At 44.8% G+C, this 269,086-nt stretch overlaps 4 protein-coding genes and 1 long non-coding RNA gene across 15 annotated transcripts; 2 read left to right on the top strand and 3 right to left on the bottom strand.

Annotated features, from left to right (window-relative positions):
* Positions 1-56,921: 56,921 nt before the first annotated feature.
* Positions 56,922-93,075, bottom strand: LOC121289710 (F-box/WD repeat-containing protein 1A). 5 transcript variants are annotated; one of them, XR_005945625.1, is made up of 14 exons: positions 92,272-93,073; positions 83,833-83,910; positions 82,811-83,042; positions 80,807-80,993; positions 77,153-77,249; positions 75,780-75,917; positions 75,173-75,291; positions 74,367-74,616; positions 72,884-73,002; positions 71,418-71,528; positions 70,904-70,982; positions 68,123-68,314; positions 67,080-67,333; positions 56,922-58,321 (listed from the first exon to the last, which is right to left on the bottom strand). XR_005945625.1 is itself a non-coding variant. In XM_041209338.1 (13 exons), exons 1-12 carry the CDS (start codon positions 92,314-92,316, stop codon positions 68,153-68,155), a joined length of 1,617 nt encoding a protein of 538 aa, XP_041065272.1. In that variant the 5' UTR covers positions 92,317-93,074; the 3' UTR covers positions 56,922-58,321; positions 68,123-68,152. The 5 variants fall into 5 exon arrangements, 3 of the variants coding, with proteins under 3 accessions (XP_041065272.1, XP_041065271.1, XP_041065273.1); XR_005945624.1 differs by lacking the exon at positions 56,922-58,321 and adding an exon at positions 60,591-61,272; XM_041209338.1 differs by lacking the exon at positions 67,080-67,333 and having other exon boundaries at positions 92,272-93,074.
* Positions 93,076-93,247: 172 nt separating this feature from the next.
* On the top strand, positions 93,248-107,947 carry pbdc1 (polysaccharide biosynthesis domain containing 1). 3 transcript variants are annotated; one of them, XM_041209012.1, is made up of 7 exons: positions 93,344-93,361; positions 96,246-96,311; positions 98,275-98,317; positions 99,073-99,132; positions 106,841-106,981; positions 107,111-107,222; positions 107,432-107,947. In XM_041209012.1, exons 2-7 carry the CDS (start codon positions 96,295-96,297, stop codon positions 107,602-107,604), a joined length of 546 nt encoding a protein of 181 aa, XP_041064946.1. In that variant the 5' UTR covers positions 93,344-93,361; positions 96,246-96,294; the 3' UTR covers positions 107,605-107,947. The 3 variants fall into 3 exon arrangements, with proteins under 3 accessions (XP_041064944.1, XP_041064946.1, XP_041064945.1); XM_041209010.1 differs by lacking the exon at positions 98,275-98,317 and having other exon boundaries at positions 93,248-93,361; XM_041209011.1 differs by lacking the exons at positions 93,344-93,361; positions 96,246-96,311; positions 98,275-98,317 and adding an exon at positions 98,335-98,533.
* Positions 107,948-109,658: 1,711 nt separating this feature from the next.
* On the bottom strand, positions 109,659-188,697 carry xpo7 (exportin 7). 5 transcript variants are annotated; one of them, XM_041209006.1, is made up of 28 exons: positions 188,528-188,697; positions 166,256-166,402; positions 163,157-163,250; positions 160,598-160,764; positions 158,989-159,054; positions 156,141-156,245; positions 155,254-155,419; positions 145,003-145,076; positions 141,187-141,306; positions 138,983-139,129; positions 138,127-138,299; positions 137,740-137,933; positions 137,081-137,186; positions 135,401-135,536; positions 132,694-132,767; positions 130,700-130,780; positions 129,572-129,635; positions 128,986-129,094; positions 127,914-128,020; positions 127,019-127,107; positions 124,691-124,798; positions 124,291-124,373; positions 118,906-119,120; positions 117,453-117,591; positions 114,247-114,407; positions 111,885-111,983; positions 110,480-110,607; positions 109,659-110,116 (listed from the first exon to the last, which is right to left on the bottom strand). In XM_041209006.1, the coding sequence occupies exons 5-28, from the start codon at positions 159,022-159,024 to the stop codon at positions 110,023-110,025; spliced, it is 2,808 nt and encodes a 935-aa protein (XP_041064940.1). In that variant the 5' UTR covers positions 159,025-159,054; positions 160,598-160,764; positions 163,157-163,250; positions 166,256-166,402; positions 188,528-188,697; the 3' UTR covers positions 109,659-110,022. The 5 variants fall into 5 exon arrangements, with proteins under 5 accessions (XP_041064940.1, XP_041064938.1, XP_041064939.1 ...); XM_041209004.1 differs by lacking the exon at positions 188,528-188,697 and adding an exon at positions 188,277-188,350; XM_041209005.1 differs by lacking the exon at positions 188,528-188,697 and adding an exon at positions 179,046-179,095.
* Positions 188,698-196,625: 7,928 nt separating this feature from the next.
* LOC121289956 lies at positions 196,626-253,553 on the bottom strand. The gene is made up of 3 exons (XR_005945679.1): positions 253,509-253,553; positions 228,343-228,421; positions 196,626-196,828 (listed from the first exon to the last, which is right to left on the bottom strand). It is a non-coding gene; the product is annotated as an uncharacterized LOC121289956 (long non-coding RNA).
* Positions 206,341-257,720, top strand: LOC121289955 (docking protein 2-like). Its single transcript, XM_041209968.1, has 5 exons — positions 206,341-206,508; positions 226,369-226,668; positions 229,597-229,714; positions 251,293-251,465; positions 256,533-257,720. Exons 1-5 carry the CDS (start codon positions 206,449-206,451, stop codon positions 257,607-257,609), a joined length of 1,728 nt encoding a protein of 575 aa, XP_041065902.1. The 5' UTR covers positions 206,341-206,448; the 3' UTR covers positions 257,610-257,720.
* The last annotated feature ends 11,366 nt before the right edge of the window (positions 257,721-269,086 follow it).

Here is a 269,086-nt window from a genome sequence, read left to right as displayed (position 1 = left end):
CATGGCCTTAGGACAACAGGAAAACTCCCCTGCTCTTCTTCAAAATATTGGCTGTGGGAACATTTATGGCCACTTGAGAGAGCAGGTTTAATTGTCATCCATAGGTCCGTTGGCATCTTTGAGTAACTTGGATGCAGCTGTTCAATGATTTTCACTTTGGGTCTCACATGACATTGGGGACCCAGTTATGGGCTGGAAACAAGGGACGTTATCAGAATCTCAAAGGTGCTGAAATGAGTGGAATGAAGATCAGACAGATTCTCCAAAGATCATGAGTTCAGACCCATCAGTTTCCCAGCTAAGCAGCAAAAACGTCTTCATTTAACCTTTGATTTAAGAATTCAATTTCCATGGTAGTTCAAATTGTAAAGTGAGTAGCTTCCAATTTATTAAGTGGTTAATTTTGCACCATTAATTTGACACTTGCCTCCATCTTTGCCAAGTCATTGCTCGTTGTTAGTCTTGAATCTGGAACACAGTTTTTGCAATGCTTATCTGTTCCTATATAGCCACTGCCCTTGAATTTAGGAGATTGAAGGAGTGATCTAATTGAGGTGCTGATGGAATAGAAAGGAACTATTTCCTCTGGTGGCTGAGTTCAAGACAAAGGGTCAAAACATTAAAATTAGCGCCAGACTAGACTGTTCAGGGGTGACGTTAGGAAGCACTTTTTAACTCAAAGGGGAAGGGAAATCTGGAATTCTCTCCCTCAAAACCTCTTGAGACTGGGGTCAATGAAACATTTCAAAATTAAGGTTAACATATTTTTGGGGAAACATATTCAGTATTATCCATCCAAATGGGTAGAATCACAGAGTTGATGCAGTACAGAACCATTCAGCTCATCGTGTCTGCACCACCTCTCCAAATGAGCAGCTCACCTAGTGCCATTCCCCCACCTTTTCCTCGTAACCCTGCACCTTGTTCCATTTGATAATAGTCTAATTCCCTTTTGAATGTCTCAATTGAACCTGCTTCCACCACACTCTCAAGCAGTGCCTTCCACACCTCAACCACTCACTCTGTAAAGAAAGATAAGATACAGATTGGCCATGATCTAGTTGAAGAGCGGAAGAGACTTGAGGGACTGAATAGCCTTTTCCTGTGTTCCTGAGCTCTAAATTGTTAAAATCCAATAATGAGTGGTATTTATCAACATCATGGGTCATTGAGAGAGTAATTGCAGCTGTAAATTTCAGTCGACAGGTCAGTGACTGATGTTCTTTCTCTTTTCCTTTAAAGATTGTTTCCCATTCATGCTGAAGTCTCATGAATGGGATCTTCCATAGCATTGCTCATGGTAAGTCTGATAATGAGTTTTACAAGATCACGTCATTTATGTCACATGTAACATGTTATTCTGCTGTTACAGTGCTGCTATATCAAGTTTGGGCTCCAGATTGGTAACAGGCAGGCTGTTTTGCCTTTTAAAGATTATTTAATAACTGTAACATCTTAAATCTAGAGAATCTCAGATTGTTCACTCTTTATATACATATGATTAGATGAGATAATCACAAACATATTATACACACTACCAATAACAATCAGAGGATACCTTTCATAAGTGTATTAATCTTGTTGCATTGATTGCAGTCTTGGTTTAAGATATTTCCATTCTTTTACTTGAAAAATTGACCTCTTGGCTTTCCTTCATCTCCCAGCTTACCTCCATTGGGTAGCTAAAATTCTTTCATTATCACTGGATCAAAATTCTGGAACTCCTGAACTAATAGTGCTGTAGGAGCATCTTCACCATACAAACTTTAGCAGGACCTCTGTAATCCCTGAGATCTGTATCCTCCTCCAATTCAGGCCTCTTACACATATCGAATTCTGTTATACCAGCATTGCCGTTCACCCCTTCAGCTCTCTAGGTCCTCTGTTGAATTCCTTCCCTCACCATCTCTGCCTCTATCTTCTTTAAACTCTTCCATTAAGCTTTTGGTCACCTTCCTAATATCTTATTCTGTGACTCAGTGCCAAATTTTGTCTGACAACGCTCCTGTAAAGTTCTTTGTGGAGTTAACTCTATTAAAGACACTGTATAAATGTAAACTGTTGTTGTTTTTCAAGAAGACAGCTCACCAACACCTTCTCAAGGGCAATGAAGGCTAACCTTGCCATTGATGCTAAAGTCCTGAGAATGTATAACAACCCTTGGTAGGTACTGCAATAACTGTTACAAGTGACGACTCATTATAGTAGTGAGCATGAGTGGCTGTTTTATTTTGAGAGCCATCATAGCTGGCCTATCCCTTCTTCAGTGAGCATCCACAGTAGATGTCCATTCCAGCCTATGTGGCCAAGTGTGTGAACCGAACACATAGCCATCTGAGATTGCCACAGACCAAGGATGAAAGTTGGGACCTTCCTGGTAGATACATTGATTAACTTGAAGTTCAAAGATTCACCATGGAACAATAGCGCAGCCTATGTGTTACACATTTTTCCAGACTCATGATAGCAAGTACCAATTGAGGTGTGCATTATGAAGTCAGGATTAGGAGCAGATTTGTCATATGAATGAAATAAACTGTTGACTCTCTCTGACATCTCCAACCAAGTCTTTTGCTCTCTGTCTAAACCCCTCAGGTTTACCAATGACTTCCCATTACTGCTACCATTTTTAAAAACCTGCTCAAAACCTATTGTTCCTCTCTTGCTTTCATTATCTCTCCAAGCGCTGCTCAAGATCTATCACTCGCCTGTGAAGCTCGGGTAGAGGCATTTATAAATTCAAATGGTGCTGCTTCGTTGTTGCAGTTGCTTTTCATGTTGTTGGTGTTGTTGTTGATGTTGATATTGATGTTTCTGTTCCTGTCATTTCTATGCTGATGTTACAAAAGTTGGTGTTGATTCTCATATTGCTGTTGTGCCTATCAATGAAATCACTGTTGCTGTGCAGTTACTATCATTACCAAAAGAAGTTCATCTGTTTAATAAAAGACCAAGAATAACTGATACATAAACCTCCCTTTGATCCAGTATCATTTTACACCTCCTTCCCAGACCTGGGATCGTCCATTCTGTCACACTTGAAGATTTTCATTCACCTGCTCAGTCACGGAGACAGAGTCTTGTGTCCATCTGCAGTCTCATAAGGGGCTAACATGACAAATGACGATGGACTTTTGCAGCCATGTATTAGTGATGTCTTGCAGGGTCAGGTCACAGGGCTTACTTGAAACTCCACAGGTATGGTTTAAGGATTCAGAGCAAATGACCATACGCTAGCTTATGCTAAATCCTGATACTTAAACTATTCTTGTTTGGAGATGGCGGGATTGAGGAGGGGATGGTGGGAAGGGGATATATTGAGATGGGTCTCATAATAAATGTATTCAAGATTCCAGTCCATCAGTCCAAATCTACACAACACTGATAACCTGTTCTTTTTTAAACTGTCAACAGAAGAAGCTGATAGTTGTTGACTCCATGGTTTCACCCAGCCCCATTCCTTCAACTTGCTCCATCCTTCCATCCCCTCCTTCATCCACCAGTCCTCTGTAATGCTGTAGCTCCTTCCACCTCTCCTCACTCATTCAGAAATCTTCTCACTTTTGCGACCAAGCTTTTGGGTTAGCACTGCTACCTACCATCTTTTGTGAAACACTGTGGGACTTGTCCTGTGATAGAGATATGATTTGAATGCAGGAAAAGACTTTTGAATACATTTCTATAGCACTGATAGCAGGATGTCCTAAAGCACTTTATAGCCACCAAAGTACTTTTGAAGTGAACTGTATGGTGAGTCTCTGCCCCGTCATTCCTTTTCTTCATACAAGGGATGTGAACTTTGCTAATCAAAACTCGACTCTAACAATGAGAATGTAAGAGAACAGGGAATTATTGCCCTGCCAGTGTTTATAGAGGCTTGTGGAAGCTAGAAGCAAATCAGAGAGTCTGGACATTCAGCTGAAAGGAGCTGGCATGAGCTTTGTATCGATAAAAGTTGGGCATTTAAACAGATTAGGGGAGTGTTAACTTGTAAAGGACTTTGTTTAGATCACACTTAAAGTCCTGTACACCTTTCTTTAAATTATAAAGGCACTGGAGAAAGTATGCGGAAGGAGTTTGATAAGGTAGGCGTAGAGAAAATATCGCCACTTGTGGACGAGAACAGAACTAGAAATCATAAATTTAAGATAAATTCACTACAGGATTCAGGAGAAACTTCTTCACCCAAAGAATGGTAAGAATGTGGAATGTGGATGGGGGAGGCATGTTGGAGCACAAACACCAGTACAGGCAAAGTGGGCTGAATGGCCTGTTTCTGTGCTATAAGTATGATGTAATACCACCAATATGCAGTTAGAGACTGACCTATAGACTCTGTAGCCACATCTTACATTGACCTGAGAAGGCTGAAGGATTCCTGAGGTTCGGGTAGTCCTTCCAATCACTCTTCCCCTTGCTCCAGATGGGAGTACTTGAAGGATAGGACATCAACTTGGATATGATCTAAGGGTCATGGTGCTGCTACTTGGCACAAAACAGCAGCGGAAAGATGAGTGATGGCTTTGTTAAATCTTGTTTCCTTCTCACTGTAACTTCAAGGACTTTGCATGCAGACTGAGGGAGCAAGAAAGCAATCGGATCTCACATACTTTGTAACTGTCTCCAATCGACTTTGGACTATTGACAAGAATGCACAGCTGCCAGTAGGTTTGCATGTTGCCCCTCTGCCTAGCCACCTAGCCCAGGTGGGAGGTAGAACTATGCCATGTTCCCTGGTGCTCTAGAACAGGCCCTACAGCATCAGAGAGAATACAACAATTTGAAAGTCCGAGGAAAGGGGAATACACCAGCCTCCCAGCCGCGCTTGGGGAATTATCCAGAGTGTGATTCCTAACAGCAGGCAGGAACACCATCTTGTCGACTGCTTCCCTTTCCCTTAAAAGAGGGCAGTGGAGGGGGAGTCTGGTCTCAAAAGAAACGTTGTTTAATTTCACTTCAAAGAATGCAGTGACTCAGGTTCAATCCCTGGGATCAAACAGCTTCCTCAATGGGATTCCTGACAAATAACTGGGGTGGCCTAAAATAGACAGTTATGTTGCAGGAGCCACACACAAAATGCAAGGCAAGGCAAGGAAAAATTCTGTGACACAGCCGAACTCTGATCGCAAAAAGATAGATCAAAAAAAAGAGAACAGAAGCCATGACATATGTACATCTGCAAGCGGCTCTAGAAACAGTTGTGGGAAGGCTCTTTCTTTCTCACTGCCTCTTTTCTTGTCTCTCTGCCTGTCTCTCATGCTCTACTTCTATCTCTCTCTTTCTCACTCTCTCTCTCTCTCTCTGCTGGTCTCTTTGCCTGTCATTTTCTCTCTACTTCTCATTCTTTTTCTTTCTCTCTCTCTCTCAGTGTCTCTCTTGATCATTGTCCATTGTCCCCTGGGTTAGAGAGAGGGAAAATCAGCCAGGGTTCCTGCTCTGGAAGTGAGGGTGCTGGGAGGTGTGGGGAAGGCATGGTTCTCATTCAGATGAGAGTAGTGGGGAGGCAGGGCAGAGTAGAATGTCTGAAGGAATCAGGGAAAGAGAGAGAGGGAGAGTAGGAGAGAGCACACGGCGTCTGTGTGACTACAGCAAGCTCACCCCTACCCTTCCTCTGAATATAGGACCCTGACGTCAGCGTTGCACATGACAAGGAGCTTGAAGCTGTGAGAGTGTTTGTGGAAATTGTACTCACTCCTCAGGAATTTGCAGTCCCCAATCGGAACAGATTCAGGCCCCAGTTCAGGCCCACCCAATTGGGCAGGCTGGAAAAGGCTCCTGTTACCATGGCTGCCGTATCCACTACCCAAACTGGGAGGCATTCTGTCCAAGGCCTTGTGATGGAATGACGTCAGAAGCATAATCCTTACTTAGCAGGCTGCAGTTTGATCTCAATATTCCAACCATTGCCCCTTCCCACCATGTGATCTCATAGATTTCATTCCTGCTGCACACCTGTCTGGAGCTATTATCCTTTATGATATTTCCTTGAACCCTTGAAGAATAACTTCAGTTGCAGTCCATCTTTTCTGGGATCTAAATCATACCCGATTATGAGGCACCCAGCCATCTTTAAACGTAATGGTGCCTTACTGACACAATTTCCCCTCTAGAAATCTCTCTACCTACTGCCATTGTAGAATGTCCTGAAATCTCAGGGCAACGTACATGTTCAAACAGCTGAAGGCCATTCAGTCCCTCAAGCCTCTTCCTAATTAACTAGATCATGGCTGATCTCTATCTACCCACGTTGGTTCCACACTCCTTAATCCCTTTACCTAACAAAAATCTATCAATCTCAGTTTTGAAATTTTCAGTTGATCCCCAGCCTCACCAGCTTACTGGGTTCCAGATTTCCACTAGCCTTTGTGTGAGGAAGTGCTTCCTGACATCAGCCCTGAACAACCCAGCTCTAATTATAATGTTATGTTTGCTCTGGGTTCTCCCACCAAAGGAATGAGTTTTTCTGTCTCCCCGTCAATTACCTTAAACACCTGAATTAGATTACATAATTCAACCTGCTCTCGTAAATTAACCATTTCAGCTCCGCTATTCTGCTAAATCTGCACTGCACCCACTCCAAGACCAACATATGCTTCTTGAGGTGTAGTGTCCATAATTGAATGAAGTATGCTAAATGGGATATAATCAGAACTTCACATAACCATATTCGGACTTCCATCCTTGTGATTTCCAGGTCTCTGAATAATTCTAACATTCCAACAGCCTTTTATATCCTTGCCCTTTTTTACTGCAGCCTCTGGCTCTCCAGAACCTGGTGCATTGATTGGCTGTGAACCCCAAGACCATGTCAGATAGCCACCCCAGCTCACAGCCATGAGGGCTGGCTGGAGAGGAGCCTCTGAGTAATGCTACACAAAGGAGGAAACTTAGTATTGTCCAAGTCTCCAGTGCTTAGTGTCGTATCATGTACCATGTTTATCCACCCACCTATTTCTTCATCTCACTAAGGCTGGGAAGGTTTCATATTGCATACTCCCAGTCTGGGTTGTGTGTGCATTTGTATGTTATTTCCTCTAGTGTGTAAGTGCAGTACAAAGATTGTGTGAGTGTGTGGATCCTTGTGTGAGGGTTAGTATGAGTGTGTGAGTCTTTGTGTGTCTGTATATGTATATGGGTGTGAGTATGAGAATGTATAGATGTCAGTGTCTGTGAATCCGTGTGTCATTGTGTTTGTGTGTACATGTGTTTGTGAGACTGTGTCAGTGTGTGTTTCTGTGTGAGCATATATGTATGTATGCAAGACTGTGTGTGCATTTGTGTAAGTGTATCTGTCAGTGTGCATGTGTACGTATGTGTTTCAGTGTGTGTGTGTGTGTGTGTGTGTGTGTGTGTGTGTATGCATGGGAGAGTGTGTGTGTACGTGTATGCCAGTGACTGTGTGTTTAAAAGATAGAGGTCAGTGTACATGTGTATGCCAGCAACTGTGTGTGTGATGTCAGTATGTATGTGTGTATCAGTGACTCTGTGTGAGAGGTCAGTGTGCATGTGTGTCAGCAATTGTGTGAGGTCAGTGTATGTATGTATCAGCTATACTGTGTGCAAATGTTTGTGTGTGAGAGAGAGGTTAGTGTGTGTATGTGTGTATTAATGACTGTGTGTATATGTGAGAGGTCATAATGCATGTGCGCGTCAGCAATTGTGTGTGTGAGGTCAGAGTATGTATGTGTCAGTGACTGTGTGCACATGTTTGTATGTGAGAGAGGTTAGTATGTAGTGTGTGTCTGCGACTGTGTGTATGTGTTTGTTTGAGAGAGAGGTGAGTGTGTATGTGTGTGTCAGAGACTGTGTGTGTGTGTATGTGTGTGGAAGAGAGAGAGAGGTCAGTGTCTGTGTGTCAGCGGCTGTGTTTGTGTGTCTGTGTGCGAGAGAGAGGTCAGTCTGTATGTGTGTCAGCGACTGTGTGTGTCTGTGTGTGAGAGAGAGAGATCAGTGTGTATGTGAGCGTCAGCAACTGTGTGTGTGTGTGTGTGTGTGTGTGAGAGAGAGAGAGAGGTCAGTGTCTGTGTGTCAGTGACTGTCTGTCTGTGTGTATGTATGTGTTTGTGAGAGAGGGGTCATTGTGTTTGCATGTGTCAGCAACTGTGTGTGTGTGTGTCTGTGTGTGTGTGAGTGAGAGAGAGGTCAGTGTGTGTCAGTGACAGTGTGTGTGTGTGTGTGTGTGTGTGTGTGTGAGAGATAGGAAATGTGTATGTGTGCAACCACGCCTGTGTGTGTGTGTGCATGCATGTGAGAGAGAAGTGAGTGTCTATGTGTGTCAGCGACTTTGTGTGTGCGTGTTTGGGAGCAGTCAGTGTGTATGTGTGTGTCAGTGACTGTGTGTGTGCGCGCGTGTGTGTGTGTGAGGGAGAGAGGTCAGTGTCTGTGTGTCAGTGACTGTGTGTGTGTCTGTATGAGTTTGTCTGTGTGTGTCTGCGTGTGTGTGAGAGAGGTCAGTCTGGACGTGTGTCAGCGACTGTATGTGTGTGAGAGAAGGGTCAGTGTGTATCTGAGTGTGTGTGTGAGAGAGAGAGGTCAGTCTGTATGTGTGTGTCAGCGGCTGTGTTTGTGTGAGAGAGAGGTCAGTCTGTATGTGTGTCATCTACTGTGTGTGTGTGTGTGTGTGTGTGAGAGAGAGAGAGAGAGATGTCAGTCTGTATGTGTGTGTCAGCAGCTGTGTGTTTATGTGAGAGAGAGGTCAGTGTGTGTGTGTGTTTGTAAGAGAGGGGACATTGTGTATGCGTGTGTCAGCAACTGTGTGTGTGTGTGTGTGTGTGTGTGTGTTTGTGAGAGAGGGATCATTGTGTATGCATGTGTCAGCAACTGTGTGTGTGTGTGTGTGTGCGCGCGTGCATGTATGTGCGAGAGAGAGAGAGAGATGTCAGTCTGTATGTGTATGTCAGCAGCTGTGTGTTTATGTGAGAGAGAGATCAGTGTGTATGTGTGTGTCAGCGACTGTGTGTGTGCGTGTGTGTGAGAGAGAAGTGAGTGTCTATGTGTGTCAGCAACTGTGTATGTGTGTGTCAGCGACTGTGTGTGTGTTTGTCTGTGTGTGTGCGTGTGTGTGAGAGAGGTCAGTCTGTACATGTGTCAGCGACTGTGTGTGTCTGTGAGAGAGGGGTCAGTGTGTATGTGTATGTCAGCGACTGTGTGTGTGTGAGAGAGAGGTCAGTGTGTATGTGTGTCAGCGACAATGTGTGTGTGTGTGTGTGAGAGAGAGAGAGAGGTCAGTATTTTTATGTCAGCGACTGTGTCTGTGTGTGTGTATGTATGTGTCTGAGTGTGTGTGTGTGAGAGAGAGGTCAGTCTGTATATGTGTGTCAGCGGCTGTGTTTGTGTGTGAGAGAGGTCAGTCTGTATGTATGTCAGCTACTCTGTGTGTGTGTGTGTGTGTGTGTGCGTGCGTGCATATGTGTATGAGAGAGAGAGAGAGATGTCAGTCTGTATGTGTGTGTCAGCGGCTGTGAGTTTGTGTGAGAGGGAGGTCAGTGTGTATGTGTGTGTTTGTGAGAGAGGGGTCATTGTGTATGCGTGTGTCAGCGACTGTGTGTGTGTGTGTGTGTGTGTGAGTGAGTGTGAGAGAGGTCAGTGTGCATGTGTGTGTCAGCGACTGTGTGTGTGAGGTCAGTGTGTATGTGTGTGTCAGCGACTGTGTGTGTACGTGTGTGCGTGTGAGAGAGAGGTCAGAGTGTGTGTGTGTGTGTGTGAGTCAGTGACTCTGTGCGCCCAAGTATGTGTGTGATTGAGAGACAGGTCAGTGTGCAACACAAATTACTTTAGGAACGACTTCAGAGACCACCAAGATATAAAGTTGTGTATAAATGGATTTGAAGCGTGTCAGATTCCTGTCAGGAAGCAGTTGGAGAAGCTGGGGTACAGATGTTTGGGGGGGGGGTGGGGGGGGTTACGGGTGGTGGAATGAGCCTGACTGCCTCTGCCACCCCATGAAGAACCTGCCACCCTGATCTTTTAGGACTATTTAGAATTTACCACTTTTCCCATTAAACCATCTAGCTTTTTAAATTGCTCTGATCCTAATGGGGGGGCCTTACTTGAATTCCAGTTGCCGGACAATTTACTTTCAATGCTGAAGTGACAGGTTCAATGGATCGGGCAGTTAGTTTGGTGAGACGGGAAGGAATTGAAGATCTTGTGCAGCAATCTGAGCCAGCAGGCAGTTCTGTAAATTCCCAGTGCGACACCCAACCCCCCACCAATCCTTTTCATCTCACCTGTCCCTCAAGTCAGGAAGGGGGATCCCTCCTCTTCAAAGTGTGAGTCAACAGTCTGTGTGGTGACAGACAGCCAGAAAGAATGTATTTAGATAAAGGGAATCTCTTGGCCCAATCTGTTTGTATATTCTAGCTGTATAAACGCCATTTCCATGCAGGTATCCGCACGCTTGTCACTCAAACCTTGCGAGCTGCCACTTGCTAGGGTAATGGGAGGTCTAAACCGAGGAGGTCATAGGGCACCCTGGGACAAATTAGCAGAGCTCAGTCTCAGCAAATGACACGTGGGAGGTGCAGGGGAGCTGGGGGTGGTGGGGGGGATGGGGGAGGGGTACGGGATGGCCTGTCAAGCTTTGTTAACCCTTTAAGTGCCACACGGCTGCAGACTTTCAGCGTTCAGTGTAACCTGTGGCAAGGGCTAGGGCTGCCAGGATTGCCCTGGAGGCTCCAGGAATTCAAGGTCAATTTCCAGGATGTCGAGTGAAAATTCATCAGGGCATGAATGTGCTTTTCATTTTGGTTTAATTGTTATTGAAAGATTGGCAATTGGAATGGGGGGATGGTGGTGGTGGTGGGGGAGGAAAGGCTGCTTCAGAATGATTGCAAGTGGGAGACTGAATGATGAAACCACCAGGAATACATCCAACCTGAGTTGGCAAAACTAGACACTTTTTATATGCCAGTCCTTCATTCATTGAGAGGAGCTGTTCTTTCAACCGAGTAAAATGCTGCAAAGCAGTGGTATTAATTGAAAATAAGAACCAATCCACACCTACTTCTCCAGAATTTTTTAAAAAATTAAAAATAGGTCTTGTAGAACTCAAAATCAAAAGAGTTTCTTTATGAATTGGAAAGTCTTTGCGTAGTCGCTTGACTAGCAACTCCAACATCATTCAAGAAGCAAGACAAAGCAAGCCGCTTTATTGGCACCCCATCCACCACCTTAAACATCCACTCCATCCACCACCGATGCACAATGGAAACAGTGTGTACCATCTACAAGATGCAATGCAGCAACTCGCCATGCCTCTTTAGACAGCACCTTCCAAACCCCTGACCTCTAACCTAGGACAAGGACAGCAGACACATGGGAACATCACCACCTGGAAGTTTCCCTCCAAGTAACTCACTATCCTGACTTGGAAATATATCGCCATTCCTTCACTGTCGCTGGGTCAAAATCCTGGAACTTTCTCCCTAACAGCACTGTGGGTGTACCTACACCACAAGGACTGCAGTGGCTCAAGAAGGCAGCTCACCACCACCTTCTCAAGGGCAATTAGGGGTGGGCAATAAATACTGGACTTGCTGTATCCTAAGAATCAAATTGAGTTAAGTTCAAAGCAGAGGTAAAGAGCATATTTGGAAAGTAGTGACTGTCAAATACATAATAGTCACGCTTGAACTCATTACCTTGTCTCAGTCGTACCACTTGCCTCTGACTGACAAGGTCATGGGTTCAAACCACAATCCAGAGATTTCAGTTCAAATCTAGGCTGACACTCCATTGCACTATTGAAGAAGTGCTGCACTGTCTAAGGTGCAGTACTGAGGGAGTACAAGTTGTGGAAAGGACAGTACTGAGGGAGTGCTGCACTGTCAGACGGTCAGTACTGAGGGAGTGCTGCACGGTCAGGGGGTCAGTAGTGAGGGAGTGCAGAGGTTCAGTCTGGAGGGAACGCTGCACTGTCAAAGAGTCAGTACCAAGGGAGTGCTGCACTGTCAGAGGGTCAGTTCTGAGGGAGTGCTGCACAGTCGGAGGGTCAGTACTGAGGGAGTGCTGCACAGTCGGAGAGTCAGTGGTGCATTATCTGAGGCACTGCCTTTCGCCACTGTTTGCTGAGGTGGGTATTAAAAATCCTCTGGCAACATTTGAGAAAGAGCAGGTAAGTCTTAGTATTATTCCTCCCACAACCGATAATACAAAGAATAGAAAACTTGCTCTCTTTCCAAGTGCTCTTTCTCGGGTTTTGTTTGGAACAAAATGCCTGCCACATTCCATGCATTATAATCAATCTCTCTTTGTCTGTTATCTTTCTGCCTATCCATAACATTTTGCTACTGATAATCTACTTGTATCTTTCTCTCCACAGTGTAATTATCCAACTCTAATTATCTGTGATCTAACCCCCTTAGAAAAGCTCCTATATTTATAATCTACCGCTATCCATAATCTATCTTCCTTCATTTTTTTTCAGAAAGTTGAGTTTTGAAAACAATCAAAATCTTCAAGATGTGCAGAGAACTGAAAGAAGACAGAGGACTTGAGAGAGAAAGAGAAAGGTTTCAGAGAGAGAGAGAGAGAGAAGGGGGTTGAAACAGAGGCGCGCACACAAAATTATTGACCTATTGATGTTGACAAACTAGCCTTTTCTCAAAGGCCCCAAGAATAGAGTCTTTCCTTCCATGTTCTCCGCTTACAGCCGGTTGCCTTAATCCCCTACTTTCAAAACAAATTTTTGACGTAATCTAATGCTCTTTATCTAAACCTGAGCTTTAATATCCAATAGTGTTTTGATTGCAGGTGACCATTTCACTTGAGGAATCACTCTGGATTGTGCTGGGCCGTTTAATGGCCTCTCACCTGTGGAGATACTTGGGCAATTGTAAATAAGATAAGGCATCGCTTTCAACAGTTGGACAACCTTCAGCAGGAAAAAGGCGGCATTGTCCACTTTCTGTGTGACCTCTGACCTCCAGGAGCCAGTGAGAACCTCTGAATTTGATACCTCACAGATGTAGAGCCCTCATCCAGCATGAAAGCCAAAGTATTTTCTTTTAAGTTTAGTCTGTCTGCCTTCAGGCTACTCTTCATTCCACAATGCTCTCCAGGCAAGCAGGCAGACTGCTCACCTGCTCCCAAGTTTCCGCTGATGCCACGTTTAACCTCAAAAGGAAGGGGGCTCTTATTAACAATGCCCCAAAGTGCTCTCCGGTGAATATGGATTGTTCTTGAAGTGAATTCACTGTCTTGAGGAAACTGCTGCGCTTTTTTGCACACAGTAAGGTCTCACAAAACGGAAAGTGAATGGATGTCCATTCACTCCAGCAATTTGGCCGTATTTCAGGGAGGAAAGTTGACCAGAGTACTTGGCGAACTCCTGGCACTATTTCCAATAGTGCTGTGGGTTATTTGTGTGATCTGAACAGGCTTAAAGTTCCTTTCCAAAGACATCAATCCGACCGTGCAGCATTCCCTCAGTACTGCACTGGATTGTCAACTTGGAATACATTTTCCGATTTCAAACTGAACCTACAAACCCGCTCACATCTCAGTATCATTTCTCAAGGGCAATCAGGGAAGAGGAATAAATATGGCCCTTGCAGCAATGTCTGTATCCTCAAAATGAACTAAAAAGGACATAAGATACAGTCATGCAGAATAATAAGGAAAGAGCTGGCATTTCTATTGCACCTTTCACAATCTCAGGACGTCCCAAAGGTCTTGCAGTCAGTGAATTGTTGTCACTGTTGAGCAGCAGGCAACTTATGCACAGCAAGATCCCACGAACAGCAATGACCAGATAATCTTTTTTTAACAATGTTGCTTGCAGGATAAATATTGGCCAAGACCTGGGAGAAGTGCCTTGCTCTTCTAGTATTGGGCATGGAAACTTATATGTCTACCTGAGAGCGCAGACAGGGTTCAGTTTACATCTCATTAGGACGATGTCACCACTAACAGTGCAGCACTCCTTGTGTGTCAGCTTGGATTGTGTGTTCAAGTCTCTTGAGTGGGGCCTGAGGTCACAACCTTTTGACTATTGCCACCTCCGATGTGTATGAGGTAGTTATTCTTAACGTACTGCTACAAGATTTGAATCCCTTCCTCTGTTGTCTCTCCACCCACCCACACTCTGTTACAATGTGTAGGGTTAGTGTAATTAAGAAGAGTGCATTTTGAGCCATTATTTCACCAGTGACCTAGTTGGCTCCGAGCATATTCCAAACATCCCCGATCCTAGTAGGAATCTGATTGGGGGAGAATGAAGCAAATTTGCCAGCTTCTCCATGGATTCCAGTCACTTTGGTATATTCGCAGGTGAAAAAGTTGCTTCCCCAGAAGCTGTGCAGGTAAGCCACTTAGCTTTGATGGCAGTGAAAGGTCATTCTGGGGTCAGAAGGGAAGCAACCGTAACTAGATACTTCAATGGCTGAGCTTTTCAGGCCGGTGACTGAATTCCTCAGTCAGCCCCATTCAGGGCCTTGTGTGGCTGTGCGATGGCATTGTGGGAAAGGCTACACTCGAGGCGAGGGCAAGCTCTTCAGCATTGTTGGGAAATTGCTGTCCAAATTAAAAAGACTGGCATTTTTATAGCACCTTTTACAAACCAGAGGACATCCCGAAGTATTTTATAGCCAACAAAATGCTCCCTTTCAGGTGTATTCATTTTTGTAATGTCAGAGAAAGCAGCCAATTTGTGCACAGCAAGATTCCACAAACAGCAATGTGATAATGACCATACCTGCTGTTTTAGAGATATTGTTTGAGGGATAAATTAAGGACACTCAAGAGAACTCCCATGCTTATTTTCAAAAGAATGCTATGGGATATTTGATATTCACCTGGGAGGGTAGACCGGGCATCGGTTTAAAATCCCACCCAAAACATGGCACCTCTGACAGTGCAGGGTTCCCTCAGTATTAGAACTGGGTATTTCTGTTAGATGCTCAAGTCTCTGGATTGCATCTTCAACCTGCTCCCTTCTGGCTCACTGATGAGAGAATGCTACCCACGCCTACACTAATGCTGTGCAAAAGTGTCAGCCATGGCTCAATGCATAGCGTTCTTGATTCTGAGACAGAAGGTCATGGGTTCATTTCTGAGTGATTTAAGTGTAAACTCTATGCTGACATTCCATTTGGAAAAACAAGGGAGTGCTACACTGTTGGAGGTGCTGTCTTTCAGATGCAAAGTTAAAATGAGGCCCCATCAGTTCTTCTAAGGTGGGTGTAAAATGTCCCATAATGCTATTGGAAGAGAAGCAAGGGAGTACTCCACAGTGTCCTGCTCAACATTTATCCATCACACAACAACACTGAGCTAATCATTGAATCAGTCAGCCCTGCTAGAATCTACTCTGACACTGATTTCTGCAGATATGAAACATCCTTTGAGGCCTGGTCTGTTAGGATATCTTCTTCAATGTATCTCCAGAAGTGATCAGTACGGACCTTCAAAAAATAGATTGTTCTTAGGCTGTGAAAACCATCTCTAGTTGTTGGGCAGTTATAACTGAGTGACAGGTTAGTTCATAACTGAAGACGTTTGTTGAATCTAGCCAAGGTTCCTTTCCTTTAGACGTGCTTGTGAGTGGGTGCAATGGGCTAATTTGAATTCAGTTTTATAAATTTACTCCAATGGGATTTAAACTCAGTAATCTCTGGGTTACTGGTCTCGTCACATAACTACTAACCTACTGTACCCACAAAGCTTAGCTTGTTTTGTGTTGTTCTTGAGTCATGATGGATGCCATGGGAAGACCTTAGTTATTGCCCAGTCCCCATGTCTCCCCAAGAGTATTGCATCTGCAGGTCAAATCACACCAAGGTGTCAGGTTGCTGTCCCTGAACGATTATGACCATCTGATTTTCTGCCCTTCTTTCTATGTTTCCCTTTCCACTGTCTGCCTTCAGTTGCATTAGCCTCAGGTCCTCGTGGTCTCTCTGGATCCCTTCTCCTCAATACCTCTCTGACTGCACCTTCACTCCCTTCGTCTTCCCTTTGACGGCTCAATTTCTGAGTTTCAAACACAGTTTATTAAAGGGCTCCTTACAGTGATTGATATGACAAATTAGCCTTTCCAGAACCCTTCAGGGTGCACTGACTGTGCAAAAAGAACTGTCTTTTAATGAGGTGAATACTTGTCAAAGCTCCTGAGTTGAATGCTTGCTCTCTCCTATCTGTCCAGATAAGCGGACAGTACAAGCAATGTCCATTTGCCTAGAGTGTGTGGCTCCTTGCTCTAACCCCCTACAGATGCAGCTGTTCCGAAACAAATAGACGCATACAGCAAGCCTGCAACCTCGATCCCTCCTACACATACACTGCCCCCCCACACAACACAAGGCAATGTTATCAAACTGTTATCCTGCAAGCTGTTTGCTGCACGTGTGTGTAAATTTCTGAAGCTGAAGAACATGTTTGTTAATCTCCTTAAGAAGACCTGTGTTCAGTTGGTCCAATCTAGCGTATTTCATTATGATCATTTTAACAAGCAAACTAAGTGACAGTGTGAATATGTCACTGGACGACAAAGAATTACATAGAATTTATAGCACAGAAACAGGGCATTCGGCCCAGCTGCTTTGTGCTGGTGTTTATGCTTCTCCCAGCCTCCACCCATCCTTCATCCAATCCTATCACCATATCATAGATTCGTAGACGTTTACAGCACAGAAGGAGGCCATTCGGCCCATCGGGTCTGCGCTGGTCAACAAAGAACTGACAACATTAATCCATTTTTCAGCACTTGGCCCATAGCCCTGGAGGCTATGGCAACGCAAGTGAATACCTAAATACTTTTAAATGTTATGAGAGTTTCTGACTCTACCACCCTTTCAGGCAGTGAGTTCCAAACTCCCACCGCCCTTTAGGTGAAAAAAATTCTCCTCTTAGCTTTCTACCTCTTACCTTAAATCTATGCCCCCTGGTCATTGACCCCTTTACTAATGGAAAAAGTGCTTTTCTATCAACCCTATCTATGCCCCTCATAATCTTATACACCTCTATCAGGTCCCCTCTCAACCTTCGCTGCTCCAAGGTAAACAACTCCAATCTATCCAATCTTTCCTCATAGCTCAGACCCTCCAGCCCAGACAGCATCCTGGTAAACCTCCTCTGCACCCTCTCCACTGCAATCACAACCTTCCTATAATATGGTGACCAGAACTGCACGCAGTACTCCAGTTGTGGCCTAACCAGTGTTTTATACAGATCCAACATAACTCCCTGCTTTTGTATTCTGTACCTCGGCTAATACAGGCAAATATCCCACATGCCTTCCTAACCACCTTATCTACCTGCTCTGCTACCCTTAGGGATCTGTGAATATGCACAGCAAGGTCCCTCTGATCTTCAGTACATTCCAGGGTCCTACCATTCATTGTGTAATCCCTTGCCTTGTTAGCCCTCCTCAAGTGCTTTACCCCACACTTCCCTGGGTTGAATTCTATTTCCTACTGCTCTGCCCACCTGACCAGTCTACTGATATCCTTCTGCAGTTTACGGCTACCCTCCTCATTATTTACTGCCCTACCAATTTTCATGTCATCCGTGAACTTCTTGATTATACCCCCTACATTTAAATCCAAATCATTTATGTGCACCACAAACAGCAAGGGCCCAGCACCGAGCCCTGCAGAACCCCACTGGAAACAGACTTCCAGTCACAGAAACATCCCTCTACCTTCACCCTCTGCTTCCTGCCTCTCAGCCAGTTTTGGATCCAATGTGCCACTTTGCCTTGGATCCCATGGGCTCTTACTTTCTTGACCAGTCTGCCATGAGGGATCTTATCAAAAGCCTTGCTAAAGTCCATGTAGACCACATCAAATGCATTACCCTCATCAACACTCCTTGTTACCTCTTCAAAAAATGCTATCAAATTTGTCAAATACGACCTTTCCTTGACAAATCGATGCTGACTATCCCTCATTAATCTGTGTCTCTCCAAGTGCAGATATATTTTACTATTCTTTCTAGTAACTTCCCCACCACTGAGGTTAGACTGGCCTGTAATTTCCTGGCCTATCCCTTCCTCCCTTTTTTAATAATGGGACAACGTTAGCAGTCCTCCAATCCTCTGGTACTTCACCTGTGGCCAGGGAGGATTTGAAAATTACTGCCAGGGCCCCTGCTATCTCTTCCCTTGCCTCTCTCAATAGCTGGGGATACATCTCACCCAGGCCTGCAGATTTATTCACTTTTAAGGCCGCTAGTTCCTCCTCACTCTTTATGTTAATTTCCTCTAATATTTCACAGTCCTCCACCCTGATGTCTATACCTGCGTCATCCTTTTCCATTGTGAAGACCGAGGCAAAGTATTCATTGAGGACTGCATCCGCATCTTCCAGGTCTACACACAGATTACCTCTATGGTCCCTAATTGGCCCTATTCTTTCCCTAATTAATCACTTCCTCTTTATATATTCAAAAAACCCCTTTGGGTTCTCCTTTATTCTGCCCACCAATGCTTTCTCATGCACTCTCTTAGCTTTCCTAATTTCCTTTTTAAGTTCCCCCCTGCACTTTTTATACTCCTCTAGGTACTCTGCTGTATTGAGCCCTCAGTATCTGCCATAAGCTTCTCTTTTTTTCCTTAATCCTAACCTTTATGTCCCTTGACATGCAGGGTTTTCCGGACTTGGCCCCCACCCCTTTGTCTTTACAGGAACATATTTGCCCTGTACTGTTCCTATTTTCTCCTTGAATGCCTCCCACTGCTCTGACACAGTTTTATCTGCAAGTAGCTGCTCCCAGTCCACTCGGGACAAATCATATCTTAGTAAAATACACCTTTCCCCAGTTTAGAACTTTTATTTCCGGCCCAACTTTATCCTTTTCCATAATTATCCTAAATCTAACTGAGTTATCGTCACTATCTCCAAAATGCTCCCCTACTGGTGCGCCTTCCACCTGCCCGGGCTCATTTCCGAATATTAGGTCCAGAGCTGCCCCCTCTGTTATTGGGCTTTCTATGTACTGGCTAAAAAGTTCTCCTGGATGCAACGTAAATATTTTGCTCCCTCTCTACCTTGCACACTGAAACTATCCCAGTTAATATTGGGTAGTTAAAATCCCCTACCATTACTGCCTTATTTTCTTACACTTCTCTGAAATTTGTCTACATATTTGATCCTCTATCTCTCTCTGACTGTTTGGGGGCCTAGAGGACACACCCAACAGTGTGTTTTCCCCTTTTGTGTTTTTTACTTCTACCCTAATGGCCTCATTTGATGATCCTTCCAAGATATCATCCCTCCTCACTGCTATAATTGATTCCTTGATCAATATTGAGACCCGCCTTCCTCTTCTATCCCCCTCTCTATCTCGTCTGCACCCCAATAACCAGGAATGTTGAGTTGCCAATCCTGCCCTTCTTTTAGCCAAGTCTCGGTCATAGCTATGATATCACATTCCCACATGCCTATCTGTCCCCTCAGCTCTTCTATCTTATTCCTCAGGCTCCTTGCATTAATATATATTCCATTTAGCTTTGCTGAACTCTCTTCTTTCTTATCTGGCCTATGTTTCCTCCGCCTTCCAGACTCACTTACTAGCGTTTTAACTTCTAATTCCATCTCAGCTTCTCTCTCCTCTGAACTACTTTTCAGGATCCCATCCCCCTGCCAACTTAGTTTAAATCCACCCCAACAGCATTAGCAAACCTCCCCGTGAGGATGTTTGTCCTGTTCCTGTTCAGATGTAACCTGTCCAACTTGTACAGGTCCCACCTCCCCCAGAAATGGTCCCAATGGCCCAGGAATCTAAAGCCCTCCCTCCTGCACCATCTCTCCAGCCATGCATTCACTTGCTCTATCCTTCTGTTCCTATACTTACTACTGCATGGCACCAGGAGTAATCCGGAGATTATTATTTTTGAAGTCCTGCTTTTCAATTTCCTACCTAACTCCCTAAAGTCTGCTTGCAGGACCTCAGTTCTCTTTCTTCCTACGTCATTGGTCCCAACGTGGACCACTATCTCTGGCTGTTCACCCTCCCCCTTCAGAATGCCCTGCAACTGTTCCATGACATCCTTGACCATGGCACCCGGGAGGCAACATACCATCCTGGAGTCACGTCTACAGCTCTGGAGGTGCCTGTCTACTCCCCTCACTTCGTGCCCCCCAACCCCATCCGGAGCAGCTGGACCACCCACAGTGCCATGGCCTTGGCTCTGGTTGGCCTCCACAGAGGAACCGTCACTCTCACTGTTTTCCAAGGCCGATAAATGGTTTGTGAGTGAGATGCACTCAGGAGATTCCCTCACTACCTGCATGGTCCCCTTCTTCCGTTTGGCAGTCACCTATTCTCTCCCTGCTTGCACTTCCTTAAGCTGTGGGGTGACCACGTCCTGAAGCATGATATCCACGAACTTCTCAGCTTCACGAATGCATCTCAAACTCCAAAACCTGGAGCTCGTATTGCTCCAGTTGGAGGCATCTTATGCACACATGGTCATCCAGACAGCCAGGGTGTCTAGGATTTCCCACATAGTGCAGGATTTGCAAATCACAGGACTGAGCTCCCCAGACATACCTTAACTAAATAGAATATGGAACCTTGCTTTTATTTTACCCTTTTTCCTACTTGAGTATAGACTAGATGCTAGATCCTCTAGATAGACTAGATCTCCTAGGTGCTGCTGACTGCCTGTCCCAGGGTCCTCCTCTCACATGTTCCTCTAGGTGTTGCTGACTGCCTGTCCCAGGGTCCTCCTCTCACACTCTTCTAATTCTTTCTCCCTCAAGTGTTTATCTAGTTTCCCCTTAAATGTATCTGTGCTGTTTGCCTCAGCTACACCTTGTGACAGTGAGTACCACCTGCTCATCACCCTCTGGGTAAAATACTAGTAATTCAGGGAGATAAAGTTCAAATCCTACCAGGGCCGTTTGAGAATTTAGTTAGAGAAGAATCTGAAAGTAAATTAAAAAGCTGTTGTCAGTGAAAGTATCACTATGGATAGTTGTAAAAAACCTATCTGCTTCACTAATGTCGTTTGAGGAAGGTAGCCTACTGTCCAGACCAGGTCTGGGCCTATATGTGATGTCAGTCCCACAGCAACCTAAATGCCCTCAAAAGTGACCCTGGGAGTCACTCAATTGTATTAACCTGCAAACAGCGGTTCAAGAAGGTGGCCCGCCACCAGCTTCTCAAGGCAACAAACGGTGGGCAAATCCATGCCAGCCTTGCCAATGACACCCATCCTCTGAGAATGAACATGAAAAAAAGGAACCTCCCTATTCTGTTCTACATTGATCAGAATTCCAGTCATGGTGCATTTAAACTGGTTGAAAACGAAACCGGGGGGCAGAATTTTTAGGTTGGCAGTCGGGCGTGTGCCTGACCCGATCAGCCGCGAAATTGCGCGGGATGCCGCTGGGCGAGCGCCCTGACGTCATTCTGCGCTTGGGCGATATTTCGATTGGCAGGGGTGTGCCTGCTGAGGAGTACTCAAGAGGCCAATTAAGGGAATTAAAATTGCAATCGTTTCCGATTTTTTTAGTGTACCATCCAACCTTACGGTTGGTGGATGGGTGAATCAGCCAGGCAGCCTTTGCATTTTTTAACAAACCTCATCCAAGGGCAGGATGGGGGTGTTCTGCTATTAAATAAAAAAATAAAAATATATGCACAGAATTTTCATCATGTGTATGTTCAGGTGACTGGTTGTGATGTGTGGACATTTCTTTCCAGATTTAAGAAAAATTATTTATTGGTTTTAAAGTCTCCAGCTCCCTGAGGCAGCTCTCTGCATTCAGGGAGCTCTCACTCAGCGCCCGCCTGCGCCCGCACTTATGTCAGCGCTCTCCCTCCTCGTCCCCCACCCGAGCAACACTGAGCATTGCAGCATTAATTGGCCAGCCAGTGTGAAATCGAATTGGTGTGCACTAATTAACAGATTGCGGTCAGCGATCTATTCCCCGGCTGTTGCTGGACTGCCAGTCATGCTCGCACGCCAACCTAAAAAATCCTGCCCAGGTTCTGTTATAGACCTGGGGTTCTTTTCAATGTGATTTTCAGCTATGACTTACAATGTCAGCCCCAGCTCAGGAGCTTGCACTCTCACCTCTTGAGTTAAAAGATCATGTGTGCAAGTCCCACTCCAGAGATTTGAGCACAAAACCCAAGTTGATACTTCCAGCACAATACTGTCACAGTGCTGCACTATCAGAGGTGCTCTCTTTTGGATGAATTATTAAACTGAGGCCCCTCTTAGGTAAGGGCAAAAGACCTCACAGAACTATTTCCAAGAAGTGCAGGAGAGTTCTCATAGGTTCTGGGGGCTAATATTTAACCCTCCACCAATATCACTGAAAAACAGATTGTCTGTCTTTATTGTAGTGCTGTTTGTGGGATCTTGCTGTGCACTAATTGACTACCGTGCTTACAACATTACATTACACTTCAACAACACTTCATTTGCTGTAAAGTGCTTTGGTACATCCTGAGGTTGTGAAAGATGCTGTAGAAATGCAAGTTATTTCTTTCAGTTGGGCCCAGTGTCCCCACTGCCCTGGAATTGATGCTCCGCTCAGAGACTGCTGCCCGCCCCACTGTGGTGAGCTTCGATGGGGTGACTTCTCAAGTTTGCTGATAGAGAGTGGGGGTGGAGGGGGGTGGTGATGGATTGTCTCGCGACCCGCAGCACGGCAGCTCATCCTGCCCACGCTCTCGGCCCACAGCCAGCCTCAACCAGAATGCCTCCTTTGTCAAAAGAAAAACATTTGTATCCTGGCTGCAAGGAGGGAATGTGTTGCTCCCAGCCTGTCTGATAAGCCGAGTGCTGCCTGCTAATTTACCCTTATCAGCAAATGGGTTATTGTAACTCACCACCTCCAACACTTTGAATCCATAAGACCCTCAGTGAAACAGATTGTATTAACTTATTGGCTGATCACCCATGCCATTGCATGCAGCCAGGGGAGGGGAGCAGGGGCTGGGGTTGGTGGGGCAGTGTTGGTGGTCAGAGGGTAATGGGTCAGTGGTTAAAGGATTTACACTGGGGATGGCACATTGGGTAAATACAAGATTTCATGTAACAGATTTAGGAGAGAGCAGAAAAAGAATTCTTTGTAGAGAGTTGTGAGTCTGTGGATTAATTCCTAGAGTGAGTGATTGAAGCAGAGACCAGGGCAATATTTAAGAACAGGTTAGATAGGCAGCTGAAGGATATGTGAACTGGGTGGGTATCTGGGATTAAGATGCTGCTCATTTGGGGGATAAACAGGAACAAGGACTGGATGGATCAAATAGATGTTTTGGTGTGATCGCTGTGATCCAGGGTGGAGTGGGAGAAAGTGTGAAGGGTACAGAACATCAATAAACTGGCAGGGATTGTCAGAGTGGTCGGGGGATCTCTGAACTAGGGGAAGAGCATGCCATTATGACTTGGAGTAACAAGGAGAGAGTCTGTGATTTGGAAAGAGTTGGAGCATAACTGTCTTGGTGAAGGTGATAGAGTGGACATTGTGATTACATTTGGAGAAATAATTGTTGGTTCTGTTGCTCTTATAGCTCTTTGAAATGCAAGTTCTTCCATTAATTCTTAAAGCTGTAGATGATGGGGGCATAGTGATAATATCATGGGATGAGTAATCCAGAAGCTCATACTAATGCTCTGGGGACATGGGTTCAAATCTCATCATGGCAGCTGGTGGAATTTAAATTCAGTCTGGAATATAAAGCTTGTCTCAGCAGTAATGACCATGAAACTATGATTGATTTTCATCAAGAGCCATCTTTCCAGAAGGTACTTGATAAAGTGCCATATCAAAGGTTATTGCAGAAAATAAAAGCTCATGATGGCAGTAATGCATTGGCATCATGGAAGATTGGCTAGCTAACAGGAAGCAGAGAGTTGGCATAAATGGGTCTTTTTCTGGTTGGCAGGATGTGACGAGTGGTGTGCCACAGAGATCAGTGCTGGGGCCTCAACTTTTTACAATTTATATAAATGACTTGGATGAAGGGACTGAAGGAATGGTTGCTAAATTTGCTGACGACACAAAGGTAGGTAGGAAAGTAAATTGTGAAGAGGACATAGATCAGTTAAGTGAGTGGGCAAAGATCTGGCAAATGGAGTATGATGTGGGCAAATGGGAAATCATTTATTTTGGCAGGAAGAATAAAAATGCTTATTATCTAAATAGTGAGAGATTGCAGAGCTCTGAGATTCAGAGGGATCTTGGTGCCCTAGTGCATGAAACACAAAAGGTTAGTATGCAGGTACAGCAATTAATTAGGAAAGCTAATAGAATGTTATCATTTATTGAGAGAGGAATTGATTACAAAAGTAGTGAGGTTATGCTTCAGTTGTACAGGGCATTGGCGAGACCACATCTGGGGTGCTGTGTACAGTACTGGTCTCCTTCTTTAAAGAAAGATGTAAATGCATTAGAAGCAGTTCAGAGATGGTTTACTAGACATACTAAGAATAGGTGGGTTGTCTTATGAGGAAAGGCTGGACAGGTTAGGCTTTTATCCACTGGAATTTAGAAGAGTAAGAGGTGTCTTAATTGAAATCTTTAAGATCTTGAGTGGTCTTGACAGGGTGGATGGGGAGAGGATGTTTCCTCTTGTGGGAGAATCTAGAACTAAGGGGTCACTGCTTAAAAATAAAGGGTCGCTCATTTAAGATAGAGATGGGGAGAATTTTTTTCTCTCAGAGGGTTGAGAGTCTTTGGAACTCTCTTCCTCACAAGGTGTTGGAAGCAGAGTCTTTGAATATTTTTTAAGGCAGAGCTGGATAGATTCTTGATAAGCAAGGGGGTGATCCGGGGTAGACAGGAATGTGGGGTTGAGGTTACATTCAGATCAGCCATAATGTTATTGAATGGTGGAGCAGGCTCAAGGGGCTGAGTGGCCTATTCCTGCTCCTAATTCGTATGTATCTGGTTCACTGATGTCCTTTAGGGAAGGAAATCTGCCACCCTTATCTGGTCTGGCTTACATGTTACTCTAGACCCATAGCGATGCGTTTGTCTTCTGAAGTGCTCAATTCAAGGGCAATTAGGGATGAGCAACAAATGCAAGCTTTGCCAGCGATGTCCACATCCCATCAAAGAATGAAGAAAGAAAAGATGAGCCACTGTCCAGGTGTTTTATGCATGAAAACCAGAGACCGTCAGAGATGAAGGCAGCTTCTTGCCATCACACTCTCAAGACTAAGGGGTTTACCTATACCCCTGGAGTCTCTAGGAATTGAAGATTAATCTCCTGGACTGCGCAGTGAGAAATATTAACAGATATTAAAAAGTGTTTTTTTCATTTTCTTCTGTTTATTATTTTTAAGAATAGTAGATTGGGTGGAGAAGTGCTGTTTGATTGACAGTCAGGAATCAACCAAAGAGGAGTCTACTCCCTTTCTAATTGGAGGGTACATCACAAGGATAGATGTGCTGGGCAACCAATGGGAACTGGAAGCAGGGCATCAATGTGATGAAAGCTCCTTTCAGAGCTGTCCAGGACCCAACCTACATGGAGCAGTGAAGTGAAAGGTCTGCGTCTCAGAACTGTTTGATATGGTTGCATAGAAACAGCTGCAGGTTGAGGGATGAGGCCAAGGTATGCATACTCCACTCTGCATAGCATACCTTAGGTCAGAAACCCCCCTCATATCTGGTACAAGGCAGAAGCCACTCAGGCAATATGTGTTTTGAGACAATTAAGACTCGTTAGGAGTCAGTGACAAGTGACAGGTCTGCACTAGACTGACAGGAGGGTTGCATGAAGTGCAGAATGATGGCCAGTGACAGATTGTTCCCTCATCTTGTCCAAGTTAGCAGTTGATGAAACTAATTGTGTCTGGAGGTTTCAATTGACAGTCATCCTCAAACTCTCCCTATTGCTAATCATATGCCTCCCCTTGGTTGGCATTGACTCAATCCCAGAATGAAAGAAAAACTTGCATTTCTTCAGTGCCTTTCATGTCCTCAGGACATAAAAATATTTCATTGGCCGTAAAATGTATTTGTAAGTGTGGTCACTGTTACAATGCAGAAAATGCAGCAGCCATTTCACACACTGCAAGCTCCCACAATCAGCAGTGTGACAATGACAATATAATGTGGTTTTGGTGATGTTGGCTGCGGGTCAAATATTGGCCCAGGACCCAGGGGAGAATACTGCTGCTCTTCAAAATAGTGCCATAGGATATTTTAGGACCAGTTGAGATGAAGACGGGGACCTTAATTTAATTTCTCATTTCTCCGATAGTACTATTCATACGCACTCCTGATTAGTCTCTCATGTTCTACCCTCAAACTTGAGGTCATCCAAAAACTCTGCCATTTGTGTCTCAACTTGCAGCAAGCCTTGTCATCCCTGTGCTCGCTGACCTACATTGGCTCCCAGTCAAGCAATTGATTATAAAAATGTAATTTTTGTTTTCAAATTCCTCCTTGGCCTTGCCTCTCCCGCTCTCTGTCATCTCCTGCAACACCAAAATCAGAGATATCTGTGCTCTTCAAATTTTGGCCTTTTGTGCATCCCCAATTTTAATTGCTCCACCATTGGTGGCCGTGCCTTCAATGGCCTTAGCCCCTAGCTCTGGAATTCTTTCCCTGCACCTCTCCACCTCACTTATCTTCTTAAAAACAGTCCTTAAAACTTACCTCTTTGACCAAGCTTTTGATTATCTGACCTAATATCTCCTTATGTGGCTGGGTGTCATTCTTCAATAACACTGCTGTGAAACACCTTGGGGCATTTCATTTATGTTCATGATGCCATACAAGAAGTTGTTGTCATTGGTTGTAGGGCTGGGGCAGGAGACAGAAAAAAGTAAGAGGCAGGATTTTAAAACCAGGACGAGAATTTTAAAATGGAGGTGTTGTGGGACTGGGAGGATAGTAGATGATGGGGAAAACAGGATTTGGTCTGAGTTGGGAACTGGCCAGCAGAGTTTCAGATTATTTGAAGTTTATGGAGACTGACTCAAGAGAGCATTGAAATAATTGAATCGGAAAACTGAACAGATTAATGTTCAATTTCATGATGAATCTGTAGAATCACAAGTCACCTGGTAAAGAGCTGGAATCATTGTGAAAAAAAAACAAATTCAAAGCATTATTAATTTATTAATAAATAGTATTCTTTTAGAAGGCCCACAAGGTTAAACTGACTGTTGAATAATTCTTTCCTCAAAGCACTGAGAATTCATTTATTTGATCATTTTTAGCTCACATAAGCTCCAGTTTAAAACCCACACCCCCCTGATGGTGCAAATATTGGTCAGAATAAATGGTCTTTGTAAAGTGGAAATCCAAATAGGCACCTTCTCCTGGGAAACTGGTTATGACTCAGTCCGTGTTCAAAGTCTGGATCTGTTAGATGTCCAATAAACAAAACACTAGCCGTTGACCCTTCAGGGGCTAAAAGACTGAATGCAACCACTGGTTAGCTACAAGCTTGTGTCTGAAAGAGAACTGCAGAAAGTGACAAAGGGCAATTGGAAACAATTATCTCCCTATTGCGAGTGATTGAGGAGGTAACAATGGGTAACAGGTACTTAGGTTGAGTGTGGTGCTGGGACCGATGTGACTGCTGGGCTTTGGAAGGCTGGGGGAGGGGAGAGTGAGGAGAGATTCCCCCCCCCAGGCAAGTCAACCGAACACAGAAGCCTTTCTATTCTTGTATTCAGACAACAAACTTAACACAACAACCATTAACCCATTAGTAACCATTATTGGTTAGACAATTAGTGAGCCTGTTTTCTCAGTCTATCGCCTTATTCACGGTCGTTGTGTTTGGACTTGGGTCCAGCTAGTTCACGACATCACTTTCCCTCAAGTGCAGGTTGAGGAGTATCCAGCTGTACATCTAGGACTTTAGAATCTAATTAAGGAACACAGAAAAAAGGACAGAAAAAGACCAACAGACCTATCTGAACCTTATTCCTTAGTCAGTGCAGGCCGGCACACTTCTTGCAACCAATTACAAAATAATTCCAGGCAATTCCTCTCAACTCCTCAGGCAATGATTGTGCAGTTCCCAATTCCCGGAGATTCAGCTGTTAAAACCAAATACAGCTATGTTGCCCAGGCTTCATATTTTTCCTTCTGGGTTTGTCTCTTTTGAATTTTGTGGGTCGAAGTTTGGGAAAAAGGCTGCCTGTTTGTAGTTGACGTTTCGAGTCCGCATGACCCTACAATGATTCTGTTGAAGGGTCATGAGGACTCGAAACGTCAACTCTTTTCTTCTCCGCCGATGCTGCCAGACCTGCTGAGTTTTTCCAGCTAATTCTGTTTTTGTTTTGGATTTCCAGCATCCGCAGTTTTTTTTTTGCCTGTTTGTAGTGCTAATCTAAAAGCAAAATACTGTATATATGCTGGAGATCTGAAATAAAGGCAGTGAATGTGGAAAAACCTAGCAGGTCTGGCAGTATCTGCGGAGAGAGAGAGAAAGAAAGTTAACGTTTTGAGTCCAACATGACACTTTTTTGGAACATTCTTGTGTTCTGAAAAATCCTATTGGACTTGAAAAGTTAACTGTTTCACTCTCCACAGATGCTGACAGACCTGCTCGGTTTTTTTAGCACTTCATTTTTAATTCTGTCTGGAGTACAGTTGCATCATTGGCAGAGAAACCCTCAATTACTGCTCCAAGATCTGTCAGTATCAACCAAGGAAAACTATTTTTATTCCCTGCTCTCTGAAAACTTTATGATTTTCTAAAGTTCATTTGGATGCTTTCTAACTTGCTCAGCCCCAGAGATGTTTATACCTATCTTCTTTCACTTCTGCCGTTTGAGGACTCTTCCCTTTTTATGACTCTGATCTACTTTTCCTCATGATGGTGTGCAGAATGTCATACAAACCTCCCAAATGTAACCAGACCAAAGTCTTATGCAAATTCAACATCACTCCCTTGCTTTTGTGTTCTACAACCCTGAGTTTAAAAATAAAAAGGATTTGCTTCTTCAGCTGTTATCCATCTCAGTTGCAAAGAGAAAAGGAAAGTCAGAAAGAGGGGGAGGTATAGAAAGGGAGAGAGAGCGCTAGAGAAAGGGATAGGTAGAGAGAAAGAGATGAAGCGGATTGAGAACGATAGAGCAAGAGAGACATTGAGTGAGGCAGAGAGCGAATGGAACAGAAAGATAAAGAAAAAGAGAAAGAGAAAGATAAAAATAGAGAGAGAGAGAAAGAAATTCACCAGTGTATTGGATCATGTTCAACAAGGTTTATTTTGTTTCATGTTTGCATCCTGTTGAACTTTCCCTGATCTTGGCTCAGATGTTAAGGGGTGAAACTGTAATGCCATAATTGTGTGAGATGGTGTGTCCCAGAGCCCAGACTGTTTCAATTCCTATCAGTTATTTCAGCTAAACTCATTAAGGGACCATGTTACTTGAATATTGATTAATGAGTCATAGTCAGCCATTACTGCAAGCCTCTTGAATTGTCTGATAAAAGCTGCCCTTTTCTGAAGGTCTACCATCATACCACCCTAATTTGGTTGTTAAACATCATATCATGTTTGTTTATCTTGAATTGGAGTATTGTGTACAGTTTTGGTCTCCTTACTTAAGCAACAATATACTTGCCATTGAGGAAGTGCAGCAAAGGTTCACCAGACTGATTCCTGGGATGGCAGGAATGTCATATGAGGAGAGATTGGCCCACTAGGCCTGCATTCACTGGAGTTTGGAAGAATAAGAGAGGATCTCATTGAAATGTATAAAATTCTGACAGGGCTGGACAGACTGGATGCAGGGATGATATTTCCTCTGTCCAGGGTGGTGGGTGCTGGGGCCTCCCGAACAAGGGGTCACAATCTCAGGATACTTGGTAGACTATTTAGGACTGAGATGAGGAGAAACTTCCTTCACTCAGAGGGTGGTGAACCTGTGGAATTCTCTACCACAGATGGCTTTGGAGGCCAAGTTACTGAATATATTTGAGGAGGAAATAGATTTCTAGACTCTAAAGGCATCAGGGGTATGGGGAGAGAGCAGGATTATGGCATTGAGATAGAGGTTCAGCCATAATCATATTGATGGCGGAGCAGGCTCGAAAGTTAAGATGACCTATTTCTGCTCCTATTTTGTTTCTGTTTCTACCCCGAGAACCTTCCCCATCTCTAACCTCCTCCAGCCCCTACAACCCTCCTATCCCTGTAACCTTCTCCAGCCCCTACAATCATCCTCATCTCTGTAATTATCTCCAGCCTCTACAATCCTCCCCATCTCTGTAACCTTCTCCAGCCCCGACAACCCGGTTTGGGTTCCACCAGGGTCACTCAGCTCCTGACCTCATTATAGCCTTGCTTCAAACATAGACAAAAAAGCTGAGCTCCCGAGGGGAGAGTGACTGCCCTTGACATCAAGGCCGCATTTGACCGAGCATGATATCAAGGACAAAAACAAAAACAGAATTACCTGGAAAAACTCAGCAGGTCTGGCAGCATCGGCGGAGAAGAAAAGAGTTGACGTTTCGAGTCCTCATGACCCTTCGACAGAACTTGAGTTCGAGTCCAAGAAAGAGTTGAAATATAAGCTGGTTTAAGGTGTGTGTGTGTGGGGGGCAGAGAGAGAGAGAGAGAGAGGTGGAGTGGGGGTGTGGTTGTAGGGACAAACAAGTAGTGATAGAAGCAGATCATCAAAAGATGTCAACAACAATAGTACAAAAGAACACATAGGTGTTAAAGTTAAAGTTGGTGATATTATCTAAACGAATGTGCTAATTAAGAATGGATGGTAGGGCACTCAAGGTATAGCTCTAATGGGGGTGGGGAGAGCATAAAAGGTGGGAAAAGGAAAATCTATATAATTTATTGGAAAAAAAAAAGGAAGGGGGAAACAGAAAGGGGGCGGGGATGGGGGAGGGAGCTCACGACCTAAAGTTGTTGAATTCAATATTCAGTCCGGATGGCTGTAAAGTGCCTAGTCGGAAGATGAGGTGTTGTTCCTCCAGTTTGCGTTGGGCTTCACTGGAACAATGCAGCAAGCCAAGGACAGACATATGGGCAAGAGAGCAGGGTGGAGTGTTAAAATGGCAAGCGACAGGGAGGTTTGGGTCATTCTTGCGGACAGACCGCAGGTGTTCTGCAAAGCGGTCGCCCAGTTTACGTTTGGTCTCTCCAATGTAGAGGAGACCACATTGGGAGCAACGAATGCAGTAGACTAAGTTGGGGGAAATGCAAGTGAAATGCTGCTTCACTTGAAAGGAGTGTTTGGGTCCTTGGACGGTGAGGAGAGAGGAAGTGAAGGGGCAGGTGTTGCATCTTTTGCGTGGGCATGGGGTGGTGCCATAGGAGGGGGTTGAGGAGTAGGGGGTGATGGAGGAGTGGACCAGGGTGTCCTGGAGGGAGCGATCCCGACGGAATGCCGATACGGGGGGTGAAGGGAAGATGTGTTTGGTGGTGGCATCATGCTGGTGTTACTAAAACCCGCTTTCACAGCCACATCTCCTTTCTCAGTGACTGTCTCCATCTCCGACTTACCCCACGTGGATTTCAACTGAAATTCCACCCCTCATGTTTCGAACCCACCCAGGATTACAGGTATCTCCGGGACATAAAACGTTTCTTGGACTGCTGTTCCCGTCACATTCTGAAATCCACACTCAGTGCCATGCGCCGCCATATGAACACACTCGACCTCTCCCTCCAGCAGCACCGCTGTACCCTTTTTCAAAGCTGCGCGTGCCCCCAGTTTCATTTTATCCTTCGGCTCATCCGACGCCTCAACAAGAAACTTTTTCTCTTTCTCTCAAGTGCTAAGGAACGCAAGCTCCAACAACTCATCGACACCAACACCCATCTAGGACCCTCCACCCCGGCCTGTCCCTCCGTCCCCACCCCATCTTCCAATCCCAACCCCAGCCGTGTATTCACTATACCCCCTGACCTTCCCCTCTCCGATGCTGAACGTTCAGTGCTCAGCAAAGGACTTAGTTTCATACCCTTACGCCCTCACCTCAATGAATTTCGGGCTCGGCATGATGCTGAACTCTTCTTCCGCCGTCTTCGTCTCCGGGCTCACTTCTTTGGGCAGGAGTCCTCTCCCAGTTCAACGGATCCTTTTACCCATCTCCAATATTCTCCCTCCACCTGGACCCCTCCCTCTGGATTCTTACCTTCTCTTGATCTTTTCATTGAGAACTGTCGGCGCGACATTAGTCGTCTCAATTTCTCTGCTCCTCTCACCCATTCTAACCTGTCTCTCTCTGAACTTACTGCACTCCATTCTCTCAGGTCCAACCCTGACATTGTCATCAAACCCACTGACAAGGGTGGTGCTGTTGTTGTCTGGCGCACTGACCTCTACCTCGCGGAGGCTGAGCGTCAACTCACAGACACTTCCTCCTACCTCTCCCTGGACCATGACCCCACCACTGAACATCAAGCCATTGTTTCCAGGACTGTCACTGACCTCATCTCCTCTGGGGATCTCCCTCCCACAGCTTCCAACCTGATAGTCGCCCAACCTCAGATGGCCCGCTTCTATCTCCTACCCAAAATCCACAAACAGAACTGCCCTGGTAGACCGATCGTCTCAGCTTGCTCCTGCCCCACAGAACTCATTTCTCATTATCTTGACTCCCTTCTCTCTCCCCTTGTCCAGTCCCTTCCCACCTACATCCGTGATTCCTCTGACACCTTACGTCACATCAACAATTTCCAGTTCCCTGGCCCCAACCGCTTCCTCTTCACCATGGACGTCCAATCCCTCTACACCTCCCTCCCCCACCAGGATGGTCTGAGGGCCCTTAGCTTCTTCCTCGAACAGAAGCCCGAACAATCCCCATCCACCACTACTCTCCTCCGTCTGGCTGAACTTGTTCTCACGCTGAACAATTTCTCCTTCAACTCCTCTCACTTCCTCCAAATAAAAGGTGTGGCTATGGGTACCTGCATGGGCCCCAGCTATGCCTGTCTCTTTATGGGGTATGTGGAACATTCCTTGTTCCAGTCCTACTCCGGCCCCCTTCCACAAGTCTTTCTCCAGTACATCGATGATTACTTCGGTGCCGCTTCACGCTCTCGTCGGGACTTGGAAAAATTTATTAATTTTGCTTCCAAGCTCCACCCCTCCATCATTTTCACGTGGTCCATCTCTGACACTTCCCTTCCCTTCCTTGACCTCTCTGTCTCAATCTCTGGTGATAGACTGTCCACCAATATCCATTACAAACCCACCGACTCCCATAGCTATCTCGACTACAGCTCCTCACACCCCGCTTCCTGTAAGGACTCCATCCCATTCTCTCAGTTCCTTCGCCTCCGTCGCATCTGTTCCGATGATGCTACCTTCAAAAACAGTTCCTCTGACATGTTCTCCTTCTTCCTTAACCGAGGTTTTCCACCCACGGTCGTTGACAGGGCCCTCAACCGTGTCCGGCCCATCTCTTGCGCATCCGCCCTCACGCCTTCTCCTCCCTCCCAGAAACATGATAGGGTCCCCCTTGTCCTCACTTATCACCCCACCAGCCTCCGCATTCAAAGGATCATCTTCCGCCATTTCCGCCAACTCCAGCATGATGCCACCACCAAACACATCTTCCCTTCACCCCCCCTATCGGCATTCCGTAGGGATCACTCCCTCCGGGACACCCTGGTCCACTCCTCCATCACCCCCTACTCCTCAACCCCCTCCTATGGCACCACCCCATGCCCACGCAAAAGATGCAACACCTGCCCCTTCACTTCCTCTCTCCTCACCGTCCAAGGATCCAAACACTCCTTTCAAGTGAAGCAGCATTTCACTTGCATTTCCCCCAACTTAGTCTACTGCATTCGTTGCTCCCAATGTGGTCTCCTCTACATTGGAGAGACCAAACGTAAACTGGGCGACCGCTTTGCAGAACACCTGCGGTCTGTCCGCAAGAATGACCCAAACCTCCCTGTCGCTTGCCATTTTAACACTCCACCCTGCTCTCTTGCCCATATGTCTGTCCTTGGCTTGCTGCATTGTTCCAGTGAAGCCCAACGCAAACTGGAGGAACAACACCTCATCTTCCGACTAGGCACTTTACAGCCATCCGGACTGAATATTGAATTCAACAACTTTAGGTTGTGAGCTCCCTCCCCCATCCCCACCCCCTTTCTGTTTCCCCCTTCCTTTTCTTTTTTTTCCCCAATAAATTACATAGATTTTCCTTTTCCCACCTATTTCCATTATAAAAAAAAAAATTTTTTTTTTTTTTTTTACATCTTTTATGCTCTCCCCACCCCCACTAGAGCTATACCTTGAGTGCCCTACCATCCATTTTTAATTAGCACATTCGTTCAGATAATATCACCAACTTTAACACCTATGTGTTCTTTTGTACTATTGTTGTTGACATCTTTTGATGATCTGCTTCTATCACTACTTGTTTGTCCCTACAACCACACCCCCATTCCACCTCTCTCTCTCTCTCTCTCTCTCCGCCCCCCATACACACACCTTAAACCAGCTTATATTTCAACTCTTTCTTGGACTCGAACTCAAGTTCTGTCGAAGGGTCATGAGGACTCGAAACGTCAACTCTTTTCTTCTCCGCCGATGCTGCCAGACCTGCTGAGTTTTTCCAGGTAATTCTGTTTTTGTTTTTGTTTTGGATTTCCAGCATTTGCAGTTTTTTTGTTTTTATGATATCAAGGACCCCTAGCAAAACTGGAGCCAATGGAAACTGGGGACAACTCCCCACTGGTTGGAGTCATACCTAGCACAAAGAAAGATGGTTGTGGTTGTTGGAGGTCAATCATCTCAGTTCCAGGACATCACTGCAGGAGTTCCTCAGGGTAGTGTCCTAGGCCAAACCACCTTCAGCTGCTTCATCAATGACCTTCCTTCCATCATGTCAGAAGTGGGGGTGTTCGCTGATGATTGCACAATGTTCACCATTCACGACGCCTCAGATACTGAAGCAGACCATGCCCAAATGCAGCAAGACCTGGACAATATCCAGGCTTGGGCTGACAAGTGGCAAGTAACATTTGAGCCGCACAAGTGCCAGGCAATGGCCATCTCCAACGAGATGGCCCTTGATGTTCAATGGCATTACCATCACTGAAGTCCCTATCAACATCCTGGGGGTTACCATTGACCAGAAACTAAACTGGACTATCCACCTATCCATATAAATACTTTGGCTGCAAGAGCAGGTCAGAGGCTAGGAATCCTGCGACGAGTAACTCACCTCCTGACTCCCCACAGCCTGTCCACCATCTACAAGCCATAAGTCAGGAGTGTGATGGAATACTCTCCACTTGCCTGGATGAGTGCAGCTCCCACAACACTCAAGATATTCGACACCATCCAGGACAAAGCAACTGCTTGATTGGCACCCCATCCACTAACATTCACTCCCTCCACCACCAATGCACAGTGGCAGCAGTGTGTACCATCTACAAGATGCACTGCAGGAATTTACCAAGGCTTCTTAGGCAGCACCTTCCAAACCCATGACCACTAGCATCTAGGGAAACTAAGGATGGGAAATAAATGCTGGCCCAGCCAGCGAAGCCCACATCCTGTGAATGAAAAAAACCCCATATCTGCTCTTCTTCTCTGCTGACCTCTAATGCATTCTGAATTTTCATCACTCCACCATTGGCGGTGGGTGCATCTGCAGTTTTAAATATTTGTTAATGGGTTATAGGTTCTTATTTCTAAGGCTAGGATTTATTGCTCATTGCTAATTACCTGAGGTGGTGGTGAGGCAATTTCTTGGGCCCCAAGCTCTGGCATTCCCTCCCAAACTTCACTTCCTACCTCTTTTTTCTCCGAGTAGCCTTGTAGGTATGTAACAACCTCATTCTCCTTTTGGATATTGGCAGCTTTACTTCAAAGGTTGGCTGCAGTTGCATTGTTTACTTGAGCCTGACCCAGATTGAGAAGTGGGAGAGGAGATTTGGTGGGGTAAGGGCATTGTTGTTTGGAGGGGGGAGGGAGAGAGAAGATGAGGGGGTGGAAGAGGGATCAGCCTCATCCTACCATGAACAAATGAAGTGGGATTTCAGGATGAATGGCCCAGCAGGTTGCCTCTGGCACTGCCTACACCTGCACCGATCCCTCGTGCAAGCCAACTGCTGGTTGTGAAGGTAACCAAAGATAAAAGAGATTTAAGAACCTTTGTACTACACGATACTCCCACGGATGAACATTCTTGCGCAGTAGGAGCAGGGGAGGGGAAAGATAATTCTGCAAAAATGTCTGTAGAGCTGATACATAGTGGAAACATACAGATGGTATATTAAAGAGGAGTGACAGCATGACTCCAATAGCCAAGTAAAGCTAATCTGAGCAGGCCCCAGAATATCAAAGACCAGCCTGACCAAATGGTGGTAATTATGTGAGGTGTTGCTCGAAGCTCTCTCACTAATTCCTGCCAAATGTACTGGTCACACACAACAAAAAAAATACCAGGGCATTGACACCTACCTGCAAGAGCCTTTTGTTCAACTGGCAGGAATGCACAGGAGGTGGAAATTTCAGGAGTTTAGAGGGAGGGAGGGGCAAGCAGAGTTAAGGAGCAAGCGGTTAACCCTTTGAGGGGTCAGGTAACATGGTTCTACTCTTGTGCTACAACACCCAGACCAGTCAAAGCAATCAAGGTGCCAACACTGGGGAGTATCACCACTGCAGCCACCAGCAGCAACAAAACAGCTTTCCCATAAATTCCTCTTGTCAGATCTCTGAATTTTCTGGTCTGGTAATACCTCAATTTTAAAACTCTTCTTCAAATCCCTATGGCCTCACTCCTCTGTTTCTCGATCACCTCCTCCAGCCTTTGAATTCTCTGAGTTCACTGCACTTGTCAAATCCCTGCATATTGCTGATTTTAAATCGTTCTGCTGTTGGTGTCTATATACCTTCAGCTGTCTGGGCCCTAAGTTCTGGAATTCCCTCCCTAAACCTCTCCATCTCTCTATGTGCCTCTCCTCTGCAAAACTCAGATCTTTGAGCAAGCTTTTGGTCTCCTGTCCTAATATCTCATGGATCAGTCTGTCAAATTTTGAAGGATAATACTTATATGAAGTATTTTGCAACTATTTTACCAAGTTTAATTGTTTTACTATATTATATTGGAGGGGTGCACATAAAGCTTAGGCAAGTTACAGAAATAGAGCGGGGGTTGGGGCGCCATATAGATATTTCATCCCTATCCAACACTGCCTCTTAGACGTCTCCTTGGCTGTTTTAAAAGCTCTTTTTCTCATAACCCAATTCCCCTCCAACTCATATCTTATTGTGGATGACAATCTCACATTTGAATTTAAATCCTGCTTGTTTCTTAGACATTCCCGATGAAAATCTGCTGTGTGGTTTGAGAGCTGGAATCCTGCTGGGACACGCCTGTTGCCCTCCCGCTGAGTCCTCTGTCATCAGGCCTGCAGTATCCAAATAAACATTGTCTCCCCCACCCCTGACCTCCCAGCAGGTGGAGTTTCTCCATTCAAAATGGAGGGGAAGCCACCATTTACCCAAGACCTCCTCTATCCCACTGCACACAGCCTAAAACATCGTTGTTGCCTTGGAGATTTACTTGTTGATAGAAACACATTCATCAAGTTAGTGACAGAGATGCTGGTTTTTTGGGCAAGACATTAAACCGAGGCCCCTGCTTACCCTCTGTGAACGTAAGATACCGTATGGCACCATTTCAAGGAAGGGCAGCTGAGTTCTCCCTGTATTGTGGGACCAATATTTATCCCGCCACCAACATCACTCAAACAGATCATCTGGCCATTATCCCATTGCTGGTTGTGGAAAATTGGTTTTCATGTTTCCCATGTTAAAGCAGTGACTACAATTCACAAAGTGCTTCATTGGCTGTGAAGTGCTGAGGCGGTGAAAGGTGTGATAGAAGTACAAGTCTTCCTTTCATTCAAAGTGCACATTATTTAATAAGAAATCACATTATATTCTGGACCTCCACTTCTTTGAGACAAGTCATCAATTTTCCCTCATCTCTTTGCATCCTGCCGTAGATCCTTATTGTGTAAAATATTTTCACTTCCTGAATGGGCAAAATGCTCACAACTGTCAGCCATGAAGAACCATACATTTTTCTCTCTGGAAAAAGTGGTTTGTCAAATGACACCCACACCCACAAAGTGCCTTTTCAGAGAGTCTTTCATCTGGAACAGAATTTTTAATCATCTTGGGTGCTGGAGGGGATCCTTTCAAAGTTTGGAACTTTCGTTACTAGTTCTGATTTTAAAAAGTACATCTCAATATTTCTTTAAAACTTGTGCGTGAGAAGCATAAAGAAGCATGACAGCTCAATGACTTACATGACTCATTCTGAAGGTACTTCACATAAGCATGATCAAATACAATTGGACACCAAGCTACATGGAATCATGGATTCACAGGTTATACAGCACAGAAGAGAACCATTTGGCATGTCATGCCTGTGCTGGAACCTTGCTGAGCAATTCAATTAGCCCATTCTTTTTCCTCTTAATTATTGATTCATCATGAGTGCTCTGGTCAGGGAAGACTTGAGTGTCCTGTGGCAACACCACCAGTCCACGGACCAGGATTTCACAGGCAACATCGCCTTGCTGCCCTAAAAATCATGCACGGTCCAACGCATGACCACCAGTCTGGAGAGTGGCAGTGGCAAGGTTGGTCAAACCATCAGCTGAGAAAGGACCAAGACAATGATAGTCAGATGGCAACCAAGCCCTCTCATCACCATCAGGCAACAGAAGAGAGGACGCTAACAACTTCCCCCATCTTGGGAGCAACATCTCCAAGGAGGGCAATGTAGAGATTGATGTCCACACAGGAATCAACAAAGCAGCATCGGTCTTCCTGTGGCTCCACAAAGTCTGGGCATTCAACACCATCAAAATGGCCAAAAAGCTGTGAATCTACCTGTCGACAGTTGTACCAGCTGCAAACTATGCCAGCAAGGCATCTAAGAGAACAGCAAAGTTAAGTTGGACATCTTTCACCAGCGCTGCCCACCTTAGATCCCTGGCATCACATGGGGAAGAAAGCATCAACAACGAGGCAGTGCTACAGAAAACTGGTCAGAAGCACCTATAGGATATGACTGAGACACAACCAAGACTGGCAGGACACATTTCACTTCACAGATGTGGCAGCAGAACACAGCAACAGATGGAAAAAATATGATGGGGCCGGCCAAAGACAACCTAGTGAAGTACGTTTAAGGAGGGGCTTACAGAACAGAACACTACCTGGGCTGAAGTGAGAGAAATTATAATGGACCAGGATCAGTGGTGGAGTCTTGCTGCCCACAGCTCCTTTGGTCCCTTGTGAGACTAAGTCTAAGTCTCCTCCTTCCCCAAAGCCCTGTAAATTTTGTCACTTCAATTATTTATCCATTTCCCCTTTTCAAGTTGCTATTGAATTCACCTCCATTGTCTTTTCAGACAGATTCCAGATCCTAACTCAGTGTGAAAACATTCTCTCATGTTACCACTTTTTTTTTGCCAGTTATCTTAACTTATTTCATCTAGTTACAACACTCAGCCACTGGAAACAGTTTCTCCTTATCACTCCAGCTCAACTATGACAATTTTGAACACCTCAATCACCCCTTAGCCTTCTCTGCTCTAAGGAGAAGAATACAATTTCTCCAGTCCATCAACGTAACTGTAATCCTTGATCCGAGATCATGATAACCTTCTCCAAACCAGTGAAAGGTCTGACATACTTTCTAAATTGTGTTGCCCAGAATTGGATAATACTCCACAAGGACAAATGGAGCAGGCAGCAACTATTCAGCCCTTCAAACCTGTTCTGCCACCATTCAATGATATCATGGCTGTTGTGCAGTTCAACTCCTTTGCCCTTTATCCCTTAATACCTTAAATGACTAACAAAAAATAATCTAATTTAAAATTAACAATTGATCTAGCATGAGTTGCCATTTTCAGAGCATTGTAGAGCTGGAGAGACTGGGCAAAAAGTGTCTGACAGGAGTTCAGATCCCAGCCAGTTACACTTAATATGTAATTTTCATTGCGAATGCAGCTCACTTCAGGCAATGGGAGAGTACAAAACAGAAACAGAATTACCTGGAAAAACTCAGCAGGTCTGGCAGCATCGGCGGAGAAGAAGAATTGACGTTTCGAGTCCTCATGACCCTTCGACAGGGTCATGAGGACTCAAAACGTCAACTCTTCTTCTTCGCCGATGCTGCCAGACCTGCTGAGTTTTTCCAGGTAATTGTTTTTGTTTTGGATTTCCAGCATCCGCAGTATTTTGTTTTTATTAATGGGAGAGCATGATGAAATATAGCTTCAAAGAACTGATTTTCTCCTTATTGACTGTTAATTCAAGCAGTGTGCTCCAGCCTTGGGAGTTAGCAAACCCAACAATTCTTATCCCTTCAAGCGAGCACAGAAAGAAAGCTATTTGAGTCTAGAGACTATTTTAGCATAATCAGATTACTGTCCCTTCATTGATGGCTAACCCATGGGGACTGACTGCACTGGAGAGTGATCAGTAGCAGGCCCCATTGTTGACCATTCTGGCTGAGGTCTAACAGACTACACAGATTGCAATCACCTTGGTCTGCATCACTAGGTAGATAAAGGTAGCCAGACACAGGGCAGTAGGAAACTCTCCCCCCACCACTTGGCCCCTTAGCGCACCCCCCCTCCCCCCCACCCCCCCCATCTAGCTCAGTTCAGTACATGACAAATGCTTCACCTCTTCCTTGCTGGTTGATGCACCAGACATGACATTGGAACATCCTAAGGTTGTGAAAAGTACTTTGCCAGTGAAGTGATTTGGGACTCATTGTTCTAACATAGGAAATGCAGCAACCCATTTATACAGCAAGATCCCATAAACAGTGATGGGATACTGACCAGATCATGTATTTCCCAATGATAAAAGCAAAATACAGCATATGCTGAAAAAACTGAAAAAGAAGAAATTGATGGAAATGTGTCATAGGTATGGCAGCAGCTGTGCCCAGGGAAACAGGGTTCATGGTTCAGCTTGATAACAGTTCTCTCTTCATAACTGCTGCCTGACTTGAGCAGCATTTTGTGTTTTTGTTTTCCAGCGATGTTGGTCAAGGGGTGAATACCGGCTCCACAACATTGGGGAGAACTCTCCCTTGTTTTTTTACAAGATGCTATGGCATGATTTCATGTCCAGCTGAAAGGCCATTTTGATTTAATATCACAGAGCACCTCCATCAGTAGTGCAGTGGCAAAGTCAGTGTCGGCCTAGATTTTGTACTCAAGTCTCTATGGTGGAATTTGAATTCACAACCTCCTGACTGCAAGACAAGAGTGAACCCCACCAAGTTAGTTTGATACCATGACTGTACTCATTCTAGATTATATTGCAAACATTGTTTTTGCACTCAACTTTGAAATCATCTGATCAAGCTAAGACCCTTTGGCAATGGTTTAGAAGTATTTTCATTTCAGCCAGTCTTCCACTGCAACTGGCTATCAAAATTTGAAAGAGAGGGGCTGAACTTTAAGTGCAAGCGAGGAGGCAAAGAAAAAAGAAACATGCATCATTTTAAAAGCCCTTTATTCAGGACAAATGCCACAGATAAATGGCAGCTGGTCAAGAAACTAAAGGTGTTCAGGAATGCACAGGTGATTAGGCAAAGTCATGCTTGGGTCCTTTGAGTATTCCCCAGTCAAATAGCCATGAGCAACCCAGAACATTGTTAAGAGCTACCCATACTCCTGCAATCTGCATTTTCCAGCAGCTGGCACATATCTAGATGATTTAACAAAGTGGTTTATCTTCAATATTAGTTAAAATTCAGAGTTACTTCTGACAATTCAGTGCAGGACAACTGCCATATTTGGATGAACAGGAACATCAGACTGAGTGTATTAACAAGGTCAACCAAGGTTCCGCTCATACCTACTTAACGGAGTAATGCTCAAGGCTACTTGCACAAATGTCTTTTCAACTAGCTGACTAAATGCACTTGAGGAACCAAAGATGTGGAAACAGTGCCCCTCACAGGGCAGCAGAAACCTAACATCAAGTCAGTGACTCACATTGTGTTCAGAGACGAGGCTGTCTTCTAGATTCAGCCTCAGCCCCAGCCCCACACAAGTCAAAAGCCAAATAGCTTCATTCAAAAAAGTGATGCACAACACATTGGTGCACTTTTGGCTTACTAGGAAGCCAACCCCAATTCTATCCATTCATAAAACTTGAATTTGAGCAAGAGGCCAGTGCAAAACTGAACATGCTGGGGAGGTGCTATCCACACAACGTGGTGATTTGCATTTTATAAATAACATGATACTTTTGTTACCCTCAGACTTGTCCACCCCAATGCTTTCCTTGCTGGCCCCCCCATCTGGCACCCTCAACTTAAACTCATCTAAAACTCTGTTGACCTTTTCTTACCTCACACCAAGTACCGTTTACCCATCACCCTATGCTCATTGAACTACCTCGACAAGGCCACAAATTAAAAATCCTTGTTCTTGTGTTCAAATCCTGCTGTGGCCTCACCTCCTCTAGCTCTGTGAGCCAAAATGCCTGCATCTCTCCCATTCTGGCTGAGGAGAAAATCTACAGCACAGGAGCTGTCACTCAGCCTATTGTGTACCAGATGAGAAAGATTGATCTAACCCTAACTTCACTTTGCAGCTCTTATCTGTCGCCACGTCGGCATTTCAAGTGCACATCCCATTCATTATTTTTTTTCAAATGCAAGTTTCTGTCTCTACCAGCCTTGGAGGCAAGGAGGTCCAGACTCCCAGCAGTCAGGGTAAAAAAATTCTCAACTCCCCTCTAATCCTTCTCCTAATTAGTTCAAATCTACACCTCAAATATTGCCCTCACTGCTATGGGAACTAGATCTTTCCTATTCACTCTAGCTAGACACTTCCATTTTAAAAGCCAAAATTACATTTCCCTTCAGCCTCCTCTGCTCCATCCTCCATTTCCTGCACTCCACCATCAGTGGCTGTGCCTTCAGCTGTCTTGGCCCCAAGGTCAAATTCCTTCCATTTGCCCACATGGGCCACCACAGACAGACATGAGACACAGATGTAGCAAAGTGTGACCTTTATTTCAATAAATTTAATTCCAATTTTACAAAAATAAGTTAAAGTCCTTCCTCTGGGCTTTTGTGGATTACCTGAGGGGGAAAATAAAATATTCTAGTCAAATTCATGAAGAAAAAAAAAAGATACTCAAAAGTTGCCAGTTCATATGTGATATGCCTCAGTAGGGGCCAAGACTTGGAGGGTAAAAATTAGCAGAAATTGAATATTGTACAATCTTTGCACACCAAGGGTCAATTATAAAGCTTCCAGTTTTGGACATGCAGGTTGCAAGATATCAGTGCTCATCCAATTCTGACCTCTTGTACATCACAATCATAATTGCTGCACCATTGGTGGCTGTGCCTTCAGTTGTCTGGGTTCCAAGCTCTAGAATTCCATCCCTTCCCTTTTCCACCTCCTTCCTTTCTTTAAGATGCTCTTTAGAAGCCTACTCTTCGACCAAGCTTTTAGTCATATGACTTAACATCGCCTTGTGGCTTAGCGTTATACTATCATGTACCTGGGGACATTTCATTACATTAAAGGTGCTATCGAAGTTCTGGTTCTTCTCAGCTCCAACCTTCATCCATGCATGCAACTTGAAGATAAATAGTTACATGCTTGCTGGCTGGCTGTTCATGAACACTGAGCAGAAACTTCCTATCGTGGATCCTTGATCTAAGCAATGATTCTTAGACCTTGGTACAAGACCCAATGTGAAATAAACCCTCTTGGAGCAGCACGCTCCGCTACAACTAGGGCAATCAATGCAAAACTTGCCCAGAATATAGCTGAATTTGACTTTTCTTGCATTGTGCCCTGTAGAGGACTGGGCACTCCAGGAACCAACATCGTAGTGGGTTCAATACAGTGGACAACTGCAAATGGGATGCAACAATGCTGAGACAGCTAAAATGCATCTTTTTTTTTGAGGGTACACACCAAAGTAAGTTGGATGTATGCAAACTAACCCCAGCTTCCAATGGCAAATGATTTTATACTACTTGCTGTATGAAATTATTGTTAGCCCAACTTTACATTTGATTCAAATATGGTAGCACCAAGAGCTATAGGGAGCTGAGACACTAACAGTCCAAATACTGAGCTCGCGCTCTCCCTCTACGATCCTCCCCAACTCTTCCAAAGAGAGATTACATGAACAGCCATCCTGTCACTAGTGCCTTATTTATTGTGTCCTGGCCCAGCTCGTCTTTCACAAGGGGATGAATCTTTGGGCCCTTACCTTGCAAATATTTCTTCAATATTCTCCAAATGTTTACTTCTTTCCAGCTACCTTTTTCGCTTTGCTGGACTCTTTTGCCTAAGGCATTAAAAAAAGTATTCATTTCATACTGTGCACATTTCCTCTACAGCAATAAGACTAATTGCCATCAAGGCAGTTCACCAAGGCACTTTTTGTTAAGAGTATATCCAACAGTTGAAGATTGAGATTTTAAAAGTAGAAGCACAGCTCTTGGGCTTAAGAATAGGTATCCAATTGCAGGGGTAATTGAAAGCTGAAAGCGCCACAAATGAATTTATGGGGGATACACAGGAAGTTGTAAACAAGACTGTTCCATGTGGTGGGCATTTGCCTCAATCCTTTACTGTCAAAGCAATGACAGAGGTCACATGACTGTGGCAAGCCATTGTGCTCAGTTACCTGTTGTGCACTGAGGCGTTTCTCCAAACAAAGACAAGCATCAGAACAGTCGGGTTTAGGAAGGTTAGGACACTTACTTTCTCTGACGTATTGGGTGGCAGGGATCCAAGAGAAGAGGGTGGCTGTGAAATTTCAGGCAGGGGTGTATTAAAGAGGCTTGTTCTTGTAAAGCCAGGTTTTCACAAGTTTGTCTCCTCCCTCCAACTCAGTGATAACCTACAAAGTTCTGGCTTAGATGATAGGAAGTTGTCCAAGGTAATGGAAGCTGTAGTTAACATGACTCACTGCCTAAACCGAGGACCAAATAGTAGTAAAGACAAGATTTCAATCGGAATTGTATTTCAGGAAAAAATAAAGCAGACCTTCATGTAACTATTCTTCCATGGGATGTTGGCAACACTGGCAAGGCCAACATTTGTTGCCCATCCTTAATAGCCCTTGAGGAAGTAAAGGTGAGTCACCTTCTTGAACCACTGCAGTCTGTGGTGTAGGTATGCCCCACAGTACTTTTATCAAGCAAGGTCCAGGATTTTAATCCAGCAACAGTGAAGGAATGGTGATATAGTTAGAATGGTGTGAGGCTTGTAGGGGAACATGCAGGTGGTGGTGTTTCCATGTGTCTAATACCCTTGTCCTGCTAGATGGTAGAGATTGTGTTTTGGAAGTTACTGGCAAAGGAGCCTTGGTGAATTGCTGCAGTGCACATTGTGGATGGTACACACTGCTGCCACTGTGGTGGAGGGAGTGGAAGTTGAAGATGGTAGATAGGATGCCAGTCAACCAGGCTGCTTGGTCCTGGATGGTGTTGAGCTTCAAGGGTTGATCTTGAATGTGCTTCATCCAGGCAAATGGAGAGTATTCCATCACACTCCTGATTTGTGCCTTGTAGATGGTGGATAGAGTTTGGGGAGTCTGGACAGGAGTTACTTACTGTAGAATTCCCAGCCTCTGACCTGCTCTTATAGCCACAATATTTATATGGCTAGTCCAGTTCCGTTTCTGGTCAATTGTAACCCCCCAGGCTGTTGGTAGAGGAGGATTCAGTGGTGGCAATACCATTGAATGTCAAGGACCAATGGTAAGACTCTCCCTTGTTGGAGACAGTCCGTGCCTGGCACTTATGTGGCACGAATGTTCCTTGCCACTTGTCAGCCCAAGACTGGATATTGTCCAGGTCTTGCTGCATATGGACATGTACTGCTTCAGTGTATGAGGAGTAGTTAATGGCACCAACAGTGAATATCGCCACTTCTGACCTTATGATTGAAGGAAGGTCATTGATGAAGCTGAAGATGGTTGGGCCTAGTACACTACCCTGAGGAACTCCTGCAGTGGTGTCCTGGAGCTGAGATGACTGACCTCCAGCAACCACAACCATCTTTCCTTTGTGCTAGGTATGACTCCAACCAGCGGAGAGTTTTCCCCCGATTCCCATTGACTCCAGTTTTGCTAGGGCTCGTCGATGCCACACTGTCAAATTCTGCCTTCATATCAAGGATAGTCACTCTGATCTTCCCTCTATGGTTAAGCTCTTTTGTCCTTCTTCAGACAAAGGCTGTAATGAGGTCTTGAATTAATGACTACTTTCAAAACTGGTTTCATTTGCTCCTTAGGCAAATTGGCTGCCTTCTACACCAATCTGATTTCGATTAGGGAGAAAGGTAGTCATCCAGTAAATTAGCTTGTTCTAGTCCAAGGGAACACACTTCCTCCATGGAGCAATTTCCATGATTCACAAAGGTCTCTGTGAAGGTCTGCTGATTTCTCCATTGTGTCTGCATTTTACATTCTACACTTCTTTTGCTTACTGTCCAACTAATCCACCAATAAGATGTTCCAGGACATTCATTCAATCAAAGCACTTGATAAAAAAGATAAATTTTTTGACACCCAAATTATAAGCAATCATGAACATATAACCCATGTACAATGAAAGAGTTATGTAATTCACCAAATGTTAACATGTTATGGAGAGGGTGCAGGGACGGGTGGAAGTTGCATCAGGTTCCAGATAGACAGTTAGTCTAGTATTGGAACAGTTCAATTGGTTTTGCACAGCACAACTTAGAACAGGTCAACCATGTTGCAAAGGGAACATAAAAGCAAAATACTGTGGATGTTGGAAATCTGAAATGACAGAAAATGCTGCAAAAACTCAGCAGGTTTGGCAGCATCAGTGGAGAGAGAGAAACAGTGTTAACGTTTTGAGTCCATATGACTCTTCTTCAGAGCTGAAGAGAAGCTTGAAACAAACTTCATCTCCACAGATGCTGCTAGACCCGCTCAACTTTTTCCAGCATTTTCTGTTTTTATTGCAAATGGAATTGACTGGGTAATTCTTGGCCCTCAGGCAAGGAGATTCAGACACATTTCCACAACCCAGTGCTAGTAATAGAGCTGGAGAAACAATGGTGTGGTAACAAACAGCAGTTTCACAAAGCAACACACCTAATGGAGTTTTAGGAGGAAGACTGCAATTCAAGCCTACCTTGTTAACTGGCAGTCCCTCATCAGATTCTTCTCTGAAAACAAAGAAATCACAAGTCAGCATGGAAACACTAAAATCTGTCGAAGTCAGGTAAGCTAGTCACTTACTCTGTCTTTTCAGCTTCTACCTTCTTCTTCTGAAAGAAGAGAGCAATGTTAGAGAACCAGCTCAAACTGTTTTTGAAATGTACAAGGTTTTCCCAAGACAAGGGGGAGTAGCTACCTTTGAAAGCCCTGCTTTCTTGGTGGATGCAGGTCTTTTTGCTGGCTTGGGGGGTGTTTCCTCCTCTTCCTCTTCTTCCTCCTCTTCCTCCTCCTCCTCCTCCACCTCTTCCTCCTCCTCCTCCTCCTCTTCATCCCCCCATGGGTCATCCTCTACTGGAGATTCAAGAGGAATTTCATCCAATTGCCAAGCTCTCATTAACAATGACTGCAGCCAGCAATCCCAGTGCACCTATTCTAATTAACAACTTACTGTCAGACAAACATCCATGAGGTCAAAGCTGGCTGGTGGACAATCTATAAAATTAACCTCATCCTCCCCAGCAACATTTTGGCTAATTTTTCTTGCACAATGAGGTTGAAACTAAACTCTCAATTTCAACTTTTGTGCCTGATACCCAAAGTTGAAACAACCGCAGGGTTTTGTCCCAGAGAGTAAGAACCTTCAAGTACTTTACTCAAGAAACTAGCTCAGGGTTTGATGTGCTATTGGACCGATGATAATGCACCCCCTTGACATCAAGACACTATGAGCACAGATGAGGGGACAAAGTTGGGTGGACAAACAAAGGAATGCAGAGCTGGAAAGCAAAGTACTCTAAATGTTGGACATCTTAAATAAAAACAGAAAATGCTGGAAAAATTCAGGTCAGGAAGTATCTGTGGAGAGTCAAACAATAAACGTTTCAGATCAATGACCTTTCAGAGTTGACCTGAAACATGAACTAGCTCTCTCCACAGATGCTCAGTATTTCCAGCATTATCTGTTTTAATAGATCATTGACTTCTTCTCTCCCTCAGTCAAGGACTTGCAGAAGGCCATTTAACACAAAAGATGTGGAACAATGACACCAACCAGATTATCCAACTATGGATATCCAGCCAAGGTAATGTATTGATGCTCATCAGCCTGGCTAACTTAAAAACTGGCCATGTGGGCTTGCAAATTAGGGACACAGGGACCTACAAAGGTTCACTCAACTAAATCCTGAGATGGAAGGTTTATGAGGAAAGGTTGGACAGGCTGAGCCTTTATGTACTGGAGTTTAGAAGAATGAGGTGATCTTACTGAAACATATAGGATCCTGAGGGGATTTGACAGGGTGGAAGCTGAGAGAATGTTTCCCCTCGTGGGAAAGATAAGAACTAGTGGACAATGTTTAAAAATAAGGTTTCCCATTTAAGATGGAGACGAGGAGAACTTTTTTTTTGGAGAGTCATTAGTCTGTAGAATTTTCTTTTCCAGAAAATAGTGCAGACTGGGTCACTGCTTGTTTCAAAAGCTGAATTAGATAGTTTTTTGATTGACATGGGAGTCAAAGGTTATCATGGGTAGGTAGAATGTGGATTTGAAGCCACAGTCACATTAGCCATGATCTTATTCAATGGCAGAGCAGGCCTGAGGGGCTGAATGGCCTACTCCTGTTCCTCATTCAGATATTCCTATGTATGTGAAATCCAGGTGCAACATTTTGGAGTTATTAAAAATACAAGCGGGAGAATGAGCAGAATCTGACTCTTATACTTACAGACCATGTTTTGCCCAGTAATGTGCACAGGTCCAGATCCACTCTTCAATCTGAAGGTAACTGGGGGAGTCAGCTCAATGCCAGAAATGACGGTCTAGGGAGAGATCAGGATTATCCAGAAAGTATTATATCCATTGGTGCAAAATACAATTCCACAAACTCGACAAGTGCAACACACAAACTGAAAGGACAAGCAGCACGTAAGCCTATGTTGCAGTGTAGCTAAATGAGTCACTATCACCAAAGTGGTTGGAAATACCATTAAAGATAGGAATGTGGGCAGAAATCTTGAAACAGCCACAGGCTTCAGGAGAAAAAGTAGCCCAATGACTAACCATTGGCAAGATGGAAAGCTGCAGTGTAGCAATAGGAACAGGTGCACTCTCAGCTTCTGGTACTATTTCCACAATGTTCAGCTCATCCTTTGCACCAACCCCCAAACATATCTAAAATTAAAGAGACATATGCTGAACATTAGACTGTCATGTAGAAAAAAAAAAGCAGTTTGTCAACTTAATACAACTTTGACCTCATTCACAACATGAGCCTTTCCTCCATCTGAAAACACTCCCTTCAGGTTGGAGCACCTGTAGCTGGGCTTAAGGTAGATAGGAAGATCTGTGTTGTCTTTTCCCCCTTGATACAGGATTCCTAACAACATACCATGTTTCCTCCTTCATGGAGGCGTGACTGGTCACACTGATGGTCAGTAATCTTCTTGTACTGCATCCAAACGGTCATTTTTCCTGCATAAAGCTGGACAGCCAATTTGCACCTTTTGTACCCTCCAGTCCAAGTTAAATGGAGCCAATTGTACCACCTGAGTGGCTCAGTACAACAGAAAACTTGTTGTCAATAAGCTTTTCAAACGCCACTAGAGAGTTGCAGGTTGCAACGCTGCTTTCAACTCCCCAGGAATTCAAGATTAATTTCCTGGACACTGCTGCAAGCAATTCTGGGGGGGACTTCACTTTGCGGGAAAGAAAGCATGGGGACTTCACTTTGCGGGAAAGAAAGCATGGGGACTTCACTTTGCGGGAAAGAAAGCATGGGGACTTCACTTTGCGGGAAAGAAAGCATGGGGACTTCACTTTGCGGGAAAGAAAGCATGGGGACTTCACTTTGCGGGAAAGAAAGCATGGGGACTTCACTTTGCGGGAAAGAAAGCATGGGGACTTCACTTTGCGGGAAAGAAAGCATGGGGACTTCACTTTGCGGGAAAGAAAGCATGGGGACTTCACTTTGCGGGAAAGAAAGCATGGGGACTTCACTTTGCGGGAAAGAAAGCATGGGGACTTCACTTTGCGGGAAAGAAAGCATGGGGACTTCACTTTGCGGGAAAGAAAGCATGGGGACTTCACTTTGCGGGAAAGAAAGCATGGGGACTTCACTTTGCGGGAAAGAAAGCATGGGGACTTCACTTTGCGGGAAAGAAAGCATGGGGACTTCACTTTGCGGGAAAGAAAGCATGGGGACTTCACTTTGCGGGAAAGAAAGCATGGGGACTTCACTTTGCGGGAAAGAAAGCATGGGGACTTCACTTTGCGGGAAAGAAAGCATGGGGACTTCACTTTGCGGGAAAGAAAGCATGGGGACTTCACTTTGCGGGAAAGAAAGCATGGGGACTTCACTTTGCGGGAAAGAAAGCATGGGGACTTCACTTTGCGGGAAAGAAAGCATGGGGACTTCACTTTGCGGGAAAGAAAGCATGGGGACTTCACTTTGCGGGAAAGAAAGCATGGGGACTTCACTTTGCGGGAAAGAAAGCATGGGGACTTCACTTTGCGGGAAAGAAAGCATGGGGACTTCACTTTGCGGGAAAGAAAGCATGGGGACTTCACTTTGCGGGAAAGAAAGCATGGGGACTTCACTTTGCGGGAAAGAAAGCATGGGGACTTCACTTTGCGGGAAAGAAAGCATGGGGACTTCACTTTGCGGGAAAGAAAGCATGGGGACTTCACTTTGCGGGAAAGAAAGCATGGGGACTTCACTTTGCGGGAAAGAAAGCATGGGGACTTCACTTTGCGGGAAAGAAAGCATGGGGACTTCACTTTGCGGGAAAGAAAGCATGGGGACTTCACTTTGCGGGAAAGAAAGCATGGGGACTTCACTTTGCGGGAAAGAAAGCATGGGGACTTCACTTTGCGGGAAAGAAAGCATGGGGACTTCACTTTGCGGGAAAGAAAGCATGGGGACTTCACTTTGCGGGAAAGAAAGCATGGGGACTTCACTTTGCGGGAAAGAAAGCATGGGGACTTCACTTTGCGGGAAAGAAAGCATGGGGACTTCACTTTGCGGGAAAGAAAGCATGGGGACTTCACTTTGCGGGAAAGAAAGCATGGGGACTTCACTTTGCGGGAAAGAAAGCATGGGGACTTCACTTTGCGGGAAAGAAAGCATGGGGACTTCACTTTGCGGGAAAGAAAGCATGGGGACTTCACTTTGCGGGAAAGAAAGCATGGGGACTTCACTTTGCGGGAAAGAAAGCATGGGGACTTCACTTTGCGGGAAAGAAAGCATGGGGACTTCACTTTGCGGGAAAGAAAGCATGGGGACTTCACTTTGCGGGAAAGAAAGCATGGGGACTTCACTTTGCGGGAAAGAAAGCATGGGGACTTCACTTTGCGGGAAAGAAAGCATGGGGACTTCACTTTGCGGGAAAGAAAGCATGGGGACTTCACTTTGCGGGAAAGAAAGCATGGGGACTTCACTTTGCGGGAAAGAAAGCATGGGGACTTCACTTTGCGGGAAAGAAAGCATGGGGACTTCACTTTGCGGGAAAGAAAGCATGGGGACTTCACTTTGCGGGAAAGAAAGCATGGGGACTTCACTTTGCGGGAAAGAAAGCATGGGGACTTCACTTTGCGGGAAAGAAAGCATGGGGACTTCACTTTGCGGGAAAGAAAGCATGGGGACTTCACTTTGCGGGAAAGAAAGCATGGGGACTTCACTTTGCGGGAAAGAAAGCATGGGGACTTCACTTTGCGGGAAAGAAAGCATGGGGACTTCACTTTGCGGGAAAGAAAGCATGGGGACTTCACTTTGCGGGAAAGAAAGCATGGGGACTTCACTTTGCGGGAAAGAAAGCATGGGGACTTCACTTTGCGGGAAAGAAAGCATGGGGACTTCACTTTGCGGGAAAGAAAGCATGGGGACTTCACTTTGCGGAAAGAAAGCATGGGGACTTCACTTTGCGGGAAAGAAAGCATGGGGACTTCACTTTGCGGGAAAGAAAGCATGGGGACTTCACTTTGCGGGAAAGAAAGCATGGGGACTTCACTTTGCGGGAAAGAAAGCATGGGGACTTCACTTTGCGGGAAAGAAAGCATGGGGACTTCACTTTGCGGGAAAGAAAGCATGGGGACTTCACTTTGCGGGAAAGAAAGCATGGGGACTTCACTTTGCGGGAAAGAAAGCATGGGGACTTCACTTTGCATGCTTTTTATTATTATTTTTATTACAAACTGTCAATGGAGGGGGGAACGAAATGCTTTTCAGCTGGGTGGGATGGTTTTGATAAAACTTCCAGTCATAGCTCTGACCAGAGCTGGTAAACATCCCTCTGGGAAGAAGGTACTTTAGATCAGGTTACGAATTTCCACCCTGGGAGAATGAACGCCTAAGAAGCCAAAAGCTTTACGAAAGCCATGGAGGAGTAATATCAATCTCATTACCGTCTTCAAAGCCAGTTGATGTTCACAGAGCTCATCATCTGTAATTTCAAACTTCTGCGTGGACTGATCTGCATTCAACTCACAACCTGCAATGAATCAACAATCTGGGCTCAGCTTTAATTACTCCTTCAAGGGAGCAAACAAAAACACCAAAAAGTTCACTAAACTTCAATCCATTGCCTGTCATCAAGATTCTTGCCATCGAGAATTCTCAACAGCCATCTACCAACCCCCAGAATTTGGACAACTCCCCAAGAAATTGCAGAAGGAATAGAGATCAGAGGTCAGCAGGCATACACATTTGGACTTTTGCTCATTTGGAGGGTAACCACAACACAGACTGGTTAGGTCAAAAAGCCCGTAGGTCACAACTCTGTTGTAGCTCAGCAAGTATCAAGTTGACAGAATCTCAGCTAAGCAACAGTTGGAACACAAACCATGCAGCATTCTCAATATGAAGGGCACATTCCCTCAATCCAACATCTTGGGCAGCCTTCCCAATCCTACCCTGCTGTCCAATTACTTCATGATCATAGTCAATCCAGCGGGAAGCCATGGGCTGTCCAGCACACAGAATAGGCACTTCGGTAAACTGGAGAGTTTTGCGTGTTTGGGGAGAGGTGACAGCGATATGATTGGTTAGAGACAGAGCAAGTAAAACTTAAAATGCAAACCACAGAGATCTTGCTGTGCAAAACAGACTGCCACATTTCTTATAGTGCAACAGTGGCTATATCATTGGCTGGAAAGTGCTTTGGGAAGTCTGGAGGTCATGAAAGGACAGATGGATAGTCTTTATGAGAAAGGAGTTTGTGTACCAACTATTATGGAACGTCAAAATATCAAGATAAATTATAAAGCAGGATTCGAAACAGTAAAAGCTCAACATGTGCATTTGACAATCAAAAGGACAAACCATAAACCTATAAAGTGACAAAATTGATGGTCTGATCAAAGTCGCATGTTCCTTACTCCATAAGACAGCAACTGGTGTGTCAGATTTGCTGGTGTTACTTTTGTTTGAAGCCATTTTTGAGTGTTCTAAATAAAAAAAAGACAAAAAGACCCTGTCAGCAAATTTCAACTTAACTGAGAGGTAAAGGTCAAATGCACGATAATACAGCAGGCCCAGAAAGGGACTCCATTGCAAGAGCAGAGGGGGATAAGTTTCACAATCCTCCTCCCTCCCACTCCACAACTTGACATCGCCCTCTCACCAACCAATCAGACCTGATAGTCCAACCTCCCCCTCCCCCAGTTCCCGAAACACCCAGACCCCACAGCCCAGCCCCCACCACCCACCCAAACCCCACAGCCCAGCCCCCGCCACCCACCTATCAACCCAGACCCCACAGCCCAGCCCCCGCCACACACACCCACCCACCCAAACCCCACAGCCCAGCCCCCGCCACACACACCCACCCACCCAAACCCCACAGCCCAGCCCCCGCCACCCACCCACTCACCCAGACCCCACAGCCCAGCCCCCGCCACCCACCCATCTACCCAGACCCCACAGCCCAGCCCCCGCCACCCACCCATCTACCCAGACCCCACAGCCCAGCCCCCGCCACACACACCCACCCACCCAAACCCCACAGCCCAGCCCCCGCCACACACACCCACCCACCCAGACCCCACAGCCCAGCCCCCACCACACACACCCACCCAAACCCTACAGCCCAGCCCCCACCACACACACCCACCCACCCAAACCCCACAGCCCAGCCCCCACCACACACACCCACCCAAACCCCACAGCCCAGTCCCCGTCACACACACCCACCCACCCAGACCCCACAGCCCAGCCCCCACCACACACACCCACCCAAACCCTACAGCCCAGTCCCCGCCACACACACCCACCCACCCAGACCCCACAGCCCAGCCCCCACCACACACACCCACCCACCCAGACCCCACAGCCCAGCCCCCACCACACACACCCACCCACCCAGACCCCACAGCCCAGCCCCCACCACACACACCCACCCACCCAGACCCCACAGCCCAGCCCCCGCCACACACACCCACCCAAACCCTACAGCCCAGTCCCCGTCACACACACCCACCCAAACCCCACAGCCCAGCCTCTGCCACCCGAACCCAAACCCGACAACCCAGCCTCCGCCTCCCATAAGACATAGGAGCAGAAATTAGGCCAATCGGCCCATCGAGTCTGCTCTGCCATTCAATCATGGCTGATAAGTTTCTCAACCCCATTCTCCCGCCTTCTCCCCGTAACCTTTGATCCCCGTACCAATCAAGAACCTATCTATCTCAGTCTTAAATACATCCAATGACCTGGCCTCCACAGCCTTTTGTGGCAATGAATTCCATAGATTCACCACTCACATGCACTCAGTCAGTTTCTCAGTGACTTGAGGGGTCAGACAGGAGTGGGGGAAGCATTAGACTGTCTTAAACCTGTTGAGCCAACAGACGCAAAAAAATAAAAACAGTAACTAACCCATCCCATCCCCAGGGTAAAAGTTGCAGGCAACGCTTGCTGTTGGAAACTTGTAACATTTTCCAGAAGGTATCATTTAACTCTCCACACCCCAGACTCTGTCAACAGCTGTCAATGGTATTGCATTAGGAACCACTGCACAAACCACCTAGAACAGTGTTCACACGTTACTGACCAACATTGTAAATTCACCATAGAGATAGCCACTATTAAAACTATCAGCTATACTTACCCGTGCGTAATTACAGAATTTAACAGTGAAAGAAACAGAACAGCTTTCACTCTCAGGGTTTTACAACTAAAGCTGTTGTCATGTCAGGTGGAAGCAATTGATTGCTCTGTGGATTAATACCAATTAAAGGGGAAAGGGCTTCATTTTTAACCATTTCAGTGCCACACAGTCCACATAATTAAAGAAAAATCTTGCATTTATATAGTGCCTTTCGCACATCCTAAAACAATTTAGAGCCAAGGAAGTACTTTTGAAGTGTTGTTGTTGTTGTTGTTGTAATATAGGAAACTTGGCAGCCATTTTGCACACAGCAAGATCCAACAAAAAGTAATGAGATAAATGATTAGATCATGTTTTCCAAGAGATGCTAATTTAGGAATAAATATGGGTTCAGGACACTGGGAAGAACTCCCCTGCTCTTCTTCAATGAGTGGCTGTGGGTTCTTTTGTGTGCACTTGAAAGGGCAGACAGGGCCTCAGTTTAATGTCTGATCCAAGATATGGCACATCTGGCAATCAGCACTCCCTCAGTATTGGCCCTGGGAGTGCAAATTCAGATCCAATTAGCTGAATAAGCTCATTTCCATTGTCCATCACCCTGCATCCTTTGCTGCCCCAACAGCTCTGTCCCCCATTTCTCCCAAAGCTCACCATCCTGATTGCTGCTTTTCCAACATGGTTTTCCGACAACATTTATTACATTACAGGAGGCATTGTAAATGTATGTAATTGTTCCCAGGACTTCTCGCCTATAATTGACTCCTCACTGGGTAAGGAAGTGACTGCTCACTCCAGTAACACACCCATCCATTTGTGAACCAAAATTTCAGCAAACTTGGTGTCTATTTGACCCTGAGATAAATTTCCAACCCCATATCCTCTAAGTTACTGTAACATAGTCTTGTTTCATCTGTTGCTGGAAGACACAACAATGGCTTTGTTTCCTCTAAACTCAACTATTCAATGTTGTCTTTTCCTGCTTCTCACATTCCATCCTCCATAAGCTAGAACACATCTGTATGCTAATTCACACAAACTTCCGTTCATCCATTGCCCCCTGTGCTTGATAATTTACATTAACTCCTGGTCCAGAAATGTTCCATTTGATCATTTTCATCATTATTTTTAAATCCTTCCAGGGCTTGCTCCTCCCAATCTCTATAACCTCCTACAGCCCTGTAACCCTCCGAGAAGTCTACATTCCTGTAATTTTGGACTGTTGAGTAAACCAAATTTCCTTTGCTCTGCCTTTGGAGTCCATGCCTTCAGTTGCTTAGACCCTAAGGGTTTGGAATTCCCTCCCTAAACCTCTTTGCCTCTATCTCTTTCCTCCCTTACCACCTATCTCTTTGACCAAATAGTTGGCCACATTTCCTAATGTCCTTATATAGTTCGGTGTCAGATTTTATTAATATCACTCCTAGGAAGAGTTTTGGGTTGTTTTCCTGTGTTAAAAGCACTGTATAAATGCAAGTTTGGTTGTCAATTTTGACAGTTTGCCTATGACAGACAGAAGGACTTCACAGCTGAGTCTGAAGCTGTCTTCATCCAGCATTCAAACAAACACAAGAATTCCAGGACAGCAATCAGGACAGGCAGACCGAACTGAACAAACTCCCTGTGTGCCCCTCCTCAAACAGCCTGAGCCCTGTAAGATGTTGCTTTCTGACCTTAACAGGTTACTCTCAGATTTGGACACACGAATTATGATAAATAATGAGACACCACTCAAACCTTTGACTAAACACTTTAATGGGCTTGTCAGAGATCCAAATTAGCAATAAAATGCCAAGACAAAGCAATACAATTCCTCATTTAACTATCAAGCAGTTAGCCCTGGAATACAATGCCAGATGTGTTACCAGAAATTATACATACAATCACCCGTGAGTGGTCACTTCACATTGATTGTAGATCCTTCTGTGACTGACCAGACCACCCTACCTTCCAGCCACAGCAACAAGGTTCCTTTTGCAACTTTTATCTCTTTCTTTCAATAATGGACCAGATGTTACACTGACAAGACCACATTGTCCTATCAAAATCCTCCTTAGGCTACAATGTTCAATCTTTGTCAAGTTCTTTGTTTAAACCATGGAGTTGGAGCCTGCTATGTCATTGTCCACCTTTCTGAAACTTTCTTCAGTAAATTTTTATCACTGTTGGTGCAGCAGATATCTTCAGATTTTTCCCATTTAAGTCAGTTGAATTGGCATTCTTTCCAATTTATGCTGGCGCTAGATCCTCTTATCAGACCCCATGGTCAGTTAATTTGTATCTTGTTTTACAGAACTCCCAAGGCCTGCTTCCTCACTTCAAACACACATAGAGTATCATGACTCCCTTTCAGACTGATATTGGTTTCTGGTTTGAACAGTTGCTTAGGAAACAAAATTATCCTTAATCCTCAGAATGTGTCAGATCAGTGAATTTTTCAGTAGGAGGTTTCTTTTTAGCACAGACCTTGGCCTCCTAAGACATACTGCTAAATTTGGTCAAGTTCCTGTACAACTGGGCTAAAGTAAATAACACTTTGTATTGTTATGACTGGTGAGAACACATGTCAGGACTTAACCTTTCTTTCCCACCTATTGATTGATTGCAACAGGATTTTTTGTAATTTATGAGCATGAAGGTATTAATTCAGTGTCTGTACTTATCAACTAAGCTCATTGCAAAGAACTGAATCTGACAGACTTTCTTCAATTTAACCTCAAAGGAGTTTGTTTTTATTATACTCAAAACCCACCCAGGTAAAGATGTAAGGACATTTGAAAAAGGTAAACACATCCCGACCTTTGCAACACACACTCACAAGTGTGCAAAATTACAAGTTTTACAGCAGAGGAGGTTACTGTTTGGCCAAATTAAGATTCAATAATTAAAGGTAAAAAAAGAATAGTTCATTGTTTATGAGTCCTTCACTGTTATTATGGCTGAGGCAGTTTTTTTCACAGTGGCCTTGAAATTCCAGTGTGGATGAGGCCGATATAAACTTCAATTTCTGGAGACAATCTCTCTTAAACGTAATCCGTTCTTTCCAAAAGTCGATGATATTGCACCTGAGGTTCCTTTCGATTGACATGCTCTATCTCTGTGATGGATTCCACAATATTACAGAGATAGGGCTCTGAACTGGAGAACAGGGGAGAGAAAAAGATAGTGTTACTGCTCCATTTTCAGACTCCTTCTTCTAGACTGTTTATAAAAGACATTTCAAAATGAATATTCTGGTGACATGAACTCTCTCCCCATAAGTAGTTGGGTACTCCACAGAAATTAATTGATTAGCTCATGCTTTGACAGGCCTTGTTTACTGTGTTATGGCTGAGGTGATTAATTTCTTTAATGTCCTACTGAATTGACCATTCTTCCCTGTGATGAGCTAGAAAGAACACCTCCTGTACATCCATTGTTCCAGTAAGCTTTCTATCTTTACCTGACAGGTAGCTTTGTAGAAATGCAAATGGTAAGAGCCAATTACAAGTTTCAGTTCATCTTTGAAGTAATTCTTGACATCAGCAGGTGTGAAATTCCATAGGAGGTTTGCCTTGGCATGCCCTAATTGTAATCCACATTGGAAACCTCCAGCAACTGATGGACTTGTTATACCAGAACTGTTATGTCACCTGTTGCAGCCATCTTAAGTCAGTGTCTTTGCTTACTTTATAAAAGTGCTTTTAAAGAAGTCCTACATATATGTGTACACACATTTGACTTGCCAATGAAATTAAAGATTAATATTACATGCACATGTCACATCATGATGACAGCATCACATTTACATTGTTGATGTACCTAGATTGGATAGCTTTTGCAGGTCTTAATCACAAGGTTCGGATAGATATCAGCTTGTCTCATCTACAAGAGGAGAATACAGATAGATATCAATCTGTATCATCGATATGAGAAGAATACAGATAGATATCAGCTTGTCTCATCTACAAGAGGAGAATACAGAAAGATATTAGCCTGTCTCATTGGCATGAGAATACAGATAGATATCAGCCTGTCTCATCATCACGAGGAGAATACAGATAGATATCAGCCTGTCTCATCTGCACGAGGAGAATAGATAGATATCAGCCTGTCTCATCATCACGAGGAGAATACAGAAAGATATCAGTCTGTCTCATTGACACAAGAATACAGATAGATATGTCCGTCTTATCAACACAAGGAGAATACAGATAGATATCAGTCTGTCTCATCAACACAAGAATACAGATAGATATCAGTCTGTCTCATCGACACGAGTTTATAGTTTTCAGCCTGTCTCATCAACATGAGAATACAGATAGATATCAGTCTGACATGAGGAATACCATTTATGATATCTGAGCTATATTTTGATTACTTATCAATTATTTTGTCTGTTTATTCAGTAAAAGTATTGAAACATATTTTAGGTGAAGATGAATTGGATTCAAAGAAGGGATGTCATTTACATTTCATTTATATAGTTTCTGCAGTTCTCTGCCATGCCACTTAGGATTAAAAACAGTCACACGAGTGAGCACAGCACCCATTCGGTGCAAAGGAAAATCCCACAAACATGCGATGACAAATCAGTTAATCTTTGTTTTGGGTGGTGTTGGACACCAGGAGAATTCCCTGTCCTTTTACTGTGGTATCTTTTACGTCAGTCTTTTCTAAGATGTGATGAAACCTAGATTTAACGCCTCCTCCATCCAGCAACACCTCCAAACGATGCCAGTGCAGATTGTGTGGTCCAGTCATGAAGTGGTCTTTAAAGCCACAACCCCCTGAAGCAGAAGGGAGGCAACAGTCCAAATATGAAGTAGATTTTATTATCAAAGTCTAGGATCACTTATGTAAGTTGAGGAGTAATAACTTATCTTACACTTTACAGGATGGAGAATTGGGAGTAGATCAGCTTGCTGCAGTTGAAGAGCTAACATCACTCAGCAATGATAGGCTGAATGGAAGTCGATGTTTGTTTCAGTGCAGTTACAGCCATTTGAAAAGCAATTTGTGCTTTCATCCATTCTGTATTGCTGATAATTTGTATGTTGGAATATTAATAGTCAATGGCTTTAACTATAAAAAACTGGCATCAATAATACTGGTGAATACTATTTAATAAAGAACTATGCAAAGTATTTCCAAAGGTCATGGAGAAGTAACCATGAGTGGCCCTTCATTCTGAACAACTGGCAACTCGAGTGACCCTTGCTGTAACCATCTGGGGTTCTTGCCAATTGCCTTCCATCTTTCTGTCACAGGATTAATGTCTGCATTGATCAGATACCCTCTGGTACGTCATCTTAGCAGCATCCAATTAGACTTTTGTATTCTGGAAAGCATTGGCCTAGTGCTTTCACCCAGTACACATACAGTCCCAATGAGCCTGCATATGCCTTGAAAAAATAAGTCAATCACCTAGGCAAGTTATTTTTATTCGTTCATTATTGAATTCACAAGGAAGTACATTCAGCTGTATATCTTATGTAAGTTTACATTCCTCAAAATAGTTCATCAAGCAAAGAATGGATCATAGTGAGACTGGGTGAAACAATCCAAAACCAAGGTTGATATTCACAATGTGGTACAGAGGGACTGCTGCACAAAGGTACCTTCTTCCAGGTGAGTTGCTAAACCAGTACCCTGTCGGCTCTCTGAGGTGGACATAAATGATCACAGTGCACTCTTACAAGAGCAGGAAAGTGTCCTGGTCAATATTTATCCCTCAGCCAACATCACTAAAACCGATTAACTGGCCACTTATCTCATTACTGTTAAATACAACCTTGCGGTGAGCAAGTTGGTTGCCATGTTTATCTATGTTACACCATCTTGAAATTATGAAAGGAGCTATCTAAAGGCCAGTTCCTTCTTAAAGCTAATGGAGATTAGATGCAAGCTGTTTCCTCGACCAGAAACTTGAGCATACAATCTTGGCTGATGCTACAGTACAATACTGGGATTAGTGCTGCATTGTTGGGAAGGTCATGTCCTTTGGCCAATGTACCCCTCTCAATCAAAAAGGTACTGGATGGCCAATTCATCTCGTTGCGTTTTGCAGGATCTTGAGGTGTAGTACAATCTCGCAGTATTTAAAAAATCTATCGCAGGGAAAGACATGAGAGAATTCAGCTGAATTGGATCCTTTCTAGTTCTTCCACATTGAAATGAATGCATTTCTCTCCCTGTGTCCTGAACAGGTACAGTGACACAAAGTGACGATGAGCAATGTGGAGAGAGAGGCAAGATTCCATGAAACAAAAACAAGACGAGAGTTTTTTAAATTCATTTATTTTCATTCATCATTATCACAGCATCCTGTGCGTCTCTATCCACAACACGAGCAGATCTGCTGTTCAAGCTTCGGTTCATTTTTTAAAAAACACACAAGAAAACTTCCAAATGTTATTTCAATTTAAAATGAATGAACTTCAGGGGAAGTTTTAAGCTGTGGACTGTGTAGAAATTTTACATCCCTGCCTCACTACACCAATAAACCTACTGCAGGGTTTTGATAACATTGAATAAGGAGAAACTGTTTTCACCGGCAATTGGTAACCGGAGGACACAGATTCAAGGAAAATTGCAAAAGAATCAGAGGAAAGATGGGAAGTTGTTTTTTTTTAAACAAAACAGTCTGGAATGCACAACCTGAAGAGGTGGAGGGAAGAGATTAAGTTGGAATTTTCAAAAGGGAATGGGATCAATATTTGAAAAACATAAATATGCCAGGGTTTAGTGAGTAATTGAAAAGCTCTTTCAAAGAGCCAGCACAGAGGCAACAGGCCAAATGGCCTCCCTGTGGGCTGTCTGATTGTACACTGTTGTGAGCTGCCACTGCCTGCAGAGGGGAGATGCAGAGGTGGTTTAATATTTCCCACGCTGCTCAGTGCAATTGTGGGATATTATTTTGCTGCTCTTAAACTGACCCAAAGTTAATTGGGCTGTGAGAAGAAAAATTAAAATCTTGTTGCTGGTCACAGAAGACATTTGATAGATACAGACTGAGCAGTATACAGGAGGACCACAGCGAGACCCCCTCATGTGCTTTGCCCTAAGATTACAAACTGTAACTGACCCAGACATCACCCACTGGATTAGATCTTCTGAGGGCTGTCACCAGGCTTCCTGCTTATTTGCAGCGTTTGCAGCCCAAATGACTCAAGAACCGTGTTTCACAGATGTGAAAGGTCATGCAAAAAAAGTGAGTTAGCTCAACCAGTTACCCGACTAAACTGTAATTTATTGTATTTTCAGGCTGGTATAATTTGAAACTGTTTCCACTGGCAAGAGTGTCAGCCTCTGAAGACCAGACTTTAAGTAGGATGTCAAGGTCTTAAGAGAGGGATCAGAGATGGTTTATTAGGGTGGTTCCAGAGATGAGGGAATTGAGTTATGTGGAGAGGCTGCAGAAGCTGGGGTTTTCTCCTTTTGAGCAGAGAAGCATATTGATAAGTGTCCATAATGATGAAAGGCTTAGTCCAGTAAATACAGAAAAGAAGGAGGAAGGTCATTAAGTAGACGACACAGACTTAAGATAATTGGCGAAAGAACCAGAAGAAAGATGAGGAGAATTTGCAAAAAAAAAATAGCAAAATGTTGTGTTCTAGAATTCAATACCTGAAAGGGAAAAAAAAGGAAGCAGATTCAATGGTAACTTTCCAGAAGGAATTAGAAGAGGAAAACTCTACAGTTATGAAGGAAAAATGTGAAGTGAGGTGATCTGGATTAGCACTTTCACAATGGGCTAACTGGCATCCTTCTGCACTGTGCGTTTCTAATACATTACATTGATAAAATATTTCTGTTTAGTGATTTTGAATGAGATTGGAAGGAAAGGATTTATCACAGGTTACCGAGTTTGATGTGAAAGAGCCAAGTTATTACAAAGTTGATTCAAGAACACAGCTCTCTTGCAATATAAATGGGACAAACAAACAAACAAACAAAACAGTCATTTAGTTATAAAAACAAAAAATTGCGGATGCTGGAAATCCAAAACAAAAACAGAATTACCTGGAAAAACTCAGGTCTGGCAGCATCGGTTCTGTTGAAGGGTCATGAGGACTCGAAACGTCAACTCTTTTCTTCTCCGCCGATGCTGCCAGACCTGCTGAGTTTTTCCAGGTAATTCTGTTTTTGTCGTTTAGTTCATCCTTACCCCATCAAAACATGGAATTCTCTGCAAGACTCTAAAGCTTTGGCCTCCTTTATCCTAGCAGAGGTGTTCACTCACTCAGAGGGAAGAGCAGCCACATAAAGAACCCAAGCACCTTGACTCTTCCTATCAAACAGATTTGAAAAGCTTCTTTTCAAAACATCCTCTGAAAAGATTTCCTGTCAAGAATGAAGTTCTAGTCTTTCCGCACATATCAAGTGCCCAAAACCAGGGACAGCATATCCCATGACATTGAGGGATTCAGTGTATTCCTTAGTTATCCTCGAAACGAGAAATCCAAGTTTCTTCCCGGTGGGGGAGGTTGCACAATGGGGCGGGGAGAAAGCTTGGGAAGGAGAAAGGGAATAATTGATAATACACATCACTTTGATTTGGAAAGCTAAGAGTGCAAGTGTGGGAGTGAGGGCAACGGAATTTACCTCCTTCAAAGAAAGCATGAAGGGTTTGGGTGAAACTCTATTCTATTTTCATTTTTAAAGCCATTCTGGGTGGCATTTCTCTGGAAGAGAGGTTGAGGGGCGATCAGACTCAACATTATGAAAGGATTCAGATAGGATAGACGTAGAGAGAGATGTTTCCTCTTGGGATAGCTTAAAACTTGGACCAATATCAGATAGTCACGAATAATTCAATAGGGAATTTGCCCAGAGAGTGGCAAGATAGCAGAACTCACTCACTACCAGATGGGGTAGTTGCATTTATATGGAGGCTAAATAAACATATGGGGGGGGGAAACGAATAGGAGGATATATTGATAGGTTGAGATGTAGAGGGGTGGGAGGAGCTCATGTGGAGCTTAAACACCAGCATGGGCTGAAAAGTCTATTGCTACGCTGTAAATGAGATGAATTGGACAGCTGGAAGATATGTTGAAAATGTGAAATATTACACAAGAACATTTTATGAGTCAGTAAAGTTAAGGCAAATGACCAGCTAAGCAAGAAACTTAAGGAATGGAAAATAAGATCCAGATACTGGACGAGACACAAAGTGGAGCAGACAGGAATGAACCTTTTGTTTCTCGGTGTCTGGACATAGTAGCACTATTTGCACGTTGAAATGGAGCGAAGAGCCCCAGCTAGCTGGCTAGAGTTTCATGGTGATGTTCTCAAAAAAAAAACACCATTTCTGGCATTTGAAATCCTTGCATGTTGGGAGAATGATAAGTTGCAATTTAATCATGAACCACATATCTTAAAGAATGCATTTTTTGTTTTTAAAAAGACTACATAAATAATCCACAGAACAATACCTCAAAACAAGAAAATGTAGAAAAATAGCACAAATTGCTACCAAAGCCACGGTGAACTGATAAAAGGAGAGCTTGTACCCCCCCCAAAAAATGTGGGAGTGCGCGGGGGAGAAGTTTAGATTGAGTGGAGTTGCATTGTGGAGAAATGACATGTTAGAAACCTGGGCATCGCCTGATAGTTTGAAAGTCACAAGTTGGTGGGGAAACCAGGGGTAATTTGCTGAGGAATTACAGTGACATATCTGGGGAAGAACTAGGCTGAATCAACAACCTTGTTCTCTTTCTTACCACATCCCACTAAGGTTTTAGAGTCCAGCTTCCCAGAGACCAAAACACCGCTGGCCCAAGAGCACATTGGTCACCTCTTGAAACTGGATGAGCTTTGGCCATGAATCTGTGTGAGGCATCGCCCGGCCCTGAACCCAGCAATGGGCACCGGATAGTGATCTTCATCAGTGAACTCTTGACTGATCCCAGGGTTGAGTACAGAGAGTCCACTTGATGCTACCTCTCCTGCAGGCATCCCCCCCGCTACCACCACACCAATTCCCCAGCTCAGAGAAGCTCATTCAATGCACAGAGTGAGGATTGAACCCAGAGCCCGGTTACATACCCCTGGGAGTGGAGTGGGGGTTGAGGGGAAGCTAGCTCACCCTGCTTTACCTTCATTTCCCTACCCTCCCTCCTCCAAAAGTCAACAATTCTAAGTCCAAAGTGGCATAAATACCTAGAGTTTGGGGGAGTGTGCTGATCATAGCAGTACCTCCCAACTCCCATGTGGTTAAGGCTTTCTTGATCAGCAATTTTCTGTAGTGTTCAACTCAGGGGTTGGGAGGGGGTGGGGGGAAGCAAACACAGAAAAGAAACATAAAACACTGATACTAACATCCCCTCCCCACCGCCCAAAAAACTTCTCCACAACACGGACCGGCCGTCATGAGACACTACTGAAATTTGACCTTTAAGAGCCCTGGGGTTTCATCAATGATTAAAGAAAAGTTTTACAGAGAATACTTTTTAAAATAAACTAAACACAAGGTACTATACACAAACTGTACAATAGTAACTGTAAATTGCACATTGGCTTCTAGCAACACAATCCATCACCTTCCTCTCGGACAGAAGGTGGAGATTATACAATTATACATCATAGGTGCTAATCAGAGCAGTGCTGAGGCCCCTTCTGCACTGTTGCCTTTTCTCTGACAGTTTTCTCCCATCTTTAATAACTGGGCTGCTCAATGTGGTTTATGAGAACCGGCAGCACTCCAGGTGACACCTCCCAAGGTACAACACTACAGGTGACTGCCACTCTCTTACTATGACAGGGTACAGCTTTCAGGGGGCTGGCAGTGACCTGCTCATACCCTTTGTATTAACCTTGCTTTCCCAACGAGCAATGGTCAACAGGCTTTTCAGCTTTGCGGCCGAGTTTGATCCTGCCCTCAACTCATGTCCATTTGGGGATCAAGTATTGGTTGGAAGCAGCAGCCAAGGCCCAATCCACCACCAACAATGCCACCCCTCTCAGCTCAGGATCAAATTGAGCCTGTGATTGTCAAACAACAGGGCAGACCTGGATCCAATTGGTTGCGATGCTGTGTGTGTGTGTGTGTGTGTGTGTGTGTGTGTGTATTGAGTTTATTTTGGCAGTTACTTTATTCTGGATGGTGAGCTGGCCAAGTCGAGATGATAACAGGATGGTGGCATACTTCATCATAGTAATGCAAATCCATCAAGCGACTGGGTTGCCCCCACTACATGTTCACAATGTCATTGTTCTTTCCAGTGAGGACAACTGATTAATAGGAGAACAATCCCAACATCACAATCTCCACTGCAAAGTTGCAACGTTTTATTGGTTATTCAGGAAACACAGCATCAGAACACACCCCTTAGGAATTACTCAAATCAAACCCTTGATGCTAAGTGTCTATTTCTCGCCCCCTCCTCTCTGGAGGGTGTGGAGTTTTACTGGAGTACAGTTCCATGGGCAGCAGCCTTTCACGATCAGACCCAAGCTGGTATCCTTCACAGGCTGTTTAGCCGTGGCATCACCGTAGAGCCCAATTCTGTCCTCGCTTTATAGGCAGTGGTTAAGGAGGGGTAGTATTTAAGAAAAGCAAATCTGGCTGATTTCATTTCTCCCTCTCTTCAACCAACCCCCACCCCAAACCCAAACCCACCCTCCTCCAACTAGCTTGCACCCCAGGTTCAGAGACACCTCGACCAACTCCAGTTAACACCTGGGATCTTCTGCTCTCTGGGGCTCAGTACCATTAGTTGGGGAGCTTCTTCAAACTCTGATGCTAAGTGGGAGAAAGAAAAAAAATCTGCAACAGTACAGATTTGGTCATTTCAGCACAACCCATCACCAATTCCGGGGGCCTTTCACTGTTCCCTTTTAGAGAATTTTGTTTTTTAGTTTTTCCTGCGTCTTTAAAGTTCCTTCAAGAAATCAGTCCATACAAACTTACAAAATTAATTGGGTTTTGTTGCGTTACTTTGAGATGGAGGTGGAAATCCAGTTGAAACTTCTTCCGTTGATGCAATGATGTGTGGGGATTTGTTTTTCTTCTCAGAAGTGCTTTCATTCTTCATTGAGCAGGTACTCACTGCTCGCTGTCCCACATCCTGAAATGAGTCCCCTTCAAAATGACCGCTTCCTTGTATGAATGTGTGGCTCAGGATCATTAATTTTTAAGTGCCTAAAAGCTGAATTTGAGACATCCTAAAGAGAATGAGACAGAGAGAGAGAGAGAGAGAGAGAGAGAGAGAGAGAGAGAGAGAGAGAGAGAAAAGAGAACAAATGTCAACACTTTATATCAGGGCAAAGGGAGCAGATAGAAGTGTTGGGCATCTGAAAAGCCAAGACTTGAAGCTGTTGGACTACTACTTAATTTGCCAAGGCTTGGTCTCCCGGATTGTGGCTCTTGACCCTGGTGACATTTTATGACCCTGGTGACATTTTAACTTCGTAACTGCCTGACTGAAGGTTGCTAAATCATGGTCTCGAGAAGAAATGGTCTTCAGACTTTTGATAAACAAAGCCGAGAAGTGTGTAAGGAGAGATTTGTAGAGACACAGCAAGTCACCCAAAAAAAAAAAATCAGTATTCTTTTTCTAACTGCTTATTAGCAGATTCGCACCGATTACAGATATTTTCAACTCTCAACTTAGCCAAACAGAATTTAAGCTTGGATTGATTCACATGTCAGGAAGGCATTGCGATTTGGTTGCTATAGATGATTTGCCATTAGGTTACTGGGGAGTGCAAACCATTTTTAACCAGGTACCAGACTTCTGCATTTGCTGGCCAAGCAGAGTGACATAGCTGCCTGGATGGAACCAATTTGACTTTATAAAGCTCATGGTTGAATTCTAAACTGAATCTAAACTGGGCTCATTCGTCCATCCTCCTTTGATCAAGAGACCAGGACCCTCATTCACAAAGAACAGGAGGGCATCTTCAAAGGTGGCAGCAGGACAATGGGGTTAGCACACATGTTCTGTTCCTTACCATGACTGGTCTGACGCGAGATGCCTGCACCTATCTGGAGACGTAGGTGTACGTGCGGGGTGCTGACTGCGAGCCGTCCCCTTGCTCGGAGGGCACATTCAGGAAATCCCAGATCAGGATGGTGTCATCATGAGAACTGCTCACTATCTGGAACTCGTCAAACTGAAGCCTGAATACTCTCCCGGAATGCTCCTGTTGTCAAGGGGGAGAGAAATTGGAGGAAGGAGCGGGGGTTAAATAAACATTATAAGAAAAGGCTCATGAATGACTTCACACTCCTGCTAACCCACAGGATGTACATGTTGGAAATTAAAGTGGTTGGAAAATCACTTGCAGTGTTACGCAAAAACAGCCAGTATTTCATTAGGTTTCCTAATTGCCTTATTCAGTTTAACACAGGAGCCAGAGTCAGCCATAAAGCCCCTCAAACCTGCTTCCCCATTCAATAAGATCATGACTGACATTCTATATTAACTCCACTTTGCCGCCCAATCCCCTATTCCTTTGCATCCAAAAATCTTTCAAGCACAGACTTGAATATACGCAATAACGGAGTATTCAGAACCAACTAAGGTAAAGAAATCCAAAGATTCACAACCTCAAAAGTGAAGGAATTTCTCATCTCAGTCCTAAATGACATACTTTATCATGAGACTATACCCACTAGTTCTAGGCTCTCCAGCCAGAGGAAAAAGCCTCTCAGTACTCACCCTGTTTAGTCCTTTAAGAATCATATGTGTTTCAATGAGATCACCTCTGATTCTAAACTCCATAGGCCCGTACTGCATAATATCTCCTGGGATTACCCATTGGCTGGGCAAAGCCTGTAGTTTTTTTTGTGAGATGTCTCTTTCAGGCCAAAGTGGGTTGAGGAGTGTTCTGAAAGAGGGCTAATTTGTTTCCTGATTATGACATTATTAGGTTCTAAGAAATATCCATGTGACCCGAGGTTGCTAAGTGGATGAACAGCTAACAAGCAAAGGGTAAATTGAAAGCTAATACAGCAGTGTTTGGTTTTTTTAGCCTGTGGTTGTGGCAGAAAGTTCAGAATAATGAGAAGTCAGGTGAACTACAATAAGCAAGTTTCTCTCTGCATGGAAACAGTTTTCTGTTTCGCAGTTTTTGAACAGATCCTGGTGTTGGAGCAGGTCTTTGAGAATAAAGCAGAGCGATTGTTAGCCTGTGTGTTATACTGTCGGAAAGGACAAAGAGCTGAAGATAGGAACTGTAAGGGACTATGGATTGGATAAGACCCATTACCAGAACCCACCAGACTGTTTAAAGGGATCAAATAAGGGAGTGTCTGTGAAACCTGTGCCATCAGGATTGTCGTGAACAGACAGAGAGAAAAGTTCATAAACACAAGCCTTGTCAACGGTAACCATGCCCGGATACTTTGGATGGAATATGGGCACCAGTGAATGTGACTCAAAGGTCTAAACAATTGAATGAGAAGTGAGAAATGTTACAAAATGGAGGCCAAGTTGAAAAGACTGAGATTGTATGTGGAAGTAAAGAGAGTGCTTGTATCTACGTGAGGTGTACCTTTGTTGTATTGACCATTTAAAGCAAAATTGGTACCTTTTATGAAAAAAAAAACCGTTGCCTTTTAGCTTGAAATACATTGGTTTTAGGTGGCTTCCTTCAATAAAAATTTTAGAATGTATTGGGAAAACCATATCTTCACAAACTGCATTTTTCCTTTAAAATATGGAAAGACAGTGCATTATCTGTAGCCAGAGAATCCTCATCTGTGTGCAACTTGTCTGTGTTTTGGACCTGCAAAGCTGAGACAGGAAAAATTGGTCCAGTTTTATTTTCTCCTCCGCGCTGAAGCTCTGTTGGTGAGAACCTCTAGACAACGACTGGGTCTTGACACAAGGGAGCCCCAGATTGACAATGTTGAGACCCTGTGACCTTCATCCTTCATTTTATAATGCCTATCCTCTAAAGACCATCTGTGCAGAACAACCCTCTCTGTTTATCCTTCCTGTGTGCGCGCGCTGGGGTATTTTTAAAAGGGATAGATGGAGTACAATTGTGTGTTAACCGGTTCTTGCAACTTGTTTTGAAAAAAAAAATTGTTTCTAATAAATCAATCGTTTGGAGTTTATTGAAAGAAGCCAGGTTAAAGTCTCTTTTATTCTGGGTCTAACAGTAGTGAAGGTAAATAATTGGACATTTTGGTGAGTGAATTAAACTTTTAAACTAATGGTGCAACCTGCGGATTAGCGGGGCTAGATAAACTGCGCATTCCTCCTATCCTGGTTGTAACAAAAGTGAAACGTTGTCCGTCAGTTTTCTTTTCGTTGACTTCATGGGGATGACTTTCTTTTTATAAAGCTATCTGTCTCTGCGGGGATCATGACATTGCTCTATCTAATGGACATTTGTTGCACCACCTCTGGGGCAATTAATCCTTCTTTGGGTAAGGAGACCAAAACTGTAGATTGGACTCTAGGTATGGTGTCACAGAAGGCTGATATAATTGCAACAAGTGCCTTCCTAATTGCTTGCTGAACTTTCATGTCAACGTTAGGTACTCCCAGGTTACAATATGAGATTTAAAGCCCCAACATTTTTTTTTTTAAAAAGTTCATTCATGGATGTGGGTGTCTGGTGGTGAGCTGCCTTCTTGAACCGCTGGAGTCCACGTGGTGTAGTTACACCCACAGTGCTGTTAGGAAGAGAGTTCTAGGATTCCGATTCCAGGATAAGTGTGTTCACAGGTGAACTATCATAGTTTAAGGGACATCTGGAACTTAGAAGCTGGATTCTTACCACCAATGTTCGCAGACAGAGGGTCCCGGCTGGCGATCGGGGGTCCAACGCAGCCACTAGGTCCCACACTTTAATTTTGCTTTAAAAGAAAACAGAGAGAGAAAACAAACTGAATAAATCCAAAGGCACAAATCATCGTGTCAGCTTGTGATTTTCTCATCTGTCTGCCAACAATGTAAACAGCCACAGACGCAAGCACAGGGCTGCAGGCTACTCGGCTGTGGAATGTGCTACCTAAATGCAAGTTGATTTCCAATTATAGATGCTCATTGCACAATAACACTTTATTTTCAATCTGGTCTACTCTGCTAAGAATGCCATACTGTCTGAGGGAGTGCTGGTGTCAGAGAGTCAGTACGGAGGGAGTGCTGCAGTGTTTGAGGGGTCAACTTCTGGATGAAATGTTACATGATGACAGTGACTATATTTCAAAAACTACTTTATTGGCTTCAAAGCTCTCCAGGAATGGTCTGTGGCTGTGAAAGGCGATATATTAGTGAAATTTCTTTCTCACCCATCGTAGGCTCCACTAACTATTCGCTTGTTGTCAAAGCGAATACATCGAACTAGTTCTTCATGACCCTCCAGAACTCGCAGACAAGCACCGCATTCAATATCCCACAACCTGCAGCAGGGACAGATTAATCAAAGATAAAAAAACGGAGTGGAAATCTACAGCAAGAAAACCGGTAAAAAGGCAGAAACTCAAACTCTCTTTTATCCTTTATGATGCTCCTTAAAACCTAGTTAAAAGTCGAAGCGTTTGGTCATCTGTCCTAATATCTCCTTAGGTAGTTTGCTCAGATTTTGTCTGATAACATCTCAAGGAGCTTCGCAACAATGTTCAAGGGGTTATATGAATGCTAGCTATTATTGTTGAGATGGGCTGTGGTTTGATAATACTATGGAGGAGCAGTAAGTTAACGGGGCGGGGCGGGGTGCGTGTGCGTGTGCGTGTGCGTGTGCGTGCGTGGTGACATCTGTGGGTGTTTACACAAGATTCTTTGCCATTTTCCACACAGGAGAAATCTTGCGGCTTCTGATTGTTAAACGGTGGGAGGTAGCTGTCAGCTTCTGCTACTCAGGTGAACAAGCAAATACTTAAAGAACACAATGGAGTTCAGCAGGCAACACTCGCACCTCAGTATCAAAAGGGTTTAACTCCTAGTCCAGAGACTTCAGCGCATCATTTGGGCAACAGTCTCAGTGCAGTACAGAGGGAGTGCTACAGTGATGGAGGTGCCACATAGCTGATGAGTTGTTACACTGAGCCCCTAGCTGTCCTCTCAGATGGATGTCAAAGGCCCAGTGGCCATGACTGGAAGAAGAGCAGGGGAGGTCTTTCTGGTGTCTGATGTCTTGGCCAATATTTATCCCTCAACCAACATCATTATCTAATCGTCGTCACAATGCTGTTTGTGGGAGCTTGCTGTGCCAAAATTATTGCCATTTTTCTCGACGTGACAACAGTGAGTACGCTTCAAAAAGCAGTTAATTGCTGCAAAATGCTTTGGGACAGCCAACATCATGAAAAACGCTACAGAAATTCAAAGTTATTTCTTTTAACCAGGTCTATTTCTGCCTGAAATAAATAGAGCATTTAATGATGCTCTAACTGGCAACTTTGAACAGGAAGTTCATGCACGTAGCTAATGGTCATCATTCTGTGGCTGATAGAAGCAACAACTTTTAGTGGGATAAAAACAAAAAACTGCGGATGCTGGAAATCCACAACAAAAACAGAATTACCTGGAAAAACTCAGCAGGTCTGGCAGCATCGGCGGAGAAGAAAAGAGTTGATGTTTCGAGTCCTCATGACCCTTCAACAGAACCGTTCTATTGAAGGGTCATGAGGACTCGAAACGTCAACTCTTTTCTTCTCCGTCGATGCTGCCAGACCTGAGTTTTTCCAGGTAACTTTTAGTGGGACTGCGGTTTGTGAGAGGTTAAAAAGACCTGGTGTGGGTGGGAGAGACATACCGGATTGTGTTATCAGAGGAACCGCTGACGACTAGTCTGTCCCTGTACTGCAGGCAGGCGATGCCCCGTTTATGACCATTCAGTGTTCGCACAAACTCGCAGGAGCCAGTGTTCCACACCTAGAGGGAGAGGGAGCCATGAGGAGGTACGCTGAACAAAACAGTTGACAGCTAGACAAATAAGAAATTCTTAGTTTACTAAAAAGAACAGAGGACAAGGGCAAGCAGCTGGGAGAAATTTCTTAACTCAGAAGAAATACTAGAACTGACTGAGTTTGGAATAATCCTGACAAAACAAACCGAATGATAGAAGATGATGGAATGTTCAATCGGTGAAGGCCAAGTTTGAGTTTTATAATATTGTCAAGTGTTCAGAGGAGCTGGAGAGTGGTGTGAAGAAAGTGTGATTATTTTCTTTGCTTGAGGTGTCAACAGATTTTTAATGCAAGTCCCACTCCAGAGACTTGAACACATAACACAGGCTTACAATCCCAATGCAATACAAAAGAGGCGTCGAGTTGTACTGAGGGTGCCCGACACTGCCAAGGCTGAGTACCAAGGGGAGTTTCACACTATCAGTGATGCCATCATTCGGATGAGACGTTAAAATGAGACCCTGTTCAAGTGAAATATGAAAGGTTGAGCAAGAAAGGAGAGTTGTCCCACTGTCCTGGGTCAATGTTTGACCCTGAATCAATACCCGTCAAAGAGATTTTCTTGTTTTTGATCTTATTACCGTTTATGGGAGTTTTCTGTATACTATTTGGCAGGTGTGTTATCCACTGTGTTAGAAAAAGAATGAACTGACCATGAATGACTTGGGGATGTCCTGACAATGGCAATGTTCATTGCATATTAGGTGACAAGCATTAACTAGGCATTGACTACAGCCCCTTCTAAATAGATTCAGACTAAATCTGTGGTTGCAGGGTTAGGAGATGTAGACTTGTAGCTCTTGACAAGATATAGCACTTTAGAAATGCTAATTCAGGTGCCCAGATGGCCAGGGAACATTCTTGGAATGCTATGTGATGGCAAAACGTTTAAAAAACTGGATCAACCTGCTGCTCTGCTGGTGAGCTGATCCAAGGCAGTCAGCTTCAGAAATTGTGGGCTAGAGACACACAAATTCCAAAGCAATTGTACCCACTATCCCATTGCTGGGGAGAGTTGATACAATATACTCATCTGACAAGAATAGAACTAAGTCTTGGTTAAGCACACTCCACCCAGTCAAACAGCCTGTAGACTCCAGCCTGTTAAGATGACAAGATTTTTATTGGCTAAGGGAATCAAAGGACATGGAGCAAAGATAGGTAAATGGAGTTTGTGTAGAGATCAGCCATGATCTGACAGAACAGCAGGACAGGCTCAAGAGGCTAAATGGCCTCTTACTGTTGCAATAAAGAATAGATACTTGGGGAAGGGAGGAAAAAGATGGACAGACATTGAAAGAAAGGAAGGAGTAATGAAATAGATCTTACTTTGATCGTCCTATCTCCAGAAGCTGATACGATGTACTTATCATCAAAATCCACAACATTGACAGCTGCCCTGTGGCCGACCAGGACTCTACGCAAGGTGATGTCCGTGGAGGTGCTCATATCCCACACAGCGATTGAACGATCCTTGGAGCACGTGACCATCATTCCATTGGTGAAGCGGAGATGCAGGACAGCTTCACAGTGATGAATCAGTGTATTTAACATCTCCCCTGTACCAACATCCCACACTCTGCAATAGTCAAATCAAACATACAGCACTCATGTTTAAAAAGAAACATTCAACACTGGGATGAGAGGGAGGAAGGGAAAAGGGAGGGATGAGCTGGGGGGGGGGTTGGAAAAAAGGGAGAGAGAGATGGAAGAGAGAGGGCAAGGGAAAGGCAACATAAGTAAACTTACGCGGTGCAGTGGGTTAAACACTTGATCTTTCACCTGTGGGAGCCAGACTAATGGATGAATGAACCAGTGTACTGATACTGAATCTCTATCCAGTCCTATAGCTGCACACACTCTCATTGTAATCATGATCATAATAGTTAGAAGCAGGACTAGGCCAATCAGCCCCATGAGTCTGCTCCACCATTCGATAAGATCTTACCAACTCCACTTTCTTGCCTGCTCCCAGTAACCCTTAACTTAGCTGTCGATGAATAAATCTGTCTAACAAGGGAGTTAACAAGGCTGACCAGGGAGCGAGTAATTTCCCTCCCTCTCTACATCCCAGTACAGAGCATCAATTTCTGCTGCCAAATCTAGCATACACCTGGACGTCACAAGTCACGTACCTTACTGTGGAGTCTGAGGATCCAGTAATGATCACTTTGTCATCATACTGCAGGCACAGCACGGAGCCGGTGTGCCCTGTCAGAACATTCTTACACTCCAGTGTGTTCTTGTCCCAAATCTAGGTCGAGTAGAACAAATGTCAGAGATCATCATTGGGTTTTAATATAATTAAACCTCTGTTGCCAATCCCACTGAGTGAAACAATCCAACACCAATCATTGGCTCCTCGCCCACTCCCCTCCACTGTGTTCCATGTTTCAATATTCTTGCTGTGGAATATAGACCAGAATTGGACCGAATATTGCAGTATAGCTAGACCAGAGCCATGTGCACACTTGTTAATTAATAGTGAACTAAAAGATTACTTGGTGTGACTAAATGCAGCTCCTGTTCTAAGGGAAATCCAGTACAGTGGAGATTGGCAAAGATAGTACAGGCCAGACATTAAACTAGAGCCCTGACAGCTCTGTAAAGGCCACACTGTTCATATTTCCTTAACAAAAGGAACCTAAAGACCATTTGATTGATAAACCCATGACAAACTAGCTGCTGACTGGATTCAGGTTATCAGAAACTGTTCCCCAATTCCGTCACTGCTCCACTTACCTTGATAGTGTTGTCACGTAAACCACTGATAATTTTTTGATCATCATACTGTAAGCAATATACACCTTTACTCGTCTCACTGTGGCAGTGTATCCGCTGTAAACCGTGATGCCCACACCGCCAGTTAGATTCAATGGTCTGAAAAGGAAACGCAAACCATTTTCTGTTTCTCTATTTCTCTCATTTGCCCTGCACCATCATCTCTTGTTACTTCATCTCTCCTATCCCTCTCTGCCCTATCACAGACCTGTCCCTGGGCTATTTCCTCTTTTCCCACCTTTACCTTGGCTCTGTCTGTGATTCAAAACTGCTATACCTCAAATTCCTTCACTTTTGACAAAATGTCATCAACTCAAAACCTTAACCCTTTCTCTCTCTGCTGATGCTGTCTGACCTGATGCTTGGTAGTTTTAACTGTTATGATGTCAGATTTCCAGTATCGGCAATATTTTGCTCTTGTGACAACTCCTGACTGCTGCTGTCCCCTCTCTCAAGGCTGCAGGTAGCTGTTCAAAACTACTCAACTAGGTTAACTTTAAAAAAAATACAAGATCCTTTTGTATGGACTTGAAGCATTAACTCTGTTTTTCTCTCTCTACAGATGCTGTCAGAGCTGCTGAGTTTTTCCAGCATTTGCCATTGTTATTTCAGATTTCCAGCATTCGCAGTTTTTTGCTTTTAACAAGATCATTTCTCTTGTGTAACTTGCACAATGGTCTTTCTGTCGAAATGCTCTTTAATAGGCAGATCTGTGAGTAAAGAGGGCAATAGCAGCAGACTGAGATTGTGGTCTGGAGAAAGGACAGATGTGGTTGTGCATACAAATTGCTACAAAATGATAATGCTTATAATTGTATGATCCTCAAGCCTATCACAACGCAGCCCTTGGCTCAGTGGGGAGCAAGCTCGCTCCCGAGTCAGAACGCCATGGGTTTAAGTTTCACTCCAGGGACTTGAACACAATCTTGGCTGACACTCCGAGTGCAGGATTGAGGGAATGCTGCGCTGTCAGAGGTGGCGACTTTTGGAGGAGGCATTAAACCAAGATTTCGGTCTGGGGCACCTAAAAGACTCCAAGACATTACTTTGAAGAAAGGCAGGGGAATTCTCCCCGACCACTATGCCCTGGGTATTCATGCCTCAATCACCATCAGTAAAACAGAGAGCTTGCTCAGCACAAATTGGCGACATATCCTGCAGTGCAAATGTAACACTTAGTGGATTATAATTATCAATGTGGTGTTTTGGACACCCTAGAGTCTGCAAAGGTGCAACATAAATGCAAACACCTGCTTTCAAGAATGACTTTTTATCTCATTGTGATTAGTGTCATGCTTGAACCTGTCCTCAGAGCACAAGCTGCAGCCTCTTACCTCTATGTCCTGTATAATTTGGGGATACAGAGATCTGTAGAAGGAATCTGGAGGTAGAATACCATCGGAGGGCTTGTTTTTCAACAGATATTGGATCCTACAACATAAACAATGAATATCAGCAGGTTGATATCAAAATCTCTGCAACTTAGAAATGCCAAATGCACCCTAATGCAGAGGGGAAGTATTTAGCCCAGCAATTTCACTTCCAATGTGTCTCAGAACAGCTGTCACTTTATAACTTTGTTAAAACTGGGATAACTTTACAACTGCAAGTGATTTAGTGAAGCATGATAACTGATCAATGTCATCATGAAAAAACAGACACACAAACACACACACATCAACTTCAATCACGGCTGCCATTGTTCACAAGTAACACATGGAAGAGTTGGATGTGGTGGAGGTGAACACATCTCCAGTAAGATATCACTCTTTAACTTATGGGAGATTTTTGGTTGCAGATAAATAGATAATACTTTCTTTAGCCACTTTAAGCAGCAAATTAAAGTTACATAGATAAATCTCTGTCTATTGCTGAACAAAGAGACATGTCAAAGCTCTTCATCTTGCACTCATAAGGACACTTCGGAAGAACACTAATAAGAGAAAAAAAAACAACAATTTATGCTGTATGAGAAGAGAGTACTGATTGGTTGGCAAGTGAACTCTGATTGGTAGAGGCATTGCCATAGAGAATGCACCAGTAATGGTGACTGACAGTTAACTGCCAAGCATTGTTTGAAATTTAAATCAGGCAGCTTTACCCTGATTGGTCAAGGCATTGCCCTGAGTAATGAGTCAGTGAATGGCTGTCACTGATTTTGTTTAGCTAAAACAGACACATTGTGTATACATGTTGTTTCGGTCTGCAAAGAACAGGACCGTGTGTATTAATATATGTAGATTCTAGTACACACAAATGCATCACACTGCAAGCCCAACTGACAATCTTAAGCTGGTTGTCAGCGTAATTCTTAGCACACTGAGAATTATTTAGCAAATGTTGTCCAATCGTGGAATCACCTCTAATGTTGGACACTGTGTTTTGAGTTTTGCAAGCATGGGCTGGTTGGGTACGGTCTGTACCCTGCCCATTGCGAACAGTGGCTGGGACATGTTGCTTGATACGAATTGCCAGTCTTTGGGATGTACGGCCTACATACCTAGCATCACACTGGCACTGAAATTCATATACCACATCACTCGTTTGTGTTATAGACAGAATGTCTTTTTGGCTTGACAGCAGCATCCTGTTAGAGGTGAATACCACTCATGTTGCTACTGCATAGTAGCAGCGTGAAACAGCTAGCTTCACCTGTTGCTCAAATTTTTGAGATACCTTGCCCTACCAGGATGAGCAGAGGTAGACTGGGCACTTTACAGAGCTAAAGGTGACAGCCATTTGCTGACTCATTCCTCAAAGCAATGGCTTGACCAATCAGGGCCAAGCTGCCTGGTTTAAATTTCAAACAATGCATAGCAGTTAACTGTCAGTCACCATCACTGGTGCATTTTCCATAGCAATGTCTTTACCAATCAGAGTCCACTTGCCAACCGGTTAGCACTCCCTTGACATACAGTTATAAATTGTTGTTTTACCCTTATATTGGTAATCTTGCAAATTGTCCTGATGAGTGCAAGATGAAAAGCTTTGACATGTTCCTTAGTTCAGCAATACTCAAGTTCTGTACTATCAAATCTCTGTTAAGTGGGAGGATTAGCTTCTCTCATCATTTAGGGAGCATTTATTTGAGCAAAGATCAAGAAATATATAAAACTTGAATCTTCTGTTGTTTACATTTTGCTTCCTTTACCAAATGTTTGTGCAATAGTACTCTGTGTACGTAAAAAGAACTTGGGATAAACCATTAAGTTCCAGACTTTTATTTCACACATCCTTGCTTCAGTAATGAGTCTGGAGAAGGAACATGAGAAGGCCATTCAGTCCCTCGAGCTGTTCTGCCAATCAACAGGATCAGATCTGGTCTGTCTGTTCACTCCATCTACCTAGACTAGATTGGTTGATGCAAACAAATGTTGTTTGATATCCAAGTATAAACAAATGAGTGTTAACTATCTGGAATACATCTTAAAATTTGGTCAGAGTCTGGCTAAAATTTGTTACTATTTTGGCAAGTTTAACCTGGCATGCAATATGCTATAGATATCTTCTTGAATATAGTAAATTGTTTATACATTTCAGGAATATTACCATAGAAGAAGTTGAGCTCATGTTTTGCATTATGTTGTCAAGACTAATTTCAGTTAAGTTGAACTGTCCTAAAATGGTTGGGCTTTTTGATTCTGGGTTAAATTTCACCAGGAGATGGGTGGGAACCAGAAGCAGCAAGTCTCAGCATGTTCTGTGAATGACTTTTCTTGCCTGTTAAGAGCACAGGTACAGACTGCAAACAATAGGCTCGTCCTGAACTCTCTCTCCAGATAGCAAGTATAGGTTAGGAACCTGTGTCAACCAAAGAATCAGAGCTCGCATGCAATCATGAGTTTCTGACAGGAAATAGTGTCAAGAAGCATTTTAAACTGGGAAGATATTCGTGTTCGGGCATATTTGATTATTTTCTTGTAAATTGATATTGTTTATTGTGTTACAAACCAAGTCCCATCTTAAGGGTTCGTCGAGGTTCAGAACAAAAGATGCAGACAGAAGGATTTTAAACACCATCAACATTCGCATTAAACCCTTTACTCCCGGGCAAAGCAATCATCTCCGACTGCATCAATTTGACATTTATCACCCATTTTCTGCCTAGGATATCCTGTGGCAATATGTGAAACAGAACCGGAGCGCTCTCCATCTCCTGGTCAACATCTCAAATCAACGTTGCTCAGCAGGAACCGGCCACTTGTCTTGTGACTGCTTGTGGGGTCTTTGTGCCTGAAATGGCTGCTATGTCAATAGTTACTTCACTTCAAAGTGGAGTGATTTGTTACAGGCAGCAGTTTCAGACATGGACAAGGTAAGGTATTAAATAAATGAGTACATCTTGTTTTTTTTCAGCGCCCCTGTTTGCATAATTATAGACAAACAGTTTTGGTCACGTGTTTGATTCTTCAGATAAGAGGGCAGCACTAGACACGGCAGCTTGACAAACCCAATTAGAAAGACGGAGAAAGTTTCACTTGGTATTGCGGGCAACAAATGCTCTGAGCAGTCATGGATCCCTCAACCCCATTTGACACCTTAAATCACTTGGTTTAAAATTTACCCCACCATTCAAATTATTGATAAACACATGCAGAAAAATCCACCCGCACTGAGAGTCTAAGAGATGGACTGCCCCACCTTTAAGTTTCACACCCCCCACCTTACACTGTACCTCAGCAAAATTGAGTGCAGAACTGTGTGTCTGCTATGAACATGAGCATCATCAAATTATTGTACTGCAGGAATGTTCATAACAGAGCCCATGAACAGTAATGTGCATGACCAGCAGGGCTGGGCTCTGTCCAGTGATCCTTGGCTACCCAGTCTCAGGCTTGTACCTGAGAATAGCTAATTCAGCCAAGGTAGGAGAGACTGAACCCATGACCTCCAGGATCCAGTCAGCTCAGGATGACAATGGGCGGTGTCATCGCTCCCTGAACCTGGAACTCGCATCCTTGGAGACACTGATGCACCATGATCCTTACCATCCTCTTCTTTCCGAGAGACCTTTCCAGAGGGAATCCGTGCGCACCATGCGTTCCATCAGCTTCTTCCAGAGCATTCCATCGGAGATCACCCGATACCATTCCTTACACACAAGTTCCGCAGCGCACAGTGACCGGGCATCCAAGAACGAGAGGATGTTCTCTGCAATGTGATCCAGACCACGGGCTGCACAAGCAAAAGAAAAAAAAAGAGAATTAACGGCCTGGGCAGCTAAAGGAGCTTCTACAAGCGCCTTGCTCACCAACACCCCCCCCCCACCTCCTGGTCAAAACAGGCAAGGTGGCTAGGCACCGGTACACTGGACCGCTCAATTTTTGCAATGGTGCCCCTAGCTTGTGACACATGCTGGCAGAGAGAGAGAGAGAGAGAGAGAGAGAGAGGCAGTAAATGCTGATGCAGCTGTACTAGCCTTTGGGCGGAGGGTGTCCGTAGGAACAGGCCATTCAGCCCCTCCAACGTCTTACATCATTCAGTGGGATTACAGCTCATCTATGATCACACTCGATGTACCCGCTTATCCCTCATGTCCCTTAATAACTTGGGTTAACAAAAATTTATCAATCTCAGATTTAAAATTTACAATAGAAGCAAAACACAGAAGCAGGCCATTCAGTCCATCCTACTTGTGTCGGCTCTCCGTAAAAGAGCTCTCGATGGAGTTCTGCTCCCCTGCTTTCTCCATTCCCCCCCTGCCAGTTCTCATCCAATTCCTGCCTAACGGTACACATGGAAATTTCATTGGTTGCTTTCTGCCATTTTTCAAAATGCTGCTGCTTGGCCACTGGGTAACTATTTTAACCTCACTGTGTACCGCATCTTTGTTCCACTGCCATTTCCCCCTTTAAACCCACTAACCACGTTATTCTCTCTCTCTCCCCCTCTTTTTCCCAGTGCCGGTTTTCATAGTCTTCATTCTTTTAGCAAAACAACACCGGAAATGAGGCAGGCCATTTACTTGAAAACACCCTTTCCTAATATGTGGATACGAACACACTGCTCAAGAACATATTTTAGGAATTCCTAGCCCCCTCCATCTCAACCAATCAATCAATGAACATTTGAAAAAAAAAAAATCTTGTGGAGCAGCAATTTTGTTTATCCACTGACCCCAGGAAGAGGCCTCAAGAGACAATTAGAGGAGAGAATGGGCGCTTGTGGTGGGGGGGGGGGGGGTGCTGGTGGATGAGGCGGAAGCACAGGCACCACTGGAAGCAGAAAACACATTCACTCACTTCTGCTGAGAGAGTTTCACATGCACCACCCTTCATGTTAATAAGGCTGTGAAAAGGGATATCGATTCATTGGTCTTATAAGTGGGGCATATATTAAAAAAAAAAGCAAGAAAATTAAGTTGAAGTGTCCTATATTACTGGTTAGACTTCAGCTGCAACAGTGTGTCCAATTCTGAGTACTGCACTTTAGAAAGGTTGTGATGAGCTCGAACAGAGTGCAGAGGAGATTTACTGAACTTCTGTTCCTTGCAGAGATGGAGAAGCTGGGATTGTGATTTGAGGAACACAGAAGGCTCTGGAGAGATTTAATCGATCCATCCAAAATTACAAAGGGTTTTGTAAACCAAATAAGGAGAACAGCTTCCCCAGGGCAACAGGGTTGGTAATCAGAGAATGTAGGTTTAGGGAAATATGAACGAGAATCGAGTGTGGTGAGGAGGTGGCCGGGCAGGTGAGGGGTCGAAGGCAGACGAGGAGAATTATTTCTTTAATGGAACAAGCGAGTTGTTGTGATCTGGAATGCACTGCCTGAAAGGGCAATGGAAGCAGATTCAATGTTAAGTTTCAAAAGGGAATTGGATGAATACTTCAAAAAGGAAAGGATTTGCACAGGGATGGGAAAAGAGCAGTGAAGCAGATCTAAAAGAGCAGTCTTTCCAAGAGCCAGCATAGGCATCATGATTCAATGACTTCCAAGTGACTGCGCTGAACACTACTGTCTCAGTAGTTCCCCCTCCTCTCACTGCATACCTGGTAAGACTGTGATAAAGTCCCTTTGCAGCATTGGTTTCAGGTAAGAGTTGATGTGGCCGTGCTGATAGTGACACATTCGGGATATCAAGTTCTCGACGAATTCCACCTGATCGGTTTCTGTCCACTGGTCAAAGTATTTCACACACTGCTCTTTCTGTTTCTCATAACTAGTAGAAGCTGCACGTTGCTTGGCTGATATCATACTCGGTGTCCCATTGCTGAGTTTAGTCTGCAAAGGAATAAGAATTCTTTTTTAACAGGAGAGAAACAGAGTTGAGATTAGGCACAGCAATTTTTAAATTTGCATTTGCAAAGGGGCCTTTTATTGTCGAAATCAACTTAGGGAGGTTACATATAGGCGCAAACGGGAAAATAGATGGAGGAGAGAGGTAGGAAGGGTGGGGAGTGACCAAAAGCTTGGTCAGAGAGGTTTTTATTCAGGATCTTGGAGGAAGAGGAGGAAGGCTGAAAGACTGAAGAGCAAAGGGGGTTCAGAGGACTGAAGGCACTGGTGGAGTGGGAGTACAAAAGCGGGCCGGGAACGTACAAGTGGCTAGAGTCAGAGGAACAGAGAGCTCGGGCAGAATAGAGCTCCACAAGGTTGCAAAGAGAGGCTGGGCTCTGAGAAAACGAGCTTCATTTGAAGAGGCTCCGCTAGTGGCCACATTTGGAGCTATCTCACTATCCTCATGATTTCGATGAGGGCAGGGCAGGGCAGGGGCAGCTTTATGGGGAGGGCGACTTTAAGTGAAATGACTTCTAAAGCAGCAAGAAAGATTGCAGGAACGTGATTACCCTTTGACATGAAGTACAATTTAAATTCCCTGATCTTGGGTTGCATTGGTTTTGCAGATTTCATCCAGATTGTGCTGATAAAACTGCCTCCCCACTTTTAAAAAATCAATTCCACATTTTCAAATTTTACGGTGTATTCCTAGTGTTTCAACCAGGTTGCTGGAAGTGGGCAATTATAAGATAAACCACCCGTTGACAGTCGCAACTGAAAGTTGAATCGTCACCTGATTAAATGTATTCTTTTCCAATACAAGTTTCTTAGGGGGTTCAGCCTCATTAAGGTCATCGCGTCCAGATGCATTCTGGGGAGGATAAGAGAAATCAAACACACAGAAAAGAGAGAGGATCAGAACTGGGAACTTTGCAAGGTTGATCTAAAAAAAAACCCAACAGCCAGAAGAGGGAGAACAAAAAGAGGTGAATGAAGCATTGAGGCAGAGTAGGGCACAAGGAATATATTGACCGAGACAGTTTCTCCAGTGTAAACTTCAATGTTCTTTCAATGCCACGTCATGCCAAACACCTTCATTTCAATTTGTTCCTCACAAAAAAAATTTTTTTTTGCACTGTTCAGTTCAGATTTTTTGACCAACCCCCTCCCTGCCCCCGCTACAACCCCCAATACCACCCAACCAACAACACAACTTTCTCTTAGTGAGTTTTATTGATACCTGTTCTATCAACTGCACCTCAAGTCATGTTACAGAGAATTAACAAAATCATAGCACATAAAAAACCCTTTGGCCCACACAATTCATGTTGATGTCTATCCCCAATTTCCTAACCTGCACTCTTTCCAGATCCCTTTATTCCCCTTTCCTTCAGCATTTAACAAACATCTTCTTAAATGTTGCCTTGATCTCTAGCTCCAGGAATCAATTCCACTGACTCATAACCCTCTGTGTAAAAAAAAAGCAAGATTTTTAATGCGCTCTGTTTCTATCTACCCTATTCCCTTTCTTCATTATTTTAAACACCACTATTAAATCATCCCTGCTCTTCTCTGTTGTAATAAAAGCGACCATAATTGTTCACCTCTCTCTTTGTATTTGCATTTACTCAGACAGGTAGCATTCCACTGATCATGTGCTGTTCCTTCTCCAAAACCTCAACAGGGAGGGGAAGATCATGAACAGCAGGAGACTATTCAGTGCCACAAGCTTGCTCTGTTCTGCTATTCAATTAGATCATGGTTGATCTGTACATCAACTCAATACAATACCACGTTAAGTTTCCTAGAATGATCAGTAGAGGATAAGGCTATTTGATCAATGATGTCTGTTCAGCTCTGAAAGGGGCTATCCAATAAACCTCCCATATCTGCTCTTTGTGCATCGACAATCAAATTTCTCCTTGTCTTGAAGTTAATATTCTTACTGAGTTAAATTTCAATTGCTCTGCTCTTCATGTCCCACTCAGTCTAATTTGCTTACACCATCACTTCACAGTGCATTGCCCATCTCCATAAGCTCCTGTGCATAACCGTGCTTGGACCTCAGAAAATTCCACGTGTACCAGGACCACTGCATTCCACCATCCACTGGATCGATCAATCACCTGCTCAAATCAAGTTACACAGGACTCCAATTTATCTCACATTGCTTCCTCAATGCTGTTGGGTAATGAGAGTATTTCAGTTAGTTCACAATCCCAGGCCCCTATTCAAGATGCAGCCCAGGATCAGGACCCAATCTACAATGACTTTCATTGTAGGGACTCAGGAGAAGATCCGAAGGAGCTGCGCAAATATTTCACAAGCCCATTATGATTGACAGATATATTCCTGACGGTCTAATTAGCACTTACACAGCAAGAAAGAAGAAATGTAAATCTCTGTAGCAGCTTTCTTAATGTTTGGACACCTGAAAGCGCTTTATAGCCAATGAAGTACTTTATCGTCACTGTTGTATGAAATGTGGCAGCCAATTTGTGCACAGCAAGATCCCACAGGAGCAATGTGGTAATGATCAGGTCATCTGTTTTAGTAATGTTGATGAATGGATAAATATTAATCAGGGCAACGGGATAACTCCCCTGCTCTTTTTGCAACAGCATCACAGGATCTTTTACATCAGAGTTTCTTCTTGTTATTATTGTGTCCACTTGAATCGTGAGGAGGTCACTTATTTGGTTAAACCGAAAGTTTCGATACAATTCCAGCTCTGGACAGGGCAGGCATAAAAAACTGACAGGGAGAGGGGGAGGGGCTGGGGAGGAAAAGTCTCAGGAAATGGATTAAACTTTTTAAAAATCAAACCACAAACCTCAATATTTGAACCCTGGTCCAATTGTGACATTTGGCTAATTCTAGGCTGACAGGGCAAAGTCAAGGAGATTGAAACTCCACCATTTACCAACAGGTTTCAGCACGATGAGGGAAAATAAGCTGCACAACAGTGACTGAAATGAGGAAATGAAAATTCAAGTGTGAGTGAGAGAGAGAGAGAGAGAGAGAGCGAAACACATGTAGTGTCTATTGTTCAAATGATAAAATTAAATTTCCATGCTGTAGATTGGCTTTGAAATGCCTGCATAGAACTGATGATACAAAGAGCTTGCATGAGCTCAGGACATTCAAAAGCACTTTACAGCTTTTGTTGAGTTGTCAGTGTTGCAATGCAAGAGAGGTGGTAGATAATATGAGCGCAGTAAGCTCCCACAAACAGCAATGTGACAATACGTATTTTAGTGAGGTTTTGTTATAAGTATTGGCCAGGACCTTCTGCAAAAGGTGTCATGGGTTTTTTTAATATCCAACTGACAGAGCAGACAGGGCCTTGATTTAACATCTCATCCAAACAATGGCAGTTTGACACAGCCCGGGTTAGACCACATCTGGAGCAATGTGAATAGTTCTGAGGGTATATTAGCTTTGCAGGTAGTGCAGTGTAGACTTACCAGAATGATACCTGGACCCCAAGCATTATGTTACACGGACTAGGATTATATTCTCTTAAGAAGGTTAACATAAGGAATGATATGATTGAAGGTTTCATTAGAACAGATGTTGTAGATAGGGAGAAATGATTTCCGTTGGTTGGGGAGTCTAGGATTAAATTACTAAATCAATTATTAAATTTAAAAAAATAGGCTAGTAGAAGTTTCAAACTCTCTTCCACAAACTTTAAATTGGAGCTGGATAAATTTTTTATTTTACAAGGATATGAAGAGCAAAGGCAAGAATATGGAATTAGGTCACAGATCAGCCCTGATCTCACTGAATGCCAGAATAGACTCGAGGGCTGAATGGCCGCCACCTATTGACCTGTTGTTCTACGAATTTGGACCTGAACGCATAACCTTCAAAATCAAGAGTGCCAGCCAATGAGCCACAGCTCATGCCTGATGAACTAAGTTAATATCACAAAAGAGAGAAACCAGTTTACGGTGTGAGAAAGGAGTAGGAAGTGACCTCTTGCTTAACAGTGTTGGTCACCTTATTTAAAAGGAAGGATGTCAATGGATTGGAAGCAGGTCAGAGAAGCTTTACCAGACTAATGCCGGCCACGGGTGGGTTGTCTTTTAAGGAAAGGTTAGACAGGCTGGGCTTGTATCCTCTGTTCAGAAGAGCAAAAGGCGACTTGATTGAAACATATAAGATCCTGAGGGGACTTGACAGGGTGGATGTGGAGAGGATGTTTCCTCTTGTGGGAGAATCTAGAACTAGGGGTCACTATTTAAAAATAAGGGGCCGCCCATTTAAAATGGAGATCAGGCGAATTTTTTTCTCTGAGGGTCGTGAGTCTTTGGAACTCTCTTCCTGAAAAGGCGGTGGAAGTAGAGCCTTTGAATATTTTTAAGGCAGAGGTGGATAGATTCTTGGGAAGCAAGGGGGTGACTGGTTATTGGGGGGTAGGTGAGATGCAGACTTGAGATTACTAGCAGATCAACCACGATCTTATTGAATAGTAGACAGGTTCGAGGAGCCGAATGGCCTACTCCTGTTCCGTGTTCGTATGTTGGTATGTTAAACCGCCATTTTTTGAGTGTTTTACATCCACTGTACTGGCCACAGAGGGTGATTACAAAAAGGTAAAAGAAACTGATATATGACAGTGTGGTGAAAGGTGAAGGTCCAAAGTAGTTGTATATTTCTCAGAACTAAAGACTTGCTCAGAGGGCAGTGGGTGGAAACCAGAGTCAAACAAGGGACAGTTGGCCAATGACGGCGGTGCCATAGGTTTATTACGCAAGGATGCGCTAGATCGGTCAACTGGCCTCCTCACTGCACTGATCCTTATAGAGGAACAAAAAAATATTTTGAGGTTAATTTACCATTTGTACAAAACACTGAAATTAAGTTAAGAATATTCAATGCAAAACTGCTTCAGATGATTTCCATGTCAAAAAAGATATCAGGTTATTAATTGTAAGAAAATTTTCACTCCCCCTCCCCCCACCCCCCCCACCACCACCACCACCACCAAACAAAGAACGTACATTTAAAAATAACCAACTCTTTTTACAAACCTATTACAGATGATGTGACCAACACACCAGGAATCACATGCTAGGCGTAAAACTATCCAAAAATCCATTTATAACCTCTTGCCTAAAACCAAGCAGAATAATCCAAACCGTAAACCCAGTCAAAGTAATTGGGTTCTAAATGGTCAAAGGCAGTTTGGACTTGAACTTATCAATGCCTGCATTGGTTTTTTCCCCCCTTGTCAGTGGGATGTGTTTGACCTTCCAGTTTTGGATTTGCGAAGCTGCAGTACCAGTGTACAATTTGTTCCAAGTGCCTGCTTAGGCAGAGGGAGGTTAGGAGCCAACACTACAATATTGTCACATCCTCTGAGCTGGCTCGAAGCATCACCTCATGCAGCAAACACTTATCCAAAGGGACCAGCTTTGATCTGTGCTGAGTTAACTGATCTCAAATTGGGGGAAAGAGGATAAGGAAGGGATGCTGCGGATCGGCTCAGAATCCTGGATCCACAAGGGCATGAGAATCAGCCTGGGCCCCTACTCCAATTTTGTTCCATTGACCCTCGTGCCTGTGAAATCAAAGCCCAGTAAACTGTCACTGCTTCCAAGAAAGGATTCAACAGGAAACATTTCTATACTAAAAAGGATGAAGAAGAAAATGTGAACTTCTAGCAGGTAGAATAGTTACATCTTCAGTCATCAGATTTATGCATCCATGCAAATACCTAGCTGATAATCTCCGCTGAAACTTCCTGTGCAAGACCTAGGGAGAGCTCTGTTGTCAAAGGGGCAGTACTTGGAGTGAGATGCCAATCTGATGCCTATTTAGGAAGATGTCAAAGACTCCACTGCTGTATTTGGAGGGGAGTGGATTTCTCCCCTTGTCCAATATTCATCCTTCATCAATGTCACCACAATATATCAATGGGCTATTGTGGGAGCTTGCTGTGCCTGAGCTTACTGCTTCATTTCCCTAAATTATTACTGTGGCCACACTTGCAAGGAAGTTATTCATTGTGGATCAATGTTTTTGGGGAGTTCTGAGAGCCAATGTATTCACAGCAAAAATACAGGAAACAAAATATTTGAACTTGAAGCAGATTTATTAGAAAGAATCAATGTCCAAACTTCTCTCTGTGAATTTAAGGCAGCAAAAACTAGATAAATAAAAAGATACAGAGAGTAATGGTACATCTGGCGAGGGATATTCAGAGATTGTGATCACACCTGTGCCTCTCCATCCAACTGCTGCTTTCTGACAGATCCGTTATCATTACAGGAGAACCTCCTCTCCCCAAATAATAAACTCCAAAGCTTCAGTTAAAAACAGAGTGATAGGAGGGGAGAGAACAAACACAATATTTTGTCTTGTTTGGCAGTGTTTAAGATAAATGGGCCTCAGCATTATTTTTTTAATCCTGATGTGCTAATGACATGGTCCATGGTAACCTGCTGACTTTTACAATAATCCACTTCCCCTTCATGGATCTGGAGAGGCAGAGACATAGCCTCTGGAGTAGATGGAATCCCTGCCGAAATTATGAAACATGATGCAGGTAGAAGCTCATATCCATCATCTGGGTAAAGCAATGCACGAAGAAGAGAATCTCAGTGACATTGTGATTGTGACTACATTCAAGAAAGACGGAGACGAGTCCGACTGCACTAACTACAGAGGAGTCCACCTGTCTGCCACCAGGCAAGATCATTACAAGCATCCCCTTCAGTTGCCTCCCTCGAGTGGCTGAAGAGCTCCTGCCAGAGTTGCATTGTGGTTTTTGCCTTGCCAGAGGCACCACGGACACAATCTTCACTGTGTGGTGATCCAAGAAAAATGCAAGGAACAGCACCAACCACTGTACTTGGCCTTTTTTGACCTCACAAAAGCCTTTGACTCTATCAACTGTGAAGGATTATGGAGGAGCCACCTGAAATTTGGCTGCTCTCAAATTTGTCACCATCCTCTGTCTACTCCACAATCATGTATAAGCCGTGATCCTCACCAACAGAACCACCCTATGTCAGTGAAGAATGAGATCAAACAAGACTGTGTCCTTGCATCAACCCTCTTCTCCATCTTACTTTCTGCAAAACTGCACCTTACCTCCAGCAAGTTACCCACAGGTGCACAGATATTTTCCAGAACAGACAGGAAACTGTTCAATCTATGTCTACCTTCGCAAGATCCTCCAAATCCAGGGGGGGCAAGAAAGGTGGTCCAACGCAGCATCCTCTCCCAAGACAACATGGCCAGCATCGAAATCACTCAAAACCAGTTCTGTTGTGTGGGTCATATTGTTCAATGCCAGACACCAGAGTCCCGAAGCAACTGCTCTACTCAGAACTCAGTTGTGGCAGGACACTCCCAGAAGTAAAGTTGAACCACTTTAGAGATGTCTCCAAAGCATGCTGGATGAGGTCAAGCATCCCTGATGAATCATGAGAGTCTCTGGCTTGTGACTGAACAAAATGGAGAAGGTTCATTCAGGTAGGTGCCAAACACATTGAGAGACTTTGTTGGGAACGTGCTGTGGTGGAGTCGAGGTGTCGGAGAGAGTGCTCTAACCTCCAAACAACTCGCCAACCCAACCCTTGAACCACCACCTACACAACTTCTGCCAGAGTCTGCAGATCACACATTGGACTCATCAGCCATCTGAGAACCCATCAAACTGGAGTGGACGCAAGTCATCTTCGATCCCAAAGGACTGCCCAAGAAGATGACAATAATCCACTTTCCGCTCATTGATTTCAATGTCTAGAGATAAATAGAGTGGGAGAGAGTTTCTCAGAGCTTGCCTTCATCCCACCTTTCCTTCTGAAGCTTGCTTCATTATTGACTTGGCTGAAGTCAGGAAAAAAAAGACACACAGCCCAACTCAGAAGCTGGAAGCACCTGTTAAATTCAACAGTAATGAACAAAAATATCCAAAAATATTTTAGACCAAATCACCCTCACAGAAATCAGAACGTGACCACAGTCCCAAGGAATTAACATCCATCCTCACCAGAACTCAGCAATATTCCTCACTGTACAGTATAAACAGCATCGGCATAGAATCTTCATGCATAATACAGCATTCAGCCCATCATAGCTGCTGCCTCTGAGAAAACTATCCAAATCGTCCCATTCATCTGTTCTTTCCTTGTAGCCTGCCAATTTTTCCAGTATTTTCAAGTATTTATCCAATTCCCTGTCCAAAGTTACTGTCTGTCAGGTAGTTCAGATCACAATAACTTGCTCCGGTAAAAAAATTCTCATCTCTCTTGATTTTTCTGTCAAATACCTTAAATTTGTATCCTCTTGTTTTCAACCATTAGGAGGTTTCTCCTAACTTAACCTATCAAAACACCTCACGGTGTTGAACACCTCTATTAAATTTCCCTTTAACCTTCCCTATGTGAAGGAAAACAATACCAGCTTCTCCAGTTTCTTCACCTAACTGAAGTGGACCATTCTGGCAAATGTCCTCTGCATTCTCCCCAAGGTATTACTATCCTTCCTCAAGTGTGGTACCCAGAATTGAACACAGCTGAGACCTAACCAGTGTTTGATAAAGCTTTAGTGCAACTTCTGTGCATTTGTATTTGATGTTTGTACTGTATTAACGAAACCAGTGTTCCCTTATGTCTTACCAACTTCTCAACTTATCCTTCCAACTTCAATTAATCTCCCTTTTCCTGCACCCACTTTAATAATGTTCCATTAGGTTCATATTGCCTCTCTTCATTCTTCTAACGCAAGTCACATCACTTCATACTTGTCTCTGCTAAATTGCATTAGCTGCTCACGTCACAAATCTGTCTGGGTCCTCCTCAAATCTGTTACTCTCATGTTAGGCTACATCTGAGCTTTGTGTCATCTGCAAACTTTGAAATTCTGTCTTGTATACCTCAGTACAGGTAATTAATATACATAAAAAAGTAGTCTTCATACTAATTCCTGGGAAACACAACTGTGTATACCGTTGCCAGTCTGAAAAACACCTGTTCACCACTCTACTCTCAGCTTTCTGTCCTTGTACAGATTTCTTAGCCATGCTGTAACTGCCTCTTTAATTTTTCTATCAAACCCTTTGTGTGGTACTTTGTTAATCACCTTCTGAAAACCCATATACACATCAGCCACACTATACTCATCAAGCCTGTTATTTCATCAAAACACTCAACTGTTACTTTCAAAGCCAAACAAATCAGACAGAATATTGACAAAGCTTAAATCTCCAACTTACCATGTATTCCACTATCTTGTCATGTAGTATGGAGTCAGAGTCCATTATTCACAAGCTCAGAAAGAGCAAGAGAGAGAAAGGTGGTTGTCCTCTTTAATGTAACTTCCTCTGGAAACAGGAGGAGGAGGAGGCGGCCACCGCCTCTCCTTCATCAACAAAACCTCTTTTCAGTTTCTCCTTTAGCTCCAATGTGTAGGTTTTAATAAAATGAACAGTGAGAAGCAGACTCTGCTTGTTGGACTGAGCTTGGGGAATAGCCTCCTGTTTCCCCCTCCTCCCTCCCTCCCCTGTCAGTCCTTCACCTTCATTGGAATATCCTTAGACCAGCCTCAGTGTTAAAACCCCCCCTCTCCCTCTCTCTCCCAATCTCCCTCTCTCTTCCTCTTCCTCTCCTCTCTCTCTCCCTGTCTGCTCCTCTCTCCTGGACTATAAGGCCTTCAGCTTTTCACTGCTGTCTATCCCCTTTGCTTTCCCCGATGTGTTTCTTCCTCGCCCTGTTCTCTCTCCTTCCCTGTCTCTCCCTCTTTATCCCGTCCTTGTCTCTCTCCCTCTGTCCCCTGTCTCTCTCTGATGATGATGATGATGATGATGATGATGATTTCTCTCTCTCTCTCTCACTTTTCTTTCACCCTCAGCTCACAGACATCCGGGAACCGCCGGAGCACCACGGGAAAAAAAACACACACACACATACACACCCCCCACCTTTTAAACAGCAAAAAAAATATTAAAAAAGGAGAAAGAGAAAGAAATGCCCGAGCCGGAGGAAGGAGGCGCCCGGACCAGAGGCTGGGAAATCCCCGCAGCTCAAATGGCAACATTGGAGCCAATGTAACAAAACATTGAAACAGAAAAAGGCAACATTTGACCTTTGAACCCGCCCTCCCCATGGATTCTTTTTTTAAAAAAAAAACGCGATCAATTAAAATCCTCGGCATCAAATGAGAAAAATAACACGGAGGGGATCAGATTGTGAAAAAAATAATCAAGATTCCTGGGTTTTTATTGATGTGAATCCTGAATGGGGAGAGCGGCTGACCCTTGACCCGGCAGCAGGAGGAGCAGCAGCATGGCTGGTCTGGGATCTCTGGTGAGAGCAACAACACTCCCCAAGACCCTTTCTCTCCCCCCACCCTGGCCCTCAATCCAAATACCCCGCACCCCCTCACCCTCAATCCAAATACCCCCCTCACCCTGAATCTAAATACCGCCCCCCCTCACCCTCAATCTAAATACCCCCCTCACCCTGGCCCTCAATCTAAATACCGCCCCCCCTCACCCTCAATCTAAATACCCCCCTCACCCTGGCCCTCAATCTAAATACCGCCCCCCCTCACCCTCAATCTAAATACCCCCCTCACCCTGGCCCTCAATCTAAATACCCCCCTCACCCTGGCCCTCAATCCAAATACCCCCCTCACCCTGGCCCTCAATCTAAATACCGCCCCCCTCACCCTCAATCTAAATACCCCCCTCACCCTGGCCCTCAATCTAAATACCCCTCACCCTGGCCCTCAATCCAAATACCCCCCTCACCCTGGCCCTCAATCTAAATACCGCCCCCCCCTCACCCTCAATCTAAATACCCCCCTCACCCTGGCCCTCAATCTAAATACCCCTCACCCTGGCCCTCAATCCAAATACCCCCCTCACCCTGGCCCTCAATCTAAATACCGCCCCCCCTCAACCTCAATCTAAATACCCCCCTCACCCTGGCCCTCAATCTAAATACCGCCCCCCTCACCCTCAATCTAAATACCTCCCTCACCCTCGCCCTCAATCTAAATACCGCCCCCCTCACCCTCAATCTAAATACCCCCCTCACCCTGGCCCTCAATCTAAATACCACCCCCCCTCACCCTCAATCTAAATACTCCCCTCACCCTGGCCCTCAATCTAAATACCCCTCACCCTGGCCCTCAATCCAAATATCGCTCCCCCCTCACCCTGGCCCTCAATCCAAATACCCCCCTCACCCTGGCCCTCAATCCAAATACCACCCCCCCCCTCCCTTCTAGACTTTCTCTCTCTCTCTCTAATCCTCCGCAGTTCAGTTTGGGGGTTGTTTTTTTTGGGGGGGGGGGGGCGGTGGGGGGGGGGGGGGGGGGGGGGGGGGGGGGGGGGGGTGGGGGGTGGTGGGGGGTGGAGGGGGGGGGGGGGTTGGTGGGGGGTGGAGGGGGGGGGGGGTTTGGTGGGGGGTGTCAGTCCTGCCTCAGGAAGCCACCCTCAACGCCTCGGAATCAGATGCCTGCGGGTTCGAGCCCCAAACTCCCGGGGCTGGTGCCTGAGCCGATGCTGAGGGAATCTTTATTTCTGCTCCACCGAGGAATGTCCCGCGGTACTTTTTCAATGGCCATATCGCTCACAGTCGATGATCATCTAGCTCATTGTCACATTGCTGCTTTTGGGAGCCTGCAGTGTGCACATTGACTTCATCCATTGGAAAGCACTTTGGGACACCTGGTGGTCATGGAAGACACAATAGAAACGTCAAACTTAGTTTATTTTTTATAACCCAGATATTGACATGATTCTCAACTCAAAGCTGCTTCATTTAATTCTCTGACCTAAAGCTTGGTTAAAGAGGCAGGTTACATGGAGTGTCTTAAGGAAGGAAAGTGAGGTACAGAAGCAGAGAGGTTTCGGGAGCAAATTCCAGAGCTTGGGTTCCAGGCACTTGAAGGCGATGAACATTGTAGAATACAGAACATAGGGGAATACAGAAGGGGCCAGAATTGGAAGAGTGCAGAGATCCTGGAAAGTTGCAGGGCTAGAGAAAATTACAGGGACCGGGAGGGGAGAGGCCATAAGGCGTTTGAACAGTGAGGATTTGAAAACCAAGCACTGGTGAACTTGGAGCCAATGCACAGCAGCAAGCACAGGGGTGATGGGTGAATGGGAGTTGATGTAAGTTAGCACACAGCAACAAAGTTTTGGGTGAGCTCGGTTTTATGGAGGACAGAAAATGGGAGGCCGCCCTGAGAATGCAGGAGAGCGTTGGAATAGTGGAGCTCAGAAGTAATGAAGGCATGGATGAGGGTTTCAGAGCAGCAGGTGGGCTGAGATGGGGTGAAGTTGGGTGATGTTACAAAACTGGAAGGAGGCAGCAGTGCTGATGGATTGAACATGGGGCCAGAAGGTCAGCTTGCTGTTCCCTTAATTCTGTCAGGTAGAGAGTTCCAGAATAATGACCCAGCACAAGGGTGGATTGTTGAGGTATGTCTAAGTCAAGATGATGTCTGACTCAGAGAGACACTTTCAGGCAGTGGTATTCTCACAAAATTGCTGCTCTTTCTCAATGCTGTTAAAGTTAGAATATTATTGGTGTTGAACAGTTCATTGAAGAATCTCGAATTACAAAATATATATAATTCCCAAAACTAACAGAGTTAACATGACTTCATTGGTAGAAATGCAATATTTCAGGTGTGATGGTAAACTCAGCCTCGAGCCATGTGTTCATGTAGGTGTGAAAAATCCCACAGCACTATTCAAAGAGATTTCTCCTGGTGTCTGAACTCAATATTTATCTCCCAGCCAATGCCATAGGAAACCAAATTATCTGGTTATTTACCTCATTTTTGTTTGGGACCTGCACTTCCTACACCCCAAGTGATTCCACTTCAAAAATATTTCATTGGCTTTCAAGCACTTTGGGAAATCCTGAAGTTATGAAAGGCACTATAGAAATGCAAGAGCTGTAAACACAGATTTGTTGAGTTCATAGTGCAACAAAACCCTTTGTGTTCAGTTGATGAATGAAATGTTTTGTATTATTTTAATTATTTGTGAATCCTGTGATGTTTTACTGCCCCGGCACCCCTGCTGCGAATGATAAATAATCACTTGCAATCATTTGCAAGAAAATGAATTTTTTGTTGTTATTATGTCGAGCTGGGCTGTGGTTATGTTTAGGGTTACAGCTGGTAACACAGACTGATCGCTGGCTCTATTTCTGTCTCCTCTCCTCCCAGAGTGGTGCTGAGTTGATTTCAACAGCACAGGCCCTGTCCCTACCAGCAGATGCATATGGAAATGATGTGAGTATTTAATTTTGGTGTCTTGCTTTTTTATGTTTAAGAAATATTGCATTACAATTCCCACCCTGTCAATCTTGGCAAATTGTTCTCTTTTCTGCATTGTTGTCGGCCTGATTCTCAGCCTCCCATTCCTGGCTGGAATTCCCTTCCCTTGTCTTTCTCTTCAGCTGCCTCCTCTCATTGCTCATTGTCTGCTGCCAAGCACACTACTTCAATTTTTGCTTCTGTCTGTTTATTCATTCCTGGGATGTGGGCGTCACTGGCAAAGTCAGGATTTATTGTTCTTCCCTAACTGCCCTTGAGAAGGTGGTGGTGAGCTGCCTCTTGAACTGCTGCAGTCCATGTGGTGGAGGTACACCCACAGTGCTGTTACAAAGAACAAAGAAAACTACAGCACAGGAACAGGCCCTTCTGCCCTCCAAACCTGCGCCGATCATATTGCCTGTCAAACTAAAACATTTTGCACTTCCGGGGTCCGTATCCCTCTATCCCCATCCTATTCATGTATTTGTCAAGCTGCCTCTTAAACACCACTATCGTACCTGTTTCCACCACCTCCTCTGGCAGCGAATTCCAGACACTCACTACCCTCTGTGTAAAAAAACTTGCCCCGTACATCTCCTTTGTAGTTTTCTCCTCTCACCTTAAATCTATGTCCCCTAGTAATTGACCCTTCCACCCTGGGAAAAAGCTTCTATCTAAAAGGGAGTTCCAGGATTGTGACCCAGCGACAGTGAAGGAACGGCGAAACAGTTTCAAGACAGTGAGAGACTTGGGGAACTTGCAGGTGGTGGTGGTCCTACATCTGCTGCCTTCGTTGCTCTAAGTGGTAGAGGTTGTGGGTTTGGAAGGTGCTGTCGAAGGATCTTTCATGAGTTGCTGCAGTGCATCATGTAGATGGTACACACTGTGTGCCAGTGGTGGAGGAAGGGAGTGAATGTTTACAAGCAGTGGATGCGATGCCAATTGTTGTCCTGGATGGAGTTGCGCTTTTTGAGCGCTGTTGAAGCTGCAATCATCACTGCAAGTGGAGAGTTCATCTCCCGCCTTGTGCTGTATCAATGGTTTATTGGCTTTGGGGAGTCAGGAGGTGTGTTACTGCAGTACCTACCTGCTTACCTACCTGCTAGTGTCTGTAGCATTCATTGTTAAAGGTTTTGAATTTCCCTGGTCATCAAGCTAGGCTGTCACTTCAGTTGGGGCAATATTTGTCCTTCAACCAACATTGTGAAAACAGGTCATAAAGACATCACTGCCTGTGGAAAAGCAGTGACGAAATTTAAAAAATACTTACCTGTCTGTGAAACGCTTTGAGATGCTGAGGTTGTGAAAGGATCTGCATAAATATAGGTCTTTATAGGGACCATCAGAATTGCTTAGTTGAAATCATACAGTTTATATATGTGTAATGATATCAAATAACCAAAATGTCAAAATTCCCCCCCCCCCCGACATGTCATCGACTTAACTTAAAGACTTGACAGAACAAGAGTCTCACGGGCAAGCAGATACACTTTACCTGCGAAAGTTTCCTGTCTTCGCAAACTCCATACAGCGTTTTGTGATCTGACAGGTGTTTTGTGTTGTGATTTTTCCACTCACCTTTCACAAAGTCTAACAGAGATGGAAGGGTTTTGCAATGCAATGGAAAAGATTGGCTTTCTGATACCCAGTGTAACAGTTCTTGATTTTCTTCACAAAAATCTTTTTTTCATTTGAAGAGATGTAGCAAAAAAGGTCCAATATATCCTCAGGACTTGAATTAAAAACTTGGTGAAATATAAACAGTAAATACTGGAAGTAGCAGGTCAGGCAGCATTGAGTGGAGAGAGAAGTCAAGTTCACATTTCAGCTCGAAGACCTTTCATCTGATCTGCTGAAAAGCTGTAGAGCTGAAAGGTTAACTGTTTCTCTCTTTCAACAGATGCTGCTGTGTTTCATACACTCTCTGTTTTTATTTCAGCTTGCCAGCATTTGCAGTATTCTGCATTTGGACACAGAGGAAGGTTTGTTCCTGTACACCAAACATGAAACAGTTTCTTGCAGGACACCAACAGCAGGCGATCCATCACTTTGAAACCTTGCTTATCTTTGGTCTGTGAGCAAGGCTTTTAAGCACCAGAACACCAAGACAGTCAGACAGCAGGTGCCACAGGATGGATAAAAGCGGACAGAAGGTTCTACCCAGGGCTGTGGGAGGAGGATGTAGGGTTCGAAGTAAAGTAAGACGGCCACCCTTCAAAGTGGGATAGCATTCCATGTTCATGATTTTGAAAACATTTTCACAGGAAACAAGGTTATACCATTTGAACTCCATCAATCTGGTCGTAGCTATTGGTTTATAGAATCATAGAATTGTTATGGCGCAGGAGGCCATTTGGTCCATCGAGTCCACGTCCTCTCTCTAAAAGAGTAATTGAGCTAATCTTGCTCCCCCTGCCCTTCCCCCTTAGCCCTTCCCCCTTAGCCCTGCAAATGTTTTTGGGTGCTTATTCACTTCCCTTTTGAAAGCCACGATTGAATCTGTCTCCACCACCCTCTCAGACAAGACATTCCAGATCCCTCTGCTCCACTGCCCAATTCAGACTCTTATTCTCCCAGGAGCTTGAACCTTCTCCTCCCTATTCATGTGCACCACCACTCTTACCTGTATTGAATTCATTTGTCAATTAAACAAATGAATGTTGTCTTGTATCTTGTCACAAGCTTTGTATTAACTGCAACCCCTAATTTAGTGTTTAATCTGCCTGTTGTTTTGCAGCCAAACCTGGAAATGATATGGGCTATGAAAGCCTATCAACATGCCGAAATTTATTTCAATGTAAGTACAGTTCTTTGTAATATTTTTATTTAAAGGATAGTTGCTCCTCCTTCACTGTTAAGATTCTGTGCCTTTGACTCGATTATTCCAATGCTCTCCTGACTGAGAAACTTCAACACATCCAAAATTTTTCTGCCCTTCATCATGTCCCTTACCAATGCCCATTCACTCATTACTCTGATGCTTGCTGAGCTATAGGGGCTCCCAGTCCCCCAACACCTACAATTTAAAATCCTCATCATTGGGTTCAAGTCCCTCCAGGGTCTTGCATGGCCTTATTTCTCTAACCTCCTTGAGGCCTACAGCCTGCCCTCTTCCCTCTCCCACCCTGACCTCCACTGAACAGTTTTGGGCTTCTTGTGAACCCATTCTCTTTAAAAAATGCGGGCATCGCTGGCTGGGCCAGCATTTATTACCCATCCCTAATTGCCCTTGAGAAGGTGGTGGTGAGCTGCCTTCTTGAGCCGCTGCAGTCCATGTGATGTAGGTACACCCACAGTGCTGTTAGGGAGGGGGTTCCAGGATTCCAATCTTACTGTTGGCAGCCTGCAGCTGTCTAGCCCCATGTTCTGAAATTCATTCCCCCAACCTCTCCATGTTTTAAGATGCTCCTTATAACCTATGACCACTTTCACCTGTCCTAGTGTCTCATTAGATAACAAAATAATTAAAAGTGGTGTCACAGTACATCTGGGACCTGATTGGCTGGTAGAGAATCTACACTGAATTTGAAACCAAAACATTGTTAAACTAATTAAACCAATTAAATTAATCAATTAATGAATAAGTAGAGGGTATCTAGACCAGAATCAGGGGATTACTGTTCTTAGAATTTAGCATTTATAGTAGAAATCTAGCCCTAGGGAAGTATAGTTAATAAGGAGTCAAGAAGCAGTTATTAGATTTAAATTAATTTATTAAATAGTTCTAGAAATGGCAGTTGCTGGAGTGAAGTGCTTCACCTGTGGGATGTGGGAAATCCGTGACGCTTCAAGTGTCCTGGACAACTACATCTGCAGGAAGTGTACCCAATTGCAGCTCCTCACAGATCACATGGATCGATTCAGGTGGTGGAAAGCATCATTGACAGGAGTTTTACAGACGTGGTCACACCCAAGGTACAGACAGATGGGTGACCGCTAGAAGGGGCAGGCAGTCAGTGCAGAAATCCCCTGTGGCTGTCCCCCTCTCTAACAGGTATACCATTTTGGATACTGTTGGGGGGAATGGCCTATCAGAGGAAATCAACAGCAGTAGTCAGAGGAGTGGCACCACAGCTGCCTCTGTTGTTCAGCAGGGCGGCGTCAAAACACAGAAGAGCAATTGTCATAGGGGACTCTATAGTCAGGGGCTCAGATAGGCGCTTCTGTGGTCATGAAAGAGACACCAGGATGGTATGTTGCCTCCCTGGTGCCAGGGTCCAGGATGTCTCTGATCGGGTACGGGACATACTGAAGGAGGAGGGAGAACAGCCAGAGGTCGTGGTACACATTGGTACTAACGACATAGGCAGGAAGAGTGACGAGGTCCTGCAGCGGGAGTTAGGCAGAAAGTTAAAAAAACAGGACCTCTAGGGTTGTAATCTCAGGATTACTCCCTGTGCCACCTGCCAGTGAGGCTAGAAATAGGAAGATAGTGCAGCTGAACACGTGACTGAACAGATGGTGTAGGAGGGAGGGTTTCCGATATCTGGATCATTGGGATCTCTTCTGGGGCAGGTGGGACCTGTACAAGAAGTACGGATTGCATCTAAACTGGAGGGGCACCAATATCCTGGCTGCGAGGTTTGCTAGTGTCACTTGGGAGGGTTTAAACTAGTATGGCAGGGAGGTGGGAACCAGAGCAAAAGGTCAGCAGGTGAAATAAAGGACTGGGAACCAGTGAATATGGCCAGTAGGACTAAGAGGAAGGGCAGGCAGGGAGAAATTACTGAACACAGTGGGACTGGGGGTCTGAAATGCATTTGTTTCAATGCAGGAAGTATAACAGGCAAGGCAGATGAGCTTAGAGCTTGGATTAGTACTTGGGACTATGATGTTATTGCTATTACAGAGATTTGGTTGAAGGATGGACAGGATTGGCAGATAATCGTTTCCAGGATTTAGATGTTTCAGGCAGGATAGAAAGGGATGTAGAAGAGGTGGGGGAGTTACACTGCTGGTTAAGGGGAATATCACAGCTGTACGACAGCAGGATACCTCGGTGGGCTCATGCAGCGAGGCAATATGGGTAGAGCTCCAGAATAGGAAGGGTACAGTCACAATGTTGGGGGTTTACTATAGGCCTCCCAATTGCCAGCTGGAGATTGAGGAACAGTTATGTAGGCAGATTTTGGAAAGATGTAAGAGCAATAGGGTTGTTGTGGCGGGTGATTTTAACTTTCCCTATATTGACTGGGAATCACTTAGTGCTAGGGGTTTGGATAGTGCAGAATTTGTAAGGTGCATCCAGGAGGGCTTCCTGAGACAATATGTAGATAGTCCAATACTGGGGCAATACTGGAACTGGTATTAGGGAATGATCCCGGCCAGGTAGTCGAAGTTTCAGTAGGAGAGCATTTCGGGAAAAGTGAGCATAATTCATAAGTTTCAAGGTACTGGTGGATAAGGATAACAGGAATCCTTGGGTTAAGGTGCTTAATTGGGGGAAGGCTAATTATAACAATATTAGGCAGGAACTGAGGAATCTAGACTAGAGGCAGATGTTTGAGGGCAAATCAACAACTGACATGTGGGGGGCTTTCAAACGTCAGTTGATAAGAATTCAGAACCGGCATGTTCCTGCTAGGATGAAGGATAAGCATGGCAAGTTTCAGGAACTTTGGATAACGAAGGATATCGTGAGATTAGTCAAAAAGAAAAGGGAAGCATTCATAAAGGCTAAAAGGCTGGGAACAGATGAAGCCCGTGGAGAATACAAAGGAAGTAGGAAGAAACTTAAGCAAGGAGTCAGGAGGGCTAAAAGGGGCCATGAAAAGTCACTGGCAACCAGGATTAAGGAAAATCCCAAGACCTTTTATACATATGTAAAAAGAGGGTAGCCAGGGAAAGGGTAGGCGCAGTCAGGGACAGAGGTGGGAATCTGTGTGTGGAGCCAGAAGAAATGGGAGAGATAATAAATGAATACTTCCTATCAGTATTCACCAAAGAGGACTTAGCGGTTGATTTGTCTAGGGAAGAGTGTGTAGATAGCCTGGATCATGTTGAGATCAAAAAGAGGTGTTAGGCGTCTTGAAGAATATTAAGGTGGATAAGTCCCCTGGGCCAGATGGGATCTACCCCAGAGTACTGAGGGAGGCAAGGGAGGAGATTGCTGGGGCCTTGACAGAAATCTTTGTATCCTCACTGGCTACGGGTGAGGTCCCAGAGGACTGGAGAATGGCCAATGTTGTTCCATTATTTAAGAAGGGTAGCAGGGATAATCCAGGAAATTACAGGCTGGTGAGCCTTACGTCAGTGGTAGGGAAATTATTGGAGAAGATTCTTCGTGACAGGATTTACTACCATTTGGAAGCAAGTGGGCGTATTAGTGAGCGGCAGCATGGTTTTGTGAAGGGGAAGTCATGTCTCACTAATTTGATAGAGTTTTTTGAGGAAGTAACAAAGATGATCGACGATGGAAGGGCAGTGGATGTTATATACATGGATTTCAGTAAGGCCTTTGACAAGGTCCCTCATGGCAGACTGGTACAGAAGGTAAAGTCGCACACGATCAGAGGTGAGCTGGGAGGATGGACACAGAATTGGCTTGATCATAGAAGACAGAGGGTAGCAGTGGAAGGGTGCTTTTCTGAATGGAGAGCTGTGACTAGTGGAGTTCCACAGGGATCAGTGCTGGGGCCTTTGCTGTTTGTGGTATACATAAATGATTTGGAGGAAAATGTAACTGGGCTAATTAGTAAGTTTGCAAACGACACTAAGGTTGGAGGAGTTGCAGATAGTGAAGAGGATTGTCAAAGGATACAACGGGATATAGATCGGTTGGAGACTTAGGCAGAGAAATGGCAGATGGAGTTTAATCCGGACAAATGCAAGGTAATGCATTTTGGAAGGTCTAATACAGGCAGAACCCTTAAGTGCATCGACGGGCAGAGGGATCTGGGTGTACAGGTCCACAGGTCACAAAGTGGCAACACAGGTGGATAAGGTAGTCAGGAAGGCATATGCCATGCTTGCCTTCATTGGCAGGGGTATTGAGTATAAGAGCTGGGAAGTCATGCTGCAGCTGTATTGAACCTTGGTTAGGCCACACTTGGAATATTGCGTGCAATTCTGCTCACCACATTACCAGAAGAATATGGAGGCATTGGAGAGGGTGCAGAGGGGGTTTACCAGGATGCTGCCTGGTCTGGAGGTTATTAGCTATGAGGAGAGGTTGGAGAAACTTGGATTGTTCTCACTAGAGCGACAGAGATTGAGGGGCAACTTGATAGAAGTTTACAAAATTATGAGAAGTTTACAAAATTATGAGTGGCATGGACAGAGTAGATAGTTTTTTCCCAGGGTGGAAGAGTCAATTACTAGGGAACATAGATTTAAGGTGAGAGGAGAAAACTACAAAGGAGAGTGCTGGGCAATTTTTTTTACGCAGAGGGTAGTGAGTGTCGGAATTCGCTGCCAGAGGTGGTGGTGGAAGCAGGTACGATAGTGGTGTTTAAGAGGCAGCTTGACAAATACATGAATAGGATGGGAATAGAGGGATACGGACCCCGGAAGTGCAAAATGTTTTAGTCGACGGGAATGTGATCGGCGCAGGCTTGGAGGGTCGAAGGGCCTGTTCCTGTGCTGTACTTTTCTTTGTTCTTTGTAGACAGCTCGCCATCAGTTTGGATCTGATGAAACTCTTACAGCCCTTCTAAATCTCTGTGCAACACCGACTTTAATCGCTCCGTCAATTGGTGGCCGTGCCTACAGTTGCCTGGACCGTAAAGCTGTGGAAATTCTATCCCTGAACCTCTCCAGCTCTCTTTCCTCAAGGATGCTCCTAAAAGCCTACCTCTTTGACTAATTTTTGGTTGCCTGTCCTAATATCTGCTTATGTGGCTTGATGTCAAATATTCTCTCATTACAGTCTTATGTTGTTCCTTGGGACGCTTTAGCACCTCTCTGAAATGCCTCAGGATGGCCATGTTAGAAATGTTAAATAACAAGTAGTTGTTATTGCTAAGGCCTCGTGTGGTCCAAATTCCTGTAGTGTTCTTACTGGGGGCAAATTAGAGATTGTTCTGCAATTAATTTTACTCATTCAAAAGGAAATGACTGAGCTTCTTGTAGACACTTGACTAGCCTGAGGAACTCACCATTTCAGGATTTGTTGAGTCCACCTATGGTTCTTCACTTGGAAAGATTAGTGGATACAAAACAGAATAAGTATTTCCTGGACTGGCGGTTATTAAGGAGTAATTTCAGTGAGGCTTGGATTCATCAGAATTGGTTTTTTTGTGTGTACAAATTTGTGAATTATATCTGTGTAACAAAAAAAGTTGTCTGCAATGACCTGCTTTGGGTCGCTGAGGATCACAGAATGGTTACAGCACAGGAGGCCATTCAGCCCATCGTGTTTGTAATGGCAAATGGTGGGGGGGGGGGGGGGCTGTATTTCCATCATGGGTTTGGAAATTAAGATTCAGGCCATTTCCTGATGTCATTTACTGAAGTTCTGAATGAACCCACACACACTCGTTATTTTCACCCCAGGGAGCAGGGGGCGGCTGGAATCCGGGCTACTGCTTCCTGAGGCAGGGAGGCAGAAGAATGTTGAGGTCGGCAGATGATAAGGCCCACCTTCATTCGCTGGAATATTGGCCCAATTCTGTGTATGACTATTAGGCACTCTAGCACACATCCCTCAATCCTCCATGCCCCCTGCATACTCCCCAATATCTCCTATCTCCCTTCTATAACTGCTCACCCAGTATCCACTATTGACCGAACTCATGAGTCCAAAAATAACACTGGAAAGTCTTTGAAAAGTTCATAAAATATAAAAAAAATCTGGTTTCCTCCCCTTTAACTCAAAGCGTCAATCAAAAAAACACCCATTCAAACTCCCATTGAGAAAAACTCTCCTCTCAAAATAAAGTTATTCAAAAACTCTTCAAAACATTTCAATCCTATTAACTGCTCATAAAAGTGTCAGTACAACAAAGCTCACAGCCCCCTGTGCAGCTTGTGTAAATAATCCCTGCTGAGCTTGGAGCTCAGCCATGCATTCAAATAGGATTCCATTACACAGCTGAATAAACAAACCCTAGAGAGCTCAATACTTCAGGAGTCTTTGAAGTTACCTGACTGGATGGCCAGCCATCTATTCAGTTTTTTCAAAGGCTCATCAGATGTCTGGACTTTAAATCAACATAAATATCTAGGAACAGTATGCAGATTAAAATTAGATTCTGAATACTGAAGAGTGCAGAAGAGCACTTTATCTGCTGGATAAAGTATTCTAAAGCATATGAACACAACATAATGCTGGTCAATTGAATGCTCACTTAATTTTAATGGACTAGGGCCCTCTGATCAATCATTGCATTGAAAAATATTTAAATTATAATACACCATCACATTTGATATTTGAAAATGGCAAGAGCTTTTAAACTGACCTGTCAAAAGGTTCCAGACTCCATGATAGGCTTCCCCAAGGTCCATGAATTGACTGACCTGACACGTTTCACAGGCTTCAGAACCTTACCACTTCACTGCAATATCAATCTCATTGGGAAACTGGCAATTGACCAGGCATTTAAAAGGCCAACGTCACTTTAATGAGCCTCGGTACACCACCCAGCATGATTCTGGCGCCAATCAAAATACTGGCTAACAAGAATTGGCTGGGAAATTTGAATTCAAGAAATCCTGCCTCTATTTCCAACCACCCAGCATCGGGACAGCAGTGGAAATCCCTGAGGATGTGTCACTATTAGGATGTTCCTAGAAATGTTTCGCTATTTGCATAGTTCCTTTGCAAATGTGTCAGTAGTAGGCCCAGGAAATCTGTCTATGTTCAGTAGTTCCTTCGGGATTGTGAATATTAGCAAGGTGACCGCGGATAGTGTGTTCGTAATAAGGAATTGGGGAGGAATGTGTCTGTTTTTGGTTGAGGAGGTGCTCTGTGAATATCAACATTTGCAAGGGATTGGCAGGAATGTTTTCCAGGGAGCCGCCTGGGACCCTATCAATATTAGCAGGATGTTCCCTGGGGTTTTGTGACCATTTGCAGCTTCCTTCCGGCATTAATAGTAAGTCATTGAATGAGAACATACCATTATTTGCAGCAGATGCCCAGAAACCCATCAGGATTTCCTCTGGAAATATGTCAGCATTTGCAGCAGGTCTCTGCGAGTGTCAGTTAATTGCGGGGCACTCTGGGACTTTATCAGTATTTACAGGGAGTCTACAGGAGTGTTTCAGTGGTTCCGGGGATTCCCTGCAAGTGTGTTTGATATTTGCAGCGAGATCCCATACTTGTGTGCGGTTCCCTGGGTGTATGTCAGGATTTACAGAGGATTCAAGGCTGTGTCACAGTTGCAGACGGCCCGTGTGATTGTGTCACTATTTCAGGGTTTCCCAGTGAGAACTGGTTGATATTCAAATATGCCAGGCAATGTCTGAAGCGATGACTCAAAAGGTTTATTCCTTTATTTCACATCATTGCCTCCAATACAAAATTCAGTCATTGTGACTCATGGTACATCTTGCTCTTTTCAAAGCTTATTTGTTCAGTTGACCCAAGATTTCTCAAACTGACCAGAGAAGATGATCTGATCTATGATGAGTTCAGGAAGCAGTTCAGGGACATGAAAGTTGACATTCTGGATCAGGAGGAGTTAAAATCGGAGGCGGCAAAACTTGTGAGTTGCTCTAATTTACTTGTCGTCTTTGTCTGATGGTGTTGCCCATTCCTGGGATAGCACACAATTTACACTCGGTCTGAAAGATCCAGTGCAGCTCTCTGAAGTCTGCCTTCTCCCCTGTTACAGCAATGGCGGCCTTTCTGCCTGCAGTTCGAAACCCTGGTCGAAGATTTCAACTACGGGACGCTTCTGCGGCTGGACTGCTCGAAAGATTACGTGGAGGAAAACACAATATTTGGTAGGGATGAGTGGGGAAGAGAATTGGGGCTGGTGGGGGTTGGGGAAGTGAGGGTGAAAAGAGGCTAAAAGGGGAGGAGTATTCAACTCTCCTTGGGGGTAAGAAAAGCATTTTGAAAGGAACGCATGAGGAGACGGTTTGTTCTGCGGAGGTAAAAATTCTCTTCAGAACTGATGTGCTTTTCTGATTCCATCCATTTCTCCACCCAGCTACCAGAATTCAATTCTTTGCCATAGAAATTGCCCGGAATCGGGAGGGCCACAACACAGCCCTGTATGAAAGTTCAACAAAAGGAATCGCGGCCAGTGCTGATGAGGCTTCCGCTAACCAAGAGGGAGCACTGGGAAATTGCGCTGGAGAAGAGAGCGCTGCACATACATAGCTGATTGGAAGGATGGACCAGATTGCCTGCATCATATCCTACTGCTTGTCAGGAACTGGGACTGCTTCTGTTCACAGAATTTAACCCAGAGCTCAGTGTTTCAAAGCTTCAGTCGAGACCAGACACAAGGTGCAGTAATTCCTGTTGGAGGCAACTGGAATAATATTGAAAACAAGTCTTCTTTATCCCAGGGCTATTGAAAGTTGCAAAGTTTACACAAACAGAGACCATGAGCAAGTACTGGAATGAGTACCTCCATCAGCTTTCAACGACTGTATAATATCAGACATTTGACGATATCCCATGGAATGAAAGAGGCAGATTAACACAGATTTGAAGATACAACTATTTGTGTGTGAAGTCTATTATGGTTATTGTTATTGCGATACTAACTGCAGAAAAATGAGAGGGGGGATGTGAAGGTAGGAGGAGAGGTAACTGGAAGAGAGGAGGGGGGAAGGAAGAGAAGGGGAGGGCGGAGAGGGAAGTAGTGTGAGAGGAGGGGAGAAAGAGGAGAAGAGTGGAGTGAAGTAAATTTTTGCCTTTGAAGTATTTATCCAATTGCCTTTTGGAAGTTACTATTGAGTATTCAGGTAACACATTAAAAATCAGTAATAAAGAAAAATAAAATTCTCAATTCCCTCTGTAGATCTTTGTCAGTCTCTTCCAATCCACTCAACCTAAACACCTTATAAGTTTGAAAACCAGAGGCAAGGAAGGGAGAATGGAGAAGCAGAGGGGTGAGGTGAGGGAGGGATGAGGTAGTGGGGGTGAAACAAGGGGAGGGAGAGATGGGTAAGAGGAGGGAGAGGGAGTAAGAGGAGGGGAGAGTGGAAGGGAGAATGGGGGGGGGATGGGGGAGAGCTCGGTGGGGGACAGGGAAACAGGAGAGGGAGAGTGGGGAGAGGGGGAGGAGGGAAAGTGGGGAGGGGGAGGAGGGAAAGGGGGGAGGGGGACGGAGGAGGGGGGGGCGAGGGGGCGGAGAAGGGGGGCGAGGGGACGGAGGGGGGGGCGAGGGGACGGGGAGGGGGGAGTGAGGGGAGAGCGAGGGGACGGGGGAGCGAGGGGACAGAGGGCAGGACAACGGGATGGAGTGGGCAATGAGAAGGGGGACGAGGGAACAGGGAGGGGTTGAGGGGAGGGGCAGGGAGGAGACGAGGAGGGGGTGCGAGGGGATGGGGTGCGAGGGGACGGGGAGGGGGCGAGGGGACGGGGAGGGGGACGAGGGGAAGGACACATGGATGGAGTGGGCAATGAGGAGGGGGATGAGGGAACAGGGAGGGGGCAGGGAGGAGACGGGGAGGGGTTGAGGGGACGGGGACGAGCAGTGGAGGGCAGGGGGTGGAGTGGAGTTGAGCAGGATTGGTCGAGTCAGAGGGGATGGGGCCAGCAGGATAGGGAGGGGGAGAAGGCGGCTGGGGAAAAGGAGGATGGTGGAAGGCTAAAGAGTGAAGACAACAGGGGGAAGTGCTGGGGGCGGGGGGGGGATAAGCTCACCCACTCCTGTAGACGACTGCTTTTCCTCTGCACACTTGAACCAACGGGAGACTACTTTCAGTACAAACCATTGACATTTTATTCGCAGTCACAATGCTTACACTATATGCAGCAAACATTCTTACATACCAACCTACCTGATCACGCAGTGATTCGGAAATGTGTTTAGTCAGAACATTCAGTGGAAAGGAACAATAAAAATATATAATCCATCGGTTTTCTGTTCCTTGGTGAATATAAACGAGCTGTGCTCAACACATAATTAGCAGCAATGGTTTCTGTTACCTCTTTTACAGAAATTCCCTAATCACTACCGGAACAATTGTTGGAAAAATATGACGGACAATTGGTACTTGGAGCTAATTCTGCATTAGTTGTTAAGTTTCTTTTTTGTCATTATTTGTATAGATTAAGTCCTGCTCTTGGATTATACGGAGCTCTGTATCTAACTGAACTCCCACTCATTCCACCCCAACTACCTTACATCGCCCCTTGTTGCACATCATCCAAGTCTCTCAACATCGTGCTCCCAACTCTAAAAATTTCAATCACAACTCTTTCGTTTCTCTCTCTCTTTTAATTGATTTCATATAAACATTGTTCAAAATGTCTTAAGAAAAAAAAATGTACAAGTTTATACAAGGCAGATGAGGGGGCGAGAACACAAAAGCACTCGCTGCCATAATTTTGTTATCGAAGGGAGGGACAGTGACAAGTCCTGCAGTCCGATGTTGGGGAATTGAGGAGGGGGGAAGCTGTGGGCGCTGCCCTTGTACCTGCGACCCCTGGGAGCTGTCCGACTGAACTCTGCCTCTTCCCTCCACCCCCCCCCCCCACCGCCTCCCGTGTAACATCACAGATGCACTTCCCTCCCTTCCTTGACCCCTTCCAACCACGTGGGAGGTGAGATTCAGACATGCGTCAGCTCATCATGTCGCTGCTGTTGACACCGTACGTCGAGTTCTTCATTGAGTCGTTCACTTCTCTACGAAACACCGAGAGGTTCTGGGTGAATCTGAGGAGTGATAAAAGCAACAGGATGTTAATGTACATCTCTATCAAACCCACACCCCCCTTTCAACACTCAACCACCTGACAGGCCAAACTCTCCAAGTACATACCACAGTGCGCAGCCCCAGCACCTGAAAATTGTCAGTTTCTGAGTAGATTGAAATATTAACACATCACAGAAAAATTTCTTGTTGGGATTTTGGCATCACAAATGAAGCTGGTATTGCCACAAACTGAAAACATGTGATCTTCTCTGCATGAAGCACTTGCTTGGTAAAATGCATTCTCAATCTTCGGAATTACAAGCGACACCCTTGTTATGCTTCACACACTTGAGCATGCAACCTCCTAATTATCAAGCGCTGACCTGTCTCTGTTCTTGGTCAGTAAGTTGCGTTCAATCCCTTCCATCAGGTTCTCAAAGCAGAGGTGCATGGCTTGTTGCTTCTCTGGAGGTTGGCTGTTCACTATGCTGTTCCTCAAATCAGCAAAATACTGTAGGAGGTGGTGAGATGGGGGGTGGTGGGAGGAGGAGGAAGAAACAAACAAATTGGGAGAAAGATTAGCGTTAGCAACCCTGCTCACACACACAGACAATCCTTTTCTGGGATATGCTTTCAAATGTGCCGGTTTCTATTCCCAGTGTAAAGAGATTTTAAAAAGCCTTAGTAGGTTGCACTCTCCCCTCTGAGTCACAAACTTGAGAGTTCAAGGCCCTCTTCAGGACTTGAGCATGTGACCTAGGCTCGCAATCCCGAGGGAGTGCTGCAGCGTTAGGTGTGACTTCCAAGACGAGATTTTAAACCAAGGCGGTATCTGCCATAATCTGGCCGATCTAGACAGTGGGCTGTTTGGCTGTGGAAGGCATTGCTCATGAGCACAGTCCTGCCTATAAACAACCAATATTAAGCAGGGGGCGAGGGGGAAATGGTGGCAGACAGGTACCTTGGATAGCAATCAAAGAAACTGGTGATGGAGGACTCGGCAGAGACTAGCAAACTGCAGTAAAGGATGGGTCTGCACATGCAGCAGAATGAATGACTGCTCAAGCACGGGATGCATTTAGGGAAAATTTCAGACACAGCATGGATTTATTATTAACTTTGCTGCATAAAAAACAGTGACTCCAGTTGGCCCTCACTGTCACAGCAGTGAATCAACTCCAGCAGAGCAAACATTTGGCAGCATTAACAGTTAACCCTTCACGCTGTGCCTGAAACTGATTAAAAAACTTGGTGAAACAAGCTGAAGTGGAGTCATTCATGGGGCCTTTGAGTCACAAAGGTCTGAGTTCAAAGTCCCAATCCAAAACTTGAGAACATCATCTAGGTTGACGCTCAGTGCAATGCTAAGCGAGTGCTGCACTATTGGGGGTGACTTTAAGGTGGGATGTTCAGTCAAAGCTCTGTCTGCCAGTTTGGATGGATATAAAGATCTTACTTGTAGAGCAGGGACATCTCCCAGTGTCCCAGCTCCAAACAGATTACTTGGTCTTTCATCTCATTTACTGCTATTGTGTTCGCCTGCATAACACTTCAGAAAGTCAGGACATGGCCGTGAAGTAGTTTGGAACATCACAAAGTGAATGACATAGCAAAAAAGCAATGTTTCTTCTTCTTCTGCCTCCTCTTGTTGAGGGATTCTAAGTGATGTACAGTGCACTAGGCAATGACTACCCTGGCGTCTATCCAACAAAGCCCACAAGTTCGTCCACATCTACTGGAGCCGCTCTTGTTGCCAAAGCTCGGAAAATTAATGGCCTCAGACCTCACCTTTTCATTTAGGAGAATTAATCCAAGCAGCGGGCGTGACATGGACCACTGATTTCTGCAGTCTTCAAAGATGATAATGTTCAGAACTGTGGACAGCATCTGTAGCAAGAACCCACAATATTAAGAGCTGGAAAAGGGTTCAGAGACATCAACATAAATTGAGAAGACAGCTTGAAGAAATTTTATGCACTGGGAACGAATCAAGTATAAGACATCGTACACCGTAAGAGAATCATACATTACAGAAGGAAGCTATTCAATCCATCTAGTCGTTGCCAGCTCTTTGATCAAGCTAACCATGTTAATCTCATTCCCACCCTTTCCTCATAGCCCTCCAAGTTTTTTCTCTAAGTATTTATCCAGTTCTCTTCTGGATGTTAGCACTGAATCTGCCTCTGCCACCCTTTCAGGCACAGCATACCACATTATAAAAACATGTTGTGTAAAACATCTTTCCTCGTTGTGCCTTTGGTTCTGTTAAGTATCACCTTAAACCGTGTCTTATGGTTATGAGCCCTTCTGCTACTGGAAACAATTTCTCCTTTTTCTGTCAGAAACATTCCCGAATTTCAATGAGTTCATCAAATTGCATTCTAACTGTTGCTGCTCAAGTGGGAGAAGAATCCCAGCTTCTCCAGTTTCTCCAGGTAACCTGAAGTCCATCATCCAGCGAAGCTGCTCCCCACACTCTCCAAAGCCTTGACATCCTTCCGGGAGTGCAGTGCCCAGAACTGAACACAAGACTCCAGCTGAGGCCGAATGACTGATTTAGGAAGGTTGACGATAACCCCCTCTCTTTTGCATATTTATTCTTGTTCTATTAATGAGATCAAAGATCCCATATGCTTCTTTCACAGCCTTCTCAACTTGTCCTGGCACTGTCAAACGTTCGTGTACATACACTCCTGGGTTTCGGTTTCTGAATCCCCTTTAAGATTGCATCATTTAGTTCAAATTGTCCCTTCTCCATCTTCTCTACATTAAACTTCATCAGCCTCATTCTCCCCCATTTTGTCCCTGTTCTACTCAAATTTGCTGCCATCATTGTTTCCAATGTTTCTGTGTTTCAAATTTCCTGCAATCTTTGAAATTGTGCCCTGTACACATTAATGAGCTGGATATCAAAAGAGCGGTGTTCCCAACACTGACCCACAGAATCTTTACAGCGCAGAAGGAGGCCATTCGACCCATCGAGTTTGCACTGGCTCTTTGAAAAAGCATTCTCCCTAGTCCCGCTCCCCTGCCTTATCCCCGAAACCCTGCACACTCTTCTTTTCAGGCAGCGATCCAATTCCCTTTTGAATACATCGATCGAACCTGCCTCCATCATCCTCTCAGGAATAGCATTCCAGACTCCAACCACCCTCTGGGTAAAAACATTTGTCCTCATATCGCATTTACTCCCTTTGCCAATTATTTTGAATCTGTGCCCTCTAGTGCTTGATGTTTTCTTGAGTGGGGACAGTTTCTCACTATTTACCCTGTCCATACCCCTCAGGATCTTGAATATCTCAATCAAGTCTCCTCTCAGCCTTTTCTCCAATGAACACACACCCAACCTCTCCAATTTATCCTCATAGCTACAGTTCTTTATCCCGGGAATCATTCTTCTGAATCTCCTTTGTACTCTCTCTAATGCCTCCACATCCTTCCACAAGTATGGTGCCCAGAACTGGATGCAGTCCCCCAGATGAGGCCTAACTAGTGTCTTATACAAATTCAAATTGATGTTTTCACACTCCTGACTGCCCTCTGATTGACCATAGCAGTTTGCAAGCATCAGTCATGATTTGGTGTGGCCTGTGCCAAGCCTTAATGAGGTAGGATGAGTTTTGTCATTAAACATCACACCTGCACTCCACAACCAGTGTTACCTGTCAGCAATGTAACTGGACAGCATTCTGCTCTACATTTCTTTGGAAAGAGCAAGACCAGTCAATAACTACAACCTACATTTATGTTATTTATATTACACCGTTAATGGAGTAAAATGTCTCTATGCATTTCACAGGAACATTATCAAATAAGATTTAACACTGAACCACCTAAGAAAATTTTTGCACATGTGACCAAAAGCTTGGTCCAGAAGGCAGCTTTTAAGGAATGACTTAAAAGAGGACAGACAGATGGACAGGTCCAAGGAGGGGATTCCAGAGCTTAGGGCCCAGGCAGCTAAAAGCATGGCAGCTAATGGAGGATCAATTAAAATCAGGGATGTGCAAGAGAATGGAATTGGAGGAGTGCAGATATTGTGGAGGGTTTTTGGGCTGGAAGAGACTACAGAACTAGGGAGGGGGCAGAGGTTGTGAGGGGGTGACTAGAGCCTCTGTTATCAGAGTTTTGAACATCTGCCTGGAATTACCTGCTGAATCATTTCAGGGTGCTGCTGCATGATGTGTAGGAAGCGGTCACTCTCCTGGGATAGCGGTGTTGTTCGTTTCTTTGTGCTGCGAGACAGCTGCTTGAAGAGGTATGTTACAATGTGGTCCAGACTTGAGCAGCAACCTGTACACACCATTGTGTCTGAAAACAAACCAGCAACAAACATCAGGTTCTTGGTTCTTTTTGCTTCATTGCTACTGTGGCATCCTTCCATCTCATAAGATGATGGTTTGCACCATTGTGGTCAACTCTGTCAAACCTGTCCACTGTGTTAACGCTTTGCAGCAAAACTGGAGAGTCCTCTACAAGCCGCAAGTCTGCTCAAAATGTATGGAGGCCCTGGGCTGCCCAAACATTAGGGAGTCCCTCTTGACCTTCCCCCCCTGAGCCCAAAGAAATACAAAGTACTATGTTTGACACCAGCTCAGTTGCAGGAATTGCCGAAAAGATGACATATTTAGACATCAGTCTGCCTTTGGGCTCCACTCCAGAATTTTTTGTTAGGGTTTATTCCCTTAGTCTTCAACTCTCCTGAGGTATCTGCAGGACAGTGGAGCTATTTTTCCAAAGCTGGGAGTTTGGTTCATGAGTGCATGGGTGTGTCCAATGCCAGTGGGCCTGCACACTGCATGTCTGGCAACCAAGCTTCCTCCAAGTTTCTCTGAAGCTTTATCCTGGGGCCATAAGGGACCCAGTTTCCTTGTATCTCCACGAGGAGGCACAGCTGAGGACTCGCTGATGGAGAGGCTGTGTACTGACAGGGAGAGACTTACACAACTGCCTCTCTTTTTCTCATTGCTGCTAGCCAGTGGCATAGGCTGAAAATGAGAAGTAAACTAGCACACAAAAATGGACAGTTCACCCACACACTAGACGCATCACATCAACCATATGGAATCCCTGGCTGTATAAATGGAGGCATTGAATACAAAAGCCAGGAAGTAGAAAGTGAAAGCAAAATACTACGGATGCTGGAATTCGGAAATAAAAGCAAAAAAATGCTCAAAAAACTCAGCAGGTCTGGCAATATCTGCTAAAGTTTTGAGTCCATATGAAGAAGCAGCTCTGAAGAAGAGTCATATGGATGCGAAACATTAACTCTGGCCAGGATTTTCCCCTCGGCGATTTGGGGGCAGGGCCTGGTCACTGAGGGGAAAATGATGCGGGATGACATTGGGAGGAATCCCCGACGTCATCCCGGGCTATTTAAAGTTTTAGGAAGGCGGGCGCACAGCGAAATCAGCTGTCCTCCCGCCAACTTGTCAATGGCCAATTGAGACCATTGACAGGCTAGTTAAAGTAATTAAAGACCTGCCCGTCCAACCTTAAGGCTGGCGGGCAGGCCAGGAGCCCCAGCGGGCTTCTGATAATACATCAAACCTCATCCACTGGCGGGATGAGGTTTCATGTCTGTATTTTAAAAAATTAATAAAGTTTGTGTGTTCTTTATTAACATGTCCCATCTCATGAGACTGTGTCACATGAGGGGGACATGTTAATTTTTTATTTTTAAAGATTTTCGGACTGTCACTGATCTCCCTGAGACAGGACTTTGTCTCAGGGAGCAGTGTGCACATGCACGAAAGAGCGCACTTTGACAGTTGGGGATTCCACACCCCCCCCCCCCGCACAGGGAGCGCATAGTGCTTCCCGTTGGGGATGCCGCTGGGCGGGCCTTAATTGGCCCACTTAAAATGGCAGCGGGCCCTGTTACAGCCGGTGGGGCTCGCCCGCCAACCAAGGGCAAGATTCTGCCCTCTGTTTCTCTCCACACATGCTGCCAGACCTGTTGAGTTTTTCCAGCAATTTTGGTTTTTATTTTAAGTTGAAGGCGAACTTTTCTAAAACACTGGTTTGGCCGCAACTGGAGTAGTGTCCAGCTGTGGTCACCACACTTTAGGAAGGATATGACGGCACTGTAGAAAGTGCAGTAAAGATTTATGAAAATGGTTCCAGGAATGAGGGACTTCAGTTGCATGGATAGAATGGTGAATCTGGGGCTGTTCTCCTTACAGGAGGTTGAGAGAAGATCTGACAGAGATGTTCAAAATCATGAGGTGTTTGGACAAAGCAAATAAGGAGAAACTGCTGCCATTGGTGTAAAGATCAGGAACTAGAGGGCACCCATTTAAGGTGATTGGCAAAAGAAGCTACAGTGACATGAGAAAAATCTTTGTTAAGCAGTGAATGGTTAGGATCTGGAATGCACTGCCTGGGAGTATGGTGGAGGCAGATTTAATTGTGACTTCCAAAGGTGAATTGGATAATTATCTGAAGAGAAAAGAACTTCTGGGCTACGGGAAAAAAGGCAAGGACTAGCTGAGTAGCTCTTACAGAGAGCTAGCATGGACATGATAGGCCAAATAGCCTCCTATTGTGCTACAATCATTCTATGACCTGCAGGATATTCTATTCACGACTTTACATCCTACATCCCATAGCGTCAGCTAGTTCTCCTGCCTTTGAGTCAGAAGGTTGTGGGTTTGAGTTCCACTCCAGAGTGGAGCACATAATCTAAGCTGAAACTCCCAGTGTCAGAATTAGGGGAGTGCTGCACTGTCAGAAGTGCCATCTTTCAGATGTGATACAAGGCGGGTCACATAGCACAGTTGAAAGAAGAGCAGCAGAGCTCTCCCTGGTGCGCCAGACAGTATTTAACACTCAACCAGCATCATGAACACCAGGTTTTTATCTGGTCTTTAATACGTAGTCGATTAAGTCCTTGTTCTCATTAACTTGTACTGACCTGAAATTGTCATCAACATGTTTAGTTAATCTGATTTATCTTGCTGTGAGGGAGAAGTGCTTAAACAGCCCTTTCCAACCCTCTAGTCCCACAACATTCAAACAGAGACAAACCAGCGAGTTAGGGCCGTGCCAGCGGGGTTTTGCAGGCTCCACTGCTGGATGTAAAGAGCTGGAATTGGCAGTCCTGGGAGGCCCCCAGTACTTGAATTTTGCTCACCATGCTGCTAAACTCTGTGAATTTAAGTGCCCCCACTAAGAGATGGTGCAAGAGCGCGAGCAGTTCACCTTGTATAAACATGAACCTATCTCGATCCAATTCTCACTCATTTTGGCTTAGAGACTTAAACATGAAGTTGTGTTCCTGTGTGGGAGGCATTAAAAGAAAACTCTTCATCATTGCTCTATTCTTTGCTGTGTGAATGAAGACAAGTTACTTACCCAGTGCAGTAAGACCTTCTGAAATAGAGGAGAGAATGTACATGATAACATGAGGTTCCAGGCTGGCAATAAAGTTCATGTGGTCCTGGGTGAGAACTTCTAACAAGGAATAGTAGGACTGACTGAGCTTGGGATAATCCTGGGGAAAAAAAAAAATCAGAAAACAGAGTAACGTTAAGCTGCTGAGGGCTAAGAGGAGATTCAACAGAGACTTCTGTACTACGGAAGAGTTTTGAATGAGCATAAGACAGCAGTGAGACATGTTGGAGCATGAAAAAGTCAGGCCATAGGCAGTGGTTGAGGCAGAGACCACTGCAACTTTTTGGGAAAACTGCAGAAATAATTGAAGCCAAGGGAAAATCAGGGCTGTGGGGAGAGGAAAGCGAGGAACGTTTGCTGGATTGCTCCAGCAAAGAGCCAACAGACACGATGGGCCGAATTGCCTCCTTCTGTGCTCTAAACTTCTCTGATTCCAAGTCAAAGAGACCTCATGCAATAATCAATTTACTGACCAGGAGGTCTCCACTGCAGCTTTAATTTTCTACTGTTTCTTCTTTGCAAAGAAAGACATAAAACATTCCAGCCTCCCTGCATGGCACAGCAAGAACTCTGTCATATGACTGGAAGTTCTGAAGCACCGAGGTGTGGGTGGGAGGCACAGGGCATTTCTCCATGGGGAGAAAGTAACATCGGCATGAGGCATGACTGTTAAGTTTCAGTGAGACATTGCAAGAGGAAGAGTTTAAAATATCTTACAGAAGAATCCCACATAGATGACAAACCTTCAAGATTACAGGGATGTAGGGATCATTCCAGCGAGCTAGCACAAACACAAAGGGGCTGAGTGGCAGATTCCTCCAGCAGCAGAGTCACACAGTTATCAGTCACTCCAAGTGCGATCAGCTGTGTGACTTATACTGGCTCCTGGATAAATCCAAGACTCCTGCCCACGCTTTCAAATATATTCTTTCAGGGAAATACGTTCACAGAATATCTCAGTGCAGAAGAGGCCCCTCGGTCCATCGAGTCTGCACTGACACGTGAGAAACACCTGACCTACCTACCTAATCCCATTTATCAGCACTTGGCCCATAGCCTTGAATGTTATGACATGCCAAGTGCTCATCCAGGTACTTTTTAAAGGATGTGAGGCAACCCGCCTCCACCACCCTCCCAGGCAGCGCATTCCAGACCATCAGCACCCTCTGGGTAAAAAAGTTTTTCCTCACATCCCCCCTAAACCTCCTGCCCCTCACCTTGAACTTATGCCCCCTCATGACTGACGCTTCAACAAAGGGGAACAGCTGCTCCCTATCCACCCTGTCCATGCCCCTCATAATCTTGTACACCTCGATCAAGTCGCCCCTCAGTCTTCTCTGCTCCAACAAAAACAACCCAAGCCTATCCAAGTTCCCAAAAGACAAGTGCACTATCTGAGGGTAAGATCACTAACCAGTAGGTCACTGTGAGGGATTGATAGGAGTAGCTTAATGAATGTTTGCAAAGCATTGTCAAGGGCATCGTCACCATATAGACGGAAGACCCCAAAGTTAACGTAGTTGCCACTGAGAGCTGCCTTCAACATGGAGAAGCAAATGGAAATTCCCTTCAACTTCAATCCGTAAACTTGGTCCTTTGGCACCTCTCCCAAGGTGAGGATACGGTTACCTGTTTGAATAAAACAAAGGAGAAAAGATCACACTTTTTTTGCCTTTCCTAAATCTCCAACAGTTTCACAAAGATCACTATAGACAGTCCCTCCTTCTACAGAAATTTACAGTTAGTCTCTCATAGCACCTAACTGCCTCCACTGCCAAACCTGGAAACCATTAGGTACTGGTTACTCTTGTGTGTGTGAACTGCTTCCTAGTTTATACTGACATCCTCTCGTCCTGCAGTGATGCTTTCACTTCAAATAGTATTCTGGGTGAACCCCCCGCTATTTCACTTACTATCTTGTGCCAGTGCACATTGCTGTGCAAGCCAATCTTTGGTGAATGAGAGGGGACCTACTGGAACTGGTGCCTGAAGAAGCTGTATGTCACAGTAGCAATAGAGCAGAGTCAGAAAGTGTGTGGGGCAAACAGCAGCGCTGAGCAAGGGCAGCAAGAACCAAGAGAGTTACACTGTCAGCTCAGCAGTGTGACAGAAACCGCCAGAGAAGTACAAATGAAAAAGGGAGCTCAGCGTTCAGTCAATTGTTATTGTTCATCCTTTGAGGTGAAGATGACCATAAGACATAGGAGCAGAAATTAGGCCATTTGGCCCATCGAGTCTGCGCCGCCATTCAAGCATGATAAGTTTCTCGACCCCATTCTCTCGCCTTCTCCCCGTAACCTTTGATCCCCTTACCAATCAAGAACCTATCTATCTCAGCCTTAAATACACTCAATGACCTGGTCTCCACAGCCTTCTATGGCAATGAATTCCATAGATTCACCACTCTCTGGCTAAAGAAGTTTCTCCTCATGTCTGTTCTAAAAGGTCTTCCCTTTACTCTGGGGCTGTGCCCTCGAGTCCTAGTCTCTCCTACTAATGGAAATATCTTCCCCACGTCCACTCTATCCAGGCCTTTCAGTATTCTGTAAGTTTCAATCAGATCCCCCTTCATCCTTCTAAACTCCATCGAGTATAGACCCAGAGTCCTCAAACATTCCTCATATGTTAAGCCTTTCATTCCTGGGATCGTTCTCGTGAATCTCCTCTGGACCCTCTCCAGGACCAGCACATCCTTCCTGAGATACAGGGCCCAAAATTGCTCACAATATTCTAAATTTAGTCTGACCAGAGCTTTATAAAGCCTCAGCAGCACATCCCTGCTTTTATATTCTAGTCCTCTCGAAATAAATGCCAACATTGCATTTGCCTTCCTAACTACCGACTCAACCTGCAATTAACCTTAAGAGAATCCTGGACTAGAACTCCCAAGCCTCTTTGCACTCCAGATTTCTGAATTCTCTCCCCATTTAGAAAATAGTCTATGCCTCTATTCTTCCTACCAAAGTGCATGACCTCATATTTCCCCACGTTGTATTCCATCTGCCACTTCTTTGCCCATTCTCCTAACCTGTCCAAATCCTTCTGCAGCCTCCCTGCCTCCTCAATACTACCTGTCCCTCCACCTATCTTTGTATCATCTGCAAACTTAGCCAGAATGCCCTCAGTTCCTTCATCTAGATCATTAATGTATAAAGTGAAAAGTTGTGGTCCCAACCATGTTCATCGCTTGGGGTGTTTGGTGGGGTTCCAATGGGTACGTGGGTGACTGCTAAGGATGATTTCTGCCTGGAAGGTTCTGCTGCAAATAGGACAGGATACCAGAGGATTGGACGAGTTGCTGGTTTGGGATTTCCTCTTGTGTTTTCTCTCTGCCTCTGATATGTTCTTGCTTTTGAAGGAGGCCGCACAGTTTCTTCTTTGTTTCCACTGGGTGCAGTGATCGTGGACAAGCTCCCAGGATTCAAAGTTGAAATCAAAACGCCTAAGTGAAGCCTTCAGAGTGTCCTTGGACACCCAGACTCAAGCGCTCCAGAGAAGATTCACTTCGGTAAATGAGTGTTAGGCATTCTGGGGAGATGATGGTGTCGTAGTATTGTCAATGGGCTTGTAGTACTGAGGCCCCAGGCTAATAGTCTGGGCACATGGGTTCAAATTCAACCATGGCACCTGGAGGAGTTTCAATTCAATTCATAAATCTGGAACATAAAGCTAGTCTCAGTTCATAATACCATGAAAATATCATCAGTTGTAAAAACCCATCCGGTTCACTAACATTAAAGGAAGGAAATCTGCCGTCCTTACTTGGTCTGGCCTACATATGACCCCAGACCCACAGCAATGTGGTTGACTCTTAACTGCCCTCTGAAATGGCCGAGCAAGCCACTCAGTTCAAGGGCAATTATGATTGGACAACAAATGCTGGCCTTGTCAGTGACGTCCACATCCCATGGAAGAATAAAGAAAAGAATGACTAGCCCAATTCAGCTGGGACTGTCTCAATATGTATGCTTGGCGGCTCTGGTGAGCATCTCAGTGTTTGGTATTTTGTCCTACCATCTAATTTTCAAAAGCTTCCGAAGGCAGCTCAAGTGGAAGTGGTTCAGTTTCTTGACATGACGTTGGAACACAGTCCAACTCTCACATACATAGAGCAGAGTGGGCAGGACTATTCTGTTCTGTTCACTGACTTGAAACATGAAATCTTTTTTTTATTTGTTTATGGGATGTGGGCATCACTGGCTAGGCCAGCATTTAATGCCCATCCCGAATTGCCCTTGTTCAGAGGGCATTTAAGGGTCAACCACATTGCTGTGGATCTGGAGTCACATGTAGGCCAGACCAGATAAGGGTGGCAGATTTCCTTCCCTAAAGGACATTTGTGAACCAGATGGATTTTTACAGCAATTGACAATGGTTTCATGGTCATCATCAGACTTTTAATTCCACTGAATTCTACTGAACTCAAATTCTACCATCTGCCATTGCGGGATTCAAACCAGACTCCCCAGAGCATTACCCTGGGACTCTGGATTATTAGTCCAGCAACACAATTCCAACTCTCCACAAATACTGTCTGACCTACTGAGTTTTTCCAGCTTATGGTCTTCTTTCAGGTTTCCTGCATATGCAGTACTTTGCTTTAATGTGAGCAGGACAATTGCTCCAAAGACTTTTGTTTGATCAGCCGACTCGCTCCTCTTCATTCCAAGACTGATTCGAAGTCTGCTGAAGGCCACATTTGCTTTGGCAATTGTTGCATGCGTCTCATCTTCTACATGGATAACTCAAGAGATCTTGTTGCTGAGATACATGAACTCATCCATTGCTGACAGGTTCTGATCATGGAATGAAATCTTGGGTACAAGATAGGGAGTTTCTGGAGCAGGCTGGTACATTCCTTCAGTTTTCTTGGTGATGATTCTAAGGCTGATGTTTCGCATGCATTTGAGTCCATGCAAGTCTATGCTATGTTGCATGTCCAGCTCTGATTTGCCAGCTACTGCACAGTTATTGGCAAAAAGGGAAGTTGCCAAGTATGCCCTTGGGAGACCTTGGCCTTTGCCTAGAGTCATCTCAAATTGAGCAGCTTCCCGTCCATGCTATATCTGATTTTGATGTCAGGATCAACACCATGCAAGGCATCAGAGAGCATGACGGAGTAAAACATGCTGAAGAGGGTTGGCACTAGCATGTAGCCCTGTTTAAGTCTATTAGTGACTGGGAATGGGTTAGAAGACTCACCGACATTTTGGACACATGTAAGCATGCCATCGTGGAACTGTAAAGCCATTGTGATGAATTTCTCAGGGCAGCTGAATTTCCCTGGGAACTTCCAAAGGCTCTCGCAACTGTGTCAAAGGCCTTGGTCAGATCAACAAACGTGGTGTAGAGGTTCTGTTCTTGGCATTTCTCCTGGAGCTGTCTAATGACAAATACCATATCAGTGGGAGGCACTTGTAGCCAGCGACAGCTCAACCAAGCCTAGCCTCCTTGATAGACACAGGCTCCTGGCATCAGAAGAGCCTGAAGGAAACCACATGTGCTTAAAGTTTCCAATTTTACTTTAAGCATTATTAATCAGTGGTTCCTGGACCTTTTCTGAAACCGCACTGACTCTCTGGCAGCAGATCCTAGTTAAGATGTTGCACTAAGCAGTTCAGAAGGATTCTGATGAAGGTTTTGCCAGTGATGTGGCGAGGAGTGAGATTCTGCTATGATCGTCGCAAAATCATTGTAACTTGAAGGATACCATCAGGGTGCCTCTGCAATCTCTCACTCCCACTCCCAGCAGCAAGCAAGGGGCAGAGGGTTAATGTGAGAGTTGTAATCCTCTGGGCTTATTTGATGTGCAGTACTGTCACCAGTTTAAATAAATGTGTTGGTAGCAACATGCTTCACACATGATGGTCAGAATTAATCATTCACAAAGTGATACTCTCATAACTTGGGAGGCGGAAGTGTATGATAATATCACTGGACTAAAGGCCCAGGTAATGCTCTGGGGACACAGGTTCAAATCCTACGATGGCAGCTGGTGGAATTTAAGTTCAATTAATAAATCTGGAATATGAAACTTGTCCCATAATGTGAACGGGGAACTATCATCGATTGTCATAAAAACCCATCTGGTTCCACTAATGTCCTTTAGGGAAGGAAATCTGCCATCCTTACCTGGTCTGGCCTAAATGTGACTCCAGACCCACAGCAATGAAGTGGATTCTTAACTGCCCTCTGAAATGGCCTAGCAAGACCACTCAGTTCAAGGGCAACAAAAGTTGGCCTTGCTAGCAACCCCCCACATTCCACGAAAAATCAAATAAGAAACACATAACTTGCAGGAATTCATGCTACTGTTACACAGCTCACAATAATCCCCTTTGAACCAGCTCGAGTTAGGAAGACAAAATCTACACAGAATTAAAATGACCGATACTTCCCAACCCCCGCCATTGAATTTGCCTTTTCCAAGTTCCTGGAACTCTGTTCCTGAGCCTAGTGATTGGCCAGTGCCTCCTCGGAGGATGCACCAGTTTATAAACACTGACATAAAGAGTCAGATCCTGGAGGTAGGGCGCAGCATGAAATGATGCTGCTCTTGGGCAGTGGCAATGAGGAGTCAAAAAAGCTCCAGCAGCAAGAAGAGATGTCAAAGGGTAGGAGATACTTAGCTGAAGCTTACCCTGTGCAGCAAGAGGCCACATTCCTGATTATATAGGTGCTGTCACAGAGACTGAACAAAAGCTGATGCAGGGTACAGAGGGTGAATAACAGCTGGGGTAGGAGGCCAGGAAAGGTACACAATCACAGAAAAGTAAGAGCAGAGTTAAATCACACTGACCGTAGGTTGTAATCATTTTACTGGTCTCTCGAAAAAGGAGGATCCCATTTGGAGAAGACACATCAAACTGCAGCCGCTGTGACCTGCAAGCGAGACAGGAAAGACGTCAATTCTAATGCTGCAATGTCTGAATTAAAACCTCATTATGGCAGCAGAAATCAAACATTTCAAGTGCAGGAGAGAGAGTCAGATCTTATCCCAAACAACACCATTAACTTCAATAAAGCACAGTGAAATCTCCAGGGCATCATTATACCAAAGATAGTGAAGCTTGTGTGCACATCATGGCAGTGCCACTATAAAGTTTCAAACCTTTTAGCTCCCATATTTAGCAAGTTGTTCACACTGACAGATCTTGTTGCAGGTCAGAGGAGAATTCATGGTCAGAGGGCTACTTTACCTGTTGTGGACCAGTTCAGCCATCAGTTTGAGGATGGGCGTGGTACAGGCTGGGTCATGATACCAAAGTTCAACAACACGCTGTAGTATTGGCATGTAGGTGGGATAGCTGTGAGCACAGAAGCTAAGGAAATTGTATCAAGTGTTCAAACAAATGGAACTTCTCTCAACCTTTGAGGAAACAAGGGAGAAAGGAGTTCAGATTTTAAGGGCTGCATGAAGGTAAAACAGTCCATTTGCTTACATAATAAATAACTATGAACGCAGTTCAAGTGATCGACTGGAAGAAGGTACAATGCGTTTATCGGCTCTCTCACTAACCTCTAGCAGTGCTTCACAATTATCATTCAAGCACAGTCACTGTTACTTAAGCAAATATGAAAATAATTTTGTTCACAGCAAGATCTCACTGGCAGGGACTGAATGACCAGCTCATCTGCCTTCAGCAGTGTTGCTTGAGGGAGGAATATTGCCCAAGACACTGGGAGAACTCTCCACCCTGTACTTGAAGAGTGACATGTGATCCTTAAAGTTCTCAGCAACAGGGAGCCGGCCTTAGTGTTTCATCCAGTGCTCCTTTAGTGCTGCATCTCTGATAGTGCAGCTCTCTCAGTACAGTGTAGTGCAGATTTCCCACAGTGCTGACCCTCTGACAGTGCAGTTTTCTCTCAGTATGCATTTCTGGCAGTGCAGTGCTCCCTCTGTATGCCTCTCCAACAGTGGAGTGCCTCTTCAGTATCAACCTGAAAATGTCAGCCGGACTATATGTTCAAGTCTCTGGACTGGGACTCAAACCCACAACCTTTTCATTCAGAGTTGAGTGTATTACTAAACTAAGCATCAGCTGAGAGATCTGCAATAATTCTAAAACAGGACGTTGCTCGTATCTTGAGATTATTCCTTGTGGGAACATTCCTGAAAAGCTCAAAGCTTACGTGCCTTTGGGACAGGCAGATTTTTGGCCTCTCCGGGAATCAGGCAAGTGAAAAGCATTGAAGCCCGGGATCAGCCATGATCATATTGAATAGTGGAACATGTTCAATGGGCTGCATGGTCAACACCCGCTCCTATTTATGTTATTAGGTTTTTGGCTCCTAATTGACCAAAATATATATAATCGTGTCCAGTATTGCAAAGGTAAGGTGTGAGGCATTCTTTGAAAAACATACAGCTCTGAAAAGATGGCGGATAAAAACGCAGTTAAAAACTTGGACAGCTTAGAAATTACGTTGCTGTTGGTTGGCAATTACTGAACATTTTCACCTGATGCTCTTTGTCTGATGGAGAACTAATACATTTACAGGAGACAGGCTAATATCACCTTAATTACAACAGCGAGGAATGCTACACTAATCTGATAATCTCCAACAGTAATTTTCAGGCTGCTGTCTCAGATTTACTGAGCATTGGGAAGAACTCCCCCTGTGGGCACAGTGGGAGGGCTCGTTTAGACTTGGACTGGATCTGATGAAATCCTCGATGTACTTCCCACATTCCCTGCCATATCATCATCACAACCACTGGTTAGAAAGAACTTGGTGATCCCTTTCTTAAAATAGATCACAAACAAAAGCGTCTCAAGGTATCAGTAGCCATAGAGAGAGCATTCACAGAAGCAGCTTTGCACTTTATAGTCTGAATGCAATCTGGATCTGTAATTGGCTCCAAACTTGACACTGGAGTGAGATTTCTGACAGGACATGGTCTAACTCGATTCACTTTGCAATCAGTTTGGCTTTGACATATGCTTTACACTGCACAAAAATCAATATTTGTGGAAAGCCCAAGTCCCTTTGTATTGACACTAAAGCAGTGTGAAGGCACTGAAATGACTTAAGGTGCCTTTAGCAACAAATGAACCCATTTTCTCTACTTCTATGTTTGTTGAGTCAATAATAATTCTGGTCTGCGCAGATCACGGGCAGCCCAAAGGGACCATGGAAGTCCTCTCTAATCCATCCTGTTAATAAACTGTGTATTGTGTTTCAAACTGTGTCACATCGTATTTTCTCCAACATGGGACCTGGACAGTCTATACACCTCAAGAAACAACCAAAATCATTCGAGTGAGTTGTGTGTAGGTCTTCTTCGGCTTGGCTTCAGGCCATCCTGGAATCACTCAGGGCAAAGACCGGGCGATGTAACACGGCCTCTCTGAGACACTGACTCTACTCAGGCAAACTGCCTGAATCCAGGCGCAGCCTCACAACTGCACAAAACTGGTAGAACAGAACTCAAACCAATATCCGAGATAGAGGTGTTCTGTTTCCTGTCAGCTTCTGATTCCAAGTTGTAGATTTTTTGGTTTTCGACATGCCAAAAAGGATACATCCAGTCAAACAACATCATAAAGCTGGTCTTAGCATTGAAGGCAAAGGCAATTCCCCTCAGATCTCTCACCAGGCCAACCAGTGTTCGCTGTGAGCAAAACAAACATGGATGAGTACAGTTGAACAAACACATCTGTCCTCCCCAAAACCCTTGACTCCCCTGCAGACAGAAGAATCTGGCTGAGTTAGACAGATTTTTGACCTATCAAAGAGTCGAGGGGGTTATGGGGTCAGACAGGAAAGTGGAGTTAAGGCCACAATCAGATCAGCCATGATATTACTGAGTAGTGGAACAGGCTTGAGGGACCAAATCACCTACTCCAGCTCCAATTTTTTTGATTCTATGATCCTAAAATAGGCTGTTATCTGCTGAGGAACAGCTGTATCTTCAGCAAAGTACTCAACCTTGAATGGGACTGCTAAATGTGAACATATTTTCCAGTTCATAAACAAAGAGTTTGGTTCAAACCGACAGTAGACAACACTTGGCATTTTCATTCTTGTGGCTTCTGAAGCAAGTGTGCACTTGTATACAGCTGGAATTAAGCAGAAACGTTTCAAAGCATATCATCTGCTCTATACAGCACGCCACAGATTTATGTGCTTTGGGCGGGAATCAAATCTGTTACTAACCCAGGCACTTCAACTGGAGGGAGAAGCACTGACACTTCATACTGTCCCAATCAAACATTAATCAGCAGGGAAAATGAGAATAGATTTGGAAGTGTATCTAGTTTGTTTTTATAAAGGTGTTAATGGGAGATGGTTTCACACACAACCAAATGGAGTCAAAGCTACAGAACCAAGTGACTTCTCATTTGCAATTTTGTAGATGTTGCACTGTTTGCTTGAAACATTTTGAAGTTGAGGTTGAGGCAATTAAAACAGTTGTACCTTAGCATCTTGTTCATTGAATGTGTTTGAATTAAACATTTGTGCCACTGTTTCAAATGCCGCAGTTAAGGGGAGCATGAATTGCTCAAACTGGTCTTCATCCTCACCTGTGGGATTCAACATGGGGCGGATGAGTTACTCACAAGGCTGTTTTTGAAACACTGACTTTCTCACATTCTCTCCTGAAGTCATCGACTCCTTGCCAGTTGCTCACTGGTATCTCTCCCAAGTAGCCAATGTTGGTGAGCGCGTATGAATTAGTCTTCAACTGACTGCAAGTGTGTCAGAACCAAGTCAAATTCTGTGCTCACCTGGGGCATGGCCACTTTCAGTCAGGGCCACAGGGAACTCGGGCTGATTTAAAGCCCTCTAAACCACAGTCTGTCATATTCTCCCCACTACAAACCTAGCTGACCAGTCTCGTCATGCAACCTTTCAAAGGTGATGCCATAATATTCTTCACTGTCCCCAGCTCCCATCAATTTTCTTCCTCCTTTACAATTGTGCCCATCCAATCCTAGTGATTTGCTCTGGAGCTTAAATATTGCACTCAAACCCCTTTCCCTCTTAAGATTAGACAACCTGCCTATAGATCCCCCTGCCCTATTTGTTCAGACATGGCAGTCCCTGCCCAGTTCCCTCTGCTTTCAACAACCTCCTCTGAGCCTTTCTCTTTGACTGTGATCCCAGCTTCTCTTAAACGAAAGGGTAAATTTTACAAATTCAGCCTAGACATAACACTTAGAGGGCATGCGAATCAGAAACAGGGCATCACTGCCCTGGCTCCCTGACCAATGCTCCATGGCAACTGCTGAGTGTGTAGAATTTACCCAGTGAGGTGATCCAATGTCCTCTCCAGGTGTGGAGATGTAGAACTGCAAGCAGCAGTAGATAGCAGTGTTGTACGCACTGGCGAGAGAATTTACTAGTTGGTTGAGAACATGAATCCTTTATCTTTAGTCAACTATAATACTAAATAATATGCTCCATCACTGCTTATGATTATATACAAACATAGATACTGACAAATATGGATAAATCATTCCTCTGACGCTTGGCAGTTTTTGCGTACCTAGATCAACCATAAGCAATCGTCCAAGTGCTGTGTAGAAGGTGGTGCGGCAACGCATGTCACTCAGGTTTGATTGGTTATTGATGCCCAGGAATGAAAAGTGTTCACTCTGTTGATTCAAGGTGCAACACAAGATTACTTGTTCTCTGATCATCAATAAATATACACAATGTATGGCATAAAGACCATGATCAAAATCTACTTTCAACCATTGAAAATCTTAATTCCAAAAGGAAATCCATAGACTTGTGACTGGTCAGCAAAGTTTTTACTGTAGTTAGCCTGAAACAATGATTATTTCTGATGGAGCAAAATTGAGAAAGGTGATATCACCAAGACCTGCACAAGAAAATGTATCCTTAAACGAACAATCAATGTACCCACTTGGTTTTAGAACATCGTTTATATACTTCTCCAAGTACAGTGTAGAGAGAAAGGGTGAGAACAAAGTGAGAGGTATGAGGTAAAAACGCTAAGTGCTGGAAAAACTCAGCAGTTCTGGTAGTATCCATGGAGAGAGAAAGAGAGTCAAGATTTTGAGTCCAATATGATCTTGGTTCAGGACTGAGAAGTACAAGGTACTTACTGTGTGATTGTTCAGCATGAACTGAACAGCAGTGAGTTTCACCAGCTTCCTCACGCTGCTGTATGTACAGAGAGAGGGTCAAGGATAATAAACCACCACTGGCATAATTCAAACAACTTAATTCACTCCTTAATTTGTTTGCTTCTCGTCCATCCTTATCCAAAACATCATTCACCAAAGGGTTGCCGTAAAAGCCTTTGCATTTGACAGTCGGGAGCCATTTGAGGTAGTATCAAGATTAATTATACTCCCAATTTTCCCTTTGGATACAAGTATGGCTCCCAGTTATTGTTCACCTCCTGCTGCAGATATTATATATATATAAAATATAGAATTGTATATAGATAAATGTACACACAAACACTCACATATGGATTAAATGAGAAAGTTTGCCCTTCTGGAAAGTCACTTATAAGAAGCAGTTTTCAACTAGTTTCCAACTTAAGTCAGCGCTGATGAAATGCTTCTGGGTATAGTTAAAACTAGTCAGGAAGAGCTGTAGCTTTTTTCATCTCTGTGTATCCGTCATCTTGTAATAAACAATAACATTGATCTCTATTGAACCCGGTTTACGTCCAGGCATGATATTATATATGAATGATTCACAGTGCTGCTGTTCAATTGTATGGCTGATATTTAAACTTCCACAACAATATCCTAATCTATTTTTCTAACAATTTGTTTGCAGCTTGCGTTTGGTGATTATGCTTCAAGAATTTGCTGTTAAGCACGAACTCCATACATCATCTCTACACTTGAACCTTTCTCTCCAATGCTTAATCCGTGGTTCTTTACTGTTACTGATCTGAATGGTGCTCTTGAAGTTCGCAAAGACCATCCTACTCTCTCTTCATCATCCCTGCATCCTTACCATGTTGAAATTAAGACTGCATTTTCTGCTAAACCCTTGCTTTCCCGGGATCTCCTCCCTCCCCTGGTCTTCTGTTCCTCTCACAATATACTGGTTGTTGCACCAAAACATGGCGTTAACACCAGTGCTGCTTCCTGATTCATCCCTCTGTTTACCTCAAGTGAGCGCAGTCTGGTCTTGACCCTTCACCTGGGGATCCTGTAAGCCATCACTCCTTTTGAGTGATCCAGTGGATTATTTCTTTGATCAAAGGATATCCTATGGAGAGATCATTCAGAAGCTGAAGTGTCTTTGACGTGATTGGCTCACACCTTCCCCAGAACTTCAGGTTGGTAATTCTGGTTGGTGATCAGAGAATCAATTGTTAGAAGTCAAAATGAAACACCCATCTTTACCTTAAAAGCTTAGCAGATAGGCTTCAGTTTCCTCATCAAAACTGACTTTCAGAGTTACAACATTGTTTTCTCTCCATTTTCACACAGAGGCATCAGGTGGAACAGCGTATTTAATCAAATATATTTACAAACGGAAAAATAATACGGCTCAAATTCTGAGTGTAGCAGGGACACAAGTTACCTATTTGATTTTCCCAAGGGGAGGAATTCGATTTGGTATACTGTCTAAATACAGGGATGGCCTATATGCAAGTAAATATGGTAACTGGAAGTTGCTGCTTCACATTTACACAGAGTATTCAATCTTAGTTCAGTATTGAGTGGAACTGACCCACTTACGTTCAACCATTTTCTTTTCAAGCAGCACACCACCTCTGTGCATTTCCCCACAAATTCAGTCTCAATTTCAGGCACACACCATCTGATTGTTTTCCTAAGATGGGATTGGGTTTCATGCGAGATGGGCTAGATTGTTTTCTTTTCTGTTGGCATTGTTATTCCCCCATTCAACACATGACGTTGTTACTGAAAAAAACCTTCAATATATTATCATCCTCAGCTCTACCTGAGCTGGATAATCAGGTGAGAGTGAAACTGTGTCAAGACACTGTTAGTGAACACTGGACTGTCTGGTATATCCAGCGAATTAGGTACGTACAACGGAAATCAGGGGGGAAATAATAACCTTAATCTCTGGCAAACTGGATTTCCACCACAGCAGATTTTACTCTTCCCTGAAATCAATCAAATGTAAAATTGGATGGAGTGGAAAAAGCAGTATTGCACCCGGTCCCATCAGGTGAGTGAGATTAAAATTCCAACCACCCCCCCGCCACCCCACAAAGTCCAAATCTGTGACCATATTAATTGCCATGTGTGTCATCTTGGGGATGCTAACAAATCCTGGTGTTCTGATGTAGATTGTATCCACTCATCAGGCTACAGCACTAAGATCAGCCACTTTGCAAGTCTTCAGAAACTTCAAACAGTTCAAACCAGCAAATGAGAAAACCAAGTGCCTACAGGAATGAGATGCCAGATTTTGCAGCCACACTCTGTGCAATGCGCAGCACAGAATTCAGCAAGCTTTAATTGGCCAATGGAGGTCTGAAAGCTGATAGGTCTATGACAGGCCACAACTAAAATGCAGGTTCTGCGAGTACAACTTCAGTCCAAGGTTGAATCCCTGAAATACTGTCCAAAAACTGGTTCAGTTGATCCTGGAGTTCAGATAAACCTGAGGTCTGAAGTGGAAAATAGTGTGCAAAATTTCAGAATTACAATATGAATTTCTGAATGCTGCTTCTTATTTAAGTTGTTATACAATGCCAGCCAGCAAAATTCAATTGAATATGCAAGTTTATGGAGTTAGAATTTCTGCATGGAAATCCTTAATGGTGCTCAATGGGACTTTCCCACTTGTGCCAGAACATGATCTCATCTGATGGATGCTGTGGATTTTCTGGGGTCTATTTCCATTTGCAGTGCTGCATCTTTTTCTTTTCAGTGAATAGCTTGGAACATGTTAACACTGTGGATCCAAATAAGGATTCAACATTCATCCAAGTACAGCTTTAAGATTAAGTGGGAAGTTTGGAGGGGCCACAGCAAAGGTTGAATCATTCCCAAACCAAGGGTCACTCCCTGCTCACTTAGACCTCCAATCTCAGTGCCAGTCATGTTCATAAGCAACTGCTCTGATAGCCTAGGGTGAAATGGACATTGATTTATCTGTCTGCAGGTTGTCTATCTGCTTCTGGGCATCCACCAACCAACAAACTAGGTGCATGGTACAAATCACGGAATGAAACCCCTAGTTGTCCAGCTGTCAGAAGCATCTGTGCACATACACTCACATTTTTCCGATGAAAACGCTCAGGACCATTGTCTCATCGTTTAGCCCCAGGACCTCAGACAGCCTACGATACAACTGCACGGGGAAAAAAAGCAGAACAATCATTAAAAGACAAAGATGTAAACCACTGGGACATCCAAAACACTTCATAGCCCATGAAGTGTTGTGTAGGCAAACTTGGCAGTCAATTTTTGCACTGCACAGTTTCTTGAACAGTGGTGAGATGAATAATCGTTAATTAGCTTTTGTGATGTTGACTGAGGGATAGATGTTGACCAAGACACTAGGAGAAACCCCTACTCCTGTTCAAACAGCTCTGTATGATCTTTTACATTCACTTCAAGTCAGACAAGATCTCCTTTCACATCTCATGGAAAGATGCAACTCCTGACAGTGCAGCATTCTAAGTACTGCACTGAAGTTTCAACCTAGGTTCATGAGGTCATCTCTAGAGCAAGCCTTGAACCCAAAACATTCTGAGCAGAGGTGAGAATGCCACCAACTGAGTGAAGCTGATAGTTTAAACAGAGCCTAGTACAAAGGCTGGCCTCACATTACAGACATCTCCAGCCCGACAGATAAGCCAAAAAGCTAAGCTGCTCAGAAACATTAATCCTATTTATATTAGCATAGTTACTGATGAATGGCTAATGCAGAACAATGAAATGTGGATAATGAAAGTATCCTCAAAATGAACCTTTACAATTGGCAAAAAAGACCCATAATCAAAAGATAAACTCCTTATTGATGTTTTTGCTTGCATCCATATCTGCTTCATTGCAAAATGGCTAAACCAAATGATGAATATATTTATTAATAAAAATTCTAGAAAGGGTTACATTTATGTGGCCAATCATCAGTCTTACAAACATTCCAGAGTGCTGCACAGCCACTTTGAAAGTATTGAGACAGCTAAGTTAGCAAATGAGGCACAGCAAGATCCCACAATTAACAAAAACAAACCAGCCAGATCAATCTATTCTCGGTGAGGCTGTTGCTGCTTCCTTTGTCCCATCTGATGCTTGATGGGTAAATATGTCTGTGCTCAGTCCCAAACATCCACAACCCCCAACATCAGTCCCTGGCCTGTGGAGTATTTGGTAATATTTAGCTAGGCTGGCAGTACAGGTACTGCAACAAACTTTGTATCTTTGAGTAAGGATAGGATGGTGGGGTGGGGGACAGTGGGTGAGTGGAATGAAGTGGGAAGTGTTCCTGCTCCTAATCACTATTCAGGGACCCCTCCCCATTTGATGAAACTATGTGCCTGCGGAAACTGGTTGAGAAAACAGCTCCGATTTGGCAGTGAAACCACTCTTTCCCCCTGCCACCCCACCCCAATTCTTACCTAAATGTCAATTTGGTGTCATTACACCGGTTTCTGCCGCATCTTCAACTGAAACACATTCTGGTTAAATATTCCACTGGTTTACAGTTGAGTTGAGATTTGAAATCCAAGATTCAGGAATCATACATGATGCAGAGCCTCAAACTAAGTCCTAGTGTGCGAGAGTTCACAGAAGAATACTGCCCACACTTGAGTACTGCAAAAACCCTTGTTGACCAAACTAATGACAGACAACAGGATTTCACCGTCTGCCAAACTGGCTGTAGAAGTAAGATGATCTGCTTACGTATACTACTGTTGAAATGCTCTTCCTACTTTCTGCAGCAACTCTTTATCACAATGCTCATCTATTCAATGCAACTGAGTTTATACCAGTTACCAAGGGGGTGCTGCATTATAAAAAGGTGCTGCCATTTGGATGAAGTGTGAAAATGAGGCCGGATCGATCTGCATAGGCCGACATTAAATATCCAGCAGCATCATTGGTCGAGGGTCCTGGTGTCATGGCCAACATATTTCCCCACAGTTAAAACTACTGAAAAATGCAATACATTGCTGAAAGAGACATTTTGTTGAATCTTCTCCCTTTGCACTCATCAGGACAGATGCAGGAATGTCAAATTTTAAAAGGAACAACAGTTTATACTGCATGAGAAAAGGGTGCTGATTGGCTGGCAAGTTGGCTCTGATTGGTCAAGATGTTGTCATGCCAAATGCACCATGGATTTGTTTATTAAAAAAAGATGCAAAGCCTGGATGTATTCTTTTTGCCTGCAGGGGATAGATCCCTGCAAATGAATATTGCTTCCAGCAAGTGTAAGGGAAACATTGTGAGCTACTGATAATCTTAAATTGGTTGTTAGTATAATTCTTAGCAAACTCAGGATTTCCCAGCAAGTACTGTCCAATTGCTGAATCACACCTAACGCTCGATATTATGTTCTGAGTTTTGCAAGCACTGGTGGGTTGAGTACTGGCCTGTAGTGTGTCTATTGTGAACAGATGAAGGGATGTGCTGTTTGATAGGATCGGCAGTCATTGCGATGTAAGGCTTACATGCCTGGCACCATATATTCAGCTGTTACAAATAAGCAAAGTACTGACAAATAATTTATTGGCCTTTTTTGGTTTGAGAGAGGTGGTTGAGGCAAATGCAAGTTTCTTTCTTTCTGGTCAATCTGATAAAACAAATCATGGCTTTTATATCAATGCATTCCTGAATAGTCAGCAAAGGTTAGCATGTTGATATTCTCCAGAAGACTACAAAAGGCAATTAAAACAATTTTTTTTAGAAATTCCAAAACCGAAGAAAGAGAACAGATGAAGCAGGAAAAGACAAATTAACTTCAACCCTTTTCACCTTTGAGGATTTTTGGACCTGATCTCCGATGTAAATCTTCCGAAACTGCTCAAAGAAGCTGAGCATGGCCAGTTCCAGCTTCTCATTGCCTGCCTGAGCCAGTCGAGAGTCAGTCAAGTTCATCAGCTGTAAAACACTAAGTGAACCCAAAAACACAGTCAGATCTCCCCAGTGCACACTGCCACAAGGAAACTGTCTCTGGACTAGTCAAAACAGGAGTGTGTCTGATGAATTCATTCATCACCTTCAAAATATTTATCTCACCAGTTCCAAACTCTTACATCATACACTCGCATCATAACTTCACACAAGTGGTGAAAGTACAAATGTAATTGGTTGACAGGATAGATGGCGATGCAGCAGGTGAGGCAAAACAAGCCACCTCCACTACACAACGTTGGCACTTGGAAAATCAACTGGAAACTATATTGGAGGAGTTACTAAAGAGAACTTAACCAGCGAAGTGACAACCAGGACACCATCTAATTCACTGGATAAAGTACAATGGAAGGCAGTGCTTAGTTGTCTGCCACAAACATCTGTTATGACGTGACAGATGATGCATGCAAGGCTGATCAAATCCACAAGGGAAACTTGATTGCGAGGTCGCAACTGTTTTGCAATTTGTATTTTATTTTGAGATGCTTGCCCTGAATTGAAAAGTAATAAGACTACCATGGCTTCAGAAGATTTGAGAAAACTAAATTAAATATTTATTAACAAAAGATTTCAAGCATATACATGGGTCTACAAATTACTAATATAATAACTCTTAAAACCCATAATTAGTCTGGTTGCCAGTTAAACCTTCGTTAAGGCAACAGGAAAAACAAATAGGTTTAAACAGACCCAGGCAAAACAACCTGATACCCTGGACAATATTCAAAGTGAGATTTCTCAGCTTCGGTTCCTGTAGACAGCATCTTGATGTACTGAGTCTGGAGACTTTTCACACTTGTGTCAGGGTCTTAGAATGTCTTCCCGTCTGACACAGCCTTATCTCTTTCATACATGTTTCTCCATTTTTAATGTAAACTCCATTTGGCTTAGCTTCTTCAGGCTAGGTGTAACATCTTACCATATCTTTGAAATTCAAACCAACCTAATTTATCTAAAAATGCAAGTTTTGCTTATACCTCACATTCTAAAACTTCAGCCATGTTTACATATTTAGCATTTCAAACTTAGCTTCTTTGTGATAACTCAAAGCCTCCAGACTAGCTGTCTACAATTCAATTACACCACACACACACACACAAAAACAGGGAAATTATTCACACCCCACTATTAACCCACCTTAACAATAAATCACAATAATATTATGAGAATTATTATATTTTCATGACACGTCGTAAAAGGCAGATTATTATTCTGCATTAGTGCAAACTCCTGATTTCTCTGCCAGTGAAAATTCACTTCGATAATTAGGGTCACTTTCCAAGACCCTGCTAGCATTGACTATTAATTTGAGTGAGGAACAGTAAGAAAGCAAAAGGCTGACAACTGGAAGCAGGAGATCTTGAGTGGTGACTTTTCAAATTCAATAATTTCCTAAACGAATTACATATCAGACAGCTGCTTGGCTCTGATTGGAACTGTGTGGAATGATTGTGGATGCAATCTCCACAGCCTTGCAACTACGCAGCCTAGATGGCAGGAGAAAGGCAATTTTGGACTCACCGGCAAACTAGTTCTCCATCCATTGAATCCTGTTCGTCTGTACTTGCAAAGGAAACTCTGCCCCCAATCACAGCCCCAATAATGTACACCAGCCACGTCAAACGACCTGGAGGAAAAGTACTGAACTCATTAATCTCAGTAATTTATCTCAGAAAGTAGATGCACACACTGAATGTTATCTGTGGACCTCTTGAAAAATAATCCTTTTAATATCACTGGCAAATTTCTTGCAGTATCAGGTAATGACTAACATGTTTTATCAATACACAAGATGGCAATGGAGCTGGGAAGCAATTCAGAAACATGCTCCGCATGCTCCTTGTGGCTAGACACAGCAAAATGAAATAGAACCTGCCGACATAGCAATTCACAATAGTAAATGTTAGCAAAAGGAAATAGAGCCTGTTAACATAGCAACTCACAATAGTTAATATTGACTGAGAAGAACAAGTAAAATTCATGGCAAGAAGTAAGGTTTGCACAAGCTTTAGAAAAGATTTTAAATAATATGTAAAAATGTACTGGGCACAACAGCCAACTGAAATAACGAGGACCTTCAGTCATCAGAAATACAAAACTCTGAGCCCAGGCCTAAAAGACAAAGACTAATATTGCAGAGGTTGAAGCAGCTCTCTTGCTGCTCTCTATTCCCTTCTTACCTTCCTGTACAGCAATGTCGATAGCACTGGCATTTGCACTCTGCAACAACTCCTGGTAGGTCTGTGCTGACTGATCGAAGAGTTGCACCAACAGAGCACATGTCTTCTCATACTCACAGCGGCCGATGGTGGACAGTTGGTCCAGCTGTTGCTGAACTAGACCAGTGTCGTCCAGCGGGTCTTCCAACCCGTCCCTAAAGACAACAAATACCTGCTCAACTACTGCTCCATGCAAACCATTTTCTTGCTGCTAGATATCATCAGGTACATCATTTCTTAATCTACCACAAATATAAACATCTCCAGTCAACTATTTACACAATGCCATTTCTTATTTCAGATTAACGTGCGGGATCAGATTAACCCAATATAAAACTGTCACTATACCTCAGAATGATATGAATAGATTCTAGTCTGGAGGTGATGTATGCTTTTGTGACTTCAGGTGTATACGTTTCCAACATGTGTGGTTCTGTGGCTTTGACATAAGGTACAGAGGCAGCCAAACGCTGCCACAAGCTAAGTAGGTAGTGTACACTGTTTGGGGCAAATTCCCAGTGCTACAGGAAAAACAAAACAAGAGAGACAATCATAAAACAACATTAACTTTTCCAGTTACTAAAAGATGAAGCTAACTGCTGTCTACACATCTTTCTGGTAGGTTGAACAGTGTATTTCAGAACTGAAGGATAACCCAGGTTGGAGAATCAGTCTGCCCACTATGCAACATAATGCTGAATATGGGTTAAATAAAATACAGATTTACCCAAATATTGCATCTCAGTCCAGTCTTACAAGACCATGAATTACATTTTTATCTTCATAAGCTTTTAAAGCAGCCCCTTCAATTGCCCTTAACTTGACTTGCTTCTAATTCAGTTCCACATCTTTAGTATAGTGTTAATCTGGGCTGGAAATGTAAAACCTGACATCATGCCTATTCCACAACCCAAACTCAAACATATTGCCATCAGTAGAGCACTAGCCCATCTGAGGACACTGCCAACAACATACACAGCCAGCTGATGGTACTGCCAACTGCAGACTGACAGCTAAAATGTTCTGTAAACAACTGGCCAGCAGCCTACACAAAACGCAAGCCAACTGCAGGCAAAGACCGCACCCAAAGATACTATCAATCATAGGCAGCTACTCCACTCAAGTGTGACTCTAACATCAATCATCTGCTCTACAAAGAAAGTGTTATTTGTGAATTTCATCGGCAAGATAATTGGGTTAATACCTGAAGACTGGTCACAGTGAAATTAGCTACCAGCCGGATGACCTCAGGATAGTTTTCCACTTTCACCAGCTCTCCCAGCTGATAGTTACTCTTCAACCGAGCCAATAACCTGCAGAACTCATGGTAATTGTTCGGGTCGGACAAGCCCTGTAAAAGCAAAGTTTGTTTTACTTGTTTTTGACACAAACAGCTGAAAACTGTAGCTAACAGCTCGCCCATATATAAGGTACAAACAGTGAAACAATTGCATTTATGTGGCACCTTTTATATATTGAAACAACCCTATAATTGTTTCAACAATGATACTGAGTCTGAATTTTGAATCTCAGAATGTAAGTACAAGTCAGTTACATCCATGTGCATATCCTTCCCCACAAATGATTCCTGTCCTGTCTTGTTTCTAGCTATTCCTACCAGGAGATATGCTGTCATGCTATGTCACGCTCATCTGACTTGCGCCACCTTCATACATGCAGTGATGCTCGCCTGCAACCACACTGTGTCATCCACCTCGGTCAGCCCCTCTTTCTGCTCTCCTCCACTTTGTCCTGCTGAAGAGATCTCTGTAGCTTTTCAGCTCTGATCAAATGGTTCAAAGACTGACATTTTTCTGGAAGTCACTTTTTAAGATTTCTTTCTGCTCTTGCAATTTCAAGTACCTCTTCATGTCTGTATGTGGCATTCTATGCACATGCCCCAGCATACACATAGATCTTTTATTTACTGTCTAGGTTTCTGAGACAGACAGGAAATCGGATAGAATCTTGTGTCAACTCCAGAGATAGATTGGAAACACCACTACCACACAGGTTAAAGAAGTCAGTAATCCTAATCTAGCCATAGCTCTATTAGAAGTCTTTGAGACCTCTTCCCTCCCTTCTCCGTGGCACCAATGACATACAGGGCGCTCTCTGTTGCCAAGGGTATTGAAACATCAGTCACAGAGCAAGGTAAGGAATTAACTTGTGCTGTTTTCAAATTGTGAAGCATTTACCAAAACAATCTAGGAGAAGCAAATAGCAGGGAGCAGGCTAAGAGGAAGACCAAAGCAGTATAGAAAAAGCGTTAAACCTTTTGGCAAACAGAACACGAGATACATTGATATTCAAGCTCTTGATATAGTATGGAAAAGTACACTGACAAGAATGCTCTGGACTCTCTTGTTAGCTTCACGAATAATTTTACATCTGAGGTGAATAAAGCTTTGCTAACAAAGGGTGTTCAGGCTTACAGAGCCAAGGCAAGTAGCTGGAGTTAGGATACAGTGCAGCCATTATTTCACTGAATGGCCAAGAACAGGCTCAAACAGCTGAATGGCCCTACTACTGTTCCTATTTTTAACTTGAAACAGTAGCTAATTTTAGTGGATGTAAATTACTGGGCAACAGGCACACCTGAGAATAAGAAAAGGTAGGCACATAGGGCTGAACATTATTGTACCAGGGAGAAGGGGTAGGGGTAGTAAAATGCTGAGTTTTTCTTTGGGGGGGGGGGTGCAGCAAAGGATTGGAGCGTTTATTGAAATTTATCAACGGCAGAAAGGTAGAGGGGAGCCTGCCTGACCAGCCCTGGTGACCCTGAAGCCGTTTTATTTTTTTCCAAGGGTGGCCTCCGTGCTGCTTCCCACAACTGGGTGCGGTCCCAGCAGTGGTCACCGCTCCTGATGCCACTTCTGAGCCTGAAGAGCTGCTGGCTCTCCAAGTGGCTGACAACTCTTGGAGACGGGTTCTCATTCCCGTGGTACAGGAGCTCCGACAGCAGTTCATTGGCTGCCTGATTGCCACAGAATCCAATCGGAGCTCCCTGGGCCAGATGAGGAGGAGGGGTTGCCTCCCCAAGTCTATTGTCGGGGTCAGCAATGCTCTGACAAAATCTGGCCAGAGAAACAAGCCACTCAGATAAAAAAAAAACAACTTAGTTATTCAGGATCGCGAATACGAATAGACCCCATATTATTATTTATTATATTCTTATTAGGGTGGGAAAGTCGAGTTGAGGTAGAAAATCTGCCATGATCTTATTGTGACTCATCACTTGCAGGTAGTCCTGCATCACTGTCTCCTGAATGGCTATTCAAGTACTTTAGTGTGTTTCACAAACAGGCTACATTGATCACACTGAAAAGAAAATACAACCAAAAATCACTCTGAAGCTTCTGCTTTATCCCACTCCTGTTAAGAGATCCTCAGTTTCCTGTCCGTTACCTGTGGGTTTTCTAATATCCTCTTCACTCCGTCCACTAAGTGAGACAGGAACTTTGCTCTTTCTGCGTTGTTAAATAGTGATCTCCGGACCGAAGCTATCTGTACTAAACAAGATAACACCTGGAGGGGGGAAAAGCTACAGTCAGTAAAAGGAGCTTGACAGAATATAGAGGTGCCTTTTGCTGAAGTGATTGTCATGTGTGACGATACTCCGGGCGCTCGAGGGTCCATTCTACAACACTGCCAGTGACTAAGAAATAACTGTAAGCATTCATCCTTGTGTGTTAGAGGTGCGAATGATTATGAGGGATTTTAATACAGAGAAAAGCTGTTCCACTGGAAGGAAGGTCAACAACTGGAAGGCACAGATTTTAAACAGTTAGTAAAAAATTGAGGGAGGTAATGGAGAGAACCTTTACCATGCAGGGAGATGTTATGATTGGGATGCAGTGATTGAAAGGAAGCAGCTTCAATCATAACTTTCAAAAGGGAATTGGATCAACACTTGAAGGGGAGAAATTTGCGGGGGTATGGTGAAGGCCAGGGAATTGGAACAAATTGGCTAGCTCTTTTGAAGAGCTGACACGCACACAATGGGCTGTGCTGTGTGATTGCATGAGCAGCTGTTTCAAAGCAGCAAAAGTGATTTCAGTTTTCCAACCACATCCCATTCCCAGTGCAGGGATGGGAACTCACTCACTTAAGCCTCGCGCTGCAGCATTTCTCTGCCGGCACTGGCAGCAGTGCAACTCCCTGAGGTTTGTAACCCAAGTCACCTCAGTGCTGGATCACGGCGAGGCAATCACCAAGGAACAGAGTATTGCCGACAGATCCTTCACCTCGTCAATTTGGGAATGAGGCAGCGCTGGGATACAAAAGTAAAAGCGGATGCTGGAAATCTGAAATAAAAACAAAAATGCTGGAACTACTCAGCGGGTTTGGCAGCATCTGTGGAGAGAGACACATTTAACTTTTAAGGTCAACTTTCTGATGAAAGGTCATTGATCTGAAACGTTGACTCTGAATCTCTCCACAGATGCTGACCTGCTGAAGGTTTCCAGTATTTTTTTGTTTTATTTCAGCATTAGGGTATATTGGGTTTGGAAAGGAAAGCAACTTATTCAAGTATAAAATACTCAAGTGTTCAGCCATGTTGAGGATCATTGTCAAATTATTGAAACAGAATCTTTTACAAGCAGGCAGATCGACCCATCAGTGAACAAACATAATGCATAGTGCGGTTGCTTGAACGATTGGCAACTAGCATTTATCAAAACAGCACATCTTCTAGAGTACTGCTTTTGGTAAGTAAGAGGATATCTGATTTTGGCATGCTATCAACAAACTGTGATGGGGAAAGCATGACAGGAAGTGAATGCAATGCTTATAGAAAGTAAGAAAATTTTTTACTGTATCAGAATCAGATCTTTCACGATCGGTTAGGGCAGAGAGGGTCAGTCTGCTTTTGTTCAGGAGGTGGGATGATGGCGGCAGGAATGAAAGGAGGGGGGCAGTATCTGAAACAGAACCATTCACAGTATCAGCTTTCAGGGCAGTCAGGAAGGTCAGCAGTTTAATGGAAAAAATGGTCAAAAGAGCAAGAGATGGATCTCATGGACAAGATGAACCTTGGAAAGGCTAAGTAAAATGTGGGTTCAAGGTGAGGGAAGGAGTGAACCAGAGGGAAGGGAACGGAAGAGCTGGGGAAGCAAAAGGGGCAATTGAACATATGGTATAATTCTTGGTCTCAAGACTCAAAATTGGCAAAGAAGTCCATGAGCCTCTTCTTGTTGGAGATGAGTGTACATGGTATGGGGAAAGGGATTTACGCAGCAAGTTGCTCAGGGGGCAAAGATCATAACAAATAGGGACAGGAGGAGATCATTGGCCCACTGAACCTGCTCTGCCATTCAATAAGATAATGACTATTCTGATTGCGGCCTCAACATCACTTCCCTGCCGATACCCATTGTCAATCAAAATTCTGTCCAACTCAGTTTCAAATATATTCACCGACTCAGCCTCCACTGCTCTTTGTGGAAGAGAATTCCATAGGCGAATGACACGCTGAGAGGAGATTCCTCCTCATCCTCAGCTGAAATGGGAGACCCCATATTTTTAAATTGTGCCCCCAGTTTTAGATTTCCCCAGGAGAGGAAACTGGGGATTATTTGTGCTCTCCAGGATGATCCTCAAGTAATGCGCATTAACTTTCATAAGCCAGAAGGGAAAAGGTGGCAACTGAAGCAGACCAGATGATCTGACAGACAAAACCAGTTCTACCTGTTCTTTTGATCAAACAGAGATAACCAGCTCTACCTGTTATTCTATCAAGAAATAGAGGAAATGATCATCAATCTTGCCAATGTGCTTTTGCTAAATTCCCATAGGTAATTGGGTGTGCTGGCTTTTTTTAAAATCACAGTGGAGAGAGAGGGAGTTGGGGGAGAGGATAGGAACCTGAGTGATGTAGTTGGTAGCACTCTTGTCTCCAAGCCAGAAGGCCTTGGGTTTGAGTTGCATTCCAGGATTTGGTGGTTACAGAAGATCACAGCCACTGGTGCAGGCTAGCCGGCGTACATTGGTATCGGTCCCCAGGCCATATAAATGGGGAGGGTCAGTGGTAGGAAGGGCATCTGGCTGTAAACCCACCCACCTAATCCAAAAAAATGGTTGATATGAAAGTGATCACCAGCATTGTGGAGACCCCACGTAACATAAGAAAGGCCAAGAGAGAGGGACTGGGATGAGGAAACAGATGTTGCCCAGTGTACTGGCAGGATTGAAAAATGAAGATTAAGTGGGGATCTTATCAAAGTGCTTAAGGTGATTATGGGGCTCGATAGGGTAGGTAAAGATAAAGTATTTGCCCTAGTAGGGAGGGTCCAGACCAAGGGGGCATTAGCTTAAAATTAGAGTTAGGTTCATGAGGGGTCAAATTAGGAAGCACTTTTTCACACAAATGGTAGTGGAAGTCTGGAACTCCCCTCCAAAAAGATGCTGAGGCTGAGGGGATCAATTGAAAATTTCAAAAGCAAAGTTGCTAATTTTTTTTGAAGGTATTTGGGATATGGAATAAGATGAGTAGATAGAATAAAGATGCAGATTAGTCGCTGCTTGGTGAAACAACCTTCAGTGGCTGGCTGGCCTCCTCTGTCCTTACATTCCCTTCTAATGTATAAAACCCCAAGCCAAGGGCATTCTGGCCCCCCAAGTTCAAGCAACTGAGTCCAATTTTATATTTATTTGATGGCTTGATCTTGAAAGTTGGGATGGAAAGGGCTGCTCTTAATGCTGAAATAATACTGTGGATAAATACTAACTTGTAGCGCAAAGATCTTTGAGTACCTGAATCAGCAATTAATAGGAACAAGGACTTCAATTTTAGATGAGGCTCCTGAGGTTCCCTGGTGTGCAATCTAACCCATGAAGGGAAAAAGCTGAGAAGGTGGTCACCCTCCACCCATGACATGAAGTGTGGGTTGTGGAAAATCAGCACCGCATCTTCAAATTTCCACAATAGGTCTGACAGCATCTGTGGAGAGAGAAACAGAGTTAACGTTTCGAGTCCATATGACCCTCCTCCAGAGTTCTGAAGAAGAGTCATACAAACTCGAAACATTAACTCTGTTTCTCTCTCCACAGATGCTGTCAGACCTGCTGAGATTTTCCATCATTATCTGTTTTTATTTCAGATTTCCAGCATCCGCACTATTTTACTTTTATATTCAAATTTCCATAGCTCACTCTTCACTACCTCACATCAGTTGACCTCCTTGAAATCTCTGGGCCCTGATAAACATAAGTGTAACTCACCAGAGGGGACAGTGATGGAGGGATGGAATGGTACAAGTCGAAAAACAACTGCAAAGTTGACGAATCCAGGAAAGCTGTTGGAAAAAAGTGGAGGTTTTAACTCGACAGGCTTGAAACAGTAAAAGAAAAGCAGAAAATAAACATCACAGTAGTATCAAGTTCAGCTGAGTATGAGCCCCTTCTTAAATACGCATAGCATAGAAGAGATGTCAACTGGTAAGTCGCAAATGGAAGAGGTGCTAATGTGCACATTTTCAGTGAAACATCTGGACACAAATAAGGATTATATGACGCTTTTACTGCTTACCTGATGAAGTCACTTGATTCAGCAACAGCAAAGTGATCCCTTTTCCCACTGGACGGTATTTTGTGAAAGATTTCTTAACAAGATTAGATTTGGGACAGGCCCCTTCTGTATGATTGTTTCAAAATTATATACAATCATGCTCTCACTCATTGACAAAACTCTCACATTACCGACTTGCTGCTCCTTGCAGATGGTGGACAGATTTGGGGAGTCAGGAGGATTCCCAGTTTCTGACTTGCTCTTGTAGCCACTCATGTGGCTGGTCCAGTTAAGTTACTGCTCAATGGTGACTCCTCCCCAGGATGTTGATGCTGGGGATTCAACAATGGTAACGCCACTGAATATCAGGGGAGGTGGTATACACTTGCTAAAGATGGCCATTGCCAGCGCTTGAGTCCTGTGAATGTTACTTGTTACTTATCAGCCCAAGCTTGAATGCTTTCCAAGTCTTGCCTGCTGCACACAGATACGGACTGCTTCATTACCTTTGGTGCTGCAATCATCTGTCAACACCCTCACTTCTGACCTTATGATGGAGGGAAGATCAGTGGTGAAGCAGGCAAAGATGGTTGGACTTAGGAGGATACCCTGAGAAACTCCTGCACTGATGTCCAGTCCAGGAAGACTCTAATTTTCCATCAGGAGAAAAAGAGGCTAATGTTTGTCACAACTGAAAGATAAGCAAGCATTTATTAAGGTGGGGGGGGGGGGGGCATAGTGCAAGCAGGGGAAAATGTGTGAATGAGAAAGCAGCAGCAAATACTGTACTTGTTACACAGATCTACTTGCTCTTCAATGGTCTCCGTTTCTTTCTCCTGTTCCTCTCAATTTTCTGTTCTGGAGGATCCACACCTACAACACGAGCCCACCCTTTGTCATCATGGTTGCTGCTGTGCAAATCTTCACCTTTTGCATCTCAACACAAAATGATGCATCATCAAGCCGAGGAGAAGCTTGTGTGATCATCTGCAGCAAGACACCTTCTGATCTGCACATAAAGATATCACAATATGTCCTTCACTGCAGGGCTGAATCTCATTTCGATCCTGGCACTTCTCCTGGAAATATACCCTTGAACAAGTGCTCTTTTTGGCACATCACTTTGCAACTGAGCTCATCTGACACATGCAAACAACATTTTCATCCAATTACGATGCATTGCCAGAAGTCAGTGTGTATGAGACTGAACCACTTTCTCTGCAAGTCTGGTAACCACCAGCATATGTGACCTACAGTGTGGACATTTGGGATAAAAAGGGCTTTCATTTTAAGGTTAAAAGAGCTAAAGCTGATTTGATGGCCAGTGAAATCAAACCGATACCGATGGAATAATTCTCAAGTTACACTGTGTGAGCTATAGTCCACCTATTATTGACATGCTGTGCTGAGGTCAAATGAGGCATCCCAACTAAGTTAGGCTAACTGAATGAAGGCTTAGACTTAACCTCATAACTCCAAAGTCTTACGGCTCATATCTGACCTTTTAGGACAACTCTCCTGTTTTTCTTTTAGGTGAACAGGGAGTGGCAATCATTACATAAAATGGGATTAAAAAAAGAAAATTAAACAATTTTGAAGTTTCCTTGAGCAGTCTACTGTACATCAGTAAATCACACCTTACAGCAACACAAGCAGCAACTTAATTACTGTTTTGGTTACATTGCAACAGCATCAGTAAAATGGATTGACTTTACTCCAGTTATAGTGAAACTGCAGCCTGAACCTGGAGTCAGTGCCCAAAGTGACACTCACTTCTCACTCTCCTTCAGAGCTAGTTTGAGCCTCAACATTTGATTTACACTCCACAGGATCTGCAGTGGTACAGAGCCAAATCTACTTTGCACTGATGCTGCACTCATAACTACACAGTTTGGAACTTCAGTTAATGGGCAATCAATATCCCCATCGTGCATTGTAATATCCCACTCTCTGTGCAGCAAGAATAAAGCAAAGCCAGGTCAAACCAATCCCTCAAGATTGTGCCAAAAACCACAATTCTGCATTTGGTGTTATAATTCGAGACAGGCACATAATTGTGCAACTGCAATGTGCAACCTAGTTCATTTATTTGAGTCAAACTTATTAACAGAAGTACTGATGAAGAGTCATACAGACTCGAGACGTTAATCGTATTCCTCTCCGCAGATGCTGTCGGGCCTGCTGAGTTTTTCTAGCTATTTTTGTTTTTGTTTCAGATTTCTAGCATCCGCAGTATTTTGCTTTTATCTTATTAACAGAAGTCATTCTTTTATGAGGTACTAAGTGCAGCATTCCTTTTACACAAGGTTCAAATGGCCCACAAAAGCTCAGAGCACAACCCACCATTCAGCTTTATGCTCTTGTCAATGGCACTGATTTGCTTTAACAGGAGAAAGGAGCCTAGTCACAGAATATAAAGCCCAAATGATGAAAGTTGCTGAATTCCCTGTAATAAAAAGAAACATAACCTACTCAATAACCACAAAAGAGCAGTGCCCATTAGCACTTCAATAAATGGCGTAAGAGCATCAGCCATGCCTCAGTGGGTAGCATTTCACTGAGTCAGAAGACCTTGAGTTCCAGTCCCAGTCGAGAATTGAACTCTTAATCTAGGCTGACACTGTAGTACTGAGAGGGGTGCTGTACTGTTTTTCGGGTCAGGTATTACAACCCAGGCCCTGCATATTCTCTCAGGTAGATGCAAAAAGGCAGGAGAGTTCCTTGGTTGCATTGGTCAACATTTATCCCATGAACAAACTTCTAGAAAACAGCAGAGGGAGGTGCTAGAGGACTGGAGAACAGCTAATGTGCTTCCGCTATTTAAGAAGAGTTGTAGAGATAAGCCAGGGAACTACAGACCAGTGAATCTCACATCAGTGGTAGGGAAACTATTGGAGAAAATTCTGAAGGAGAGAATCTATCTCCACTTGGAGAGGCAAGGTTTGATCAGGGATAGTCAGCATGGCTTTGTCAGAGGGAGGTCATGCCTAACAAATTTGACTGAATTTTTTGAGGAGGTGACGAGGTGTGTAGATGAGAGTAGTGCAGATGATGTAGTTTATATGGATTTCAGTAAAGCCTTTGACAAGGTCCCACATGGGAGACTTATAATGACATGGGAGACTTATACATGGGATACAGCGTGATTTGATAAGGTGGATTCAAAATTGGCTTAGTTGTAGGAGGCAGAGGGTAATGACAGAAGGCTGCTTTAGTGACTGGAAGCCAATGTCCAGTGGCGTACCACAGGGATCTGTGCTCAATCCCCTATTATTTATCACTTATATAAACGAAGTAGATGACTATGGGGGGTAGGATTAGTAAGTTTGCGGATGACACAAAGATTGGCCGGGTGGTCAACAGTGAGGTTGAGTGTCTTGGGCTACAGGAAGATATAGATGGGATGGGCAGATAAGTGGCAGATAGAATTTAACCCTGAAAAGTGAGAGATGATACACTTTGAATACTTGCTTGACAAATTACTCCTTCCAATGAACAGCATGACACTAGGAAGTTCTGAGGAACAAAGGGACCTTGGCATGCGTGTCCACAGATCTCTGAAAGCGGAGGGGCATGTTAGTGAGGTGGTGAAAAAGGCATATGGGATACTTGCCTTTATCAATCGAGGCATAGATTACAAAAGTAGGGAGCTCATGTTGGAGTTGTATAGAACTTTGGTGAGGCCACACTGGAGTACTGTGTGCAGTTCATGTCACCACATTATAGGAAGGATGTGATTGCACTGGAAGGAGTGCAGACGAGATTCACCAGGATGTTGCCTGGGATGAAACATTTAGGTTATGAAGAGAGGGTAGATAAACTTGGGTTGTTTTCGTTGGAGCAGAGAAGACAGAGGGACGACTTGATCGAGGTGTACAAGATTATGAGGGGCATGGACAGGGTGGATAGGGAGTAGCTGTTCCCCTTAGTTGAAGGGTCAGTCATGAGGGGACCTAAGTTCAAGGTGAGGGGCAGGAGGTTTAGGGGGATGTGAGGAAAAACTTTTTTACCCAGAGGGTGGTGACGGTCTGGAGTGTACTGCCTGGGAGGGTGGTGGAGATGGGTTGTTTCACATCCTTTAAAAAGTATCTGGATGAGCACTTGGCATGTCATAACATTCAAGGCTATGGGCCAAGTGCTGGTAAATGGGATTAGGTAGGTAGGTCAGGTTTTTCTCATGTCGGTGCAGACTCGATGGGCCAAAGGGTCTCTTCTGCACTGAGATATTCTGTGATCTGTTACTTGTGCGAGTTTTGTGTGTGCAACTTAGCTGCTGTACCTAACCAATGACGACTCATTACAGCCTTCGTTCAAACATGGAGAAAAGAGCTGAACTCCTGAGGTGAGGTGAGAGTGACTGCCCTTGTCATCAAGGCAGCATCTGACTGAGTGTGGCATCAAGGAACCCTAACAAAACTGGAGTTAATGTGAATAAGGGGGAAATCTCTGCTAGTTGGAGTCTTACCTAGCACAAAGGAAGATGGTTGTGGTTGTTGCAGGTCAGTCGTCTTAGCTCTAGGACGTCACTGCAGGAGTTCCTCAGGGTAGTGTCCTCGGCCCAAACATCTTCGACTGCTTCATCAATGACCTTCCTTCCATCATAAGATCAGAAGTGGGGATATTTCCAGCATTTACCCTGTCAAGCCCCCTAAGAATCCTATATTTCAATAAGGTTGCCTCTCATTCTTCTTTACTCCAATGAGTACAGGCTCAACCCATTCAACTTCTCCTCATAAGAAAATCCCTCCATACCTAGGATAAACCTACTGCACTTTCTCTGGACTGCCTCCAATGCCAGTATATCTTTCCTTGGATAAGGGGACCAAAGCTGTTCCCAGTATTATAGGTGTGGTCTAACTCGTGCCTTGTATAGTTTGAGCAAGGCTCTCCTATTTTTATACTCCATTCCCTTTGAAATAAAGGCCAACATTCCATTTGCCTTCCCTATAACCTGCTGAACTGGTATGTTAAGCTTTTTGGGATTCGTGTACAAGAACTCTCAAGTCTCTCTGTGCTGCAATATTAAGTACCTACTCTCATTGTTGGATAATACATCCTAGAGAAGGTTATTCTCAATTTACCCCTCTCCTGAATGGCTTCCTTACTTGCTGGAGCCTACCAGGTCTGTATAAACCCTCCCCTCCGGGTATTATAATGACTCACAAGTAGGCTGCATTTCTTACAACATTAACTTGAATTGGAGACATGACCTTTACGTGAATCAACAGCTTTTTTTTCTGGGAAGCTGGAGTTGAGTTTGGATTGCAACCATCTGCAGTGTTGTCTTTTTAATGAAAATTTACAGCACAGAAACAGGCCATTCAGCCCAACAAGTCGATGCTCCACACAAGCTTCCTCCCATTCTATTTATTTGATCTCAGCCCAACAACATCTCCTTCTCCTCCTTTCTCATATATTAATCTAGATTCCCCTTAAATGTATCTATGCAATTTATTTCAACCACTCTAGGCTTTGAGTAAAGAGGTTTCTCCTCAAATGCTTACTAGATTTATTCATGAATTCCTTATATTTATTGTTTTCGACTCCTCTGCAAGTGGAACCATCTTCTCTATCCCTACCTTATCAAACCTAATATTTTAAAAACCTATTCAGTCACCTAAGTCCTCTCTTTCCTTGGAGAAAAAAGTTCACTTACTTGTACCTTCCCCAATTCTCCCATTGGCTGGTGTGCTCCCCAATTTGTTAGTGGCCCCCCATTCCAGCATAAAGGGGTTGTTGCAGTTCGCAATCTTTCCCAGCTCGGAATTCACATTTGCAACATGTTGGCAAATAACAGTCTCCTCAGAACTAAAACTTACTGCTTTGTTCTGGTTAAAACTAACATCAAATTTATTTCGAGACTATATAATGACATAGAAGTAGAACCAGCAAATGTACCATACTTGACTTAAACAACATTTAAACTGCTTGCAAAACAATTGGAGCGCAAAATCTTTGTGGGTTTTCAGAATACTTCAACTAAGGTCTGATGTTACATGAGGGGTGACCACCATGTAAAATTGGATGTACCCCTTTACTTGATTGCATAACTCACCCATCCTTTATTGTTGTATTGACTGCACTCAAGAAATTCAATACACCCAGGCACATGATAGAATGTCTATCCACTAGTTTTCTTGTTTGGAAGCAGTTTTCTAAGGATTCATGCATTAATGTTCGGTGCCAATCTGCCTTCATTCTGACACAAAAGCCAAATACTGCAGATGCTAGAAATCTGAAAAAAAAAAAAACAGAAATAGCTGGAAATACTCAGCAGGTCTGGCAGTATCTGTAGAGAGAGAATCTGTGGAGTGAGCCAATGTCCCAGGTCAATGACCCATCATCAGAACCTCTCCAAAGATGCTGCCTGACCAGCTAGATGTTGCCAGATTTTTCTATTTTTGTTGTCTGCATTCTGACCTCCACTTTCCTCATTTTACACTTCCTGAAGCTGAGAGGCGAGAGCTCGACGTTTGCAGTTAACATGGTCCACGTAAACTGTAAGGTTTGATGGCCAATGCAAATATATTCATATTGCAGATGCAGAGAAGAAGCATACTTGTTGGGCTGGCCAGTATGTGAATGATGACTCTAAAATAGCCTCTACTGTGAACGAGATTAGAACTGGGCTTTAGCAAAGTGTCAGCACAATGCAACCAGGACACATGTTTGGAATCACTGTAGCAGCAGATCATACCTTTGTGTTCTTTGTTTCCATGTCCCGGATAGCGCTCACTATGACTTGCTGTAGGTGCAGAAAATTACCCACCAGCAGGCATTTCATTTTGAGTGCTCCATTACATCTGGCCACTAATGATTTTACTTACGTGTGGATTTTTCTGCAGTCATGTTCAAATAAACAGGACATTTTTCTTACCTCCCAAGTATGCTGTCAAAAATGTGAAGCTTTCAAAACATTACTTCACAACAGATTCTCAAGGGAATAATTCGAAGGCATGCTCAGTACATTGACAAGTAAGAATATCTCAGTGTTACAAAGTTGAAGATGATTACTTTTGGAACACTAAAAATAGAATTTCAAACTTTACTACATTTTAAAGCTCAAAGGGACTTATATTTCTGGTTAGACTTTCAAGACTTTTATTTTCACCATAATTCTGCATTAGAATTGCAGCCCAATTCAACTTCTGTCTATGCCAACAGTTTCTCCTTTCTTTTTCTGAATGTTCTCTGCTCTTTTTCAGATGACGAGTTCAGGTATCTCACACTTGTGGCCATACTTATGGACAGTGAACTTTCGTCAGGGTATTCAAACGTGTTTGGAGGACAATAAGAAAATCAAATTAATCTGACAAAAGGTGGAAGCAGATTCTAAATGAAAGGAAGTGTATCAATATTTGAAATGGGAAACGTTTGAAGGTCATGGAGAGAGTAAAGAGGAATAGGACTAAATGGTAATCTCCTTCAGGACAGTGGGCTGAATGGTCTCTTCCTGTGCTGCAAAATGATCTTACTCAATATTCACATTTTAGGAGTTGGAGCTATTTCCAATGCAATCAGGAATGGATGCCCTGTGTATTTCTCCCCACATGAACTCAGGAACATGACAACATGCTATCGTCTTCTGGTGCCATCCGACTCAGACCAGTTAACTCAACGCAGATGAGGAAATGAACCTGGAGCCTTAGTGGACTGTGTGGCTGGGCCACAGTGCCTTCATCAGTGCGAGCTCTGACATGGTTCCACACTGACAGAACAACGATAGCATCTCAGTGCCTTCGATTGAAGCCTGAATGTGGTATATAACTGGTGTAATGCCCCAATCTAGCCTCATAGCCACTGTAGTGAGACTAGCCATATAGCCACGTGGGAACTTGTTGACCAATGATACTGAAAATTGTCAATGTTGATGACCAGTGATGAAGAAACTGCATTCACTCCAAATGAACTGAAGGCATTTGATACAAGAATCTTTGAGTGTTCAGCATTTCTGACTGTGGCGGAGATACATTCAGATGCAGTGAACTGCAAAGGAAGGCAACTTACAATTTAGAGCAAGAGGCTGTCATTACAAGAGCTTTGCAGGAAAAGATGGGTGAAGAAAATGCCGTTCTACTTTTCATGCATGGTAAATGACTACTTGCATCGTGAAATGTCAGGAAATGAATAATTTCAGATGTGATATTTTGTGAATGTGGAGAGCTCAGGAGGAATAGGTGACTTTGGATCTATGCTTCCCAAAACACTCCCACTAGAAGCTGTCCTCATCTCCTGTTAGGGACTGTTGCAAACTCAATGATAGAGATTAATTGCTGTGATTAGTTAACGATTCCATTATCAATGTAACACATAATTAACAAGATAGTAGAAGGTGAACCTGATAGATCCAGGTCTTTCTTCATCTTGCAATTACTATGTTTCTATACCTGTAGATATCTTTACTTCTATAAATCACCTCTTGACAATATAGAAAAATACTGGCTTCAGTTTTGATGAAGTGGGTCTAGCATGTATGTATTCAGCCTTTCAGGTAGACACAGGATGCAGTGGGAATCTTATATAAATTCCAATGTGCCATTCTACTGTTAAATGGATAGCTCTGGGCAATGGCAATTGAAAATGACAGAGACACACAGGTCTCTGAGGATTATAAACACAACTTGCTTGCAGAAATAAACATGCAGCTACTTGTAAGAAAAATCGGTGATGGAGGAACTCTCAAAAGTAACTCGTCTTTAATAGTACGTCTTAAAAGTGGAAAACATGAAACATTGAATATAAACCTGCTTCTGACTCTGAAGTTAAGCTCCCCATCTATCTCTGCAGAGAAAGTATCAACTTGCATTTATATAGTGTCTTTGATGTGGTGACATATTCCAAGGCACTTCACAGGAGTGTGATCAAGCAGTATTAGAAAAAAGAAAGAAGAAAACCAAGATACAGATAGACACTATTGCCAAAGATTGTAACTAAAACCCAAGGGGCACTAGGGTGTAAAAAGGGATGAATCAAATAAGGCAATTTCAGTTTTTTTTCCAGAACTTTATAAGATGAGCAAAATTAAAAGTAAATCACATCATTTCAAATCATGGAAAAGGTCATGTAGGATAGGACAGCTTTAGTTAAAAAAAGCTTCAAAAAAAGGATTCTGATCATATCATGAAGAACCTGACATCAGCAGCTCAGCACAGACAATGACTAGATCGAGCTCACTGAATATAAGCAAACAAATGCTGGAGGAAGAGAAAGAGAAAGCAAAGGAACTGGGAGTCCACTGTCTACATTTCCATACAGCATCAAACAGACCAAAAGTCACTGTCACTTCACCTGCCTTCAAAAAATCACCATCAGCCTGTCAGGTGATAACCAGACATGTGTTGGCATAGCCTGCACACAGGTCCTGAAGCCAGGGAAAGTTAGGAACGTGTTCCGATATAAAATACTGGAAAACTAAGTGTTGGTCTCACAAACTACAGAGACTTCGTGCAGCCCACACAAAATATACAGGTCCATTAATAGAGTATGAATGGAAAAAATTGTTCCTACAAGAGCAGGAAAGAGAGGGAGAGAGAGAGATGCAAAGGAGAGATGGGGAAGAAAAAGTGTGGGGGCGGGGGGAGAAAGGAGAATGAAGGTAGAGAGACAAGAGAGTGGAGGAAGAGCAGAGGGAGATATGGAAGAAGGGGGCAGTGGCAAGAGAGAGGGGAGGGAGAGAAGATCGGGGGGGGGAGGGAGAGAGTGCAGGGAGGGAGCAAAAGTATGGAAGGGTGAAGAGAGTGCGGGGAAAGAGAGGTGGGGGGAAGGATGGGGGAGAAAGAGAGAGAGAGAAAGCATGGGGGGGCGGACTGTGGACAAGAAAGAGTGGGGTAGAGAGAGAGAGAGAGAGAGAGAGAGAGAGAGTGAATGACAGTGAGTCAGGATAAATAGAAGGATTGAGGTTTTCATTTGAAACATTAATTTAATGATAACCAATCTCACAGCAGAGCTACTGAATATGACCATACCTGACCTCCAGCTGGTTGGAATCTGGACAGTACAGAGGTCATCTGAGGACTCATCCGTCGATGTACCAATGAAGTCAAAGTTGAGGCAGTTGTGAGCCAATTTGAGAAGTTGCATGAGGAGACCATGCTGACTTTCGTCATTCAGATTCAAGCTCTTTCCAGATGCCTGCAAGAGCATGCATATCATTACTACCGACCCATTCAACAGTCCAAGTGTTAACAGCAGGGGCAGGGCAATGACACTTTTCACAGTGATGTCACTGACATTTTAATAATGGTGAAATTTTCAATGGAGTCACCTAAACTGGGAAGAGGAGTATAATCCAGAATGAGTCAGTTTCTGCTGTGTGCCCAGTCAGCTGATCAAGATAACCTTGTTTGTATTACACACTTGTTCACAATGGGTGTGCTTTATTATTTCTGACTGTGGAGTCCGAAGTAGTGCAGGAAGGAGTGCTTCACCTGTGTCAGATTTTGTGCCATCTTTGGACCATTGCTTTTGCATCACATTGATATGGTTTATTTGTGTGCATTCAGCGCAGTGGCTGCAGCACTGACATTACCAACTGCAATGTTCCTCCATTTGTGATTTAATATTTTTGGCTGACTAACATTCTCAACATTGGAAAAGGCCCAGGCAGCGTAAAAAAAAGGTAAGGGCGCAAGCTGAGAGCAAATAGTAGTACCAGACTTACTTTTTTTATACTTGCTTTCAGGTAAGGTTTCTTGCTCTGGAGGTTGCTTACAAACATCACCTTGTGTGGACAGACACATACCTATGAGTACTGTGCTTTATTATAAATAGGGTCATTAGATCATCGAAAGATCCTGTAACCAATCTACCATCGCCATACTCTCTTATTGCCAGTAAAACGTAAAGCATTTACCTGCTTTAGTAAATTGCACGAAAGTGTGAAGATATCAAATAGTGACGTGTCTCTAAACGATGATGCAATTTTCCTATGTTTTGTCAGTGGGTGTGTAGTGTCAGCCTGGAGGGAGAGATGCAAAATGATCAAACTTACAAAAGGTAAATTTACTAATTTATTAGTTCATAAATTATTTAAAGTAACGATGCAGGTTAACAAGGCCAAATAAAATGCAAACAAAGCACTGGGGTTCATTTACAGATGAACAGAATTAAAAAGCAAGAGGTTGTGCTAAATTTCTGTGGAAACTAGGTCAGAACACTGAAAGGGCTGTGCTCAGTGCTTGTCGCTATATTACAAAAAAGCATATAGAGGCACTGGAGCATATGCAAAAAAGATTAACAAGAATTCATACAACTGAAAGATTATAACCATCATTAAAGACTGAACCACCAGAGGCTCTATCCTTCAGGAGGCTGAGGGGTGGCCCAATAAAGGTTTTTTAAAATTCCAGAAGGATTTAATTGCATAGATGTAGGGAAGATGAATGAATCCAAAATTAGGGGTCACATTTCAACACCCCTCTTGATGGATTCAACCCTTGGTCAGCAGCTGGTCTGAGGGACACTCACTTCTCTGAAATACCTGATGCTCCAGTTCCAAGCCTGGCAAGAAAGCTGTGTATAGTGAGGTGATGATAGATTCTAGTCATATCATGAAACCATCAATCTTTAGATAATTAAAAAGGTACATTTTTATTCTTCCAATCAATCACTGGGCTCATGATTCCACAGGGTGGGAATCTTCACACCTAAAGGCTGAGGAGTGACCTAACAAAGGTCTTGAAAATTATGAAGGAGTTTGATAGGGTAGATATAGGGGGCAAGGGAAGTGAGCAGGAGAACAGAATTAAACAAGATGGCTTGCGTGGTGATAAACACTGATGTATATTTGAATGGACAAATGGCCTGCACCTATAAAGGAATGCTCTAGCATTACTATTCAGCAGCTGGGGACAAGCTCAGAGGCTTCAAGTCAAGTAAATCATTGCACTGTTCAAAAACAGAAGATCTGGCACAAAGAGCAAGGAAACAGAACAACAGATAAACAAAGTGGTGAAGAGAACTGCATCACATATTTCACGTTGTATGAAACACGTCTATTTTGAACAGAACAATCAGGTCCACAATAATTACAGGAAGCCAACACTCAGTTAACCAGATAAGAGTTTAGATTGCAAATGCAAAATGTTCCAGGTGCTGGAAGTCCGAAATAAAAGCCGAAAGTGCTGGAAATACTCAGCAGGTCAGGCAGATCTGTGGAGAGAGAAAGAGAGTTAATATTCCAGGTCAATGACCTTTTCTCAGATTATGGAGGAACCACGATCATGTAGGAGTATACCCAGCTTTGTATCCTGAAGGGATATCTGGAATTCAGACACAATGGTCAGGTGGGTGGAAAAGAGTTTGAGCTGGGAACCAGGCTTGCTAACTTTCCTCTCTGAAATCACACTAAGTTGTTTGTAGAGAATACTCAAATGGTAAAATGAACTGCCTTATAATTGATTTTGCAACTATAATTTGAATAAAGCAATGATTCTATTGTTTGCACAATCACAGTCCATCCTCAACTCAGCCCAATGCATTCTTTGAGAAACCCCATTTGGTGCAAATGTCAAATGAAGTCAGTATGGTCTGCACCCAAGTTCTGTAATCCTTTGTGCAACTTGCTGCATATGGTCACACAACAAACACACCAATGCTACCAAACTCAGACCAAATGGGCACAAAGACTGCTTCAGCCAAACTCATCTTGTGACTTTTGAATGACTGGGCAAAGGAGGGAAAATAAACAAGGGAAAAAGCAAATCAGGAAAATTAACATAAAATAGCCCATGTAAGACCTGAGGGTCAATGATGTGATCCTACATTCCCAGCTGGGAGCTGTGCTCACACAAAGAAAGACCAATAATTGAAGCTACAATGTAGCTGGCTCAATTCTGACTTGTACTTGCAAATGCACTTTCCCCACTGGGAGTGTGGAATTTATCCTTATGTACATGCTAATTGACTGAAGTACAAGTGTGCAACAGTCAGAAAGCTAAGTAAAATTAAACACAACATCCTATAAATCAGACAGGTATTTTGGGTCAAGTTTCAACAAAGCTAAGGCCAGGAAGCGGGTATGAGGAAATCGTTCCAGGGACAGAGAATTTTAGCTACAAGATTAGGTTGGAGAAGCTGGAGTTATTCTCCTTGGAGCAACGAAGATTGAGGGAAGATTGGATTGAGGTGTACAAGATTTTGAAAGGTTTGGATAAGGCAGACAAAGAAAAACTGTTCCCATTAGCTGATGCTACAAAGACTAGGGGACACATATTTAATGTTTTGGGCAAGAGATGGAGTGGCAGTGTGAGAAAGAACTTTTTTTACACACCTAGTGGTAATGAGCTGGAACCTTCTGCCTCCCAGGCAGAAACAGGCCATCAATGATTTCAAAAGGAAATTAGTTGGGCACTGAAAGGAAATAAACTTGCAGGGCTACAGAGATAGAGTAGGGTAATGGGATTGACTGGATTGCCACACAGAGAACTGACATAGACTCAAATGCCCGAATGGCCTCCTTCTGAGCTGTAAATGGATCTATGACTCTACTGGGAAGAGTAGGCAGGACAAGATGTTAAGTCATGGAATATGGGATCAGTGTGACTTTCAGAATAGTAAGTGGGAACGAGTGATCAAGTGCTTCTAAAATTTGCCGAGAGCAGAATTTGATGGGCACATATGTACAAAACACAGTAAAGAGGAAATGGAAATACATGAAAAAATAAGACACTGACTTCCTTGAAGGAAGCAGTGGCACTTACCTGGTTTATTTCATTTGTTAACTGGGAAAGAATCATTACTCCTATGACACAGTGCTCAACGCTGTCCTGGTGAGAGAAAACACAGAAACAAAGCGTTTGTTTACTTCATCTTCCCATAGTATTCCCAAAGCAAATTAAGCGTGATTAACATCTGATCTGTTAACCTCCTGGGATCTATGGCTCATTAATACAATGACAACTCTGTCTCTTCCAAAAGGAAATTAGATCAAAGCATCAATCCAGCTGATATGGGAGGACTAACGATAAAGATTTCAGATTAACCCAAGATCAGAATGGGCTTCATAACCATTTAGATTCAGTCTCTGATCTCAATCACTCAGCAAGCTTGCTATGTGGACCCAATTGTCAGTTGACAAATTCTTTACTTCATTATCTTTTCCAATCAGCTTTTCATTCCTCTTTTCCTGATGGCACTGGCTCCTGCTGGATGATGGTCTCACAGGGGCCCTCACTCACCCTAGCCTATGTGACCATACCTCTTGAGGATAGGAAGGGAGTTTCTGAGAAGAGAAATTTCTTCTCAGAGAATGAATCTATGGAATTCTCTACCCCTAGAGGGTTGTCAATGCTCCGTCACTGAATTTGTTCAAGGCTGGAATAGGCAGATTTTTAATCTCAAGAGGAATCAAGGACATGGGGAGCTGAGGCACATGATCAGCCATGATCATACTGAAATGCAGAGTAGGCTTGAGGGGCCATATGGTATCCTCTGCTCCTATTTCTTCTGTCTCCACTGGCAGAAGGGTTGGTAATCAGAGGACACATTTAAAATAGTTGACAAATGAAGAGACTTTTTTTATGCAGTGAGTTAGGATCTAGGACTAACTGCCTGAAAGGGCACCAGCTAATTACACCTTTCCAAAGAAAATTGGATAAAAACCTAAAAAGCAAAGAATTCCAGCACTGTGGACAAAAAGCAAGGCACAGGTTCTACTCAATCTCTCTTTCAGGGAGCCGGCACAGGCACAATGGGCTGAATGGCCTCTGTCTGCGCTGCATAATTCGGCATCCATTTTTAGATACTCATTGCCTACATCAGTCTGCATCCCAGTTAAGAGTGAGTTCGTCCTCTCTCACTATTTGTTTGCACACACTTTACAGCACAGGTCACATTGTCACTGATCCAAGAAGTGTCCCTGGCTGATTCTCTCTCTAGAGTCCAGAAGCACTGAAGCTGTCTGTAGAATTGCAATTAACTCTGCATAGAAACAAGGTGAGACCATTCAGCCCCTCGAACCTGCTCTACTATTCAATTAGATCATGGCTTATCAGCATCTAAAGTCCATTCACCCGTCTTGGTTCCATACTTCTTAAGACTGATCACAGTGCAGGAACTGAGCTTGGAAAGCTTTGGGGTTACATATCTCACTATAGACTGCCTTCACCTACTGAGCTGCAGAGAGGGGGGTGTCAGCCAAACATTAATAACTTTATTTTCTACAGTGCTTGCTTCTGAAGAAAAATACATGCATTCAAGATGATCACCACAGAAAATATAAAAATAAATTTCAGCATTAGTTTTTGAAGCCAGAATAAACACTCGCCCTACAATAAAGCTTTGTTCAGAGAACCGAGGGCATTCTCCTACCTGCAAGAATCTCGTGACATCTGCAATGACGTTCCTGAACACGTACTCATCCTTCTGGCAGTCAAACCAGCCCAGTTTGGTGATTCTGGCAAACAGCTGGATGAGGGCTTGTGTTACAAAGTTTGCCAGCTTTGGCCTAGTGGCCAAGTAATTCAAGACATAGTTTCCTATTTCCAAGAGCGAAAGAAAACAGATTAAAAGCTGCAACATCCTTGAAAACATATAAGTGAATGTGCCTGATTTTAGAAAAAGAACAAATTTGCATTTATACACCTCTTTTCATGATTTCTGGTTTCCCCCTGCTTTGCAGCCCATGAAGGACTTGTTTTCCGGAGTGGTCATTTTTGTAATGTGGGAAACACACAAGCCAATTTGCACAGAGCAAGTTTCCATAAACAGCAATAAAATAAATAACCAGATAATCTGTTCTGACGAATGTTGACCGAAGGATAAATATTGGCCAGGCTGCCAGAAAGAACTCCTTACTCTTATTTGAAATAGGATCATGGGGTCTTTAATGCACACTTGAGAGCAGATGGGGCTTCTCAGGATGGTGGCCGGTGACTGGTGGAGTTCCGCAGGGGTCAGTGTTGGGACCACAACTTTTCACTTTATACATTAATGATAGATGAAGGAACTGAGGGCATCCTGGCTAAGTTTACAGATGATACAAAGATAGGTGGAGGGACAAGTAGTATTGAGGAGGCGGGGAGGCTGCAGAAGGATTTGGACAGGTTAGGAGAATGGGCAAAGAAGTGGCAGATGGAATACAATGTGGGGAAGTGTGAGGTCATGCACTTTGGTAGGAAGAATAGAGGCATGGACTATTTTCTAAATGGGGAGACAATTCAGAAATATGGAGTGCAAAGGGACTTGGGAGTCCTAGTCCAGGATTCTCTTAAGGTTAACTTGCAGGTTGGGTCGGTAGTTAGGAAGGCAAATGCAATGTTGGCATTTATTTCGAAAGGACTAGAATATAAAAGCAGGGATGTGCTGCTGAGGCTTTATAAGGCTCTGGTCAGACTACATTTAGAATATTGTGAGCAATTTTGGGCCCTGTATCTCAGGAAGGATGTGCTGGCCCTGGAGGGTCCAGAGGAGGTGCACGAGAACGATCTCAGGAATAAAAGGCTTAACATATGAGGAACGTTTGAGGACTTTGGGTCTATACTCGATGGAGTTTAGAAGGATGAGGGGGGATCTGATTGAAACTTACAGAATACTGAAAGGCCTGGATAGAGTGGACAAGGGGAAGATGTTTCCAATAGTAGGAGAGACTAGGACCTGAGGGCACAGCTTCAGAGTAGAGAGAAGACCTTTAGAACAGAAATGAGGAGAAACTTCTTTAGCCAGAGAATGGTGAATCTATGGAATTCATTGCCACAGAAGGCTGTGGAGGCCAGGTCATTGAGTGTATTTAAGACCGAGATAGATAGATTCTTGATTGGTAAGGGGATCAAAGGTTACAGGGAGAAGGTGGGAGAATGGGGTTGAGAAACTTATCAGCCATGATTGAATGGCGGAGCAGACTCGATGGGCCGAATGGCCTAATTTCTGCTCCCATGTCTTATGGTCTCTTATGGGGCCTTGGTCGAAAGTCTCAGCCAAAAGGTGGCATCTCTTGTGGTGCAGCATTCCCTCATTACTGCACTGGAATATCAGCCTGGGTTTTTGTGCTCAGGTCTCTGAAGCACAGAGGCGAGGGTGCTGTCCACTAATCCACAGCTAACACTGCTGTCTGAAGTGTGGTCACTGTTATTTTGTCCACAAACCTAACTGCGAATTTATGCACAGCGAGGTCCCACAATTCAGTGACCAGTTAATCTGCTTTGTTGGGTTAATTGTAGACTAAGTGAAAGCCAGGAATCTTGAAAACCATCTTTCTCTCATTCAAATAGCATTGAGACCTTACAGGCCCACCTCAACATACAGACGGAGCTAGCTTAATGTCTGGTCCGAAAAATGCATATCAAAGAGCTCAGCATTTCCTCAGTAGTGTAATGAAGTGCCAATATATTCTGCACTCAGCTTTGTGTCAGTATTTCGAGAGAGTACTAAGGATTGTGAGCATTTGCACTGCGTCCCCAAGAGTGTGTCAGTATTTTCAGAGTCTCGAGTGGTGCATCAGTGGCAAAGAGTACCAATAGGTATGTCAGTGTTTATAGAAATTCCCTCGTAGCACATCAATATTTGCCAATTGTGTCCAGCGATGTGTCAATATTTATAAAGTCTCTGCAAAACTTTGTCAGCATTTGAAGAGAGTACCCAAGAAGTGAGCCAGTAGTTGCACAATGCACCCAGGAGCGTGTCAGCATTTATACAGGAACTCCTGAATGTCAGTGTTAGCAAGGGGACAGATGGAGTCTATCAGTATTAGTAAAATGCCTCAGGGGTGTGTCAATCATGGTAGGCCCTACAAAAATATGTCAATATTGATAGGAAATACGAACCACAGCCACATCCCGCTCCAAATAGAAACGTTTGAAATTCAAGATCACACAATAGGATTTCTATTTGTCCCCTTACAAAAAATTAGGGAAAAACCGGACTCGCACTTACGTATGTCGGTGCGTTGTTCTAAAGGCAAAGGGTTATTCGTTCGTGACACTAGCTTTGTAAGGCAGGTTGCCGCCAACAACTGCGAATATGACGACTAGAAAATAATAAGCATAATATTAAAAAAGGCAACTGTTGTTTAAGAACTTCACATGTGTAGCAATGAGCTAGCACTGTACAGTGTATCACTGCTTATTTGCTTTTATGACAAGTATTTAACTGATGAAGATGCAACATTTGCTAGATCCGGATTTTGTCTTCCCTTGGGCGTTCAAGGATTTCGGTAATATCCAGAGTTCAAGCATAAATTGATATGCATAGTTTAAGCTACCATTTCAGAACAGTAATCACTTCACCTCTAAATTTGGACACAAGTATCTGTTGGTACTCAGAGACATAAGCACATTAACGCGAACATGAGTTAAAGCTTGATATCTGGCTCCTGAGGGTTCATGATACAGCCCATGAGCAGAAAAATTTGGGACGGACTTGATTTACATTTCTTCTTCTTCAGTTCTCTGCCTGAAGGTCCGACCCACAGTGTCACGATCTCCACCTTGCGTAGGGCAAGGAGACAGGTCCCAAATCCATCCCAGTCAGAATGGGGTTCAAACCCCATGCTGTTGGCACCAATCTGATCCACACCCGCCGTCCAGCCAACTGAGCCAAATTGTTCCCCAAGGAGTCCAGAGTTGCTGTACCATCATGCCTGCATGTTGTAGCCTGGGGCTATGGATAATGATGGTCAAGGTTCCAAGTTCTTTCCATCACATGGCTGACCAGGAATTTCTCCCGTTTTTACTGTCTGCCATTGTTGTGCGTGCAGGTCAGTAATCAACCTGCTTGGCCGCATTAGGAATGTGCTGTCCGTGGCCATTAAGTCCTGGAGTGGGACTCAAACCTGGAGCTTCTGGCTCAGAGGCAGGGGGACATGATTCAATGAGCCACAAAGCGTCCCTGATTTAGATTGATGACTTGTATTAGTCCTTGGGCGATTTTACATCTCAGTGCAGCAAGGTTAAAAACATGAACATTACATAGTATTAACAGCACCAAAACAGACCATTCGGCCTAACAATCCGCAGACAGAAAGAACATGTACGTACATTGTGCCTGTTTCAGTTGAACAAAACAAGTGACAGCCATTTGCTGGTTCATTCCTCAGGGCAATGCAGTGATCAATCAGGGTCAAGCTGCCTGGTTTAATTTTCAAACAATGCTTGGCAGTTAATTGTCAGTCACCATCACTGGTGCATTCTCCATGGCAACGCCACTAGCCAACCAATCAGCATTCTTCACATACAAGGTAAATAATCCATCTCCCATGCCTCTACCCTCACACCTTCTACGCCCTTTCAGAACCATGATAGGGTCCCCCTCTCCCTCACTTTTCACCCCACCAACCTCTGCATTCAAAGGATCATCTTCTGCCATTTCCACCAACTCCAGCATGATGCCACCACCAAACACATCTTCCCTTCACCCCTCCTGTTGGCATTCCGTAGGGACCGTTCCCTCTGGGACACCCTGGTCCACTCATCTCCCTCCCAAGGCACCGTCCCATGCAATCGCAAAAGGTGCAACACCTGTCCCTTTACCTCCTCACCGTCCAAGAGCCCAAACACTCCTTTCAGGTGAAGTAGTGCTTCACTAGCACCTCCTACAATTTGATCTACTGCATTTGCTGCTCCCAATGCAGTCTCCTCTACATTGGAGAGGCCAAAAGCAGATTGGGTGACCGCTTTGCGGAACATCTTCAGTTTGTCCGCAAGCATGACCCAGACCTCCCTGTCGCTTGCCATTTCAACACCCCATCCTGCACTCATGCCCACTTGTCTGTCCTTGGCCTGCTGCATTGTTCCAGTGAAGCTCAATGCAAACTGGAGGAACAGCACCTCATCTTCCGACTAGGCACCTTACAGCCTTCTGGACTTAACATTGAGTTCAACAACTTCAGACCATGAACTCTCTCCTCCATTCTTACCCTCTTTTTTCAATATTTACTTGCTTTTCTTAATTTTTATTTTTTCATTTTAAAGTTTTTATTTGTTATCCACTTATTTTTATTTTCATTTTTATTCATTGATTTATCCACATCTTTTATTCTATTTTCAATCTTTCTCCCCGCCATCATCTCCTCCTCCACTCCACCCCCACAAGGACCATCTGCCACTTTTTCATGCTGTTCTTTCCAGAGTGCTTACCCTTGTCCTGCCATTATCACATTTTGCTTTCTGATCTTAATGCCACCATCAGCACCTCCTTTAGCCAGTATCATTATCATTAACACCCCTTTGTCCTTTTGTCCATGACATCTCTGGCAATCTTTCCTTTGCCTCCACCTATCACTGGCCTTCTGTCCAGCTTCACCTGCTCCACCCCCCTTAAACAGTATAAATTTCATTACATTTTTACTTCTCTTTAGCTCTGAAAAAGAGTCATAAGGACTCGAAACGTTAACTCTGTTTTCTATCTCTCCACAGCTGCTGTTAGACTTGCTGAGTTTTTTCAGCATTTTCTGTTTGTTTCAGTATAAACTGCTGTTTTCCCCTGATATTGGTATTCTTGAGAGCGTTCTGATGAGTGCAAGATGAAAACCTTAGACATTTCGTTTTTTTCAGCAACACTCAAGTCCTGTTCTACCAAATGACTAAAAAATATGGAATTAAAAGTCTAATGATAGCCATGAAACCATTGTCGATTGTTGTAAAAAACCACATGGTTCACTAATTTCCTTTAAGGAGGGAAATCTGCCACCCTTACCTGGTCTGGCCTACACGTGACTCCAGGCCCACAGCAAACCACTCAGTTGTATCAAACAGCTACAAAGTCCCCTCACAAATTGCACTGTGGGGGCACCTGGACCACATGGACTGCAGCAGTTCAAGAAGGCAGCTCACCACCACCTTCTCAAGTGCAATTAGGGATGGGCAATAAATGGTGGCCCAGTCAGCGAAGCCCACATCCCATGAATGAATAAAAAAAAACCTTTGCGAAGTCATGAATGAACAAGGTGCGGTGAATGGTCATTTCACAACCAAAGCTTCCTTATATTATTTTGGAATGCCATGCCATTTGAACTCTCTACAAAATACTACTTACACTTCCTCTTTCTAGGAGCAATTGGCATCTGCTCAGACAGTCTGGGCTATTAGTGAATTCAACCAGGGCCTTCTCCGCCTGCAGGCGAGTCGATGTGTCAGTGGTTTCATAGAGCTGTTTACACAGTATCTCTAGCTGGGCTAAGCTCTGCAAAAGAAATAAGATGTTGATTATTGAAACACACTTAAACTGTGACCAGTTTCACATTACTCTCAGCATGAATCCTGACATTGCAGGTTTATGGGATTGTTCCTGCACAAAGAAAGAAAAAAGTTAAAATAGTGTCTTACACAAACTCAGGTCCTAAAGTACTGTCTAGTCACTGTTGAAGTGTGTCAGCAGTGGCTCAGTTGGTAGCAATCTCGCCTCTGAGTCATAAGGTTCTGGGTTCAACTCCCACTCCAGGGCTTGAGTACAAAAATCGAGGCTGACACTCCAGTGCAGTACTGAAGGAGTAGGAGGTACCATTCTTCATCTTAAACTGAGGTCCCAGGTAGATGTAAAAGATCCCATGGCAATCTTTTGACAAAGGCAGTGGAATTGTCCCCATTGTCTCAGCCAATATTTATCCCTCAATCAATATCACAAAAAACAGATTATTGAGTCATTATCATATTGCTGTTTCTGGGAGTTTGTTCAGCGTAAAATTGACTACACTTCAATCGTACTTTATTGGCTACAAAATGCTTTGAAATGTCTCATGGCTGTGAAATGCAAGCCTTTCTTTCCTTTTTGTATGCAACACCACAGCCAATTTGTGCACAGCAAACTCCCACAAAAAGCAATGTGATTACAATCAGATCGTTTGTTTTCAGTGATGTCGACTAAGGGATAATTATTGGTCTGGACAATATGGATAACTCCCCTGAGATTACTCTGCTTGATTAAGAAGGACCTAGATTGAAGCCACACTAAAACTCCAGTGCAATACTTAGCAGGGGATGCTGCTGTGTTGGAGGTGCCATCTTTCAGGCACAATATTAAAAGGAGCCACACCTGCCTGTTCAGGTGGACACATGGATCCTACGGCACAATTTGAAGAGCACAAGGGTAGTGTCCTGACCAACACTCCTCCATCAACAAACCTGCCAAATACAGATTAATGGATGCTATTGCCATTTCATCGATCCTGCTATGCAAATTGGCCTGAGTGTTTAACAATAGAGAAGAGTAATTCATGGGCTGTTGAGTGCTCTGGGACATCCTGAAGTTTTGAAAAGTGCCATGGATGTTGTGGGGTTCCAGTTGTGCATTGCATGAGGGTAGCGAGCTTCCTCAGGTTTCAGTGCATGCTGCATGGGCGTACTGAGTTTCCATCTCACCCTCGGGATATGAACAGCAATCAGCCGAATCAAGATGCTGCTGTTATATTAGATTAACCAGCCAAGACAGTGGGAGCACAAATGCTAAATGTGGAGACTAATAATTTGATCATCAATATAAGCTTAATTGAGCAATAGTCTGTTCGCTCCCAGTGAAGGATGACAGAGCTTAACCATTAACTGTGAACTCCTACTAATTACAGTTTTAACAAAAGTGCATCTATCCAATAGCAAAAGATGACCTTTATGCTCTTCCAGGAAGCCAACTAGGAAACTGCAGAAAGATAAACTCTGGACTCTACTTGAATGAAAAGCTTGACTCTTGTTACAAATGTTAAAGTGTTATTTAACTCCCCCCTGAATTACTCAAGAGAGAGGGTGTGGTGCTGGTGATCTTGCGATCTGATATTCGAGCAGACCTTTGGTGAATGAAACCACACTGGCCTAGCATAGCTGCCATCTGCAGATAAGGTGAGTTTGAAGGGGTTTCAGAAAGATTTTGCAGATCATGTTCCTGTCTACAAGGCGGTAATCTCAGGATAGAGGCTACCCCACCTTGATAGCCTACGTGCAGGACAACACATCTGGAGAGCCAACCGCTATTACAGAATCACACAGTGTAAAAGAGACCCTTCTGCCCATCGAGTCTGCACTGACAGGTGTATTTTTTTTTAAACAACAAAAACTCGAACCTATGAATGAGGACGCAATATAATTTTTTACTTACCCATTTTGCAAGCCACTCAGTTCTATTTCCTTTGATCTACCTGAACCTATTGCCAAGCAAACTGTGTGCAAGCAACTTCTCCCCAGGCACCTACTTTTGACCAGAAATCTCAGGCAGTGGGTCCAGTCAACTCTAATTTGTCTATCCTCCAGAGGTAGCTTCATTTGCTACCTCTAATCAGCAGAAGTTAGAAACTCAGTAGTATCGCAGTAAGTGAACCTTTATCTTGTCACACTGTGGCATGTTTATAGACACCAACATGAGCCACCCCATGACAAGAACACACAACAAAGAGCACCAAAAATAGGAGCAGGAGTAGACCATATCCCTTGTTTCCCTAAGAGATCAAAGATCTGTCTATCCCAGTTTTAAATGCCTTCAATGATGGAACATCCGCAACCCTCTGGAATCAAGAATTCCAAAGATTCACAACCATTTGAATGAAGCAATTTCTCCTCACCTCAGTCCTAAATGTCCCAGCAATGTGCAGTCACAACAGGGACTGAACATACAAATCCCTATAACACCACCAAGGCAACCACATCCAGATAGACTTGGTGCAACCATGTACACACTGTCGCATGCCCTAAACATGCAACCTCCTGGAAGAGGCAGAAACAGAAAATAAACTGATGCTAATGCAGGAAAAACACTCAAATTCCTCTCTGATCACATGAAGTAATAGGAACATAGAAAATAGGAGGAGTACGCCAAATAAACCACATACACTGGCTGGCTCCCCCTCATCAACTCTACTAGTTACATCCTTGAAAAATTCAAGTAGATTTGGCAAGCCTGATTCCCCTGTCGTATATCCATGCTGACTGTCCGATTCTGCCACTGTTTTCCAAGCACTCAGCTATTAAATCTTTTATAATGGACTCCAGAATTTTCCCCCTACCGATGTCAGGCTGACTGGTCTATAATTCCGTTTTCTCTCTACCTCCTTTTTTAAATAGTTGGGTTACATTAGCTACCCTCCAATCTGTAATTAAGCAAGACTCCATGAAACAGCATCAAATCAGAGCTATTTGTCAATTTACCTTCCATAACCAGAAATATCTCCTTCACACAAAACCTCCCTGATCCCCTTTCAAAGAATGTACTGTTTATTTTGGTCCATTCCGTTGGACATTCCATGTGAAAAGAAGTCATTTCTGATATTAAACCTAACGCTTTGCCTAAGAATTTCATTTTACGCCCATTGGTCCCACTATCCCTATCATTCTCAAACAATCTAACCAACTCGACATTAGCCCAATCATCTCATCATTTGGGAACTGCAATCAGATTTGCTCAGAGCCTACATTTCTTCAAGGAGAAAGTCTTTAACGCTTGCAACCCATCCTCATAACTAAGAGCCTTGAAGCTAGGAATTGTTCTAGTTAATTTCTCCTGAATCTTCCCCACCTCAATGTCCTTTACCACATGAGGACCCAACTGGATAAGTATTACAAAGCTTTGTTCAGTCTAATAATAAAGGTCTTCATTTTATTTTCGATGCACGAAAAAATTGCATCAAAAACCCAATTTGATTTCCTTATAGCCATCTTATGCACCATTAATTCAGCACATTCTATGAGTGACCATCTTGTCCCCTCAGCTTCCTTGTTTCATCCATTGCTCTTCACAGTTCTGAGTTTTCCAAACCCAAATAGTCTATTCGTCAGCATTAACTGATAGCTGCCACACATGGATCCATTCTCTGAATGTTTTAGATCAGCCAGCAGCCAATCAATTTGATCAAGTGTACTCACTCTTCACAATCAATTTGATCAAGTGTACTCACTCCTCACATTTTCATTACATCTACAAACTTGAGAATTTTACCATTTATGTCCTCAACCAAACCATGAATGACATTGACAAAAAGCAATGGTTCCACTATGGAAACTTCTGGAATCTTCATCCTCATCAGCTGTCTTTCAGATTACTCCCATCAACACCAACTCTCTGACTTAGCAGCTTCAACCATACCAATCTAATATCTACCTAAAAAACAGTTGCTTTCCTCAATGTTGTTGGAAGTCAAGGTGCACAATCTCAACATGGGTACAATCAGCCACCGCAATGGTTACTTCCTCAAACTTGCAAATAAGTGGTTGCAAGACTGCCAAACTCAGATTTACAGAATCACAGAGTGCAGAAGAGGCTCAGCGAGTCTGCAACGACACATGAGAAACACCTGACCTACCTAATCCCATTTACCAGCACTTGGCCCATAGCCTTGAATGTTATGACATGCCAAGTGAACTTATGTCCCCTCATGACTGACCCTTCAACTAAGGGGAACAGCTGCTCCCTATTCACCCTGACCATGCCCCTCATCTTGTGCACCTCGATCAGGTCGCCCCTCAGTTTTCTGTGCTTCAACAAAAACAAAGCAAGTCTATCAACCTCGCTTCATAATTTAAATGTTTCATCCCAGGCAACATCCTGGTGAATCTCCTCTGCACCCCCTCCAGTGTAATCACATCCTTCTTATAATGTGGCGAACAGAACTGCACACAGTACTCCAGCTGTGGCCTCACCAAGGCTCTATACAACTCCAGCATGACCTCCCTACTTTTGTAATCTATGCCTCAATTGATAAAGGCAAGTGTCCCAAATGCCTTTTTCACCACCCCACTAACATGCACCTCCACCTTCAGAGATTATGGACACATACGTCAAGGTCCTTTTGTTCCTCAGAACTTCCTAGTGTCATGCCGTTCATTGAGTACTTCCTTGTCAAATTACTCCATCCAAATTGTGTATCACCTCACACTTTTCAGGGTCAAATTCCATCTGCCACTTATCTGCCCATTTGACCATCCAGTCTATATCTTCCTGTAGCCCAAGACACTCAACCTCACTATTAACCACCTGGTCAAGCTTTGTGTCATCCACAAACTTACTAATTCTACCCCCCATATAGTCATCTATGTTGTTTATATAAATGACAAATAATAGAGGACCGAGCACAGATCCCTGTGGTACGCCACTGGACATGGGCTTCCAGTCACTAAAGCAGCCTTCTGTCATCACCCTCTGTCTCCTACAACTAAGCCAATTTTGAATCCACCTTATCAAATTACCCTGTATCCCATGTGCATTTGCCTTCTTTATAAGTCTCCCAAGTGGGACCCTGTCAAAGGCTTTGCTGAAATCCATATAAACTACATCAACTACACTACCCTCATCTACACACCTGGTCACCTCCTCAAAAAATTCAATCAAATTTGTTAGGCATGACCTCCCTCTGACAAAGCCATGCTGACTATCCCTGATCGAACTTGCCTCTCCAAGTGGAGATAGATTCTCTCCTTTAGAATTTTCTCCAATAGTCTTCCTACCACTGACGTGAATCTCACTGGTCTGTAGTTCCCTGGCTTATCTCTACAACCCTTCTTAAATAGCGGAAGCACATTAGCTATTTTCCAGTCCTCTGGCACCTCCCCCGTGGCCAGAGAGGAATTAAAAACTTGGGTCAGAGCTCCTGTAATCTCCTCCCCTGCCTCCCTCAGCAGCCTGGGAGGCAAATCATCCGGACCTGGAAATCTGTCCACTTTTAAGCCTGCCAACACCCCCAATACCTTGTCACTCCCTATATCAATTTGCTCAAGAACCCGCAGTCCCTCTCCCCAAGTTCCATACCTTCATCCTCATTCTCTTGGGTAAAGGTGGATGTGAGGTATTCGTTCAGCACTCTACCGATATCCTCTGGCTCCACCCACAGATTTCCCCCTTGGTCCCTAATGGGCCCTACTCTTCCCTGATTATCCTCTTCCCAATGATATGCTTATAGAATATCTTGGGATTTTCCCTACTTTTACCAGCCAGAGCTTTCTCATATCCCCTCTTTGCTCTCCTAATTGCTTTCTTAAGCTCCACCCTGCACTGTCTGTACTCCACTAATGCCTCTGCTGATTTGCTACCCTTGTACCTGCTAAAAGCTTCACTTTTCCTTTTCATCATATCCTAAATATCTCTGGTCATCCATTATTCTCTGGGCTTGTTATTCCTTCCCATTGCCCAAGAGGGAACATGTTGAGCCTGTATCCTCCCCATTTGCTTTTTGAACGCCCCCCCCACTGCTCCTCTGTAGATTTCCCCACAAGTAGCTGTTCCCAGTTTACCTTGGCCAGATCCTGCCTTATTTTACTATAATCCACTCTCCCCCAATCCAAAACATTTTTTTTGCAACTTGTCTATTTCTTTGTCCATAACAAGCTTATGTAAAATGCAATCAGCTGAGTAAATAGCAGGTGACATGCCAGTTTAGAGAACCGCTGTAACACTCTGTAGTTTGGAGATGTTTGCACTGCAGTTACCCATAATTGCTAGGGGTTTCATATCAGCAGTAATCCGCTGGGTCAATTCTGCTGCTGATGCCATGTTAATAATGGAGGGAGGTAATGTCTACACCTCTGACGAGGTTCTGCAAATGGATTTTCATGGGTTCTGAGAGGTCCAACTGACCCAATGGGGGTCTCGCTGCAGAGCAAAAGGGAAACCTCAGCACAGCAAAACTCAAGTCAATGTGAGCATGCTTTAAACACATTTATTAATGTCACCAAAACAACATCATACTGTTTATCACAAAAGGAATCTGCAAACAACTCTCATCATTTTGTAAGGAACATATTTTATTTTCTGTAGGACTGTGGATTAGAATTACAATGGCTGCAGTTTGAAAGACATGCCGACTGGGACAGTATGAGATATATATACAATGTTGCAGTCCTGGAACCGAGTGTGCCATCAAAGACAGTGTGGTGCTCGAAAGGAGCCCTGGACCAAGGGAGCTGCCTGGCAACAATGTTTTAATTGGCTCCTGACCAGGTTTTGTGTGAGGGCAGTGCAGCTGAATAGCTCTTGGCATGAAAGGTACAAGGCTTAAAACCTCTTTTTCTGTGTGTGGAAGATTCCAGTAAATTCCACAATAGTAGCTAACTGGCTTTTTCTTCTCATATCTCTATAACCTGCTCTCTCTCTGAAAACCCCTGTCAAGAGGCAAAGGGGAAAATCACTGTTAGAGACATTGAAATGCGAATGCTCAACTGTGAACTAAATACCGAAAGTGCTGGAAGGCCACTTCGGGTCATCAACAAGAACTGAAAACAATTTGGAAGACATCGATCAAAATCAACCCATCGAATCCTGTACTCCAGGAATTGGTGCTATTGAACTGTTTTATCCCACCCTTAAAATCCATGTTTTTTTTGTGTGTCTTATGTGTTTCGTATGTGTGTGTATAAGGATTTAAGAAGGGTTAAGGTTTGGGTTATAGAGTTAGAAATTAGCAGTTCATATTTCTGACTTTTGCCACTGATTAACAACAGTTTTGTTCAATAAAGTTATTTACTTATTAAGTTTACAAACCTAGTGCTCATATTCTGTTAACCTAAATTAAACAGTTAGGTCAAATTGGGGCAATCTGGTGGTTTTCAAGCTTTTCACATTTGTTGTGGCTCAGGGAACAGTGGGGCTTGATATTACAGTGCACTATCCCCAGTGAGTTGTAATAATTTGTCCAAAATTTGTCTGTTATAATTATAGAGAAAAACTCAAAATAAACAGGCACACCTTAACTGTCCATAAATTTTTAAGAATAAGACATCCATGAGCTTTGACCCTTTGTGAGAGAACGACACCAAAGAGGCAGAGCTCACAAGGCCAGCAATAGTTTGAGTGCTGTCATTTCTGGGCAATGAAAATCTCTGATATTTTACAGGGCAACATGCAATGAGGCCCCCAATTAATTTCCATGTTACTCACTGCCAACTTCCAACAATACTCAGGATCAGTTATTAACATCAACTTGATCTGTATTGTGACAAGAACAATTACAGCACGGCTGGCAAATTAAATTCAAAAAGTTAACGTTAAGCCTCAGCTCAAATAGCCAGTTTATTACAGATCTAACATGTTTGTAATGTATTTACATAGACCTTGCAGTGCAACAAGCTGTCACCCTTTAAACACAGTCCCGGATTAGCGCTTGCAGCCCAGAATTTACAATACAACAAAAGTAATTAGGAATCAGCTGACTACTGTACAGTCTCATGAAAACATTGTGTCAATGGGCTGCAGGCAAAATATTTTTCCCAGCTACTGTTTCTTTATGGTCAGGGTATGAGGTACAATGTGCTGCTAAAGACACTGGGGCCAGAGTCATTGATCAAAGTCAACTTGTTTTGTCCCCCCCACTACTCTAAGCTCTCATTCTTTGCTGTCTCACGGCTGTTTTACAAATGTAGCAGAAAGTGAATTCTGTGCACCTAACAAGGTGACCAAATGGTTATGAGGATAGACTTGTAACCCAGAAGCTCAAATTAAAATATCAACATGACAAAGAGCACTAGAAATTCTTTTGGTAGGCACCAGAAACGATAACCATTAAAGCTGCTAGATAGATGCCAAAACCCAACTAGTTTACAAATGCATGACAGATGAGGAAAGCTGCCATCTTCATCCTTCCACATAACCTGTCCCATGCTACCTGATCGCTCTTAACAACATACAAAGTGGCAGGGCAAGTCATTCAGTTGTCAGAGTAACTAGGGGCTGTCAATAAACACGAGTGTGTCAGCATCACGCACTTCCCAAGGATAAATAAGAAAAAGAACTTCACCAGTCCTGGAAATCGCCATAGCGTGTATGTTAAAACATGTGCTTCCATCTCAGGTGGATCTCATAATGTCTCTTCTCACAGTGTGAAAGGGAAACCTCTATGTGATTCTCAAGCCAGTGTGTTAGTGTGGAACGTCTAATGTGTCAGCTGTGGCTCAGTAAGTAATTTTTCTGCCTCTGGAGCCAGAAGGTTGAGGGTCAAGCCCCACTCGAGATTTAAGCACATAATCTGTTGAAAGTGTTGTTTTTCAGATGAGACATGAAACCAAAGCCCTGTATGGCCTCTCAGGTGGTTGTGAAAGATGCCATAGCGCTATTCAAAAAGAGCAGGGCATTCCTCCGCCATGCATCTCCCCTGTCCAGCACCGCCTCCCCAGCCTCAAGCCCTCGCCAGTACTTATTTCTCAACCAACATGAGTGAAATGGATAATCACTGCCGCTTGTGGGGGCTTGCTGTGCATAAGTTAGCTGTTGTGCATCCTACATAGTGACTACCCTTCAAAAAGTGCTTGATTAACTGTAAAGTGGTTCAGGATTGCCTGGGGGAAAATTACTTCTCCTAATGTCCCAGAACTATTCCCACTGGGGATTACATAAAGTAAACACAGAGATTGCGACCAGCTCACCATCTCTTCTTTACTCAGTGTGCTTGTCTCTCTCTGCTGGATTAGCATTCACCCAGTACCCTACTGACAACAGGAACACCCCTGAAATTTCTCAACGGATCTGGCTAGGCGTAAAGTCAACAATAGGAACCTGTCTGTATATTAGCTGCAGTGCTTGAATCATGTAGCTTACTCAATGTATTGATACCAAAGAGGCTACTGGTCTCCCAACTACCTATCCATGCTTTTCCCCCGGTGACAGACCCGTAATCACCCTGGTGTTATACAGACTCCCTCCAGAGACAAAGCTAGTTTAAGTTCAACTTCAAAAGAGAATTTGAGAAATACTTGATGGGGAAAAAATCAACAGGGCCAATGGGGAAACAATCAGGGGAGTTGCAGTATTAATATATAATGTTAATTGCTTCGCTTTACAAAAAAGTTGGCACTGACACAATAGCCTGAATACCCAGTGCTGAATCATTCCATAAACTTGGCATTATACAAGGATTTGACATTGTTTTACCTTTTAGTAAAACCGAGATGATCGTGTTTAAAGAATTCCATAAAGTAGTTTATATATGTGAACAAATGCCTTAACATCTCGCATTTAAATAGCGCCTTTTGCAGAGTAAAACATCCAAAGCACTTTACAGGAGCGGTAAACAAAATTGGGATCTGAGCAACCAAGGAGGAATTAGGCTGGGTGACCAGAAACCTTGGTCAAAGATTTAGGTTTTGAGGAGAGAGAGATGGAAAGGTTCAGGGAGGACCTACCAGAGCTTAGGACCTAGGCAACTAATGTGTGGCCACAATGCTGGAGTAATTAAAATCAGGTATAGACAAGGGAATAGGAAATGTGTGGAAATAAAGAAATTGAGAAGGACGAGGCAATGGTGGAAGTTGAACATAGGGATGAACATTTAAAAGCGGAGGTATTCCTGGACTTGGAACCATTGAATTGCACACAACAGTTTTAATAGTTACAGCTCCTTTGTTTTTCAATGGGTCCAAGAAGCTGGAGTAGGGATGGTGTAACACAGGTTAAAGGTTGCTAATACCTCAAGGTAAATAGCATCACGTGGCTAGCATAACACTAACGAAAGAGATGCAGTGGGAGATTACTGGGAAATATACTGCATTGCAGTAAATAATGTGACAGTATAATGAAAGCAGCATCAAGGTGTGCAGTGGCTCAAAAAGGCACTCAACATCACGTTCTCAAGAGCCATGAGGGATGGGCAACAAATGCTGGCCTTGTCAGCAACACTCACATCCCATGAAAGAATAAAAATAAGTTAATACATGGCATCACTCCATGAATACTCCAGGAGGGAGTCAGCTTTAAATCAAGTTCTGAGGTGCGTTTGGCAGTTCGTGAAACCTTTTGCTTTCTATATTCACCCCCACTCTCCTCAGTTGATTGTTTAAGGCCATCATTTCTGTTGCCCTTGGTCATAAACTATAAAATACATGAACCATCTTCAAGTCTAAAAAAGCACAAAACTTCTGTCAATTGTTACACATTCCCTTCAGTAAATGAAACTAATCAAGGGACATCTGAACACTCCCTTTTGAAAATGTTGCTGAGAATTCTCAACATCATCATCCTTCATCTTCTTGTTAAAAACAGACAGTGGCCCAGTTTCAGCTGAAGCCAGAGAATGAATGCAGAAGAAACACTCTATAAACGCACAAGTACTGATCTTGTTGTACAGACAAAAGGCAACTTGGTTGGTGAGCAAGATGTACCTGTAGCCTGATGAAATCTGTTGTTATTTTACAGGACACAGTAGCAGATTGTGGGATCGTACAGGTTCAACATGGAGTAATTTCTAACTATGTTGTTATTGCACAAATAAACATCCGGATACAGTTTTATCTAAAATCAACAGAATGGGAGGCCATGCATTTCTGTAAAACTTCAATCGTGCCTTGGGCTGTCCCAAAGCACAGTGAGATCAATAAACTGCTTTTCAAACGCAGTCATTACTGCTGGTAAACTTGGCAAGCTCCATCCATCAGCAAATAACCAGAGAATCTGTAGGTGATGGTGTTGGTTGATGAACAATATAAGAGGACCCTGATCTTCACAGGGTACTGCACAAACATTGTGCAAATAGCCGAGCAGGCCTTGGTTTAATGTCTGAGCCAAAAGATGGTTTCACTGACAACGCAACACTCTACATTGAACTAGCCGATACCATAAGCATGTCCTAGAGTGGGGCCTGAGCCCCATAAATACCTAACTCGGAAGAGAGTGTCTCATCCAATGAACCAAGACGACGCATTTTATGTTGGGCAAGTAGTGCAGGCAGCCGATGTTGCTCATCAAAATAAACTGAATGTTCTCACGACAATCTTGTGAGATCTAAACCACTATTGGCAGAAAAGACTGAATAAGCTCAGCTACAGTATTCATTAGATGGAGGTCCATGCTCATTCTGATCAGTGAGGTACACCTTAACATTTCATCCATTTACAGCACTGAAAGCAGTGAGGCCAATAAGCACTCACTTCACTCTTCAGTAAGAGATCAAATTCAGGCAACAACAAGATGATGATGATATAAAGCACTGCGCCGTCTCAGTGGTGTAGCACCTCAATAGGACACAACAGCTTTGGAAGATTTCTGCATGTTTCAGCACCTGCAATTGGTTCCATATTCCTACTGAGCTGCATTACATGCTGGCATTTCCACAGGTCCCCTGTGAATACTAACACACTTCAGGGAATTCCCTGTAAATACCGATACACCTCCATTAATCTTAGTGCCAAGGATAAGCAGCAAGTGCCCAACTTTCCAGCTATAACTGGAGACTTTCTTGATCTGCAGCAACACCAACAACATCCTAGTGAGTCAACATACACAGCAAAATCCAGGTACCAAATACTGAGGATGCAGAAAATCCTGAAATAAAAACAGACCTTGCTGGAAATACTGAGCAGATCAGGCAGCATTTTTGGAAAATATAACCAGTTAACATTTCTGGTTGATGATTCTGCTGCTACCAGTCAGACCTCCTCTATACTCATCTTTTGTTTTTTTACTTGTCCCAGTCCCATTTCCTCTTGTCTCGCACCAACATCCCATTTGTCATTTCACCCCATCATACATTTCACCCTATCACAGACCTCTCTTTTTGTTCTTACCCTAACACCACTTCCCTGCCTGTACATGTTTCACACCTCGTCTCCAGCTCATGTTTCTCAAGTTCTGATGAAAGATCATTGACCTGAAACGTTAATTCTGATTCTCTCTCCACAGATGTTGCCTGACCTGCTGAGTATTCCAGCATTTTATGTTTATGTCTATAAAATCTTGGTATTTAGGATTATATATAATAATTTTAGAAAGGAGGTTTGTGACGTCTACTCCATTTGGAAATGATCCTTCAAACAAGCTATTTGCGAACCACTGGCATAAATGACGACAACACTTTCATCGCCCCTAACCTCTACACCATTCTCCCGAACTTCATACTGAAAAATCCCTTCAGTGTAAAATTGCATTATCTTACCTTCATTGCCTGTTGGTTTCAAATCAAAGCCAACGACGATCAGGTGTAGCTCATCAGATTTCAAAGATTTGCATTTAAATGGCACCGTTCACAACCTCAGCAAGTCCCAAAGTGCTTTGAAATGTCATAATGCAGGTCTCAGAAAGATTGCTAAAACAGTAACGCACTATGTAGGGAGTGTTAAGCACAGTGAGGACTGATGTAGACAAAGGTAGGCAGCCATCTCATCAGCAGCAATGAGATGAATGACTCGTTGTTTGGTGGTATCAGCTGGGGGGGGGGGGGGGGATATCACTGTTTTGCATCCAATAATGAATTGGCAATGCGGAAAGCCCACTTGAACCACCATGACAAGTACACATCTCTTCTGAGGATTCTGGCAATATTCCGTTCATTGGGTACAAGATCAAAGCATCACCCTCGACTATGTGTCACAAACAAGCAGAGTTATATACATGACAATCGCAATACTGCTAAAAACTGATGTCGTGGAATAATAGTAGCCTTGGCTCAGTGGCTAGCGCACTCGCCTTTGAACCACAAGGTTCTGGGTTCACTTAAGTCCACTCCAGGACTTGAGTACAAAAAAAAAGGCTGACACTCCAGTACAGTGCTTAAGGAATGCTGCACTGTCAGAAGAGCCATCTTTTGGATGTTTCATTAAACTGAGGTTCCATCTACCTCCTTGATGAGTGTAAAAGATCGCTTGGTGCTATTTTGAAGAGTAGGTGAGTTTTCTCTAGTGTGCTGGCCAATATTTATCCCTCAATCAGCATCACACACATTAAAAAAAAAGATTGCCTGGTCATTTTTACATTGCTGTCTGTCGCTTTGTGCAAATTAGCTGCTGCGCTTCCCATATTACAAGAGTGATGACACTTCAATCGTACTTCATCGGTTGCAAAGCACTTCGAGGTATCCAGCCCTCATGAAAAGCACTCCATAAATGCAAGTCTTTCTTTATGACCACGAAGGAGCTTACTTCTGGAAATAATTAGAGTAAAAAGAATCCTGATTCCTTCCCAGTGATCCCGCACACGGCAGATGAGCAAACTGCTCACTTGGTTCAGTTGTTTGCAATCTCATCTTTGTGGGTTCAGTCCTACTTTAAAGACATAATCTAAACTGACATTTCAGTGCAGTACTGAGTTGTTAGAGTTGACCTCTTTTGCAGGAGATGTTAAATTGAGGTTGCATCTGCCTGCTCAGGTGAACATAAAAGGTCCTGTAGCATGACTTGAAGAGGAGTTAAGGGGGTTTCCAGAGGCTTCAGCCGATAATCATCCTATAATATGCACCACAAACGACAAATTAAACAATTATTCATTTCATTGTCATGTGTGGGACCAAGTATTTTTATGTTCTCTTTTCACAGTTCACAACACTTAGAGAGGTATGGTTGTGTTTAAGTGGGAGATGACATCCTGTTTGCTCCAAACATGGATTGAAACCAAGAAAGAAACTCTCTCCATCAGATGTGGATATGTGGAATGGACAGTGTGAAAAGCTAGCTAATATAGGTTTAATTGGTACCTTTAAAAAGCACTAAATCAATACCTTTTGACATCAGTCACTACCCCACTCGTCCCCCTCACCAAGAGATAGAGGAAGGAGCAAAGGGACTCAAAGTAACGGGGTGGGAAATGGAATAGATGTGTGCAAAAAAGCTCAGTCTTAAAGGGCGAGAGCCAAGTTTCAGGGTGAGGCATGGACGGCTGAAGGCAAAACAAAATCTTCAACGGTGAATCGAAAGAAGCAGGGCTACACCACTTCAGAGGAACAGAGAGTTCGGTAGGGGAGTTTTTTGGGCTTGACGAGGTTAGAGTGAAGGAGGGAGTATGGCTATGGAGGGATTTCAAGAGGGACAAGAATTGTTTTTATTTTTAAAGCAATTATGAAAAAGGAATCACCGTCGATTCTGATATCCATATCATGATGTGAACAGCATCACGAGAGCCATCGACAGCATTCCTCAGATATAAAAGCAAACAGCGATACAGCTGACACCACAGACTCAGCACAGCACGAATAATCAAACCTGCTGCCAGCCCATCACTAATCCAACACACTGGGTCGACACAATTTACTTTTGAATACAAATTTGAATACAACTGATTGGAACATTTGGTGGAGGGCTTCAAAATGGTTAGATTTCGGTTTCTCTCTTTTAAGCTACTGGCATTTCTCACAATAAGTCGGATGGGGTGCTGATTTATGACTGCAGGAGAATTATAACTTGTCCCTTTAACAACAACTGCTTGCATTTTTATTGCGACCAATGCTCGTAATATGGGTCAAGGAGCTTCACAGAAGCATTGATCAGACAGAATTTGTCATTGGGCCTCATGAGAAGATATTAGGGCAGGTCAAAAAGCTTGATCAAAGAGGCAAGTTTGAGGAACATTTGAAAAGAGAGAGTAGATAGCTAGAGAGGTTTGGGGAGTTGAAAGTACAGCCACCAATGGTGGAGCAATTTAAAACAGGGCTGGAAAAACAGATAGCTTGGAGAGTTGCAGGACTGGAGGAGATAAGGGAGGGGTGAAGACAAGCCTAATTCACCAAGTCTAATTATTGCAAGTACACATAGCCTGACACAAAACATTTTATAATTTCTCACAAGGATCTGCATGTGATAAGATCCCTGGAAATTCTCGGCTCCTTGTCAGAAAATGATTGCATTCTCTCGTTTTTTTTTAAACATACAGTTGACTGAAGTCTGACAGCTGCTTAAACATCTAAGCATAACAATTCAAATCATATTCTCAAAAGGCAAGAAGCTGCACCTTCAAGAACAAAAGCAAAATAATGCAGATGCTGGAAATCTGAAAATAAAGCAGAAAATGCTGGAAATATTCAACAGGTCAGGCAGCATTTGTGGAGAAAGAACAGAGCAAATGTTTCAGGTCAATGACCTTTCATCAGAACTGGGAAAGTTAGAAATGTCTTATGTTTTGAGGAGCTGAAAGGGTGGGATACTGTTCTTGATCTTCCCGCCTGCGCTCACTCCTTCACTTGTCTCACCTCTTCCATTTCTAACTTTCCCAGTTCTGATGAAAGATCACAGACATGAAACATTAACTCTTTCTCTCCCCAATGATGCAGCTCGACCAGCTGAGTATTTTCTAATTTTCCATTTTTGTCATCTTTAAGAAGCTGCCTTATAAAGATGCAACTTAATTTGAAGAAACTCTGTATAACAACAGCTAAATAAACCCAGAAACCAATTTAACCACAGAAGGCTTTAGTGAGACCATATCTGGAGTAATGTGAACAGCTTCAGACTCCTTACTGAAGAAAGGATATACTTGCCATAAGAGGGGGTGCAACAAGGGTGCAAGAAGCTGGGACCAGAGGGATGTCCTATGAGGAGAGGTTTAGTAGACTGGGTCTACATACCCTCAGGTTTAGGAGAGGTGATATCCTTGGCACCTGGAAAATTCCTAAAGGGCTTCTTTCTCCTAGCTGATGAGTCAAGAACTCAAAGTCATAGTCTCAAAATAAAGGATCGGCAGGGCAGAAATGTCTTCACTCAGAGGGTTGTGAGTCTTTGGAATTGTCTATTTCAGATAGCTGTGGGGTGCTCTGCCATTTAGTACCTTCAAGAAAAGAAAATGCGATTTTTGAACAACGTAAGAATCAAAGGCAATGGTGGATAGAGTACAGCTGAAGTAGATCAGCCATTATCTAACTGAATGGGACAGCAAGCTTGGGAATCTGATCTATTTTGGCTCCTGTCTGTTATGAGGCCATCCAGTCCTGCACTGAATTTAGGCCCTTCTTGTAGGCTGATTTTACACAGTCCTCTGTCTCTGCTTTTTCCCCAAGACCTAGCTGATTGCTCACAACTCTTCATATAGCATCAAGAACAAGCTTAATCCAAAATTAAGAGGGCAGGGGATAATTGGACGAGGACACACACACACATTTTTCAGTTTCCACTTTAAAGGCAAACATTCCTTATTTTTTGTAATTTCATAATTGATTCCTAAGTCCACATTTGGAGAATATCTCTGTAAACACTGCCATACTGCAGTTACACTACCAAAGCTGTGACACCTCCACCGGTAACAAGTTTACATCCACATTATCGTCATAACATGGAAACAGGAATTTACTGGATTATAACAAATTGGATTTTGTCCAGTGACATTACCAATACGCCACAAATACAGTGGCTTTAATGTATAATGTGGGAAATATATAATGTATAATGTGGGAAAATGTGCCATTTTGGCACGAAGAATAAAAGAGAAGTATATTATCTAAATGGTGAGAGCTCTGAGGTGCAGAGGGATCTGTGTATCCTACTGCATGAATCACAAAAGGCTAGTATGCAGGTACAGCAAGTAATTAGGAAAGCTAACAGAATGTTATCATTTATTGTGAGGGGAATTGAACACAAAAGTAGGGAGGTTATGCTTCAGTTGTACAGGGCATTGGTGAGACCACATCTGGAGTAATGTGTACAGTATTGGTCACCTTATTTAAGGAAGGATGTAAATGTGTTGAAAGCTGTTCAGAGAAGGTTTAGCAGACTAATACCTTGAATGGGTGGGTTGTCTTAAGAGGAATGGTTGGATAGACGAGGCTTGTATCCACTGGAGTTTAGAAGAGTAAGAGGCGACTTGACTGAAACATATGAGATCGTGAGGGGTCTTGACAGGGTGGATGTGGAGAGGATGTTTCCTCTTGTGGGAGAATCTATAACTAGGGGTCACTGTTTAAAAATAAGGAGTCACCCATTTAAGTGAGGGATGTGGAAAATTTTTTTCTCTCAGAGGGTTGTGAAAAGGTAGTAGAAGCAGAGTCTTTGAATATTTTTAAGGAAGGGTGGATAGATTCTTGGCAAGTAAGTGGATGATAGGTTATCGGGGGTAGGCAGGATGCAGATTTGAGGTTACTATCAGATCAGCCATGATCTTATTAAATGGTGGGGCAGGCTCAAGGGGCTGAGTGACCTGCTCCTGCTCCTTGTTGAATGTATGCTCACATGCTTTTCCCCTCACGCTAAGAATCCTCCTCCAGCCTTCCATCCTGTTCACATCTCCGCTCCCCTGTCCAAAGTGCATTGCTCTGCTCCGGACCAGCAAACTTCAGCTGTCTAACCCTCTGACGAGGCAGTTCCTTCCCTAAAGCTCTCACTTTCTTTAAAGCTTTCTTTAAATCTACTTCCTTGATGGTGCCTTTGGCTATTTTTCTCTAATTTTCTGGTGACTCAGGCCCAAGCCTCAATCTGTGAGGTGCTTTGAGACAACTTAATGACTTAAAAATAACATAAATGACAATTCCTGTGTGCTTTTTAAGGATTCTTCAGGACAATGCAATTTCAAAAGGGTATATTGGTCTTGGAAGGAGGGAAGCACAGATTCACCAGAATGTTACCAGTACTCCAAGGGTTAAATTATGATAGCTTACCTAAACGAGACTTGTATTCCATGGAATACAGAAGGTTAAGGGACGATCTGATAGATGTTTGATGGATTCTGAAAGAAGTCAAACTGTGTACATAGAACCTTTCCATTGGTCAGGGAAGTCAAGGACATAAGCTTAAAATGAGAGACTGGTCATTCAGGAGAGAAGCTGGGAAATACTTCATGCATTCCTTCCTGCCATCTGATCCTTTCCATGACTCCAACACTACCGTCTTCCTATCACAACATGCAGCTGATTCGCCCACCATCTGGTGCCCAGGTATCAACCAGCCATCCTAGCTAATTATCGTTCTTTTTGTAAAGAAATATCTCCAAGTATCAGTCCCTAAGTTGCATTTGACAACTAACGCAATCTTAACATACCTGAAAATCTTGATCGAGATTCACCTGTTCCATCTCATCAAGGATTTTGTGTACTTCTGCAAAGTCTCTTTTAATACTTGTCTCTTTGAGACTTGTTCAGACATTCCTCACAATTCGTCCCCATAACATCGAAAAATGTTGGTTTTGGGTGTCAGCCTTGGCTAAGTGATTGCTCTCTCTCCCACCTTAGGGTCAGAATGCTAATGTTTCAGTAGCAGTGAGGACTGCCGCTTTGGATGCGATAAGAATCTGAGGCCTCATCTCGCCTTTCAGGTGGACATGCCAGATCCCATGGTGCTGTTAGGAGGATGACAGTCAAGTTGTCCCAGAAAACTCATCTCTCAGCAAGCAACAGTAAAACAGATTTTCTGGCCATTTCCTCAGCGCTGTTTCTGGGAACATGCCCAATGCAAGTGAGCTGTCACATTTCTCTTCATTGCAATGGCAACACCTCAGTAATAATTCACTGACTGTGGAAGTCTTCTGAGATGATAGGGATGATAGAACTCAAAAGTTCTTCCAACTACTGATACTCTTCTCTCTGAAGTTCCATTTCAAATTCAACATTTTCTCTTTGTGTTGAGATTGTTACTTAGTTATTTATCACATTGCTGTTGTGGGATCACATTGTGCACAAATTCATTTCCCTATATTAACACAACTCAACAGTATGCGCATGGCTGTAAAGCACTCTGGGACATACCCAGGTCATTTAAATGCAATTTCTTCCTCACCAGTAGAGCAGCCCAGGGCTTGGACATGTACAGTATTCCATGGGAACAAGTGCTCTTGGAGGCTCGACCACAATAGCTTCAGGGAGTTCTAGTGGATTTCTACACGACTGAATTGATAACATAACACAGCATCCTGCAAACTTCCATTCCTGTCTCACACCATCTGGACGTAGCGATTCAACCGAAGCGATTCCACAACTCTTGGCAAATCAAAAACACGCACCTATTTTACATCAAATAAATGTTGCAGGTTGAGCTGCTCACTTTCACAACTAAACGATTGAGTATTGGCAAGCTGGTTCCAGGCTGAGGAGGTGAAGTAATCTCTCAGTCTGTTAGAGAAACTGCCTCACAAAGGAAGCATTGCAATGTTAAATATGCTTAAGCTCAATGTGCATCACGGGCAGCTTTGCCACCACAAGGTTCTTCATAGAATGTGGTATTCTCTGCCACAAACTAATTACTCTCCATAAAGAATTCCATTCTAACATTCCATTAATTCTTGAGTGGCTTATTTATATGCCTTCATCAATGGAAAATCCCAAATTAGAGGGGAAATGGTTGACAGAATTTTGGGTGGGGGAAGACAAAAATACATCTGGTAGCAAGAACACTGAGCTCAGTGATAAGAAGAACAAGAGTAGCAATGTCTAGAGATCATTGTCACCGTGTCATGATATGGACATATCTTGCCTGTTCTTTCATTGTTGCTGGATAAATATTGTGCAGCTTCCGACCTAAAGCAGTGCGAGCACACCATCACCACAAGGATTCCAACAGCTCACCACCTTCGCATGATGGGCAATAAATGTCAGCCTTGTCAGAAACACACCTCACAGTCTCAAGAAAAATATATTTCTCAAAATGTACACACGTTAAAGTACAGTACAACTCATCTCAACTGTAGTGCAACTTCATCTCAATGCAAAGCAAAACTTGCATGCCATCACAGTGACTAAAACATAGATTTAAGGAATAAGTCTAACGACATTTCACTACACAATTTTTTCCAACTGACTTCCATGCAAGCAAACCATTCAAACTGTATGGCAGATTAGATATAAATGGTTAGGATTTTCATAACTTACTCAATTGTTGCAGGTATAAGTAAATAAAATACTGCAAAGCACGAAAAATTGAACTCATGTTAACTAATCATACAAAACAACTAGAAAGTGTAAAGTTTACATTGGAGATTAGGAAATATTTTCAAAACTAAAAGGGGAGATCAGGATTGTTTGCATCTGCTGTGTTCATTACAGATAAATAAATCTGTTTACCAAGGATTACAAAATCAAAATAAAGACTGTAAATGGTGGAGACAGCCAGCGCATCCACAGAACAAGGCTGGAAACAGATAAAAGTTAATGTTTCAGTCCTTTTGCTACAAAATGCTAGCGTCAGATCTTATGAAACTTCACCAGATATGGCAGACAATCAGCTCATCAGAGAAGAGCGAGGAGAAATGCAAAGGCACAGGAAAACAGAATGATCTGTCAAGTGATGAAGAAGCTGATTCTTTTTACTGAAGGGCAAACATGAGAACAAGTGATTTTGGAATAGACCATGTGCCCTGCAAATGAGACACAACAGCTTGAAATGATTATTTGTTTACTTCTGTACAAACATTTACATCATACACCAAGGGAGTGAGAAAAGCAGGTCAATAGACAAAGGTGCAAGTGCAAGAGGATAGTAACCAGGGAGTAAAGGAGAAGAGGCAGAAAAAAAGAAATGATTGGGAAGGCAGAGCTGGAAATGCCTGGAGTGGAGTGGGGAGTTGGATGCATAGAACAAAGTGAAGGAAGTTCTGCATACCATACAAATAATCATAAAAGTTATATGGATGAAATATATTATCTGTTTATGGCTATGACTTCTTTCTCCCAGAGAGAGAAAAGCCAATTCAGGACCATCAAATAAAAAATAAGCTGCCTGCTTTCAAAAGAGAAAGCACAAGTCACCAAATGAAAGCAATAACAACGTAAAAACCACCACTATTGTCTCTGCACTTTGCAATAGAACCATCCAAATCTGCACTGTTGATGCAGCAACAGTGTCATCAAGTTAGTTTGCACTGATCCTGAAAAGAACTGTCCTGTTGCATGTCAAAATCCATTTTGCTTTCAGTCTTGAAGACTGAACCTGGCTGCTTTCATTCAGGTGGTGGGTGGGAGGGGGGTTGTGCAAGAGAGAATGCGAAACAAAAAATAAAGAGAGCCCCAGGCCTGACACTGCAGCAACTGAGAAAGCTCTAAGGTTTTATTATTAAAATAGCACTGATGCAAACTCCAATATAAGAGCTCTTTCTGGCTTCAAGTATTCTTCTGGACAGGTCACTGCAGTTAAGGAATGGAGGCTGTTATGAAGGGGGCTTAGAGCAGCTCTGGGCCCAGTGTTGCTGCAGCAGGATCAGCCTCTTGTTTATTTACATCAGCTTGCCAAAGGCTTCAGGAGCCATCTCCAGCCCAGCACTCCCCGGTTACCCCTGGCAACCCCCTCCCCCACCCCCCCCGGGCCCGCTCCACATAAGAAACCGCCCGCTTCAGCCGCCGATACACCGCTCCGTCCTCACGCTGCAGTCTGTAAACGTGCCCTCGCCGGACCCGAATCCTCCCGCCCACCACCGCCCTCCTTCTCCTCCTCCTCCGCCATCCTTCCCGCCACCCCGCACACACGCCTGGCGGCTCCATCACTGTTACCTGCACATGATCCGCCATTTTCCTCCATTCATGCTCGGCCTCGGCAACGCGCCTGCGCACTGCCTGCTCTCTTTCCCCCGCCCCCTCTCTACCCTCCCGGGTCCGCACCCCTCCACGCGCCTGCGCGCCCGCCGGCATCCTCTCTCCACCCCCCCCCCCCCCCCCCCCCGCCGCGACTCCACCTCCTCCTCCGCGCCTCACTCGGTCTGACGCCGGCTCCCGTCCTGCGCGCCTGCGCACTTCCCACTCACGGCATGCTATTTTTCCATAGTTCTGGTGAACAGTCATACGGACTCGAAACGTTTAACTGTCTTCCTCTCCGCAGACGCTGTCAGACCTGCTGAGTTTTTCCAGCTATTTTTGTTTTTATATCGTCTCCCACCCGCTCGACTCAGGGCTGCCGTCTGCGCACCTGCGCACTACCCGCCCCCTTGTCACGTGGCTGAAGGGGCCCCGAGGCGCCGACGCCGTCATCACGTGCTCCAGTCCCGGGCTCCTAGAGCAGCGCAAATTCCAGGGCAGCCAAAGAGGCATTCAATGCAGATTGTCGGAAACATGCATTTAACGTGTGCAGAAAGAATTGCGATTTAGCATGCAGAAGTGCACATTATGTGTAGGAAGCAAGGATGTAACATGGAAAAGTGCATTTAATATGTAAGAAGAAGAGATTTAACATAAAAAATGCGCCTTTAATATGTAGAAAGAATTGGGATTCAGCATGCATAAGTGCATTTAATATATAGAAAGAAGAGATTTACAATGCAAAATGTTCACTTCGTAGCACCGAGCTTGAGCATTGCTGAACAGAAAGACATGCTGTCAAAGCTTTTCGTCTTTAACCCATCAGGACAGATGCAAGAATGCCAATTTCAAATGGCGCAACAATTTATGCTGCATGAGAATTTATTTGTCATTGAATTTACTCAATGTTGAGTTGGACAGATTTTTGGTCGAGGAGGAAGTGAAGGGTTAGGGGAGGCAAACAGGAAAGTGGAGTAAAGGTCACGATCAGATCAGGCATGATCTTACTGAATGGCAAAGCAGGCTCGAAGGGCCAAGTGGCCTCTTCCTGCTCCTAAGTCCTATGTTCTGATGAGAAGAGAGTTAGCAAATGCACTCTGATTGGTAGAGGCTTTGCAATGGAGAATGCACCAGGGAATGGTTCATTGCCAAGCTTTTGTAAAAATTCACATCAGGAGAGCTGACTTTGATTGGTCAAGGCTTTGCCATGGGGAATGAACCAGAGAATGGCTGTCCCCCAAGCCTTTGCTTAGTTGAAAAACACACAATACGTGGGCATATTCTTTTTGGCTGTAAAAGGACAGAGCCCTGTGTGTGACTATATGTAGCTTCTAGCATGTGTAAGTGAGCCACACTGTGAGCCTTACTGATAATCTTAAATTGGTTGTTAGTGTAATTCTTAGAACAATTGGGATTCTTTAGTAAGTCATTTGCTGGAGCAGGGGTAAAAGAACAGTGAGATTAGTGATTAGTGTGTGGTTAGGATCTGGAACGCAGTGCCTCAGGGTGTGATGGAGGGTTGAATGGCCTCCTTCTGTGCTCTAACTATTCTGTTATTCCATTTGGATTGTTCTTGTTCTACCAAAGGAGCTGGCACAGGCACAATCAACAGAATGGTCTCCTGTGCTACATCACGAGAACACAAAGGTTCCCATTACATTGCATTTACAACACAGCAACAGGCCATTCAGTCCATCTCATGCAGAATACTATTTGAATGGAGAGAGCTTGCAGAACTCGGTGGCACAGAGGGATCTGGGTGTCCTGGTACATGAATCATGTGAGGTTAGTATGCGAGTACAGCAAGTGATCAGGGAGGCTAACGGAATGTTGCTTTTTTTCCCTTTTATTCTTTCATAGGATGTGGGCATTACTGGCAAGTTCAGCATTTGCAGTCCATCCCGTGAGCTGAGAGACTTGATTGGGAAAATCAAATTGGCAGAGGTAGCCACGAGCAAGAATTCATAGCGTGTATTTGGGACAGTTTCCTAGAACAATGTGTTGTCGATCCAACCAGGGATCAGGCTATGATAAAAAGAGAAAAGTGTTGGAAAAGCTCAGCAGATCTGACAGCATCTGTGGAGAGAAAACAGAGTTAACGTAATGTGTAATGAGGCAGGTTTGATAAATGATCTCAGAGTAAAGATCCCCTAGGAAACAGTGACCATAACATGTAATGTGTAATGAGACAGGTTTGATAAATGATCTCAGAGTAAAGACCCCTTAGGAAACAGTGACAATAACATGGTAGAATTTAGCACTCAGTTTGAGAGTGAGAAACTTGGGTCGGAAACAACTGTGCTAAACTTAAATAAGGGTAATTACAAAGGAATGAGGGAAGAGTTGGCTGGAGTGGACTGGGAAAGGAATTTAGTAGAAAAGACAGTTCATGAACAATGGCAGACGTGTAAGAAAATAGCTCATGACTCACAACAAAAATATATCCCTGTCAGGAAGAAGGGTTCTAGTAATGGGATAAACCAACCATGATAAACCAAGAAGTTAAGGATAGTATCAAATTTAAAGAAAAAACATACAATGTGGCAAAGATTAGTGGTAAGTCAGTGGATTGGGAAAGTTTTAAAATCAACAAAAGATGACCAAAAAAAAAGTGAGAAAATAAACTTCAAGGGTAAACTAGCAAGTAATATAAAAATGGACAGTAATATATGTAAAAGAAGAGAGAGGCCAAAGTGAACATAGGCCCCTTAGAGAATGAGGCTGGGGAAATAATAATGAGTAACCAGGAAATGGCAGAAGAGTTGAATAAATACTTTGCATCAGTCTTCACGGTAGAAAACATTAATAACGTTCCAAAACTACTGAATAATCAAAGAGCAAGGGGAGGTGGGGGTGCGGGGTTAGGAAATAAATACAATAACTATCACTAGAGAAAAAGTACCAGGGAAACTAATGGGGCTAAAGGCCGATGCCCCCTGGACCTGATGGGTTGCATCCTAGGATATTAAAGGAAGTAGCTACACAAATAGGGGATGCACTGATAGTAATCTTCCAAAAATCCTTAGATTCTGGAAAAGTCCCAGAGGATTGGAAAACTGCCATTGTAACATTCTTATTCAAAAAGGGAGGGAGACAAAAAACAGGTAACTATAGGCCAGTTAACATCCGTCGTTGGGAAAATGTTAGAGTCTATCATAAAGGATGTAATAGCAGAGCATTTAGAAATACATAATCTAATCAAGCAGAGTCAGCATGGCTTCATGAAGGGGAAATCATGCCTGACAAATTTAGTAGAATTCTTTGAGGAGGTAACAAGCAAGATAGATAAAAGGAACTAGTAGATGTAATATATTTGGATTTCCAAAAGGCGTTCGATAAGGTACTGCACATAAGGCTACTTAATAAGAGCCCTTGGTGCTGGGGGTAGTATATTAGCATGGATAGAGGATTGGCTAATTGATAGAAGCCAGAGAGTTGGGATAAGGGGGGCATTTTCAGGTTGGCAACCTGTAACTAGTGGAGTGCCACAGGGATCTGTGCTGGGGCTTCTGTTATTTACAATATACATTAATGGCTTGGATGAGGCAAGTGAATGTACCATCGCCAAGTTTACGGATGACACAAAAATAGCTGGGAAGGCAAGTGGTGAGGGTGACACAAAGAGTCTACAGAAAGATATAAACAGGTTGAGTGAGTGGGCAAAAATTTGGCAGATGGAATATAATGTGGGAAAATGTGAGGTTATGCACTTTGGCAGGAAGGATAGAGGAGCTAAATATTATTTAAATGGAGAAAGACTGCAGAAATCTGCAGCACAGAGGGATTTGGGGGTCCTGGTGCATGAATCACAAAAAGCTAGCATTCAAGTTCAATAGGTAATAGGGGAGGCAAACATAATGTTGGTCTTTATTTCAAAGGGAATGCATTATAAAAATAGAGAAATCTTGCTAAAATTATACAAGGCACGAGTTAGAGCACACCTAGAATACTCTGAACAATTTTGGTCCCCTTATCTTAGGAAAGATATACTGACGTTGGAGGCAGTCCAGAGAAGGTTCACTAGGTTTATCCCAGATATGGAGGGATTTTCTTATGAGGAGAGGTTGGGCCTGAACTCACTGGAGATTAGAAGAATGAGAGATGACCTTATTGAAACATGTAAGATTCTTAGGGGGCTTGACAGGGTAGATGCTGAGAGGTTGTTTCCCCTTGTGGGAGAGTCTCGGACCAGAGGGCATAATCTTAGAGTAAAGGGTCGCCCATTTAAGACAGAGATGAGGACGAATTTCTTCTCTCAGAGGGTAGTCAATCTGTGGAATTCTTTACTGAAAAGGGCTGTAGAAGCTGGGTTAAGTATATTCAAGGCTGAGATAGACAGGTTTTTAATCAGTAAGGGAATCAAGGGTTAAGGGGAAAAGGCAGGAAAGTGGAACTGAGGATTATCAGAGCAGCCAAGATTTCATTGGATGGCAGAGCTGACACAATGGACTGAATGGTTTAATTCTGCTCCTACATCTTATGGCCATTTCAGAGGGCAGTTTAGAGTCAGTCACATTACTGAGGGTCTCAAGTCACATACAGGCCAGACTAGGTAAGGACAGCAGATTTCCTTCCCCTAAAGGGGATGAGTGAATCACATGGCTTTTTATGACAATCAGTGATCATTTATTGATGATTTCATGGTCAACATCACTGAGACTAGGCTTCTAATTTCAGATTTTTATCAATTGAATTCAAATTGCTTTAGTGGGATTTGAACCCATGTTCCCACAGCATTCGTTCTGGGCCTCTGGATTACTAGTCTGGTGACATTACTATTACACCACCATCTCCCTTTAATGGAAAATGGAATATTAAAGTAGGGAAGGTTTACTGCTGCTGCACAGAACCTTGCTAAGACCACATCTGGGATACTGTTTTGGTCTCCTTATTTGAAAAAGATATAATTGCATTCGAAGCAGAACAGCAGAGATTCACTTGACTCATTGCTGGGATGAAGGGCTTTTCCAGTGAGGATAGGTTGAATAGGTTGGGCCTATACCCATTGGAGTTTGATAGTCTAAATATCAGGAAGATGTTTCTACTTGTGGCTGAGACTAGAACCAGGGAACACAGTTTAAGAATAAGTGGTCTCCCTTTTAAGATTGAGATGAGGGGGAATTTTTTTCTCTCAGAGGGTTGTTAGTCTGTGAAATTCTCTTCCCCAGAGAGCAGTGGAGACTGGCTTATTGAATATATTCAAGGCTGAGTTAGACTGATTTTTGACAGACAAGGAAATCAAAGGTTATGGGGGGCAGACAGGAAAGCGGAGTTGAGACCACAACAGCCATGATCTTATTAAATTGGGGAGCTGGCTCAAAGGACAGAGTTGTCTCCCTCTGCTCCTAAGTCCTATGTTTCTAATTAGGCATTGTCCAATCTGGAATCTCAGCTAATGTTGGTCACTGTGTTTTGAGTTTTGCAAGCACAGGCTGGTTGAGCACAGCTGAAGGGACATGCTGTTGGGTACGATCCAATACTGAAATTCATATACCACATGACTCATTCGTGTGGTAGGTAGAAAGTCTTTTTGACTCGACGGAACATCCTGTTCGTGGAGAATACCTCTCGTGTCGCTACTGCATAGCAACAGCGTGAAATGACTGTCTTCAGCTGTTGCTCAAGTTTCTGAGACACCCTTCCAGGGTAATCTGGGGTAGATTGGGTACTTTACAGGGCCGAAAGTGATGGCCTGAGGCCCATTGAGGAGTTTGCTCAGTACACAGCGAGCCACTATCCCACAGGATAGCTTTGATGCGTCCTGTTTTGGCACGAAGCTTGCACGGTGAGTGTTAACGTCTTTTCAATTACATTGTTAAGGTTAAGAGAAACAGGTGATGGATATTAATTGTCTTTGAGCACGTATAAATAGGGGACTCCGCGATTGGTGGGCATCGCAGGCACTGGGGTGCATCAGCCCCGGAAATGACGCTTTGATTTGATTTTTGTAAGTTTCCTTTGCTGTTTTGTTTTAGTTACAGTGCCTCATCAGGGGCTGTTTACCCCCTCTGATTTATTAATTTTTATTTATTGATTTTTGTTTAATCAAAAGAGTATAAATAGGGGACAGCTGGGACACGGGTTGTGTGGGATGGGAGCTGTGGGACTGAACAAGTCAATAAATTCTCTCAATAAAGAAAATATCTGTGTCTTGGTTTTGGCTTCACCAACTGGCTTGGATCCGAATAGCAGCAAGTAAATGGCTTGAGCCCTATTTACGAAGTTGCCAATAAGGCAAATCTTAGTGCATGGAACTGTAGGAATCCAACGTGTATATTGACCAGTGAAAGTAGGCTTGCGGTTGTCAGTAGAGGAGAACCCAGTGGTGGATTTCTCATCCAGCACATTGAGGAAAGGGAGCTAGTTATACTGCTCCATCTCAAAGGTGAATCTGAGTGCAGGATGGGGCCCATTCAGGTGTGTAACGAAATGTTTACATGCAGCTGCAGATTCACATATAGCAAATGTACATCTATGTATCGAAAATATGCAAGGGGTAGGAGATTGGGGGTCATTCCACTGAAGCCATGTTTCTTATGGAAACCAACATGGATGTTAGCGAGAGCTGGACCTCGAGGGTATCCCATAGCAACACTATCTATTTGGGCACACATGGTGTCATTAAAACTGAACTGAACTGCGCGAGTTGCCGAGTTCATAAGTTAAATGAATACAGGTTCAGGCAATGGTGGTGGGTCTAGATCACCATGATATGGTGACATGGTGCAAATGTCTATGGCTTCCTTGAGTGGCATTTGAGTGAATAGCCTCGCAATATCGAGCGAGCACATGGACAGTTTTCGCAAAGGTGAAGGCATCCTTTGCTGTGTATGTGAAAAACTTGCTCAGAACTGGTTGTAGCAACTCGCCCAACTATTTGACCAATTGATGTGGTGCAGAACAGTCATAGATAAGACAGCACATAAAGAGACAAGACTTTTGTGTGTCTTGTGCAGCCCATACACACATGGATGGAGTGAGCCACGATGGCGAATCTTAACATTTACACCACCAGGCAGCTCGTTAGTCTTAGACAAGTCCAGCAAATGTTTTTGTAACATGCTTTCGAGTAGGGCTGTGTGGTCATGTTTAGCAATGGGCCCAATGGGTACAAATTTGGACCTGCTACTAAGAACAGAGTGTATTCTGTCAACATGGTCACGCGTGTTAAGGATGACTATTCCAGTCTGTTGGTCGGGCTTAGAGTCTGGTTTGGCCTTCAGGCCTCACAACACTCCCAGGTATTCATACTGCATGTGAAATTTGCCTATGTCATTGGATATCCCACAATATACGTGTGCCAGATAGCTAGGCGCGCTTTCAAGTACTCAGCATATTCATTGGATGCTAGTTTGTGGCAGGAAAGCTGGGAATAGAGGGGTTCAAATTCAGCAAAAAGCATGGCAATATTTCTACAAACCGGAGTCCATTTGCCAACCAATCAGAACCCTCTTCTCCTTTGAGATGTGGTATTCTTGTGAATCTGTCCTGATGAGTGCAAGATGAAAAGATTCAACAGAATGTCTCTTTTTCTCAACAATGCAAAATGTGCATTTACAGTGCAGAAAGCCTTCCGTGCTCGGTGGGCACTGCGGGGACTGGGGTGTTTTATTGACCCCTTTAATCACATTTTGGTTTAAAGTTTGTAAGTTTCCTTTAAACTTTGTTCTTGGTTTTACAGCTGACCTGAATTAGGGGCTGTGCCTGATTTATCCCAATTTTGTTAATTTGGTTTTATTGGTTTTAACTTGAAAGAGTTACAGTGCAGAAAGAAGGGATTTAAGAGGCAAAGAGTGTGTTTAATATGCAGAAAGAGTGCAATCCACAGACAGAGAAAGCATCAAATATACAGAAAAAATGTATTCAACATGTAGACAATGCATTTCATGTACATACAATGAATTTAACATGCAGTTAAATATGCAGAGGTGTTTAATGTGCAGGAAGAACATATCGAACTTGATTTTTATTGTTAAAAAGTAATCCTCAAGATGTGAGAATGCAGCCAGCATTTATTGCCCATCTCAAATCGCCCTTGAGAAGGTGGTGGTGAGCCGTCTTCTTGGCCTCTGCAGTCCATGTGGTGTAGGTATACCCTACAGTGCTGTTAGGGAGGGAGTTCCAGGATTTTAACCCAGCGACAGTGAAGGAACGGCGAAATATTTCCAAGTCAGGATGGTGAGTGACTTGGAGGGGAACTCACAGGCGGTGGTGTTCTCCATGTACCAGCTACCCTTACCTTTCACAGACAACAGTGAGTTTTGAAGGCTTCAGCTCTGTTTCCCTCTCCATAGATGCTGCCTGACCGGTGCAGGATTTCCAGCATTTTCTGCTTCTATCACAGACACCATGTATCCAGCTGAGGCTGCAGGAGGAAGTGGAGGGTCATGCAGGTTCCCAAGAGATGTATGGCAAAGCAGTCGATCTAGAGTCCGGTAGAAGAAAGCAACAGTTGAACACCATTCTGCCAGCACAGCGTTCTGATGGACAGTCCACATTGTGAGGCTTTGGGAAACTCGAAGCATCTGGTGCTGAGGACAGAATGCAGGAAAGTTTGATACAGTTAGTGTGACCTGCGATACCCCCAGAATCAAGCAGCCAGGTGGAGTGGTGGGGGGTGGGGGGGGGGGCGGGATTGCGGGGGGCAAATGACACCGGCTGGCAGAATGAAGGTAAAAGCTTAATTAGCAAGATCCCAATTGCATGCTGCAGCAGTAAGGGGAAGATACACAGAGATGCCAACCTACAGGATGTAAACACTCCTGGCTTTTCACCAAGGACAGGAGGCCTAGGTTTTCTCAAACTCTCGCCAACGTATTGCACTTGTGCCTAACTCAGTAAAAAGATTTGCCTCACAGACGATTTAATCGTTATTATTTATTTAGTTTCTTTCGGCTTCTTCTGGTTTGTTTTGCTTTAATCACAGAAACCTACAGTGTGGAAGGAGGCCATTCGGCCCATCATGCCCAGCCTATTTATTTAAGATGAGCTTTTGGAGGTTCGAACTGAAGCAAAGTTGAAAAAGATGAGAAAATAGATCATCTTTGGATGAAATTGGACAAACCTGGGACAGTCTGGGATAATTGGATAATTGGATAAATTCTGAGATCCACACTCAGTGCCACGCGCCGCCATATGAACACAATCGACCTCTCCCTCCAGCAGCACCACCGTACCCTTTTTCAAAGCTGCGCGTGCCCCCAGTTTCATTTTATTCTTCGTCTTATCCAACACCTCAACAAGAAACTTTTTCTCTTTCTCTCAAGTGCTAAGGAACGCAAGCTCCAACAACTCATCGACACCAACACCCATCTAGGACCCTCCACCCTGCCTGTCCCTCCGTCCCCACCCCATCTTTCAATCCCAGCCCCAGCCGTGTATTCACTATACCCCCTGACCTTTCCCTCTCCGATGCTGAACGTTCAGTGCTCAGCAAAGGACTTAGTTTCATACCCTTACGCCCTCACCTCAATGAATTTCGGGCTCGGCATGATGCTGAACTCTTCTTCCGCCGTCTTCGTCTCCGGGCTCACTTCTTTGGGCAGGAGTCCTCTCCCAGTTCAATGGATCCTTTCACCCACCTCCAATATTCTCCCTCCACCTGGACCCCTCCCTCTGGATTCTTACCTTCTTTTGATCTTTTCATTGAGAACTGTCGGCGCGACATTAGTTGTCTCAATTTCTCTGCTCCTCTCACCCATTCTAATCTCTCTCTCTCTGAACTTACTGCACTCCATTCTCTCAGGTCCAACCCTGACATTGTCATCAAACCTGCTGACAAGGGTGGTGCTGTTGTTGTCTGGCGCACTGACCTCTACCTCGCGGAGGCTGAGCGTCAACTCGCAGACACTTCCTCCTACCTCTCCCTGGATCATGACCCCACCACTGAACATCAAGCCATTGTTTCAGGACTGTCACTGACCTCATCTCCTCTGGGGATCTTCCTCCCACAGCTTCCAACCTGATAGTCGTCCAACATCAGACGGCCCGCTTCTACCTCCTACCCAAAATCCACAAACAGAACTGTCATGGTAGACCGATCGTCTCAGCTTGCTCCTGCCCCACAGAACTCATTTCTCGTTATCTTGACTCTCTTCTCTCTCCCCTTGTCCAGTCCTTTCCCACCTACATCCGTGATTCCTCTGACACCTTACGTCACATCAACAATTTCCAGTTCCCTGGCCCCAACTGCTTCCTCTTCACCATGGACGTCCAATCCCTCTACACCTCCATCCCCCACCAGGATGATCTGAGGGCCCTTAGCTTCTTCCTCGAACAGAGGCCCGAACAATCCCCATCCACCACTACTCTCCTCCGTCTGGCTGAACTTGTTCTCACACTGAACAATTTCTCCTTCAACTCCTCCCACTTCCTCCAAATAAAAGGTGTGGCTATGGGTACCTGCAAGGGCCCCAGCTATGGCTATCTCTTTATGGGGTGTGTGGAACATTCCTTGTTCCAGTCCTACTCCGGCCCCCTTCCACAACTCTTTCGCCGGTACATCGATGATTACTTCGGTGCTGCTTCATGCTCTCGTCGGGACTTGGAAAAATTTATTAATTTTGCTTCCAATCTCCACCCCTCCATCATTTTCACGTGGTTCATCTCTGACACTTCCCTTCCCTTCCTTGACCTCTCTGTCTCAATCTCTGGTGATAGACTGCCCACCAATATCCATTACAAACCTACCGACTCCCACAGCTACCTCGACCACGGCTCCTCACACCCCGCTTCCTGTAAGGACTCCATCCCATTCTTTCAGTTCCTTCGCCTCCGTCGCATCTATTCCGATGATGCTACCTTCAAAAACAGTTCCTCTGACATGTCCTCCTTCTTCCTTAACTGAGGTTTTCCACCCACGGTCGTTGACAGGGCCCTCAACCGTGGCCGGCCCATCTCCCGCACATCCGCCCTCACGCCTTCTCCTCCCTCCCAGAAACATGATAGGGTCCCCCTTGTCCTCACTTATCACCCCACCAGCCTCCGCATTCAAAGGATCATCCTCCGCCTTTTCCGCCAACTCCAGCATGATGCCACCACCAAACACATCTTCCCTTCACCCCCCCTATCGGCATTCCGTAGGGATCGTTCCCTCCGGGACACCCTGGTCCACTCCTCCATCACCCCTTACTCCTCAACCCCCTCCTATGGCACCACCCCATGCCCATGCAAAAGATGTAACACCTGCCCCTTCACTTCCTCTGTCCTCACCGTCCAAGGGCTCAAACACTCCTTTCAAGTGAAGCAGCATTTCACTTGCATTTCCCCCAACTTAGTCTACTGCATTCGTTGCTCCCAATGTGGTCTCCTCTACATTGGAGAGACCAAACGTAAACTGGGCGACCGCTTTGCAGAACACCTGCGGTCTGTCCGCAAGAATGACCCAAACCTCCCTGTCACTTGCCATTTTAACACTCCACCCTGCTCTCTTACCTACATGTCTGTCCTTGGCTTGCTGCATTGTTCCAGTGAAGCCCAACATAAACTGGAGGAACAACATCTCATCTTCCAACTAGGCACTTTACAGCCTTCCGGACTGAATATTGAATTCAACAACTTTAGGTCTTGAGCTCCCTCATCCATCCCCACCCCCTTTCTGTTTCTTCCCCCTTCCTTTTGTTTTTCCCAATAAATTATATAGATTTTTCTTTTCCCACCTATTTCCATTATTTTTAAATATTTTTAAATCTTTTATGCTCCCCCCCACCCCCACTAGAGCTATACCTTGAGTGCCCTACCATCCATTCTTAATTAGCACATTCGTTCAGATAATATCACCAACTTTAACACCTATGTGTTCTTTTGTTCTGTTGTCTGTGACATCTTTTGATGATCTGCTTCTATCACTGCTTGTTTGTCCCTACAACCACACCAACCCCCTCCACATCTCCCCCCCCCACTCAAACCGCATCCCCCCCCACACACTCACACACACACACACACACACACCTTAAACCAGCTTATATTTCACCCCTTTCTTGGATTCACTCAAGTTCTGTTGAAGGGTCATGAGGACTCGAAACAGGCACTCTTTTCTTCTCCGCCGATGCTGCCAGACCTGCTGAGTTTTTCCAGGTAATTCTGTTTTTGTTTTGCTCTACTCAGACCTCGGTCATGGCAGGACACACCCAGCAGGGCAATAGGAACGTTTTGGGGATCTCCTTAAAGAATCCCTGAAGAGGTCAAAGATATCCAGCGACTCAGGGGAGACCCTGGCTTGTGACCAACTGAAAGGGAGAGGGCTCATCCAGGAAGGACCGAGCACGTCGAGGGACTTCATCGGGTACGAGCTGAGGCAAAGTCGAGGCATTGGGGAAAGCGCATGAGCCTCCGAACAATCTACCTACCCAACTCTTTGGGCACCGCCTGCCCCACAAGAGGGCAGAGCGTGCAGATTGAGCATTGGGCTTAGCAGCCATCTCAGGACCCATTGAACCGGAGTAAAAGCAAGTGGCCCTCGATTTCGAGGGACTGCCTGAGAAGAGGATTTTATTTACATCGGAATTTTAGCAACGCCGTTGGAAAGTTGTAGCACTTGGGTTAAAATTGTATGAAGATGTCAGGTGCCTTGGCTGAATGGATAACTGCCTTGACTCTGAGTAAGTTAATTGTGGGATCAACCCCACTCTAGAATGTAAAATATATGCTAACATTTCCAATCCAACACTAAGGGAGGACTGCACTGTAAGAGCTACTATCTCCTTTTCATTATTCATTCACTGGGATGTGGGCTTTGCTGGCTGGGCCAGCATTTATTGGCCATCCCTAGTTGCCCTTGAGAAGGTGGTGGTGAGCTGCCTTCTTGAACTGCTGCAGTCGGTGTGGTGTAGGTACACCCACAGTGCTGTTAGGGAGGGAGGGATTTTGACCCAGCGACAGTGAAGCAACGGCGACATAGTTCCACGATTTTCAGATAAGAAGTTAAGCTGAGGCCCCAGTTGGCCCTCAAAGGTGGATGTAAAGGATTTCATGACCCCCATTTTAAGGAGAAGCGTGGGCATTTTCCCGAGCGTACTCCTCAGCCTACATCACCAAAGAGGATGAGCTGGCCACCAACACATTGCTGTTTGTGGGACCTTGCCATGCGAACTGTCTGCCATGTTTCCCAACAGCAACAACACTTGAAACAAGGGCTTGCGTGGCTGCAAAGTGCTCCGCACAGGTCGTGAAAGGTGCTCGAGAAATAACAATCCCTTTTCGGGCGAAATACCAATGTGTAATTACAGAACCTGCCCTCTGGGTGGCAGTGTAATGCAAGTAGTAAAGTGGTGAATCGCGGAGCCAATGTGGGCTGCAGGTTTACTTGGGGCTGCCATTAGGAACGGTTACGAGTCTTGTTCTGTCCTTCTGGGTACCTTGGAAGGTCAAGAGAAAATGCATGCTTCTGAAAGGTAATTTCGATTGAAATTCCAATCTTTTTGTCCTAAGACGTGCTGCAGCAGATCTCCCGTGGTGTTGCTCACGAGGAGTTAAAAATAAATCCCTTTATGGGCTGATAATTAAACATTAGTTTGCTCAGTTGCTGAATAAAGATGAACAAAGAAATAAAATTTTCTCCCCCACAGACTCCAGTTTCATAAATAAACAAACCTCTGTACTGATCGTGCTCCAGGCATTTTGTGGGGCTCCCATCTGATACAGAAGAATATAATAACTAGGAGCAGGAATCAGCCATTTGGCTCCACTGTTTACTAAGGTCATAGAGTCATAGAGTTATACAGCACAGAACCAGGCCCTTCGGCCCATCGTGTCCATGCTGGCCATCAAGCACCTATCTATTCTAATCCCATATTCCAGCATGTGGCACGTAGCCCTGGATGCTATGGACTAAGGTCATGGCTGATATTCTACCACAACTCCACCGCCCTGCCCGATCCCCATATCTGTGATTCCCTTAGTGTCCAAAGGCCTATCGATCCCAGTCTTTCACAAACTCATTGACTCAGCATCCACAGCTCGCTCGAGTGGATGAAGAAATTTCCCCACATCTCAGTCCAAAATGGCTGACTCCTTATTCTGAGATTGTGACCTTGTCTTTGAGACTCTCCAGCTCTCCAGCTGGGGGGAGGAGGGGTGGTGGGGAAACAGCCTCTCAGTTCCCCCCACTATCAAACACTGTAACAATTTTAAACATCTCAATGCGATCGTCCCTCAACCTTCCAAACTCCGGAGGCGCTAGGCCCATTCTATTCAATCTCTCATCTCAGGATTCAATCCAGTGAACCTCCATTGCTGCCCCAGAGAGTTAAGTATATTCTACCCGGTGTGAGGAGACCGGTGCCTTCTGTTGGCGACACTCTGCTGAAGTGGTCAGGTGGTCGATGTAGAGTGGCCAGCCCTCTGGGTTTGCCCTGAAGTTTCCAGAAATTGAAGATTGATCCTCAAGACTCAGCTGCGAGCAAAACCTGAGAGAAAAAGAACCGGGGATGTTGAGATAAGAATTGTGTGGTGCTTTCATTGAGCTTCAGCACTTCCATGCCAACTCCTGAGAATGAGGTGACCTTCAGAGAAAGGTGGGTAGATGGAGCTGAGCTACTGACCAACCACGGATTTAAATGCTGTGGCCGAACAGTATGGATGGGCTGAATGGCTGACTGGCATTCTTGTGTGCCTATTTAAACATAAAGAGCGGCAACCCTGTGTGCACTGGTGTAAGTGGAGATTTTGGATAGTGAGTGTCACCATTTTGAACAGAAAAACACGAATTTGGCAACAGCTCAAGATCAATTTGCCAAAGGATGTTCTGTTGGCAATGAATACCACCCTCCTGAAAACTAACATCGAGCTGACAGACATGATGGCATCTCTTGATGCCAGCAGATTCAGGACATGGCCATCACTCTTGGTGAAAGTAATGGTTACTGGGAGAGGCGGTATAGAGATTTTCCATCCTGGAACATGTGTATTGGCTGGGCTTGGAGCAAGGGTGATCTCCCCCGTGGACCCCAGGCCAACACTCATCCCTCAACCAACATCACTGAAAAAAAGATTATCTGGCCATTTATCTCATTTCCTGTATGAGGACCTTGCTCTTTGCAAAATGGCTGCTCCCTTTGCTTCCATAGTCTCAGTGGACGTATAGGTGTTTGTGTGATATGAGAAGATTCTCTCTTTCTTCTGGCTGATGTAGATATAGAACACCAACTATTGTTTTATATTCAGTTATAGAAGCCATTTGATTAGGTGAAGGGAAGCAGAGCGTATAGCTGTGCTACATCCTTTGTATTCCCCAGAAGGAAGAAACAGGAAAGCCTGGAAATAACTGGTACTGGTCTGAACTGGAGTTACATTTTAAGGTATACAAGACCAGTTCGGGCCAGTACCAGTCATTTCCCAAGTTCTACTGATCTTTCCTTCTGGGTTGTGAGCTGGCCATTGATTGTTACATGTTCCATCACCTGTTCTGTGTGATCACGGTCACAAACTGGAGAGCTTTGCATTTCCCATTTGCTCAGCAAGACTCCAGGTCTGCCATGGTTTGTGTGGATGAGGTTTAAGGTTGCTCTTGAGCTTTGTTGGAGGTGGAAGCCAAGGTTCTGCACTGGATCTTTCACGAGCTGTTTGTTTGGGACCTCTTGTGAACTACCTTCAGCTTTCAAAGCTTTATCTGGGTTGAAGTTGCATTGGTTAAGTGAGAGGTCCAAAAGAGCCTGTGTGTCTTCAAGCGGTGGAGGCACGTTTTTGAGACACCAGCAGATGGGAAGATGTTTGCTGGACTTGGCAAAGTGTTGTAGCTTTGTTGTGTGTGGATAGTGTGGGGTGGGGGGTGTGATGTATGACAGCATGGGCAGTATATATATATGTATTTTTTATCCATTCATGGGATGTGTGCATCGTTGGCTGGGCCACCCTTTATCGCCCTAATTGCCCTTGAGAAGGTGGTGGTGAGCTGCTTCTTGAACCACTGCAGTCCATGTGGTGTAGGTACACCCACAGTGCTGTTAGGGAGGGAGTTCCAGGATTTTGACCCAGTGACAGCGAAGGAACGGCCGATATATTTCCAAGTCAAGGTGATGAGTGACTTGGAGGGGAACTTCCAGGTGGTCGTGTTCCCATGTGTCTGCTGCCCTTGTCCAGATGGGAGCAGTCATGGGTTTGGAATGTGCTGTCGAAAGAGCCTTGATAAGTTGCTGCATCTTGTAGGTGGTATACACTGCTGATACTGTGCGTTGATGGTGGAGAGAGTGAATATTTGTGGATGTGGTGCCCATAAAGCGGCTGCTTTGTCCTGGATGATGTTGACTTTTTTGAGTGTTGTGGGAGCTGCATTCATCCAGCCAAGTGGGGAATATTCCATCACACTCCTGAGTTGTGCCTTGTAGATGGTGGACAGGCTTTGGAGAGTGTTATGGGGAAATTAAATATATATATTAAAAAAGGAGAACACAGTAAGAATTTGCTGAACATACTTAAAATCCCCAGGCAGCCATTGATGCTAAACCTATTGACAACTGAGGGTAAGCAGATGGACATTGCATACAAAGAGGCTTTGAATTTTTATGTGATTTACACAGTTTCAAGAGATGAGCTAATGTCCAGTCACAGAGAGGACAATTCAAGTGGTGCAATGGTGCTGTGAGGCCTTGAGAGCTGGACTGGAGATAAAACATGGCATAAAGTTAGATTAAGTGTACTCCTCTCTCAGATAGGGAGTGGGCAAATGCTTTTAGCTTAGACATGGGAGGACATACAATAGACAAAGAGATGAAACACAAGCAATCTGGAGCTGTGAGAACCAAGGTCTTTGTGTATGTGTTTTAATTTTGATTGGATAATATAATTATGTATACACCCTTCAGAATAATTGGGTAGCAAAATCATATGTTTATGTACTCAATAGGATAGTGTTAACATGGTACCTGTGTGTTGGTTACCGATTGGATGTATTCAAATGTACTCAAATGTATTGTAATAAGAAAAACTACAAAAGTAATGAAATGTAATCAATCTGGAAGCTGGGTCTTTATTCTTAGGAATGATTGCGGCTCCCTTGCACATGCTTGAATAAAACCGGTTAAAGGAAGCCTGAGTCTCTGTGGTCGCTGTGTGATTGGGGATTGTAACTTCTCTTCAACTGGCCTATGTGGTAGTTGAAGGATTGGAGGGGGTACCCTCTTCAGGGAGTCAGGAGGTGAGTTACTCAGCACAGGATTCCTAGCCTCTGACCTGCTCTTGCAGCCGTAGTATCTGGCTAGTCCAGTTCAGTTTCTGGTCAATGGTAATGCCCAGGATGTTGATAGTAGGTGATTCAGCAGTGGTAATGCCATTGAATGTCAAGGGGCGATAGTTGGGTTCTCTCTTGTTGGAGATGGTCATTACCTGGCACTTGTGTGGCACGAATGTTACTTTGGTGACTGGAGGGATCCAGAGAAACACCCCATTGCAGTGTTCAGTTGGATTTGAGTGTGGCTACCTCTGGTCCATACTGGTTGTACTTGGCTACAGAGGATAAAAGGGCCATCACTAACACCCAAAGCACTTATACTGATGCTCCCCAGTGTGTGAATGTGATAAATGCAGCTATTCAAATGCAGCTTCCTCCTCCCAGAGTCTTCCAAGCTTGTTTTGCAAACAGGTAACCTAACTTTCTGACCCTGAAAATAGGCTTTGTAGACCAACCATCACCGACTCCTGCACCCCAGGCATTGTTATAGCACGTTTCACGTCGCAGAGTATGGTTGAGACAAATAGCTGAGATGCTTTCCAAAGGAAATGAGATGAGCATGCGAGAGTAAGAGGGATTAGAAAGGTCTCCTGAAAGGCCCAGATATGGATGATGGGGAGGGAAGGAAAGGGTCCGCGATAGGTCGGAGGACAGGAGAGATTAAATAACTAAAGGTTTTGTGGTAATGCGAGATGTATTAAATGTATCTGCTATTCACCTCAACCACTGGCTGTGGTAGTGAGTTTCCCATTCTCACCGCTCTCTCTGGGTATCACTGTGTTTGAGAGTGCGCTCCATCCCAGGGCGTTTCAGGCTAGGCTTTAGGTTCGAGCTGGGAGCGATGGGTGGTTGTGTATAGCGACCGCCTCCGGGGTGAGACAGGCAGCTGACGTTTGCAAGCAGAGTGAAAACCACAGTTCCTGAGCCCGGGCTCGCTGACATCTGAGAGGTGATTGCAATCTGGCACAGGAGGATGAACCTGACAAAATGGAAGAGGCCATAAAGCAGGGAGTGTTTCATGTTCAGCTGCAGCAGAAATTTGGAAAGGTAAAAGGTGCTTTTTAAAAAACACTCTCTTGTATTTTTTGGTGGAGGCGATTTGAGGCACTGGGGGGGGTGGGCAGACAGGCATTTTGAGGCAGTTCCCAAGAGTTATTTTGTCGAACTTCCTCCTTTAGCACCTGGAGGTTGAAACTATGAAAGATTTGTATGAAATTCTTGTTGGATCAGTTTATTTAAATGAGGCATATTTACATGATTCAATAGCAGCCATGCTGAGCTCCAGTATTAAAGGAAGAGACAACTTGCATTTCTACAGCAACTGTCACATCCCAAAGTGCTTCACAGTCACTTGAGCACTTTTTTGAAGTTGTACTCGAGGGAAACACGGCTCCTAATTTGCACACAGGCAGGTCCGGGTGCAACAAACAGCAATGATAATCTCCTTTTAGGGATTTTGCTTGAGGAATATGTATTAAATAGACTAGGAAAACTCTTCTGCTTTGTCTGAAAATAATTCCGTGCGATCTTTTACTTCCACTTGAAAGGGCAGACGGGTTCTCGGTTTCATGTCTCCTCTGATAAAAAGGCCCCTCCAACAGTGTAGCACTCACTCAGTGCTAACCCTCCGACAGTGCAGCGCTCCCTCAATACTGACCCTCCGACAGTGCAGTGCTTCTTCAGGGCTGACCCTCCAACAGTGTAGCACTCACTCAGTGTTGGCCCTCCGACTGTGCAGTGCTCCCTCAGCATTGACCCTCCGACAGTGCACCACTCCCTCAATGCTGACCCTCCAACAGTGCAGCGCTTCCTCAATACTGACCCTCCGACAGTGCACCACTCCCTCAGTACTGATCCTCCGACAGTGTAGCATTCCCTCAATACTGACCCTTCGACAGTGCAGTGCTCCCTCAGTACTGACCCTCCAACAGTGCAGTGCTCCCTCAGTACTGACCCTCCGACAGTGCAGCACTCCCTCAATACTGACCCTCCGACAGTGCAGTGTTTCCTCAGGGCTGACCCTCCAACAGTGTAGCACTCACTCAGTGTTGACCCTTCGACAGTGCAGCGCTCCCTCAGTATTGACCCTCCGACAGTGCACCACTCCCTCAGTGCTGACCCTCCAACAGTGCAGCGCTCCCTCAATACTGACCCTCCGACAGTACAACACTCCCTCAGTGCTGATCCTCTGACAGTGTAGCACTTCCTCAGTACTGATCCTCTGACAATGTAGCACTCCTTCAGTACTGACCCTCCGACAGTGCAGCGCTCCCTCAGTACTGACCCTCCAACAGTGCAGCACTCCCTCAGTATTGCACTGCGAGTTCTGTCTGAACTCATGGGCTCAAGTCTTTGAAGAACTGTTTTAAAATTAGGGGTCACCCTTTTAGGACAGAGATGAGGAGAAATTTTTTCTCTGAGGGTTGTGCGATTTTGGAACTCTGTGCCTCAGAAGGTGGTGGAGACAGGGTCAGTGAATATTTTTAAGGTAGAGGTAGATAGATTCTTGTTAGGCAAGAGAGTCAAAGGTTATTAGGGTTAGATGGGAATGTGGAAATCCAAACACAAGAAGATCAGCCATGATCATATTGAATGGCAGAGCAGGCTCGAGGGGCTGAATGGTCTACTCCTGTTCCTATTTCTTATGCTCTTATGCTTCTTAAGTGGGGCCTGCGCCTTAAAGGAGCTATTCCAAACTGCAATGCTTATAACGTCATTTGCTCTGAGACTTGGAGCGACCAGTTTCTCATATTTTTAAGCTAATGTCCCAGTTTTGCGACGAAGAGCAGTGGACATGGGTGTGTGGCTTTTAAAGCAGTGATTTTCGAAAGGCCTAATGGCGACACTCGCCGATGGTTCCACGCCCTCTCACTCAATCTGCTGAGTGGACGACTGTATCCTGGGGCAGGATTTTTATCTCGGTGTGCAGGCGCGTGCCCGACCCACTCGAGCGTAAAGCAGCACCTGTAAACGTTGGGCAAACATCCCGACGTCTCTCCATGTACTTTGAGGTGACTGACCCGCGGACATTATTTTCTCTTTCATCCCCCGGTCGCCCGCGCCTGCACTTAGATCAGCGCCCGTTCTTCTCCGGCCCCCCACCCTGGCAGCGCTGAGCATTTCAGCTTGCCTTTCACGCTGGCTGCCCGTTAATTGGCCGTTAATTGGCCAGCCAGTGTGAAATGGCGGTCAAGGGCCAATCGCGATCGTCAAGTCTGTTCCCTGGGCCTGCTGATCGCACCCACCCACCGAACTGAAAATCCTGCCCCTGGCGAATTGAACGCTGTGGGGAACTTCTGCGAACTTTATATAAGAATAATTTGAGAAAATAGATTGTGATTAGATTAGTGCCTGCAACACCGGCAGTGCCAACCCAGCGCCAGATTTCTGGGCCAACACTCGCGCACGGCAGAGAAGATGGTTTCTGTGTAATTTCACTCACATCAGTGGAAGGGACAATATTGGGTGGGGTGAAAACCTGGCTTCTGACATGACCCAGTCAGTTCCCTACCCAGACGGTTCGGTTAAGATTGCTTCTAATAGGTCTACAGCAGAGTTTCGTGCCGGTTGCAGCCATAGCGACACATACTCTTCCCGAACCTGTCCTTGCTCAAAATTATTGATAGGTTTTATCGCACAGACAGACACACACATACATACAGACAGAAATACAAGCTTAGACACACTCACAGACACAGTCACACTCATGTACACACATATGAACAGTCACACACACGCACAGACACACAAACACTCATAGATACGAACAGACATACACACACACACACAGACACAAACAGACAGACACATACACACACACGAACAGACACACACACACACACACACACACACAGATGATCGAAGTATTTAATATATTTGGATTTCCGTAAACTCAAATCTTTTAAATTTCAACTACGTAACTCTCTTCCTCCAAATGATATCTATCCAGATGGCATCAGGACACCGACAGCTATTGCAAATATCAACCTGTCCCATTTCATAGTTCTCTTGCCTCTGAATCAGAAATTGTCGGCTTGAGCTCCACCCCAGGTCCTGAGTGTATGATCTAGGCTGATAATCTAGTGCAGCACTGGGGGAGTGTTGTACTGTTGGAGATGCTATGATTGTCAGGAAATGTTGAACGGAGGACCGGACTGCCTGATCCAATAGTTCAGATGACTATTAAAGATCCCGTTGTTCTTTGTGGGAGCTTGCTGTGCACAAATTGGCTGCTGCGTTGCCTGCATTACAACAGTGATCACACTTGAGAAATATTTCATTGGTTGCAAAGTGCTTTAAGATGTCCTGATGTTGTGAAGGGTGTGATAGAAATGAAAGTTCTTTCTTCCGCAAGCAATATTGCCAGAAAGAGAGTAACTGTCTTTTATTTTATTGATGTTGGTGCAGCTACAGAATATTTGTGTAAATAATCAATGCATTTTTTGAGTAATTCAGTGTGTGAAGTATTTGAAGTGAAAGTTACTATCAAAGCAGGTTTATTGTAATTCCAACAACCTTGTTATCTGACGAAAGATTCTTAATCGATGTGAAAAAGATTTGAGAAAGAATTGGTTGGGTTCAACTAGCCAAGAGGCAGAGCAATGAATTGAATTAAATTTGACTGTCAAACGATGTGGCGATGAAAGTGATCTGCTTCTTGGCGAACATTCCACAACTGTGCATCTTTGACAAAGAGACCAAGTCTCGCATTGCTCGAGCACTTCCTCACATGTCTCCCCAGTGTTTCAAAACACTTCATGGAAGGGGAAGCTGGGTAAACACAAAGATAAAAGCAAAAAACTGTGGAAGCTGGAAATCCAAAACAAAAACAAAAATACCTGGAAAAACTCAGCAGGTCTGGCAGCATCTGCGGAGAGGAACACAGTTAACGTTTCGAGTCCGAATGACCCTTCAACAGAACTGTTGTTGAAGGGTCATTCGGACTCGAAACGTTAACTGTGCTCCTCTCCGCAGATGCTGCCAGACCTGCTGAGTTTTTCCAGGTATTTTTGTTTTTGTTCTGGGTAAACACATGTTGGAGAAAGGAATCGAGGGACATGCAAACACCCTTTCCACATCCACCCCTATCAAGACCCCTCAGGGTCTTATCTGTTTCAGTCAGGTCGCCTCTTACTCTTCTAAACTCCAGCAGATACACATGCCTAACCTGTCCAATCTTTCCTCATAAGACAACCCACCCATTCCAGGTATTAGTCTCATCAACATTCTCTGAACTGCTTCCAATGCATTTACATCCTTCCTCAAATGAGGAGACCAATATTGTGCTCAGTACTCCAGGTGTCGTCTCTCCAATACTTTATATATCTGAAGCATAAATTTGCTACTTTTATATTCAATTCCCCTCGCAATAAGCAACAACATTCTATTAGCTTTCCTAATTTGCTGATAGTGTGATGCGAAGTGAGGTGGGAAGAGGCTTGTTTGGAGCATAAACACCAGCATGAAGCAGTTGGGTCAAATTGTGTGTTTCTGTGCTGTAGATTCTAAGCAAAGCTTAATTCTGAGGATCTTGAATCAACCCATTTGGTCTATTGGCCACAAAGATACACAGAACAAGCAGCTGCAATACATATACAATATTGTGACATAAAATATCCACTTCTACCACACAGCAACAACTTGCATTTATATAGCTCCTTCACGGTAATAAAACATCCCCAGTGCACTTCACAGTTGTAATTGGATACCGAGCCAAAGAAAGAGATATCAGGAGGAGTTAGCAAAAGAACAGAGAGAGGTAGAGACGCAGAGAGATTTAGGGAGGGAATTCCAGAGGTTAGGACCCCAGCAGCTGAAGGCACAGCCGCCAAAGGTGGAGCGATTAAAATCAGGGATACTCAAGAGGCCAGAATTGGGCGACACAGAGATCTTGGAGGGTTGCAAGGTTGGAGAAGATGACCAACGCGGGGAGGGGGGACGTCATGAAGGGATTTGAAAACAGGGATGAGAATCTTAACTTTAAATCACAGATCCAGTAGAGATGTTTCAGGCTGCTTTCAGCTCTGCTTGAAATGTACTCGCCCAAAAATCCAGTCCCAATGTCTGTTGAGCAGGCAGGAGTGGGGGATAAATGGGTTTTTAAAACATATCAGCCCTTTGACTCTGAACAAGCACCAGATAAGCTGGACACATGTTATTTGCTGTTTTCAGTATGCTCATAAAATTAAAAGCAAAATATGATTGCTGGCATCTCAGAGGGAAGCTTGGCTCAGTGTTAGTCCTGGCTCAGTCATCAGTACTCCCATCTTTGGTCAGAATGATTCTGGGTTCCAACATCACTCCAGAGACTTGACTACAGAACCCAAGGCTGACATTTTGGGGAGTGCTCCAATGACGGAGGAGCATTGTCGTTCAGATGACACAGAAGGCAAGTTGGATGTGAAAGAAAACGTTGGAAGTTGAGTTCTTATGGCATCCTCTCTGATTGAAACCAGCACCAGCCAAAAGAGAGATAAGTGAGCTGCTATTTCAGCGCTGTTTGTGGGATTTAGCTGTGTGAGACTGACTGTCCCAACAGCCGATACAAAAACTGTGACAACACTTAGAACTACGGATCTTGTCAATCTACAAAATCTATGTTATAGGTCTGAAGGCTGGTAAAATAAAGAGCATGAAACTTCATTTCAGGAAGACCTAGAGAGGTTAATAGTTTGGGCCAGGGGTCCAATGACAGATGAATATCAGACAATGTCAGATGAAGGTTAATGTGGAAAAGGGGCTACGTTTTGGGAGGAGGAAAAAAGAGATCAATTTCCACTAAATGGGAAAGCTTGGCCTGTTCTCTGCCCTGTGGAGTCTGGGCTCACTCGCGGTGAATGGGGACTTGGACGTGGAACTGCAGAGCTGACCCTGCCCATTGGCTGATGCAGCAGTTAATTTGCACATCAACTGCAGGGCCACATGTCAGCAGCCGGTTTACAAAATCAGCAGGGCCTGTGGTACAGGAAGCAAATGACAATTGTTCTCTTTAAATCTCGTTAAAATAATGATTTGAAGAATTTACGACCAACGCAGCTCAGTGGCTCGAACGCCCACCTCTCTGTCAGAAGGTCGTGGCTTCAAATCTCACTTCAGAGGCCTGAGCGCATAATTTGGGCTGACTCTTCCACTGCAGTACTGAGGAGTGCCATCTTTCACGACTTCAGGAGCTCCCAAAGTGCTCTAGAGCCAATGTTGGCACTTCTGAAGTATAATCACTGCTGTACTGTTGGGAAACACAGAAGCCAATGGGAGCTAAGCAAGCTCCCGTAAATGGCAACGAGATAGAATCTGAGAATGATACAACATGGAAGGAGTCCATTCAGTCCGTCATTCCTGTGCCAGCTCTTTGAAAGGATTTTTAAATTCATTCCACACTCCTACTCTTTTCCCCAGACCCTGCAAATTTTTTTTTATTTTTTCAAGTACTTTTCCAGTTCCCTTTTGAAAGTAACAATTAAATCTGGCAAACTGCCTCTTCAGGCCAGATCATAACAACTCACTGTGTAAAAAAATGTTTCCTCATGTCGCTTCTGGTTCTTTTGACAATTAGATTAAATCTGCGTCCTCTGGTTATCAACCCTTCTGCCAGTGGAAACAGTTTCTCCTTGCTTATTCTATTCAAGACATTCATGATTTTAAAACCCCCTATCAAATCTTACTTTTACCTGACACAAAAACAGAAATAGCTGGAAAAACTCAACAGGTCTGACAGCATCTGCGGAGAGGAACATAGTTAACATTTCAAGTCCGTATGACTCTTCATCAGAACTAAGGAAATAGAGAAATGAGGTGAAATATAAGCTGGTAGAGGGGGGTGGGACAGGTAGAGCTGGACAGGGGGCCAGTGATAGGTGGAGGCAAAGAAGAGATTGCCAAAGATGTCACAGAGAAAAGGACAAAGGGGTGTTGAAGGTGGTGATATTATCTAAGGAATGTGCTAATGGGGACATTAAGGGTAGCAAGCAGGACAAGCTAGTGGCAGATGGCCCTAGTTGGGGTGGGGTGGGGGGAAGGGATCGAAATGGGCTAAAAGGTGGAGGTAAAACAATAGATTGAAATAAATTTAAAAATAGGTGGGAAAAGAAAAATATATTTTTAAAAAAATATAAATTATTGGTAAAAGGGGGATTGGAAAGGGGGTGGGGATGGAGGAGAGAGTTCATGATCTGAAATTGTTGAACTCAAGGTTCAGTCTGGAAGGCTGTAAAGTGCCTAGTCGGAAGATGAGGTGCTGTTCCTCCTTTTTGCGTTGAGCTTCACTGGAACAATGCAGCAGGCCAAGGACGGATATGTGGGCATGAGAGCAGGGTGGGGTGTTGAAATGGCAAACGACAGGGAGGTATTGGTCATGCTTGCGGTCAGACTGAAGGTGTTCCGCAAAGCGGTCACCCAGTCTGCGCTTGGTCTCTCCAATGTAGAGGAGACCGTGTACCTTACTTTCATCTTCTCTGCTCTCAGCTTCTCCAGTCTCTCCACATCAACTGAAGCCCATCATTCCCGGCACGATTCCAATAAACCCCCTCTCCACCCTCTCCTTCACATCATTCCTGGAGTGTGCTGCCCAGAATTGGACATGTCTACTCCAGTGTTTTATAAAGGTTTAGCATCACTGCCTTATCTTAGTACAATATAAAGCGAAGAATCCTGCATGGTATTTTTGATGGTCTTATCACTTTGTACTGCCATCTTCGTAGATTTGTCCGCTGACACCAAGTCTCTCTGTTCATCCGCTCACTTGAAAATTATTCATTTTATTCAGATTGCCTCTCTTCATTCTTCCTACCAAAATACATATCTTCACTTCTCCATAGTATTGCCTTGCACCTGCCATGTGTCTGCCCATTTTACCAGTCTGCTGATATCCTCCTGAAGTCTGTAATTCTCCTCCTCAAAGCTGAACTCTTCACTGGACTGGACACAGTGTCTCGATGGCTGAAAATCATCGCCCCTGTCTGCCGGTTAGGTCTTATTTCTCACCTCTCAAATTGCCAATATTCCAGGGGAAGACAAAGAAAACACTTTAAAGACATTCTGAAGCTCTCCTTGAAGCACAGCAGCATTGCCATGACTGGCAGGAAGGAGCTTGCTGCCAATCGTTCTTTTTTATTCTTTCATTGGATGTGGGCATCATGGTCAAGGCCAGCATTTATTACCCATCCCTAATTGCCCTTGAGAAGGTGGTGGTGAGTTGCCTTCTTGAAATGCTGCGGTCCATGTGGTGTAGGTACACCCACAGCGCTGTTAGGAAGGAAATTCCAGGATTTTGACCCAGCAACAGTGATGGAACGGCAATATATTTCCAAGTCAGGATGGTGTGTGGCTTGGAGGGAAACTTGTTGATGGTGGTGTTTCCATGTGTCTGCTGCCCTTGTCCATCTAGGTGGTAGTGGTCGTGGGTTTGGAAGGTGCTGTCGAAGGAGCCTTGGTGAGTTGTTGCAGTGCATCTTGTAGATGGTACACACTGCTGCTATTGTGCGTCGGTGGTGGAGGGAGTGAATGTTTAAGGTGGTGGATGGAGTGCCAATGAAGCAACTGCTTTCTCCTGGATGGTGTCAAGCTTCTTGAGTGTTGTTGGGCCTGCACTCATCCAGGCAAGTGGGGAGTATTCCATCACACTCCTGACTTGAGCCTTGTAGATGGTGGACAGGCTTTGGGAGTTAGGAGGTGAGTTACTCACTGCAGAATTCCAGGCTTCTGACTTGCTCTTGTAGTCACAGTATTTATACGGCTAGTCCAGTTCAGTTTCTGGTCAATAGTAACCCCCAGGATGTTGATAGTGTGGGATTCAGTGATGGTAATGCCATTGAACATCAAGGGACAATGGTTAGATTCACTCTTGTTGGAGATGGTCATTCCCTGGCACTTGTGTGGTAAGAATGTTACTTGCCACTTGTTAGCTAAAGCCTGAATATTGTCCTAACCATAACCATTTTTCTTTATGCTAGGTATGACTCCAACCAGTAAAGATTCCCCCCGATTCCCATTTAATTTAGTTTTGTTAGGGCTCCTTGATGCCACACTCGGTCAAATATCTTGCCTTGTTGTCAAGGGCAGTCACTTTCATCTCATCTCGGGAATTCAGCCATTGCTTGACACTTGTGTGCTCCAAATGTTAAGCTACTTACCAGCTCAAGCCTGAATGTTGTCCAGTTCTTGCTGCATTTGGACATGATCTGCTTCAGTATCTGAGGAGTTGTGAATGCTCCTGAACGTTGTACAATCATCAGCGAACATCCCCAGTTTTGACCTTATGATGGAAGAACGCTATTGATGAAGCAGCTGAAGATGGTTGGGCTGAGGACACTACCCTGAGGAACTCCGGCGGTGATGGCCCGGGACTAAGATGATTAGCCTCCAACAACCACAACCATTTTACGTATGACTCCAACCAGTGAAGAGTTTTCCCCTGGTTCTCATTGACTTAAATTTTGCCAGGGCTCCTTAGTGTCACACTCGGTCAAATATTTCCTTGTTATCAGTCACTCTCACCTCGCCTTTGGAGTTCAGCTCTTTTGTCCATGTTTGGATCAAGGCTGGTATGAGGCCAAGTGGCCCTGGTGGAACTCAAACTGAGCAGCAGTGAGCAGGTCATTGCTGTGTAAGTGCATCTCTCAGAGAACAACTCAGCTGTCCCACTCCCCTGTCCTTTTACTGTGTTCACTATTTACTACATTTCTGAGTTTAGGAGCATCCGCAAACTTTGAAGTTATGCCCTGTATATCTAGGTCCAGGTCAGTAATATATATCGAGAAGTGCAGCAGTCCCAATACCGACCCCTGGCAGGACAACCTAATATACCTCCCTCTAGTTTGAAAAACAACTTACTTTCTGTTTTCTGTCCCTTTGCCAATTTTATATCCTTTTTGCCACTGTCTTCAAATGCATGCATTTCAATTTTGATGAAATACAGCACTCCCTCAGTACTGCTCTGGGAGTGTCAGCTGGTATTTGGAGTGGGACTTGAACTATAATCTTCTGACTCAAAGACAAGAGACTGCTGCCTACTGACCCATGGCTGAGATTATGAGTATTGTGCGCGCCATGTAAGTCCTAATGTTTGGTGGTCTGCTTGGGGGCTGGTGATTATGGTTAAAGGACCATTGCTGGTTTTGGATCGAGTTGTTTGGTTGAATCAAATTTGATATCAAGTCAGATCTTCACCCAATGCGAGTTGTAGTTGTTATTGTCACTGCCTGTTGTCCTTCCATATTTAACCAACCAAAAGCTCTTCTCTTAGCTGAAATTGGTTGACTTTTGATGCAGTAGGAATCAGTTATCTTGAAATCCTGCCTTCAGTACAAATGGTATCCACACTTGGGTGTGTGTGTTTATGTGGCTGCCTATTCCAAATAATGTCACTTAACACCTGAAATGCAGTCGAATTTCAAAGGGGAATTGGAGAAATAATTGAAGGGAAAATAATTTCTGGACCTTGATTTAAGAGCAGGTAGGGTGGGATTAATTGGATAGCTCTTCCAAAGCACCAGAACAGGCTTGATGGGTTGAACGAACTCCTTCTGTGTTGCATCATTCTGTGGTTCCATGATTTTGTGAACTCTGTCAGGATGCACTCAGGATGGCCCTAACCCGATTACAGTCGTGGTCCTGGTCTTTAAATGAGGGCAGAATCACTCCACAGTCCTGAGGAATTTGCTCAGCTGGGCTCATACTTAGTAAGAAAGTGCCTTCTGCTACCTGTGTAGACAAGGCAGAGACTTTCATTGCCGAATGGAATTGGTATCTGTTGCACTGAAATTATTGTAAGTAATGTGCTTTAATATAGTTGGCTGCCTGTTCCATTCACTTCTCGGGGAGTTAGTTTAATATTATCTCCAGTGGTTCCACTTCAAAATCCTGCACCTGCCCAGAGTGTGAGAATTGGACCAATCATCAAGTACCCAATTCAAACCTGTGGAATTCTTTCACATCCCTGTGTCTGCTCATTCTAGGGCTGAATTTTTCATCCCACAGGCGGGTGCGTGCCTGACCCGAACGGGAGTAAAATAGTGCGCGATGGCGTTGGGTGAGCACTCACGCGATATTTCGCTCGGTGGGTGTGCGCGGGTGTCGAGCAGTGCCCGCCATTAATTAACAGGCCACTTAATGGCCTTAACAGTCCAACTGACGGTGAGTTTTCCTTGCCTGTGTGATTTTCTGCTCGTCGCACAGGCAAAACGGGCAGGCAGCCAGAGAACATTTTCACAAACCCTCATCCAAGGGCAGGATGAAAAGGGTCAGCAACATTGCCATTGTGAGGAGTCAGGAGCTTTGGAGATAGTTTGCAGCTGGTTGCTTATTGGTACTTGACAGCCTCATCTCTGTTCGGGGCTTCATTCGTAGCATTTGCAGACCTCATTTCAGGCTCATTGGTGTCTGCAAGGCCCCCGGAGGATTCAGACCATGTTGACCCTTCCAGGTATCAGACAGCCTTCCCTTACCCTGGGAATGGGGATTGTGGTCTCTGCTGGAGGTGCCTCCTCTGAGGAGGGGGAGAGGGGCAGAAAGGAGAGGAGGTGTCCAGGTGTCCTAATGCAACTTCCAGGGGAGGGACCTGTGGGAGGAGAGGCTCAGGCACAAGGGGCACTGGGCCAGCAGGAAGTCCAAGGTGGAAGGGGCCACAGAAGATGCCACCATCCTGCTGCCAGGGTTTACAGGCAGCAATGCAGCTACGTCAATATTCACTGTGTTGCCAGGGCCTCCAGAGCTATGGGCCAAATGCTGGAAACTGGGTTTAGTGTCATCAGGTCTTTGTTGACTGGTGTGGACATGATGGGCCAAATGGCCTCCTCCTGTGCTGTAAATGACAATTAGTCTATGAGTCTGAGGTACAATGCTAAAGGAGTCTCCTCCTCTCAAGGGAGACCGTGACCTCATTTGTCAGATGATTGGGCCTGAGATCAGCTCTGACTGTGTGGCTGGACACCCCATGCCAGTGGCTCTGAAGGTCACAGTGGCCCCCAACCTCAATGCCTCCAGCTCTTTCCAGGGCTCAGTGGGGGATCTTTGTGGAGTCTCCCAATCAACTGTCCACATTTGCATCAAGCTGGTGACATAGGCTGGTCAGGTAGGTACTGACCTTTATTCTTTACCGTATAGGCAAGGCCTGTCAGGCAGAGCGAGCCAGAGGCTTTGCAGCGATTGCAGGGTTCCCCCGTGTCCAGGGTGCTATAGACTGCACATATGTGGCCATCAAGATGCCAGTGGGTCAGCTCGGTGCCTTCGTCATCGGGAAGAGATTCCACTCCATGAACGTGCAGATAGTGTGTGACCACAGGATGCAGATTCTACAAGTCTATGCAAGGTACCCAGGCAGCTCCCATGACGCCTACATCCTCAGACACTCCCAGGTGCCGAGGCTCTTCAGTGCTCCAGCCCGGCTGGATGGATGGCTGCTGGGTGACAAGGGCCTGATCGCTGGCAGCAGTTGGTTTTGCAGGGGTCCTGGGCCCACCTGTTACACCTGCCCAACGAGGGAAAAATCCAGCGCCTCGTAATTTTTACAAGTCAACCTTGACGACCTCTACTCACATTCCTGATATGGGCCAGTCATCCCTCTTACAATTCTCTAGGAGAATTAGGGATGGACAATAAAAATGCTGGCCTAGCCAGTGATGCCCACATCCTGTTAAAGAATTTAAATTTTTTTTTCTGTAATAATGCCGCAGATTATTTGCCATTCCTCCCTAAATCCTGGAAAGACAGCAGTGCAGCACTCCCTCAGTACTGGCCCTCCGACAGTGCGGTGCTCCCTCAGTACTGACCTACCAACAGTGCAGTACTCCCTCAGTACTGACCCTCCGACAGTGCGGCACTCCCTCAGTACTGACCTACCAACAGTGCAGCACTCCCTCAGTACTGACCCTCCGACAGTGCCGCCCTCCTTCAGTACTAACCCTCTGACAGTGCAGCACTCCCTCAGTACTGACCCTCCGACAGTGCCGCCCTCCTTCAGTACTGACCATCTGACAGTGCAGCACTCCCTCAGTACTGACCCTCCGACAGTGCGGTGCTCCCTCAGTACTGACCTACCAACAGTGCAGCACTCCCACAGTACTGACCCTCCGACAGTGCCGCCCTCCTTCAGTACTGACCCTCTGACAGTGCAGCACTCCCTCAGTATTGACCCTCTGACAGTGCAGTGTTCCCTCAGTACTGACCCTCTGACAATGCAGCACTGCCTCCGGATTGACTCTCTGACAGTGCAGCACTTCCTCAGCACTGACCCTCTGACAGTGCAGCACTCCCTCAGTACTGACCTTCCAACAGTGCAACACTCCCTCACTACAGCTCCCCAAACAGTGTGGCACTGCCTCAGTACTGCCCCTCCGACAGTGCGGTGCTCCCTTAGTACTAATCCACCAATAATGCAGTGCTCCCTCGGTACTGATCCTCTGGCAGTGAGTGTTCACACAATACTAACCCTTCAACAGTCCTGCTCTCCCTCAGTACCCTGCTGGTTGTGTCAGCCTAGATTATTTTCTCAACTCGCTAGATTAGTCCTTGAGCTCACAACCTTCTGACTCAGAGCTGAGAGTTCTGACCACTGAACCACAGCTGTCACATAATCATGCAACCCAAAAAGATTCTCAAGTGTAAATGCTCGGTTGACATATAAAATTGTGTCTGGATGGAGTGAGCACTGACACAGATGAGTCAGGAGAGTTGGGCTCGTGGCCCAGTGTAGACTGTTCCAGTGACTGGACACAGGGCTGCTAGCCCTCAGTACTGGGTGGAGGTCCTGTATGTGGGGGCGACAGAGGACTCGTGACAAGAGAGTGTAGCTGACACATTGCAAAGGGGAGATGGGACTCTGTGGCTGCACCTGCCTGAGGAGAAGATAAAACACATGGGGAAGGCAATGGGAAACCACCTCACCTACTCTTCCCTGGTAATCGCCTGAAGAATTTCCCATGTGATCCAATCTGCTTCAGGGTAGAACGTGATGAACGGACTCCTTTTCTGAAGTCTCCTTCGCCAGGAGTCTTCACTTACATTTTGCTCAGGATCAGGTGCATGTCACGGTTGGTGATGGTGGTTGAGGCAGATATATCGCACCTGCTCTCCAGTTCCTCACTGTGTGGTTCGTGATCATATATTACACACATCAAAGATGAGGCAGTTAGTGCTGAGGCACAAGTCTGCGTTGGGAGATAAAAATACACAAATTTCGCATGGGGGAAACTCGCAGCACAACCTGTGGCTGTGTTACAAACACAAAGTGACCTTGAGAAGGAGAGTTCCCCACCTGGTCACACCTTTATCCCGGTGCGGCCATTTATCAGCCCTTCCTGCTTCCTCCCTGGATCCAACCATTGGGCCTTCTCTAGGTCACATCTTCACAGCAAAGGCTGCAGAGGTTCATGGGGAAAGTCCCAGCACCAGCTTCTCAAGGCCAACTGGGGATGGGCAACAAATCCCTGTCTGACGAGCATATCAAAATGGTGGGGCAGGAAAAGACCGCTGGTCCCTCACGCCAGACATTCATCAGGACTGAGCCCATGCCCTCTGCTCCCCTACTCTTGCCCTTTGTCCCTGTACTGGATCTTTGGATGAGCAATCGAATGTGTGGAGAGCAACCAAAGAAATTCTGGTAAAAATGATGCTAAATGTTCCACTCATGAAAGGAGGTAATCAGCAAAGCCAGTAGACAGTAAATGAGCAATCGGCACAAAACATTGGTCACACTGCACCTGGAATACTGGGTCCAGTTCTGGTCACACTGCACCTTGAACACTGGGTCCAGTTCTGGTCACACTGCACCTCGAATACTGGTTCCAGTTCTTGTCACACTGCACCTTGAACACTGGATCCAGTTCTGGTCACACTGCACCTTGAACACTGGGTCCAGTTCTGGTCACACTGCACCTCGAATACTGGTTCCAGTTCTTGTCACACTGCACCTTGAACACTGGATCCAGTTCTGGTCACACTGCATCTCATATACTGGATCCAGTTCTGGTCACACAGCACCTGAAACCTGGGTCCTGTTCTGGTCACCCAGACTTTGAGCAGATATTCAATTGTTGGAGGCTGAGCAGAGAAGAGCTATGTGAATGATTCCCAGTGATTTGAGTTACGAGGAACGACTGGAGAAACTCAGAATATTTCGTCTGGTAAGGAAGCATCTGAGGAGTGGTCCTTGTACAACATAATCCAGTGATAAATGAGTCTAAGTCAGGTGGTAAAGTATTAAACAAAACATGGGTCTTTTCCTTGACAGTAGGTTTATTTAAAGGACGCAGCATTACAGAACTACAGATGTCTGCATCTTAACTACCCTTGCCGTGTCCCAGCTGACTCTTTTTTTTTACTCTCTGTCATTAACCCAACAATGCCCAACACCAGTCTATCTCTAACAACATAATTAATTAGCCATTGACAGCCAGAGGACACTTGAATTAAATTGTTTGACAAGGTCAGAGGGACACAGAGCCAAACCACTTTAGGACTGGTCACAGGACACATTCTACGCTGAGTGAGCACTTAGAATGGACTCTCAGATTGACTAGTGGAATCTTAAACACTGGAATCTGAAGATATTATCAAAGGGTTAAATGGGGGAAGGTGGATGAGATGGTGATGTCGTTGAATTAATATGGACTGAATGGTCTTTCTCACTTGGAAACATTTGTAATTCTGTTACTAGAAAAGGGTTAAGTCCCAAGCAAGTCCCAAGGCTGTCATGGTTTGAGTCTTGAAGACATTTTTGAGATTGATTACACAACTGCAGAGGGTTTATTCCTAACTGGGGTTAATCTGTAGTGAAGGTAGTGGTAAGGTTCTATCTCCTGGTAAGGACAGCCCCTCTCCTTGCTCACGCCTCCTTGCTCGTAAGTCAGCCAATCTATTGGGAAATGTACTGTCAATAAAGCTAATGCAATTCAAGCTGGTTAAGTGGTCAGGGAAATTAAACTGTCACATTTATCTACGAATGCCTATGAAGCAAAACCCAGGAGTGGGGATGGAAATACTGCTGAGAATTGGTGAGTGGTCGTGAAGGGGCATTGACTAATGAAGGATCCCCAACACTTCCTCCAGAGTGGTAGCGTTGTCATCCAAAGATCAGTTCACTCCCCAGGGAAGTGAGCTGCGATGCAGAATTTTTCACTCCACTAGCAGGCTTCCTGTGGTATTGATCATTATGGGTAGACTGGAAATGGACTGTGGCTGTGTTGCTTCGCTGCTAACCCAACCTTTGAGAACAGTGCTCACATATTCCCTTTGAGAACATCGCCACTGAGCTCAGGAAGTTTCAGGCTTCACATCAGAAGAACCCAGTCTTGCTTTCTTTCTGCATTTATTATTTGAAGAGGTACTTTTGAATCTAAAACGCAGTTTGACTTCTTGAGTGTAATGGGTGGAGTGCAATGGTGCTTGACCGACAATAGATACTCAAATCTAACACATCTCCTATGAATAAGCACAGGATGTATACACAGTGTAAAACATGTTGTTTTATTCAGCTACAGCTCATTGTCCTTTTAATGTTTAAACTATCCAATTGATTTCAGGTCAATTTCCATTCATCACGACCAGAATCCTGACATTCTTCATGTGAAACAAGTTGAAGAACCTAACATGTGGACATTATTTACTCTGGCATTTTGTATACAAGTAGGGGTCTTGTGGCACAGTGGGTAGCATCCCTACCTCTGAGTCAGTAAACACCAGGTTCAAGCCCTACCCTTGGCACTGATGACCCTGGAAGGTGCGTTTATAATGTGGCCAGACAGGTTGATCATCAGCCTAAAAATTCTTCCAATATGCTTGATGGCAAGTGGGAGAGTTTCCTGGTCAGCCACAATGCAGAATGCAATGGCAAACCACTGCAGCCCTTCAATCAGGGACTGGTGAGGTAGTGGCAGGGCATTTGCTCATCTGCAAAATTTTGGCAGCAGTAGACAAATTGATGGTCATTGTGATAGAGGTAGACATCGTCAGACAGATATTGAGATAGGCGGAAAGAAAGAGATATAGATAACCTGATAGACTGACCGACAGAATGGACAGACAAATGGAATGTTGCTCAGAGATAGCAGAGGAAATTCCTTGGCATGGATTCTATGGGCTGAATCTTTCATCCCACAGACGGGCACGTGCCCCACCCCGAACAGGAGTAAAATAGTGCGCGATGATGTTGGCCGAGCGTCCCGATGTCATCGCGCACTCGCGCGATATTTCGCTCGGTGGGCGTGCGCGGGTGTCAGAGCAGCGTCTGCCGTTAATTAACAGGCCACTTAAGGCCCTTAACCATGCAATTGTCTGAGACTTTTTGTTGCCTGTGCGATTTTCTGCTTGTCATACAGGCAAAACGTGCAGGTGGCCAGCAGACATTTCCTCAAACCTCATCCAAGGGCAGGACGAAAATGGTCAGCAGCATTGCCATTGTGAGTAGTGAGGAGCTTTGGAGATAGTTTGCAGCTGGTTGCTTATTGGTACTTGACAGCCTCATCTCTGTTCGGGGCTTCATTTGTAGCTTTTCCAGGCTTCATTCCAGGACTCATTGCTGTCTGCCAGGCCCCCGGAGGATTCAGACCATGTTGACCCTTCCAGGTATCAGACAGCCTTCCCTTACCCTGGGAATGGGGATTGTGGTCTCTGCTGGAGGTGCCTCCTCTGAGGAGGGGGAGAGGGGCAGAAGGGAGAGGAGGCCAGGTGTCCCAATGCAACTTCCAGGGGAGGAACCTGTGGGAGGAGAGGTGCAGGCACAAGGGGCTCAGGGCCAGCAGGTAGTCTAAGGCGGAAGTGGGTGCAGAAGACACCATTTTCCAGCTGCCAGAGTTTACAGGCAGTGATGCAGCTACCTCAATATGTCCGAGGTGCAACCTCTGCCTCTCCAGGGAGAGCATGACCTCCATTTGGCAGATGATTGGGCCTGAGATCAGCTCCGACTGTGTGGGTGGACACCCCATGCCAGTGGCTCTGAAGCTCACAGTGGTCCTCAACTTCTATGCCTCTGGCTCTTTCCCGGGGTCGGTGGGGGATCTGTGTCGTGTTTCCCAATCAGGTGTCCACAGTTATGTCAAACTGGTGACAGAAGCTAATCAGGTGGGTACTGACCTTTATTTATTACCATTTGGACGAGGCCAGCCAGGCAGAGTGAGCCAGAGGCTTTCTGTGATTTCTGGGTTCCCTGCGTCCAGGGTGCAATCGATTGCACACATGTAGTCATCAAGGCGCCAGCCGGTTAGCACCTCTCCACCACAGTGAGGAGAACACTGAGGGCATGGAGCCAGACCTCAGTAACCTCCAGGGAGGCAGGGACACCAGGGACGCCTTGATCCAACACTCCTTCAGTAGGCTACCAAAGATCAGCTTCAAACACGGGCCAGGGCTGGTTCCTCCATCCCGGGTGTCTGAAAGGACCCTTTCATTTGAACATAAAGAACCCTCAGTGCCTGTGCAATAAAGTTCAGAGCCACTTACGTCCAGCATTACAGACTGGTGTTCCCCGCACCAATAAAATAAAAAGGTGAAGCATACTCAGGACATGATTTCAAAACCAGATTTATCTCATTTTGACAAGTACAGACTATTTACATCAACCTCTCTGGTCTTAAGTCCCAGACCAGTATACATTAACTAAGCACAAATGAATATAAACTCACCCGTGACCTGTCCCTCTGGTGCTCATGGTGCCTTTAACTTACGCTTGCAGTGTCCGCCTCGAACTGGGAGAGCAGCAGCAGGTTGGGTGGGCCTCTGCCTGTACCTGCCCTCTCGGCTTGGTTATGGCTTGTCTTCGCCTGAGAGATCAGAGGAGCATCGATTAGTCCACTCTGTACCTGCAGCACCATTGCAGCCTGGCCAACCCCACCTGAGGAACACCTCGCAGGGCATATCCAAGTCGTGGCCTTCGAGCTGCAAGGTACTCAGTCCAAGCAGCCAGGGCTCACCCCCTTGGCCATCTCCGGCGTGATTGACAGTTGGTGCTCAGACTCTAGCACCCCTGAGCTCTGTGGGGGAATGGCCACACCTTAACACATCTGCACACTGACCCATGCCAACTCGGTACTCACCTTTCCTGAGTGCAGCAGGTCATTGAAGAGCTTCCGGCATTGCACCCGTGTGCACTGCACTGGGTCATGGCTGATCACCCAGGCTGCCACTTCCTCCCATACCCTGTTGGCGAGGTGTGATGGCCTCCTCCTCCCAGCCCTGCGGACTGGCAGCCGCCTCCTCCAGCAGGATGGCGAGGCACTCATTGGAAAAGTGGGGGGGGGTGGTGGCTGAGTGCCCACCCGACCTGCCCTCCAGCCCGGCGTTTGCAGCCGCACTCGAGTCCGAGCGGCGGCCAGAGGTCCTTCCCTGGCAGCCTTTCTGGGGCTGCCTGGACCATTTAGTATACCGGCCACCCGGTCACCATTGGAGCCGGTGGCTATCAGGTCCCCACCCCTGCTCCGGCCCTTCCTGAAATGACTCCAGGGAGACTGACCAACTGGGACTTTCCTTGGAGCTGTTGTAAACCTCACTGAGGGTGCAGCACAGAAGGACATGGGCATGGGTAAGTGGGTGTTTCCCTAGGTTTGCAGGATTTGGATCGAGTAAATAATTAGGAACCTTCTGCTGGTGGGAGGGTCAGTAACCAGAGGAGACAGAGCGAAGACCCAGATGGGTAGAGGAGGAGACTTTTTTTTTTACACAGTGAGTTGTTGTGATCTGGAAGGCGCTGCCTGAAAGGGCGGTGAAAGCACATTCAATAATAACTTTCAAAAGGGAGTTGGGTAAATACTTGAAAAGGGGGAAGAAAGACTGAATAGTGGGAAGTGGGACTAATTGGGTAACTCTTTCAAAAAGCCACCACAGGTAGGTGCAATGGACTGAATGGCCTCCCTCTTTGCTGCGTGATTTTATTGCTGTATGTGATTTGGTGAAGTGACAGCTTCTCTCTCTCTTCCTCGGCAGAAATGGAGAAAGGTTTGGGTTTTGCTCTACGGCGAGAGCACTTGCTCCGTCGCTCGCCTGGAGTACTTCGAGTTCAAGGAGGCCGCCAGCATGGCAGAGCGGCAAGGAACAAGAAAAATGGAGAACAAAAAGGTCATCAAGCTCAGCGACTGCATTCGCATCTCTGAGGCCCCGGGTGAGAGCTGCCCCAGTGAATGCCGATCGTTTCATTTGGAAACGATTGAAAAGCTGTTTGTCTTCGCCGTCGAGTCGTCAGAATATGAAGATTGGAGCCGGAGCCTGTGTGAATTGGCTTTTCCGGTAAGACTCACTGCGCTTAGACTCGCAAAGTTTGAAAAAAACAGAAAGTGGTGGGGCCGGGGCTCTGCAGCCCAGTTCTGATGTCTAGTTGCCTTCCTGTCTCTTTAAGGTGAATTCAGGCAATTATAGCTGGCCGAAAACCGAGTGGTCATTCAGAGTGCAATTGTAACATCTTGAAAATTTCACGCTGCGGCTTGGTGGTCTAACTATTTCTGAGACTGTTTTGAATCTTTGAAAAAGTGAATGCCACTTGGAAATGTGCCATTTGTGACAACACAAACACATGAGCTGATAGTTAACATCTCAGGGCATTTTACTGTGACTACGGCACTATGTAATTGAAATTGTTGTTGATATAGATCATGAGGTAGATTTACTTTTGTCTCCCACCATTGGAGTGAGGATATAAGACAGCCTGGGCCACAGACAGGCTCACAGCTAATTATTACCACTGTCAGAATAATTCAAGGCTAAGAGGTGGAAATGACAGCACTCCTACTCCTGAGGGCAGAATATTGCACCGATGGGATATGACTGTCCTGCCAAAGTCAATGGACTTCTGAATGGCTTGCCGCATTTTACAGCCCTATCCATGCCACAATGGGGCCATAAAAATCTGCCTTGAGATTGTGGATTGTTACCCTGCCTAGTGCAATCGAGCGACATGCCAAAGCCACCTCAGTGAGCTAAGCTTGTGTCAGGTGTAAACAGATTCAGCATGTGGTAGCTTGGGCTGTGGGACCTTATAGCAGTGAGACATTATTTGGAGCCATTCAGCCTGCCTCATCATTGTGTTGGATCTGCTCTGTTACTTGACAGTTCCCGTCCTGTCCCAAATTGAAATCAATTTTTGTTAAACAGCTCGACTAATTCTATATCCATGTCCTATATTCATGAGGCAGTACATTGCAAATGCCACTGGCCTTTATATGAACATTGTGCACATGCCTTTGACTGGTCCTGTTCTCATTCCAAAATTCTGGCCCTTCATATTGGACTCAACTGCTCGAGTGAGGAATCTCTCCCCTGCTCCCTTGTCAATTCTCATTCTTCTAAACACTGCAATCAGGTCAACTCTTAACTTCTTCATTTTGAAAGATACACTTCAGCAGCACACAGACCATTCAAAACCCAGGCGCCTGGTGATTCAACAACCTGTATTTATACACCAACTTTCACAGAGGTAAATACCCCAAGGTGCTTACAAGAATTATCAAACAAAGCTTGACAGTGTGGAGACATTAGGACAGATAACCAAAAGCATGGTCTAAGAAGTAGGATTCATGGGGCATCTTAAAATGAAGAGTGAGAGGCAGAGAGGTTTAAGGAGAGGTTTCCAGAGCTCAGGGCCCAGGCAGAGAAGGCAGTATGGCCACCAATGGTGGAGTGATGGAAATCAGGGCATTTGCAAGAGGCTGGAATTGAACAAGTGCATAGACCTCGGAGGATTGCGGGGCTGAAGGAGGTTACAGAGGTTACAGGAGGAGTGAGGGCATGAGGGCTTTGGGAGCAAGGATGAGAACTTTAAAACCAAGGCGTTGTCACACCTTGCTGGTCACTCTCAAAGGAGGTTGTTGGGAGCACTACAGCACTGTGCTTCTGTCACCAGAAATCTCTCAATGAAAAATCTAACAATAATAAACATTCCCCAAACTCTGCATCTTTCTGATGTACCTTAAAACTCCCGGCCTCTTTTAGTGGAACAGTAACAGCATGGATCTGGTAGCAAAATGCAAACTTTCTCCACACTCTCCTGTAAAAGATGTGCAAACATAATTTGTGAAAGTCTCGCTTGAAGCATTTGCCTGTGACATCTCACTGTCAAACATCTGAGTTATTAAGATAACTATTTATGAAAAAAAAAGCATAGACAAAGAAAACCAATAATTTCACGTTGGGTTTTGCTGACCTGGCTCTCAAGATTTACAAGCAGTTACCATTGCCCTCTGACCTCAGCTATTAGCAAGTTTATGATTAGTCGGATTTATTTATCTAAATCAGCTTTGAGTTGTACAGCCATGTCCTTAAAGGGACAAGCCAGCAGCTAAATATTATGACATCAATGAGCAATGCCATGGGGTGTCAGATAATTATATCCACAGATCTTGGACACAAAATATAAGTAGCAGTTTTGAAGTGCTCGTCACAAAGGAAATACGTAAAGAATAGAGCCTAATTATAAATCAGTGAGATCGAGTTGCGAAACGGCAGCTATCATTTTCATTAGAAAATTAGAATGTTCACTCGACTCATTCCTGGGATGAAGGGCTAATCTCACGAGGAAAGGTTGGGCAGGTTGGGCCCGTACTCACGAGAGTTCAGGAGTGAGAAGTGATCTTACTGAAACATTTAAGATCCTGAGGGGAGGTGACAGGATGGACAGCGGGAGGATGTTTCCTCTTGTGGAGGAATCTAAAATTGGGGACACCGTTTCAGAATAAGAGGTCTACCATTTAAGGCTGAGATGAGGTGAATTTTCTTTCTCTCAAAGGGTTGTTAGCCTGTGGAATTCTCTTGCCCAGAATGCAGTGGAGGCTGGGTCATTGAATTTATTCAAGGCTGAGTTAGATTTTTGATAGACATGGGAGTCAAGGGTTACGGGGGTTGCAGACAGGGAAGTGGAGTTGAGACAACAACCAGATCAGCCATCGAAGGATGGAGCAGGCTCGAAGGGCTGAATGGCCTCCTGCTCCTAAGTTCTATGTTGCTATGTTTAGGCCTGCTCTCCTCTTGAGCATTGGTCTCCAGTTGAGGTTAACTCTAAAATTTCCTGTATCAGTGAAACAACATGAAGGAATGGAGGGAAGAGATAAAGACCCAGGTAAAAGGGGGACAGACTGGAACAGAAGAGAGAGCTAGAGTGCATGAAGAATTGATTGGAAGCTTCCCTTGGTTGCAGTATTTTGCTGATATTAATTCTTTTTCCAGATGAATTGGGGTGACTGGCCAAAGCTTAATAAAAGCAATGGTAAGCAGTGGTCAAAGAAGGGAAAAAACAACGCGGTGGCAATGGAGGAGAACGCACTATACGGCACTCGAATGGCAGGTAAAGGGCAATGCTCATCCAGTTTCCCATACATTGTTCATGTGCGTTCCTGTGAAAGAGTTCAGTAAAGTCGATACAGGGGAAGATGTTTGCACTTCTGCAGGAGTCCAAAACTAGGGGCTCAGAAACATATCGAGTCTGCAATAACATCCAAGCAGAATTCATGAGAAACTTCAGAACCCACTAACAATGAGAGTTTGCGATGAAAGTGCACAGGCAGCCATCCCAAGATCAAAGGTCGTGCATTCCTATTGCACCTTCCACATCAGGATGTCCCAAAGCATTTTACAGCCGGTTCAGTCCTTTGAAGTGTAGTCACTGTTATAATGTAGGAAACGTGGCAGCCAATTTGCACACAGCAAGATCCCACAAACAGCAATGTGATCAAGACGAGCTGGTTTGTTTTGGTGATGTTGATGGAGGGATAAATGTTGTGTAAGACTCTGGGGGCAGCTCCCGTGCTTTTCCTCAAAATAGAGAGCAGTCGTGTCCCAACAGGGACTGAGAAAAAAAATCAATCGCTCGTGTATAAGGCCTCATGATTCATGGCACAGAAACCAAAGTGACAGCTACAACTGTGCAGTGCATTGGTGGGACTGCACTGAGAGTACTGTATCCAGTTTTGGTCTCCTGATTTAAGAGGCATTATACTTGCATTGGATGCAGTTCACATAATGTTGACTAGGTTGACTCCTGTGATGAAGAATGAGAGATGATCTTACTGAAACATATAAGATCCTGAGGGGGCTTGAGAGGGTGGACAATGAGAGGATGTTTCCCCTCATGGTGGAATCCAGGACTTGCGGGCACAGCTTTAGAATAAGTGGTCTCCCATTTAAAACAGAGACGAGGAGGAATTTCCTCTCTCAGAGGGTCGTTAGTCTTTGGAATTCTCTCCCCCAGAGAGCAGTGGAGGCTGGGTCAATGAATAAATCCAAGAACAAAAACAAAAATACCTGGAAAAACTCAGCAGGTCTGACAGCATCTGCGGAGAGGGATACAGTTGACGTTTTGAGTCCGTATGACCCTTCATCAGAACTAAGACATATAGAAATGAGATGAAATATAAGCTGGTAGAAGGGGGTGGGACAGGAGAGCTCGATAGGGGACCAGTGATAGGTGGAGCCTAAGAAGAGACTGCCAAAGATATCATAGACAAAAGGACAAAGGGGTGTTGACGGTGCTGATATTATCTAAAGGATGTGCTAATGGGGAGATTAAGGGAAGCAAGCAGGACAAGCTAGTGGCAGATGGCCCTAGTGTGGGTGGGGAAGGGGGAAGGGATTGAAATGGGCTAAAAGGTGGAGATGAAACAATAGATCAAAATAAATTTAAAAATAGGAGGGAAAAGAAAAAAATATAGTGTAAAAAAAATTATTGGAAACAGGGTGATCGGAAAGGAGGTGGGGATGGAGGAGAGAGTTCATGATATGAAGTTGTTGAACTCAATATTCAGTACGGAAAGCTGTAAAGTGCCTAGTCGGAAGATGAGGTGCTGTTCCTCCTGTTTGCGTTGAGCTTCGCTGGAACAATGCAGCAGGCCAAGGACGGACATGTGGGCATGAGAGCAGGTTGGAGTGTTGAAATGGGAAGCGACAGGGAGGTCTGGATCAAGCTTGCGGACAGACCGAAGTTGTTCCGAATGTGGTCACTTAGTCTGTGTTTGGTCTCTCCAATGTAGAGGAAACCGCATTGGGAGCAGCGAATGCAGTAGACCAAATTGAGGGAAGTGCAAGTGAATAAATCCAAGGTTGAGTTAGACAAATATTGATTGATAAGGGAGTCAAGGGTTATTGGGAGGGGGAGGAGTGGGGGGGGGGGTGCAGGCAGGAAAATGAAGTTAAGGCCACACCAGACCAGCCATGATCTTATCGAATAGCTGAGCAGTTCGAGGGGCCAAGTAGCCTAGTCCTGGTCCAATTACTTATGTGGCCAGAGCTTATATTCATGGCAAGGGGAGGACCTGAAATGCTGGGGTTGTGGGGGGGGAAGCAAATAACTTCAAAAGAAATGAAGCCAGCAAAAAACCAAATTGCTGAGTAAAATAGGAAGCAAAGCAACTTTGTTCTTCATAGAAAGCCATGGTTTGAACTCTCATGGGTTGATTGTTTCTTTACGGCTTGTGGTCAACCTTTGAAGAGAAGCATCACAAGGAAAGGAGAGACAGCTCCTAACTGTCAGAACAGAATCTTCAAATTAGAGCCAGGCTGCTACGAGGTGATTTCAGGAAGTGCTCATTCACTCAAAGGCTAGTGGGAATCTGGAACTCTCTCCCTGCATTGATGCTGGTGTCAGGCAGGGGTTTGGGGTTTGTGGGGGGGGGAGGTGGTGGGGGTCAACTGAAAGCTTCAAAACTCAGATTGATGTATTTTTGTTTGGTAAGTGAGTTAGGGGCTATCGTTCCATGGCGGTAAATGGAGTTAAGATACAGACCCAACATAGGAATATAGGAATAGGAGGCCATTCAGCCCATCGAGCCTGCTCTGCCATTCAATACGACCATGGCTGATTGAACCCTTCAATGTCTTTTACCCACACTATCCCCAGAACCCTTTACGTTATTGTTATTCAGAAATCTATCAATCTCCACCTTAAACATTCTCAATGATTGAGCTTCCACGGCCTCTAGGGTAGAGAATTCCAAAGATTCACAACCCCCTGATTAAAGAAATTTGTCCCCTTGTTCTGCAGCAGTTAAGACTCAAATGAAGTTTAAAAGTTTTCTTCTCCTGCGGTGAGCAATTGGACTCCAGTTTCCGTGTCAGCAGGGCCATTATGGTTCATTTTATCTCCCTGGGTGAGGCAGGAGAATACTGAACCAAGGACATGAGCGGTGGTCTCAGTGGGTAGCATTCTCACCCTAAAATCAGGAGGACATGGACTCAAACCCTGCTCCAGAGAGTCAAGCACCTAACCAAACCTGGCCATCCCAGTGCAGCGTCGAAGGAGGACCGCAGTGTCGGAGATGCTGTCTTTTGGATGAGACGTTAAACCGATGCCTTGTCACCCTCTCAAGGGGACTGTAGAAGATGCTGTGGCTGCGACTGGAAGACAAACAGAGGAGCTTTTCCCATGCCCTAGCCACTGTTAATCCCTCAACCCCAACATCATTGAAAAGAAACCAGATTATCTGGGTCATTATTGCTCTGCTGTTTGTGAGAGTTTGTTATGCGCAAACTGGCTGCCACATTTCCTACATTCACAACAGTGACTACACTTCTCTGAGGCAAGCTGAGGTCATTAAATGTGCTGTCTAAATGCATTTCTTTCAAGTTGTCCTTTATTTAAAATCCACTTTCTGTAAAGTGGTTTCTTTAAAAGTTAGTGAAAAGATGCTCCCACAACTGTCATGTGACCATGCCACTGGCCCCAGAGCTTTCAGAGTGAACAGAGGAACTGACTCATTGTAGAGTGGAAATTGTTTGTCACCACGTTCAGTTAAGTACAGATGCAAAGTGCTGGTGTTGTTCTTAATATGCTGCTCTGACGCCATTTTAATAGAATTTTTAGTAGTAGGATGGTTACAGCACAGAGGGAGGCCACTCGGCCCTTCATCAAGGTGGCGTCAGCTCTCTGCAAGGGCAATTTGGCCAACCCTGCCCATTACCACGGCACGGCAAATCGTTTCAACTTCAGCGGCTCATCCAGTTCCCTTGTGACAGTCCCAGTTAAATTTGCCTCCACTGGAATGCTGCTGCAATATCAACCTCCTGCCACTGATTAAGGATTGACATCCTGGAGCTCCGATAGTCAGAGTCTGTCCCCCACAGGGCTGGGAATGCTCCTCGCTTTCCCCTTGGCCAGAGCGCAGGGCTCATTCTTTTCTCTCCGGCCTCCAAAAATGTCCCATGTTTTTGCCTCAATTGGAGTTGCAATCTTTGTGACACTGGGGGATCTGATGTGTGAGATGTTTGTTCGCTCCTTCGTTCTATTCTCCCCTCGGAAAACTGCGGAGGACACCCTACATACACTGTCAGATCAACCTCCTGGATCATCAGGGGAGCCAGTGTAAGTGTTAGCTTCACTCACTCACTGACCACGGTGTGGTAACTTTGCACTTATGTTACTGGACCAGTATTCTCGAGCCTGAGGATGCAAAATCCTATGGGATGTCAATTTATATTTCACACCAATGGCTTGAGAATTTTAAATTCCCATTTAAAAATCTAGAGATAAAGACCATGAAAATATTGGATTGCCATAAAAATCCAGCTGGTTCATTGTTGGCCTTCAGGGAAGGAGTGGTAACTTTCTTACCCTGGTGTGGGCCTCCACGTGACTCCAGTCCCACACCAAAGTGGTTGGTTGAACAGCCTTCTCACGTGGCCTATCAAGACACTCAGTAGCCTCCAACCTGCTCTTTGACTTCAGTAAAAGCCCCCCTGCACCACATGAATTCATGGTCTCTTCCTGTGTCCTAATGGCCCCTTCCATACTGAGGATGGCAAGACATGATGTCCTTGCTTGCAACGCCCCTATCCCGGGATTGAAACAAACCACACACTCTCTTGGCAGCCTTTCCTCCCTCTCACTCACAGAAGACCCACCTGAAGACTGTGAACACCCATCTTCCCTAAGGCAAACCCCAGGAACAAATCAGAGAGAACAAGTGTGAGTCAGGCCCTTGCCTGGCTGTGGGTCTCCTGTCTGCTTGCGCTACTTGATGTTGTCTGCTACCAAAAAAACACATAACCTCACCCCAGTTCAGAGATGAATAGGAGTGAGAGATAGGCATCAGTTCTGTTCTCTGTCTGACAATCTAGTGAGCCTTTCATGCGTTCCTGCACAGTTTTTCCAACACGATAAGAGTGACAGTGCTGGGTGATCGAGCGACAGTGTGTGGGATGTAAGAAAGTTTCTCGGTGTGCTTTACGGGAAACCTCCACCAATCTGAGAACTGGACCGTGGATGTACAGGTGGAGTCTGTTGTTCCTGCTGCCAAGTGGCTCCCTCAGAGTCCGTCAAGCCAACTTAGCAAATCCAATCGGACGGAATGGGTCCGGAACCTGGGTATGACACCTGGGTCTGCATTGTTAGACCACCTCCCAGTGTCCAGACATAGTGCAAAACGTAATGGGGCTTGTGCTCGGGTTGCTGACCAATGTCCAGTGAACCCACTCCCCATTAGTGGAGAGTGTGGGGGGAGGGTGTGGGATGGGGAGGGTGTGGGATGGGGAGGGTGTGACCCCAGGTGAGAGTGTTGCCACTGAGCCATGGCTGTCCCCTCACTCTGGGGGGCATGGCGGTGATTAGGGTTTAGGTGTGGGGGTGTCTGCTCAATCTCCTCCACTCCGGTTCCATTCTACACGAATGCTGGACTTGCCCACTCTTCCTGCAAACTCCGTGGGCGGGATTTTACGTTCCTGCTGAAGTCAATGGAGTTTGGAATGGCTTACCGCAATGGGGCTGTAAAATTCCGGCCCGCCGGCTGGACTTTATTGGGCGCCATGGTCTCAGCTAAGCCCGCCCACCGAACCGACGGCTGACCACCACCCCCCCCCCCCCCCCGGCAGTTCAACCCTGGGAGCAGGGTGTACAGCCAGTCGTGACTCAGTGGTAGCTCAGGGGTATTACCAGGGCCAGGCTGGCAGGCCGCAGTGAAAGGGCTGAGGTGGGGGTCGGGCTGAGTTTGAGAGGCCAGGAGGGAGTGAAGAGGTGGAAGTATGACCTTGCGGGGAGTGTGTGCCTCCGATGAGCTCAGGGGACCGGCAAAGGAGGCACCTCTCCCCGCCTCCTCCTGCCCCTCCACCCCTCCCTGCTGTTGCCCGGTGTCAGACGGCGCAGCTAAAGCTGCAGGCTTCCCGCATGACATGGGCCTCCTCTTGCCGCGGGGTTCATGGCAGCTGGGGCAGGATGAGGCTCTTAAGAAGTGAACTGCAATAGGATGGAGGGTGGCTGGACCATCCGATCCCTCCCTCAGGCCCCCCTGTAAAATTTCAGACAGGTCGAGGGGCAGCGGGTAGGGTGGTGGGAAAGCCACCCTCTGGATTTTACAAGACCCCCCACCGCCCCCGCCAACACCCTGCGCTCAAACGTTCTGGGCAGGGAAGTGTAAAACCCAGACCCTGATGTGTCTTCAGAAGGCCACAGGGTATCATGGCTGTGCTGAGACCAGTGGGGCAGATTCTGACTTGCTCATTTCAAAAATGTCTTTCCTTTCAAATGTGACTCCATTTCTCTCGGTGAGAGAATTTTTCTGGAGTTTGCAAAGATTGGGTCTTAATGTGGAAACAAGTGTGACTCTTTGAAGGTGTAGAATGTGACAGGTGTACTTTGGAGTTGATAACACAAGTACACAAGCAAATACGTGCGTGCAAGTCCTATCTGTGTAAAGCAAACTGTTCATTTTCAATAAAATCTACGCTTTTTGACTTCCTTTTCTCTTCCGAAAGAGCTAATTCTTGCTGGGGGAAATGTTCCATAGGAACATCTTGTCCCTCTGGTACCTTGCTCCCCCCCACCCCCCCACTGACTCCGCTCATTGCCCAGATTCACCTCGACCATCACGGTCCGATACGTCCACTCAGCTCTTGACTGACAGCTCATGCAACTGGTGACCGACAGCTCTGCAGGAATGTGCCTGGCCTCTTGTTTATAAAAGAGAGTTTGCAGATATAGAGCATGTTGTATGTTGTACTGTCCCCGCACCACGCCCCCACCCCCCACCCCCCATCCCCCATCCACATCACACCGCCCCCCCCACCACCCCCCCCCCCACCCCCCTCCCCTCGCCCCCCCAGAAACATGCCCAAAATCGCTTCACATACGACTCCCGACACGCTTAAGCAGCAAAATAAAAGCAAAAAACTACGGATGCTGGAAATCCAAAACAAAAACAGAAATACCTGGCAAAACTCAGCAGGTATGGCAGCATTTGCAGAGAGGAACACAGTTAACGTTTCGAGTCCGAATGACCCTTCAACAGAACTAAGTAAAAATAGAAAAGAGGTGAAACATAAGCTGGTTTAAGGGGGGGTGGGACAGGGAGAGCTGGATAGAGGGCCAGTGATAGGTGGAGATAACCAAAAGATGTCACAGACAAAAGAACAAAGAGGTGTTGAAGGTGGTGATATTATCTAAAGCAATGGGAAAAGAAAAAGCTATATAAATTATTGGAAAAAAAGGGGAGGATCGGAAAGGGGGTGGGGATGGAGGAGAGAGTTCATGATCTAAAATTGTTGAACTCAATATTCAGTCCAGAAGGCTGTAAAGTACCTAGTCGGAAGATGAGTTTCTGTTCCTCCAGTTTGCGTTGAGCTTCACTGGTGGGGAGGTGGAGGGTGGGGAGGTGGGGAGGTGGAGGGGGGGAGGGTGTTGGGTGGGGAGGTGGAGGGGGGAGGGTGTGGGGAGGTGGGGAGGTGGAGGGTGGGGAGGGGGGAGGGTGTTGGGTGGGGAGGTGGAGGGGGGAGGGTGTGGGGAGGTGGGGAGGTGGAGGGGGAGGGTGCGGGGCAGGGTGGTGGAGGGGGGAGGGTGTGGGGTGGGGAGGTGGAGAGGTGGAGGGGGGAGGGTGTGGGGTGGGGAGGTGGGGAGGGGGGAGGGTGTTGGGTGGGGAGGTGGAGGGGGGAGGGTGTAGGGTGGGGAGGTGGGGAGGGGGGAGGGTGTAGGGTGGGGAGGTGGGGAGGGGGGAGGGTGTGGGGTGGGGAGGTGGAGGGGGGAGGGTGTGGGGTGGGGAGGTGGAGGGGGGAGGGTGTGGGGTGGGGAGGTGGAGGGGGGAGGGTGTGGGGTGGGGAGGTGGAGGGGGAGGGTGTGGGGTGGGGAGGTGGAGGGGGGAGGGTGTGAGGTGGAGGAGGTGGAGGGGGAGGGTGTGGGGTGGGGAGGTGGGGAGGTGGAGGGGGAGGGTGTGGGGTGGGGAGGTGGAGGGGGGGAGGGTGTGGGGTGGGGAGGTGGGGAGGTGGAGGGGGAGGGTGTGGGGTGGGGAGGTGGGGAGGTGGAGGGGGGAGGGTGTAGGGTGTAGGGTGGGGAGGTGGAGGGGGAGGGTGTGGGGTGGGGAGGTGGAGGGGGGGAGGGTGTGGGGTGGGGAGGTGGGGAGGTGGAGGGGGGAGGGTGTGGGGTGGAGAGGTGGAGGGGGGAGGGTGTGGGGTGGGGAGGTGGAGGGGGGAGGGTGTGGGGTGGGGAGGTGGGGAGGTGGAGGGGGAGGGTGTGGGGTGGGGAGGTGGAGGGGGGAGGGTGTTGGGTGGGGAGGTGGAGGGGGGAGGGTGTGGGGTGGGGAGGTGGGGAGGTGGAGGGGGAGGGTGTGGGGTGGGGAGGTGGAGGGGGGGAGGGTGCTGGGTGGGGATGTTGGGAGGTGGAGGGGGAGGGTGTGGGGTGGGGAGGTGGGGAGGTGGAGGGGGAGGGTGTGGGGTGGGGAGGTGGAGGGGGGGAGGGTGTGGGGTGGGGAGTTGGGGAGGTGGAGGGGGAGGGTGTGGGGTGGGGAGGTGGAGAGGTGGAGGGGGAGGGTGTGGGGTGGGGAGTTGGGGAGGTGGAGGGGGAGGGTGTGGGGTGGGGAGGTGGAGGGGGGGAGGGTGCTGGGTGGGGATGTTGGGAGGTGGAGGGGGAGGGTGTGGGGTGGGGAGGTGGGGAGGGGGGAGGGTGTGGGGTGGGGAGGTGGGGAGGTGGAGGGGGAGGGTGTGGGGTGGGGAGGTGGAGGGGGGGAGGGTGTGGGGTGGGGAGGTGGGGAGGTGGAGGGGGGAGGGTGTGGGGTGGAGAGGTGGAGGGGGGAGGGTGTGGGGTGGGGAGGTGGAGGGGGGAGGGTGTGGGGTGGGGAGGTGGGGAGGTGGAGGGGGAGGGTGTGGGGTGGGGAGGTGGAGGGGGGAGGGTGTTGGGTGGGGAGGTGGAGGGGGGAGGGTGTGGGGTGGGGAGGTGGGGAGGTGGAGGGGGGGAGGGTGTTGGGTGGGGAGGTGGAGGGGGGAGGGTGTGGGGTGGGGAGGTGGGGAGGTGGAGGGGGAGGGTGTGGGGTGGGGAGGTGGAGGGGGGGAGGGTGTGGGGTGGGGAGGTGGAGGGGGGAGGGTGTGGGGTGGGGAGGTGGGGAGGTGGAGGGGGAGGGTGTGGGGTGGGGAGGTGGAGGGGGGGAGGGTGTTGGGTGGGAGGTGGAGGGGGGAGGGTGTGGAGTGGGGAGGTGGGGAGGTGGAGGGGGGGAGGGTGTTGGGTGGGGAGGTGGAGGGGGGAGGGTGTGGGGTGGGGAGGTGGGGAGGTGGAGGGGGAGGGTGTGGGGTGGGGAGGTGGAGGGGGGGAGGGTGTGGGGTGGGGAGTTGGGAAGGTGGAGGGGGAGGGTGTGGGGTGGAGAGGTGGAGGGGGGAGGGTGTGGGGTGGGGAGGTGGAGGGGGGGAGGGTGCTGGGTGGGGATGTTGGGAGGTGGAGGGGGAGGGTGTGGGGTTGGGGAGGTGGGGAGGTGGAGGGGGGAGGGTGTGGGGTGGAGAGGTGGAGGGGGGAGGGTGTGGGGTGGGGAGGTGGAGGGGGGGAGGGTGCTGGGTGGGGATGTTGGGAGGTGGAGGGGGAGGGTGTGGGGTTGGGGAGGTGGGGAGGTGGAGGGGGAGGGTGTGGGGCAGGGTGGTGGAGCGGGGAGGGTGTGAGGTGGGGAGGTGGAGGGGGGGAGGGTGTGAGGTGGGGAGGTGGTGAGGTGGATGGGGGAGGATGTGGGGCTGGGTGGTGGAGTGGTGGAGGGGGAGAGGGTGTGGGGTGGGGAGGTGGAGGGTGTGGGGTTGGGAGGTGGAGGGGGGAGGGTATGGGATGGGGAGGTGGGGAGGTGGAGGGTGTGGGGTTGGGAGGTGGAGGGGGGAGGGTATGGGATGGGAGGTGGGGAGGTGGAGGGTGTGGGGTTGGGAGGTGGAGGGGGGAGGGTATGGGATGGGGAGGTGGGGAGGTGGAGGGTGTGGGGTTGGGAGGTGGAGGGGGGAGGGTATGGGATGGGGAGGTGGGGAGGTGGAGGGTGTGGGGTTGGGAGGTGGAGGGGGGAGGGTATGGGATGGGGAGGTGGGGAGGTGGAGGGTGTGGGGTTGGGAGGTGGAGGGGGGAGGGTATGGGATGGGGAGGTGGGGAGGTGGAGGGTGTGGGGTTGGGAGGTGGAGGGGGGAGGGTATGGGGCGGGGCTGCTTCCTGGACCCTGTGAAGTGTGGCCAGCAATGGTGAGGTTAAACTTCAGTCAAAGTTGGAGATAAGTGAGTTTGTGCAGACAATTGAGAGACATGCACGTCATGGAAAGGGTTTTGGTGAAGTGGCTTTCTTGGTTTCCTGCTTTGTGCCTCACAACGATGCTGAAAAGTTTCATTACATTCAGGGCACAGTTAGGCTGCATGTGAATCTTGGCTGACCAGCCAGTGTAAAAACTCACCACAAGTCACAGTAAAATATCTGCACTTGATTAATGATCACCCAGCTCTATCTATTCCTGTCCTTATGAGGTATATATTTTTTATTTATATATCTGCAGATTGGGGAACAGGGATAGCAAGAGGAACATATCAGCATCAATAAAAGAGAACTCAGATAAAGACAGAAAACAATGCTATTTTATTTTAATAGCTTGTGGCTATTCGATTACAATCACAAGTTGACCTAAGGAAGTGGTGATAGGATCTTGAGTGACTATTTTTGCAGCTCCAGCTGTCAGTGAAATGTCTGCCATGGCTCATTGACTCTCGCATTGCTTCTGAGTCGGAATGCTGTGGGTTCAAGCCCCACTCTCGAGCCTTGCAGCACATAATTTACTCCAAAACTCCCTGAGCAATACTGAAGCCTCAGAGAATGCTGTGCAGTTGGAGGTTCAGTTCCAACGGTGTGCTGCACTGTCAGGAGATCATTGTGGAGGGAGCGATGCACTGTCAAAGGATCAATACTGAGGGAGTGCTGCACTGTCAGAGAGTCAGTACTGAGGGAGTGTTGCACTGTCAGAGGGTCAGTACTGAGGGAACGCTGCACTGTCAGAGGGTCAGAACTGAGGGAGTGCTGCACTGTCAGAAGGTCAGTACTGAGGGAGTGCTGCACTGTCAAGAGAGTCAGTACTGAGGGAGTACTGCCCTGTCAAGAGAGTCAGTACTCAGGGTGTGCTGCATTGTCAGAGGGTTAATACTGAAGGAGTGCTGCACTGTTGGAGGGTCAGTACTGAGGGAGTGCTGCACTGTCAAGAGAGTCAGTACTGCGGGAGTGCTGCATTGCCAGAAGGTCAGTACTGAGGGAGTGCTGCACTGTCAGAGGGTCAGAACTGAGGGAGTGCTGCACTGTCAGAAGGTCAGTACTGAGGGAGTGCTGCACTGTCAGAGGGTCAGTACTGAGGGAGTGCTGCACTGTCAAGAGAGTCAGTACTGAGGGAGTGCTGCATTGTCAGAAGGTCAGTACTGAGGGAGCGCTGCACTGTCAGAGGCTCAGTGCTGAGGGAGTGCTGCACTGTCAGAGGGTCAGTACTGGAGGAGTGCTGCACTGTCAAGAGAGTCTGTACTGCGGGAGTGCTGCATTGTCAGAGGGTTAATACTGAAAGAGTGCTGCACTGTCAGAGGGTCAGTGCTGAGGGAATGCTGCACTGTCAGAGGGTCATTACTGAGGGAGTGCTGCACTGTCAAGAGAGGCAGTACTGCGGGAGTGCTGCATTGTCAGAAGGTCAGTACTGAGGGAGTGCTGCACTGTCAGAGGGTCAGTACTGAGGGAGTGTTGCACTGTCAGAGGGTCAGTACTGAGGGAGCGCTACACTGTCAGAGGCTCAGTGCTGAGGGAGTGCTGCACTGTCAGAGGGTCAGTACTGAGGGTGTGCTGCACTGTCAAGAGAGTCAGTACTGCGAGAGTGCTGCATTGTCAGAAGGTCAGTACTGAGGGAATGCTGCACTGTCAGAGGGTCAGTACTGAGGGAGTGTTGCACTGTCAGAGGGTCAGTACTGAGGGAGCACTGCACTGTCAGAGGCTCAGTGCTGAGGGAGTGCTGCACTGTCAGAGGGTCAGTACTGAGGGAGTGCTGCACTGTCAAGAGAGTCAGTACTGCGGGAGTGCTGCATTGTCAGAGGGTTAATACTGAAGGAGTGCTGCACTGTTGGAGGGTCAGTACTGAGGGAATGCTGCACTGTCAGAAGGCCAGTACAGAGAGAGCACTACACTGTCAGAGGGTCAGTACTGAGGGAGTGCTGCACTGTCGGAGGGTCAGTACTGAGGGAATGCTGCACTGTCAGAAGGCCAGTACGGAGGGAGCACTACACTGTCAGAGGGTCAGTACTGAGGGAGTGCTGCACTGTCGGAGGGTCAGTACTGAGGGAGTGCTGCACTGTCAGAAGGTCAGTACGGAGGGAGCACTGCACTGTCAGAGGGTCAGTATTGAGGGAGTTCTGCACCGTCAGAGGGTCAGTAGTGAGGGAGCGCTGCACTGTCAGAGGTCAGTGCTGAGGGAGTGCTGCACTGTCAAGAGAGTCAGTACTGCGGGAGTGCTGCATTGTCAGAGGGTCAATACTGAAGGAGTGCTGCACTGTCGGAGGGTCAGTACTGAGGGAGTGCTGCACTGTCAGAAGGTCAGTATGGAGGGAGCACTGCACTGTCAGAGGGTCAGTACTGAGGGAGTTCTGCACCGTCAGAGGGTCAGTAGTGAGGGAGCGCTGCACTGTCAGAGGTCAGTGCTGAAGGAGTGCTGCACTGTCAGAGGGTCAGTACTGAGGGATTGCTGCACTGTCAAGAGAGTCAGTACTGCGGGAGTGCTGCATTGTCAGAGAGTTAATACTGAAGGGGTGCTGCACTGTCGGAGGGTCAGTACTGAGGGAATGCTGCACCATCAGGAGATCATTGCGGAGGGAGCGATGCACTGTTAGAGGCTCAGTACTGAGTGAGTTCTGCACCATCAGAGGGAAAATACTGAGGGAATTCTGCACTGTCAGAGGGTCAGTACTGAGGGAGTCCTGCACTGTCAGAGGGTCAGTGCTGAAGGAGTGCTGCACTGTTAGAGGGTCAGTACTGAGGGAGTGCTGCACTGTCAGAGGGTCAGTACTGAGGGGGTGCTGCACTGTCAGAGGGTCAGTACTGAGGGAGTGCTGCACTGTCTGAAGGTCAGTACTAAGGGAGTGCTGCACTGTCAGAAGGTCATTTCTTCCAGATGTAAAACCAATGACCTGTCTTCCCTCTCAGGTGGATTTAAAAGACACACTGGCTGTTAGTTTGAATAAGAGCAGGGGAGCATTTTCCAGTGTTCTGATGAATATTTGCCCTTCAACCAACATCACAAAAACATGTTATCCGCTTTTTGTAACATGGTTTTTGTTGGTGGCAACTTGCTGTGCGCAAATTGGCAGCTGCATTTCCTGCATTACAACAGCTGTTGTTCAAAAAGTACTTTGGGAAGCCCAAGGATTGTGAAGGAGATCTTTAATGTCTGTCCGGGAGGATAGCTGAGGCCTCAGTTTAACATCTCATCTGAAAGGTGACACATCTGATGGTGCAGCGCTCCCTCAGGACACCAGTGGGAGTGTCAGAAATGAAAAGAGAACGTGCTGGGAAAAACTCAGCAGGTCTGGCAGCATCTGTGGAGAGAGAAACAGAGTTAACGCTTCAAATCCAATATGACTCAGCCTGCATTGTGGGCTCTAGCCTGTGGAATGGAATTTGAACACACAAAGCCCTGAGTGCTACCCATTGAAACATGGGTAACAAGGAGCAAACATGAGAGTCGATGATGTTATCTTGTGCAAGGCAAGTACTTTTGTTGTTTGTTCTTTGCCATGGGCCCCATTGACACAATGGTGTGAACACAAACCTCATAAGGAAGCGCTTCTTTCTACTCTTTACATTTGATGTGCCTGGCCTGAAAATACAGGAAGGATATTGCGTTTTTTTTTGCAAAAAAGGAAGCACCCAAGATCTTATCGACAACTTAATAAGACACTGCACAGTCGGGTAACGATAAGATAAAGCGTATCAAGTGGAAAGTTTTGTCTTCTCGAAGGTGCAAACACAGTGACAAGTTTTTAACCAGTGCTCATCCCCTGCAAAAAAAGCATTACACATTTTCAAATTATGGAGGAGGCTTGATAAGCCATTCTTTTGGAGAACAGCAGAGGAGACTTCCCCTCCCCCGGCCGATATCCTGGCCATTATTTATCCCTCAACCAGCCTCGTTAAAGTTAATTACCTGGTCATTATCGCACTGTTGTTTACATCACAAACAGACAAATAGGCTGCTGCACTTCCAACACTGCAACACTGACTGGAAAGTGCTTTGGAACATTCCGAGGTTGTGAAAGGCACTACAGAAATGCTGTATGGCTGTGATACTCCCTCAATCCTCCCCCTAGTAGATGTTTCACAAGGGTCTCCATTACTCCCATCTGTGGATGAAATTCAGTGAAATGTCAGGCAGTCCTGAAAGCTCATGGGGTCTTAAATTTCCTCTCTCTCTCTCTCTTTCTCCCCTTTCCTCCATCCTTCCTTATCTCTCTACTATCCCCTGGTCTCACCTGCCAGACTCACCTCTAGGCGATGTACTGTATTTGAAATGTAGTTATGAGCAAAACTGCATTCTTTCCAATGACCTCCGCAGACTTTCTGATTTGATTATTGTCACTTTGATGTTTGTGTGACCTTGCTGTGCGTACAATTGGCTGCCTCGTATCCTACATTACACCAGTGGCTACAATCGCCTTCCAAACACTTGAGCCATGTCCCCATTCCCCCCACCCCCTCAAACCCTCCTGCATTATGGAAGGCGCAGTGACATTAGGGGAGAGGTATGAACTACACCTGAACAAGGTACGTGCTAGTCAAAAGGCTCAGAGTGATCCATGTTTTGCGAAATGCTGTCAAGGTCCACATCCAGTAGATTTATCTTCCACCCCGACACTCAATGCTGTAATGTAGGTTTTTATGAGCTTTCTGAAGTGATGCTTTCCACTGGGAAAGGCGGTGGAAGCAGAGTCTTTGAATATTTTTAAGGCAGAGCTGAATAGATTCTTGATAAGCAAGGGGGTGAAAGGTTATTGGGTGTCAGTGGAATATGAAGTTGAGGCCACAATCAGGTCAGCCATGATCTTATTGAATGGTGGGCCAGGCTCGAGGGACCAAGTGGCCTACTCCTGCTCCTAATTCATACGCTCAAATGTTTTAATGCTTTGAGGGGCCGCTCAAATTTAAACCCACCATTAATTTGCTGATATCTCAAGTCGCTCCTAGCGACAGATCTTGGGTTCCGTTGGACGACTTATTCACCAATGTGGGAATATTATGAAAAACTAAACGTTTGAACTGGAGCATTACAGCAGGCTGAGCAGTATGCCTAACGGAACCAGTAATTACAGCTGACACTTCTTGTGCACCTTCACCCGCCCCACAGTTATGGCATTGACATAAAATAAACCATGAAAATGACCAAACTGTTCAAAAAACCCAACTGATTCACCAAGGGCCTTGAGAGAAGGGAATCTGCTGCCCTGTTCAAACTGACCCACACGTGACTCCAGTCCAGTGCTGTGTGTCTGATTCTTAACATTCTCCTGAAGATGCTTTGTTTTCAAATTAATCGCTTTGAAAAATCTCCACAGAACATTTTAACCTACCTTACTCGGTGGGATACTGATTATGGAGCATAAATGAGTCATTATCCCCCAAAGGTCAGAAGAGTATTCAACTTTCAAGTGACCATGCAAACTTAACTCACATCCAGTCACAAAGATCTTCAGACATCATGGTAAAAGTCATGGGTGAGTAAAATCAAGCAACTGTGAGTTTGATGAGGACATAAACATGGTCCTTGCTAACACCACGCACATCTAGAGAACAGATAACCCCTCCCCAGCCCCAAACCATGACCAAAGAGCTAGATTTTTATCAACTCTAATTCTATGTAACCATGTGTCTGACATTGAACTGATCAAAGTCTTTACAAGAAAGAGTCTGGATAATTCAGGAATTGCGACCACAGAGAAGTGTGTGTCAGAAAGATCACTGTGCCTGCAGCACGGATTGTGAACGTATGGAAAGTAGGATGAAGGAATGATTGTTAGACTCAACAATGCTCTTCCTCCTTGTTGGACACAATCATAAAATGGTTACAACACAAAAGGGAGCCATTCAGCCCATCATATCTGTGCTGGCTCTCTGGAGGAGCAATTCACCGAGTGCCACCCCCTTGCCATCCTCTCAGAGCCCTGCACATTCTTCCTTTTCAGATAATAATCCAATTCCCTCTTGAATGTCTTGATTGAACCTGCCTGTACTACCCGCTGAGGTAGCGCATTCCAGATCCAAACCACACACTGCATGAAAATGTTTCTCCTCATGTCGCCATTGCTTCTTTTGCCAATTATGTTAGATCTGTGCCCTCTCATTCTCGATCCTTCCACCAATGTGAACAGTTCTTCCCTTTCTACTCTGTCCAGACCCCTCATGATTTTGAATACCTCTATCAAATCTCTTCTCAGCCTTCTCCAAGAAGAACAGTTCCAACTTCTCCAATCTGTCTTAATAATTGAAGTTCCTCATCCCTAGAACCATTCTCATGAATCTTTTCTGCACTCTCCTAGTGCCTTCACAGTCTTCCTAAAGTGTGGCCCCCAGAACTGGACACAATACTCTAGCTGAGGCTCAACCAGTGTTTTGTATGGGTTTAACGGAACCTCCTTCCTTTTGTACTCTATGTCTCTATTAATAAAGCCTAGGATACTGTGTGCCTTATTAACTGCTCGCTCAACCTGTCCTATCATCTTCAATAATTTATGCACAAAAACACCCAGGTCCCGTTGCTCCTGAACCACCCTTAGAACTGTGCTCTTTATTTTATATTGCCCCTCCACAATCTTTCCACTGAAATGAATCACTTCACACATCTTTGCATACCTGCCACTTGTCAACCCATACCACCAAACTGTCTATATGCTTTTGAAGTTCTACACTATCCTCTTCACAGTTCACAATGCTTCCAGGTTTTGTATAATTCACAAACTTTGAATTTGTGCCCTGTATACCAATGTCCAGGTCATTTAGGTGCTACTTAAATGCAGGAGATACTCTGGCTATGTTAGATAGATAGATAGATAAGACCAGGTAAGAGCAGTCCCACCCAGCTGGATAACAGTGGAGAGGCATTGGAAGAGGATGGGGTAATCAACCATGTCAGAGGCTGAAGATAAGATCGAGAAGGATAAGGAGAGATAGATTATCTTTGTCACATTCACAAAGGATGTAATTTAGGATTTTGATAAGAGCTCTTTTGGTCCTGTGACAAGGATGGAAACATGATCTGAGGGAACAAGGCATGGATTTGGGAGGTGACAATACGTTCAAAGACTATGGAGAGGAAAGGGAGGGTGGAGATGGAGGAGGAGCTTGCAAGACATTATTTTTCTGATGAACTGGTCACAAGCTGTATACACTCAAAGTACTGTTCATTCTTACTACTAAAATAAGTTGAAGTTTTTGCTAGTTACACCTGATGCTTGTAAATGGAAAATAGACAATCACAAGTAAGCCACCTTTTCACAGTCATCAAGTAGAACATAGTCACACCTCGAGGAAAATGTGCTGAATTTCTTTATTTAAAGCATCCTAAAATTATTAATCTTGTTCTGTTTTTTGCTGTGACTTGTAATTATCATGTAACTCAGCATCACAGAATCTTTACAGTGCAGAAGGAGGCCAATCGGCACATCAAGAAAGAGCATGCCACCTCGTCCCACTCCCCTGCCTTATACCCGTAACCTTGCACATTCTCTCTTTTCAGGTAGCATTCCAAGTCCCTTTTCAACACCTCGATTGAACCTGCCTCCACTACCCTCTCAGGAAGTTTGTTCCATTCTCCAACCACCTTCTGAGTGTAAACATTTTCTCTCACATCGCATTTACTCTTTTTGACTCATTGTTAAAAGTGAAACAGGAGCCATCGACAAATCAGCAATGGAAAATGCAGGCAAGATTCGATGTATCATAATACAGCAGAGTACAGAACAGTAAAGGAGACAGTGACATAATGGTAATGGCAGTAAACTCATAATCTAGAGACTGAGGCGACTGCTATGCAGACATGGCCTTAAATCCCACCAACTGGATTCAATTAACAAAACCAGGAATTAAAAGCTCAACTCAGTAATAGTGACCATGAATCAGTGATTGCTGTAAAAACCCATCTGATTCACTGATGCCCTTGAGGGAAGGAAATCTGCTGTCCTTACCCTCTCTGACCTACATGTGGCTCCAGACCCAAATCAATGTGATTGACTCTTAACTACGCTCTGAAATGGCCGAGCAAGCCGCTCAGCTCAAGGGCAATTAGGGAGGGTCAGCAAATGCTGGTGTTGCCAGCGAAGCCCACATCCCACTTTCACAATTTCAGCTTTTAATGAAGTCACTGCACCCCCACTTCACTCGAGGTTCAGCAATCCCAGAGTTGTGACCAGAGGGATCATTGACCTCTAACACTGAGAGAGGATTTTAGTTCCTTTTTAAAAATTTTAACGCATTCCCCTTGTGTCTGGGACCAGCATGTTTCTGTTTGATTGTCATTGTCAAAATTGGCCTCTGTTTTCCCATTATGAGCTGTGCCCCTCTGCAACACCACCACGCCTGCCTCGGAAGGATCTTAGCTTAAGACATGCATTTCACTCCGTGAAACTCCAAACATGGGTCAAAATGTTATTGCAAAGGCAAATGCTGTGGGCGCTGGAAATGCAAATGAAACCTAGCAGGTGCTGGAAATACTCAGCTCTTGTGCCGGCAGGGAAACAGAGTTAGCGTTTCAGGTCAATGAACTTTTATCAGAACTCTGATCACACACGCAGTGGGAAACGAGAAAGCAATGAAGGTGAACAAGGTAAAAGGGACGAGCAGAAATCCCGAACCAGAACAGAAAATGCTGGATAAACCCAGCAGGTCCGGCAGCGCCTGCGCAGAGAGAGAAACACAGTTAGTGTTTCCAGTCCATTGTGACTCTTCTTCAGAACGAGAGAGAGGGGTAGAAAGGTGGGAGGTTTTATGCTGCTGAACAAAGGTGGGAGGGCAGGTGGAGCAGGCGGAAGGTCAGGGACAGGTTGCAGGACAGGAGAAATTAAATGACAAACAGAAATCCTGCTGGAGAGAAGAGCAGAGCTTCTTCAAGGTGGGCATTCCTGGGGGAGAAGCAGTAGAGAAGTAAACACTGAAACAAAAATAAAAACACTTCTGATGAAAAGTCATTGGCCTAAAATGTTAACTCTGTTCCTCTCTCCACAGATGCAGCCAGAATGTCGAATAGTTCCAACATTTTCTGTTTTTATTTCAAAAGTTTATTCCTTTGGTCATTCCAGTTGATCTTTAACTGATAATGTTTCATTTTATTTGATTTAATCTTAAGGACTTTCTTCCTAGTATAAGAACCAGAAAGCGATCCAACATGACAATAACTTAGCCATTAAAGACTTAAAGTTACGAGTGATTTCATTATAAGTGGCTTCTCGTGAAAGAAAGATATAGGGCAGAATTTTGCCGTTGGCGAGCAGGGGGTGGAACCCCCGACGTCATCCCTCCCCCATTTAAATTTTCAGGAAGGTGGGGGCGCAGCAAAATCAGCTGTGGGCCCGCCGACCTGTCAACAGCTAATTGAGGCCATTGACAGGGTCATTTAACCAATTAAAGGACCCACCCATCCAACCTTAATGTTGATGGGTTGACCAGGAGGCCCGGCAGCAAATAGAGAAAATAACCTCATCCACCGGCGGAGGGTTCATGTACGGTTTTAAAAAGTTTAATAAACTTATTATGTAAATTATGAACATGTCCCATCTCATGTGACATGAGGGGGACATGTTAAGGAATTTTTCTTTTCTATTTTTAATGATTGTACAACTTTCAGCGATCTCCCTGAGGCTGCACTTAGCCTCAGGGAGATATGCGCTCTTTCATGTGCATGCGGGAAACAGCGCACTCTTGCTTTTGGGAAATCCCCCCTGCCTGCACAGGGAACGCATAGCGCTTCCTGCCGGACGTCACGCTGGGCAGGTCTTAATTGGCCCGCCCACGTAAAATGGCGGCAGGGCCTGCTTCTCTGGCGGGGGTCAGTTCCCCGCCCGCCAGAGATTGGGTCGGGCCCACCCACCCGACAGGCAGAAAACTCTGCCCACAGTTTTACACATCTCCATGTACCTTGCTCAAAAAGATCGCAACACATGTCATGTACATTGAATGTGAAAAAGGGAATTGAGTACTGCTGAAAAAAAGAGACATTTTATCAAAGCTTTTTGTCTTGCACTCACCAGGACAGACACAAGAATGCCAAATTTCAAAGTGAGCAACAATTTATATTGCATGAGAAAAGGTTGCTGATTGGTTGGCAAGTCAATTCTGATTGGTTGAATTGTTGAACATAATGTCTAACATTAGTGGTGAAATTTTACGGCCCCAATATGGTGGAGTGGGGCCATAAAATGTGGCAAGCCGTTCAGAAGTCCATTGACTTTGCCAGGACCATAAAATCCTGCTAGCATAAAATTTCTCCCCATACGTGACCCCAGCAGCACTTGCTGAACAATCCCGAGCACGCCAAGAGTTACACTCACAACCAATTTAGGATTTTCAGTTGGACTCACAATGTAGCTCACTTACACTTGCTGGAAGCCACATAAATTTATATGCAGGAACCTATCCTCTGCAAGCAAAAGGAACATGTCCAGGCATTGCGCCTTTTTAAATTAAACAAAAACATGGGTGTCAATAATATTTTGGTGCATTCTCCATAGTAACACCTTGACCAATCAGAATCAACTTGCCAACCAGTCAGCACCATTTTCTCATGCAGTATAAATTGCTGCTGTCTTTGAAATTTGACATTCTTGTGTCTGTCCTGAAGACTGCAAGATGAAAATCTTCAACAGCGTGTCTCTTTTCTTAGCAACAAAATAAAAGGGAAGAAATTGCATTTCTATAGTACCTTGCACAACCTCTGGACATCCCAAACCCTTTACAGCCATTGAAGCTCTTTTGAAGTGTAGTCACTGTTGTATTGTAGGAAACGCAGCAGCCAATTTGCACCCAGCAAGCTCCTACAAACAAGAATGAAATAAATGACTAGATAATTTGTTAAAGTGTTGACTGAGGGACAAATATTCACCAGGATACTGGGCAGAACCCCCTGCTCTTCTTCAAAATGGTGGCCATGGGATTTTTTTATGCCCACTTGGCAGGGCAGATTGAACCTCTCAACCAAAACATGGCTCTTCCAACAACGCAGCACTCTGTCAGTACTGTGCTGGGATTGTTAGACTGGTTCGGGTGCAACAAGATCTGAACAACAAGGCATAAATATCTGGTGAATTAGTCTGATTTTAATAGCATTGGCTGATGGAAGACTTGTTGACTCGGTCACAGCCTCTGAAGAGTTCATGCAGCACGTTGATAATGTTAATGGATTAATGACCCAAGGACATGAATTTGAATCCTGGCTGGGCAATGGAGCTGTACCGCCAGAACAGAGAAACAGGGCTTCAGTTTAACATCTTTTAAAAAGGACAACATCTTGAACAGTTACTGACCACATCTCCCTGTCTTGATATCGCAAACACAAGCTTAACTGCAAAGAGTTCCATCTCTCAACCTGAAGTACTGCAGTGTGGACAAAAGGTCAATACATTTTTTTTACCCAGGTCTACATCTTTCATTATTTAAATTTATTTCTATTGCAGCAAAAGACTTCAGGGTCACAGTGAGGAAGACGGAAGCTGCAGACAGGTGTCGACTTCGAGGCACGTTCCTCCTCAAAGTACAGGCAGATTGCTTAGAGCTGAAGGATCTGAAAAATGGAGATGTCCACCACACCTGGCCGTACAGATTTTTGAGACGCTTTGGACGAGACAAGGTAAACACTTGGACTTATTATTTTTATTCAGCTCAGTGTCTTGGCTGATCTGGTAATCATTATGCAGCACTGACAACAGAGTCCAGAACTTAACCAGCTGAACTGCCAGGGGTAACAGATCTTGAGAATAACAAATTTTATGAGTTGAATTACAAGGTTGTAATTCAATTGAGGAGTTTTAATTATATTAGAAGATTGAGGGTTTCATGAATGCCAACTGAGCTCAAGGTTGAATTACAGGTTACTCACTCATTACTCACTCTCAGATGCTCATCTGACATCATGCAAACAAAGTAATTATTCTAAAATATTCATGCATTCGCTAGACGTTCCAATCATTGATCCCTGGTGGTGATCGCCTGGTAACAGAAGACACTGTTGCTTACGGTGATACTTGAGTGTTTTTTTCATTATTTCATGGAATGTGAGCATTGCTGGCAAGACCAGCACTCATTGCCAAACTGTAGTTGCCCTGGAGAAGCTGGTGGTGAGCTTCCTTGAACTGTTGCAGTCCATGTGCTATAGTCTTTCTGTAGCAGATTGATACAACTGTCCACAACTGCACTAATCCATTTCAGAGGGTAGTTAAGAATTAACCACATTGCTGTGGATCTGAAGTCACATGTAGTTCAGACCGGATAAGGATGACAGATTTCCTTCCTGGAAGGACATTAGTGAACCAGATGTGAGAATCCGGTAGTTTCATCATCATCGTTGCTGATACTAGTCTTTTGATCAGTTTTATCTGATTAACTGAATTTAAATTATGCAGCTGACCTGGTGGGATTTGAACCTTTGTCCCTGGGTCATTAATTCAAGCACTTTAGCAGTATGCTACTGTCCCATTACTGAACCATATCCCGGGAGCATTTCTACGTCCATAGTTGATATAACTCTGCCCAGCGAAAGTCAAGTTGGTTTCATATTGGTGAGGCTCTATTAGAACTTGCATCGCACAACTGATCATCTGGCTGGCAGGCTTTAGCTCGCTTAAATTAGCAGAAGATGGGGGCGGTGGTGCAGTGGTCATGTCAGTGGTCTGGTAATCCAGCAGCTTGGCCTAATGCTCTGGGGGGCATGGGTTCAAATCCCACCATAGCAGCTGGTGGAACTTAAATTCAATGAAAAGCTAGCCTTAACAATGGTGACCATGAAACTATCATCAACTGTCAGGACAATCCATCTGGGTCACTCATGTCCCTTAGGGAAGGAAATCTGCTACCCTTACCTAGTTTGGCCTCCAGATGCCTAGCAATGCAGTTGACTCATAACCAAGCAAGCCATTCATTTCAAGGGGCAATTTGGGATGGAGAGCAAATGCTGGCCTTTCCTGTGATGTCCCCATCCTGTGAGGAATAGATAAAAAAAAGCAATTCTTTTAGCGGGTAGACAGGACATTGGAGTTGAGGTCACAATCAGATCAGCCACGATCTTATTGAACGGCAGAGCAGGTCTGAGGGACCGAATGGCCTACTCCTGCTCCTAATTCGTATGTTTATGTGTGGAGCATCTCAACCCCCTTTCTCTGTTTCATCCTTCTCTCTGTCTTTCAATATTGCCATAATTAATGCTTTAAAAATATATATTTTCCCAATCCGTCTAATCTACAAATATCCCATCCAAGATTCCTGTACTTGACATTGCTTTCACTCATTTTTATTTGGTATTAACACAATCCCAAGCCAATTGGTGAAATATAAAACAAGTCACCAATGCTTTCCTAAATAATGGATTCAGCATTAGATATAATGCTGATTTCCCCATTGACGCAGAAGTCTCTCCTTATAACTGCTCTTACCACTTAATTTAATAATTGCCTTCCCCAGGAACATAGGAAATAGGAACATAGGTCTTAGGAGCAGGAGTAGGCCAATCCTGCAGGCCCTGCAGCCTGCTCTGTCTTTTGATGAGATCATGGCTCATCTGACTGTGATCTCAAGTCCACCTTGCCCCCTGCCCCCAATAACCCTTGACTTTGTGGTTATCAACAATATAATTAACATGACAGCATTTACCCCTGGGACTTCACAACCGCGGACTCACCTCTGAATTGTCTTCCCTCCTCAAGCTTTGAGAAGCTTTGAGAATCCAAGTGTAGCATCAGCTGGTCATTGCACCCTTGTCACCTCATTTCTCTTTGGCTCTTTGCACACTGGGCCTTACCCCTTCATCTTTGGTTTCTCAATTTAAAAATATCCTGGACCTGCAACATGAGTGATGCACCAGCACAAAATATATCATAAAATAGCTTTCTGCAGTAAGTGTCGAATTGTTTATTGTTAGGCTTGGTGTGCAAGAAAAAACAGAAATACCTGAACAATTTATGATTTTACCAACGGCTATACGTTTGGAGTTAAAAAGTAAAAGACTTGCATTTCTGTCACACTTTTCACAGCCTTTGGTGTCTCAAGTGCTTCACAGCCAATGAAATACTTATTATCCATTGTAGTCACGGTTGCAATGTAAGAAACACAACAACCAATTTACACACAGCAAGCTCCCACAAACTATTATTTATTTTAATGATTTTGGCTGAGAGATGAAGGTTGGTCAGGACACCAGGGACTATTTTTCTGCTCTTGTTCAAAAAGGTGCAGTGAGACTTTTTGAACATCCACCTGGGAGGCCAGATGGATCCTTGGTTTTAATGTCTCATCTGAAAGGTAGCGTCTCTGACAGTGCAGTACCCCCTCAGTACTAGCACAGCCTGGACCCTATGCTCAGATCTCTGAAGTGGGACTTGAACCTACAAACTTTTGTTCAAAGAATCAAGAGATCTGTGTGGACATGCATGTTTGTCAGTCCTAAAGAAGCGACGTATATCAAAGGTGCAACACTTCCTCAGCTGGGTTAAAGATTCAGTTGCTAAGATTGCAAGCCTTCAATTCTAGTCTCAAATCTTTATGTTTTTCAATTCCAGATTTTTCAGCTCTCGTTACTTTTTGAATAATCAAAGTGCTCTAGTGACTCTGTGACGATGTTCCCCCCTCTCTCTCTGCAACATCCTCAGTGCCCTCCAACCCTCTGACATTTCTGCGCCCCTCCAATTCGGGCCTCTTGTGCACCTCTGCTTTGAATCGCTCCACCATCGGCGGCCATACTTTCAGCTCCCGAACCCACCAACTCTGGAATTCTCTCCCTGAGCCCCTAAACTCCTAAATCCTTAAACTCCTAAACCCCTGACCCCTGGACCCCTGAACACCTAAACCCCTCTGCCTCTCTCTTCCTTCAGGATGCTTCCTAAAACTACCTCTTTGACCAAGTTGTTGGTCACGAGTCCTAGTATCACCTTATGTGGCTTGCTGTCACATATTGTTTGGTAACACTCCTCTGAAGCACCTTGAAATGTCTTATTATATTGAGGTCGCTATATAAGTACAAATTATTGTGGTAATGTTAACTTGCCTTTTCCCTTAACAGAGGCTGATGGAGTTGTTGTATATTGTTCTATCGTGGACTTTATTGATAAAAGGCTTTGTTGGCTGAAAAATACACGCAACACTTCAAGTTGCCCCTTAAACCATGAAGAAGCCTGAATTGGAAATATATATTTTTTTATTTATTCTTTCACAGGATGTGGGCTTCGCTGGCTGGGCCAGCAGTTATTGCACATCCCTTATTGCCCTTGAGAAGGTGGTGGTGAGCTGCCTTCTTGACCCGCTGCAGTCCATGTGGTGTAGGTACACCCACAGTGCTGTTAGGGAGGGAGTTCCAGGATTTTGACCCGGCGCCAGTGAAGGAACGGCCGATATATTTCCAAGTCAGGATTGTGTGTGGCTTGGAGGGGAACTTCCAGGTGGTTGTGTTCCCTTGCATCTCCTGCTCTTGTCCTTCTCATGGGTTTGCAAGGTGCTGTTGTGAATTGCTGCAGTGCATCCTGTAGATGGTACACGCTGCTGCTACTGTGCGTCGGTGATGGAGGGAGTGCATGTTGAAGGTGGATTGGGTTTCAGATTATCGCCGCTCTTTCACTGTTGCTGGGTCAAACTCCTGTAACTCCTTTCCCAACAGCACTGTGGGTACCGACACCACATGGGGATGGAGCTGTCATATAATATCACGGGATTAATGATTCAGAGACCCAGGCAAATGGTGTAAGAACATGAGTTCAAATTAATTGTTAAATCTGGAATTGAAACTTAGTCTCAGTGATGGTGACCATGAAACCATCATCAATTGTTGTAAAAACCCACCTGGTTCTCGAATGTCCTGTCCGGAGGGAAATCTGCCATCCTGATCTGGTCTGGCCTACATGTGACTCCATGTCCACAGCAATATCTTAAAGGCCTGCTGCAATGGCCTAGCCAGCCACTCAGTTCAAGGACAAATAGGGATGAGCAACAATTGTTAGACTGCCAGAGGCACCCACCTCCCAAGAATGATTAAAAAAAAATCATGGACTGCAGCGGTTCCAGATAGCAGCTCACCATCACCTTCTCAAAGGCAACTAGGGATGGGTGATAAATACTACACTTGCCAGTGATGCTCGCATCCCACGAAAGGATATCATAAAAATAATTTATGAAAATAGTAATCAAATGGAGACGGCACTGGTAAAATGATCATTGGCACCCACTTTAAACTGAAGGTCCTCCATTGATGGTTCTGCATTGTTTATTCATTCATTCACGGAATGTGAGTGTTGCTGGGAGACCAGCATTTACTGCCCTAGTTGAGAAGGTGGCGGTGAGCAGCCTTTGTGAATTTAACTGAGTGGCTTGCTCGGCTGTTTCAGAGGGCAGTTAAGAGTCAACCACATGGGGGTCAGCCTGGAATCACATAGACGAGGACAGACCAGGTATGGGTGGCAGGGCTCTTTCTGTAAATGGCATTTGTGAACCAAATGGGTTTGTTTTGTGACAATTAGTGAATGACTGAAACTAGCTTTATAATTTCAAATTGATTTCGTTAGCTGGGTTTAAATGCATAGCTGCCACGGTGGGATTTGAACTCACTTCTCCGGATCACTATTCATGACCTCTAGATTACTTGTCCAGCAACTTTACCGCTGTGCCTTTTGCTCTATTAAAATTCATAAAATATGTTGTCTGCCTTTTGTGTTTCTAGATGACATTTTCCTTTGAGGCTGGGCGGCGATGTGCATCTGGAGAAGGCAATTTTGAGTTTGAAACCAGACAAGGGAATGAGATTTTTCATATTATTGAATCTGCCATCAAAGTGCAGAAGCAAAAGAGTGAGTTGGATAATCAGCAGTCTAGTAGTTTGGATAATGAAACTCAGAGTTCCAAACCTCTACCAATCCCCGCTCATGGGCCGGTAGAGGAGGTGGGCCAACATGACTTGGATGAAGAGCAAGGGCAACAATCAACCAAGGTCAAAGTTGAAATATCAGGTGCCACTCTCCCTTCCCTGAGGTCTCTGTCGTTGGAGTCAGTCTGCAATCCACCTTCCACAAAGTCATCTTCCACAACCCCCTGGAGGCAGGCGGTGAAGAGTCACCACAGCTACCCAGAGGCCGGGTCCATTGGAAATCTGCCTCAGCTCCTGGAAATCCAACAGACTTACTCTGAGGTGAGGGATGTAGTTGGCAAGTCTGGTTCACGTGGAAATGCAAAAGCAGCAACCAAAGCTCAAACGGGGAAGAAATTACCAGAAAACCAATGTGCACCAGAGTGTGATTATGCCATCCCTTTCGATGCTATAGCAAAGACATTGTACCTTCCATCTTTAGGCTTACTGCCTGCCATGCAACAGGACAATCAGGTTCCTGAAATGACATTTTCTACATTTTTACCTCCCAGTTCTCAAGAACTTGGAGACCCTCTCTACGATACCATAGATGAATGCAACTTCGAAGGGAACAGAAATGCATCTTCATCCAGGTGCCTCCCCAAGGACCACATCTATGATGAGCCGGAAGGGGTGGCTGCTCCTTCAGTCTATGACAACCCAGAAGAGGTTAAAGGCCATGCATGGAAGCTTCAGGGCTTGGACTGTGACACACGAGGCCACGAGTACCCGTACAATCCAAACATGGATGACTATGCAGTGCCAAAAACCACAAAACATGGCATCGCCAAAAAGAAATCGAGAGAGAGGTTGCACCAAAAGGACAGTGTTGGTGTTGAATGCGAATATGACAACGTACTGTTAAAAACCTTGGAGAAGAAGGGAACCAAATAATTCGAGCGGGAGGTGGGGTGAGGGGCAGGTGTGCCAATTCAAACCTTTGATTGGAGGCATGCTGAGGAGGCTTGGTGCTGGAGGGGACGTTTTGAGATTTGGCCCCACAATCTGCCACGTCTCAGCCCAGCCTTAATGGTGAGGTGGGTTAGGGGGGGTGGGGGGGTTTGGGGAGGGCTGTGAATGAAAGTGGGAAGGGATTCTCTGGATGCGAGCCGTTCCTTCTGGCACAACTTGCCTGATGAAGCCTGTAAGTGGGCTGCCAGTGTGACCCTGGTCAATGAGGAGCACTGCCAGGGAGGGGTGGGGAAAAGGGAAGCTGAGAGTGCTTCTCATCTCTTACAGCTTGAAATAAACCGATGATGGTAGCAATGATCTTCCTTGCCAGCTAGCCAGTTGTCTGAAATGCTTCAGCTCGTTGTGTCTAATGAACTTTAATTCCCAATAAAATTGTATTCCATTCTGATATGTATTTTCTTTTTGGGCAAAAGCAATGAATCTGCACAGGGTGAACATTTCAGGTCTGTAACCTTTTATCAGAACTACCATTGACCTGAAATGTGAACTGTTTCTCTCTCCACAGATGCTGCCTAACCTGCCTAAGTATTTCCAGTACTTTCTGTTTTTATTTTGAACCTGCACTGGTTTCAGCTATACGTCCTCATGTCTGCCTCTGGGCCATTTCTGTATGTCAAGTGCTGTTAGTTGTGTAGCAAAGAGGGTGCATGAAAAAAGACTGGCAGCTAACAGAAAAAGGAATCTCAAGATCTTCTATAAGCATATAAATAATAAAAGGGCGGTCAAAGAAAGAGTAGGGCCGATTAGGGACAAAAAGGGGGACTTGCATGTGGAGGCAGCAGGGGTATTAAACAAGTACTTTTCATCTGTCTTTACAAAGGAAGAAAATGCTACCCAGATCGAGGTGAGAGAGGTGGTCACTGGTACACTAGAACAATTTACAATTGTGAAGGAGGAGGTGGAGGAAAGGCTATCTTTACTTAAAATTGATGAGGTACTAGGACCAGATGAGAGGCATCCAAGGGTACTGAGGGAAATGAGAGTGGAAATTGCAGAGGCACTAGTGATAATCATCCAGTCTTCCTTAGACACAGGGGAGGTGCCAGAGGACTGGAGAATTGTGAACGTTACGTCCTTGTTCAAAAAGGGGTGCCAGGATAAAGCTGGCAACTACAGGCCAGTCAGTTTGACTTCTGTGGTTGGGAAACTTCTGGAAATTATAGTTTGGGACAAAATCAATAATCACTTTGACAAGTGCAGGATAATTAAGGAAAACCAGCATAGATTCATCAGGGGAAAATCAGGTTTAACTAACTTGCTGGAGTTTTTTGAGGAGGTAACAGAGGAGGCAACGTGTTGATGTAATGCATGTGGATCTTCAAAAGGCATTTGATACAGTGACATTCAACAGGCTTATGAACAAAATTCTAGCTCTAGGAATAAAAGGGAGAGTTGGTATTTGGATAAGAAATTGGCTGAATGACAGGAAACAGAGTAGTGATATATGGTTGTTTTTCAGATTGGAGGAAGGTTTGTTCCCCAGGGGTCAGTCAGTGTTAGGACACTCGCTCTTCCTGACATAAGTTAATGACCTAGACTGTGGTGTGCAGGGCATGATTTCAAAATTTGTAGATGATACAAAGATTGGAAACATTGTCAACTGTGATGGGGATAGTCTTGGACTTCAAAAGGACATAAGACATGTTGGTGGATTGCGCAGACAAGTGACAGATGACGTTCAATGCAGAGAAGTGTGAGCTGATTCAGTTTGGCAGGAAGAATATGGAGAGATAGTATAAAATAAAGGGAGAGCCTCTAAAGGAGGTGCAGGAACAGAGGGACCTCAGTGTATATGTACATAGGTCATTGAAGGTGGCAGGGCATGCTGAGAGAGCAGTTAATAAAGCATATAGTATAGGATTTATTAATAGGGGCATTGAGGACAAGAGAAAGAAGGTCATGTTGAACTTGTATAAGACACTAGTTAGAATCCTTGTGGAGTACTGTGTCCAGTTCTGGGCACCACACTTGAGGAAGGATGTGAAGGCATTGGAGAGAGTATAGAGGAGATTCACAAGAAAGATTCCCGGGATAAAGAACTATAGCTACGAGAATGAATTGGAGAGGTTGGGTCTGTTTTCATTGGAGAAAAGAAGGCTGAGAGGAGACTTGATAGAGGTATTCAAGACCCTGAGGGGAATGACAGGGTAAATTGTGAGAACTGTTCCGACTCAAGAGAACATCAAGAATTAGAGAGCACAGATTCAAAATAATGGCCAAAAGGAGTAAAAGTGACGTGAGGAAAATTTTTTCACCCAGAGCATGGTTGGAATCTATAGCGAACGACTCGAGAGGGTGGTAGAGGCAGGTTCGATCGAGGTATTCAAAAGGGAATTGGATCGCTACCTGAATGGAGAGAATGTGCAAGGTTACAGGGATAAGGCTGGGCAGTTGGTCTAGGTAGAATGCTCTTTCAGAGAGCCAGTGCAAACTCGATGTGCCGAACGGCCTTCTTCCGCACTGTAAAGATTCTGTGATTCGGAGTTTCACTGCAGGCGGAGAGTGGAGCCGTGGACACAGAAATGATCAGGTGTAGCCTTGTGCCTGATGCAACACTCTCGTTCAAACAGATCAGGCCAAATTTGAAGAATGAAAAATGTGACATTTCTCAACCTCAGGACACTGCCAAGTGCTTCACGGCTTTTGTAATACTGCCAATTTGTGCACAGCAAGCTCCCACAAACAATAATGCTGTCTGTCTTTTTGATGTTGGTTGAGGGATCAATGCCAGCAAGATCACTGGGGAGAACTCCCCTGTCGTGGGATACTTTACGTCCACCTGAGGGGGCAGACGGGGCCTCAGTTTGACTTCTCATTCGAAAGATTGCACCTTCGACAGTGCAGCACTCCCTCAGTTCTGACCCTCCGACAGCCCCTTCAGAATCTTCATGCATTGGATTTGGAATCGGAGAGCGATGGAACACAGAAGGCAGCTATTCAGCCATCCTGCCTGTGCCTGTCTTTTGACAGAGCTTCCAAATCAATCAGCAACAGGAAATTGGATGTATACAATGCCCCTTAATGTGTTAAAGCGTCCCAAAGGGCTCCCACACTCTTTCCCAGTATTTGGTTGAATTCCCTTTTGAAATTTACCATTAAATCTGCTTCCACCATCCTTTTTGGCAGTGCATTCCAAATGATCATATCTCACTGGGGAAAAAGAGTTCTCTTCATCTCTCTCTTTGGTTCTTTATCGCAATGATGGGTCTTCAGATCACTGACCCTCCTGCAGTGAAAACAGTTTCCGTCCATCCACTGTATCGAAACCCCTCATGATTTTGAACCATTAAGCACCCTCGTAGCTGTCTCTGTTCTAAGAAAAACAGAACTTAAAAAAGAAATAAATTAAAAATAGAAAGTGCTGGGAAAGACTCAGCAGGTCTGGCAGCACCTGTGGAGAGAGGAACAGAGTTAATGTTTCAACTCCAATGTGACTCTCCTTCAGAACTGCGTCTGCTCCAAGTTCTCCAGACTTTTTGTAACTGAAGTCCCTCAACCCCGGAACCTGGAGTCTGGTGAATTTTCTTTGCACCCTCTCCAAGGCCTTGGCATCCTTCTTAAGGTGTGGTCCCTAGAATTGAGCACAGTACTCCAGCTGAGGCCCAACCAGCATTTCAAAAGCATTTAGCATAAATTCCTCATGGAATGTGGTCTCCAAACTACTGATTAAAAACCCCACAAGGCACAATTAGAAGTTGGCTTCTGGAGCACAGATTTCCCGACACCCTTTGTCACCGACAGGGTCTCCTGGAGACCATCACATGGGCTCTGCTCATGGTTTTGTCTCCGCCAAATTCAACGCACCTATGATATCCCGTCAGCTGTCCGCTGCATGCTGGGTCTAACCCTCTGCCCCCCGAGGACCAGAGAGCATGGCCCATTCAGCCAATTATAAAACAGTGGCCCTGAGCGTGGGATCTGTGACCAACGCCTGCTGAATGCTAAGCTTTTAGTTCATGCTCAGGATGTAGGTGTCATTGGCAAGGTCGGCATTTACTGCCTAATTGCCCTTGAGAAGTTGGCGATGAGCTGCCCTCTTGAACTGCTGCAGTCCTTGTGGTGTCAGACCTCCCCATGTGCTGTTGAGGTGAGAGTTTGAGGATTAAACCTAGCAAGATGAACCAATGGCGGGATCGTTCCAAGTCAGGATGGTGTGTGGCTTGGAAGGGAACTTGCAGGTGGTGGTGTTCCCATGCACCCATTGCCTTTTTTCGTCCAGATGCCAGGGACCGCAGGTTTGGAAAGTTCTGTTAAAGGAGACTCGGTGAGTTTCTGCGGTGCATCTTGTAGGCGGTACACACGTCTGCTACTGTGCGTTGGTGGGTGGGGTAACTCTAATGCTGCCTAGCTGAGTCAGCAGGTACTGGCACTGTCGGAATGCACACCAAGCAAGGCATTCACTGGAAGACTATTGTTGGGTGAAATGTGAGCACTGTTCACTCTGTCAGACTGCAAAACCCAAACCAGCCAAAGAAGATATGGGCCAGAGGTGGATGAAAATGAAAACAGAAAGACCCAAACAGCTGATATTGGTTTTAATTTCCTGTTTGCTTTATTTTTAGTTTCCTGGTTAACCCCAAACAGTGCATTCAGATTAGAGCAGGGATTGAACAGTGCAGCTAAATTGAGCAGGAAAGAAATTTAAAGCATTGCTCAGGGCATTTGATACACACTTGTTATCTCATCTACAATTTCATTCCTGTCCTATAAACCAGCTGCTCTTAGAATTGAAACACGCGTCAGTGTTTAGATTACAAGGTCCCCAGATAATAACAGAGGAGGAAAGCCATTCTGCCCTTCATAATTCATCCATCCAGTACAATTCAGCCCCTCAAGTCAGTTCTATTCAAGCGAGGTCATGCCTGACCTACATCCTAACCCCAAGAATCTGACCTTTTTTTTTTAAACATTTGTTCATGGGACGTGGGTGTCGCTGGCTGGGCCAGCATTTATTGCCCATCCCTAACGGTCCTTGAGAAGGTGATGGTGAGTGGCCTCCTTGAACTGCTGCAGTCCATCTTCCTGATAGACTTTGTAGCAATTGTGATACAACTGGCTTGCTCGGCCATTTCAAAGGGCATTTAAGATCAACCCCGTTGCTGTGGATCTGGAGTCACATGTAGGCCAGAACAGGTAAGGACGGCAGATTTCTTTCCCTAAAGGACATTAGGCAGCCAGATGGGTTTTTGCATCAATCGACAATGGTTTCACAGTTGTCATCAGCCTTTTAATTCAAGATTATTTTTCTGAATTCAAACGCCACCACCTGCCGTTGTGGGATTCAAACCCAGGTTCCCAGAGCATTACCCTGGGTCTTTCGATTACTAGCCCAGTGACAATACAGCTATGCCATCACCTCCTCCCTGGCTTCATGTCCCTTAATACCTTCGTCTGGCAAAAATCTATCAATCTGAGGTTTTTAGCTGGGATTGCATTGAATGCTTTTGGTAGCAGAGAGTTCCACACTCCAACCACCCTTACATCTCCCCTAGCTCTGGTTTTGAGGTGTGTCCTCTTACAATTGGCTCTTCGATGACTTTTTGATTTCTTGCCTCCACTGCTCTAACTGAGAGGCTGCTCCGCAGGTTGATCTCTTCGTCTGAAGAATAATTTCTTGACATCAGCCTTAGAATTACTTCTTTCTGCTTGACCTTCTATCCCCTTATCTTTCTCTTAGAAGTTAACATGATATCCCAGATTTCCAGTCCCGCCGTACGTTATACAGCTTCACAAGATCCTCCAAATCCAGGGTTAAGAAAGGCAGCCCAACACCAGCATCCTTCCCAAGACAACTTGCCCAGCATTGAGGGTCCAATCACTCACAGCCAGTTCCACTGGACAGGACAGTGTAGTATTTGGGTTTGTGTGGGAAAGTGTAATTAGCACCTCCCATAATGATGTGTAAGAGAGCACGTGGCTAGGAAAGGACAGTGAGAATGTTCATGGCTTCAGCTGTGTAACACCCAGTCATGGACACTGTACCTGGTTCAGGTGTATTTGAACACACCAGTGTCTCAGGAATCATTCTGAAGCTAAACTAACCAACATACAATCGACATGCCACTCATATTCCTGACAACAGGCTCCCAAAGCAACTGCTCTACTTGGAACTAGGTCATGGCAGGAGACTCCCAGGAGGACAATGCAATGCTTAAGGGATGACCTCAAAGCACCCTTGAAGAGGTCAAACACCCCCATTGACTCATTGGATGCGTCTGGCCTGTGACTGACGAAAATGGAGAAGTTTCATTTGGGAAGGCATGGGACTTCATCAGGACTATGCAGAGGTGAAGTCGAGGCGTCAGAGGGAGTGCACAAGGCTCCACACAACTCATCTCCATAACCGTCAAGCACCACATGTAGCTGAATCTGCAGATCCTGCATTGGAAGTAGTAGCCATCTCAGAACCTGTCGAACCGGAGCGGAAGCAAATCATTCTTGGTCCTGAGGGACTGCCCAAGAAGGAGATATTATACACCGAGAAAGATCATATCGGATTGGCAGCCTTTCCTTGGATGAACAGACGGAGTTTCTCTGATCTTTCCCCATTAACACAGATCCCCAACACTGAGCATCAGATTTGTGGCTCCGCTTTGATCTGGGTTCTGTGTTTTAATCTCCCCGTTACTTCTTGGAGACCAGAACTGGACACAGCTCAGCAAAGTGGCTGTTGCAGTCCTCTTTACTCTACAACAGTGACGACAAACCAAATCTCAATTGATTGGCTATAAACCATGTTGGCACATCATGAGATTGTAAATGGTGCTGTAGACACACTAATTCAACACTTAACAATAACACTTACATAGCATCTCTTAATAAAAGAGTGAATTAAAATGATATAGAGGCACTGGAGGAGATCCAAAGGATCGAAGGATACCAGAAGTGAGAGGTTATGTAGGAAAGGTTGAACAGGCTAGAGCCTTTTCTCAAAAAAAGAGAAAGCTGAGGGGTGACCTGATAGAGATGTTGAGAATGAAGAAGGGGTTCTATCGGGTGGATATTGAGGTGTAGGGGAGCACACGACCACATGGAGTGATTGAGGTGAATAGCATTTAAAGTGAAGCTGGATAATACAGGAGGGAGAAAGAAATGGAAGGGTATGTTGATGGGATGAGATGAAGTTGGGTGGGAGGAGGCTCGTGAGGAACGTAAACAGCAGCACAGACTAGTTGGACCGAATGGCTTGTTTATACATTGCCAAATTCTGTCAGATAAGAAAATGCTGCAAAGTGCTTCACAGAAGCATTCTCAAACAAGCATTGACACCGAGACAAGGGAGAAGATATTAAGATGGGTGACTAAAAGCTTGATCAAGGAGCTGGGTTTCAGGGAGCATCTTCACAGCAGTAGAGGGTTTTTAGATTGCAAGGTCCTCAATTACAGATGAGGAAGACCATCTTAACTTATCTGTCCACAACAATCCTGTCTCAGATACAAGAGGAGGCCATTCAGCCCCTCTAGCCTGTTCTCCCATTCAGAAGATCATGCCTGATCTATATCCTAACCCCATATGCCTGTCCTGGCTTCAAATCCCTCAATACCCATGTCTGGCAAAAATCTATCGATCTTCCGCTTTAAATTATTAATTGGGCTTGCATCCATAGCTCAGGGCCCAAGCAGCTGAAGGAACAGCAGCCGATAGTGGGGTTAAGGAAGCTGAGGGTTCATCCTTGTCTCCAGTGCTCACAGTGGAGTCTGACTTGATCCCTGTACAGATTGACCGTGACTCGTTCTCTGTTGTCCACCCCAATAGTACCAGGTAGTGCAGAGGGTATAGAGAAGGAGGAACTTAGAACAATCACTATCACTAGAGAAAAAATACTGAGCAAACTATTGGGATTAAAGGGTAACAAGTCCCCAGGACCTGATGGCCTACATCCCAGGGTCTTAAAGGAAGTGGCAGTGGAGATAGTGGATGCATTGACTATAATATTCTAAAATTCCCTGGATTCTGGAAAGGTTCCAGTGGATTGGAAAAATGCTAATGTAATGCCCTTATTCAAAAAGGGGGAGAGGCAGAAAGTAGGAAACTATCGAACAGTTAGTTTAAAGTCTGTCTTTGGGAAATTGTTGGAATCCATTATTAAGGAAGTAGTAGTGGGGCATTTGGAAAGTCAAAATGCAATCCATCAGAGTCAGCATGGTTTTATGAAGAGTAAATCGTGTTTGGCTAATTTTCTAGAGTTCTTTGAAGATGTGACAAGCAAAGTGGATAATGGGGATCCTGTAGATGTAGTATATCTGGACTTCCAGGAGGCCTTTGATAAGGTGCCACACAAAAGATTAATACACAAGAAAAGATCACACGGAGTTAGGGGTAATATATTAGCTTGGATAGAGGATTGGCTAACCAACAGAAAGTAGAGAGTCGGGATAAATGGGTCTTTTTCTGGATGGCAAGCTGTAACTAGTGGAATGCCACAGGGTTTGGTCCTTGGGCCCCAACTATTTACAATCTATATTATTGACTTGGATTCAGGGATAGAAGGTACTATAGCTAAATTTGCAGATGACACCAAAATAGGTGGGAAAGTAAGTTGCAATGAAGAAATAAGAAATTTACAAATGGATATGGACAGGTTAAATGAATGGGCCAAAATTTGGCAGATGGAGTTTAACGTGGATAAGTGTGAGGTTATTCATTTTGGTCAGAAGAATAAAAAGGCAACTTATTATTTAAATGGAGAGAAACTTCAGAAGGAAGTGCAGAGGGATCTGGGTGTCCTTGTACATGAATTGCTGAAAGCTAGTATGCAGGTACAGCAGGTAATAAGGAAGGCAAATAGAATTTTGGCATTTATTGTTAAAGGAATAGAGTATAAAAACAGGGAAGTGTTGTTGCAACTATACAAGGCATTGGTGAGACCGCACCTGGAGTACTGTGCATAATTATGGTCCCCTTACTTGAGGAAGGATGTAGTTGCATTGGAGGCGGTTCAGAGGAGGTTCACTAGATTGATTCCAGGGATTCGGGTCTTGTCTTATGAGGAGAGATTGAGCAGTTTAGGCCTATACTCGCTATAGTTTAGAAGGATGAGAGGAGATCTAATTGAAGTACACAGATGCTAAAGGGCATAGACAGAGTAGACGTGGAGTGGATGTTTCCCCTTGTGGGGCATTCTAGAACAAGAGGCCTAGTTTTAGGCTAAGGGGTGGTAGATTTAAATCAGAGATGAGGAGGAATTATTTTTCTCAAAGGGTCGTGAATCTGTGGAATTCACTACCTCAGAGTGCAGTGGATTCCGGGACACTGAATAAATTTAAGGAGGAGATAGACAGATTTTTAATTAGTAACGGGTTGAAAGGTTATGGGGAGAGGGCTGGAAGTTGGAGTTGAGGCCGAAATGAGATCAGTCATGATTGTAATGAATGGCGGGACAGGCTCGAGGGGCTGAATTGCCTACTCCTGCTCCTAGTTCTTATATTCATATTTATGTTCTTATGTTTTTGGTCACAAATATTCTCCTGCAATGGGAGTGTGGTGTGACGGAGTTATCGGTGAGTGCAGTAAAAATAAAGGCTGGAGGAAATGAGACCCCCGATGCATTTGACAAGATCTGAAGGTGGTAAAGGAAGACAATATGAGAGCAAGCAAATTCCACACACTTTGATAAAATCAAAATACTGCAGATGCTGGAAATCTGAAACAAAAACAGAAAATGCTGGAAAAACTCAGCAGGTCTAACAGCATCTGTGGAGAGAAAAACAGAGTTAATGTTTCGAGTCCGATGCTCTGAAGAAGAGTCATAATGACTCGAAATGTTAACTCTGTTTACTTCTTCACAGATGCTGTTAGACCTGCTGAGTTTTTCCACATGCTCTGTCCTGGTTTAAGATGAAGAATTTTAATTCAGTTAACTTGTGATGAGTTAAAACTGGCCTGACAGGCTCACAATTCTTATCATTTTAAAATGACTTCAGGCAGCTCGTATATATATATATGGCAGTTTGAGATTCCCACTGGCTCGATTATAAATGAAAGGCTCAGCATCGTAAAGGAGGCAATGGAAGTGTGATATCTCTGCTGGGTTGATATTTCTATAGTAAATCCTACTTGCTAACAAAGACTGCCATCTTTGCGGCTGCATATTAAGTCACTTTGAAATATTGCACATAGCAGCAATTCACAATGAATTTCACACAGATAGAACATCTTGCATTTATGTAGCACCTTTCATGACCTCAGACTGTCCCAAGACGCTATATGACAGAGGAAAAAGATTTGAAGTGTAGTCAGTGCTGTAATGCAGGAAATATGGCAGCCAATTTGTGCCCAGCAATACCCCACAAACAATCATGTTTGTGGGATAATCTATTTTAGTGAGGGGCAGGTTATAAAACAGGCACCTAAGCTGAACTCAGGTCAAAATAAAATAGCTTTGGTGTCAACTCTCACAGATGAAAATTGGCCATGTGAGTATTACAAAAACGGCGCAAGCAAAGACGACTGAAAAACAGTTACTTTCAGTGATGTCACATGGCACTGCCCTTGTGACAATCGACAAACTACGTCACATTTGTGTTCTACATTGCTCAAGGTGCTTGTAAAGGAAAGATCATTTCCCCCTTAATATTACTGTGGGATACTTTAAAGCAGGCTTATGGGGACTGTGTGTGTGTATATTTGTGTGTCTGCGTGCATGTATATTTGTGTGTGTGCGTGTGTGTGCGTGCATGTATATTTGCGTGTGTGTGCATGTATATTTGTGTGTGTGTACGTGCGTGAGTGTGCGTGCGTGTATATTTGTGTGTGTGTACGTGCATGTATATTTGTGTGTGTGCGTGTATATTTGTGTGTGTGCGTGTGTGTCTGTGTGTGTGTATATTTGTGTGTGTGTGCGTGCATGCATATGTGTGTGTGCATGTGTGCATGTATGTTTGTGTGTGCGTGTGCATGTGTGTGTGTGTGCATGTATATTTGTGTGTGTGTGCATGTATATTTGTGTCTGTGCATGTATATTTGTGTGTGTGTGTGTGTGCATGCCTGTGTGTGTATATTTGTATGTGTGTGTGTGCATGTATGCGTGCATGTATATTTGTGTGTGTGTTCGTGCATGTTTATTTGTATGTGTGTGCGTGCATGTATATTTGTGTGTGTGTGCGTGCATGTATATTTGTGTGTGTGTGCGTGCATGTATATTTGTGTGTGTGTGCGTATATGTATATTTGTGTGTGTGCATGAATATATGTGTGTATGCATGAATATTTGTGCATGTGTGTGCTTGCGTGCATGTATATTTGTGTGTGTGCATGCATGTATATTTGTGTGTGCGTATAAGTGTGTGTGCATGCATGTATATTTGTGTGTGCATGCATGCGTGTGTGTGCGTGCGTGCATGCGTGTGTTCATGTATATCTGTGTGTGTGCGTATGTGTGTGTGCGTGTGTGTGTGTGC

The sequence above is a fragment of the Carcharodon carcharias genome, chromosome 17, assembly GCF_017639515.1.
Source record: "Carcharodon carcharias isolate sCarCar2 chromosome 17, sCarCar2.pri, whole genome shotgun sequence".
NCBI lineage: Eukaryota > Metazoa > Chordata > Chondrichthyes > Lamniformes > Lamnidae > Carcharodon > Carcharodon carcharias.
This window is presented reverse-complemented; position numbering and strand designations above follow the sequence as displayed.

Excerpts from the sequence above, each read along its gene's own strand:
- LOC121289710 (XM_041209338.1), bottom strand. The coding sequence starts at position 92,316 with ATGGACTCTGACTCCATACTACATGACAAGATAGTGGAATACATG. Across the intron at positions 71,529-72,883 it reads TCCTCTGATAACACAATCCG|GTTGTGGGATATTGAATGCG; the intron begins GTATGTCTCTCC and ends TCCCTGCTGCAG. Across the intron at positions 68,315-70,903 it reads TCTGTCTGCGAACATTGGTG|GAGCATTCCGGGAGAGTATT; the intron begins GTAAGAATCCAG and ends CCTTGACAACAG.
- pbdc1 (XM_041209010.1), top strand. The coding sequence starts at position 93,341 with ATGGCTGGTCTGGGATCTCTG. Across the intron at positions 96,312-99,072 it reads CAGATGCATATGGAAATGAT|CCAAACCTGGAAATGATATG; the intron begins GTGAGTATTTAA and ends GTTGTTTTGCAG. Across the intron at positions 107,223-107,431 it reads GGAGGAAAACACAATATTTG|CTACCAGAATTCAATTCTTT; the intron begins GTAGGGATGAGT and ends TTCTCCACCCAG.
- xpo7 (XM_041209004.1), bottom strand. Across the intron at positions 127,108-127,913 it reads TCAATGAACAAGATGCTAAG|CGAACACTGGTTGGCCTGGT; the intron begins GTACAACTGTTT and ends TTTTGCTCACAG. Across the intron at positions 111,984-114,246 it reads ACCCTGAAATGATTCAGCAG|ATGCTGTCCACAGTTCTGAA; the intron begins GTAATTCCAGGC and ends TTCTTGCTACAG.
- LOC121289955 (XM_041209968.1), top strand. The coding sequence starts at position 206,449 with ATGGAAGAGGCCATAAAGCAGGGAGTGTTTCATGTTCAGCTGCAGCAG. Across the intron at positions 226,669-229,596 it reads TGTGTGAATTGGCTTTTCCG|ATGAATTGGGGTGACTGGCC; the intron begins GTAAGACTCACT and ends TTCTTTTTCCAG. Across the intron at positions 251,466-256,532 it reads GACGCTTTGGACGAGACAAG|ATGACATTTTCCTTTGAGGC; the intron begins GTAAACACTTGG and ends TTGTGTTTCTAG.